Consider the following 288,358-nt stretch of genomic DNA (forward strand, 5'->3'; position numbering starts at 1 on the left):
ATGTTTGTGGCTCCTTTGTCAAAAATTACTTATGAGCATTCTGGGAAACATGGCATAGTGAGAGATGTCCTCAGATCTCTCCCCTTGAAACAACAATAAGCTGAACATCTAAAACTGAAAAAAAAAAAAAAGCATCCAAACTGCACACGAGCACATCTGAGCATGGGATCTGCATATAAGGGCTACCACAGGTCAGAACCCTGGGTGTCAGGCGGTGTACTGGGAGAAATAAAGAAGCTGCTCCGCTCAGCTGCCAGAGCTACCTGTAGGAGAAGGGAGAGAGGTGAAGGTGCGGCAATTTCCCGGAACAGCCCTGCACGGGAAAGCTGTGAGTTCCCCATGGCTGGTGGGCATCAGGGCACACTAATAAGGACGAAAAGCAGAAAAGGGGACAGGACCACAGAGAAACAACAGTTGATTTTTACCAGCCCTGGTTGCAAAACCGAGGCTGGGCCACAGTCATCATCCCCCAACCCAGAGGGACACTCTACCTATGCCCTCTAAGACAGATCACCATGGAACCCCCAGGAGAATCTCAACAAATGCTGCCAAGACTGTTGCTAACACTAACAGGGAATGAGACTGAGGGTAGTGAGCATGATTAAATATCTACAAGAAAATAAAATAGGCATTATTACGGCTTTATATGAAGCAGGGATCCAAGAGGCTTCACCATCACCTACTGGAAACCAAAAGAAAAGTGCCTTCTTTGCAGCAGACTGAAAAGAGACTTTATATAATAATAATTCTTTCTGTAAAAACAGCAGAACGCATTTCCATCAATGCCCAGGCAGAAAAATAGTCCATTAAACCATGAACAAACAAGGTGACAAGGCATCTCAGAAAGAAAGAGAAAAATCTCCAGAAAATAAGCTTACAGACATAGAAATATGCAACTTAAATGACAGAAAATTCAGGATGATACTTCTGAAAAAAACAATGAGATTGAAAACAACTCAAATCAACAAGTTCAGGAATTAAAAAAATAACTAGATGAACAGAGCAAGGAGATTGAAACCCACAAAAGGAACAAATAGAACTTCTATAGATGAAGAACACACTGCAAGAGTTGAAAATGAAATAGCAGGCTTGAGAAATAGAGTAAATAAATAGAGGAAAGGATCAGCGATATCAAAGACAGAAATCTAGGCATAAATCAGAAGGAAAAGAGAGAAATCAAAGAATGAAAAATAATGAAAGAGAAATTCAAGAACTAGCTGATATCTTCAGGAGAGGAAACATAAGAATAATGAGCAATATCGATGGCAAGGAAAAGGAACAGGGACTAGAAAGCATTTTCAGACAAATAGTGGATGAGAATTTCCCAAATCTAAGGAATGAACTGGAGCGTGGAATTTAAGAAGTCAACAGAACACCCAATTACCTCAATACAAAAAGGCTTTCACCAAGACACATTGTATTAAAGTTATCAAAAATCAACAACAAAGATAGAATTCTCAGGGCAGCCCAGGAGAAGAAAACAGTAACTAATAAAAGAAAACCCATTAGATTATCATCAGACTTCTCAGCACATACCTTACAAGCCAGAAAGGAATGGAATCAAATATTTAAGCTATTAAGTGAAAGGAACTGCCAGCCTAGAATAACATATCCAGCTAAGCTCTCCTTTAGATATGAAGGAGAAATTAAGACCTTTCCAGACATACAAAAATTGAAGGAATTCTCCACTACAAGGCCTGCACTACAGAAAATACTGAAAGGGGTTAGCTCATCTAAAACAAAATGACGACAACAACAACAAAAATACATAATTAGGAGTAAAGTGACTATTAGGCAAATAGAAGCTGAGGAGTGCAAACCATACTAAGAACAGGGCATTATATTCTTAAAAAATAAGAACAGAATTGTTATAGCAAGATAGTAATGAACATTCAGCATACATAGAGACAAATTGAGATAACAGTGACTGAAAAGAAGAGGATTCGAAGATCCAAATTCACAAAGGGGAATAGAGATAAGGCACACAAAGAAGAAAATGGACAACTGTATATATGTAACTAACCTTTTCATATTCGTAATGATAACCACACACCAAAGATTCAGAATTGAAGTATATAACACAAAACAAGAAGAATTAGAGATAAAATCCACAAAATCCAACCAAAATAAAGAAAACAGAAACACATGGACAAGGAAGGAATGCAAACACCGAGATACCAGAAAGCAAAAGATAAAATGGCTATAAGAAGACTTCATATTTCAATAATCACTCTAATGAAAATGGTCCAATAAAAAAGCACAGAGTTCCAGAATGGATCAAAAAACAAAATCCAACCATATGCTGCCTCCAAGAGACACACCTCAGCTCCAAAGACAAATGTAGGCTCAAAGTGAAAGGGCGAAAAATAATATTTCAAGCAAATGGCATTCAGAGAACAGCAGAAGTAGTGGTACTAATATCAGATTTTAAAAAAGACTTCAAAATAAGAAAGGTAAAGAAAGATACTGAGGGACACTTCATAATGTTAAAGGGAATCATGCACCAAGAAAACATAACACTTATTAATATCAATGCTCCCAATCAGAGAGCCCCAAAATATGTAAAGCAATTACTAACAGAACTAAAGGGAGAGACAGATCAAAACACTATCATAGTAGGGCACCTACATACTCCACTGTCAGATATGCACAGATCATCCAAACAGAAAATAATAAGGAAATAACATTGTACCAACTGGACATAATTGACATATACGGAGCCTTCCGTCCCCAAACAGCTGCTTATACATTCTTCTCTAGTGCACATGGAACATTCTCAAGAATCTACCACATACTGGGACAAAGAGATAGCCTCAACAAATATAAGAGATTTGAAATCTTACCAACCATATTCTCTGATCATAATGCTTTGGAACTAGAGATAAACTGCAAAAGGAAATCAAGAAGAACTACAAATACATGGAGATTAAATGACATGCTACTGAAGAATAACTGGGTCAGGGAAAAATAAAAGAGGGATTAAGAAATACATAGAAACAAATGATAATGATAGTACAACATATCAAAACTTTTGAGACACAGCAAAAGCAGTCATAAGAGGAAAGTTCATATCATTACAAGCCTATTTCCAAAAACAAGGATGAGCCCAAATAAACAACTAATGCTTCATCTTAAAAAAAATAGAAAAGGAAGAACAAATGAGGCCTAAAATCAGTAAAAGGAAAGATATAATCAAAATTAGAGCAGAAATAAATGAAATTGAAAACAAACAAAAAAAAAAGTAGAAAAAATAAATGCATCAAAGAGCTGGTTCTTTGAAAAGGTTAATAAAATTGACAAACCCCTGGCTAGACTCACTAAAGAAAAAAGAGAAAAGACACAAACAAAAGATGAGAAATTATGACTGACATCACAGCAATACAAAAGATCATGCAAGAATTTTATGAAAAAGTATATAACACCAAATTTAGTAATCTAGAAGAAATGGACCAGTACTTAGAAAAATACAACCTTCCTAGACTGAATCAAGAAGATCTGGAAAATCTAAGTAGACAGATCAGCAGTATGGAAATTGAAACAATCATCAAAACCCTACCAAAAGTAAAATTCCAGGACCAGATGGCTTCACCGGTGAATTCTAACAAACATTCAAAGATGTAATACCATTCTCCTCAAACTCTTCCAAAAAGTCATAGATGAGGCAATACTTCCCAACTCATTTTATGAGGCCAATATTACTCTGATACCAAAACCTGGTAAAGATAACACACACACAAAAAAACTACACACCAATATCTCTCATGAACACAGATGCAAAAATCCTAAATAAGATACTAGTAAACTCAAAGCAGTGTTTTATTAAAAAGATTATACCCCACTCTCAAGTGGTCTTCATCCCAGGGGCACAGGGATGGTTCAACATACACAAATTGATTAATGATACACCACATAAACAAATTTAAAAATAAGAATCATGTGATCATATCAATAGATACAGAAGAAGCTTTAGACAAGATATAGCATCCATTTATGATCAAAACACATAACAAAATCAATATAGAAGGAAAGTACCTTAACATAATAAAGGCCATAGATGACAAACTCTCAGCTAACATTATACATAATGGTGAAAAACTAAAAACCTTCCTTCTAAGATCAGGAAAAGGCAAGAATGTCCACTATCACTACTGTTATTCAATATAACATTGGAGGTCCTAGCAAGTGCAATCAGACAAGAGAAAGATGTAAAGTTAACCAAATATGAAATGAAGAAGTCAAACTGTCTCTATTTGCTGATGACATGATTCTCTATATAGAAAATCCTAAGAACACTAGAAACAATAAGCAAATACAGTAAAGTTTCTGGATACAAGATCAACACTAAAAATTCCATAGTGTTCCTGTACTCTAACAATGAAGTGTCAGAAAAAGAAGTAGAAAAAATAATTCCTTTTGCAAATGCAACAAAAAAGATAAAACACCTAGGAATAAATTTAACAAAACATATGAAGGACCTATATGATGAAAATTACAAGACCCTATTAAAAGAAAATACAAAGAAATGAAAAGATATTCCATGTCCTTGGATTGGAAGAATCAACATAGTTAAAATGATCTTATTACCTAAAGCATTGTACAGATTTAATGCAATCTCCATCAAAATCCCATTGGCATTTTTTAAAGAAATAGAACAAGAAATCATCAGATTTGTATAGAAGCACAAAAGACTCTGAATTGCCAAAGCCATCCTGAGAAAAAAGACTGGAGGCATCACTCTGCTCGACTTCAAATTATACTACAAAGTTACAGTAATCAAAATGGCATGGTATTGGCAGCAAAACAGACATGGTATTGGCAGCAAAACAGACACAGGGACCAGTGGAACAGAATCGAGAGTCCAAAAACACACTCATACTTATACGGGCAAAGAATATTTGACAAAAAAAGCCAAAAACATACAGTGAAGAAAGGAAAGCCTCTTCCATAAAAGGTGCTGGGAAAACTGGGAGGCCACCTGCAAAAGAATGACACTAAACTGTTGTCTATCACCACACACCCAAATTAACTCAAAATGGATTAAGGACCTGAATAGAGGACCTGAAACGTGCATAAAAGAAAACATATGAACTAAACTCAAGGACCTTGGACTTAAAGAGGATTTCATAATTTGACCTCAAAAACAAGGAAAGGAAAAGCCAAAATAAATGAATGGGACTACATCAAACTAAAAAGCTTCTGTTCAGCAAAAGAAATCGTCAGCAAGGTATAGTGACAACCATCTGAACGGGAAAATATATTTGCAAGCAACACCTCCAATAAGGGCCTAATATCTAAAATATACAAAGAACTCATATGACTCAATAACAACAAAAAAGCAAATGATCCAATCAGAAAATGAGCAAAGGACCTGAACAGACACTTCTCCCTACAAGATATACAAATGGCCAACAAATATTTGAAACGATGTTCAAATTAGGAAAATGCCAATCAAAACTACAGTGAGATACTATCTCATACTTATTAGAATAGCTATAATCAACAGGACAAGTAATAACATGCTGGAGAAGATGTGGAGAAGAAAGAACTCTTATACACTGCTAGTGGGACTACAAATTGGTACAGCGACTATGGAAAAACAGTATGGAGGTTCCTCAAAAAACTAAGAATTGATCTACCATATGATCCAGCAAGCCCTTTACTGGGTATTTACCCCAAAGACTTGAAAACCCATATCTGAAAAGATATTTGCACACCGATGTTCATAGCAGCATTATTCAGTGACCAGAACATGGAAGCAACCGAAATGTCCTAGAATAGATGATTGGCTAAAGAAGCTGTGGTACATATATGCAATGGAATATTACTCATAAGAAGAGATGAAATACTGCCATTTGTGACAACATGGATGGACCTCAAAATAATCATGCTAAGCGAAATAAGCCAGCAGAAAAAGTTGAAAATCACATGATATCACTTATATGTGGATATATAAACCTAAAAGCAACAAATGAACAGGACAAACAAACAGAGACTCATGGACATGGAAAATGGACTAGTGGTTACCAAAAGGTAGGGGATGGGGCAGCAGCAGAGAGGTAGACAGGGTAAGGGAGTCAAATACAGTGGGTTAGGGGGAGGGCGAAGTGGGTAAAGGGGATCAAATAGATGGTAGCTGAAGGAAACTAGACTTCGGGTGGTTAGAATATATATAATATATAGATGTCAAATAATATACACCTGAAAATTATATAATTGTATTAACAAATCTTATCCCAATAAATTGAATTTTAAAAAAAGACAAAAAATAATAAATAAAAAATAAAAATAAATTTAAAAAATTACTTGCATATATGTATATAAAAACATACACACACATACATATACATACACATATATATGTATATGGTTTATTTGTGGACTCTCATTTCTCTTCCACTAGTCTGTGTGCCTATTTTTCTGACAATATCATGGTATTTTTATTTTTGTCAATTTTGGGTATAATTACAAGTCAGGCAGAGTGATACCTTCTGCCTCATTCTTTTTTCTCAAGATTGCTTGGCTATTTGGAGTATTTTTTTTAATTCCTTAGAAATTTGATGTTTGTTCTTTTTCTTTAAAAAATATTAATGGGATTTTGATGGAGATTGCATAAAATCTGTATATTGCTTTAGGTAATAAGGTCATTTTAACTATGATGATTCCTCCAATTCATGAACACAAAATATCTTTTCATTTTTTTGTGCTTTCTTCAATTTATTTTAATAATGTCTTATACTTTTCAGTGTATAGGTCCCTCACACACTTCATTAGGTTTACTCTTTTTGTTGCAATTACAAATGGAATTTATTTCTGAAAATTTATTGTCAATGCATAGGAATTCTATGGATTTTTTGTACATTGATTTTGTACCCTGAAACTTTACTGTCTTTGTTTTTTGTTTCTAATAGTTTTTTTCTGTGGAGTTTTTAGAGTTTTCTTTATAGAGAATCACGTATACTGCACAAAGTGACAATGTGACTTCTTCATTCCCAATTTGAATGCCTTTTGTTTCTTTCTCTAGCCTAATTGCTCTAGCTAGGACTTCCAACACTATATTGAATAATACCGGTGATAGCAGACAGCCTTGCCTTGTTCCTGAATCTACAGGGAAGGCTTTTATTTTTATCACCATCAAGTATGATGATAGCTGAGGTTTTGTCATATATGGCCTTTATTATGTTGAGATAGTTTCCTTCTATGCTCATTTTATTAAGTGTTTTAATCATAAATGGATGTAATATCTTGTCAAATACTTTTTCTGCATCTACTTTATATGATCATATGATTTTTATCCTTCATTTTCTTTCCATGGTATATTACATTAATCGATTTGTGTGTGTTAAATCATCCTTGTGCCCTTGGAATAGAGCACACTTGATTGTGATGTTTTGATTGTATTGGGTATATGATTTGCTGGTATTTTGTTCAGGGTTTTTGCATCTGTATTTATCAGAGATATTTATCTATAGTTTTTCATTGTGGTCATTTTTATCTTTACTAGGTTTTGATATCATGGTAATATCGGCCTCATGAAATGGGTTAGGAAGTACTGCCTCTTCTTTAATTTTTTGGAAAAGTTTGAGAACAGGTGTCAACTAATCTTTGAATGTTTGGGAGAATGCACTAATGTAGCCAGCCATCTGGTCCTGGGCTCTTACTTTGGGAGAGGTTTTTGATGATTGTTTCTATTTCCTCACTGTTGATCAGTCTATTCTGATTTTCCAGTTCTTCATGATTCAATCTAGGAAGGTTGTATGTTTCTAAGGACTTGTCCATTTATTCCAGATTGTTGGATTTGGTGACGTATCATCTTGCATGGGATTCTTGTATGATACTCTGTATTTCAGTGGTATCTGTCATAACTTCTCTTTCATTTCTGATTTTGTTTATGTCTGTCTTTTCTCTTTTTTCCTAAGTGAATCTAACCAGTAGTTTGTCAATTTTATTGATCTTTTTAAAAGACCAACACTTTGCTGCCTTAATGTTTTCTATTGTCCTTTTGTTCTCAATTTCATTTAATTCTGCTCTAATTCTTATTATCTACTTTGTTCTGCTGACTTTGGGCTTCATTTGTTGTTCTTTTATTAATTTTTAGCATGTAATATTTAGTTGTTTATTTGTATTTTTCTTCTTTCTTGAGATAGATCTGAAATGTACGGACTTTGTTCCTAGTATCCCTTCTACCGTGTCCCCAAAGTTTTGATATGTTGTATGTAATTCTCATTTGTAACTGTGTGTCTCTTGCTCTCTCCTTTTATTTCTTCTTTGACCCAGTCATTCTTTAGTAGCACTTCTTTAATCTCAACATATTTGTGTTTTTTCCTCACTTTCTTTCTGCAGTTGGTTTTTAGTTTTAAAGCATTGTGGTAGGAGAATAGGCTCAGTATGATTTCAATCCTCTTAAATTTGTTGAGGCTAGTTTTGTGTCCTAATGTATGGTATGTCCTTGAGAATATTCCATGTGTGCCAGTGAGGAAGGTATAATCTGGTGTTTGGGATGAAAGGCTCTGTAAATGTCTATTATGTCCGATTGTTCTAATCTGTCTTTTAAGGCTGATATTTTCTTACTGACTTTCTGTTTGGATGCTCTCTCCAGAGCTGACAATGCAGTGCCTAGGTCGCCCAGAATAATTGTGTTTTTGTCAGTTTCTCTCTTTAATTCTGTTAGTAGTTCCTTCACGTATTTTGGTGCTCCCTGACGGGAGCATATATATTGATGTATTGCCACCTTAATCATTATGAAGTCTCCATATTTGTCTCTCAAGACTTTTAGTTCTTGAAGTCTGTTTTGTCATATATAAGTATGGCTATCATACTTTTTGTAGATGCCATTTGCATAAAGTATGGTTTTCCACCCTTTCACTTTGAGTCTATATTTGTCTTTGGGACTGAGATGTGTCTCCTGAAGGCAGCATATGCTTGGGGTTTGTTTTTGATCCAATCTGCTACTCTGTGCTTTTTTATTGGTGAGTTCAGTCCATTTGCATTCAGGGTGATTATTGAAATATGAGGGTTTTCTATAGACATTTTATCTTTTGTTTTCTGTTATCTCAGTGCCTCCACTGTTTATTTTGGATCTTCTGTCTATGAATTTAATCTGTTGGTATTCAATACTTATTTTCTCTTTCCTATTGTTTTCTGTTACCTATCTCAGTTCTGGAATTTTTTGTCTTGTTACTATTATGTAAAGGAAAGTTTCAGATCCATAGTAGTTTTTATCTCTGTGCATATTATTTTTATTCCCTATGGAAAATTTGGATTCTTACTCTGTCCACTTTTCTGTTTTTATTGTCTCAAATTATCCTTATTTGTGTTGCGTTAACTGTTGTCTTCTCTTTTCATTTTTTTTACCTTTAACCATTATATAATATTTTAGCTTATAGCACCATGTTCTTAATAACGGTTGCACTTTCCTGTTTCTGTCTGTCTGTTAGTCATCTTGTTCATAGTTTCGTATTTATTTGAACTTTAGGTGGAATGACCCTCTACCTAATGTACCTGTAATGAATCACCATATGATCCAGCAGTTGTACTTCTGGGTTCTTGTCCATAGAAATCTAAAACACTAATTTGAAAAGGTATATGCATCCCTGTGTTCACTGCAGCATTAGTTACATTAGCTGAGCTATGTAAGCAACCTAAGTGTTCACTGATAGACTATTGGATAAAGGAGAGGTGGTACATATATACAACGGAAGATTACTTGGGATAAGAAATAAAATCTTACCATTAGCAACAATATTGATAGACCTAGAGGGTATTATGTTAAGCGAAATAAGTCAGACAGAGAAAGACAAAACCATGTGATATCACTTATTGGTAGAATAAAAAAAAAAAACCCAACTAAACAAAAGAGAAACAAACTCATAGATACAGAAAACAAACTGATGGCTGCTGGGTGGGAAGGGGTGTGGGGAGCTAGCTGAAAAATTTAAAGGGATTAAGAAATACAAATGGGCATTTACAAAATAGCCATAATGACGTAAAGTACAGTATATGGAATATAGGTGAAAATATTGTAACAACTATGTATGGTGTCAGGGAGTACTAAACTTATTGGAGGGATCACTTCACAAGTTATATAAATGTCTAACCACTATGCTGTACACCTGAAACTGACATAATAGTGAATGTCAACTGTAATTGAAATAAACAAAAATTTAAACAACCACAAAAACAAAATTTCTGAAATGTTACATTTTATCATCTCTGCTTCTAGAACTGGTTATTCTTTTAAGCAAAACTTGTATTCTTCAACTAGACTTTTTAATATACTCTTAATGCAGTAATTTAGAACACAGTGGAATCTCTTCGAAATATGGGTTTTGAGAAAGAGAACTTACATTTGTAAATTTCCACAATTTCTACTATTATTTTAGTCTAAATGCAAACCCAGAGAAGAAATAAAGAACAATCTCCTTCCTAACAACCGTATTATACCAAAATAAGAACTGAAAAACAAAAAACAATGGTAAATAATATGCTATGTAGTTTTGGATGTAAAAAGTACCAAGAAGATTTCATGATTATTACAATAAGTAATGAGATCCATTAAAGATTTCATTTAAGCATGAATTTTATTGTTTTTTTTAAGTAAAATTAAGAATCCTTATCCTTGATCAAATTTTATATCTTCTCCATCGTAAGAAACCTTTCCAATATAATTTTCCTATAACTACATATTTTCCAGCCCATTCTTTTTTTCAGTCCCCACCTTCAGTACCTACTAGAGTAAAAAAAAGAAAAAGACTCAAATAGTCATATTTCTATAAAACGGTTTGCACTGACCAATTTTCCATTACAAACACAAACAATGATAGGTAGACCACTAGTAAATTTTAAGAGTAGGTAACAGAACTAAATTCAGAACAGAAAAATGATTTCACTCAAGAGCACTTTACCTTGGTAGAGAAGCCCAAGTCTTCAACACTTGATGTAGGGCATGAATCATCAATTCTGGTTTTGCTAAAAAAATAGAGAGAGAGAGTAAAAAAAATACAACAAAAATAAGTGAGTTCATTTCTTTAACAAACAAAATAATGGAGTTAAAGGTCAGATATCTGTATATTAAATGAAGTTTCCTGATACAATTAAATGTGGCCTCTGTTTTAAGAAAAGCTTTTAGTTATCTATTTCTGCTTCCACCATTCCCAACTAATGAAATATTTAATGAAGAAACACTCTACGTTCCCATAACAAAGAATGATAGTCAATATATTAGCTAAGATTACACTGTTTTTATAAAAAGTCCAATTAAGGGCTGAGGTATCTTTTGTAACCTGAACTGGAACAAATCTGATGACCTAAATCAAGATAGAAAGATACACTGTCCCTTCTCCATTGTTTGTCCCTGCTTCAAAGACTATTCTGTATCAGTCAAAATGGTAGTCTTGGTTCTTTACCCTGGAAACCACTATTTAAGGCGACCCTATTCCTTCCTTTTACCCTCAAACGGTACAGAGTGTTCCCTGCAACATTAGAAATGTTTGAAATGTAAATGTACAAAGTCAAAGAACAAATGCATATGCTGTTATACTTCCCACTCCCAGGTCCCTCTTCCACAGGGTTCCATGGCACTCTCCGACCCTTAAATCTTCAGCCTCTGAAGGCACAGACGCCTGGAACAAGGATGGGCTCGAATGACCAAGAGTAGGAGCTCTCTATTTCCCTGCTCCTGGAAAACAAGCTAAATGGAATCTCAGTCATTCACTCCAAACTCTCAAAATCTCAACCCTAAAAGGCTTTTACCAAGACATATTGTATTAAATTTATCAAAAATCAATGACAAAGATAGAATTCTCAAGGCAGCCAGGGAGAAGAAAACGGTAACATATAAAGGAAAATCCCTTAGATTATCATTGGACTTCTCAGCGCAGACCTTACAAGCCAGAAAGGAATGGAACCAAATATTTAAACTGTTAAGTGAAAGAAACTACCGGTCTAGAATAATGTATCTAGCTAAGTTCTCCTTTAGAAATGAAGGAGAATTCAAGACCTTTCCAAACATACAAAAATTGAGGGAATTCTCCACTATGAGGTCTGCACTACAGGAAATACTGAAAGGGGTCAGCTCACCTAACACAAAATAACAATAACAACAAAATACATAATCAGGAGTAAAGTGACTATCAGGCAAATAGAAGCAGAGGAATGCAACCCTTATTAAGAGCAGGACATTATAGCTTAAATAATAAGAGGATTGTTATAACAAGATAGTAATGAACGTTCGGCATACATAGGGACAAATTGAGACAACAATGACTGAAAAGGGGAGGATTCAAAGATCCAAATTTGCAAAGGGGAATGGAGATAAGGCACACGCAGAAGAAAGTAGATGACTGTATATATATATAACTATCCTTTACATATTTGTAATGGTAACCACACACCAAAGAGTCAGAACTAAAATATATATTAAACAAGAAGAACCAGAGGCAAAACCTACAAAAGCCAACCAAACACATGGACAAGGAAGCAATGGAAACACCGAGCTACCAGAAAGCAAAAGATAAAATGGCTATAAGAAGACCTCATATTTCAATAATTACCCTCAATGTAAATGGACTGAACTCACCAATAAAAAGGCACGGAGTTCCAGAATGTATCAAAAAACAAAACCCAACCATATGCTGCCTCCAGGAGACACATCTCAGCTCCAAAGACATATAGACTCAAAGCGAAAGGGTGGAAAATAATATTTCAAGCAAATGGCATTCGGAGAAAAGTGGGGATAGCAGTACTGATATCAGATGAAATAGACTTCAAAATAAAAAAGGTAAAGAAAGATACTGAGGGACACTTCATAATGAAAAAGGGAATCATGCACTAAGAAGACATAACACTTATTAATATCTATACTCCCAATCAGAGAGCCTTGAAATATGTAAAGCAATTACTAACAGAACTAAAGGGAGAAACAAACCAAAACACTATCGTAATAGGAGACCAAAATACCCCGCTGTCGGATATGGACAGATCATCCAAACAGAAAATCAATATGGAAATAATATCCTTAAATGACACATTAGACCAACTGGACATAATTGACATACAGAGCCTTCCATCCGAAAACAGCTACTTATACATTCTTCTCTAGAGCATATGGAACAGTCTCAAAAATCTACCACATACTGGGACATAGAGATAGCCTCAACAAATATAAGAGGGTTGAAATCATACCAACAATATTCTCTGATCATAATGCTTTGAAACTAAAGATCAGTTGCAGAAAGACATCAGGAAGAACCACAAATACATGGAGATTAAACAACATGCTACTGAAGAATAACTGGGTCAGGGAAAAAATAAAGAGAGATCAAGAGATACATAGAAACGAATGATAACGATAGTACAACATATCAAAACTTTTAGGACATGGCAAAAGCTGTCATAAGAGGAAAGTTCATATCATTACAGGCCTATCTCCAAAAACAAGAATGAGCCCAAATAAATAACCTAATGCTTCATCTTAAAAAAATTGAAAAGGAAGAGCAAATGAAGCCTAAAGTCAGCTACAGACCAATATCTTTCACAAACACAGGTGCAAAAATCCTAAATAAGATACTAGTGAACCGAATACAGCAACATATTAAAAAGATTATACACCACAATCAAGTTGGCTTCATCCCAGGAGCCCAAGGATGGTTCAACATATGTAAATCGAGTAATGTGATACATCACATAAACACATTAAAAAATAAGAATCATATGATCATATCAATAGATGCAGAAAAAGCCTTTGACAAGATACAACATCCATTTATGATCAAAACACTTCACAAAATTGGTATAGAAGGAAAGTATTTTAACAAAATAAAGACCATATATGACAAGTCCTCAGCCAACATTATACATAATGGTGAAAAACTAAAAACCTTCCCTCTAAGATCAGGAACAAGGCAAGGATGTCCACTATCACCACTCTTATTCAATATAACATTGGAGGTCCTAGCAAGTGCAATCAGACACGAGAAAGATATAAAAGGCATCTAAATAGGAAAGGAAGAAGTAAAACTGTCACTATTCACAGATGACATGATTCTCTATATAGAAAACCCTAAAGACTGCACAAGAACACCAGAAGAAACAATAAGCAAATACAGTAAAGTTCTAGATACAAAATCAACGTTCAAAATTCCATAGTGTTCCTATACTCTAAAAACAAAGTGTCAGAAAAAGAAGCTGAAAAAATAATTTCTTTTGCAATTGCAACAAAAAGAATAAAATACCTAGGAATAAATTTAATGAAACATGTAAAGGACCTATATAATGAAAACTACAAGACCCTATTAAAAGAAATCAAAGAAGATGCAAAGAAATGGAAAGATATTCCGTGTTCCTGAATGGGAAGAATAAACATAGTTAAAATGACCTTATTACCTAAAGCATTATACAGATTTAATGCAATCCCCATCAAAATCCCATTGGCATTTTGTAAAGAAATACAACAAAAAATCATCAGATTTGTATGGAAGCACAAAAGACCCCAAACTACCAAAGCCATCCTGAGAAAAAAGAATGCGGCTGGAGGCATCACTCTGCCCAACTTTAAATTATACTACAAAGCGACAATAATCAGAAAGGCATGATATTGGCAGACAAATAGACACACTGACCAGTGGAACAGAATCAAGAGTCCAGAAATAAACCCATATTTATATGGGCAAATAATTTTTGACAAAAAAGCCAAAAACACAGTGGAGAAAAGAAAGCCTCTTCAATCAATGGTGCTGGAAAAACTGGAAAGCCACCTGCAAAAGAATGAAACTAGACTGTTGTCTATCAGCACACACAAAAATTAACTCAAAATGGATAAAGGACCTGAATATAAGACCTGAAACAATAAAATGAATGGAAGAAAACATATCAACTAAACTCAAGGACCTTGGACATAAAGAGGATTTTACGAATTTGTCCTCAAAAGCAAGGGAAGTAAAAATAAAAATAAATGGATGGATTACATCAAACTAAAAAGCTTCTGCTCAGCAAAAAAAAAAAAAAAAAAAAAATCATCCACAAGGTAAAGCGACAACCATCTGAATGGGAAAATATATTTGCAAGCAACACCTCCGATAAGGGCCTAATATCCAAAATATACAAAGAACTCATACCACTCAAAAACAACAACAACAAAAAACAAATGATCCAATCAAAAAATGGGCAGAGGACCTGAACAGACACTTCTCTCTACAGGACATACAAATGGCCAACAAATATATGAAAAAATGCTCAACATCGCTAGCTATTAGGGAAATGCAAATCAAAACCCCAATGAGATATCATCTCACACCTGTTAGAATGGCTATAATCAATAGGACAAGCAATAACAAATGTTGGAGAGGATGTGGAGAAATAGGAACCTGCTGGTGGTACTGCAAATTGGTATAGCCATTATGGAACTGCTGGTGGGACTGCAAATTGGTATAGCCATTATGGAACAGTATGGAGGTTCCTCAAAAAACTTGATCTACCATATGATCCAGCAATCCTTCTACTGGATATTTACCCCAAAGACTTGAAAACCCATATCTGAAAAAATATTTGCACACCGATGTTCATAGCAGCATTATTCACAGTGGCCAGGACATGGAAGCATCCCAAGTGTCCTACAATAGAAGACTGGCTAAAGAAGCTGTGGTACATATATACAATGGAATATTACTCAGCCATGAGAAGAGATGAAATACTGCCATTTGTGACAACATGGATGGAACTCGAGATAATCATGCTAAGTGAAATAAGCCAGACAGAAAAAGTTGAAAATCATATGATATCACTTATATGTGTGATATAAATCTAAAAGCAACAAATGAGCAGGACAAACAAATGGACTATAGACTAGTGGTTACCAGAAGGCTATAGAGTAGTGGTTACTAGTGGGGTAGGGGAGGAGGGAGAAGATAGATGGGGTAAAGGGGGTCACATATAGGGGGTTAGGGGTAGGGCGAAGTGGGTAAATGGGATCAAATATATGGTAGCTGACAAAACTGGACTTTGGGTGGTGAACACACAATAGAATATACAGATGTCAAATGATAATGTACACCTGAAAATTATATAATTGTATAACCAATGTTACTCCAATAAACTTAATAAAAAAATTTTTTTAAAAGAATGTACTCCCACATAAGATGACAAATTTTTACTTAAAAAAGAAACTGCTTTTTTAGTGTTACAGGTTTACCTAATTGATAAAAAGGATTGATCCCAGTTTCATTTAAATAATAAACATTCATATATGGTTGAGAGGTTAGACGTCAATCATTCACTGATGCTTAGGGGTGGAATAACTGGGGTGCAGCAGAACTTTAAAATCGTCATGAACCATCGCCAAACTAAAATCGGTTAGAAAGTATGCCAAAGCATCTCAAATTATACCATTGTTTATTAGGCAATATGATTTAGTTTCTAAATCCAAACTTAAATGCAGCTTTTCAAGAAATTTAAAGTGTATTTGATTAGATATAGTTACTGAATAAAGTTAATGACAGGTACCTCTTGAACATGAGAGATCCAGGAACTTCAGAAAGATTGCAGAGTTTCTTTCTCCTTTCTTTATTAACATACATAATTATGACTTTTCCTTAGTGTGCATTTGTCAATGAAACAACTCGGAATTTCACCAAATTAGCACCAAGAAATCTGAAACCAAGGGAAAGAAGATAATATAACTAATTTTGGTCAAGTAAGTCTCCATGCTATTATTTGAAGTCCATGGGGTTGAGGAAAGAGCCACCAAGTTTTCTCTTGGAGCAAGATTTCTATGGCTTATGAGACTATGATTAAGACTTCTAATACCAGGTGGTTCCAGGACTGGCCTCGCAATATCAGTACAGAGTAAAGGTCTGCTCCATTGTTTCTTCAGACGTTCAGAACTGATCTCTGCTAGCCTTTCATTTTCCCTGTGAAGATTGTAAAAAACACAGGCTTAGAATTTCATTCTTCCCTAATGACCTGCATTTATTTTTTAAGTTGCCATAATAGTAAATGAAATTTCTTACCTAACATAATTTTATACTGAAAATATGTCAGAGCAGACCTACTGTATACCAGTATAGGTTTACAATTGTTCTGAACAAGTACATAGGTTTCTAGTGGGATTACTAACTAATAATCAATTCAAAGTAGGGAGGGGAGAGGAATGGCGATCAGTGATGCAGACAGCTTCTCAGGTGATACTTGGTGCCTTCAGGAATGGCTGTACTTACGAGATTCTTGAGGGCGCCATTAGGCATATGTAATAAACCAGTTTAGAGATTTTTTAAAAAATCCCTCAAAGACATTTCCAAGCTTGTACCATACATTCATTACCTTGAAGAAATTAAACATTTGGCATTGGACATAATTTAGAGCAGCAATCCCTAGGGGAGACCAGATAGCCTAGTTGGTGATCAAAATAAACCATCACAGCTCCAGAGGCAATTAGTTTATAATATTGTTACCAAGACATTAGCAGTGGGATCTGCTCTCTCTGTCTTGCACATACCCTCTCAGGCAGACCACCTTGTTATTTTTAGCCACTTTTTCAATTATAGGGCCCTTCGCCCCTATGTTAGTCTTTCCCATTTTAACATGAATGCCTTTATGTAGTTTAGAAAAACTATAAAGGATCATTTGTCTCAAGGCACCCCCTAGTGATAATAACAAAGATCACAATCCAAAAAAATACATTTACCAAGTGCCAGAATGTGTAGCATGCCCTTTGAGTTTGAGTTGTCATCTTCCAAAATATAGTTAAACTAATTAATATTTCTATTTAGCAAAATTCTGACAGAAATTTTTAAAATAATATTGCCATCTAAATTACAAGTTTCAGAAACACATAAAGACTAGTTGATAAGCTTAACTCTATGAAAATATTAAGTGGGAAAAAATAGTCATGTCAAACTAAAACTGGAGGAGAGAGGCAAACTGTCCTGGACTAACATTGTAAAGGTAAGTTCGTTTCCTGACATCATTTTCTAAATTATACTGGTAGTTAGCTTTCACTTCCTACTAATCTCATGAACCTGGCTCAATAATAATTATCCTGTAGAGGCAAATTCATGAGCTAAATTAATTTTCTCTGATTTTGTGTCTTGACTTACTCCTTTGGTTATTTTCCATTGACATTCTAACTTATAATTTTTCTAGGTAAAATTGATAATATTTTTCCAAGTCTATTTTATTAGAATCTTCTTGAGAGATTTTCATTTTGGAGAGCTCAGATTCCAGATCTTTATTTCTGAGTTCCCTTTGAATACTTATTGAAGCATTCACTGTTAACTACTCTAAGTATTCTTGAGTTGAGATAATTGTGTGTTCTGTTGACTTCTTGAATTCCAAGCCCCAACTCATTCCTTAGATTTGAGAAATTCTTGTCCACTATTTGTCTGAAAATGCTTTCTAATCCCTGCTCCTTTTCCTCGCCTTCGATAATGCCCATTATTCTATTGTTTCCTCTCCTGATGGTATCAGCTAGTTCTTGTATTTCTCTTTTCATTATTTTTCATTCTTCGGTTTCTCTCTTCTTCCTTCTTATTTCTAGATTTCTGTCTTCGATATCACTGATCTTTTCTTCCATTTGGTTGACTCTATTTCCCAAGCTTGCTATTTCATTTTTCTAGAAAATGAAACACTCTTGCAGTGTGTTCTTCATCTCCAGAATATCTATTCTGATCTTCTTGAGGGTTTCAATCTCCTTGCTCTGCTCATCTAGTCATTTTTTTTAATTCCTGAAATTGTTGATTTGAGTTGTTTTGGATCTCACTGAGTTTTTTCAGAAGTACTATCCCGAATTCTCTGTCATTTAAGTCACACATTTCTATGTCTGTAAGCTTATTTCTGGAGATTTTTCTCTTTCTTTCTGAGATCCTTGTCACCTTGGTTGTTCGTGGTGTTTAATGGAGTATTTCTCTGCCTGGGCATTAATGGAAGTGTATTCTGTTGTTTTTCCAGAAAGAAGCTTTATTATATAAAGGTGTCTCTTTAGCCTGTTGCAAAGAAGGCACTTTTCTTTTGGTTTCCAGTAGGTGGCATCTAAGCCTCTTGGATCTCCGCTTTATATAAAGCCTAAATGTCTTTTTTAATTTTCTTGTAGATATTTAATCACACTTGCTGCTCTCAGTTTTAGTCCCTGTCAGTGTTAACAACGGTTTCAGTAGTGTTTGCTCCTCCCCTGGGGCTCCGCAGTGATCAGTCTTGGAGGCAATGGGGGGAGGGGCCCTTTCGTTTGGGGGTTGGGGGCTGCCACTCAGCCTAGGCTTTGCATCCGGGACTGGTAAAAATCAACTGTTGTTTCTCTGCTATCCTGTCCCGCTTCTCTGCTTTCTGCCCTGATGACTAGGCCCTGCTTCCGGCTGCTAGAAGTTCTGGCACTTCCAGGCAGGCTGATCAGGGAAGTCGCCACACCTTCACCCTCCCCACTCCTCCTGCAGGGAGCTCCAGCGGCTGCGAGAGGCAGCTTCTTCATTTCTCACAGTCTTCTGCCTGACACCCGGGGTTCTGACCTGTGTTAGCTCTTATGCGCAGATCCCATGATCAGACGCGCTGGTGCGCAGTTTGGGTGCTTTTTTTGTTGAGTTTTAAATGACCTGGATGTTTTAAATGAGCTTATTGTTGTTTCAAGGGGAGAGATCTGAGAACATCTATCACTCCGCCATGTTTCTTCAAGATCTGCTTTATTACTTATCTGTCCATCTGTCCTTCTTTCTCTCCACTACCACAGCAGTCCCCAACCTTTCTGGCACCAAAGACGGATGCTTTTATGAGAATCTAATACCTGATGATCTAAGGTGGAGCTGAGGTGGTGATGGTAGTGCTGGCTATGTTTTCTTGAGATGGTGCTGGTGCCTAAAGCAAATTAAAAGCATACATTTTTGAAATAATTATAACCTGAATAATTATAGTATATTCGTTTCCTTTAGTTTTGAGTCAACGATTCACAGAGCAACTTGAAATGTAAAAAAAAAAAAAACTGGTTTAAAATATTTATCATCAATGTCAACTGAATTAATTCTGAATTATGAAAATAAAGTTGAATCATACATCTATTATTAATACTCCCATCATCTAATAATTCAAATAACAGAATCAACTTAAAATTTTAAAAATTGAACACTGACATGTAATAATCCACCATTATGGTACAATTTTTAAACCACAAATGTTCTTTTCTTCCTAATAGTCTTATTTTATACCAACGGGTCTTAAAAATAAAATAATTCTCTAAGATAAATCATTCTCAGAGATAAATTTAGAGATAATAATAATGGAAACTGAAATATTTAAAGAGAGAAATAAATGTCACCTTCCTTTCAGAAATCTACAAAACAAATTGCTCTTAAAGGAAGTAGAGGAAACTCATACACTGTGTGTATCCAAAATGTAATTTGCAGTGAAATGAATTAAAGCATATTAAAGATCAATAAGTTAACCTGTAAACCTTTCACTTTCAATTTTTTGACTATTTTCTGTATTGCTTTTTCTTCAATCTCCTGTTTATACTGTGCGACTTCACTGTATTCTACAATATTCATTTCTATGTGACTCGAGGTTTACTAATTGTTGTTTCAATTTCTTGTTTTCATTCTCTACTTTTTCACATATCTTTTGTATTTCTTTCATAGATAATAACTGCTGTCGAAGAAACAAATTTTCCTCATCCAGATGAAAACTTTTTGAAGATGAAGTTTCCGGTTTTGCTATAAGATCATCAGTCTGCATGAAAAGAGAATAGAGTTTGGTGATGAAGGAAGTCAACTGAGAAGAGCCTAGCTCAAAACCAGTATCGACTTCTGAAATAAACTCAGTTGCAATAAAATGTCATCTGTACTGTAGTGGAGTCTTAGAATGTGAAAGCTCGAATTACTCGGAATCAAGAACAAATTTATAACTACAGGGAGTCACAAAAATACATTTTTTTACTCTCATGGTCTTTGCCATACAACATTCACACTTTATTTTACATGCTTTCTTGTCCAACTGTTTCATGTCTTTCACCATAAAAGGACCATAAGTCACCTCTTAGTAGAAAGTCTCTCACCTCATCTCCTGTCTAAACACTGCAAAAATTTTAAAGAAGTTTTAGGGATATCATATTGAGTTATTTAGGCCTCAGTCTATAAATGCCTTCACAAAAAAAAACCTTTGAAAATAAGACTGTAATTAATGAATCTTACAATTATGGATTCTACTGCCATAACCCATTACTGGGTTATGTACTGCCATTACTGAACTACAAATGTTTTGTGATAATTTGAATTACATTCCATGAAGAAATGATTCCCAATGTTAAGGAGAAATCATATTTCCCAGTATGGAAATTTAGTGAGATGATCCCTACATTTGTTTAACAAAAAATGCCTTAATTTGATAGTGTTATCCTGTGATCCTGTATTACTATCCACAAACAAGAAACCATATTACACAACAAAGACAACAACATCATCATCATCAACAACAACAACAACAACAACAACAACAACAACAAAATCTTGCTGGAATTTCAGTGATCCTGAGTGGGGAAGAACTACTTTCCTTTAGATACAATGCTTATTTTGAAAGAAAGGATGAGTGGATATGGTGTTTTTAAAACATGTCTACAAATCTTTTGATACCTCTACCATAAAAATTCTTCCCATTGAATATGTGATGGCTTTAGTAAGTAACTGGTTTTTAGTGAATTGAATACGGCAGATCTGCTGTGTGACTTCTATATCTGGGTTAGAAAATGTGATACAACTTCCATCTGACTTTCTATTTCTAGAGAAGCTCACCCTGAGAACCCAGCTACCATGTTGTGAAGAATGAAGAAGCCCAGGGCACACAGTCAGTCCTCCTATAGATGTTCCGACTGAGATGGCCTCAGCTAACATCCCAGCCAAGAGCCAGCTTCAACTACCAAATGTGCATGACAAGCTTTTAGAATTTAAATACTTCTAGGTCCCAGCTCCAAGTCATCCCAGCCGATGCCAAGTGGGAAAGAAATGAGCTGGCCACACTAAGCCTCACCTAACTGCAGATTTGTGAAATGCTGTTATGAGCCATTTGGTCTTAAGGTGTGTTTTTTGAAGAGCAATATAACTGGCACAGATACTGACATTAAAAATGGAGAGTTGCTACTTAAAAAGGAAAGTAAAACATCTCGGAGTGCCCCTGAACCAGGAGGTTGGTGGGACCTGAAAGGATGTAAAGAGTAAGAATGCAAACCAAAATGACCTCCAAGAGATGGTTAGTGGAGGCCTGATGAGGCACTGATTGACTGAGGCCTAAATAACTCAATATGATATCACTAAAACTTTTTTTAAAAATTATGGAGAGTTAAAACAGGGAAAGAGGTGGGAGACTTTCTACTAAGAGTTCAGATCTTGCTCTTACTTAACCTGCTGAGTGGCCTTAGATGAGTTACTTAAACTCTTTCACCTTTAAATTTCCTCATGTGCAAAGTGGGGATTACCTAAACGGAGAGGGGTCAGGAGCATTCCAGTTCTAGACAAAAGAGATGCTATATTTTCAGAAGTGATTCCCAAGAAAGGCCCCACACTTCAGCCTGAACACAGAGCAAAGCTTAACAGAGTCAGTACCCACCGTCCTGCTTTTTCTTCTTTGTCTCACATTATTATTTTTTCCATTCTCTGGGCTTAGACTGCTAATGATGCACTGTTGCTTTTCTTTATTTGTTTCTTTAGCATGTTTTCTTTCTGAAGAAGGAGTTGATATGCTGGCATTATCACATTAAGGACCAAACAAAAGTACTATTATTTTTGTAATTGGTATCATTATCATTATTATTTTTCTTCTTAAAAATAGGATCCCACTTAATCTTTTTTACAGGGCAACAGTGAAGTGGCTTCTTCATCAGAGCCTGTTTTAAGCAATTAGGCCTTTTATTTTATGATACTCATATTGAGATCTGTCTTTTCATTTACATCAACATTTTTATTTGAAGCCTAGTATTTCCTAGGTAACATGACTGAGGTAGATTTATGGGTGCTAATTTGCATACAGAACGACATTGGCAAAAACTAATATAAAACAAACACATACCAGCTTTAGGCCTGCGACAGCCCACTGAGCATCTGCCCCCTTGCCAGACCTATAACCAGAGGGAAATTTATTTTCTGCTGAGTACAGCTAATTCTTTGTTTGTATTCCACTGTCATCATTGCTATTGAGAGCTCGAAATTAGATTTAAGAGCCTCTTCCTATGGAACAGCAGGAGTTTATATGAGAGACAGTAGTTCTATATAACAGAATATAAGCTTTTCCTCCCCCAACCCCTGCTACATTTAAGTAAGGGTGTGAGCCCTTCATTTTCCAGACAAGTTAACAACGACTCAAGACTATGCAGTTGCGTTAAAGCCTAGATTTGATCACTGCCTCTCAATGTTTTTAAGTAGATTGATTTCCATTAAATAAATAATGAATGATTTTTTCTATAATTTTTTGAAAATATAGATTAGGTTAATTCTCCCTTTGATCACCATCTTTCTTCCAGATCTTCCCTCCTCAAATTTATTGGCATTAAGCTTGATGAACTTCACCTGGACTTTTACATATACATTTACTTATATATAGCTCTGTCTTTAAAAGTTACATACAGAATGTTGCTTTATATTTGGACATGTGTGTCTGAAATATAAATGTTATACTATTTTAAATATGAAAGAAACTTGCTGTTTTCGTTTAGTAAGGTGCCTGGGAGAACCATCAGTGTTGGGATGTTCATACTTATCAGGCTACACTGGTCATTGTGGCCATTACAAGTTATTCCCAAGATCTGTGGTAAACATGTTAGAGGTTTATTTCTCATCCATGCAAATGTGGGTCAAGTGATTCCAAGGCAGTGGTCCTCCACGTAGTAACTCAGTAATTCAGGCTGCTTCAACCCTGTGACACCACCCTCTCCACATGTGGCTTCCAGATCCTTGTAGCCAACGAAAAGGATGCTGGAGGGTTGCATGTGGTTTCTTAAAAGTTTTGGCACACTAGTTACAAGAGAACTGAGAATATAGGGGAACACATGCATACTGGGTTCTGTTGTGATGCCATAGATATTTTAAATGTAGTTAAATATAGTTTGACTATATTGTGGTTTATTTAGCTAGTCTCCTATTCGATGGGCATTTAGGTCACTTCCAACTTTACCCACTAGTATGTGTCCCTAGTATATGAGAGCGTTTTGCTAGGTTAGATCCAAGAAATGGACTCTCCAGTCCAGGGGATGTGGGTGTTTTAGTTTTCATAAATGCTGTCAAATTGTTTTAGAAGGTATTTTATTTGCATGGGTAGTATATGAGAAAGCACAGTTCATGGTATATATTCAACAATGATATTATAAAACCTTCATTGCTTTTGGAAGAATGGTTTCTCATGTTTAATTTTTATTTCCCTGATTACTAGCAAGATTTTGGCTCTTCTAATACCTCTTTTAGTACTGAGTGAAGCAGTACTACTTTGGAAAGTCAGGCTGAAGAGTGAATGCAAAAAGCCAGTGGGCAGATGTGGCTCACAGATTCTCACTTTAGGGGGAGCCCAGCTCAGTGACATTGCTTTCTATATTCCCTTTATTATTTTTTTTTTCCTCCTGTGATGCTATTTCAGTAGTCTCTACACCTCTAATTTTAAAACCATGGGGCGAAGGATGATTTCTCGGTCGTGTCATTTTTTTTCTGTATAGCTGTCTAATTTTGTGCTCTGATTTTTGTGTGTGTGTGTGTGTGTGGGAATTTTTGCCTGCTTAGTCATTGTCTTTTTATCTTTTGGTTCTCTTTGTCCTTTCCTTCATTTTTTGTTCTTATAATTCTGCCTCTGCTCCGCTGTTCCCATAGACCCTTAAATCTTTATGTGCTGCTTTTCTTTTAAGTTGTATTTTCTCCTTTCTCTTCTAGCTTCAAAATGGTTGTTCTTTCTAAGACGGGAACAATGGAAAGGTCGGTGTCCAAGTCCGAAATAAACTGAACCCAGGTGCCCACCCACCCCAGCTGTTTTTGAGAACATGATGCTATTCCTAATATGGTCACTTTGCCAAAATCCCTATGAAAAAAATGAAAGAAATTGGAATTAGTCCGGTTCTCATCCTGCCTCTGGCTCACTGTAGGGTCCTTAAGCACTTTAAATCCCTTCTTTAGGCCTCAGAGTTCCTGACTGTAAAATCAGGAGGTTGGATTCCAGTAGTCTTTTCATACTTTGGAATCTCATATTTATGAGACATGAATGCCTGGGAAACTGCTATAGATTAGAGTCCCAGTGTCCCCTTCAGAAGTGGGCCACTGCCATTCCTTTCTGCTTCTGTGCCTTGAAGGGGCACCTTCAGGCTTTGTGGAGCAGCAGGTCTTTTAACAGAATTTAATAGGAGAAGACATAGTTACAAAGGTGTTGGAACCATTGGAAGGAAAAGGAGGCGAAGGAACTGAGGAGGCAACCCAGAGACTGACAACAGCAGGACTCTTCTACCAGCCCAAGGAGTAGAAGGAGGTGTGGTGTTGTCAGAGGCCAGGACCAGTTGATGGGTGCAGGAGTCACGGAGGGGGAGATCGTGGGACTGGAATTATGGAAGAAAGGGCTGTCTGGAGGGATCTGGAGCTTCAAGAGTGCTGAGGTCACTGTAGGAGTTGCTACCCAACTCAGAAAAAGGAAGACAAAGCCTAGCGTCTTCCTATCACTGTCTAGTCTCTGAACAGATTCTCAAATTTAGGCAGCATCTGGTTGGCAAAGAACATGACATCTGAAGGCAAGCATGCAAATAACTGGCAAGAACAGTGGGAAGGCACTGCATCAGATGATTTTTAAAGTTCTTTCCATTGCTCACATTCCAGAGTTCATAGGTTCTGTAGGAGACCGTGACTTCTCCTGCCATGAGGCATTGAAGAGGTAGCTAGTTGTCTTCCTAGGAGTTGGAATAAACTACTTCTACCATCCTACTTTCTTAGGACAGCACCTACTCACACCTCCACCTCCCTCCCTCTCAAAGCCTGGAGCAGTTACATTTTTCCTTACAGGTGCTGTGCCTGTGTTTCATGAGAGTTCTATTCCTGGTAGATTTTTGGCCTTTTGAAGATAGGGACATGATCTTACTCATCCCATCAGAAGTGGGCCACTGCCATTTCTGACTACTCTTATCATCAAGAGCCTCTAGGAATGTGGGGTCAAGATACAAATGCTGAGAACCAGCATTATTACACAGTCAGTCAATACTGTTGATCAGAGAAGCTTTACTGTGTGACAGCCTCCTGTAATCTTGGGCCAGTGACTTAACCTTCAGCCTGGGCTTTTTAATTTATAAGATAGTTATTTGTTAGGACAGGCTACGTGCTATAGGCTATGTTCTGCAACAGTAACAAATAATACCCAGAATGTCAGTGGCTAAAAATTCACAAAAGTTTGTTTTTTAATACATATTCATGGTGGAGTCACCTGGGGATATATCGGTCATCACTCTGGTTGATAATCACTTGCCGCCTTGATACTGCCATTCCTAGATCAAGAAAGAATTTGGATGGGTAGGGGGGTTGGTAATCACATGTTGGTCCAGAGATGTTACATACCATATGTACTCACAACAAGAACTAGTTACATGGCCTCATCTAACTTTAGCTAAGGCAAATAAGTAACTAGAAGAAGGAAGCTTAGAAATACTTGTTGGTTTTTATTAACGGGAGCCATCGAGAAAGATAATCCTACGTGACTTTTCGTGATTGTCTTGACTGTTAGATACACGAGTGCTTAGTATAATGCCAAATTCTCAGTCAATAGTAGATAGAACTATTATCGTTATTGTTGTTGTTATTTAGCAGTCAGTTATGTTTCCAGCATACTTTACACCATCCATTTGTGTAACATATGTCTCCTCACCATTTTTCTTCCCTCTGAAAACACAAAAGTAGACAAGTTTCTCTCTAGATCTATCACAAATTCTTAATAAATGAAGTTGAATTAAAGAAGTTTTAGACCCAGTCAGGAACCCTTTTCTTCCAAGTTTAAGGTTGACAAACATAGGTGATTATTCTATAGGGTGATCACTTTGTGGAATGATAGCTTAGAATTAGCAGTGACTTTGGAACTCTGTTCACTATGTTAGGTTTCAATTTAAGAGCCACTGACTTTAAGTGGGCTTTCATTTGAGTCAATGAAGAAACAATCAATATATATTATATCTCTGTGAAGCTGATCTCTGGATCAGTTACAGTTAGTTTGTAGCAGGTTGCATTAACATCTAAAATTAATACAGTGAGTATTCTGATGCAAAAGAATTGACCGTGACCACACTGTGGCTGTACCTAGTCTCTCTCAAATGTTCTTTATTTTTCTTCTTCTTCTGTTAATTGCTTAAAATTGGTATGTCAACATAGACTTAATCTATCGATCCTTCTCCATTTGCCTTTTAAAATTGGTCACAGAATATGGCACATATCTAATGATTTATCTTTTCTTTCTTGAGGGGGCTTTTACTAAATGCTTAAAACTTGAATTTTTCTTGGTATGTTATATGATACGCTATTAAGACTATTGAGACAACGAATATGTTCATTTTCGAAATTTTGTTTTTTAAATTACTAATATTTCCAGACAAAAATTTAGAAGATTAACAAATAATATGCAGTTATATACTATACAGTAAATGATGTGAACATTATTTGCCTGGCAATTTATTTTTATCCCAGAATATTTATTTATAAAGAAGAAGGGCAGACAAATTCAATATTAAAAACATCATTACCAATATTTATAAGGATAGAACAGAGAGATACTTTAGGTTTAATCATGTCAAAATTTGAATGTTTTACAAGTGTGTGTATATTATATTACATTTATTTCAGGCCTGAAAGATTTTTTCTTTTCTATTTTAGTTTCTGGAGGTAGAAAATTATCTGAATCAGGAGACAAAAGGCAACATTGATTTATTTGGACATCTAACTGGTAGTTTTTGAGTATGTTCCATATGCCAAGGACTGTCACATTCTTCATAAAGATAAGAACTTGAAAATACACTCGCCCTTAAACAGAACCCCATCTAGTTGCAAGGTTCTGGATCCTCTTTGGAATGCTTCTTGTCCAAAGGCTCTATGAGTACACTGTAGCTTGGAGATCCTAGAAGGAAATGCCATTTTAAAGACATGTCAGAGGTCCTGAAAGCTAATGGTTCCATAATAGTTCTATGTAGTAAAGCCTTGTGGGCCTTAATTTATGGTCTGTGTGATACTGCCTTGGACATCCACGGGGCCTTTGATAGAAACTGCTAGGAGGTGTGTCACATGGTCTTCCACTATCAGTCTTGTGATCCAGTTGTGTGATTGACTTTTTAGTTGGGTTGTTTGTGCATTAATGGCATTGTCATTCTACCTTCTGTGAGTGGTGGTTCCTTTGCATCGTGACTCGTGAGTGGAAATGAACTTAAACTAAGTGTGTTCATTTTTTCCTGTTTTTTTTCCCCCCACCACCCGCATTTAAAAATTGAGTTTATGGATTTGATAGAGAATGCTGTTGATCTTATTGAATAAAATAAGAATTTATTTGTTCATGTGATTCTGCCCTTTTATTATATTCTTTCAGCACAAATAAAAACTAATTGATAAGCGCATATTGGAAAACCACTTCTATGTGATGCTTAATTTAAGCAAGCTTACTTTAATACAGGAGTTGCAATTTTTAGGAACTAGTTTAATTAATGGTGAAGCTTTCGGGTTATTGCACTCAACTTTGGTGTGAGAAAGAGATAATCTCATTAAACACATAATGATTATACCTAGACTCCATTAAAAACTGTGGTAAAGAAATGGATTAGTCTGTGGCCCACTGACCTTAAAGTGTTAAAAAAAATCTTTCCCAGGATACCTTACAGTGATTAACAGTGTGCATACAGGTGCTGAAATAAGGCCATGAGCTTTATTTATTCGGTATCTGGGTTTGGAGAGGCATATGCTATGTAATAGAGTGCTTAACATTTTTAAAAATAGCTTTTTATTTTAAAATACTTGTAGACTCACAGGGAGCTGTAAAAATAGTGCAAGAGTCCCATGTACCCTTTACCCAAGCTACCTTAATGTTGACATCTTACATAATTTTAGTACAGTCTCAAAACCAGGAAATCAGCATTGGTTTATTACTGTTAACTAGATGACAGACTTGACTGAGTTGTCATAGTTTCTTAAACTGTATTCGTGTGTGTGTAAGGGTGGGTGTGGTGGGTGTATTGCTCTTAGCATTTTGATTGGAAAAACAAGCAAAAGGAATTTTTATAGATTTTTTTCTTTTCTCTTTCTAAAATCTGTGTTGCTGATTGTCATTTGAGAGTACCTGTAAGACTGGCCATTTAGGATGACTGGTATTTCTCTTATAATTAATACTTACTTCTCTCCCCCAATTTCTCTAGCCATTTCAATTAACCTTCAGACGATGGCTGAACCTGCAGGAATACCAGAGCAAGAAACTGATGTCTGACAACGGAGTAAAAGTTCAAAGATTCTTTGTAGCAGACACTGCGAATGAAGCTCAGGAGGCCGCTAAGAAACTAAGTAAGCTAATTCATACTGGGTGAAATATGCTGGCCCAAATTAATGAATTCACAGGTAGCCCGTTTCCCACTAGTTAAATTGCTTTTTTGCAGGGTCTACCAACAGTGACAGACACAGTAGAGAACTTTGAATTACAAAGGCAAAAAAGCCCAATTAGGAAAACTTTATTCTTTTACATGAGAAAGCAGCATATGGGATGTCACTCTGTGGTGATTTTTTCTGAGTTTTTTAGTAGTCACCATTTTGCCCAGTTCTCTTATTTGTGGTTTAGTGGCTGGGATAAATATCATTGAAGAATATGGAGTGTCAAAGAGAAGGCCATCGCAGGTAAGTCAGGAAAGATAGTTGGCATCCATTTTTAAGCTTCTTAGAGCCTGGGGAGCATTCGCTCTGAGTGAGTGGAGAAGAGAAAGGGGAAGAACTGAAATTTTGACTTTGGTTCAGTGTTTGCCCCGCCTCCTCCACATTTACATCTCTATTGCTTTTGCATCAGTGCCTTTTCCTTCCTGTGTCTCAGTTTTCTTTTCTATAAATCACGATAATGTGTTTATCTCCCAATGCTGTTGTGATAATGTGTTTATCTCCCAATGCTGTTGTAGACTATACATTGGTATGTGGTAGAAGAATCTAACCAGTTTCCCTAGTTACAGATTGAGAAATTGGGAACTGGATTCTGCTGTCTGTTTTTCAGTGAACTTTCCCCTTGGTGGCATGTAGACTCTCTAGTTAGTCTAGATTAGCACTGTACAGTAGAAATATAATGTGAGCCACAAGAATATTTTTAAATTTTTAAGTCACCTTATGAAAACTAGAAATGGGTGAAATTAAATTTAATAATATATTTTGTATACCCTAGTATATTCAAATTGTGACCATTTTAACATGTAATTAATATAAAACAATTATCAATGGGATGTTTTATTTTATTTTATTTTTGTCTTAATCTTCACAAATCTGGTTTGTATATTACACCTCCAGCACATCTCATTTCACGCTGGCCACATTTTGTGTGGACTGGTGTGACTGGTGGTTCTCATATTGGATAGCTCAGATCTGGACGGTAGAAGGATTTGAATATGCATTATTTGCCTGTAATCTTGGAGAGCATTTGTTTCCCATGAAAAATAAAGAATAGAGCAGCTGCTGCTAACTGGCCTTGCTCAGGCAGCGCTGCCAAGTTTAAGAGTTCAAGATAGAGGCAGGCTCCATATTTCAGTTTTTCAATTTTCTATGCTCTTTTAAGAGTGAGATACTTCAGCTAGTAATTGTTCTTCTTTTATCTCCCTTTCAAAGTTCCTTCAGATCCTTATACACCAGATCTTTTTCATGTAATATCAGTCGAAATGTATATTTATTCTTGCCTTCAATAAATATTTGATTGTTGACTATGTATTAGGCACAATGGATACAGCTGTGGAAGATAAGCGAGTCTTCTTCCTAGAACTTACATTCAAAAGAAATTATTTGTAATTTTCAGATGCTAAATGTAGAAATTGAGAGCAACTGATATTTTAAGGAATGAAAATTAGTTTCATTTTCAAAAACTATCAAAATAGGTTTTTATGGTGGAAAAAAAATGTAAAATTAGCCCTAAACATGGAAGAGTGCTCCTCAGTAAACTGGTAATAGACTCGGTAAAGGTAGTATTCCAACCTGATTACATGAAAGGATCGATTGTGTCTTACTCTCCTGTGATTTGGGGATTGGGTAATGAGAGCAAAGAAATGTAAAGTTCATGTTGGTCCTTGGCCTTTATTTTCCCCATTATTTTCTTAAATGTGCTGAAGTACTAGAAGTACAGGTCTAAGGGTCCTTCTTAAGGGAATTCTGGAAGCCAGCTGATTACTATTCCTCCTCACCTCCAGAAACAGCACAACTGAGAGGACTTATCTTTCAGATTTTCATGGATATTTGGACTTACTGAGCTAATTGGCTTCTTAGTCATGGATTTGTTTTGTGAGCATTTATTTAGCCACTGCATTGTGGTTGGAGATTGTATACTGTTTGTAAGATAGAATTTGTGCTCTGGAGGAATGAGCAAGGTGGTGCTTTATGTTAGGGCCAAGGCAAACAGAGTGGAACAGACAATGAAGCAAGTTTAAATAAATTAAAATGACAATGAAAATAAACTTTTAAAAAAGGCACTTTGGTTCTTGAGTGATTTTTAGGGAAAATCAAACTGGATAAAATATTTGAAAATGACAAGGCTGTGTGTCACATCCCTGTGACAGTCCTTTAGTGGTGTGGCCAGGGCAGGCATCTCTATGATACTGCTTAGAGCTGAAAGAGAATTGAGGAAAATGAATCCTAGCACCTCTTTAATGAGTGAATGAGAAATCCTCTTACTCAATGAGCAGTTTTGGTAGAAGGAAGGTCTCCTCTGGCTTTTGATCAGAGGGGAGATTTATAGTATTAGAAGAAGAGATGGTACCACATCTACCTGGGTGAAAATGAGCTGAGTTGATAGTAAATATAAAAGGAAGTCTGCATGTCACTGAGATTGCCTAGAGAAAGCAAAACAAGAATAATCTGGTAAAACTTCAGTGTTTGCATTCTTGTCACTACATGATTGACAAGAATCAAGAGCACAATCTAAGTTTTACCATATTGGTTTTAAGTTAAGTTTAACACTGAAGCACACATGTATCTTTCTGATTGTCCTAAATATGGGGCCTCCACTTTATAATTATAATATTTTAATGGGGAAAAATTGTATGGAAGTATGATATGCCTAACATTTGGTAAGTACTATATAAGATTTTATTGCTCTCATCGTCATCATTATCAGCATATAATTTCAGGGGATTCATTGTCATGATTCAGATTTATAGACGAATTTGAGACATGTAATTAATATCCTATTGATCATATTTTATGAGAGCTCATATTTTAATTTGAAAAGTTTGTAAATGATTGAAATACATTTACTCACCTTTATACTTTATATTTGGATGTGTTTCAAAATAAAATGACATTTTATACAATATTTTGAAAATAGATGTTGACATTAGACATGCCTATGATTTCCAATAACCTCTTGATGAACTTACAAATCTCTTTCTTTGTGTCTGAACCACATTCCTGGTTGTCTGTTGGCCATCCATTTATGGGCGTCTCCATCTCTCTTGGTGCAAATGGAACTTGTCATTTCTCCATTGCTCTAAACCTTCTCTTCCTCTTGTGTTCCTCCTCTCCTAGCCCAGCTGAGATAACGTCCAGATCATCACTAATGCCTCCCATGTCTACCATATTCAGTCATTTGCCAAATTTACTTCAGTATTGTTATTTTACAAAACAAGGAACCAGGCAAGATAAGGTTAAAAACTTGCCAAGGTTGTACAGCTAATAATTGACAAAGATGGGATTTCTACCCAGCCAGATTAGATTTAATCTCCTCTCCAAGCACTTTTCCTTTTTGCTAACTTGATGATAATGCTCTTAGGAGATTTTTATGTGTGAGTCAGCATTTTTAAGATAGAGAAATACATATTAATAAAATTAGAAGACTGAATTAAACTGAATGTGGCAGGTTCCAAGACACAATTTATAGAAACTGTGTAATCTGCAGATATTTTCTTAATGAATCATTTTGTTGGATCTCTTTGGGCAATAGAGCATTTCATTGTATAGTTATGGAAAGCTTGTTAATTTGAACATTTGTTTAAAATGGGTAATGTAAACCTTTTGTTTCTGAAACACAATTCATAATGATAAGAATCAAACAGTAGCCTCATTTCTTGCAAGAAAATGGACTGATGTCTGATTGAGAGAGTAAATTTGGTTTGGTGAAATTAAGTTTTTAATATTCCATGTCCATAATATTAATATGGATAATATTCATTTCTGTAGCAGTTTGTATGAGCTACCTTTTGTAATCATGCTTTAAAGAATGGATTGTTTTTCTTGCACAATTTTCTGAGGAGGTTTATTAACTACATACTTTTCTCCTCTCTGGGTTAAATTTAATATATACAGTCAAAAGATAATTATAGAATATCCACTGTGTATATGACTAATCTTGATGTTGCCTTTCAATTCTCTTTAAAGATGAGCAAAGGAATGTGTCTCACATAACTCAAAAAGCCTGTCTTAAAGAGTATTTGCATGTAAGTGTAGATGAAACTTAACTAGGACTACTACTTTTTAGTTTTTGGTATCTTCACAATTTATTAATTATTTAATTTATGTTGCCTTGAGACTCTCAACATTTGATTAAGCTAGAAGATTGTATCTCAAAAACTCACAGTTTTATTTTTATTTTTTTGCCAGAAAAGAAATTGAAATATGAATGGAGAAATTAATCTTCTCTGAGCTAATGACCTGCATCCTAAAATGGAGATAAGGAGCTTTTATTAAATTTGCTGAGCTTTGGATTGCTTTTAGCTAGAGCATGTTTTCATTTGCCAGTATGCCAGTATGAAACCTTATTTTTTCCTTTTACATGTAAGCACATCTTAAAGCCCCATGAATTACTTACACCACTAAGGAATTGCATTTTATGGGAAAAGGAAACTGCCACCCATTGACTACGATGGACATGTACTATTAATTCTGCAGGCAGTTGCAGCCTCCTTGATTGTGGTGGCTTTGTCATATCACATTTTGTGGTTAGGACCTTGCCAAAAGATCTTATAACCTTTGTATTGAGATGATGGTCATTATTGCCTTGTAATGACAGGCAAGGATAATGTAACTGCACACTTAACTGCCCACATACTTCATTTCTTTAATATAGCTGTTTTCTGTGATTGCCATTGGAAATAAAACCTGTCCCAGGAGGAATTATAAAGTTAGGCTTAACTGTATTAGTGTTAAGTTCAAATTTATCATAATATGTATAACTAAACTATGTAGGCAGGCCTCAACAACTAGAAAGCAAATGCACCTGGGAACTCTTCCTCCAACTAGAGGAGCTGAATACCATGTCTCATTGCAAGTTCAAGCTTTTGTGATAAGTGACTGTCCCACAAGTCCACTACAGGTGGATCAACAAAACTTCCATAGAAATGGAAATGAGGAAATGACAGTGGGGATTGTAATTATGATTGTTGTGGTTTTATTGTAGTCTCATGATTATAACCATTTTTATTTTTTTCCTTTTTGTCCTTATAATCTCACGCTCGTATTTTATGTACATAAAAACGCCTTGTTAACTAATGTCTAACATAGATAAACAGTTTGCTTGAGTGAACTCTAAGAACAGACTTCAGAGGGAGCTACCTTATTTCCCAGACTGGTGAGTGCCAGAAGATTGACTGCAAAATCCTCCCCAGACCTCTGCTAAATACGCTCCAGGTTGCTTATCAGAGCAGGACAGTTTGCGGTGCTGACTCCTACCCCAAAAAGAGGCGCTCCCCACCCCCTCTTTGTTTGTTAATCCCTTTGTTGCACTTGCCTCCCCTCCTGGTGGCCTGAGAAACAAGCAAAGGGGGGAGTAGACAAGATAGATGTCCTTGGCTACACCCTCCCTTCCAGGATGCAGCCCCCTCCCTGGAGCTTTGGAATTTCTCCCTGATCCCTTGCTCAGCCCTCCCTCTATAATAACCCCTGCCTGCACTGAAGGGGCAAGACAGCCTTTGTGACAGCAGTCTGCAGTCTTCTCAGGGTGCCGGCTCTTGAATAGACCTGCTTTCCTTCTACCAAGGTCTTGTCCCTCTAGTTATTGGCTTACAGGTGGCAAGCAGATAGACCTGAGTTCAATAACAATAACTCTGATTTCTTTGTATTAAATCTTCATTTTACCACCATATCAGCTGCCCATTATTTTGAATCTGAAGTCAGGAATGCAGAGAAGCTAGGTGGATGGCAAATGCGAGCCAACAGAGGCGGTAGCCATGTCGGTGTCTGCTTTCCAAAAATAATGGTGATGTCCTTGTGAGATAGATGGTTTCTGTGGTGAGATTGACTGGGTTCCTGGCTGCTGCTGTCTCCCTTTGGTTCCTTCCATTTTCTGAGCCTCATTCTCCCACCTTCTTGGTGATTATGTGAGCTTCCCAATATCTTTTTTGTGTTTACTTAATGCTTATTTCAGCTAGAGTCAATTTCTATTGCTCGTTGCTAAGAACTCTGACTTATCCAGACAAAATATTTATCATGGGTCCTGAGACATAGTAAATGTTCAATAAATATTGTTATTCAGAAAATTTTCACTTGATAATGTTTACTAACAAATCCTCCTTAAAGGAACACCTGAATTGACATTAAAAGCTTTCCCTGTGTTTCTCAAGAGGTTTGCATTTCTTATTGTATATATTTTTGCAAAGAGATCCTCCTATTATAAAATGTTCTTTTCTTTCTGAGTCTGCAAATATAAATGAGTTTCTCTGGTCTGCTCCTTAGAATTTCTCTGTGCTGGAATACCTTTTTTTTTTTTCCTAATTGTCCTATGGTTTTCACTGAATAGAAGCAGCAAGAAACCTGTAGAGTGAAGGGCGAGATCCAGGCAGGTTGTGGGCAGGCACGCTTTATGGAAGTGCATGTGTAGCTTCCTGTCAGTTTCCTTAGAAACAGTGCTTTGAAAGTCAATGCTTTAACTTAAATTTTGGCAGTATAATAAAGCAAGAATTAATTCTTTTCACATTTTAACCAATAAAAACAATGGTAGTGGCACTTAACCTTTGACTTCCTGGCATGTGCCTGACATCCTACTGATCATTTTGTGAGTGAGTGCTCATGTAATCTTCATTTAAACCAAAAGGAAGACTTTCCTTTAGGGACTGGTTCTGAATACTACCAGATCTCTGCCTGCCCATGATTGTGTAACCACGGTAACTGACATAATTTCGCTTCCGTCTTTTCATTGTATCTTTAATGGAGTTATTTATTAACTTGTTTTTTTAAAGCTACCTCATTGTGGATGAACAAAGAAGTTGTGCACATGGCCTCATTTTCCAGGACTTTTCTGTGAATTATTTTGCACAGGGGAGTCTTCGACTCACCCCAGTGTAGTCTGGTAGTTCTGAATGCCCAGAGGCTACCTTATGGGATTGTAAGTGTAGAAAAACTGCCTAGGGTAAGGGGCATAGGTGTTAGTTCTGTATTATCTGTCTTTCTGGATATGTTGGCCTTTTTAAAGAAATCTTAACAGAAATCTTTTCTCGTTATAAAAGGAGTATGCTTATTATTTTAACTTTGGAAAATACAGAAAAGTACAAAAAGTATAAACCTCCTCCTATCTCGTCATCTAGAGGGAACTTGACTACTTATTAACATATTTTCTTCCATTTTCCTTATGCATTCATTCATTCAGTCAGCAACCTTAATTTCTATGTGCATATTTACATAAATATAATTGAGAAAGGATATTTATTTTTAAATTTGGGAAAATACTGTGCATACATCTGCATCATACTTTTAAAATTCTACTTTATAACATAGACATTACCCAAATATTAAATATTTTTTTTAAAAAATTATTTTAATTTAGTCTCTAGATTGATTGTTATTTCCTATTATGTTTTATTGAGGTATCTTTTTGTTTTAGTGCGTTAGGTAATACGAGCTTCTGTAGCCCATAAACTGCCTAATTCTCAGTAGCTTACTATAATGAAGAGTTATTTCTTTATCACATAAAAGTCCAATGTGGTGTTCATTTGTTTCTTAAGCTGTCTCACAGATCCAGGCTCCATTCGTCATTTCACTCTTCAACATGTGGCTCCCAAAGATGACCTGGGCATCTGGGCATTGTGTTCATTCCAGCCACTTAAAAGGAGAAAAGAGCATGGAAGATTGCATGTGGAGATTTTGCAGGGACCACATTACTTCTCATCACATTCCATTGGCTAAAATTCATCAGATGATCACAGTGAACTGCGGGGCAGACTGGGAATATAATCTCAATGCACATTTAGGAAGAAGAGGAAAAGGGTTTGGTGATCATATAGCAGTCTCTAGCATTTAGAATTTGGGGAAAATTTGTCTCTGCTTCTTGGCTTAGAACAAGTATGGACTATACAGTGAAAACACAGCTCTCATCCCAGCTCTACACTGATCACTTGAGCTACAATTTACCTGACTATTAAATTGATTATGATGATACATACTTCAAGGAATGATTCAGATAAAAAAAGGCAAACATAGCACATGCCTCATACAAACAAGGCACTCACCAATTTCCCTTCCTTTTCTTATGTTTTGGTCTAAACAGTGTGAGTTTCAAGCCATCATAAAAGGAATATAATAAGTTATTTTAAACATCAACAGCAGATAAAAAATAAAAATTCTCAGTGCTTTTGCAGTAATATTCGAGCATTAAACCATATTTAAGGTACAGCTTGTCAGATGATTTGATAATATATTTCTTATATACCGTTGGTTGATATTTTCTAGGGAGACAGTGGTCTATGGAATCAAAGGTTGCATAATTTTGAAAGAGAATGAAAATTGTGCTTTCTTTACATTGCAACAGAATAAATACTACCTAAGGAATTTGCTTTTAAGATGCTACACTATTCCCCAAGGTGGTTGTTACAGGAGTTGGCAGGGTTTAACAGATGTGCATAAATAGTACCAAGGCTCCACTCGACTTTTCTAGGTTACCTACAAAAAAGTCAGGAAATGAATTGAGAAAGTTTAAAAAAATTTATTGCTTGATCTACCTCAGGAAGAAAACGAAATGAATAAACAAGCTACCTCAATTATATATTTTTTTTCTTTTATTCAACGTGGAACAAACTAAGGGATTTGTGAGTCTGTTATTTTTCTCAAATTAAATGTGGGCCAAGTATTAGAATTTTTTTTTTTTGTCTTCAGGCTTTTGTTTGAGTGAATACACCAGTCACTTCAGTAAGGGGAAAAGGAAGCAGATGGGATATGGATAACAAGGGAAAAATAACTGTGTTAAAGTATTTGATATGCAAAAATCAAACTGTTCCCAGTCTTCAGGTGCTGCATGTATCACTGAAAAACAACTTCACATAAACGTATATTTTATTTATAAATAACCTACACATGAGCATCATAAGATGAGAAAAATCTAGATCCATTTATGACTTTCTTCTTGCTCAGAATTCCTTACTACTCTTTCCTGTTTAGCCGATTCAACATAAAACTCACATGGTGAGTTGTACGTGACATGTGCGGTCTGTCTGCCACACTGTGCCCCTTTGTGCTATTTCCCAGTATGTGTCCACATCAGTTTACTTCTTGCCTTTGTCCATATTTTTGCCTTCACAGAGTGCCTTCTAACCTAGTGGAGATCCCTCAGAGTTGGCCTTAAATTTAGATCCTGCGTCTGCCACATGCTAGCTAGGCCAGTGATTTAACCTCTGGAATCCTCAGTTCTTCCATCTGTAAAATGAGTTAAATAATAATACCTGCCTTTTAGATGAGCCATGAACGTGAAATAAAGTCATGTATGTAGAAGGTTAAGCAGAGTTGTATATCCTAAAGTCTCAATAATGGGTAGCTGGGATTATTATCATTATTATTACCCATTTATTTTGGTCCAGCCTCACTGTCCCCTCTTGGTAATATCTTCTGGGAGGCACTATTGTGGTGTTTAAGAAGGTGGGCTCTGAGGGAGACTGCCTTGGTATCAGATCTAGCTCCACCCCTTTATTAGATGTGTTTTTACTTCTCTAGGGTTCCATTTCCTCATCTGTAAAATATGGGATGCCAGTTGTATCTACTGATGGATTTGGTGAGAGGAGCGATGCAGGTCCTAATTCAGTGTCTGTACAGTGTCTGACTCATAGGAACTTGTGCACATGTATTTATTATGTGTATATATTCAATTGAGATATATTGATGTATTAGTTTCAGGTATACATGTATATGTTGTGAAATGGTCACTACATTAAGTCTAGTTAACATCCATCAGCACACATAGTTACACATTTTTTGTGAGAACTTTTAAGATATCTCTCAGAAACTTTCAAATATGTAGTACAGTATTATTAATTGTAGTCACCACACTCATTAGATCCTCATGTCTTGTTTAGTTTATAACGGGATGTTTGTACCTTTTGATTTCCTTCACCCATTTCACCCACTCCCCACCCCTCACCTCTGGCAAACACCAATCTGTTCTCTGTTCTATGAGTTTAGATTTTTTTTTAGATTCCAAATATAAGTCAGATCATATGATATTTGTCTTTGACTTATTCACTTAGCATAATGCCCTCAAGGTATAGAATGTGAGGTCACAAATGACAGGATATCCTTCTTTTTTTATAGCCGAATATTCCATGTGTGTGTGTGAGAGAGACACACACACAATGGAATATTTCTTTTATCCATTCATTCATCAATGGACACTTAGGTTGTTTCCATATCTTCACTATTGTAAATAATGCTACAGTAAACATGAGGGTGCAAATACCTTTTTGAGTTAGGGTTTTGTTTCCTTTGGATACATAACCAAAGGTGGAATTGCTGTATCTTAGAGTAGTTCTATTTTTAATTTTTGAGGAACCTCCATGCTGTTTTCCATAGTGGTTATACCAATTTACATTTCCACCAGAAGCATAGATGTTGTCATTGTACTGCTGTGGTTTTTGCCATATGGTAAGTGGTATGTTCCACATCTCAGTGTACATGGGATGGGCAGAGGATAATTTAACCTGTGTGGTCTGTATCCTGGAATGAGGAAGCACATTCTTTATGAGATAGTTGTAGGCTGACCTCTCACACAATACTTTTTGTGTAAGAAATAGGTTATGTGTGTTCTCATAAACCAGGACAGGAGCTTCAAGATTCATCTGAAATTTAACGTTTTCATAAGTGTCTCTTAATATAGATGACCATTCCTTTTGGTTTGCCTGGGACAAACTTAGATCCATCTATTATTCTAGAACTATTCTATTATTACAAGCAATCTCATTCACTCTCAAAACTGTCTCCATTTAAAAATGAAGTATTTGATCATCTTACTTTAAGAGAAACCTTAAGGATACCTCCTCGATAGCAACTGTTCTTAAGGTAAAACCTGTTTAGTAGGACAGAATATGATAACTGTAAGTATTATCCCGTTAATTCATGCAACCTTTAAATGAAAGGTGAACAGCAGATCAAAGGGCCTTCCTGCCACAGATATGACTGCAGGGAGTAGGGTATAAAAACATTTGGGGAGGATAAGGCTTGATTCTCTGATCCAGGGCCAAGGCTGTTTCCCATTCACCTTTGCATTCCTGGTACCTCAAACATAGTATGTGTTCCATAAATGGTTACAGAATGGGAAAATCAGGAAGATCAGGAAGAGAACAAACACCCCAAGGAACCTTCTGTCTAGGTTAACAGTTGCCAAGAAAGACGTCTCTAATGTACTTACCCAATGAGTGTTCTCTAATGCCACTAAGTCATGTCTTTAAGCTTGGTTTAGAGAGAAGGCAAAACTAAGGGAGCAGCAGCCCCATGGGCCATGGTGGGAAGATGGGAAGTCATGAAGAGAGATGTCAGCTTCATCTGCTGCCAGCTTTGTGGCAGAAATTGGTCCCGGGTTCTCTTCAGGCTGGTCCTCCTGTCTAATGCACAAAATAGTTTTCCTCAGAATGTGGGATGTCTTCTAGTGTTGCCAGGAATTAGTCAACATAGATAAAGAGCTTCACCTTCTGCCAGCATTTCTATGAATTCTAGCAGCTCATGTTAATGAAAGTCCCTGGGCCATAGTGGCTTTTTATTCTACTTACATAAGCCAGCTCTTCTTTCAGTTATAGGATCTTGGATATGTGTTCATTTTAGTTGAAAGGTACCCCCAGTATTCTCATTTCAGTGCCATTTTTATCATTCTTAGCTCCTCTAAGAAAAAAGATATTCTACAGTATTAGACAGTAGCTTCCCATACTTGTGAGAGCTATGTGTTTATTTGCTTTGATAGAATAAGGAGGCACCGGGAGGGCTCAAAAACACATGTGATATAAGTAATTTTTTTTCCTGTGTGTTGTAAGTAACATTTTTTTTCTTTTTAGGTCTCGTGGAAATGATCCTCAAAGTCATTGATGAAAAATTGGCAATACTGTCTTTGAAGAGAAAAGTCATAACTTATTTTACTAGTTGTGTGTCAAGGTAGTTACTTGAGGGAAAGAGAAGCGTTCTGCCTGAGGAAAGTGTATTGGCAGCCTTCTGAGATAGGTATCTGTGGAAAACCCTCCTCAAGGGGAATTGCTTTCAGTAAACTCCAGACCTCCTTGTTTTTGTAGGTTGAGAAACTTTGGGTCTTCAATCAGAATTCATCAAACTAAGATTAGGCACTTGCCAACCAAACTTATGAGAATGATGTATACACCAGAATGCCAATGGGCACATTTACAAAATGAAATGTTTTTCTCTTGACTGACACATTTATATCTACCATCTTGATTGATGTCTTAGAAGATAATTTTTTTTACCTTTACATGCAGAAGGGTCTTTTTCCCTTTTCAAGCAGAAGAGCACACTTCAACGGAAGCTGAGGCTTCCGCTGAGGTTTTCATTTACTCATGTACCCAGCAAATATTTATTGGGCGCATGTGCTAGGTGGTGGAAAAATATAGCAGCTGACGTCTTGAGAACTCAGTGTGTGTTTCATAAATGCTATTAAGTGTTTTGCATGCTTTGTCTCAGTATCTTCATAAAACATTTTTGAGATATGTCATCATCTTCATTTTTGTTTATAGAAAAATCTTCTAAGAGACCCTAAAAAGTCCACATAAGCTGGATTCTGAGGTCCCACCTTCAGTAATTACACTAGTGGGCTTCACAAATCCCAGGCAAAATGAAGCATCTCTCATTGACAGAAAGCAAAATCAAGGGCCCTTTACTTCTGAGCCCAGAGCCAAGGGACCAGGGCCTCTAGCAGCCAGAGCCCTGCCCACGAGGTTCCTTGCCTTCACCTAGGGACTCTGATCTATCTTTTTATACCCTCCTGCTTCCTAAATCTTAGTCCAAAGTACTCTAGACTGGGCAGGCTCCCACCAAAGCACTCCCTTTCTGATTGAAGCCTGTCTGATATCCTATTCCTTTCCCTCTTGGGTTGATTCTATTAGAAATGTCAGGAGTCCTAGTGTCTCCCTGTCTCTTGCTATGAACACTACAAGCAGCACCCATTAGCTGAACCAGGAACTGGGTCTATTGTGGTTCACATTATAAAAATATTCTTAACATAGAAACACATCACTGTCATGATTCAGGGCCCTTTAACTTTACAGTGGTCAGAGTTTAAAGGATCTTTTGTGAACACTGAAATCTCTAAAGGTGGATAGCTAAAAATATTTTCCACTTGGCCAATAGTATGGAACTGTAACTAAATGATAACGAATGATACTTCCCTTTGTTTCTGTTTTAAGTTCTATAGCTAAAAGGCCTATAATTTTATATTAGGCCAAACAACTTTTTATTTGTTCAGCTTTCTTTGATTTAAGCAATGTAGTTTTGGTGGTGGTGGTGGTGGTGGTGGTGGGGGGAGCTTATAGGAGTTTGATGTTGAAGTACTGTTTCATTTAGAAAGAGTGATACAACTATAAGTCTGGCATAATTCTCTCTGGTTTTTATCAGTTTATGTCAGCTAACTTTTTTTTTCTCCCTTAAATCCTTTTTGAACTTTTAATTTAAAAATGTATCAGTGATTGATAGACATTATCTATAGCCCTACTGTCTTATCAATTTTCACCTGTTTTCAATAAGAAAAATCTTTTACAACTCAGACCATGAGGGTATTAGATTAACTGATTTTCTGGACCATTGGGCACCATTCAGTCGATATTCAGTAAGTTACTGAAAAATATTTGAATTTTGAATTTGGTGGGTATACAGGGTACATACAAAAATAATTTACAGATTAATACATACAGAAATAATTTACAGAGAAGTGCTGCGACAGAAATAAACAAGTGGTAAAATCATGGAGGATTTAGGATGGTCAAGGAAGTCTCTGAGGTGGTGATTTTAAGCCGACACACAAGGAGAGAAGGAGCCAGGTAAGAGAAGAACCAGAAGAGTAAGGTGTTTTAGGCAGAGATCCTGAATTGGAAACAGTTTTGCCAATTTGAAAACCAGGCCAGTGAGATTGAAGTTTAGAAAAAGACAGAGGGATGAGATTTGAGAAGAAGGCAAGAGTAGGCTTTGTAGGCCTAGGTAAGTATTTTGGATTTTATTCTAAGTAAAATGGGGAGCTGCTGAAAGATTTTGATAAAATCCGTATCAATTAGGTATCTCAATAATGCTAGAGGCTACGTTGTTCCAAAACTCAGTGAGTCATTTGCCCTTGTTCAAATGTCTGTATATTGGCCTATCCAGGGCCTCACTGGATGTGGCTACAAGCTGCTGGTCAAGTCCAGGTGTGCTCCTTGTGAATCTCATCCTCTTTCTACTAGCGGGCTACCTAGGGCATATCTTCACAGAGAAATGTCAAAAAAACAAAACAAAACAAAAAAAAACAAACCTAACCACAGGCATGTTTTAAGTCTCTGTTTACATCGTATCTGCTCACATCCTACTGGTGAGCCCAGAGTCGAAGGACCAGGACCACTAGTGGAAAGAACTGCAAGGGCGCATGGCACAGGGTGTGCATGTAAGAAGTGGTGAAGAGTGGGGTTGTGATTCATTTGACCGCAAGCAATATCTATTATAATAGAAAAAGTTCACCATAGACGATATGACCAACTGTCCTGGATTTTCCAGTCGTGAGGGGGTTCCTGGGATATGAGACTTTCAGTGCTTAAAACCAAGAAAGTCTCAGGCAGACTGAGATGAGTTGTTCTCTATTATGAACTATCCTATGATGAATGGGCTGCAGGAAGAGGTAGGCTGTTGTGATCATCCAAGTGAGACAAGATGGTGGTTTGGATGATGAAGGTGGCAGAAGAGCGAGAGAGAAGTGGATGTGTATATCTTTGGGATATATTGTGGAGGTAGAGCTCATGGGACTTTCTGATGTATGGAATGTGACAGGTGAAGAAATTAGTTGAAAATATGTTAGACTAACTGAATATGGTATTTGCTGGAGTATGATTTGAATGACGTATAGTATAGAATAACAAATTTTAATAATCATTGCAAGAATATTATAATAAGCCGGTACTTGCAAATACATCCTATGTTATAGTAACACAATAGGGCATTTTTGTTTGAAACCATGACAAAGAAATCAGTGGAATAAATGTGGAGGTTGCTGTATACAGACCTAGTCCTGTAATAATGTAAACAGATTGTCTTAGAAAAATGGTTGCCACTGACAAAGTGAATATTTCTAATAGCCTGCCTCAACTACCCCAGTTCACCAGAGCACTTTGTTTCTATGGTAAGCAAGAAAGCCATGGATATTAGAAAATGGGTCCAGTTCTCTTCAGTTTAATTTTCCAATATAGTATCTTGGGTGACTGTATCTGGTGTGGTAGAAAGAATATTTAAATAGGATTTAGAAAGTCTTAATTTGTGCTGTGGCTTTCACATTACAGTCCTCTTTTTTAGGGGTGTGGTGGAGCACTATTTATGATTGTGGTTAGATACTACCATTTATTTTTCCATCTGTCTAGTTTGATACTTTGAATGACAAAGAGGACCTGTTCCCCAGACCATTTGGGGATGCTGGGTGGATTAATGTTGAATTAATACCAGTTCACATGTGGGCAGCACCATTAGGTACTTTCATGACCCTGAGTAATTTGCTTGACGTATTTGGGCTCAGTTTCTTCCTCTATGAACTGGCAATAACAATTTAGATATGTTGTGAGGATCACATGAGAGATTGTACGTGAACGTCCTCTGGTGAGGTCCTGTCAATAAGATCCTCTTCCTTCTCCACTAGGGCAGTGTTTCCTGGATTTATATTAGCTTTATATTTTTGTGGAAGACATGGAATGTCAGGTTTCTAATGGTTCTTAATTCTACCATTTACCTCTCTGGATTGTTGTATTGGCTGCCTCTATGAAGCCAGACTTCCTGGGGTTTTCTTCAGATTTCCTGGCATGAGATCTTAAGCCTTAGTTTCCACATTTAAAAAAGAGACTAATATTTCTTACATCAAAGATTTGCTGTGAGTCTCCTGATTATTTTAATAACTCATTATGTTACAGTTAGATAAATGCATGAAAATTATAATCACTCGGTGGATGTTAGATGTTTTAATTATTATTACTGTTATTATTTACAGGTAAGTTCCTACTGAATTTACTTGTAGACCTGATAGATGGGACAGAATATCTGTTTATAGAGAAAATCGGAAAGTTTATGTCATGATGAACTCCAAAGAGTACTTTGGCATAGATTTTCATTATTTTTTGGTGATTTGTGATTTTTCTATAGTGGTTAGTGTACCCCACTTGATGAGTTTAATGCATTGTGTAAAAGAGTCTTGATCACATAAAATGCAGTCTTTTTGAAACTCAGTCCACCAAAATCGGGTTTTGTTTTCCCTTGTCCTCTATTGGCCTGAGTCTGTTTTAACTTTTACTGTGCTCTTACTAGCTTACCTCTCGTCCGTCTTTAAGTTTTTGAGTTCCTCTTTATTTGTCCTAGCTTCTTTTTATGTTCTCTTTGTGCTCTTGATTTATTAAATCTCTGAGATCATACTTTCTCTGGGATGGGAGGAGAGGCTGAACAGACAGCCTGGGAGATCTAAAACAGCCCTAGGTGTATACTTCATGTGCTGTTCATTCCAGCAGCTGATTAAAGATCAATAAATGCGTAGCACTAGTGTATATTATGCGCTTTTCCTGGAAAATGGCTGTATTCAATGGACTAAATAGCAGAAGAGACATTTTTCAGTTGGCATGCCTCTATATAAATAACTATAAGTAATTCTGCAAGTTTTTTTTTAAATTTTAAGTCCTCTTTCTCTCAATGTCTAAACTCTTGGGCAGCCTGATACCTTTTTCTTTCTGGAAGGATGTGATACTTTGCAGGATAGAGAAATAATTTTATGAATGCTTAACACTGAAAAAATAAAAATAAAAGTCAAAACCCCATCTAGCTCAAAAGTTTCTTGGAAGCCACAGTTGCCTTGATATCAGCAGTGGAAATTGTCATGGTCCTTGTTTGCTGGAATACATAGCGTGACATGTGGGAAAGAACACAATACAAGCATTTTAAAATTATGCTTTTTACAACAAATGAACAGGACAAACAAACAGAGACTCATAGACAGGGACAATAGACTAGTGATTACCAGAGGGGAGGGGGGAGTGGGGAAGGAGATGGAATAAAGGAGGTCAAATATGTGGTGACAGAAAGAAATCGAACTATGAGAGGTGAACACAGTGTAAATGTATATATATATGCCTTACTGTTAGCGTATACAGCTGAAATTTATTGGATTTCGTTAATCAGTGCCACTATACCAAAAAAATAAATAAATAAATAACATAAAATGGGAAAAAATAAATAATTGTTGATTGTAAAAAAATAAGTAAATTATGCTTTTTATAGATTTTTATGTATGATCTCATTTGTTCTTCACATAATATGAGGTGCTGGAAGTACAGGAATTGTTTCTCTTTCCAATGAGGAAACAGGCTTGGGAGAGCTCAAGGGACTTGATCAAGGACTCCTAGAGACAGGCAGGCCCACTGTAGCATTTGTAGGACCAAGGGCAAGAGTACAAATAGAGGCTCATGTCCCATATGTTCCAAATACAAAGTTACAAGTCAAGCTAACAGTTATCAAACAGACTAAAATACATATATTCAAAACATAATAAAAAGTCTTACCTTGATAAACATACCTTCATAATAACCTGGAAGGCCTGGTTTGAATTTCACATGACCGTGGAAGGGTCCAATGGTCAAGGAAGGCTTATCTGCGGAAATGACATTTGTGATGTAAATGCTAAACAGCTGCAAGAATATCTAAGGGAAGAGTGTTCCAAGCAGATGGGTGATGGCCATGAGCTTGGCAGTTTCAGGAGACAGACAGATGATCGTGGAGGCTCAGGTATAGTCGGTCAAGGAGTGGAAGGAGTTTAGGTTGGAGAGATGGAAGGCGCTAGGAGATCACTGGGGTGTTGTAGGCTCTGTAAGGGATTCGGATTTTGTTCTGGTCGGATTTTTTGGAAGATGTTAAACCAGAGTGATAGTGAAACTTCTTGACGCAGTTCACTACCTAACAGTTAACTCAATTTTAATTATTTTGCCGATACTAAATGAATCCTCCTGCCATACAAATTCTCCCACTCTTAATAACAGTTGAATATCACAGATATATTTTGTGGACATTTTGAAGTGTTAAACATTGGTGCTCATGGCAAGTAATGTGAAAAAAAAATGGCCATATTTTTAGCTATCAAGTTTTATGTTTTTTGCTAAAAATATAGAACCAAGAGAGCTCTGAGCATAAATAGAGGCATGCTCTTGGTGTTGGTTATTTCATAACTATTCTTGGATGCCACATGTCTTCATCTTCACGTGATTTATAGTAATGTAAGTAATGTGTTGGAGACTAACAAATCAAAATCTCATTTCAAATGTGCGACACTAATGTTGCGTTGACTTATTGTTTCATGTGTTAGATTTCTGATAAAATTCATAAAACACCTTGAAAGTTATAGGAAGAAACAATTGTGGTGTTACATATTCAGCTATGTGTACTTTCTTATTGATAAGAGATCGCTAATAAATTCTTAATTATTAAATAACATATTAGCATACCTCAATTTTGGAATATTCAACAATTTCAAATTTTTGATAGCAAACAATTGAGAAGTAGATTCATGATAAGAGAAAACAAAGACAAATTTGAGTTTTTATTTATGATAATATTTTTTATTATTCAAGATGTTTCCTCAGTAATAATCAGATGTATAACATAGAAACAGCTGCATGAAATTTACATTTTTATGCATGACATTGGAAATTTTATATAAGGTTTAGTGTATGTTATGGAAAATGAAATGATTTTTTTTCCTAGTCTGAACAGCTGTGTAAAACAGAATAACATCTTCTCCTGTCTCCAAGTGACCATCTGTTTTTATGAGATTTGACAGGTAATTTATTATTTTTAAGAGGTTTGTTTTAGTGAAATATTGGCAAATGTGCATGTAGCAGACTTTTAGGAAAATACTAAAAAGCTCTGGAATTTTTTAGGGCCTTTCTAATGGTCTGATGGAATCTTTAAAAATCTATTTTTTTTTTAAATAGGTAAAAATATTTGCCAGTGAATGATAGAATAAGGGACTATAGACATCGGTCACTTTTGACAGTCATTCATTTTAGTTTGGCCAGATTTAGGGATATTAACTGTTCAATTAAGAGAGTTTATAGAATTGTTTTTCTTTCGATGCCATCTCAGGTTGTTTCTGTTGTCTTTTTAATACAAAATGAGACATAAAAAATAAGTGGTAAGTTGCTTTTTAAAATCTGTCCTTTTCCATTCCAGCTGTCACCGCAGTTGACTAAGGCCCTTCTGGCATCTTCTCAGATCTTTCAAGAGGTGTTAGCTCTTTTTCACATTCATCTGTCACTTTTAAGGTGTCATGGAATTACCCAGGCCGAATGCACAACAATAAGAAATGCCACAGTTATACTGACTGAAGATACAATGTGGGAATTCTTTATGATAGGCCCCTTACTCATGTCCTAATACTTTATTATAATGTGCTTAGCAAGTCAGCCTGCCCTTGTTTTTCTCCAGGTAGATCAGATGTTTGGAAACAGTTCTACCTATTTTCATTTGGGAAGCTTAAATATTTTTAAGATGAGTAATAACTTTGGGTGAATAGATTCGAGCTTCATCAGTTCTCTCTCTGCCTTTCAGTCACCAAATGATGCTAAGAAACTTAATCATTTTTAGTTCAGTTCCCCGATCTGCCAAATGAGGTTTGTGACATTTTCTTCTCCACTTTACTGGAATAGCATTAGAAAAATGAATGAATGTGGTGATTATTTATTGGATGGCATTTGCTGAGTGTGGCATTTTGGAGTCTGAGACTTGATTAATTAAAAAAAAAACAGTTTTAATTATTGTCTATAATGTGATTCTTTGGTAGTGATGATGAGGAAGATGATGACAATGTTGGTAGTGTACATGGAAGTAGTATAGCAGTAAATGAGAGGGGCTTAGAATAGTGATCTAATAGTGGTCTAATAGCCCATAGACCCTGGAAACAGACTGTCTTGGTTCAGATCATTCTCCTGTCACTTACTAGTTGTGTAACCTTATGCAAGTTACTTCAGTCTCTGAACTTGTAAATGTCAGATTTGGGATTTGAACTTATTTCCATTTTAGCATATGTTCTAAACCATCATACTGTGTTGTCTTTAAAACAAAAACCAAAAGCCCTAGAACATGTTCTAGAGCATTTGAAAAGGTCATCTAACAGCCTATAAAAAAATAGAAGCCAAAGATATCCTTATCTTTTTAAAATACTCATTAAAATATGTTTAAAAATAGCCCATGGAGTCATGGATATCAGACAAATTGGGGAAAGTAGATTAATTGATGGCCAGAGGACTGAGATGGGCATATTGGACTCTGCTACAAAGATTGCTTGTTTCTGATCTCTAAAAATCAATGAATCTCATTATATTAATAGCTCTTTTTTTTTTTTTAGTAAAGCACTTTATTTGCAAAACGAAAATCTTGTCCCATGTGTCTAGGTTATTGTAGGAGCTTGTTAAGAAACTATACAACAACTTTCTAAAGTTGACTGGTACTGCTCTCTGAACTCTTAAGTTTCTGTGCTATGGCTCTGGGGGTGGGAGGTTTGGCCTGAGTAAGGAAAAGGGCCTCGCCTCACTGTCTGTAACTGCCATCTCTGAGGAAATCATTGAGAGTTACAAGTAGGATGCTCTATCTTCATTACAAAAACAAAAGAAAAAAGCAGTTAAAAGTGGAAATAATGGTTTCTTTTAGAATTATATTTCAATTTATTTCACCATGTGATTGATTCTGATGAAGTAGGGGTGATTTTTTTTTATTGTTAGTTTAGGAAACAGGATGGTTGATGTTGGCATTATTTTGCAAATGTTGAAGAAAATCTATCATGGTAATAATTGAAATAAACTGGGACTCATGTTGGACAGGGGAGTGAGAGTGACAGCAGGGAGAAAGCATTTCAGCATGGTAGTGATTTGTGCATTCCTTGGTGTAGTCAGCTGTTATAGTCCAGCTATTGACATCCAGTGGCAGTTGGAAACAGATGATGGACTAGCTCTGTTCCAAAGACCGTCCTTTGCCTACTGTCTAAGTATCACAATGCTCAACTGGTTCTGATTTTTCACAGCGTGATCATTTTCATTATGTATTCCCTTACCCCATGGGGGAGCAAAAGAGAGCAGAAGGAAGCATTGAGTGTCCTCTTCACATTCCTCCCACTTTTATGTCTATGTTGATTCAGAACTGATTCAGGAGAGCTGGATACAAAGCAGTGATAGGCTAATTCGAAGGGTTGGATCGATAAGATCAATTGGAAAAGGCTCTGAGGCAGGAATGTGCTGGCATATTCAGGGGATGGTAAAGAAGTCAGTATGGCAGGAACAGGAAAGAGAGAGCACAGTAGGAAGTGAGGTCACAGGGTACTGGGAATACAAATTGTGTAGGACTTTGTAAGCCACAGGAGGGACACTGACTTTAAATTTACATGAAAAGAGGAACCACTTTGCAGTGGTTTTATTTTTAATTGTTTTAAATAAGTTTATTGAGTCATATTTTACATATCATAAAAATTTACCCATTTCAAATGTACAGTTCAATGACTTAGTAATAAATATACCAGTTATCACCATAGTCCAGTTTTAGAACACTTTCATGCTCTAGTGTGATCCCTCATGCCTGTTTACTTTTAATCTCATTCCCACCCCTAGCTATAGACAACCATTAATCTACTTTTTGTCCATATAGATTTCTTTTTCTGTAAATTACATCATACAGCATGTAGTCTCTTGTTTCTGACTTCTCAGTATGAGAAGTACATATCTCACTTAGTATGTTTTTGAAGTTCATGTCGCCAAATGTATCGGTAGTTCTCATGTTTCTGACTACTGTTTCATTGTATGAATATAGCACATTTTGTCTGTTGATTCACCAGTTGTTTTATTTTTAAATTTTTGCCTGTTATGAATATTTATGTGTAAATCTATGTGTGGACTATGTCTTTATTTCTCTTGGGTAATATGGTAGGCAGAATTCTGGCCCCATGACCTTCATCCCTGGTGCTGCATCTATGACTATGTAACATTATATGCCAAAAAAGGACTTGCAGATATAATTAAAGTTACTAATTAGTTGACATTAAAATAGATATTATCCTGGATTAGCTTGGTAGACCCAATGTAATGACATGAGCCCTTCAAAGCAGAAGAGGAAGGCAGAAGAAGAATTCAGAGATATTAACAGAAGAAGTCAGAGATTTGAAGCATGAGAAGGAATTGATACAGTATTGTTGGCTTGAAGATCAAGGGCTGTATGTTAAGGAAATGGAGACTTCAGTCTAATAGCTGTAGGAATTGAATCCTGCCAGTAACCAGTAAGATTTAGAAGATGATTCTGAGCCTTAAACGAGTATCACGGTCCTGGCCAATACCTTGATTGTAGCCTGGTGAGACCTAAGCAGAGGATCCGGTCATATTGTGCCAGACCTCAGTTCTGCAAACACTGTGAGATAATAAGTGAGTGTGTTTTAAACCATCGTTTGTTGCAATCTGTTACAATAGGAAAATAAAACTAATAGAGTAGATCTCTAAGATGGAATTGCTGGTTTATATGGTAAATTTCCACTTTATGAACCTTTCCAGTGGTTTTGAGTAGAGACGTGACATGATATTGTGAAAGTATCCTCTGGCTCTCCTGAAGCTAGCCTGTAGAGGGGCCAAGGGCAGAAGCAGGGAGAGCAGGTAGGAGGCAAGACAAGTGACGGAGGTTGGGCCAGAATCGCTCTGCCTGAATTAGAATCCGGACAGAGCCATGGATGACAGAGGCATCTGGAGCTTGTTTGGGCTTCTTTTGGAAGTAGCATGGTGGGAGGTGGCATGGTGGTAGGTGAGGGTAGTGTGCAGGAGCCCTCGTTGACTGAACATCCCAAGACCATTAGTCAGTCTCAGGTAGAGCTTGAGTCCTCAGAAGGAGAGAGGGTGGTGTACAGTTGACTCAGTGGTAAAAGAAAGAGGCTATAAAATATTTTCTCTTTTATCATTACACATAAATAAACAACCCCCACTCATTCTGAGACAGTCAGTTACTATCAAAGGTGATTAAATTTGACAGAGAAAAACAAACATCAAAATGAGTAGACTAAGAAAATCGTCTTATGGGAGAAATGTGATGTGTCATGTCATAAAAAGTGGTTTTGAGGGTGTGAATGTCATTCCACACAGATATATATGTGTTGTAGTGATATATCATACACAATGCAAAATACCCCTAGTACTTACTCTCAAGTATTAAGTACAAAACTTCCAAAGGACATACTTAGCTCGATTTGGCCTGAAAGAGAAGCAGACTTCCTAATTTGTGTATTGTATGTTAATATTCACTTCTCCAAGTTTTTTGAAGTGAATTGCTGACTAACTCATTCACCATTTTGACATCTTAAATGCCGTATTGGTAGAAGTCATCCTTACCTGACTGAATCTCATAAGCTTCTTTAATACTTTTAGGTCTTTGAATACACATTATTCTTCTCTTTAGTACTTTAGTGTTCTTCTCACTTCTTAGGCTAATACTTCTCTGACCTTCCATGTTCAAGTTAGGTGTCCCTTTGAAATGCTGCCAATCCAGGCACTTTACTCATCATATGTGGTTTTGTCTTTGCTTCTTATGTGTCTCCCTGACTTGATTTTGGGCTCCAAAAAGTTCAGGGTTCAACATACACTATTGCATTCCTAGAAATGCAAAGACCTTGGCACAGGGAAGTGATCAGTAAATATTGGTTGAATTAAAACAAAGAATTACAGTTATCACTTTATTACATGTCCTCTGGAGAAAGTCAGTTGTGATTGACAGCCCTCTCAATCCTTTTTCAAATAACTTTGGCAGAAGAGAGTACATTAGGTTGACCACAGACATGCGTATATCACATCTGGTTGCTAAGATCATTTTCAGCGTAAAGGAAACCCCCATATACTAAGCACTTTGGGTCTTGGGCCTTATTAACTTGGCTGTATTTTTGGAGTTTGTTCCTGAGAAAACACTCCATGGGACAGTTTAAAAGAATGTGTTAACCAGCATTGGTTATAGGCCTTAGTAATTCCCCCTATATCATTGCAGAGATATGTGTGTGAGAAATGTGTTTATTAGAAAAGTGACTGGACAGCAAATATTTAAAGGATAAAGTATTCTTCAGAGAAGTTAGCATGGTTTACTATGTAGGGTACCATTAAGAGGGGAGAAAACCTTGATTTTCAGAACACAACTCAACCAAATACATGGGGTTTCATTTTCAGAGCTTCCTTTTCAGGCTTCCTGTTCACACATCCATAAGTTCTTGCAAACAATTCAATTTTATTTGACATTTATTGGGTTACACTTGACATTTCCAAGTGCAGTAGATACTTTTTTCTTCCTGACAACTCAGTCGTGAAATTATGATTGACACTCTATAATGTTCAGCTCAGTTGTGTTCAAAATTGACCAATGGTAAGTTTTAGAAGATGTACCAGTTACAAATTTTGTGACCCATGGATAACATTCTCACACTGGAAGTTGAGATAACATTAATAATTAGTCAAGGGAATGTCTCTACTGGTGGTCTGGGGTCTCAGGCTTCTTTTCTGGACTCAGAGCTTTGGCTAGCCTTTGTAAGTCTCTCACAGCCCTCTGCGGAGGTACTCAGCAAATATTGGGCGAAAGAATAAACAGAACCACCTCGAGGATGTGTCTTTCATTATCTTTTAATTAATTTATTTAATACCCTTTTCCTCAATTAAAAAAAAAAAGATCAATTGGTATCATTCCACACAGAGATTTCTACTCTTGTCAATTTGATTTATGTGCTTCCAAACTTATGTATAAGTGCATATACACAGCCACAAAATGTGGTTTATAATGTACCTACCACCCATTTCACTTAAGACATCATGACCATCTTGTCAGGTAGTAGAGTTCTGTATCATTAATATATACAAAATCATTACTAAGGTACATTTCACCTATTTAACCAATCCTGTTTTCTTAGACATTTAGGATGCATCTATTTTTTCTCCATTGTAAACCTGCTGTGAACATTCTTAGTCCATGTATCCTTGTTCACTTAGGCGATTAGTGCTATAGAATTGAAATTGCTGGTTGCTAAGTATATGACTTTTGAAAGTCGATCATTACTGATCATGGAAGGTTGTATACTAGTGTACACTCTTAATACAAGTGAATGGTCGAATCACTCTTAAAGTGAATGTGAATGTGACTGTTTCCCCACAACCTCTCTGAAATTGTCATTCATTTTCAGTTTTTACCAGCATGTCCACTCTCTTTTGGACACCACTACTAATTTTGATAGAGACATAATATATAGCAAGCAGTATGTTATAGAGTTTATATTATTTGAGAGCCAGCCATATACTGTCTATTGTAACTTTGTACCTGTGAGTTTAGATTGTAAGTTCCTTACATGGATAGCCTGCTTAATATTGTAGCCAGCACACAAAACAGTATGTGTACACTTCTGCACAGATAGATCTCCAATGACTTCTTCAGTGAAAGAAATTCCACAGTCTGTTCTCCTTGTGAATGCCCTTGAGCCCATCTATAGGCATTTTTCCAATATCTGTTTTTAAATATCAGGAGTTTTCACTCTCCTGCATGATTCTGCCTGCTTCCTCATGCTATTCTACTGGATTTTTGACTCGAATTCCTTTTATGTGTTGGGATCAGCTCTATCTTCCGGCCACCTCTCGTCTTCATCCGGCATATCTTATGCTATTCTGGAGAATTGATTCTAACTTATTTCATTTTTAGGGATCCACATTTAGCTTATTTGCTTTGGACATTTACTGGATTTTATTTGAGCAAATGGTGTACCTATAACGCAATTGAAAGCAAAATAAAACGTGGATTTAGCAGTAATGATCACAATTTTTGTACCATTCTTCTTTTGGTGCCTTTGTGATTTGGGAGGGTCATAATACCTCTCAAATCTCCTTACTGATATGTAATATTAATAAAATAACCTGTCTACTTCATAGGGTGTGGTGAAGATGAAATGTTATGAATATAAAAATTCTAAAAAAAAAATAAAATAATTGAAAAATTAAAGTTTGTATTGTTTTCCAAGGAAAAGACAGGAGGATTCAGCCAAGCAGTGGGCCAAATCCAGAAATGCAGACAACCAGGAGGTTGAATACACAGAGCTGGGTCAAGCTAGGAGGCCAAAAGTTTAAACAAATTTTACTGAAGAAACTCTGTAGGAAGTAAAGGAATAAGTGAGTAAGAAAAGGTGGCAAAATTGCCTTATGCTTAGGGAAAGGCCTTGATCTATTTCCCTGGCCAGGAATATTTTTTATATTTCTCTCTTGGAAAATGATTGGTCTGCTATGTAGTAGATGGTTTTGGGAGCCCTATGTCGAAGTACCTGTCTGGGCTGAGAGCAGGTGGAAGTAGAAGGAAAGGTCACTTTTATTGAGGGTCTTTCATGTGCTAGACATCATATTAAATACCTTTTCAAATATTACTTTTTTGAGTTCATGCAGTCTAACGAGAACACATTTTGGAGATAAGTCCACTGGTACACATTATTATTATTATTCCTAGGTCTTTTATAACAAATTATCACAAAACAGGTGGCTTAAAATGGCTGAAATGGATTCTCTCACAATTCTGGAGGCCAGAAGTCTGAAATCATGATGGCGGAAGGGTTGGTTCCTTCTGGAGGCTCTGAGGGAGAATCTGTTCTGTGTCCCTCTTCTAGTAATAGTGGAATTAAATAAGGATTAAATAAAAAATGGTTGGACAAAATTATAAAACATCTACTACGTTGAAATTTGCCAGAGTATATTCTAGTTTGATTGTTTCTCATTTTCTTTCTCTCACTCTCTTTATTTTCCTTCCTGCCTGCCTGCCTTCCTTTTTTCTTCCTCTTTTCTTCCTTTTTCTTTCTCTTTCCTTTTCTTTCTTTATGCTGACTCTTTCACCATCCTGATTTTAAAGTCTTGTGATGTTATACTGGCTGACACCTATGACTTAAATATGAATAATAATTGTATCTCAGAGTAATGGCACTATTTTACTTGCTACTCGATGTCATGTGTTCTCCTATAAACATTTTTTTCTTTTAAGTACTAACATCATTTTTAGAGGATAGCATTTTAATCTAGTAGACAATTGACATGGACTCCATTTCTCAGTACCATGTTCAAATTTTATTTTTCTAACAACATCCTGATTCGTTTGAAGGCATTTCAGTGCTATATCGAGGGGAATTAGTGTCCAGTTTGGAATAGCAATGTGTTCCCAGATAAGTTTTTCTTATCGGGTAGAAGAAGAAGCCAGGCCAGAGAGCTCCTTTGGAGATTTCTTGGTTTGTGATTTAGTTGCAGCAAGCTTATTAAGATCTATTTGGACTTTTTTCTCTCGATTTTATATTTCACCCAGTGTGAGTGATATTTTTTAAATGATGAAAAATAAAAACTGCGGTCCTAAAGTATAGGGTATTAGACTATGAAAACTGTGTACATCTCATCCAATTTCATGTTTCATTGTAGAAAAAGTTCTACGAGAACTTTACAAAAACAAAGTTCTATGAGAACTGGCATTAATTAAATCTGGAGATTTAATTCATTTAATTAAGGACTTATTCCTCACTTAAATTAATATCACTTGACATTCTAACCCTTAATCTCGTAATTGGGTCATTTTGCCACAGTGTATAAATTGTGAACTTGGACCCTTTTATTATACTGAAAATTCAATTGTAAAAAGATTTATTAAGGAGGAAGTGAAATAATTTTATTTTTAGCTTTGTTTTAATATAAATTCTGATATTGTATATAACATACTGAAATTTGTAATTTTTTAATTTTAGGATTGTATAATATAAATTTTAGCCTTTGAAAATATTATAAAATCCTAGAAGATATTTTGCATAGATCTCAGTTTATGTCAGGCCAAGTGCCCCTAGAACCTCTCATACAGCAGCAGCCTCTCCTGTGCCTCCCCAACGTTGCAGGCATGGGGGAACCGTATGTCTCTTCTGAAACCCAAGGTGAACCACACCAGACCCACTGAGGCTCAGGCTCCTCTCACCAATTTTTGGCAAACTTTGACCAGTGAGAAAAAGGAAACAGAGACTGAAAAAGCCTGAAGGTAAATTCCTTGCCTTGCTTTTTTGCCCTGTGTTCTCCCCTCCTTCTCCCTCCTGAGTTGTTCTCAGACCCAGTGGCTCCATGGCCTCTCTGGAGACCTCCCATCCTCCATGACCAATCAACCAGCTGTGCTCTCTGTTGAAGCCCTGGCCACCTGGACAACATATAGCTTTGTATTCCTTTCCTTCCTGCCTGCCTTGCTGCCCCGTCCCTCTCATCCTGTCTTCCCTGCAGTTCTACCCTCAAATAAAGAATATACTTGGCATATACTTAAAAAAATACACCCTGTTTGTTAGACAAGCCAATCTAAGATATTTTGAAAACATAAATTTTCATCATTAATTTGTTTAAATATTTATTAGGTAACTAGATAATTTCAGCAGGAACAAACCCGTGTTCTTGATTAGGCGCCACAATGTCTTTACTTCTTGAGTACAAAAATAGCCTTTTAAATTATACATACATGAAATATATATAATTATGTGTTGATTATATTATTGAATTTTTACTATTTATTCATTTCGTGATGTATAATTACTCATCTTGATAAGAAGCAGACATGGTTTTTGAAGTGGTTGGATTTTATAATATTATTTTATGACTAAATCCAAGAGAAAAGCACACAGAAAGATTTATAGTAACCCACTGGCCTTCTCCCACCCCATCCACTCTCACCAGCCTCTCTTCAGTTAGATGATGATGTATAAAACTCCTGTCCTCTCTCTTTCCTTTACTGCCATTACTTGGAGAGAAAGGTTCTAATACAGCTTTTTAGGCTGTCAGATTTTTACCCTGAGCATTAAAAAAAAAAAAAAAATTCTGTTAGGTCTCCACTGGTTGAAATGCTACCATGTTTTAAGTTTCTTCTTTATAATAATCAACTCTTTTATTTAGCATTTAGTAGCTATGAAATGTTAATATTTAAATCAGATTTTCTACTCATGTCATTTTTTTTGTCTTTTTTCACTTAGTCTAATTCTCTCAGTCTACTTTTTCCAGCTCATGATTCTACTTAAACTTATTAATCAAACTGTGCTCTGAGTCCTAATTCTTTTGAAATGCCGAATATAGTTTGTTTTCTTAAAGGTCCTTTTATTTAAGATTTCAACCTGACTTTGGACATCTCAGAGAAGTACAACTTGTTTTGATTATTTTTTGCTTAGCATGTAGCTTTTATGAATCTTCTTTAATTTTCTCCTGTAGGAATTTCTGATTCTTTTCTCAATAGCTTATTTTTATCACACAGTGATAAAGTTGAACTTAATTCTTCACTTATGCCATCCACCTGGGACAGGTCAGCGCATGGAGTTGCTTACACTGAGGTGGTCAGTCCTGTTTAAGATATCTATCTCAATATTGATATCAAGATATACACACACACACACACACACACACACACACACACACACACATATCACTGTTTTGATATTGCTAGTAAAAGTTCATTTGAACAATCTGGTGTAAATTTTTAGTGAGAATTGGAGGTATTAGTCTGTGAGTCAAGTGCACCCATGGAATTTAATGTCTTTTCAACTTACATTAAGCTTTCAAACCCCCTAACCCAGTTGGTGGAAATGTTTATATTTATTTGGCTGAGTGGAAGTAACTCTCAACTGAAACTCTCTAAGATCAACAGTTGGGAAAAATATGGTACTCAGTAAGGTTCTTTGAGAAGGTTTCTATTTTCTTTGAGATAATCTCCTTCTTACACAGCAGGGCAGTTTTCTTAAGCAGAGGGTGTTCTTGACATTTTCCCAAACTGTTGCAGCTCCTCAAGATTGCTCTGGGAATTTAAATATGTTTATCTAAATTCATCTATTTGCTATTTAAAGAGGAGAATGTTTTTACACACTTGTGAATGGGAAATACTTTTTAAAACTCTGTTAGATTCTGAGTAAGGAGAGTTATTCTAAATCTACCTTTTTTCCCAAATAAAAATTATACAGATTATATACAGGCCCTTATGAAATATTTTTGTATTTTGCTTTGTACAAACCATACCATAGCGTAATTTGTCTCTCCCTTCAAGGAAAGTCTCTGGGTTGTGAATGAACAACATTTATGCAAACTGTCATGCAGGTGAGACTTGATCTTTGTTTTCTCGAGGGGACCTGTGTTGAAAAGTTCTGTCCTCTGTTTGTCACTCCATTGACTGGTAAATAATTATGCTTATAGTTATAGTCACATCCACACACAACTTTGGTGTCCAAATAACAAGGAAACACATCTTTTCCAGTATGTCCAATCAGCTGTAGTTATGCAGAAAGCCAGGGTAAAAAGGGCTCAGATGTCCATGGAGGTGGGTAATGAGTCAAGCCCTCTTTGTGGATGTTCTTGTATTTCATGTGGAGAGAGTGGCCTGATGGGAAAAGCCCAGTTCCTCTGGTTTAGTTCAACATGGACCCAGAGAACAGCTACCTAGAACCAACTAGACAGTTGCTTTTTTCATTCATTTTCTTCAAATCTGTCTGGATGAAATTAAGTTTGTTTATCCTAAAGTCCAGTCATAGTGGCATAATTTTGATTATTTTTCAAGACCAGATCCTTCATATTTGGATGTTTCCCATGAATTTTCTGGCTGTGTTCCTTCCTTCCTTCTTTCCTTCCTTTTTTCATAATTTACTTTTTAAACAAGTTTATACAGAAACATTATACCCATTTATAAATTGCCCATTTATAGTTAATCCTCCATTCCCATCCCACCCCAGGCAACTCTTAATCTACTTTCTGTCTCTTTAAAATTGCCTTTTCTGAACATTTGGGTCATACGATGTGTAGCTGTTTGTGCCCAACTTGTTTTGCTTAGCATAATGTTTTTAAGGTTCATTCTTGACAGCATATGTCAGTTGTTCCCTTGCATTGCTGAATAGTATTCCATTGTATGGATAATACTCCCATTTTGTCTACCCATTTACCAGTTAGTAGACCTTTAGATTATTTCTAGTTTGAGATGATTATGAATAATGCTGCCATGAATATTCACATGCAAATCTTTGTGTGGACATGTTTTCATTTCTTTGGGTAGATACCTACTATTAGAATTACTGAGTCATTTGATAATTCTGTTTTTAACTTTTTGAGAAACTATTGAACTGTTTTCCAGATTTTCACACTATTTTACAATCCTATCAGCAATGCTAAAGGTCTTCTATTTTTTTACATCCATACCAACATTTGTTATTTTCTGCCTTGTATATTATAGCTATTGTACTTATTAGCTGTTGATCTGAATTCTTTGGTAAATTGTCTAGCCATACCTTTTGCTTGTACCTTTTGCTTGTTTTTTTTATTGTATTTTGTTTTATTTTGTTATGTTATTCACTTTAGCATGGAGGGTGGTGGAAGACTCAGAGAAGAAACAAATTAAAGCTTTTCATTTCTCAGATATAACATGCACAGATCTGTGAGCTGAATGATCTCAAACAAAGAACAATTTGTAATTTTCTGACAGATGGTCATATAAGAGAGATTTGCTTACCTGGTGGTGGAGTTTAAGAGGTGGTAGTATTCAGCTGCCTGCCTAGCAGTATCACCTCTGGATTGCTTGATTTATTTTCCTTTTTCATTGCCTTTATAGTAACTCATGTGTGATGTAAACTTTGTTTCTTTGCAGAAAATAGACATGCAGAAAAGCTACCATGATAATGGAAGGAAAGGAAAAAAAGTTTATGGGCAGAGAAGATAAACTTTGTGTAGAAAGAAATAAGTAATTCATTGGCAGCTCAGATTTATGAAATCAAAGTCATCAATTGCTTCTGCAACAATTCAAGAAAAATTGACTTGCGAACCTACGTTTACCAGTCTTCTAGTCAGTGCAAAAAAAAATTTTTTTTAATTGTTTTCATTATACATGGAACGTTAGAGCAACGGCGCTTACTTTGTTCCAGGTTCTTTGCCAGCTCATTTTAATATATGATCTTATTTCTTCCCTAAACAATCCTGTGGAGGAGTAAATCCTGTTATGAGTTTTATTTCTCAAATGAGGAAACTTCCATAGTTTTGGAAGTTTGTTCAGTGTTAAAAGTGGTTTTTTTTGGAGTTGGCATTTGAGCACTGGCTCACGGAATTCAGGGTGCTACCTAACTACTTCTAGAGTTGTCATCTCAGATCTGGGTGTCCCCCCAGCTACTGTCAAGGCTCTAATGCAGGGTTTCTTAAATTTGATATTATTGACACTTTCGGTCAGATAAATCTTTGTTGTGGACTGCTGTCCTGTGTGTTGAAGGATGTTTAGTAGCATCCTTGGCCTCTACCCACTAGATGCCAGCAGCAGCCTTCAGTTGAGACCACCAAAAATGTATCCAGACATTGTCAAATACCCTGTGAGGAACAAAATCTCCCTGAGTTTAGAACCACTGTAATTACCAGGCAAATTAGGATTTTGTTCTTGTGGTGCACTGAGGAGAAAATCATGGTTAATTGTTTTGGGTAGATAGAAGACATATTACTGAGATGGCGCTATCTTAGATTTTATCCCTGCCCAGAGTTAGCCAGACTGCAAAGTTAGAGGATACAGTCTCCAAGGCCGTCTTCATTTCTGACACCAACTTCAGGTGTGGGGGTTTCCAAAAACCACTCTTAGGTTCCATAGTTTGTTGGAAAGATGCACAAAATGCACTGAAAACTATCATATTGATGGTTACAGTTTATGCAGAGAAAGGATACAGATTAAAATCAGCCGAGGGAAGAGATGCATAAGGCAGAATTTGGGAGGGCTCCATACATGAGGATCCTTTGTTTTTTTTCCCAGTGGAGTCAGAACACATTATCTTCCCAGCATTGATGAATGACATTAGCTACAATGTTGCCACCAGGGAAGCTTGCTGGGGTTCAAAGTTGAGCATTTTTAATGGTGCCTTGTTAGATAGGCGTGATTGATTTATTGCTCATGTGGTGATTTCACCCTCCATGTGACTCCAAGCTCCCACCTTGGTCTTTCTGGCGTGGTCACCTCTTATCCTAAATCTATTATGTGTGGCTGGGCCCACGTAACAGCCCTCAACCTAAATAAACAAAGACACGCTCTCTAAGATTGCTCCCCAGAGGTTGTCTGGCGAAAGCCAGACAACTCTTTGGGCATGGCCAAATTCTTTGTTACCCAATCCCTGAGAAAAGGAGCAGATGTCCATGTGTAGTTGAGATTACATGGCATATAGACTCAGCTAGTAGCAATTCAGGGATAATGTAAATGGCTGGCATATTGGTTTGCTAGGGCTGCCTTAATAATACATCACAGACTGGATGGCTTAAATAAAATAAATTTTTTTCTCACAACCCAAGGTGTCAACAGGGTTGATTTCATTCTGAAGACTCTCTCCTTAGCTTTCAGATGGCTGCCGTCTTGCCGTGTCCTTACACAGTCTTTTTTCTGTGCCCATACATCTCTGATGACCTTCTCCTTTTAGACACTGATCATCAGGTATTAGGGCTCCAACCTAATGACCTCATGTTAACATAACATTTTAAAGACCTTAGCTCTAATATTCTGGTACTAGGGGTTGGGACTTCAATATATAATATTTTTTTGATGGGGGGAGAGGGGGTGGATAGTTTATCCCATAAAATCCTGCCCTTTAGTCTACTCATGTTCCCCCAAATTCATGTTCTTCTTATGTACAAATTATACTTACCCCATCCCAACAACCCTAAATGTATGAACCTATTTTATCATCAGCACCAAGGTCTCATCTAAATATCTACATCAGCCATGGGTAAGAATCTAAGTATGATTCATGGTGAGGCAATATTCCTCCCTAGCTGTGAACCTGTGAAACCAGACAAGTTATCTGCTTCCAAAACAAAATTGTGGGGTAGGCCAGGCGTAGGATAGAAATTCACATTCCAAAATGCAGAAATCAGAATGAAGAAAGGAATCCCAGGTTCCAAGCAAGTCCAAACCCTAGCATGACAAATTCTATTAGATTTTAAGGGTTAAGAATTATCTGCTTTGTTTTGGAGATGCTCTCTTATCTTCTGAACCCACTGGGATGGCGGCAGCAATGCCTTTCGGGCTCATTGGGGCAGCATTTTGCCCCCTCAGTCTTGGGCAGTAGCCTCACCCCCCACAATTCCTGGTCAAAGTAAATACATTAGATCTGTACAGTAGAGAGAGAAATATTAAGTCTTGCTTGATCCTTATTTGTTTAGAAGTCATAGTCAAAATGAGATGGGCATCTATACAAATAGTTGTAACGAACTAGTTGTAATAAATAATAAATTCTCTAAGTGCTAGAGACATTATGTTCTTAGAGTTTAGAACTTTTGATCTAAAATATCTTCAAGGATAGTTTGAGATTTTTGTTTGCTTCATATAAGAAATGATTGGATTAATAAATACACCACTAAAAGTGAGAATTAATGCATTTGCTTTGGTAAGCTGGAGAATTTCAGTATTCCGGATAGGACTGGGGGTCATAATTGAAAAGCTCAACAGCCCTGTCATCATTCCTAAATATGTTTCTAATATAGTTTTAACCTCTATAAATAATCTTAGCTCAGATATAGGAATGTTTTCCACAGATGCTCTGAATTTGTTCTGAGAGCTTTGAGTACTTATTTTTTAAAGATTGTTGCTCTTGGAAGAAAGAGACAAGGTAATTTTAAGGCTTCAAAGTTTGTGTTCAGAAAATATTTGTGATTTCTCTTTAAAAAATAAGTCACTCATCTACACAGAACTGCGCACACAGATGTTTATAGCAGCTTTATTCATGATTGCCAAAACTTGGAAGCAACCAGGATGTCCTTTAGTAGGTGAATGGTTAAATAAACTGTAGTACATCCAGACAATAAAAATATTATTCAGTGCTAGAAAGAAATGATCTATCAAGCCATGAAAAGACATGGAGGAAACTTAAATGCATAGGACTAAGTGAAAAAAGCCAATCTGAAAAATCCACATGATATATGGGTCAACTATATGATATTTTGGAAAAGGCAAAATTGTGGAGACAGTAAAAAGATCGGTTATTAAGATGGAGTATATGGGAGAGAGGGATCCATAGGGGGAGCACAGAGGATTTTTAGGGCAGTGAAACTACTTTGTATGATACCATAATGATGGATATATGTCATTATACAATTGTCCAGACCCACAGAATATACAACATCAAGTTGAATCCTAACATGAACTGTGGACTTTGGTTGACTACGATGTTGTCAGTGGTAAATGTTGATCATGGGGGAGGCTATGCCTGTGTCGCAGTAGGGGGTTTATGGGGAATCTGTACCTTCTGCTAAATTTTGCTGTGATTGTAAAACTGGTCTAAAAAATAAAATTTATTTTAAAAAAAAGTCAAAATTTTTTTTTTTTAAATTCAGAATGGAAAGCATTTGTTTTCTCACATTTTCTCATTTGTCTCTTTCTATGTTGCTATAGAACCTCAGGCTTACATAGGATCGAAAAATCATACGGCTGGGTCTCACCATTTGGTCAAGACCATACCCTTCACTCTTTCCTCATTTGAGGAATCATTTTGTATTCCCCTTATTCTGTTGCCTTTTGTGTAACATGAATACCCTTTTGTTTAGCACATTTAACCCCAACAATGAAATTTTCTTAAATTGAAAATGTCAGTGGCTCTCATACAGCAGTTTAATTTTTTTGCTGTCATGTTAGGCCTGACAAAAGTCACACAAGACCTGTCTCCAGGGTGTTTGTGTTTTATATTCCGATGGAGATTCACTTATACCAACTGTTCTACAGAGAGCTAATCAACACACATCTTGTTTCTTTGTCAAGGCAGCTAATGGGGTTGACGACATCATCTTTTCTCTCTTTTTCTTTTTAGGATTAGGAACAAGTGAATTAACTTTCCATAGCGATAGTTTCTGAAAACATTTTCTCAAGAACAAAAAGACAGATTTTCTTTGTATATAAATAAGAAGACGGTTGATGCTGGGGGACTGAAGAATCTTTTAATAAAACATCGCCCCTCCTCTTCTAGTTTGGTTCAACTGGGAAAAATCAATTTTAAGTTCTTTAAGTACAAAGAAAGATCAAAAAGAGAAGCTGATGATCTCAATTGAGGGCAAGGTGGGACACTTAACTTGGACTTTATCTCTCTGGTGGACTTTAAGCAGCCTGTTTCTAAATGGAATAGATTAAAGAGACTAAAGTTTTCTTCTGTGAGGGTGGGAATAAAGAGCCACTTGAATAAAAACATTGCCCAGTATTTTCAAATTACTATATTTTTTTAGTCTCGAAATTTCTGACTATTATTTTAGTCTTGAAACTTCTGACAGGAGTATAGTTTTACCATATTAAAATACAGCATTACCTTATATTTAAAAGTATTTAGTTAATTTTCATTGATATTTTTTTCTCCTTTCCATCAGAGATTAAACATACTGCAGTAGTTTTGAGGCATTAACATGTGGAATGGAAGAGATTCATAATTATAAAGTAACTATTAATGTTTAAAATCTTAGATAATTTATATCTTTTAAATTTCTTAAAAGTTTATTTTCTTCACTATGGAGAGAAACATAATGACTCACCTCAGTTTATTTTCTTCACTGTGGAGAGAAACATAATGACTCACCTTTACTTCTGGTATATTTGTTTTTAATTAATGCAATTCAATTTAAAAAATAGGACAAGTATATTAGTGAAAGATAAGGAGGTATTGTTACTTTGCAAAACCTACCATGAAATCTGTTAAGAAAATATGCTTAGTAGAAAAGTTGAAACCAGAAAGAATTATAAAGAGGAAAGTAAAACTCATCTATTTAAATTGTCCCTAGAGAGAGAGAACTTAGTTCATCTCCTTTAATTTATTTTTCTATGTCCAAATATATATGTATTAACTATTTTCATATAGCCTTCTTAAAATTGAGATCATACTTTTGTTGTAGTTTGCTTTTTTACATTAACGTGTATGAGAATTTTTCTGTTACTACATACTCTCTCCTAATGTAATTGCAATGATTGTGTTAAAGCTTATCATTTGATGAATTAGAACTTATTTAACCACTCTACTCCTGTGGGACTTTTAGGTTGATTTGTTTAGATTACTCTAAATTTATGACCTGAGGAGTAAAGACAAAACTTTAAAAGGTCAAATAGATGGGAATGTTCACCATCCTCAGAGAACCAAAAGATTCATTAAAAAGGCTCATCAGCTAGCGGCCTGATGCTTGAGTATCTTTCTGCAAATGCTTGTCTGTCAGTGCAGAATCTTGAGTGGACAGATGTGTGATTCCTTCCTCGAAGCTGTGGATGGCTCTGATTGAGCCAGAGTTTTCACCACAGTAACTGGAATAGTGTGCCTCCGTAAATCAAAGATAAGAACTTTTCAGATATTGTAGACAGCTAAGATGAACAAGAACTTTAGGGCATTTCCAATTAAAGTAGTGAATATGATTTGTGGGACATTGGAGAACTGTGACAGCTGCCTTGTAATGTTCAGTTCACCCTCTGTTGTAGATACATTCAACAAACCTGTATCGAGTGGCCACAATGTGCCAGGCACTGGGGTGGGTGCTAGTGATACATCATGAATGAGACATGGATCTTGTACATGAAGAGCTTACAGGTTATGGAAGGAGACACATGACTCTAGTACAATGTTATAAACACAGTAGTATAAATTTATAAATTATTACAGGAACACTATAATTTACAAACCTTATCTGAGCAGTCAGAAGGCTTCACAGGGGCAGTTGGATTTCTCATGCTAATGGTGTAAGAAGAGTATTTCTATGTATGCCAATGTTAAGTGGTTTGGACTTGAGCCAGTGACCAGTGAAATGTGTTACACGTTTGTATTTTAATAGCTAATACTGGATTACAGCGTTGAGGTAAGACTGAAAGTATAAAAAAACTAGTTTTCACACAAATATCTCAAGGCATCCTATAATGCTACTGTACACCTAATAAAAAGAAAAGAGCACTGAGTTTTTATTACTAACTCTTCACAAATCAGGGGCTATTACAGAGTGTAAATGATTCTCCCTCCCCCCAGATACAATACCTAAGCCCAGTGAAAACAAGGACCCTGTTTATTTTATTTGCTTCTGTATCCCCAGCATCTAGCACACTGCCTGGCACATGGCACATATTGATAATGCATTCATGTCAAAATTCTATTTAAGAGGAGGTTTGATTGATTCCATTAGGTAACAGAGGATTGCCCATTATTTTGATTTTCAAATGCTATAGTTTGAAAATCTAATATATGTTTTGTTATTAAAAAAATCCAGTAGAAAGAATAGAAGTACTATTATAATACAAGGTACATTTAATTTTCACTGAAAAGGACAAATGTTGCTCTGAGATTACAAATAGCAGTATATGCTTATGTCAATTATCGTTTTTTCTAATTATGACACTTTCCTACTAGAGTACCAAAATTTCAAGCTTCACCTGTTCTCTGTAGATTCTAAAACAAATATTTAAGACAGAGATTTGAAGTACCCTCAAGAGGATTTCATTTAAGAACTCTTTTTCCATCCTGGTGAATATAGAGATTAAAATTGTGGCATTTGGTTTTCACCCAGTTTCACTAATGTAGCTTGCCACGCTGACATATTTCTTTCCCTATTTTGATAGACTGTTTTGTAAGTTGCTGAAAATTTAAATCAGATTTACATATAAAATAAATTTTGTAGTGAATAGTAGCAGAAAGAACAAAAAGTGAGCCCTATAAATCATATCAACAGAGTTTGCATGCTGGGATCTACCACTTTAGAGAGAATGCTCCATGGGGAAGAAAGCTGTCTGAGACACTGCAGACTGTTTACTTCTGGTGCAGGCAGCCTGCTCTTTACAAAAAGAGCATGGCAGTCTGGCCAAATTGCATTGCTACTGCAGATATGCTTGTTTTTTTTCTAGAAGGAAAAATTAAAGTAATCAAATAATCTTGAAGATTTCCCTTTTTCTCCTTTATTCTTTCACACATATTACTTAATTGGCAAAACTTAAAAAATAAATAAATAAATAAACCTTAAGGGTGATTAGAACTTTTTTCTTTTCTAGCACCTGCTAATAGTAATAGTTCAAATGCAGATCCTTAAGAATTTCATGAAGACTGATCAGCTTAATGGGTAGAATATTGTACATTCTGTTTTGTGCTTTGCCATTTTTCACTGAACAGTATGTTAGAGATCATTATATAGGGAGCATCTCCATTCTTTTCTGTAGTTCATAGTCTCCCAGCTTATGGGAGTACCGTATTTACTTAAGTATCCCTGCTGACTTCCTCTCCCTTTTTGTTAAAGACCTGAAACTATTATTCTAAAGTGGCTGAGGACTTGAAACTTAGGGAAATAGGAACAATAGAACATTTTACAAATGATGGTTCTTGCTCTGAACAAAAATAAGAGACTTGCTTCTGCCTGCTCTATACTCTCCTTTAATGTTCACAGCAGAATTTCCATACTGTTCCCTGAGACAGTGATTTGTGACCCAGGGTATTTCCAGTCAGTTTTTGTAGTATTGTGAGGTTTTCAGAGAATACCTCTAAGAAAATTTATTTTATATATTATATACCATAAATCATAATTTAAAATTATAAACTGCAATAAAATAAACCAATTAAAATAATACAAATAGAAATTATATGCATTATAATTTAAAAGTTATAAATTAAACATAGTCACTTTATAAATTTAATTTTTAAAGTATAAATTACAATTATATATAAATATGTAGTTTAGAAATTATAGCATAAAATATATAAATATATTTTTGTATGTGTATATGTAGCCCACTAATGTTTCATGAATTAAACTTTTTTGCCTTAATAAGAATAATATTAATAGCAATAATGGTGGGAACCTCCACCTACTGAGCTCTTACTTGTGCCAGGTGTTATATTAGGGCAGTTTATAAAAACCAGGTCATTTAATTCTTCAGCCAATTTTTGAGTTGAAAGATGTTGCCTTCATTGTACAGACAAGGGAATTGGTGTTGAGAAAGTTTGTCACTTGCCATACTCTTGACCATTAACATCATACTGCTTCTTTATTAAATAACACTGGAGGACTCTTTCACCAAATAGGGTTTAAATTGGGGGACACGGTCTCTTAGGGTGCATTTTAAAGGGCAGCGTGGAGGAGAACGTCCACGACCATGGCAATGCCAAGAAGAGTTCACAGTGAAAATGTTTTGTGCCTCTCATCCGCCCCAATGGAGGGGTGCTGAAAGGGCAGTTGGTGGCTTTAAATGAGCAATGGCTTTTCGTTCTTGCACTGACCAGTTTCCATTTTCCCCATAAAAAATGGAAAAGAGAATGGAGGCAGGGACATAGGAAGACTGGCCAGAACCTTGGTGGAAATCAAATGTTGGTCTGGACCAGTGTTTGGGTCTAAATTTATGATCCGAAGGCCTCATAGATGACTGACTGATAGATAGGGAAGCAGCCTTTAAAAATGATAGACTGGGCTTTGGAAACCCCGTAATATAGTGTGATAGGAGACTAGCATCCCTAGATTTATTTATATAGTTGTGTGTTATGTGTGTATTTGTCTGCATTTTAAACTGATAAAGACAGGAGTACAGAAACCTACAATGACTGATAAACACAGCTATTTAATTTCGTCTGAATTTCAGTATGCACCACTGAAGAGTGAAACTCTTAAGAATATGTTTTAGTCTTTTCATGTAGGATATGGGAATAGAGTGGGAAAAAAAGGAGAATCTGAGAGGGAATAATTAATTGAATAATAATTGACTGTCGAGGGGGGAAATGTTTGATCAAACATCTGTTTTTTCAAATATTTATTTTACTGGAATATGAAGGTACACATAAACTTCCAGCTCATTTTTGTTTATATAGTTAGTTAGCAAAGAAGGTATGATGCTACAGCTGCTGAGCTCGTGCTATTCTTTTGTCAGGTGAGAGAGGATTTTTTTTTTCACAGTTGAGGGCTTTTAGATGTGCCTAGCATGAAATGCCCCATGTAATGTCATCTTACTGTCGGCAATGTTTAATTGAAAATTAATGCAAGAAAGATCAAAGAACTCACTCTATTTTCTTGGCGTTCATCAGTGTCCACAAGCATGGGAGCAAAGAACTTCTGTGTTTAGTGGTTATTAACTCTTTACTGCAAAAAGATAACAGGCACAGTGCTTATTACAGTACTTATGCTCAAGAAAGTTTAAAATTGGGAGGATCGTTTCACAAACTATATAAATGTCTAGCCAATATACTGTATACTTGAAACTAATAATAATTAATAAAAACTAATAATAACTAATAATAATTGCAGGAGTCATTAAAACAAGATTCGAGTAGCCTCTGGAAATAAGACAAATCAGATATAATATTTAATGACTGAGAAAGTTGTGTTGCTCCTAATAGACAAAAAGGTTAGCCATCAAAGAAGATTTTATGTTCCTTAAGCATTTGGCAGGATCAGAAGGCTAATATTTTAGGACGAGCAAAACACACAACTGTGTTATTATTAATTGCTGATTTTATGTTTCTTGTGCTGTTTTTATATTTGCTTTGTGAGTATGGGGGGTGGGTTAAGAAAAAATGGGGCCAGGGTGGGGAAAACTTGTTAGTTTAATAATTTTAATAGTGATCATCATCACCGATGACATTTCAAGGTTGGGCTGAAAGACAAGAATATCAAGGTTTTGCTATTTAGTGACTTGAAAGAAGAGAGGAGTTTGTTATTCAGAGATGTGAAAAGGGAAGCATCACATGATGATCCAGGTATGTTGGAGTTACTGGGAGAAGGCCCCAGAAAATCACTAGAGGTTATCCCACACTCCCAGGGCTGAGCCTACTCTTGGAGCTGAGGGTAGTGGGTATTGGTCATTTATGTGCATGCCTCTGAGAGCCACAAGTGCTTTATCTAATTAACCCTCCCACACTGCTGTGAGGAGGCTGCTGTTATGACAAAGTCGTTTATTCACAGTGCTAAGGGATGGTAGAGGAAGGGCCTGAAGCCAGCTCTCATGTCTTTTACCTGTGTGACATGGACTGTATTAGTTTGCTAGGGCTCTAACAAACTAAGAGTTATAACTTTGCTGTGACAAAGTAATGCAGACGGGTAGCATAAAAACAGAAATTTATTGTCTTACAATCCTGGAGGTTAGAAGTCTAAGATCAAAGTGTGGACATAGTTGTTTACTTCTGAGGCTGTGAAGGACAATCTGTTCTCTGCATCTGTTCTAGCTTCTGGTGGTTTGCTGGCAGTCTTTGGTCTTCTTTGGCTTGTGGAAGCATTACCACGATCTCTGCCTTCCTCCAAATTTTCTTTTTGTACAGATACCTATCATGTTGAATTAGAACCCACCCTAATGACTTCATCTTAATTAATTACATGACATCGACTCAGAGGGTTTTTTTGATCCATTATAATTTTTATTAATGAAATTTTTGATATTGATGTTTAAGTTTTATCTTATGCCTTTTTTTTACTAACAGGAAAACATGTAGATGATCTTACTCTCATATATAAAAAGAGACCTCTGACCTCTTGCTTCTCCCTCACTATAGTTTCTTCTGCTGCTCCTGCCCACATATATTGCCTATAGTGGGGATCCATCATAAAATATTAAATAATGACACTCAGTCATGTTTTCAGCAAAACAGTTAAGGTGTTCTTTAAAGTAAATCTATACTGTGATATTTGCTCTCACATAAAAACTCAATAAGCTTGGGGCTTAAATTTATGAAAGACCAATAAAATCAAGGATTTTTATTTTCTGTCCCACTGTTTATCTTGAATAGAGTCTTGATATGTTTTGCTTTCTTTTTTTTTTAGCCTCCCAGCTAATGAATCTGCTAAAATTGGACTGTTGATTATACTTACTGTATGATAAGTATAAAAGGACCATCTATCCAATTAACACACTAGCCTGAGTTTCCAGAGGGAGCTGCTCTTCTCCAGCCTTCCCCAGGCTGGGACAGTTACATTTACTGCTTGAAAAACCTCACTTGCTTTTAGTAGGACTGGGTATTTTTCCCTATAGTTTGGGAAGATTACAGCATTGTTTCTGATGTTGCCTTTTGGAGACAGGTCACTAGAAAAGTTCTATTACCAGCAGTCATCAGTTTTAGAAGGAAACTATTCTTTCAACCCAGCTCACTAATATGAAATAGAAAGACCATCACTTTTCACTTCTGCTCCAAGACATCCCACCAGGGTGAGGATGGTGAGGAAACAAACATGCTAAAAGCCAGATGGGACCTCAGCCCTCACCCAGCTACTACCAAGTTGGAAGCTGGAGTATCAGGACCATAAATGTGAAAAATGGAGCATCTTCTTTCTAAAGAGTTAGAGATGCTGTTGAAGTTTCCATTTTCTCTGTTGCGTTTGAACCGTGTGATTTTTTTTTAGTGTCAAAGAATAGAAAATTAGTTTTAATTGTTACTTATGAGGCACCATATGGCTACTCTATAATTCTGCCTTCCTATGGAGCTACATGTGCATATGGAAAGTGAAATTAATTGGAAATCACACCCTGAAATCTATTATTAAGTTAATATGGTTAACAGCTTGTGGGGTGTCCTCATACTCAGCAGGATGTAATTGCACACAAACAACAAGTAACTATAAACTCATATAGAAGACCAGGAGGGATAAACAGAGGTCAAAGGGACAGGCTTGGAAAGGAATAGCATTAATAATGGATGCCATAGCAAACATCTCAGTTCCTCACTGTCCACAAACCCAGGGTAGAGGGAAGCAGTTTAATCATATTCAAATAAATTAATCAGCAGTCTCATGAATTTCACAGTCAAGGGACTGATTTTTATTTTGCCAACTAGTGTTATAGCGACCTAAGGTTACTCTTTGTAGAATCAGTGACAGTTATTTAAGTCAGAAATCCTCAAACTTAGCTGTGTATCAAAATCTACTGAGGAACTTTTAAAAACACTGAACCCTGAATCTAATTCCTGGGATTTTGATTCATTAGTTCTGGATTTCTAAATTATTAAGAAGTGCTACATGTGATTCTGATACAGCTCAGCCAAGGACCATGCAAACCACTGATTTAAGTGATATATCACACATTGCTCAATATATTTAAATGATAAAATCTGCAGCTAGTGTGTGTTCACTTTCCCTAATTAGGTTCCTAACTTTAATATAGAGTAAAATTATTTAAAATAAAAATATAGCCTATGGTCCGATACTTTATTTGGTAAACCTAGAAATAGTGAACAATTTGATATCATATGTGCTTTTTATGAAATTTGTTAGTTTTATGTGGCTCTCCTTCCTAAAACTATGGACTCAGTGAGGGCTGTTTTATTCATCTTGGTGTTGAAGACACAATGTGATAGAAATTAAATAAATGTTTATAGACTGAATATGAATGAAAAGAGGCAAAAGTGGTCATTTTAAAAATCAATAGCTACATTCTCTTTATTATAGGCATCAGACACAGCCTGTATTCATCATAAGTTGACATAAACAACAGTATGATAAATGGCCACACAACTCGTGATATTAGTCCAACCTTCTGTTAGGTCAATGAAGACAGAATCCATGGATTTGAAATCAAGAAGGAGGTTTTTCTTAGTCTTTATTCCTTTTCCTGTGAGTGATAAGTCTATAAACCTAAGTTATATCTGAAAGAGCCATGTCTAGAATTCTAGTTGAGAGACCCATTGATCGGACATTTTTGGATAAATATTAGTCCCGGCTGGTCTTTGTGCTAGTGGTAGATGGTTGTTGCGTACGGTATAAAGAAGCCCCAAGTCCATATCCCTGAAATCTGCTCATATTTCTCTTTTATTTTCTATATTTTGTGCTGTCTCATGCTCCCCATATTGCCTGGATATTACATTTTTTTTCTCCAGCTTCCTTGGGTGTGTTTCTTCCATTCTTTTATTTCTGTTCATTTTCTGCCTGAGGGCAGATTGCGTCCGGTAGCTCTTAAATGCTTTGGAGGTACCATGATGTTGAAAACACCTTGTTATCTGGCCTAAAACATGTTGCCTCTAGTAACTGACTGGTTTACACATAAGGCAGGTCAGGATCTCATTGAAGGACCAGAGGGAAGGAAATAATGTTGTTAAGGCAAACAGCTGAGGCAGAGACAATGAGACAAAGGATTTTGACTGCAGAGCTGAAAAGGCCAAGAATGATAAGCAAATACAGCAGCATGATTTGTGACCTGACCAGCAGAGACCACCACTAGCCGTCTCTTAATATCAGGGCTCCCCTACTTCCTGAACAGTGGGGCCCTGACTTTGTTTGTTTGATACTTTATTTTGAAATAATTTCAAACTTATGGAGAATTCTAAGTACCATACAAACAAATCCATATTACTTTTACCCAGATTCCCCAACTACAAGCTTCAAATATGATGACTCATCATCTTAAACATGTGGTATGTATTTCTCAAAAATCAAGGAAACGCTCTCACATTATCACCATTTAGCCCTCCAAGTCAGGAAACAGTGTTGCTGGTCCACTGCTGTACAGTCCACGGAGCCCATTCAGATTTCACCAGCTGTCTCAACAGTGTCTCCTTGCCTGAACTGGGATCCAGGTCTGGAACATTTAGTTGTCATGTCTATTTAATCTCCTCTACTCTAGAACATTTCCTTGATGTTTCGTCCTTGTTTAAAAGTGTCCAGGGCTTTCTTTCTGTAGAATGTCTCTCAGCCTGGGCCTATCTAGTCCTGCATTCCTGCTAAAAATGCCATAAAAATCATGGTCAGCTGTAAACAGCTGACCTGTCCCACCACTGACCTGTCGGTATCTGTTAGTATACGACATGTCCCACCACTGACCAAGTCGGTGTCTGTTAGGTTTCTTTACATTAGATTTTTACATTTTCCCTTTGTAATTGATAAGAATTTTGTGGGAGGCTAGCACCAAGTTTATCGAGATTACACCAACATCAAGTTCCTCATCTAACTTCCACCTACCATCCTCGACCTTCACGGACAGCTCCTGCCTGAGTCACTTATATCTATTATGGTTGCCAGCTGTTGATTTTCATTTCCATCATTCGTACACATTTATTAGATGGTAATCTACTTAAGGAAGACATTTTCTTTCTGCTTTATTTATATCAGCAAGGACCAATCAATTCCTGTTTTATTCAATGTATTTTCATCCATTCCTAGGTCTTTTCGAGACGGCTTCATCATTCCTTTGAACATTTTCTTATTTTCTTGTACAAGATGTGCTTGCTTAAACTGTACTTCACTTGTTCTAGCCCTGGTGTCAGCTATATTTTTTAAGATGCACTGTTCTTTTAAAAACCGAAGTCTGGGCATGTGGTTGTGCTCATTATTGTTGAGATGTCATTGCTTTTAGGCCATCTCAGGAAATAATTGAGTTTGTATATACACATATACACACAAACATATGTATATGTATGTATACACACCTACAGATATATATGTACATATATAAAATAAATGCATTCATTCTGCACTACATATATACATTTACTTATACACACATACATCAATAACTATTTGTTTTTCTATAGTACCTCCAATTCCAATACCAGCTTCTCAACTATACTTTCTGCCCACCACCCCCAAACCCTCCAACATATTCAGCTTTAGGGTGCTCTCAGATGTGCCACTGACATGTCTCTATATGTCAGTGTACCTTAGATCCAGCAGGTATGTTGCCAGTACCTTCATGACTCTTCCCTTCCTTCCCCTCAGCACCCTTTTTTCTCAGGTACCTGGAGACACCCCAGTTTTTCACAACGTGCACGGCTGCCTGGAGTGAAAACTATATTTCCTAATCTCCCTTGTAGCTAGTTGTGGACTTGTGATTTTGTTATGGCCAGCGGCAGCAAGTTTGACCAGGAAGTGGAAGTGATATGATAGAGGACTCTGGTGGTAATAGAATTGTGACACTAGTTCTTAACAACTCACCTTGGGACATACTGTGAGAGAAAAATTAACTCCTATATTTTTAAAGTTTTAAAATTGTTATTTAAAGCTTTTGGTCATCAACATGTAACCTAATTCTAACTAATACTGCCCCTGATAGATGAGAAACAAACAAAAATAATTCTAAATTCCATGAGGCAGTAAAGAAATGTGAAAAGGAGGCCAGGACCAAGTTTATAGCAGTATAGTGAGTGCTGAATTTAATCTCCCTAGATCAAGTGACAGAATTTATAGAAGTTTGAAAGAATCACAGTAGAATATCAAGGAGCAATAAGAGGGTAACTGAAATTCCTAAAAATCTAAAAAAAATAAAAACAACAAATAAAAAACTAAAAATGCATGCAGTACATGAAGGTAACAGCTGAAGCCCTACAGAGTGGCTGACTTTGGTCTGCTGGAGTCAGGTGGAATTTCGCAGAATTAGTTGTGGTATAACATGAGTGAACCCAGTTACATATACTCTGTAAGACCACTGTGTTTGGGGGTCTTCATTTGTCTTTGTAACTATTAAAAATAGTTCCAACCTGTCTATCAGGAGCACATGAAAAATCACTCCTACCCTGGCTGAGAGGGTGACCTCAGTTCTTTGGAGGCATGACCTGATCTGTGACATGGGATTTGAAAAGCGTTTCCTTAGTTGTTATGTTACTTTTAACCCCAGGTAGATTTAGAACTTAGTAAACAGATGATGAAATTTCTAAAACCTATATGATTAATTCTAATCAATTATGAATTATCTGCATATATTTTTAGTTGATGTGTTCGTAATGTTTAAGAGAATTTGGCATATTAAAGTAACTAACAGCATGGATATTGATTCCACTTTGTTTGTTTTTAATTGTGTAATTGACATCACTGTTGTCATTTTTATGTTGAAAGATAATGTTTCTGACAAAGATTATGAGAAGTATTGTAATGCTTTTCAAGTTCAATGAATCTTTTAATTTGTTAGGGAATTATTGGTGCAATTTAATACTTGAGAAGGTTTCGCTTGTTGGGTCAGATCATTGAAGTGCTCAAAAAAGAAAATGGGTATATTTGATTTATAAATTCAGTATAAGAAAAATTAAATTTGTAAGTGGTACTTATCGCTGAAGGGGAGTTTAATGTGTCCAGCTGAGTTTGAACATTAATCAAAAGCCTTCTTGAAAGTGGATGTTAAAATTTTAAACTTTTAAGTCGAATGATAAGAACTGCATGTTGAACTCAAAGGCTTTTGAAAAAAATGGATTTTTAAAAACTTGTCACTTTACTAGAGCAAATGTTTAATTTAAAACTCAAGTGTGCTCTTTGCAGCAAAGCCTCCCTGGATCTCCCAAACACATTGACACAAGGACTATCCCCTGCTGCAGTGGCCATAGCCAAAGATGTGTGTTTGACAAGATTGTAGTCCTGGCAGGAACTGGTTGTCAGGATGGTCACCAAAGGTGATTCTATGAAACTACCTGAGCTAACTGGTGAGGCGGGGGATTGTGAGTACTCAGCAGATGAGCTGTTGCCCTGGGCAGCAAGATAACATTCACATCTCCCTCTTGATTGGGATGGAAGGTGTAATAGAAAAAGCATAGCCTAGAGGTCACACCTTAGTCACTTTATTATCTTTTGAACTCTAGTATTTTCAGCTGAATACTAGGGACAATAATTTCTAAATTACAGGGTTATTGGGAGGATCAGAGATAATAAATATAAAGCACTCAACTATATTGCTTGTCATCTATCAGGAGCTCAAACAGTGGTTTGTCAGAGGAAGATGTGAAGGTTGATAGATTAGTTTAGGAACTGTCTGGGGCCAAGTCAGAGGATGTAAGACATAAAACCTATAGTACTTCACATTCATTAGTCACCTGCTCTGTTGCCAGGCTTTGTTCAGTCTTTACGTGGATTGCATCCTTGAATTCTACCAATAAACTGTGAGATATTTGCTATTATCCTTTCCGTTTTATAGAGTAAAAAAAAAATCAGGTTTAGAGAGGTTAAGTGACTTTTAAAATTTTACACAGCTGAGTAAAAGAGTTGAACCAGAATTTACATCCAGGAACCCTAATGCTAGACCGTGGACTGAAGTCCACACTCTCGGATTCCTGTGTCATTGGCATCCCTTTTCTGCATTAACAGTGCTGCAGAGCAGGTAGGGGCCAGTAATGCCTCTAACGTTACAGAATTGCTCTTTGAATTGCACCCCATCAATTTGGACTGCTGTCTTTTTTCACTTAATAAAAGTATTGAGGGAATATACTAATCGAATAGTCTTGGTTTTATTACAAGATGGTCAGGTACAGTAAATCACAAAAACGATTGGTTGTATGGACAGTAAAAGGTATTGCCCCTAACGCTACTAATCCTTGTGAGCTACCTAATGGGCATATTTCATGTAGCTCAAAACAGGAGGTATTTGTTGTTGCTATTGCTGGGTCATCATCTTTTCTTCATTTTAATTGGTAGACCCCAGAAGTCATCATTAGGATTCTGGTCAGATCTGAAACTGGGTGGCTTGCCTTCTCTCTGACCACCGTCACCTTACCCACCTCCTAACCTCTTTTACTCCCCAAAAAATGAATGAGAGAGTAATGGATGGTCATGCTCAGGTGCCATGGGTGGAGCTTTAGCTCTGGCTAGATTCTGTGGTCTAGAATTTACAATTTTGTGACCTTGGACAAGGGGCGATTTCTCTGAGTTTTGGTGTCCTGATCTCTAGGGATGGTATATCCTTCAGAGGGCTGATGTAAAGGTTAAATGAAACGAGACTTTTCCTCTGGGAGCCAAAAGGCTGAGAGGTGTGTGGCCTTCTCTCTTGCTTTGGTCATCAAACCAGTGCTGAGTCATGGGGTACCGGCAGAGCTGTGGCTTGAATTTCCAGAGTTTGAGGTGGTAAAACTCATCATTCTAGCCAGGGTGCTTTGGGCAGTCTGTGTCGTGGGGTCTACATGTTTGCATCAATCCAAATCTGGTGCTGTTGGTACCGCAGGGTGAACACAACACAGAAGCAGTATGCCATCTGCTCTGCCCTGGCTGCCTTGGCCTTACCAGTGCTGGTCATGTCTAAAGGTCATCATATTGAGGAAGTTTTTGAAATTCCTTTAGTGGTTCAAAGTAAAATTGAAGGCTACAATAAGACCAAGAAGACTCTTTCACTTCTTAAGAAACTTAAGGCCTAGAATGATACCTAAAAAGTCTGCGACTCTCAGTAAATGAGAGCTGGCAGGGGCAAAATGAGAAACTGTCGTCATATCCAGCACAGGGAACCTTGCACCACCTATAATGAGGACAGCAGCACCTCAGAGCCTTTAGAAATATCCCTGGAATTACTCTGCTTATTGTAAACAAACTGAACATTTAAAACTTGCTCCTGGTGTGCACGTGGGCCATTTCTGCATTTGGACTGAAAGTGCTTTCTGCAAGTTAGATGGTCCACATGACACTGGCGTTGAGCTTCCTCCCTTAAGAGTAACTACCACCTTCCCATGCACAAGACGCTCAGTACAGACCTTAGCAGAATCTTGAAAAGCACAGAGACCCAAAGAGCCCTCTGAGTACCATACAAAGAAGATCCATTGCAGAGTCCTGAAGAAGAATTCACTAAAAACCTTAGAATCTTGTTGAAGCTAAACCCTGTGCAAAGACTGTGTGTTGGAACACTAGTCCTCGCCAGGCCGAGACCCACAAGCTCCGAGTGGATAAAGCAGCAGCAGCTCTAGAGGCCAGATTAAATGAGAAAGGGGTTGCAAGCAAGAAACCTGTGGTAGGGAAGGAAGGAAAGAAGGCAGCTGGTGTCACAAAGCAGAAGAAGCCCTTGGTGTGAAAAAAGGCTATATCTATTGAGAAAACAGCAGTTGAGAAAAAGCCTGTGGCATAAACTGAAATTTGTTTATTCCATAAGGGTCAAATCACTTTGGGCATCTAATTTTGAATAAAAACCTGATCGAAGAAAAAAAAAGATTAAATGAGACAAAGTATGTGAAGTCTTTTGGTGGGGAGTCAGTGCTGAATATATGGGGTCTTTAAGACATATAACAACAACCCTAGTCAGTGTAGTAACAATAAGAGCAATAGCAGTAATGGTACTAAAGGACAGATAACTATGTGTCCTAACGCTGATGTACAAAACACCAGCCCGGTTCAGCGTCTAGCTTGCTTCCCAGCTCATTTTCCCCCACTGCAGTCTGCAGCAGAGCTGGAACGGTCCCAGTGTCGGTGTTGGGGGAAGGAGGAATGTGCTGGTACAAGCCTCAGCTTGCTAATAAGGCCTGAAGTTGAGCAGCTCCAGAGGGAGTCAAGCATCATGTTCTCTGCCAGGAACTGTGGTAGATGGGCCAGGAACTTCAAACCATGCAACAACCATAGACGTGAAAAGGGAGACAGGCAAAAGGCAAGAAAACATGCAGGTTTTGGAACTAAAACTATGCAAACTTAAATAAAAACATGATATGCATTTGTGACAGGGGACTCCTATCTGGGATCCAGAAATCCCAGTTTACTTACAAAAGTGAATCTATCTGGGAGGTGGCAGGTTAGTGCTAAAGGTCTGTAGATTTGGGCTGCTCTTGAAAGCATCTGACCTTTTATAACTTGATACGAACTCATATGTTCTTATCAACCATGAGCACACTTTATTCATCATTTCTGAATGTTTGGAAAAAATACAAATATTTTATGTATTCTTAATGCTTATAAAAGTCAGTACTGGTAGATTTATTATTTATTATAAAAATTATCTTGCTCAGTGGACAGCATAGCCTTCATTATCATCACCGTCTACTATTTACTTGATACTTATGATGCAAGTTTAAATATAAGCCAGTTCAAGTTAGTATAAGCCAGGCATTGTGTTAAGTACTTTACTACTTTTTTTTTCTCATTTAATATACAGAGCGACTCTGAAAGGTAAGCACTATTCTTACCAGCTTTATTATGTAGATGAGAAAATGTAGGCTCTATTTTCCAACCAGGGGTCGCTTAGTTGACTAGTAAGGAGCAAAGCGGGCATCCTGATCCAAAGCTGTCTGACCCATGGTTCTCGGACTTACCCACTATATGCCAGTCATCTCCAATATGTTTCTTTCTTTAGGAGGGATTTAAGGAGGGTGGTAGGTTTACGTACATAGAAAAGAGATGTTTTCACAATTCTGTATGTATATCTTAGAATGTTGGAGCTGGCAGGCATCTCAAGAGGGCAGTTCCCTTAAGGAAACATAATTTGAGGTACAGTGATCTGTCCTGAGTCTCCCAGAGATGCATGATCATGCTACCCATGTGGACCAGAAGGAGGTAATTCTGGCAAGGGCAGATGTATTACTCCTAGGCCCAAGAAACACTGTGGCTGGTTTTGAACTGGAAGATCAGCTGCTGAATTGAGAAAGGCCAGTGTTTTACCCGTCCTCCATTCTGAGTCACACCTTCTATGAAGTGATGAAGTGATGATAAGCCCAATAGAACTGAATGGCAGTATTCTTTGTACATCTCAGGCACCCATAAAAATCTAATGCATTTTAAAAATAACTTAATTCCTCCTGCTATTTACTGAAGTAATACATGTTTTTATAGCAAATTTGCAATAAAAAAAAGAAAAAGTTACCCATAACCACCCCTCCAAATAATCAGAGTTAATACTTTAGTATATTTCATTCTTAATTTATCCTCAGTATATATATGATATGTTTATGTATCATATACACACACACACACACACACATACATATGTTTAATGGTATATATTTTGTATTACAGGAAGCTTTTTTGCCCCGCTCAGCAGTAATGCTATTACTGTTCTCACCAGGTCAAATAAACATTTAATTTAAATCTTAAAATAGTTTTTCTCTGATTATAAATGACATAAACAGTCATTGTAGAAAGTACAGGTAATATCAACACTATAAAGAATAAAGTAAAAATCATTTGATTCCACAACCCCAGATGATAATCAATGTTGATATGGGCTTTGTATTATGAAAGACTTTTTTTAGGCATTTATATCTGCATTTCTAAAGTATGCAAAAGAGTGATGTACTTTAGTTTGTAATACAGATATGTTTTGGCTTTTATCTTCTAAATACTTTCTAGTAGTTTTCTTTCAAAACCTGGCAAGCTTATTGAAAGTATGGAGTCCCACAATGTTAAGCTTCAGGCAAGTGATAGTGACATTGCCAACATAGAAAAACTTTGGGTTAAAGATCATCATTTTCATCACTCCATCACTTAAGCATCAGACCAAGGCTCCAAGGACGTTGCAAGTCTCCCCAGGAGAATTAACTTACCTGTTCAACATGGAATAGTCACCCCAAAATACCAGGATAGATGTGGTGCAAGGAAACACCTTTGATGCAGCTATAGTTTCCCCTCAAGGTAAAAAAAAGAAAAAAGAAAAAAGAGAAAAAGAAAATCCCTTTTGAAATCTGTTCTTTGGATATCACTGACTCTGACTTAGGAATGTTTCAAGCAAGATTCTCATTTAGGGGTAGTGGTGGAGAGCTGATTCCTTTTTCACATATCATTATGTAGTTGGAGATCTGCTGGATGCCAGTACAGGCCAGGCATTAGGCATCGATCTTTGTTCTGAGGTGTACAAATTTAATATTTTGTTATGTTTAGTTTCAGTGAAAATTCAGTAATAGACTATAGATCCGTATTGGCAATGCCGTTCTATTTATTTTGTACTCAAGACACTATTATAATATGTTCTCAGAAACAATAATGTGTTTCTCGATTGGGATTTGAGTCCTACAGATATATGCATTTATCAAAATCTATTGAACAGTAGTCTTCAGAGTTGGGCAATCACTGTATGTAAATTTTATTTCTCTCCCCAAAAGAACTGTAAACAAATATGGAACTTTAGTTACTGATGTGTGTGCTGAAGATTTAAGGGTAATAGTACTGCTGTCTGAAACTTTGAAATGCACGAAAAAATAAGATTGGCTGTGATGGATGGAGAGATATGCGACAAAGCAAAAATAGTGAAATGTTAGCAGTTGTAGAATCGGGTGGTGAGTATGTGGATGTTTGCTTGTTGTTCAGCTTTTCTATGTGATTGGAAATTTTCATAATAAAATATTGGGGGAAACCCCAATAATGAGGCTATATGTGAAGGGGTTAAAGCATAGTCTCTAGAATATTTTTCTAGCTTAAAATTCCTGACTCTACTTCTTGTTAGCTGTGTAACCCGATAACTCAACCCCAATTGGGTTATTTGTTAAATGTGGATATGGAATACATATAGCACAAATCTTATTCGATAGTAAGATCCTAACAAACACTGATTATGATTTCACAGTGCAAAGGAAATGGTATTTATAAATGAATGACCATATGCTGACAGCCCACTATGTGCCTGGCACTTGGTCACTTTCAGGAGAAGGAGGTGATCTCAGTCTGCATCATGCTGTGTGTGCCCTTCAGTAGAAACTTTTACACTAGAGAAGGTGTGAAGGGCATGATTAGCAAAGCTGAGAGTTGCTTCATTAAGTTTGACAGAACCCTTCCCTTGCTGTGTGTATCTCCCTGGGCCTGGCGTCTCCTTTGAACTAGAAGGGCCTTCAGAGGAGAGGTGACATCTGCTTTGTTAGAGATTGTAGCATTCCAGAGTCCATGTTAATTTAGTTGATTATAAAAATTGCTCCCTTTGTGTAAGGCTAGGCTATCTCCTATTTTGGGGTGATCCTGTTTTTAGCTATATGGACAAGTGTCCTGGGAAATTCTAGGGCATAAAATCTCCTTCCCTCCCTCAGTCTAATCATATGTATCATTAAGACAGCCTGTTTCAACCGCAGTGCTAGAAAGCAAAGAGAAAGGGTCAGGAAGCTGGGAAAGGCTACAGCTGAATTTAAGGACACCAGCCCCGGGGGATGAAAGATAATTCTGTAGAGGTACTATTTTCTTATGGATATCTGATATCATGTTTCTGGAAACTAAGGTATAAAATGGAGTAAAAAACTATGGAATTGAAGGAGAGAGTGGGAAATAGAACAAATATTAGCCACATTTTGAAAGGAAGGTGAGCCGTTAGTGGGTCAGAATAGATGTATATGCCAGCTTCCCAGCCATGATAATGAAATACGTATCTTGACAGTCGATGTCTTGGGATGATTGGGATTTCCAAGAGTGCACTCATATGGGTCTGCTCTATTGGTCAAGTGTGGAACAGGACTTGATTTCTCTGCCACCATAATACCACTGGAGAGCTTTTTAAAAGCTACCAGAATTTTCTTTTAGTTTTACCAGATATAGATGGCAGCTAGCTCTTGGGTATTTTTCTATATTGTCTTGGGTGTTACAATTCCAAAGTCAACTCAACAATTTTTTTATTATTATTGTCCCCAAGAAGTAAAATGCACACCAGCCTGTTAGTTCCTTAATTTCCTTTTTTTAATACTTGGCATAGCTCCCTTCGGTATGAATTCTTGCTCAAACCAGGCATTTTAAAAAAGGTGCGTAAATTCCCAGAAGAGACCATCTGAGCCTGAATGCTTCAAAGATAATCAGAAAAGTTGTTCTGAAGAGAAGCCAAGAAAGCAGGTCCAGGTTTTGTGGCTTCCCAGGTCAGGTATAGAGCAGGTTGATAATGAGTGCTCCAAATCACAGGGATTTAAGTGTATAAGTCCTTATTTGGAAGTGGTTCTGAAGCTGGTGTGATGGGAGGTGGGATTTGAATTCAGTGCTGATCTTCTGGCTGTCAAAACTGAAGTTAGTTATCTCAGATATAGTTGAAGATGCCCTTAAACAACTTGGAAGCATTATAAGGGAGGGAGAAAGGGAGCAAGGGAGGACAGAAAGAAAGAAGGAGGGGAGGAGGAAGAAAGGAAAGAAACCAAAGAAAGCTGGTATAGAGAGAAAAGGACAAAATATTTCTCAGGCCTTCACAGCCCTTGAAATTCAGCTAAATATAACTCTTCCCTGTTCACTGAAATTGCAGTTTCATCCTCCAGGATGCAATCTAAAGTCCTCTCTGTGTTTAACATTTAAGCAATAGATTCAGATTTCAGACACAATGAATGGATCAGGCCAGGCAGTAAAAAAGCTAGACACTGCAATTTAAAACGCAGTGCAGTTTAAAAGCTATATAACAATTTATGCTGGACCTCAGTAGATGTGTATACCGTAGGCAAGTGGTTCTGAGATCCTTCATCTCTCTTGGGGTAGGTCATTTCTGGCTTCTACTTAACCCCGTTGTGTCATCAAGCACTTTACTACTTCAAATTGGAAAATAAAAACTTCCTGGGTTCTGTTCTACGGCAGTATCTCCAAGCCCTTGTTTGGAGTTCTATATCTCTTTCATTTAGAATTGTAGCAGATTCTAAGTCTGTTATATCTGTTTATTTGCAGGTTGGATGGGGCTGAGCATATACTTTATGAATACTGCTGTTAAACAACTGGTTAGTTTGCATCTCACTGACTCCTTGGGGTGCTTTCATAGGAGCCCTGAGAGTTAGCTTACTAGTTTGGGGACTTTTTAAAGACTGCCATGATAAAAATGTTTCCAGAGAGTAGGATTCCCTTCTCGACACGTTGTCCAGCCTCAAACAAAGAATTGAGCAAGACCCTGAAATACAATAGCAAAAGAAGAGCTTTATTGGAAGGGAAAGCGAGGCAACAAACAGTATACTTACAGACATGGAAGCGGGCCTGAGCAAGAGAAGGGTGGTTCAAAGGCCTAGTAACAAAGCCTTTGGGGTTTTTATCCCTATCTACTGTATGTGGTAGAAGAATGAGCTTTCCTGATGGACGACTAAGATGGACAGGACTCAGTGACTCATCGTCGGCTTTCTGCGCATATTCATTTCCAGAATTCAGTCTTTTATAATAATATTAATGAACTAATGGGCATAAGTATTATATTACAATGATGGTATAATAAGGCTCAGGTGAATTTAAGGTCATTATGGTCTTCATTGTACAGGTGCGAGTGGCTGGCTTAAACTAGTACCTAATTTTTTGCCTACCTGTTTCCTTGTAGGAGTTATATTTTAGCCTAAAAATGCCTTTTGGCTTACTTAATTGTGGACGGATTAGGGCAGGTCTTTTCTAGAACGGGAATACCTCAGAGTTTTGCAGGCAGACCCAAAACCACCTATCTCTACTGCCTAACCTTTTTTCTAAGAGCTATGAACCCCTTCTTATTAGTATGGATGTTGAGGGATAGGAGGTCTCTTCTGTGTCTGCTTTCTGCTGAGGGTTGTAGTCCCTGCCTGGCGCTCTTTCCCTCTCTGTCTCAGTCAGAACAGGTTCTTGTGTTATCTTCCCAGAGGATATATCCCACCGAAATGCCGCTTCTGTCCCTAGACAAGGAAAAAGGAAGATACAAACTTGTTATTTAAGTCATATCTTATTATTGATTTTCTTACTAAGTGAGTAAAGGAAAACAGACTTGGTTAATGTATTACTTAAAGAAAGCCCTGGGTTAAGAGTCCCCTCCTTCCCATTACTATAAGTTACTACAGTGGCTTGCCTGACCTAAAGCAGTTTCTGCTTACAGTGGAGGGAACACTAAGCTTCAGTGATCCTTATCAACAACCAGAGGACTTGAGTCAGAAGTTTCGAGGCAATTATCTGAATTATGAGGAGAGGGGCTCTTTGCCAGAGAAAGAAAAACAAACAAACAAACAAACAAACTCAGCAAAACTTAGTAGTGTAAAAAATATACTTTGAAAAGAGCGATTAAAAATTCTATGAGTATATTTTGTAAATGATGGCCCATATCAAAAGTATTAGAGATCTTAAAAGCACTTAGGGTAAAATAACTAAATTTGACAAAGACCATAAATGTGTTTTTCTATTTACGTGCTGTTCTTGAATATAGGGTGAAGGGAACCAAAATTTGCTACCTTAAAGCTGCCTTTTTGGGATATTGATTTTAAGCTGTTTATTAAGAAACAAGATTCAGAAAAGACCTTTGAGCCCCTCCCCTCCCCCACACCCCTGTTTTCTTGCTCAAGAGATACAGACAGAAAAACCTGCTGTAGGAAGGGAGCCTGGGCTTAATCACCTTAAGGATTTTCACCCTAGCGTTAGTCTGGACCTTAGTCTGGATGACTCCAAGCCTGTTAACTAGATGCCCCTGTGTCCCATTGTTTCTATGTTGCCAAGCAAAAATTTCCCTGCTGTGCATGTTCTGGTCTTCCTCAACTACCTGTAAATCTCCCATCCTCATTTCTGAAATCTACTCCGTCTCCCCACCTCCTTTTTTCCTTTGTCCCAAAATGTCTTATATGCTCTTTTTTGCCTTACTGTCTTTGTGGAATTTTCATGCTTATATGAATTCCCCATGTGCATGTATTAGACCTTTGATTTTCTCCTGTTAATCCATCTGTTAATTTGATTATTAGCCCAGCTAGAAGAACTTAGAAGGTGGGAAGAAAAGTAATTTTTTTAGCCCCCACAGAAGAAATAAGCTTTAATATGTAGAAGTTTTCTAAAGATCTGAAATAAATTTGAGTGATTTGCAGTGTTGAAACCTCACATGATTTACTCCTTTATTTGAAGTGGTGCTATAGTGATTTCTAACTTAAGTAGATAACTAAGAAAGCCAAACAAGAATAGATAGAAAAGTAGTCTTTCTTTATCCCTTCATGTCTTTGTTCCCCAGCCCTGTTACCTGGAAAACTCGCAGGTCTTCTTTGAGACACTGATCAAATACTTTTCTCTATGGCTCCTCTGTCCTTTTTGCTGCTCAGCTTGACTTGACACCACTTTCCCTTCTCACTGTACTTTGTTCTAAATATTTTTGTAGCATTCACATTTGTCAGTAATTATGTTTGTATTTCTTTCCTCCATTAGATTTTGTTTCTGAAAGGTTGTGACCATGACTTTTTTTTTAATCTTTGAATTCTCACACCGTAGGTACTCAGTAGATGTTTTTAAAAGGCAAAACATTTTTCTGCTATGCTCAACTTTCTTGCATGACACTTTTAGGAGGTCATGTTGTAAGATACTGAGCTGTGTTTCCCGACGATGTCTTCTGGAGGCCTCCTCAGATGTCACCATCCCTGACCCAACATAGTAAAATTACAAAGGCCGACATAGAATGGAATATTTCAATATTTAAGATAAACTACTGTGGATAACTGCCTACATTTATCTAATTTCAAAACATTATTTATTTATTTATTTATTTTTCTGACAACCCATGATAATGGCAAAAAACATCTAAATCATTACGGAAAAGATATAATGCTCCACCCATAATAACACTCCCTAGCACCTTAAGTTAACCTCAGTTAATAGTTTTATTATTATCCATTTAGATTTCATTATGACTCTATTAACAGATGTATTTATTTTTTTAAAAATATTAATCATTAAGGTAAAGCTTATAGTGTGTGGGCATTTCTCCAAGTTCATACATAAAGATATACTTAATCATGGTTAATGGTTATTTAGTATTATATTATTTCATTATGTGGGTATATAAATTTTATTTTCAAATCCTGAATGTCCAAATGCTGATGAACATTTTGGTTGTTTTCAGTGTTTCACTATTATAATTACATAGCAGTGAAAACCTTTATTTCTGTAGTTGATTTTCATCGAAGTGGGATTGTTCTACCTAAGGATTTTCTGTGAGCTTTGGGTAGATGCACCTTCTAATTCCCTTAGGTCACACATTCCAGGTGCTTCTTAATCATCATGAATTTTTCAAGAGCATGGAACTGTGCTCATCCTAATCAGACATATAAATAAATGGTCCTGAGAACAGGTCTCTCTAAAAAAAGGTAAGAGCTCCCGCAAGGTGATATCTGTGAGTGAGGAAAGGAGATGACTGGGCAGTAAGGGCTGCAGCTCTGAGGGCACAGGCGTCTCAGGTTTAGGGGGAAGTTGTGTGTGACTGAGCCATTGTCTCCCCTGGAGAGTATATGTCCTCTGAAATAGAGACGCTGCTGCAAAGGAAAAAGCTGTGTCACTAGGGGCTGGGCCATTCTGCTTGAGGAGCCCCTCTGAGAGGACCCGCTCATGAGAAGCGGAAGGATCTTCCTTGATGGCTGGGAGGGAGGTACCTGGCTATGTTGCGGTCAATAGACCATAGGTGGCAGAAAGATGACAGTCACCAGACGGCAGAGCAGACAGCACGTGGGAACATCTCTCACTAAATGGAGGGCCAGATAGAGGAATTGACTTAAATAAAAGAAAATAGAGAAAAGACAAGATTTCTGATCAAGAAGGAGGGAGGTCTCAGAATACTAGTAATATGGCTGTGAAAGTGAAAGAAACAACTTTAAATGTGGGTGCAGTCAGTCCACATTTATATTACATACATTTTAAGTTTCAGAGTTATTCCTGTTGACTCAGAAAATAAAAGCTTTGTGAGTATATCGTCTCATATCAGTTCTGGGCATTGTCACATTTTATTCTCCTCTTGTTCATCACTGCTTAAGACCAACGTTTTATGTCTCTCTTATCAGTTAGCTACCAACTGCTGCAGAAGGAGGGATTTGCCCAGGGTATGTTCTCAGCATCTCTCACAATCTGTATGTTTTAATTCCTAAAGTAAATCCCTTATCCATAACTCAGAGTGGTTCTGCTTCCCTAAATTGAACCTTGACTGAGAAAAAAAATTTTTTTAAAGCTGGTTTTCCTTTATTCTTTCCCTTCAAGTATAGCACAAAATACAGTAAAAATGCTCTTGGTATTCATAAATGCTTTTCATTTTCCTCAACTGTTTCTAAGATCTGTAGAAGTTAGAAATGTTACACAGATATTTTTATTAATTTATATCATTAATCTGTCCTGTAAATCTGTATAAAACACAGTAGAGATTTCTTCTGTAGGCACTTATTTTTTTTTCTGAAAAATCATCATTTCTCAAGTGACTTCATTTCCAAAAGATTTGTTTAATGTCTTGTGGTTGTAACCTGATAGTATAGGCACTTGAATAAAATTACAAGGGTATTTTTACCATCAATGTTAGGTTGTTCTATCCTTAATTTTTCTTACAGAAATATATATTTTAATCTAATAGGCAAAATGTAGAATTGGTTTATTAGTACTAAACTACAGAAAGTGTAAGGTATTACAAAGGAATTGAGCCCTTTCAGAGGTAGTTTTTATCTAGCTTTAAACATTTTATTACCAACAAAATGTGTATTAATGATTATGAATGTAATTAATAACATCAGAATCAGAAGAGTAGGCTAATTTATCATTATAGATTTTAATGAGGCCTATAATGTAGTAATAAATATATAATGTTTTCATATGGCAATATGAAAAAACAGTAATTTATCACATTTTAATTTAGGAATTTTTATAGCAACTAAAAAACTAAAAATTTTCCCTTGAAAACAAAAGTTTTATGTTAAGGTAATATTATTCTTTATAATTAATGAACCTTTCACAGTGGCATTTTTTTATCCCTACAGTATTCAAATAAAGGAATTACTTGAGAATATGTGGAAATACTTGGCTAGCATATTTAATAGGAAATTTATGATTTAAAACTCACATAAAAACTCTGTTAGTAAAGGATTTCTTAATGTGAAATAGTGTCTCCCTGGACAACTTCCTATTTGTATAATAAAATCCCTGTCCTGTCTACAGCCATGCCACCTTGAACAAGCCCGATCCCATCTGATCTCGGAAGCCAACCAGAGTCGGGCCTGGTTAGTGCTTGGATGGGAGACCACGTAGGAAGACCAGGTGCTGTAGGCATAAAAAATAAAAAATAAGAGATTGTAAACTGACAAGGTCCTTGCAATCTGTGAAGTCAACTAAGAAAGGTTATATGCCTCTCTGCCATAACACACAATAACACACACACACACACACACACACAATCCCTGTCCTAGAGATGACCCTAATTTCATCTTTTATGTATATTTGACAGTCACGGGTAGGTATGAGCAGTTTAAATCTTTGGTGGGTGGAATTCTGATGGGAAGCCAAGTATCTCTAATCTGAATTCAATCAAGGTATGTGACCATTGGTGGAATGATTTATTTTAATATTTTGCATGTATGACATTCTTTGTCCCAGCATTGGTGAGCCCATGTTGAAAGTTGAAATGATTGTTTTAGTCTCAGAGAGGTCACTGGGCATATAGAAAGAGTCACTGCAATATTGTCTTATTCCTAGTGACCCAGGTACAACTTGAGGAAATAGGAATCAGTCTGAGAAGGCATAACAGTAATGACCGAAGATGATAATTCCCCAATTTTAAGTTTGGCTTCTGGGGTCATAATGAAAACACCCAAGTTAGCTCATTTTCCTTGGGAAATTGGTACTTAGGCCTTTAACTTATCACCCATAATTGTATGTTCTTTATAAAGTTTCCTCTTTCTATAATATCTTTCAGCTCTCCTCCTGCCTCACCCTCCCTTTCTCCTTGCCTTACAGTAATAAGTAAATCTGAAATACATTTTAACTTTCTCAATTAAGAATTCTATCAAACCTCATGAAAGGTAATCGCCATGCTAGAAATTATACCATGCAATTGTACTGAAAACTGGATATACCAATTTTGCTGCAGCCAGTAAACCAGAGAAATCATAGTTTTCACTAAAATTCCAATATTATTGACTCAAAATAGACGATCATCATCATAGTAGTCATCTCACTGCAATATCATTGTAAATAGTGCTGCATTTTGCATTTAGGAAAGTGTTATATTTTTGAAGAGAGTGATGCTGAATAAAAACTAGTTCAATAACACATATTTGATTCATAATTAAACCGTTTAAAAAAGATAGTTGAAAATAACTTACTTTCTTCAAAGTTATTGATAAACATTTTCAGACATTTACCATGGTCCTTTTGCTTATGGTTCCGAACTATGTCTTATGAACAATCTTTTGCATAAATATGGTGTCAGAACACCATCTCTAAAAAAAGAAAGCTTTACAAAGTTTGCCGGATTAAAAACATTTCATTTTTATTCTATTTAGGTTATGTTTTCCTTAATGAATTTTTTTCTTTTAGGTTTAATAATGCTTCCAAGAATGTTTATTATCCAGCATGGAACTATTACCAGACTGTAAAGTTGTTATAGAACTATTATTATAATTAGAATAACACTTGTGGTTAAAAAAAAAAAAAGAGAGGAAAACATTTAAGAAAGCACTATTTAAATGCAGCTAATAGAGCTAAACGAGACCATGGTGTGGGATGTTTTTAGGCTTTCTAAATGGATATAAATATTGTTCTATTAACTGACATGGTATTTGAGAGCCTTATATATCTATAAGTTTATCAAATATGTCTCTTACAGTCCTTTCTCTTAAAATATATGTAGATAATAGTAAATGGTTCCCCATTAAACCGAGTAGGAGCCTAGCCACGAGCACTTCTGCTTATCAGAAACTTGCCAGGAAAGGAACAAAATAAAATGAATGTGCTGCATATTTTGGCTATTGCATGTAAGAGTAAGAGTTAAACCCAAGGAATTTGGAGGCATACAGACCTGGATTATACCAACTCAGACTCCAATAATACGATTATCAATGTATAGCTAGGTATAATCTATTTCTATACAAAATCTATTAGAGTAGGTGTTTTTTTTTTTTCTTTCCATCTCTTTAGCTTGTTATCTTAAAGTAAGGTTAAGCCATCTTATGTATTCAGACAAAAATTAAATTTCGTGTATGGGATATTCTTTTGTAATTCTGTTTGGAAATAGGGAGATAAAGTTAAAAAAAACAGACATTTGTGTGAGTTTTTGGAGATAACAAATCTTTAAATAAAATGGAAATAATGGCATTAAGTGTGAATCAACTTGGTAAATAATGAATGAAAAGACTAGTTACTTATCAGTAGGATTTGGTTACTTAATTTTCAGTACCTTGAGTAAATAACCACATGAATTAAATTGCTTCATGTAAGTTTCCCTCAAGATGAGAAAAACTTGCTTTACTTTGAGCCACTAACCTGCTTTACTAATTTAGCACTTGAAATCTGACTAGAAGAGGTGATCGTAGTGAATTTACTTTTGTATTTAGATCGTTTTCTTTCCCTTTTTCTATTTGCCCATCCGAATATATAGCTTCACAGTGTTCGAAGTGGTCGCTTAGACTCTGAAATAGATGACATGGAGCCAGTCCTTTGACATAAAACATGGTCAAATGGTGACACACATAATTGACAATGCTTCACTGAGGCTACAGCTGTTTCTTTGTCTTCTCGTTAGTGCCTAAAGCTGATCTAATCAAGCCTGCGTGTGCTAATTAACAATGCCCAATTAAGTATTCTGCCTGGCTTTCAAGTTTTGCTGCTCACAAAGCTCAGAAAGGAAAGCATCTCTTTCTTCTGGATGACAGGGATATAAAAATGCTGAGGGCAATGGAATGCTGGTTATCCTTTTTAGAATTTGAAGAGATCACAATTAAAAATTTGAGTGAACCGTAAAAAGTGTGTTTTTCCACTTGATGTCTTAAAAAGAGAAATAGGAAATACCTTCCTATGTAGCACTCTTTTGGTTAATTGATGAAAATTATTACAATGATGATAGCTATCATACTTTGGTTATTATTATTTTTTTTTAATGTGCCAGCTGTTGAGATAAGTATTTGACATACTATATTTCATTTATTTTTCACATCATTCTAACATTATTGATTGTTATGGCCATTTTACAGATGGGCGTGCTATTACCTTTCTGAGCCACAGTCTTTTCTTCTCTACAAAAGAAAAGATGGGCAGACTGGGAGATTGTAACTTGGGTCTGTTTAACTCCAAAAGTTGTTGCTCATACTCCTATTCTTACTTGCATTATCATAAATTCTTTTTACTTGTTTCCTTTCCTGGTGAGTTTCTGATAATGAGTGGTCATCATAGCTTGTCTTGTACTCAGTTTGATGGGAACCCATTTATTATAAGACATGGTTTGACCGATGTCATGATGGTTCATATCCAAGGCAGAAACAATTGTTAGAGGGTATAGAGTGCCACAAAGAAAGAGCTTATGTTTTTTCTTCTGAGAGAAGGTGAGCCCTGGTTGTCTGAGTGTAAGCAAATATAGGAGAAAAGAAGAACAGCTGATAAAGACAATGAACTTTAATAGTCTAACTATATCAGCTGGAGTGAATGTCTTACTCAATGTCTTCATAGTGTCAAACCCTTCTGTAGCTCCCATTGCCTTCATGATAAAACTCTCTGTGGCTCCCTCTGTTTGAACCTCTGCTTCCTTGGCTATGGGTGACAACATTAACAGCAATAGCTGAAATATCCAACAGTTATGGAACTCTCACTTTACATGAGTTATGGCAGATATCAACGTTTTTTTCATTTGTTTCGTTCTTTTTTTTACCATCTTTGTCTCAGTGGAAATAATCCTTTTAAATCTTTACAATATACAAAAGTAATAAATGAACTAATTGATAGTGGCAATAGTCTTTCATTATTCATATCAGTTTTCAGGCTCTTGGGATAAAGTATTCACATACATTATCTGATTTAATTTTTAAAACAATCTTCATCGTCATTTCACAGTCAAGCAAACTGAGTCTCAGAGATACTAAGTAACATGACCAGTTTTTCAGAGTTAAGTAAGGAGTGAAGCCTAGATTGAAAGCTGGGTCTGCAGATTCTAAACCAGAAAACTATTAGAGCTTTATAGAAGATTGTCAAGCTTAGTTCTCTGATTTTAGACAAATGAATCACAGAGGATGCTAGCTATGTCCCGAAGATGTATAGTATTTGGTTTATTAAACATATTTGATTTGAGAGCTGCCTTTTTTTTTTTCTTTTTGGTGGTTGGGAGGGAAGCTCTGCTGTTTGCTGAAAGCCCAGTCTCTATCACTGGACTGCTTTATACACCCATCTTTCCTGCCAAGCCTGTAAAGATATCTGAGCTTATTATGACTGTGGTCTCCAAAGTCAAGAACAGGCAGTTCTCTCTTTCCTTGAGTGTGCTGGGAAAAGAAGATTACACAACCACTTTCCCCTGGGATGTTTTGTTACCCTGCCAACATTTAAAAAATGTTGCTCGCTTTGAGTTTTAATCCATTTCCTCCTCCCTTACCCAGCCTTATCAATACATAAAAAAACTGCTCAGAAAACTATCGATTTCCAAGAATACAGTTATTAAATAGTCCCTTTGCATCTTGCCTTTAAACTTTTCCTCCATGTAATCCTGTGTTCTCTTTGATATCTCAGATGACTGACAAGTAGTTAGCTTCTCTGACTGGCAGATTGGTGCCTCTGCCACATGGGAGTGTCATCAACAGTAAAATTAATACCTCCAGCCTGGATTTATTTAGCATCTTCTGACACTCAAAAGAGCAAAGGAGCACATGCTTTGCTTTCCCTTGGGATGATGGAGTATTAGATTAAACTGGTGGGAAATATTTGAATATGCTTGATAAACAGACTTTGTATTTAGGCACATTGATGTTTTTTGAAGTTCTTTATTGCCTTCATTTTCCAAGTTGGTGTGAAAGAGCTTTTGGAAATCATGTGTCATTGCTGCTTCCCCTGTTGCTTAAAAGGAAAAAAAAAAGAATTTAAAGTCAACTACCCACGCTGGATTTTCTTTTTCAGATGCAAAAGAAATTGTTTTAAAAGCCCAGATCTTAGCTGGAGGAAGAGGAAAAGGTATCTTCAGTAGCGGTTTGAAAGGAGGTGTTCATTTAACAAAAGAGTAAGTCTGGAGGTTTTAATTTCTTGTCTATGGACCAAGCAATTATGGAGATTTTGCTCATTGAAAGGAGTACTGAGTGAGAGGGTTGGGATGGGGGGTAGGATTAGTGGCTAGCAAGCAGAGGAAACAAATTGCAGGTAGATTCTGGCAATGCCCCAGTTTTCCTTCTGCTCCCATGAAAGGATTTTTCTTCACTAATTGTTGAAAATTTGACACTTCTCTCCTAGACAATCAATGATTCCTTACAAATGTTGGAAACAATACCACTTACAAATTAAATACTGCTTCCATAATGTCACTTCCCTATTCAAGAACTGTAGTGGCTTCCAATTACCAGTGGCATCAGTTGTCCTTCCTGTCTGATACAGTCCAGGTTTTCCTTTATCTGAGCCTATCTATTCAGCTTTAGCTCCTATGTCTCCTAGCACTGAACACTTTCCTCTCCTCTCCTGTCACATACATTCATTTCTTTATGTATTTTGATGCTTACCCTCACCTTTATCCTCCTCATTGGCAGTGCTTCCCAAGTTTCCCACTATCAAGTTTTTGTTATTCAGCTCTTGTCTAAATCTGTTACGCATTTCAGCATTGTCTTTACTATGACTGATTTATTTGGGAGAGGGATAGTAGAGATAAGCAAGCATCTTTCCTTTTCTTTTTTCTTTTCTTTGTTTCATTCATTCATTCATTCATTTACATTTTGCTCCCTGAGACTCTGACATTGCGCTAGGCACATAGTATATGAGCAGAAAGTCCCATGGGTTCTAGGCATGAAAGTGCACCCTGTGTGGTGTGGACAAGAGAATGTAGTATGGACTCTGCTTTAAAATGATTTTCAACATGGGTGTTGATTTTCTTTTCTTCTCTCTTTATTAGCCCTAAAGTTGTGGGAAAGCTGGCTAAACAGATGATTGGGTATAATCTAGCAACAAAACAAACTCCAAAAGAAGGTGTGAAAGTTAACAAGGTAATATAAATTCTTTTGGTCATTTTCTATGTATGTCTTAACAAAAAGAAAAAAAATACTTCAATTTCGACAAAATCTAATGAAATAATGCACTTTGGTGATACGCTATTTTATTTTTAAACCTCAAGTAATCTGTTTAGTATGTGGTATGACTTTGAGGAGAAATTAAAAGGTTCTATAATAGTAATATCACTTATTATCTCCACCGTGTAGTAAAAGTGGGTAAGGGTGAGTGAGTGAAGCAATAGCTTTCTCTTTCAGAACACAGACACATTCTGTTTAAAGCTGAAAAGGACTTGGTATGACAACTGTCATACTCCGTGAGGGATATTCTCTCCTCTCCCACAGCCCCACCCTCAGTCCTGTATATTAGAATTACCTGTTGTGGTTGTCTTACTAAGTGCACCTATTCCTTACTTTGAGATTGCTATCATTTTGAGCCACTGTTACTTTTGCAAGTATGTTGTATTAGCGAGGTATGTTGGGGCACCCAAGTGTGGATAGGGTACACACAAACGTTCACATACACATACACAACACGCACACATAGAGCAAAGTGACCTGTATCAGTCATGAACTTGAGTGGCAGAGCTGAGGCTAGAACCTAACTTTCCTCCTATCAGTCTGTTCACCTTCACTATGCCCCACTCGTGTATTGAGGCATCAGAACTTGCAAAATAAAATGTGAGGATCCTTGTTCAAATTTCAGGTCAGCTACAGCAGAGACCAAGAGTGGGACCCTTCTGAGTATGAGGCCCCATGCAATTACACAGGTCACACACACCAGCCCTGAGAATCACACATGGTTAGAAGGCCTCATCATAACCATGAATTAGGGCCCAGCGTTTTGGGAGGCAACTGTCTTCTCTGCTGACACGGCATCACAGATGACGATCTCCGCCAGTGTGCCATGCTTGGGGAAACTGAGGCAGTACATTCTGGTTTTGAGAATGTGTGGAAAATTCTTGACATGACCAAAAAAAAAAAAAAAAATCACCAGCTGGTTGTTAGTGTACCATGAGAGGGTCTATCCTGTATCCAAAAAAGACGCTGAGCTGGAGGGAGATTGGAATATTGGCGATCATTAGCTCCTCCACTCTAAGGATACAAAGCCTTTCTAAATGTTAAGGACGCACACACACAAAACTGGTTATGGTTATTTTTCTTTCCCATCACCTCTCAGGTAGATGCAAGAACTATTTAAAACTCAAAAGTGTTTTTTTTGTTGTTTGTTTTTGTTTTTGTTTTTTAATTTGGTTTTGTTTAGCCTGGCACTGTACTTTTATTTCCCTTTTATATCTGCTTTTCCTCTGTGATTTCTGCAAAATTTGTCCACAGAGACCATAATTAGTATTTTTTGTTGGTAAGAATTCATTGTTTTTTTATGGACACTTGAGTTTTTAGATTAGAGTTTGTGATATGTTTTAAAAGTATATAAAATTACACAAAAAAGATTCACACTATACATACACACATAAAATTAGTTCGTAGATAAGTTCCTGAAATGTTGGCAATAAGTGCGTTCTTGTAAATTGAGTCATTGCCAGGAAACTACTAGAGTGATTTATTTTTAATAAAAAAGTTTATTTTTTTTCTGATTGCAAAATTGACTAACATATGTAAAAAGTTCTCGTAGTGAGGAAATATAAAAATTAGAAAGTAAGAGTTCCTTGTATGTCTCACCACCCAGAAATAATTGTCATACATTGTTTTGGTCCTTTTTCTGTGTAAAATGTATATTACCACATTTGTATAACATTAACATTTCATATGACTTTAAGGAACATGCATTATTTTAGCTATAGATTCTTGGACATCAATCAGAAGTCCCTGGATTATATAAGCTTTAGATTACTAAATTAGTTTGAGAAGTTACTTGGACACATACATACATCTATACGTAATGGATATATTTTTTTTCTAAATCTGTGGCAATATGTTTGCACTGTGCTCCTTGAGATAGTAATAGTGGAGGTGAGGCAGTGATATTCATTGTGTGCTCCGTGATTCAGTTCCAGTGAAGGGTACTGGTCCGCAATGAGATAAGTTCAAAAACTGAGAGTATACTTTTAATCTTACCTAATCACAATCATGTCACAAATAGTTTGTGCACTGCCATTTATCCATAGACCACAATTTGAGTAGCAAATATTAAAAAAAAGAAAACAGGTTCAGTGGTCAAATTAGCATTAAGTAAGTTAAAAAGCTTTCTATTGGAAGGCTCTGCAAAAAGGCTAAATTGATGATATCCTTTGTGTCAGCCACAGATGAAACTTTTTTGAAATACATATAACAGCTTCTCATGGGGTGAGTGTTTATGAAGTCTATTAAGATTCTCTCTCTGCAATAATTCCTAAAGTATTCTGACATCCTGGTCATAGGATGGCATAACAATGTAAAAAAATTAATTTTTATATAAAATTTTTTGAATTACCTATTGATAATCATCATTTCCTGGGGATGGTTTCCTAAAGAGCTTGAAGAGTTTGAGACAGCAGCTAGTCTTTAAAAATAGAAATTTGATGGAATCCAAAGCACATCTGTCAACATTTTAGAATAAGAATAGGACTCTTGAATGATACTTGTCCTAAAAAGTTATAATGTTGTGATACTTCTAAGAATAACTAGTAAAAGTCATTAAGTCCTATTTATTGGACTAGCTCTGAATCAGAAAGTAAACTTGAAATCACAGTAGTTCTAGGTAATCCTAATACCATATGCCAAGAAATATTTCTTACATACTCATGAGCTACCATTTATGGGAAAATAATTGATATGAAGCCCCTTGTAAGGTAGTTTATTTTAAACTAGTGAAAAATTCCATAAAAGTTTGAAAAGGAGTTCTATTTTTATTGCATTATAGCTTTTTAGATTATCATATATTTATCCCATTTCATGTGACTTAAAACAGTAATTTTATGGCATGGGTAGCTAAAATCTAATATATTTATCTGTAACTCTTTTTTTTTTGTGAAACCTATTATTAAACTAGTTTTAGGAAAAGCAATGTAAGTGCTTTTATTATTTTCTCTTCCAGTACTGATTATTTATAAATGTTGTTGTTTTCTTTTAAAAATCATCCAACCCATCTTTTACCATTCTTTTTGGGAGTGTAGATTGATGCAGCCTCTCTCTCCAGGGCAATTTGAGATTTTCTACCAAATTTTAAATATGAAGAGTCTAAAACCTAGTCATTTTACTTCTAGGTACTTTATCTACAGGGATACAAAAACAAATGAGCAAAGATATATGTACAAAAATAATCACTGCAGTAGCATTTTAGAAAAATTGAGCCCTTATAAATGTAGGGACATTACTAAATAAATTTTGACATAAAATTACCATATAGTCACAATGAAGAAAGAGGACCTTGGAAGGATGTCTAAGTTATAGTATTAAGATTAAAAAAAAAGAAGAAGAAACAAAGGCCTGCAAGTATACATAATGTGCTTGCGCGTGCAAGATCAATCCATTGCTGTACTGCTTGCAGATGTATAGAAAAAAGACTAAACAGTTAATAGTGATTTTCTTGCTAGGGTTGCTGTGCAGAGTTGTTAAGGTTGTGTAGAGCCAAAAGGACACTCGTCTGAGGCAGCGAGTGGGGAGCACATCTTTCCATTCCACTTGCCTTTTGCTCAGTCATGGTCCTGACATGTGACCATATCCTCCCAGAAGAAGAGGCAACTTTTTTCGATTATCACAAAGATTCCATATGGTCTCATGCTCATGCTGACGAGTGTGGCCCAGGGGTCATATATGTGCAGCAGGGGGCTGCTTTCACTGTTTCATTTATATACTTTTGGTATCATTTGCATTCATTTTGAACAAGCAAAAAATGTTTGTAATTTCAAAGAAAGTATAAATTGAAATAAAAATACAGTAATCCAAGAGGCAGAAGTATACAAACATATGTAGCATCAGACATACTGTAAAAAGAATCCTCCTTTGGCAACCAAACCGGGTTTTCTACCAGTGCAATTTGAGAAAAATCAGTGTGGTAATATATATGTACTGTTAATGTCTCAAATTAAAATAACAGCTGCTTCCCTGGAGTTTTTCTTAAGTGTCAGGATTTCTCAAGGAACTAAAAAAGAAGATTAAAGTGAGAAGGTTCCTTGAGGCAAACCAATACTTGTCACTTGAACAAGTTAACAGGATCAATTAAGGAGGTGAAAATGGGCATTGTGCACCATGGGAGCAGAACTCTCAAATCTCTGGAAGCAAACTCACTGGGTTTAAAGAGCCTGAAAATGAAGCTGTTTGATTTGTGTAGCAAGTTTGTATAGATTTCCAAATGGAGATTAGTTTGGTGCTGAATTAATTTGACTTTACTACTAATGTGGTAGGTGATGGTTGCTGAAGCCTTGGACATATCCAGAGAAACCTATTTTGCGATTCTGATGGACCGGACCTACAATGGCCCCGTGCTGGTGGGCAGCCCCCAAGGGGGCATCGACATTGAAGAGGTGGCAGCTTCAAATCCAGAACTTATTTTTAAGGTATGTTTAGATTCCTGGCTATGCTTTGCTCATTGATTGCTGTTGTAGAAGCTGTTAAATATTTTATGTGGCCTCTGAGACTGGTAGCAATATATCTCTTTCTGGGACTTAAGGCATGACGATATTGAGTTCTTTTTCTTACTGGGCATCCAGTTGAAAGTTGAGTAGAACCGAGGTATTCACTATTCAAGGTTTTTTCCTCTACTTTTTCCTTCCCTCCCTTCCTTCTTTCCTCCTTCCTGCCTTTTCTTCCTCCCCCATTTCTTTCCATTCAACCTGCCCTAAGAATTAACCAGTGGAAGAGGACTGATATTTCCATTTCCTCTTGGTTACCTTTACCCATTCAACAGTATGTATGATCTAGAAAACCTTTCCAAGGAGACTAGATGTGACCTAGAGACTGCCTCGATGTCTCTCAACAATATTGATATAAAATAGAATCCTTCTAAAGTCCAGATTCTTCATTTCTTTCCACTCTTTAAATTGTTTTCCTTTTATTGATATTAAGTTTCTACTCAGAAGTATTCGAGATCAAACCTTCACTAGCTAGCAAGTTTCTCAGTGTTTTTAAGCTTTATTTTTTGAATCAGTAAAATGAAAATGGGGGTAATTGCTACCTCATAGAATTGTGAGGCTTAAATGAGGCGATATGTATAAAGTGCTTCTCAAGCTACCTCAGCTATAGGAAAAAAATATATAAGGGCTTATGAAATATAATTCCAGTTTTTAATCCTAGGTCCTTAGCATCAAAAATTCAGATAAAAATTTGTTACAGAAATACTCATTATTTCATTTAGAAAGTGATTTTGTTTCCCTTCAAAATACGGGAAATTTACTTCTTGAAACTCTTTGTGTAAAGTACTGATACTTTGGTTTAAAAAATATTTTTATCAACTTTACATATTTCATTTAACTGCCTTGGAAGTTAAATTGAGACTTTACCTGCTGGTTTATGAATACAGGTGTTACCTCTGCACTTCAAAAGTAAAGCTTTCCTTTTGTAAGCCAAAATGGAGCAAAGCAAAGAAACTTTTACCTTAGGACACATCTTGCTAATGGATGCTCAGAATAAGATAAGGTAAAACACAGATGCTCACAGAGACAGTTCAGAGCTATGGCAGCTTGATGCTGAGATGCCGAGTGTAGTTCCCAGGGAAGGAGCTTGGTGGGGCCACTCTCCCTGTCCAGGGTGCATCCTGCCTCTGTAACGGCTCCCTGCAAAACAAATGCTGGACACTATTTTAGCTTTTTGCCTTTTTTTTTCTTGTAAAAGTGAAAATCCTCTTCAGGTTTCTTTTGGTTATAGAAAACAAATAAAAGCGAAGTGCTGTAAAGCAAACTTTCAAAAAGCAGGGATACCTGTAACACCTAGCCATTTTCAAAATTAACATGATATAAAATAAGCAATTCCATTTATTAAGAGAATGCATGAAATAACATACATATATGAACAGTGCTCAGTATCTAGGAGAAAAATGGCACTTTGTAAAGCTAAGGTATTCATAATTATTATCATCAATAGAATGTTTAAATCATAAGGTAATATTTAACCTATGTGACAAGCTTTAAACTTAACAGCAGTATTAGGCAGGAAAACCTTACTTTGGAAGGCTTCCAAAAGATGTCATAAAAATTTACTGACTAAATATTCATCAGTGCCATCTGTATAGTAATTAAAAGTGAAAATTGGCATCTGATTGTTTTGTCAGCATGCCACCCTGAAGAATTATATAGTTTTTAGAAAGGCGGTTTTATAGATGGTCTGCTAATTAAAACATACCCTATAGGCATCTGCAGTAGCCACATTCAGAGAGCTCTGGAAATGTGCCACACTTTAATTAGTCATTTGCAACTAAATACGAAGCATTTTCTTTTGAGGTTGTAAGTCTTCTCACTTGACTGTCTGAATTTTGTTTATTTGATTCTTTTTTACCAGGAGCAAATTGACATTATTGAAGGGATAAAGGACAGTCAAGCTCAGCGGATGGCAGAAAATTTAGGCTTCCTTGGGCCTTTGAAAAACCAGGTACATAAACATTTGGAGGCCAGTGTGTCTGACTTGTTTCAGAAAACATTTGAAAACTTGCTTAATTGTCTCTAATGTTTGTGATTACCAGGAAACAAGATTATTAATTGTTTTATATTTTTTTCCTACAGTTGTATATGATGAAGAAATTATTTCCCTGATGTTCTAAAAGAGGATATTTATCGTGTATGTGTGATATGTATGTGTGCGTGTGTGCATGTGTGTGGTCACAGACACATTCTTACGTATGTTAGTCTCTATTTTTTCCATAGCATTGCAGCACCACCGAATGAATTGTAAGAGGCAGTGTAGTGGTTAGAAGCACAGGCTATCGAGTCAGGCAGACCTGAATTTGAATCCTGTACTGCTACCCAGAGCATGTGTGATTCAGCCCATCTACACGTCAGTTTCATTATCTGTAAAATGGGAATGATGAAATCCTGAGACGTTAGAATGAGGATTGAGTACACTGATGTGTGAAAGTGCTTATTCAGTACTTTGTAGAGGTCAATTGTTGTTATTAATTATACACATTACTTTGACTGCTATTGTTTCATAGCTAATGGCCATTTGAGTGAGTATGAATGGGATGAAGGTGATATTTTATTAAAAACAGCTTAAAATATGCCAATTTAGTAATTATCTCCATTGATTTCAAAGACAGAACAGCTGGCCTCCAAGTTATTAAGGAAGAGTCTGTCTCGAGCATCACAGTCTTGCATTGCCCTTGGTCTAGCCTGTGGAGCCTAATCATGTGTCTACATAAGCAAGCTTACTTGTCTCACAGCTAAGTCAAAAGAGCTTAGTGGCTATTGTTTTCCTCCTTCATTACTAAGTGTCTGTGTGTATGTGTGTGTGCATGTGTGTCTGTGTGTATCTGTGTGTGTGTTTGTTCTCCTAGGGCTCTGGATGGTTACAGAGCATTTCCTTTAATTTAGTTGGGCAGCATCCCTTCAGCAAAAGAGTAGATTTTACTTTTCGTCTTTACTTTTTCTTTTGATTGATTCTATTTCTAGAAGTTTAAGAGTAAGAATAAGGCAAATCATAGAAGGTGAAGCAGAATAAGACTTTAAAGTACATATATGTTTAAATTAAGAGAAGAGAGCACCTATTTGAAGATGGAAGGAAAGGACCTTTTAGAAAGTAAAAGATTCAGGAGGTTAAGGGGAACAGAATCACCTGGGACTAAACTTCAGAAGTTATAGAGTCAGGATTCCAGGAAAAATTAGAGGAACTAATTGTCATTTCTGACAAAGAGATGCCAGGATAATGATCTTTCAAAAGGAAGATACTGGACGATTTCTAAGTAAGGGCTATAGTGGTTGATTTTACCTCTTGAGAATGAGACCACTAACTATATTATTTATTAAGAGACTTGTTGTGTAGGGGTGGTGGTCACCGAGAGCCACGCTCCCACATAGTGGCTCACTGTGTTCTCTCTACCCAGTCCTACAGTCAGCTCCAGAATGTGCTCAGTAACCCTGTTTATGTTTTCCATATCCTTTTGCATATCTGTATTTCTCTTGGGCATTTGCAGTCATATCTGCTGGATACTAATTTGTACCATAGCAGGGACTTTTTCGATCTTCCTCACTACTGTGTCGCCAGCAAAATGCCTTACATATACATGTATTAAGTGCCTAAGAAACATCTGCTATATGCATGAATAACTGAAACAACACATCTAGGATGTTCGCTTTGAAGAAATTTCTCAGGAGTTAGTGATAGGTAGCTGTAAGTGGCAGGAGGATAAATCTGGAGTGGGCCAGATCTGCTGACCACATAGTTTGAAAGCTCAGGAGATGAACATAACAGAGAGTTCCAGGGAAGGCAATAATAGTATTACATATGTCATAAGAGCCCCCCCCCAATATGATTAGAAGAAATTAAGACTTATTTATAGCTGTTAAATGGCTGAATCATGTTTTCCCAGTGCCCCAGACACTCTAAGTTTTAAGTGAGTCAGCTACAGAAGGAAAATGAACATGCACGTTCTCAGGAGTCATTAATAGCTGACTGTCATTATATTTTTTTAGCTTAGTGTATCAAGGAAAGGAAAGAAAATTTTTAATTCATATTTTTTTCTCCTTTCATTGCTGACTACATAAAAGACTTTAAATCTTCATTTAAATCAGCAAAGTTGGAGTGAGCATTGAGTGGGTGCTGCTTGCTCTGCTGGGCCCTGAGCAGCTGAGACAAAGTGTACTAGCCGTTGTTCTTCAGGGGCTCACTGAGCAGAGATCAGCCTACTGACAATGATTATAGGAAGAGGGAATGTGAGAGAGAGGGAGAGAGAGAGAGGGTGATCTTAGTTGTAGGTGTGTTAGAATTTGTTCATTTAGGGATACTGGTTATATTTGTATAGTAGAAAGTGGAATATATGACACAGATTACACTAGAGTTATAGATTTGGGAATCTCTGCTTTGTGATGCTTCTTCAAGCCATGGAAGTTGGTGAAATGTTCCAGAAAGCCAGTGGAGGAGGCACCTGAGAAGAGAAAATATTTTAAATGATCGTTAAGGTTATCCATTGCTGACCCTTTGATAAAGAAACATTATCTTAGAGGTCCCTTAGATTCAGTATGACTTGAAAGTTACTTAATTTTCGTCTAGGATATGGTTTAGGCATTTAGAGATACTTCACTCATGAATGAACAACATATAAAACAATTATCTTATAAATTTAATATCTTTCCTGTGACTCATGCCTGTTGTCTCTAAAATGTGATGTAAGGTTTAACAAATGTAAATATCATCTTGCATAAAAACTACCAAGTATGTGTTCCTGATGAAAATCTACTTTAGCAAGGATTCGCTGAAAAGACTAAAGCTACAGGAGAGCTGAATATGACTAAAAATTTAATTTTGTAAAGAGTGTCTTAGTTATCATCTATACTATTAATTCCTGAACACATTGGCACCATAAATTGTCAACATGTGCCTCTAGAATTTAAGCTGATGAAATGATCCAACTGGCCAAGTTAATACCCGCTCACTAACACCTCTAGGAGTGGTTTGTACTTCTGGCTAGCTTTAAGAACCATATGTGAATGTTGATGATACTAGTTTCTGGAATGCAAGAAAAGTATTTAAAAATTTTTTAACCTGTTAAAACATTTTTGAAGATACTTGTAAATTGTCAGGGTTTCAACCATATGGCCTCAAGGATATTTGATTTTAGGCATTTTAATTTTTTAATTACTTAACAAATGGCCTTAAAATAACATTGATTAGTAGCAAAAGGAAAGAAAAATTTTCTCTATAGTATGGTTATGAACTGAAGAAGTAGATAGCAGTAGCAAACTGGCTGATTGTAAGTTACTAAGCAGAATGTTTTGTGATTTTTTTTTTTGACTAATGTTTAATTTCTTTTTAAAATTTGAACACATTTAGGAAGCAGGGGAGCTAATTTCAACTTACCACAGGCCCTGCCATTTCCTATTATTACACCTGGTCAGACTGATGCATTGCCTACCCAGCCCTTATAGTCATTTAATGTATAGCCTCTGGAATAAGGCATATTCTGTCTCCAAGCCAGGCTGGTTCTCCCTTGTAGATCTTACAACACAGATCTAATCCTGCTCAAAATCCATTTATTGTTTCTCTTTGTACGAGAATAATTATAATAGTGAATAACCTCCCCTCCCCGCAATGCTGTGTTGATGTGTAATTACAATGACATTAATGTGCAGAAAATTCAGGTTTTATTCTAAGCTAGGTTGATATAGGCTTAAGAAGTTTTGAAGTGACCCCACTGTCCACTGACAAATGAATGGATAAACAAAATATGGTATATACATAAAATAGAAGGTTTTCAGCCTTAAAAAAGAGGGAGATTCTGACATGTGCTGCACTATAGATGAGCCTGAAGGACATTGTGCTAAGTGAAATTAGCCAGTCAGAAAAAGACAAATAGGTATGATTCTGTTTGAGATATCTAGAATATTCAAATATATAGTTATAGAAAGTGGACTGGGGGAGGGAAGAAGGGTCTTTTAATGAGTATAGAGTTCCAGTTTTGCAGGATAAAAAAGTTCTGGAGCTTGGTTGCTCAAAAATGTGAATATAATTGACAACGTTGAACTGTACACTTAAAAATGATTGAGATAGTGAATTTTATGTTATGCATTTTTTTTATATAAAAAGATTTAAGTAGTTGGGATAAGTTCTTATATATTTATGCACCAAGAAGTTATTTCTATTATGTCTCTTTGTTATTAAGTTAGTCATTAATTCAACTAATATTTATTGAGTGTTAACTCTGTGCAGAGGCTGTATAAGTAATAGTAGGTGTCGCAGTGTCCAGGAATAGACATTATGCCTCTCTCATGCAGCTCAAATTGCAAGCTCAAATTGATGATCTAGAAGATCTCTAAAAGTACAAAAAAATATTCAATAGCGTGTTACTTATCAGCTTTGCACTGTAACTCAAAATCTTTTTGGATTAAAAAAATAAATGCTAAATAAAGGAAATCTTAAAGAGTATTTGAAAAAATAATGGGAGGATTGTTTTAATACTCTCAGAGTGGGACCAGCCTTTTTGAAGTCTGACAATAAGTCAGAAGCTATAAAAGAGGGACATTATTATTATCAAATTCCCATGTGGCAGAAGTAACAAAAATATGGATAAAAGATAAACATTAAAAGAGAAAAGTATTTGCATTTGTTATTAGATGAAGAGCTAATTTCCCTCATATAAAATCATCTCTTATAAAATAATAAGAAAAAGACTAAAGTATCAAAAAAAAATGAGCGAAAGTCATAGAAAAAGAAATACAAATGTTTCTTCAGCTCATGGAATTATTCTGAAACATTCCTTAATAAGATCGAGTCAAAACTATATATGAAAAACCCATTTTTCACCTAACACACTGGCAAAGATCAGATAGGTAATGATCGTGAATTAGAACAACAGCCTCTATGATCCTGGTTTGTAGGAGGGGAGATTATTGACACTTTCTACCAAGAACAATTGATGATAATCTTTTATTATTAAAATGCCCACAACTTTTTTGCTCCACTCTTGGAAATGTATCCTATAGATGTTTAATCACATGTATGATATACATACAAAGATAGGTAAGGCAACATTTGATGGAATGTCCAATTATTGGAAACCAAATGGCTATTATTAAAGATAGGTAAAATAATGAATTATGATACATCCATATAATAAGATATGCAGCCATTTAAAAGAATAAGATTGCTTTATTTGCACTGCTAATGAAGGCTCTTCAAATTCTATGAAGGCATAGAACCAGATTTGTTTTTTTTAAAAAAGATGAATGAAGAATATGTATGCATAGTTGCATATGTATAGAATATCTCTCAGTGTAGCAACAACTAATAAGGTGACTGCTGCAAGAGTTGAGATGGGGAGCAGCGAGTCCGGTTAAGGTTCAGAGAAAACCTTTTGTGTGCCTTGGGGACTTTGTATCATGTACATGTATTATCGAACCAGAAAAAAATTAATATTAAAAAATATTTAGTCTTAACTTATTATGTATGTTTGCTTACTTATGTCCACTGGGTTTCAAATTACGATTTTAGGAAGTTTACAACTACATATAAAATAAATTAAGATAACATGAATTACATCTCCAGGAATTCTTCAGTCAGTACTGGGACAAAGAAACCATTCTCAGTATTTAGGCCAGAGAGACTTTATTCTAAGGAATTGGTTACATAGATACATAGATATGTGTAGAGCTGAGACCTTTCAGAGTGGACAGAGAGGCAATGTAGAGCTAAATAGCAACATGTAATTGTGGCTAACTGCGTGACTGAGGAACAAGGAATAAGGCGGTGGTGTTCTGTATTGGGATACAGAAGGTAGAACTCTGGTGGGCCTCTCTGGTGGGAGCTAAAGTCAGAGGAGGAGATGCTACACAAGGCAGAAAGAGAGGGGAAGAAATACCCCAGCTTTTGCCTTCCTCCCACCTCCTGTCTCCCACTGCTGCTTCCCATTGGCTGAATTAAGTTGGAAGCAGCTGGCCCAAGAGCCTTGGAAACTCAGCCTACAAGTGTCAGCTCCCTCATATACAGAGTAGAGATGGGATAAAGCTGTTTATGTTGGCAAAGGGAAAATCATGGCTAGGAAATAAGATGGAGCCGAGAATGAGACTGATAGCCAACATTCAGCCATGATTGCACAGTCTTGCTGTTCTGCATCACAGGCTCTGTACACCATAGGTATGAGGTTTCTAGGGTGGTATCGTGCCTCATTTATGATGTCTTCCCCTAGCCCCAGTTCACACAATGCCAGCATGTTATGATATAGGCAGTTAATAAATCTTGGTTGAACAGAATGAATGAATGAGTAAACTTCAAACAGAGCAAGAAAAATGAAGTCAGGGCATCACGTCCAGGAAACTTTGGATATTCCTACTCTTTGTGGTTTATGGGACAAATTGTTTTCAGTTTGAAATGTGCTGTTCAGTAACTGTACTGTTTAGGACCTCCATCTTCCTCTCTTGCAACAATTTCCATTAAATACTCAGTAATTGTTGTTTCACAGATTATAGGTTTGGATTGATGAATATGATAACTGTTTTATTTCAGCATAATTAGGAAAACCTAGTCATTATAAACTCTCAAAATCATATTTACCTTTTACTTAAATAGAAATCGTTTGTATTAATGATTGTAACTCATATCATGGCATAACTCAGCTAATAGGGACATGATAATTTACAAAGATTAACAGCGTTTTTAGGCTGTACTGAAAATATTTTGTTTTCTTGATAATGGTCTTTTCTGGTGTCTAGAGGAAAGTTGAGCAATTCCTTCTAATGAATAGCAGTAGAAATTAAAATAATTATGCTTTTCTGTTTTTTCCTTCAGAAAACCTAACTGAAAATAAAGACATAACTTGTTATTTTGAAGGTTTCATTAATCCAACAAAATAAGTGTTCGTTTACTGCTTTGGTGTAATTTCATTTCACTTGATCGCATTTAGGCTGCAGATCAAATTAAGAAGCTGTATAATCTCTTCCTGAAAATTGATGCTACTCAGGTGGAAGTGAATCCCTTTGGTGAAACTCCAGAAGGACAAGGTAAAAAAAATAAATGAGAGAAAACAAATGAATATAATTATTCATGCAAACTATAAATTAAATTGTACAAAAGACCGCAGCTTTGCATTAATTCCTTTCAGTAATTTAATTTCTACCATAGTTTCAAATGTCCCCATGATGCAGTTGAACATTTCAGCACTTGAGTTTGTTTGTAGGCAAATGCCAAGCCTCAGAGGAAGCTACTTATGTTTTGTTTAGAAACATCCATCTACCAGCATCCTCTTATTTTTTCAAGGCCCATCACTATGGTAAAGATTTGAGTGGAAACAGGAGTCACTGCACTTGGGTGTAATGAATGTACCTGCTTTTATGGAATTGGAACCGCTTGAAGCTTTTTAGTTTACTTAAATATATATAAATTCACCTTGTGTCCGCTGTTGGAGTTCCATCATCATGGTGAAGTTCTTAGTGCCCTACTGTCCACCTCTTTCACCTTACTTGATTACCAGCTTCTGCTTCAGGTGGGAGAAGGAGGCCTTTTTGTGGGGAAGGTTTTTTATATCCATCAGGTACTTGTAGACTATAACTGTTTTATATCTCAGGACCTACTGCTACTACACTTTGTCTTGCATACAGCAATTATTCAATAAGTTCTTATTAATTTGATTGAAAAAGCTTGTGTATGTGCATGTGTTTGGGGGTAGGGGTGGGAGAACAGGTGGATAAGATAGTGATAACTGAAAGTAAGTTCCATGAACCTTATCTTTTTTGGTCCATTTCACCCCTAATGTCTTACATGCTAGTCTCTTTGCCTAGAATGTTGTGGTAAATCAGTAAAGGGGGATTTGCCATTAGATTGGTTAACGAGGTAATCTGTTATGTGCATATACAACCAAGTTGTAGACCAAACTGGATGATTCAGTGTTTTACAGAGGGGCCACTGTTCAAATTATGGATCTGCCGTGTTCTCGCTACAGATCTAGGCTAAGTCTCTTGATTTGTTTTTGCTTTTGTTTTTGTTTTAATAGAAAAGGGTGATAAAAATGATAACTATCTTGTAGCGTAGTTCTCAAAATGAGGAGACTGGTGTTTGTGTAAGCATCCAGTGTCAGATACAAAATCAGCTAGTCCTTGACATTCATAATATGTAGTTCCTCTTCTCAAGTAGTACAACAGTATTCCAGGAAAGATACGGATTTCATCTGTTTGTCTATTTTGTTGTTGTTGCTATTGTTTTAAATATTTCAAATTAGGATAGGAAAAGAGCTCATGTTTAGGAAGCCATTGAAAATAATATATTTCATGGTTTACACAAGTGACCACCAGATAAAAAATCTGTGGTAGGTCATTTATAAACAAGCTACCTTATTCATAAATACTTTTAAAATTTCATCGGTCTGTGAAATCATCTCATATAGTGAAGAAAGGAAGGGGAAGAAAACTTTTTAAACTCTTATGCCAGCCACTATGATAAACTTTTAATATATTTTTTTATTACTTACATTTTCTTTTTTATTACTCACAGCAACCTTGCAAAGTTAGGAGTTATCTCCATTTTATAGGAGATTGAAAAATTAATGTGACTACCCTATGAGCAGCTAGATTTGACCTGGAGCTGGGATTTTGAACCCATGTCTTTCTCATTACAGTATGTATGTTGATTCTGATATGCCAGGCTGAGTAATAGTAACCTGCCCTCTTTTCTACTTTTTCCTTCTTAAATTATTAATTTGCTTTCACCCAAGCGATCTAAAAGTAGTCTTTGGTTTAGCACTATCAGTCAAAATTTATTCTGCATTGAGGACTGATAATTAAATCCAAGAAATGAAAGAGAAAGAAGTTCAATATAAGTTCTTACAGGCCATATATTGCTTTTTAAACTAGTATGCACAAGCAACCTAGTTATTTCATATTCAAAAAAATGGAATTCAGTCATGGAGTGGGATAAAAGTCAGGCTTTACTACTATTTTCATTCAATCCTTTGGGAAGTTGACAGTCACAGATTGTAGTCTGACAGCAGAGAATAGGGATATGAGAACCTTTTCATAAAGGGTGTTTATAAAACTTATGAAATCCGAAGATTTCTTCTTAAATATTAAGAGAAAGAAAAATTCTTGACCTTTTTTTGAAGGAATCATCATAAAATATATTCCATGTATACAGTTCATTAAAACATCTTATGTGATATTTTTAAGAGCAGAATTATCTTTAGCTATTAATTTGTTCATTGTACCATAAAAGTTCAGCTGTTGAATTATAATCACAATTAAATGAGTGTGTTGGTTTATAACTCTAATGAGCAGTAGTCAAATTAAACCCAATTAGGAAACAGTGATTAATGACCAAATGTACAAATTGATCTTCATCATTGTCACAATCCCCTAAGCAATTCTTTATTTAGGAGCTGTAAGAGCAGTCATTTATATCTTAGCAATATTGATAATCTTAATATTTATTTTTTTCACTTATATCAGTAATAGCAGAATATATAACCTTTTACATTAAAACTTTGATTTAACAATTACTCTTTTAATTTAGAAGTTTAAGGAGCTTGGCATCACACCAAACATTTTTACTTTAAACTTATTGTAGAGTCTCTTTGTAAGAGAATTTCTTCAGTCTTCCACTGCTTGTTGAAGAACATATTTTAAAAATCCAGGTGATTGATGATAACTTTGTACAACAGATGATAACTAGGTTGAATGAAGAGCAATGGCTTTGATAACATCTATACTGTGAGGTCACCCATGGGAAATTTTTGATGTGGAGAAAGAACTGCAGTCTAAGAACTATTTTTTCCAATATCATTAATAATCTGTTTCAAAGACTATAATTTGACAATACTGACTGTCATGGAGTTTAGTGACTATTGGGATTTAATGGTTATTAGTGATGGAAACCAACATGAGCCTAGTTTTTGTTAAAAAGGCCCCGGTTGAGTGAGGGGGACTTATTTTACCCATATAACAGGGAAGTCTAAAGAGTGGACTGGCTTGAAACATGAAGAGAATCAGGGATTCTTGGGTCTTCCAGCCCTCCTGCCTCTGGAGGCAGCAAATATGACTCCTAGTTCTCATCTCTCCTCCAGCAACCACAGCAGTCTTTTCAAATGATTGGTCCCACTTGGGTCACATGTTTATACTTAGACCAGTCACTGAGCTGGAATTATATGGTATAAGAGAAAGGCAGTTTCTTAATAGAAAAAGAGACACTGAATCAAAACATATCTACCAGAATGAGCCTAACTTTTATTGAAATGAAAGGAAACTGTTAATTAGTCAAAGAAAAATTCACTGTTTTCCTTGCTTGTCCAATTGCATTGCCAGAATTAATTCATTAAAACTGTGACTGAGTTAGAGGGAAGGTTTTCTTTATCATTATTTATCTACTTATACATTCATTCATTCATTCATTCATTCATTCATTTTGAAAGCCATTGTGATATTGCACATTTTATTTCATTTCTTCTCACTGTCAGCCAGATCTTTGTGCATACAGACTCCTTTTTTTGGTGTCTTTAAAATAATGTTTCTCAATGGAGAGAATGGACATTTTGCCCCCCAGAGGATATTTGCAACGTCTGAAGACATTTTTTTATTAAGATATAATTGACATATATAACATTATATTAGTTTCAGATATATAGCATAATGATTCAATAAGATCACCACAGTGAGTCTAGTTAATACCTATTTTGTTTGTCACAACTTGGGGTTTGGATTGCTACTTGTTTCTAATGGATAGAGACCAAGGATGATGCTAAACATCCTACAGTGCACAGCACAGCACCCTCTTCCCCCATTATGTCAGTAGTCCCGAGATTAAGAATTCCTGTTTTAAGGCATCTTCATCAGTTGGAGCACAAATCAATTAACTGAGCTAAAGGAATGAAACCCAATCCAAAACTGAGTATCTCACCAATATTCCATGAGGATTAAGGCTGGATTAAAGTTAACTGGCACATCAAATCCCTTTCTTGCTTCAGATTAATTTCCCTAAATAACCACCCTGTTGCTTTGTGTTAGCAAGTGCCCATGTTGTTGGTGGGTGTTTCTCTCTGTTTCTCTCTTTATGCACAAGACTATTTTCAAGAACACTTTCAATTCCCCCCATCCCCAAGTCTACCTCCCTCCTTGTATCTATTTTCTCTTTTCGCAGCAACTAAAAAAAAGTTCTAAAATGTATACAACTCTTAGAACACCAATATTTAATGGAAAGTGGGACTAATTTGAAAGTATCAGCATTTTAAGACCACCTTGGCAAAGCACATTTCAATAGCACATTATGGTTATTTATCACAAATCAAATGCAATACATTGCTTGAAGACAGATTATTTTTCAAACTAATTATGACAATCTTACTTCTTGCTGGTTTTATGTTTCTTTTATTTGTGAGTCTGCCCTCTGAAATGTATTTTTCTTTTGTTTAATTCTGTGGCACATTCTTCTGTTAAAACTCTAGGGTCAGAGGCCGCTAACTGCCAGTCATGTTCTTCATGGAAGCTGTTGAATTAGTGGTTCACAGAATCTCACACCACTGAACAAAACAAAAACACCCTATGAATATAAGTACTGCAGCTTTCTTTGATATTTGTTCAGAAGGAAAATTCATTTGTATAATCTATCAAGCATGTAACAATGTGCTTTTGATGGTGAAAATTGTTTTATAAATATTAATAGGTATGTTTTTTCACCCATTTTGTACACAGAATGGCCTTTGTTCAAGTTGAATTTTCTAAAGAATTGAGGTTTCATTAATGTGACATTGAAAATTTCAATGTCTGAACCAAGCTCAGCACCTCCAAAAATACATTTTACCATAGTTTGTTGTTTTATTAAATGCAAAAGGTAAGGTTTGAGCAAGCAAGTTTATTTTATTGCCCTGCTGTTGACATGGACATCAATCAATTTTTTAACACACCAGCTATAAAAGTGTACTTGGAGGGGACTTACAGGGGGGAAATAAACATATGAGTCAATCAATATTCAGGGATTAATCTACTCCTTTTGTGCAAGCTGCAAGTTTTTGTTTATTTTGTTTGTTATACTCTTTTTTTTCAAGCTAGTAGGATGCACTTTTCGAAGTTTCTCCTTCACTTTAATTAATGTGATACCTGAAGCTATTCTATACAAATGTGACAAGAACTGTGACTTATCCAGGATTGGCAACCTTTTTCTGCAAAGGACCATGTAGTCTGTATTGCAACTACTCTCTGCAGTGGGACTGTCTTGGGACATCAGCTATAGAAATACATAAACAAATAGATGTGGTTGCATTCCAATAAAACCATATTTACGGAAATAGTGAGGTGATTGGAGGGACATACTTTGCCATATTCTTACTTAGATTCTCATTTGGGGCCGTTTTATACCAAGTTTTACATAAGACTTAGGTCGTTCGTAAAGGTGTGGCATTGATTTGAGGGCCAACAAAGGCATGGCTTTCACCCGCAGATTTTAGACAGAAATTTCCTTCTCTATCAATTACAGAGCCTGAAATGCCAACCATTAAAATCCTTCCTGTGGGAAAATTTTTAGGTATTCTGAATTTAGGTAACCTAAACAGATGTAAACTCCAGTAAGCATTAGTTTAGATTTATTCTAAACGGAAGTCTAGGATTATAAGGGAATGGAACAAAGTACAGGTCATTTTTTGTGAGAGGAAGAGAGGAGAATCATATAGCCTGAGGTGCAACAGTGGGAAGCTCTGAGTATAAGAAAGCACTGTGCACGTAGAGGATGGCGATGGTAATGTTAATAACCAGTGAGTGCCAATTGTCTGTGAAGCTAAGTGCTTTGTATACATTCTCTCCTTCCAGCAACACCATGCAGCAGAAAATACTCTGCTTACCATTTTATAGACAAGGCCACTGAGCCGAAGAGAGGTGATTGGCTACCTGACTAGGAAGTGCCAGAGTTCTAATTCATACCTGTGTGTTTTTGATGCTGGAGTATATTAAAAGATCAAGTTCAAAAAAAATTTCCAGATGATACAACATTATAAACTGAGATAGGAAGGCAGGAAAGCACTTTGTATCTTCGGGACTACTTTTAAAATATTAAGCAAGTAAAACGAATATGTGTCTAAGACAGTCCATGTACCTCCTTATTCCTGCCTCCTGCCACCCTCCAAAATGATTTAGGCTTTGAGGATGATAATTTAGTTTTGGATTACCTTTCTTAACTCCTAAGTCTTATTTACTTCTTATTTATGTAGTGTTTTTAACTTCTCAAAGCCCTTGGACATACATATATTGACTGGGTATGTCATATACTTTTCTCTACAAAGAGAGAACAATTGGCAATTGGCAAGGGACCACTATAGATACACTTTTTATCCCAGAAGTATGATACTTGTAGATACATCTTTATTCCTCCCTATAGATATCTTTTTATCTCATAGTAACCATCTTCAAGCTCTGGTTAAACTCTAAAGTTCTCCGAACATGGCCCCCAAATAGTGAACTCATTTCTGTACTTGGCATATACATCACACTACAGGAAGAAGCATCTTTTGAAAATCTGGCTTTGCAGGCATTTAGTTGGAACTGCCTTCTGAACTTTGCATGCATATCCATTAATTATGCTGTCTCTCAAGTAGCTTATAATTGTAGTCTTTGTAAGAGGCAAAGATCAGCCTGGACCTATTTTGATTTACTAGTTTATTGATCTTGACCAAGAATTCTTTTATTTGAAACTCTTCACTTAGGAACTCAATTTGATAGTCTTTGCCCATTCATTTCAAAGGTGTCAGTTATAAGTAGTCTTGCCAATGAGTAATGGAGGAGCTACAGTTAGTAACTGATTAATTAAAATGTATGTGGAAAGCCAAGAATGAAGTTGCTTTTTTTATTGATTATTATACCGGTTATTAACTGCTGAGAAAAAGACATTATAGCAAGCAGAGAACATTGGCCAATTCCTTTGATAATTGTAATCTATTCTAAGATTATTGTAAGATACAATAATCTTAATTGTATAATTAAGATTTCAGTATTTTGGAAAGTAATTACTCATTTATTCCATATATTCAAGTGTGTGGGTAAAGCAGTTAGACATTTTGTGGCAAGACTAAAGACTCAGGCAGATAGTAACTTCCATGTGAGATTCTCCCTTGTCAGTCAGTGCTACTTTAAGTAATTCGTGGTTTAGACTTTTATTTATACTGAGTATTCTTGTATGCCAGTTCTGCACAGATTTGTATCAAAGTGCTTAGTTATTATGGTAGAGAGGTCCTTGGGAAAAACCTCTACCTAAGGTCTTTAACCTCTGGATATTATAAGGTAACAATATTTTATTTTAATAGGAAGCATATGGTATTAACAAGCAATAGTAATTGCTTTTGAGTGAAATTCCTGGGTGGTTGTTTCCTTTTTAAGAATTAGGTGCCTCTCTGTAATGCTAGAGGAGAATGGGAAACATTTCTAAATTCTCGATCAAAGATCCCTGCCTGTCAACATCCCAAGTAAAGTAAAAGAAGGTTATGATGGAATGTCATCATAGATAACTAATTTCTACCATAAGGGATGTAAACAAGAGGCTTCAAATCCCAGAAACCAGTGTGCCACTTCACTGCACTGCTCTCTCTCCTTGATTGTACATATAGAAGATTTCCTGTAAATCAAGGAAAGCAAAGCACTCTGTGGACCATTGTCATCACCGAGTTTCACTATGTCCAAGGCCCTTGGCCACTGAGACAGTTGAAAAATTTATACCAGCACCAGAGAGTGGAGACAGTAGTGCTGATAGTGCCTGGCAACCTTCTATTGTATCTGACCAGTCTTGGTCTTTTAGTGTTTTATAACTCAAATTAAAGGAGTCATATCATACCCACATTAAGATAATGGTTTTTGTTTTAGCAGACCCCAAAGTAAGTATATCAGCAGTCTGGGGATTGTTATTTCCATTTTCCAAATAAGAAAACCGAGGCCCAGAGAGGAATAGGCTGGTTATTTATTTATTTATATCAAGGTTACAGTTAGTTAAAGATCAAATAAAAAACTGTTGATTCTGACCCAGTGTTCTTTCTACTATATCTTTCAGAAATATTAATGGGGATACTGATTAAAGAAAAATTTCAAGAAAGACAAAGGACGACAGCAGGATTAAGCATCATTATTTAGTCTCTGTTTGTCTGGAAGGGGAACGTGATGAACAGTAGTTAAATACTAAAAATTAGAAATATAATAAGAATAGCTAATCAAACCTGTATGTATCTCTGGCAATCTGTACCTTTTAATGGGTGATGGTAAGTTATATTGTTATTTTATTGAAAAGAGACAAACAGATATAAATTACTATGCTCTCTATTACAATGTAAGACCTTGAGAACAGGGACCGTGTCATGTTTGTCTTTGTAGTTCTAAAGTTTAAATTAAGGTTAAGAAAGCCATAACAGCTTCTGCTGCCTGTGTCATGAGGTAGAATGACAGTATCATACCTTTCATACCTTTTTTTTTTTTCTCTCGTGCCTCCTCTCCTGGGGAACTTAATTTGTAGATCCTTAAAAGATATTCATGTACATTCCTTTTTCATTTTATTTAGTTGTCTGTTTTGATGCCAAGATAAACTTTGATGACAACGCAGAATTCCGACAAAAGGATATATTTGCTATGGATGACAAGTCAGAAAATGAGCCCATTGAAAATGAAGCTGCCAGATATGATCTAAAATACATAGGACTAGATGGGAACATTGCCTGCTTTGGTAAGAATTCAGTTACATCAAAAGAATGATTTGTGGAGTTTTGCAGCATAGGAACCCCTGATTTCTGAAACATTATTTCCCATTAACAAGTAAATATAAGGGATTTGTGTACCCCAAAAGTCTTAGGAAACAATTCAGACTTTCTTCTCAAAGTTCATTTTGGTTAACAGTCACTGGTTTAAAGCAGGGTTTCTCAATTCTGGCAGTATTGACATTTTAGGTGGGATAATTCTTTGCTGTAGGGGCCTTTCCTCTACTTTGTAAGATATTTGGCAGTATCCCTGGCTGTTACCAGTAGCATCTCCCACTTGTGACAACAAAAATGTCTCCAAACATTGCAGAATATCTTCTGATAGGCAAAATCACCCCAGTTGAGACTACTATTTTAATGCATCTCAGATAAAATTACTTTCTCAAAGGAAGTAGAAGAGAACATAAAGTTTAATCATTATGTTCAAATTGCCGCTTCTGTGATAACCAAATGATAAAATTTTTAATCCATTATGCCAGTTTATTAATAGAGCAATAGCTTTTATTATATTCATCTAAATTTGTGAAAATTTTATTCAGATTATTCAGCTGAGACAAGAATAGATCTGTAGAGGCAATACAACTTTTGTTATTGTCCACAGCTTATAGTACTAAGATTTATGTACTTCTTTATTTCTAATGGAACCAATTCATTGCACTGAAAACTGAGGTCTTAATCTTAATGGAATTAAAATAAAAAAGATTTGTAGCTCATTAAACAAACATTATCATTATATTTATAACTGAAAAGACCTCATCCAATAATTCGTTGTTTAATACAATAGAAAATGACATCCAATTACAAGTGATACCAAAAGCTCTTGCTTTGTATTAGAGCAATAACTATAATATACCAGATCATTCACAGTATTCTGATCTTAATAGGCTAATACACTACCGATATTTGTAGATATTTAGAAAGAGAAAGATATAATAGTGTGTTTAGAATAAATTAAATATGGATTCTGTGTAGCCTCTGTAGCGGTGTGCATGATTTGACCAAGTTAACCTTAAAAGATATGATGAACACATTTCAAATTGTTTTAAGATCTTATATAAACCATTTGATTTTAATTGCCCCAGAATTAATTAAATTAGTCACAGTTCGTAGGCTTGTCTGGTAAATTCAAGGGTCAGAAAAAGTGAAGGTTACTTTATCTTGAAAGCCTACTCAGTTCAGAAGTTTTTATTTTTTATTTTTAAGGGAAGTAATTTTATATAATTAAGCATAAGGCACAATGCATCAATAAAACTTAGTTCTAGAAAATAAGAATTTCAATGTTAAAACTCTTTACTTAGTTGTTTAAAAAAAACTCCTAATAGCACATTTTGGTTCTGGTTTTAATGACCAGGTTGCTAGTGAACATTTATTAATTCGAAAAATGAACAGGAGGGTAGAAATATTATTTTGATGCTATTACTGGTTCATTTATTTTCTCACTTTATCCAGGTAACATATAAACATACATGGCTGCACTGTGTAAAAATGTATGGAACCCTATAGAAGTTGGGACGCCCAACCCCAGAGGGATGCCACATTCAAACGACCATAATCTCAGCAAGCAAAAAATTAAAAGAATTCCATTTTTTACTTGTTTTTTAAAAGATTAAAGAGAATGTGATTCATTGGCCCTAGTAACTTTTATAGCTTTTTTCTCTTTCCCAATTCTCTTGAATTCTATACTTTACACAACCTAAGACTCTTTCTTCTATTACTAGCCCAAAATGATTACTTAGCTTAAACTCTTCTCTCTTTTCTATGTTCCATTATTGATTTAACTTCATAAACCCAGCTCTGCATTTCCAGGATTTTTTGGTTATTCTTTGTACATACATTTCCTGATTCATTATTCTAAAAGTATATGAACTTATCTGGTTGAATGGAATTCTAAACAGGGCAGAAATTGGCTGGTCAAGACAGGGTTCTCTCTTGCAATGTGGGAGAGGGAAAAAGTTTATGTATCTTTACATGTTGCTAAATTTATCCTGTCTTGTGTGCCATTTGCATTTTACAGTGAATGGTGCTGGACTTGCCATGGCTACTTGTGATATCATTTTCCTGAATGGTGGGAAGCCAGCCAACTTCTTGGATCTTGGTGGTGGTGTAAAGGAAGCTCAAGTATATCAAGCCTTCAAATTGCTCACAGCTGATCCTAAGGTAACCTTTGTCTTTACAGGGAGATTGTCATGTTCCGATTACTCACCATCAAGAGCTATCTTGTTAGGGGTTAATAAGTCAACATATGTACTATGCAGCCTCAGATGCAAAACCTGCCTTGTATCCCATTGGAATATATGATGATTTAACTCATTTTGGATGAAAGGCTTATAAGTGCCCCCAGGATCTTATTTCAGAGACTGTGCTTACAAAGTTCTGAGAAGTGACAAAAAATAAAAAAGGTGTAGTGCACCAAACAATCAAACATTGGTTGGCATAAAACATTATTTGGGTAATATACACTGAAGCAATTAGTCCTACAATTGTATGACCTAGAGAGGACTCAGTCTTAGATTCCTTCCATAAATATGCTGAAGGTATTATGATAAGATTAGAGACAATAAAATTATAGGATTATATTATCATATATCTCTGGAAAATAATGACTTCCTTCCTTCCGTATACTTTTTCATTTTCATCTCTGACAGTTACATATGTTACAGTTTGTAATACATTCCCTAAGTAGCAAATAATATTGCTTCATGTGCATCTTAACTAGAATGTAGCTATCATTCATATGCTAGGTGCGTAGTAGGCATTCAGTAAACATTTACTCAATCTAAGTACCCATATTTCTTGTTTCTATTATAGGTACTCAGTTGTATATGATAACAGCTTTAGGTGAATATTTGTTACGTGGAAAAGACTAAAATTTTTTTGAATGTCTGATATGTATCATCTAATTCTCTTAACAGTTTTGAGGAGTAGTGTATATGCCACAACCATTTGATTTTAAACTTTATTGGAGAATCATTATCTTAATACTGTTACAGTATCTAATATATTCTTTTTAAATTTTTTTTTATTTTTCCATATAGATGGTATACAATATTATATTAGTTTCAGGTGTACAACATAGTGATTAGACATCTATACAATACAAAAAGTGATCACCCCAATAAAGCTAGTACCCATCTGACAATGTACATTGTTATTACAATATTATTGACTACATTCCTTATGCTATACTTTTAATCTCCATGACTATTCTGGAACTACCATTTTGTACTTCTTAATCCCTTCCCCATTTTTCACTGACCCCATACCTCAATACCCTTCCCATCTGGGAACTCTCAAAATGTTCTCTGTGTCTATAGGTTTGTTTCTGGTTTGTTGTTTTTGTTGTTGTTATTGTTATTGTTGTTTATTTTGTTATTTAGATTCCACATGTATGTGAAATCATAGGGCATTTGTCTTTATCTGACCTACTCCACTCAGCACAATACCCTCTAGGTCCATCATAAAATATCTTTTCTCATTCCTTTACTTTTCATCTCTGTGTGTTTTAATCTGAATCAAGTCTCTTGTAGGCAGCTTATGTAAAGGTCTTATTTTCTTATCCATTCAGCAATCCTATCTTTTGATTGGAGCATTTAATTCTTTTTCATTTAAAGTACTTGTTGATAAATATGCAGTTATCGCCATTTGTTATTCATGTTTTGATACATATATTTTTCTTCTTAAAGGAGTCCCTTCAACATTTCATGTAATACTGGTTTGGTAGAGATAAACTCCTTTAGCTTTTTTCTTGTCTGTGACACTTGCTCTTTATCTGTCCTTCGATTCTAAATGATAGCTTTACTGGGTAAAGTAATCCTGGTTTTAGGTCCTTGCTTCTCATCACTGCATAGTTTATGCCAAACCCTTCTTGCCTGCAAATTTTCATTTGAGAAATGGGCTGACAGTCTTATTGGAGCTCCCTTTTAGGTAACTAATTGCTTTTCTCTTGCTGCTTTTAAGATTCTCTCTTTGTATTTAATCTTTGGCATTTTAATATAATGTATCTTAGTGTGGGCCTCCTTGCGTTCATCTTGTTGGGGACTCTCTGTGCTTCCTGGAGTCGTATGTCTATTTCCTCCATGCACCAAGTTAGGGAAGTTTTCCATCATTATTTCTTCAAATAGGTTTTCAATTTCTTGTTTTCTCTCTTCTTCTTCTGGTACTCCAATGATATGAATGTTGGTATGCTTGATGTTGTCCCAGAGGTGCCTTAAAATGTCCTTATTTTTGGATTCTTTTTTCTTGTTGCTGTTCTGATTGGATGTCCTCTGCTACCCCATTCTCTAAATCGCTGATTTGATCCTTTGCTTAATCTACTCTCGTTTCCCTCTACTGTACTCTTCATCTCAGATATTGTATTCTTCATTTCTGACTTGTTCCCTTTTATGTTTTCTATCTCCAGTTTTGTGTTTTCTGTCTCTTTGTTAAAGTTCTCACTGAGTTCATCTACTCTCCCGCTAAGTTTCTTGAGCATCCTTATGACCAGTACTTTGAACTCTGTATCTGGTAGATTGCTTGTCTCCATTTTGTTGAGTTATTTTTTTTCTGGAGTTTTATTCTGATCTTTTATGTAGGGCATGTTTCTTTGTCTCCCCATTTTGGCTGCCTCCCTTTGTCTATTTCTATATATTAGGTAGGGCTCCTAGGTCTTCCAGTCTTAGTAGAGGGGCTTTATATAGTAGATGTCCTATGGGGCCTGGTGGCACACTTGAGAATGGTGCTCAAGGTGTGTCCTTTGTGTGGGTTGTGCATGTCTTTCTGATATAGTTGAGTCTTGGTTGCTGTTTGTACGTCAGTGGGAAGAATTGACCCTTGGGCTGATTGGTTTGAGGACCAGCTGGTGAGGGATTGACCGTACATGGCAGGATTGACTTTAGCAGGGCTCTGGTGCCTGCCTAGTCTACTCTTCAGATGCATCCTTCTCAAATACAGCCCTGGGTCGTGCTCTGTCTCTGTTGCCGGTTGAAGCAGGCCACTGGGTATGCTGGCTCAAGGGTTTCCTAGGAGGAGTCCAGCTGCAGGCCAAGTACAGCTTCAGCCTGTGTACTTCTGGGGTTGCCTGTATACTCCTGGTGGCAGATGGCTGCCACCTGTGCTGGGCTTATAGGTGCTGTGAGAGGCCAAGCCGCAAAATGAGGCCTATTGCTGCTAGTGCTGGGTTTGGGGCTGCTCAGCAAGAAGTATGGGGCATGTCAAGGCCAGATGCTGCTTATTTGGGTTTTGCGAGCCTTTAAGAGACTTTAGCAAAGTCCACAGCGTGAGTCAAGATAGGCCATTTGTATAGAATAAACCATGGAGGCAGCTTGGGTAGGCCCGCAACTTGGAAGAGACAAGGTCTCAGGAAGTCACTTGGGCAGAGCGAACTGTATTGTCCAGGTTGATGGAGACTCAGGTATGGCGGCCACCCCCGTCTGCACATTGAGAGTAGGGAGGGCTCAACAAAGGAACAGTGAATACTTCCAGCACTTCTGTCAGGAAATAAGCTGCCTCTCTAGCCCTCACCCTGAAGCGCAACAATTCAATGTGACTCCTTGTATGTCCCTAGCACTTCTTGAGCAGCTGTCCCAGTGCTGGAGCCTAATCAGAGCAAGAGAGTCCATCACTGCGTAATTTCAGGCATGGGCCCTTTGACAGGAACGTCTCCAACTCCATCTTACTCAGCTACAATCTCCACTGGTTTTCACAGCCAGAGATTGTGGAGACTTCTCTTCCTGGCACTGGAACTCTGGACTGGAGCACCGTTTGGGGCCAGGACCCCCTTGCTCTTCAGTGAGGAGAGGTGGCTTTGCAGCCAAAATAACCCTCCCAGTTATCGATTGCGACACATTTGGGCCATTTCCTGTTTCCACTCCTCTTACCAGACTCAAGATAACCACTTATGCATGTCTCCAGTTGTAGGACTTCTGTTCAGCTGGATCTCAGGCAACTTCCCATAATGGTTGCTCTGTAGTTTTGTTATAGATTTGGTGTGGTTACTAGAAGTTGCATGCACAGCATCTACCTTCTAAACTGGGGGTTCCCAACATTCTAGGCCATGGACCAATAGTGTTTGTGGTCTGTTAGAAACCGGGCTGCACAGCAGAAGGTGAACAATGGGCAAGTGAGCGAAGCTTCATCTGTATTTGCATCCACTCCACAATGCTATTTTCACTGCCTCAGTTCCATCTCAGATCATCAGGCATTAGAGTCTTATAAAAGCTCCAGTCCCTGGTGCCAAAAAGATTGTGGACCACTAGTCCTCTTCTAATATATTCTTTTGGTTCCTGACATTTATGAAAGTCGGTAAATCTGAACCTATCATTAAGAAAATCATAAATGAAAATACCAATTTTTTTTTTTTTGAGAAATGTGGTCTGAACTTAACATGGAAGCTTCTCATTAATAAGTATAATGACAATAACCTTCTTGGGTTCACATGAATAGAATTTTGTTTTATATAAGTAGTAGCTTGTTTGTTTTCATTATGACTTATGTAGTTGGTAACCTTATGTTTTCGCTAACGCTTTTCCTTCTGACTCAAAATAAATGGTAAGATATTAACAACTACTTATCTTTAATTCTCCAGTGCTATTCAGAAACAGCAAAGTCACTGAAGTTCAAAGTTACCCAGCTATGAGCAGTGTTTGGAGTTGAATTTTCTGTTTACATAAGCACCTTATTTTCATCCATTAAGTGAGAACATTATCAGTGACTCCCTAATCATTTATTAATTCCTTTATCCCTTCTTCCTACCCCTTTCTAAGAGAAGAATAGTTTTCCTCCCAATGATTTTCAAACAAATTGAAATCTGTAAATACCATGGATATAATACACTGCTCTTTATTTGAACCACAAAGTACCCAAAGGACAGGCAACTGTAATGAAATACTGAATTCTTTGGTGTCTACTGAAGTTCAGTCTTAAGAATAATTGAGAGCTATCGAAGGATTAAATCTACCAGGACAATCATGGCATTTTTAAAAAATATATTTTCTTAGTGGCTGATCCTGAATTTTAATTTTGTGAAAGTATAGGAGGGGTATGGAAGATCACTCGAAGAGCCATTTTTTTTTTAAACAATCACTTCAAAAATTTTGACTTTACCTTATGGAATATTTTCAAATGCTTGGAGTATTTAAACTTTTTTGAGATTGGCTGTCATCTTGGGTAGAAAAAGGTATGTGAGAGTTATTTTTCTCATGCTATATCAGGAAAATGAATGCATAGCTCATCTCACAGTACATTTGCCAAATCTTAAAATTTCAAAGCCAGTCAAAAAGCATAGAAATGTAATGGGTATTTTCAATTCTGGCATTGTTTCACAGATTTCAGAGAACAGAGGCTAAAAAATAGTATAGATGAATTGATTTGATTTTGCAAGAAAACTGGTTACAGTTCTGGCAGTAATTATTTCAAGTACAGCCCTATCCAGCTGCCCAGAAGTAGATTCCCAAGAGCCCAAACCTAATTATTTCAAAGGTATTGATTTTCTTGTTAGATATAAGGATTAGTCAATTGAATACACTGAAACGCAAAATTGTAAAAGCTTGTTGTTGTTGAACTGATATATCAGCTGATAGTAGCAACTACTTGTTTGCCATATGTCTGAGCTAATTCTATTGATCAAGTAATAAACATCATCATTAAAAAAATATTATGGATTGACATATGTTTCCACTCATAATGTCAGCCATAGAGCTGGACTTATATTTATTTTGCTTGACTATTAGCCCAAATGCTGATTTCCACTGAGATCTAATACAGGTGCCTTGATAACTAATGTGTTCCTTATTTGTTTGTAATATATATGAAACCACATTCCTCTGCCAAACTGTCTATGACAAGAGTCTTTTTAAAATAGTTCACTTACTAAACTAGATTCACATGAAATGTATCATTAAATATTTTATAATTCTCTTTATTTTCCAGCTGGGTTTGAGATGAGAGAAAGGTAATAGAATTAATTCTGCTGGTGGTAGAATAGATCTTGTCTTATCTTCATATTTTAACTTATAAAATTCTAAACACTGGTATTGTTAAAATTATAGAGAGAAAAATGATATAAAATAGGAGGTAGAAGTAGAGCTTTGTGGTAATCTGTAAAGAATTTTAGCACATTTAAAGAAATAGACTATAAAGAATGTTGTCCTTAGGTTTTTGTTTTCCTAAATCCTGCTTTGGCTTTTATTTCTAATTCCAAAGGTGTAGGAAATGAGTTACAACAACATCTGGCGTATGTAAAACATTTTGCATAAATGAATAAAATGAAAAGACAGTTGACATGAATCTCAATAGTAACCTTAGCTCTATCAGCCAAAATTAAGCAAACTTGTTGCCTTCCAGAGGCCTGAATTTGAAAAGCAGTGGTAATAGATTGGCATTAGTGAAATCACCTCACTTGGTTTGACTGTGCTTTCTGGTTTAGACCCAACTCAGAGTCACTCTTTCAAAGCTTTTTTAACGTCCAGAAAGAAATGTGCTACATAAACACCAAACATTAGTTCAAAAAGGAGTGGATTCTTTGTGGTACTCTGGTGCCAGATTGCCTGGGTTCCAATCCTGTCTTTACTACTCACTGGTTGTAGGACTTTGGGCATGTTATTTAACTTCTCTGTGCCTCAATTTTTTAGTTATAAAGTGGAGATCATCACAGTACTTATTACCTCAGAGGATTGTTTTATTACATGAATTGAGATAAACACATATTTCTATATGATAGTATCACTTAAAAATTTTCCTAAACTTTTATTAAAGTATAATCTACATGTAGAATAGTATACGGATCATTTCAGTATGTAGCTTGATGAATTATCACAAAGCACACCTATCCATGTAATCTCCAGTCAGATCAAGAAATAGAATATGACCATTGCGAATGTTTGTATCTCCCCCAAATCCATATGTTGAAATCCTAACCACCAATATGAGGTGGGGCCTGTAGTAGGTAATTAGATCACCAGGGTAGAGCCCTCCTGGATGGGATTAGTGCCCTTATAAAAGAGACCCCAGAGAATTCTCTCTTGCCTTTTATAATGTGAGGACGTTAGCTAGAAAGAGGTCATCTCTGTAACAGGAAGTGGGCTCTCACCAGACAGTGAATCTGTCAGTGCCTTGATCTTGGACTTCCCAGCCTCCAGGATTGTGAGAAATAAATGTTATTTAAGCCACCCAGTCTATAGTAGTTTAATATAGCAATCTGAACAGACTAAGACAACCGCCATCCCAAAAGCCTCTTATGCTCCCCTCCCCCATACTTCTACCCCACCTTTCCCCCAAAGTAACCACTATCCTATCTTCTAATATCATAGATTCATTTTGCCTGGTTTTGAGCTTAATATAAATGGAATCATGCAATGTATACTCTTTCATGTTTGCCATCTTTCACTTTTATTTATAAGATTGATCCACATTTTATGTCACAATGGTTCATTCATTCTTATTGCCATATAATATTCTATTGTATGACTCTACCAGAACTTTTTTATCCTCTTCTGTTGATAGATATTTGTGTTATTCTTAGTTTTGACTATTATGAATAATGTTACTATGAACATTCTCATGAACATTCGGAGCACATTTCGATGGGACATGTACTTGGAACTGGAATTTCTGGGTCATAGGGTACACATATTTTCAGCTTGAACTGATATTGCCAAAACAGTTCTCCAGGAATATCAACTTACATTCATAGCCATGAATGGGCATTCCACTTTTCTCCACACCTTCACCAACATTTAATACAGTCAGTCTTTTCAATTTTAGTCATTCTGGTAAGTTTGTGGTTGTATCATGTGGTTTAATGGCTTTCCCTCAAGACTAATGAGGTTGAGCATCTTTTCATATATTTATTAACTATTCATATATACTTTTAAAACTTATATCACCTCATCTCTAAAGTAGACATGATAATAATTCACCAAAACATTTTTTAAAAGATAAACTGAGATAATACACATAGAAGTATTTGGCAAATATTTCTAAAACATAATGAAAATTTTAGTTTGTTGTTGTTGTTGTTTTTGCATGTTTAATTCCATTATCATTTAATTCCATTATTCCATTTTAATGCTTAGATTTAGAATTATTGTTAACAGTAGAGAGTAAATGCTCATCTACAGAAATGGGAGGTGTCTGAAACAGGTTCATTGACACCAGTGTTACTGCATGTATTGTTTTGAAATTGATGAAATGTGTAAACATTTAGGAGCTTGCAGTTATTCTCTGTTCACACAAGCAAGAAACCACAATTTAATGAAGGGAAAATTAAATTCATGTTTGGAAGAACCACAAAATACCACTTGGTATAAATTTCAGGAGAGGCCAGCTCTGTGGTATGTGCTTCAAAAGTCTTTGGAATTTGAGGCCAGACAAATAAAACTGCATGTCATCCTTTCAGTGCCAGGTTTTTGCAACTGCCTTAAGTTTTAAGGGATGTTTTGAGATTAACATGTACTTAATGCCTCACACATTGTTAATTATTATACATTTAGGGCCTATTTAAATACAAAACACAATATCTTTTTCTCTTATATGCATGCTTATATCAGAGGCGTGAAGCAAAACTCATTTCATTACATACCACATGTATTTGCTGAATTACCTTATCTGCAAGGGAATATTTATTTGGGGAGTAATAGAATTCTCAAGAGATTTCTTTTCAAATATAATGCCCAGCACTACACAACATGACCATTATTTTTGAAAAGACTATTCTGCACCCCTATTCTTACAGGCCTATTTGAAAACAAATTTTACTTTCTTATGAAGCTGAAAAGATTAAAAGTCCAGGCAGCCATTCTTTATGGTGATAGTCTACCTCTGGGAAGAATAAAAATGATTTTGTGTCTATGAAAACGTAACCTGTTATTTGGCATCACTTTGCACGTAGAAGAGCTCTTGTTTGGGGTAACACTGTGCATAAGCTAGAAAATGGAAACCATCTGTCTGGGCTCATTTCTCTTCTTTTCTTTGTAGTGGTTTTCCTTCTGTCATAAATTCATAAATGTTAACTTTGCATTTCTTTTCCTGTTGTCCAGTTGATCCAAATTTCCAAGAATGTCTGGCGCTCCATGCCCAACTTACACTGATTCTATTTTACCTGCCAATACTTTGCAGTAAGAGTTGGGTCCTGGCAAAGGCAGTTTGTTCTATATCATATACACAATCAGTATGTCTGATAGCTACCCCATATTCAAAGCATCCTTAATGGAACACTCTAAATCTATTTTCATGCTTCTTGCTGTCATGCTCTCAGAAATAAATGAAAAATAAAGTTTTTACTGTTTGCTTCTCAAAATTCAGATTTTAAGGTGCTTTATTTTGTTTCATGGTAAAGAATTTAAAGAATTTAAAAGATTTGGGATATTTTAGAAAATTTTGTTATTAGTCCCAACATCCTCAATAGTGATTATGAATTTCATACAATGAAGGCTTTTTAAACTGTTAAAAAGAAATGGATCACTAATCAAATTATAATGTCCTATATGATGGAAACCATGTATACTTATTAGAAGAGTTAGTAGTTTTGTTTTATTTTTTCTCTCAATGTTACTGCAGTGAGAAAAAAAATTGTTGAATTCATCTTTGAATTGTGAAGGTCTCTGATTCTTTTCTGTAGTGGTGAGCTGTAGTCTGGTAGGATGAGCCCCAGTAGATTCAGGAGATTATAGACAGTATGAATCCTCTTCCAACTTTTGTGCTACCTCCCACCCACTGCCAGAGAGCTAGGAATTAGGGATGATTGTCTTGCTCTAAATGAGGAACATGTCCACGTGGGCTTACCGAAAAAAATGATTTGATTAATAGTGATTTGCTAAATGGTTTTTTTGGGGGGGTCTTTGTTTTAGGGTATATTATTAAACAGAATTCCCTTTCCCCTGATTATTAAATTAGGGAAACATAAAACATAAAAAGGTATAAAAATAAATCAAATGACATTAACATACACTGTAAAAATAGAATATAGTGTTTTTGGCAAAATTAGTATCAGTATAATTGACACTATTATATAGTTTGCTTTTTTCACATTTTATGTACCTTTTTATCTGTCTTGTATAGTTCTCATCTTTATTGACTGAATAGCAATCACTTATATGAATATATAAGTTTACTTAACTACTACTCTGTTATTTGGTATTTAGAGTATTTCCAACTTAAAATAATACTGTTGTGAGCCTTTTTGTACTCATAATTTTACATGCTGATTAAAGCAAGATGAATGTCATGATATGAAGTAGCATTTTCCTCCAGTTGTTAATGATTCTTAGTTATTTCCAAGGAATGATTTTTTTTTTGAAGTATTGAAGGAATTTTATTGTAACCTAATATTGCAGTTTTTCAATCAGTATTCTTAATACAGTTGATCCTCATTATTTACTGATATCATATTTGCAGATTTGCCTGTGTGCTAACATTTGTTTGTAACCCCACAATCAATACTCGCAGGGCTTTCATGGTCATTTGTGGAAGTGCTCAGAGCTGTGACAATTTTAGTTCTGATGTGCTGTTCTTAGCTAAGGTCAAGTAAGGCTGTGCTCTCCCTTCTTGTTTCAACTCTCGTACTGTAAACAAGTGTCATTTTGCCATCTATTTAGTGCCACTTTTTGTGTGTGATTTCACTCTTGAAAATGGCACCATGCATAGTATTAGAGTGCTGTGTAGTGTAATGTGCCTTCCAGAGGAAATGCATAAGCTTTGTTCAGGCATGACTTATAGTACTGTTGGCCATAAGTTTAATGTTACTGAATCAACAATAAATAAAATGACCTTAAACAGAAACAAGCTTGAAACAAGGTTATGTATTGATTGACAAAAATGTGACCAGAGGCTCCTAGGAACCTAATTCTGCATTTCCCCTAGGGCCAATAGTTGAATATTCACTAAGTCAGTGTTTGTGGCAACTTTATAGAACATAACTGGGTAATGAAAATTGCCTGAGTAATGTTTTAGATAATTATGGACAGCTCTTTAGAAATTATATGATAGAAACACTCGATTTTACCTTTTAAAGAAAGGACAGTCAAGAACCCCTAACCTGCATGTAAATATAACTTATTTTTACAATTTGCATTTATATGCATCCTAAATGGAAGTATTTTGATTATGAGAACTTTCAGAATGTGTCAGTAATGGCTTTTAAACATACTGCCTTTAATATTTGATAAAGTCATTCTTAATTTCCTGGACTCTGAAATACCTAAGAATTCCAGAGGTGGCCTAATGTTTCTTCCTTGCTCAGCTCTGTATCTTTGAGATATCTTCCAGATATAGTCGGTTCAGTGAGGAAAGGGAGTCAAGAATGAGAATCGCTAGAGGTAGGAAAATAAACTCGCCTTTATTTTTCCATGCTCCTTCTTGAAATAATTCCTAAATTAATTATTTTACTAAGGAAATTCATACAAATCCACTGATTTATGTATTCTCTGCCCTTGTAAAAGAGCAAGACACTCCCGGCAAACTTCTCAAATAGGGTCTTTTTAATCTTTCTAACCCTTAACAGATGCCTCCTTGGTGAAAATTTGTCCCCATTTCCCTTTTCTATATAATATTTGCAGTTTACAGTCCTCACCACTTAACCATCTCCTTTATTCATTCATTTCTCTTTTCAAATTCTATAAAATTACCTTGAAATTTCTTTGTTTTTTCCCTTCCACTTCTTGTTGCTTTTTCAGTTAACTTTCTATTTATTCTTTAAAATACCTAAAGGTATAGTCTTTCCTTGAATTTTTTTTAACCCATGGTTTTGTTCAACTATTTTTTATATATTTTATTATTTCTAGCCACTCTACTGGTGCAGAGAGTTTCTCTAAAATTTTTTTTAGAATTCATATTGATGGTTCACATTTTTTTTTGTTTCCATATAAGTCATTCAGCTGAATATTTTCAGTCAGGAAGAAAAGCGTAATGAATGAGTTGTCCTTCTGAAACAATTTGTTTTCCAAGCTAGATGCAAATGCCATGTGTCTAGCAAGACATTTATGGGATAGGGCAACCTGGTATGGACCATATAGACTAGAACTAGACTTGTCCCACAGGGTCATGTAAGCAATGAAGGGAAGGACCTTTTTGCAGAGAGTAGAATGAGATGCTATCTAGCAGCCAGGCAACAGCAGCCACAAATAATAGTTGATTATACAGGGAGAATTGTGAGAGTGGGTAAGGGGTCTTATCTGAAAGCAGCATATTAGTAGAAGACGGCAAGAGTACAAACATAAGAAGACAATTCCTAAATAGTATTTAGAGAATTCTATTAACAGCCAGTGCCACATTTCCCAGGTACAGTGGCCAAACTCCATTCATACAAAGAATCCTGTAAGTTTGGTTCTAAGGAGACTGGAGTACCAGGCAAGTAACTAAGGAAGGAACTCAACCGTAGGTACAAGTCAATGTGTCAGCCATGAGGTTGACGGGTCTCATCCCACAGCAAAAATGATTTTATGGGATGGGTGTGGGGTCCCCAGCCTGTGTGGGAGGTCCCCAGCCTGTGTGAGAGGTCTCAAGTCAAGACTAGTTCTCTAGATCACAGAATGAGTAAGCTGGAAAGAAAGCCATTCAGAAACATCAGCCAAATGAGAATATAATAAATATCTATATACGTCAGGCATTCTTTTTGGTACTGAGAATAAAGCAGTGAGTAATATAGAGTCTTGCTTTCTTAGAGCTTCCATTTTTAGAGGGGGGAGATAGTAAAGCCAATAAGTAGATAAATACATAATATAAAACAAATACCTAATTTATCGGGCGATATTTGTTAGGGTGAAAGATAAAATTGAAGGAGGGCCTGAGAATCCCAGGGGCTTATTGTTTTTGATAGGCTTGCCTACAAAGTTTATATGATAAGTACCTTAGAGAAAGAAATGTCATAGCTGTTACATGATTTGGAGTTTGGGTTTGTGGGCAATGACATGCATGCCACTAATGAAGGAATCCATTCAACATATATTCCCATTTAAAACCACCCTCCTTCCTTTGTCTTTATTTACCACTTCTTTAGCAAAGTGTTCTAAACAATCTTGCTTGCTTTATTATGGACTAAAAAAGGGTTTTGTCCACTTGAATAGCTTACGCTGCAACTTTAATTTGTGGCAACTCTTGCAATTAAAGGTCCTTTGTGAACATCGATGGATGTTTTATCTACATATCCAGGACCCTCTCCTGGGGATGCTCTATTACCACCTTTGAGGTCTTATGAAATGGAGCACTTCAAATATACATATTAGTTAGCATTCCCAGGGGACGACTCGCACAAATCCGAGTTAATTATTTTTCTTCCAGCTTATCTGTGAGTTCTTTCATTAATCGTTATCTGTAAACATTCTGAACACATCCTTTTTTCTCAATTAGAACTCCAGCAGAATATTTTTGAGCAAACATTTAGGTGTCTCCTCTAATACTCAAAGACCTTAGGGTCGTAAATAGTGAACAGAAAATCCATTTGGAACTTTAATCCTTGACTTTCTAGATTTCACTTGCTCATTAATCCCAAGCAGTTTATTTCTCTGAGGAGACAGACATAAATAACTTAGAATCTTTACAATTTCATTGCAATCCAAGAATGTTGGCAGTTGAGGAAATGCCCAACTCTTATTTTATTTAGACTTTTGATATTTGTGTGTGTTCTATAACTTGTGATTAGTGGTTGTATTTTATGAATGGAGCTCATTCTTCATTAAGCTGAACTACCAAATAGTTAACCCAAATGGTGATAGTGATGACCACATTCCAAAGAAGTGTTTGAAATTCAAATGAGAAGAGTAAAAGAAGCAGAAGTAAAAAGACAAAAGCAAAGAAAAATGAAAAGAGAACTTTTACTGAAAAAATACTTTGGTTCTGTTTTTCTATACTGGTTCTGCCTTAAAAGCACTACCTATTGAAAGTTGCGCCAATTTACCAAACAATGCAAAATATCTTAGGCAAGACTATAATAAAAATAACAGAACATCCCCACCATCATCCAGCTTCTTTCCCCTAGTAGACATAGCTTGGTATTACTACATCAAGGCAGACATTTATTGACCACCTACTGTGTACCAAGTTCTAGGCTGATTGAGAGAATAGGAAACCACCCCATATTTTGTCATTGGTTCTAATGAAACTGTCCTTATCAATTTCTTCTGATTGTAATCATCTCTTTAAAGCAGAAGAAATGTTCCAGACTGACAGATGTAGTCTTTCCTAAGCTCAGTGAAGACCCAGTATAAAGCACCTGTTATACTCGATGTCACATTTCAGTCTCTGGGTTCACACAGAAGAGTCTATGGAGAGAGCCTTACTACTCAAAGTATGGGCCATGGATTGTTATTGTTGACATCAACTTGAAGGGTGTTATGAATGCAGAATCTCAATCCTATCCCATATAGTCAGAATATGTGTTTTCACAGTATCCCCAGAGGATTCCTATGCACATTGGAGTTTGAGAAGCACTGGTCTCAAGCAGGGGTAAGCAAACCACAATTCCCAGCCAAATCTTGCCCAATGTCTGTTTTTGTAAATGAAGTTTTATTGGACGAGAGTTTTGCTCATTGGCTTTCTTAATCAGTTGAGTCATTGTGACAGAAAACTCTTGGCCCACCATGGTCTAGAGTAGTCATGCTCAAAGTGTGATGTTGGACCAATGTCAGTTTGTGTAGAAGTGCTAGTGCTTGAACCATTTGTTTTAAGTTTGTGACAAGTACAGGAACAGAATAAGCATCTAGAAACTTTTATTGCAAGTTGCCATTGTCATTACATGCAAGTGGAAGATCAACTTTCTAGCAATTCATATTGTGTTTTATAAAAATACAGTCAGAGAACTTTTAAAAAATGGTCTTTCACCACAGATTATGTTAGAGGCTCTGCTCTATGAGTATAGATAGATGATTTGAACCTAAAAACCCAATATTATAAGTGAATTTGATTATACATGATATATCTTGATGCTAAAGTAAACTTTATTAGGGGCTGTGATAATCACATTGTCATATCGTTTGCTCATGTTTTCCCGTGACTTGTTCTCTTCTTTCTTGAGGAGACTTCTCCCATTCCCTATAATCTTGGTGATGCCATCACATTCAATGCCTTCTTTCCCTCTGTATTCCCACTTGGATCCTCTTGTCTCCCTTCCTGTCCAGCGAGTACTATTATACTCGGGTCAGGACAGTTCCTTTGCTGCATCCCTGACGTAGCAGATCACCTTTCAGAGGTGATCTGGCAAAAGCCCTCGGTCCAGTCATCTGCTTCCTCCAGGCTTTCCTTCTGAAGCTCATGAAAAAGGCCCCCTGCCTCTGGGATCATGAATTAGAACAACATCGCCAGGAGACCATATTCCCTCCCACCTGGCAAAAGCCTTAGTAACATCCAGGACCAAAGCTGTGTGATGGAGGCTTCTTTAGACATAGGGCTTCGTTCTCGTAGCCTAGGCTTCTGTAACTCAGTGGTTCTCATAATGGTTGGATCAGCAGGAGTGGCATCACCTGAAACCTTTTAGAAATGCAAATCCCAGGCTCCCTCAAGCATATTGAATCAAAAGCTCTGGGATGGGGCCCAGCCCTTTGAGTGATTCTCATGTTTGCTTAAATTTGAGAATGACTGCTGTAGTTCTTTCTATAGATTCTCCTTATTTTTGTGAGCTGCTTCAGCATCCTTCCCGGCTATGAGCCACTTCTTTTCTTTTTTTTTCCCCCTTGAATTAGAATTTATATTCTGTTGCTGACAACTATACCGTATGCTTAATATACCATGTGTGTATTCTTTCTACCAAACAGAATTGGCCTGAGAATTCTCCTGTGCCGTATAATGGTCCCAGGCTCAACTCTGTTAACACTTATTTTCATATCTTTTCCCATATACACCCCCGTATATTTTAAGATTTTTATTTCTAAATTTCTTTGTCAATATCTTTCCCTGAAATTCAGGAGGACTTTATCAGTTCTAAAGTGACTTTTCTATCCAAATGAGAATTAAGGATCATCTTCTAGTTAATAGGTAAAATTCATCAACTGGGTTTGTGTCTGTATTTTTCTGAGGATCAGTTCCCTCATGGAGAACTTTTTTTCCCTTCTCTCTAAAAGTAGAGTACAACAGCAAGATGTATCATTTTCAAGTGACTTTCTACAAACTTTATGAAATTACCTCATCTTGAGCTCAGTCACTGAGGTAGATCTAATTCATTTTTATCCCGATTAAGTTACCATCAACTGTTTCTTTTCACAAGAGATTTCCTTCCTATTATTGTTCTCTGTGCATTTAATCTCTCTTGATACTTTTCTTTCCCTCTCTTGATTTGTAAGTGTTTTGCTGTAATTCAGTCTCCTGTCTATTCTTGTTTTTAAGTACAACTTTCATTTGTTATCTGGGTTTCTTGTCCTATTTGAGAAAAGGCAAGTGGTCAGATCTTTCAGTATTTGACAAATGTCTTGATAATAGAGTGTTTCAAGATGAAAATGTTGAATCAACTTTTATTTTGGCCAAGAAAATTGATTCATAATGATATGTGACATAAGGGCTTTACTGAATTTTCTTTGGTATACATGGGGAATGAAAAAATCACTATTTTTTAAAAAATACAATTTAATGTTTCTTTATCTTGATGGCTCTTTGTGCAAACTCCTTTTACAGATACTCTGTGGTCAGAAAATCAGCATATAACTTTTTCTCAGTATTAAACAAGTCATGTTTAGGTCAACTACCATTGAGGAATTGGGATTTGCATGCTTTTCTTGTAATTCATGTGAATATCACAGAGTAGCAGAGTCAATATCACAGAGTCAAATATCACGCTGAGACTGTATTGCTGTTTCTTCTACATCTGAGGTTGGATCATGTTGCTGAGTGTTCACGTCTCATGAACAGAGTGAGCCAGAAAGAAAACAGGATTTGGGCTAGTTTTCATTCTTGTGTGTAGTTCCTGTATGGCGCTATCTTGCTGTAGCCACTGCCTATATGAAGCTTTAAAGACAGTTCATAAGGCAAAAAATATATGTAAGTAAATTTAGCTTTGAAAATCCCTTAAGATACCCATACATTTTAGCATCTTTAAGCACTGGAGTCCCAGCAGCGTGGTGGGATGCTGATCCAGTGAGCATTCGGGAATGAGCAATGGGATCGTGTTCCCTGTCATCTCTCTCAGGGACTTGTGTCCTATGAATGGAATGGCAGTGGGGGTCACCGACTAGATGTTACTCATTAATGTGACTCTTTCTCATTGCTTGTTCTGTCCCCATATCTGTATAGTTGGATTCATATAAATTAAACATGTGTATAATGTGACTTCGGTGTATGAGATGAGACTATATAACATACTAGTGAATGTATGAAGAGAACAGTAGAAACTAGGGGCCAAGAAATTGTTTCAGGATATCCTTGTCATACATATAGACAATTTTTTTTTTGTAATATGTAACTCTTCAACCAGAAAAGTCATCATATGGTGATTAAGAGCTTATACCTCAGTGGCAGACAGATCAGCAGAGTTCTAGCCCTGCCAGTTCCTAGCTGTGTGACCTCGGGCAAGTTGATTCACCTTTCTGTGCCTAATTTATTTAATCTGTAAAGTGGAATTAACAATTTGTGGTACTAGATGAAATAACACAGTAAGTGCTTAACACAGTGCCTGGCACTTGATAGTCATTCTACAAAAGCAGTGGCAGTGGTGGCCATCTACAGGTTGATGGTGGTTGCGGTGATCATTATATAAAGGGGGCATTGGGCAGTCTGTGCCACTGGCCAGGCTGTATAATCCAGTTGGTAAGGACTCTAGAGACAGACTGCCTGAGTTTGAATCCTGACTCTCCCACCAAAGTATGGCCTTGGGCAATTTATTTAACTTACACCTCAGTTTCCTCATCTGTAAATGGACATGATTTTGTACCTATTTTAGGTTTGTGGTGATAAATGAGTTAATATTTGTAAAGCCCTTAAATCAGTTCCTGGCACATAATTAATGCCTACATAAATATTAGCTGTTGTAATTAATATTTATTTTATTCTTTCACTTTTATTTTATTCTTTAATTTTTTTTTAAATTCAACAAAATAATTATTCATTGTGTACCATATTTCTGCCACTCTGTAAGGAATGGGGATGTAGTGGACAGAACAGAGACCATCCTTTTTGTACAGAACCTAGAGTATTGTGGGCCAGATAGACTTCAATAAAATGCCTCACTGGTTTTCTAGTTATAGACCGACTGTGAGGAATACTGTCAGGAAGGCATCAGGAAGGCATCAGAAAGGACACTATGAATGAAAAGATGGAGACTTTGCCTTCAGGAAACAAAACAACAAGAAAAATAGCCACGTGGTTTATAAGGACTTGGATTCTCATACTTGGCTGCACATTAAAAGCAACTGGGGAGCTTTTAACACTCCACATGCGCAGGCTGTCCTGCAGACCAGTCCAGAGTCCTGGGATGGCTGAGGTTCTGAGGCTTTGGGATTTTTTAAGCAATCCAGGTTGTTCCACAGTGCAGCCAGTTTGGAATAAATAATGCAGAAGGCAATATCCTGGGAATGTGGCCTACAAGTACAAGTAGATACAAGGAGGGTTTGCATTTGGTGAGTCAGCGGTCATGACAGCTGTTCAGCGAACATTATAAGTACTTCTTTTGGTGTTAGAGACCTCTTCAAGTTAATCACAGAAAACACTTTTGGCTTTGTAAGACCAGAATCCAGAGCTGGAACCAAGCATCCCTACTTTTGCTAAGTATGGAACCATCGAGATCTTTCTGATAAAAATATCCATGAGTTTCAGTTTTTCCTCTCACGGCTTTTATTGCTACAGTTTCTAGAAATACTGGATCATACCACCTGAAGCTATTAAAGTTTTAGGCCCAATGAATGGTCTAGCTTGATGGCTGCATTGCTAAGAGGATGTTATGAGGCAAACCTGGTCCGTATCTTACATGAATGTGGACTTCACTTTTGGTTTCTCAGAATCAACATTTAAAACATTGATGGTTAAAACTGTATTTATAAATAAGTTACCAATAAATTGAATTCTACCAAAATTTCATTTAGCAGATAGGCAAAATGAGGTTTACAATGAGAGAGAGAGAAAGAGAATGAGAATACATATTCAAGTTCTGTCGTTCTGAGAGAGCTTTTCTATATCATTCCCCAATGAAGTTATCCTTCTAGAGAGTATTTCAGGTTCAGAACTCTATGAACTTTCAAAAGAAAAAAACATCAGTTATAAGAGTAGATGGAGGGAAATGCATATGCAAAGTATATCATGGTTGGTGATGGAATTTGAATGCTTCATGCTCGGAAAATCACTTAATATAAAGGTTTGAGACTACAAGGCCTATCTTTTCATTGAAGACATATAACAGGACAAATTACAGTGAGCTGACAAGTTTCAGGAACTCATCTGAATGGTTCACTACCTTCTGCTCTCTGGGGGTAGTCTTTTGAACTTCTCTTTTAGGGGTTCATTTTCTGAATTATGGCAGATTCACCTTTAATCAGAACTTCTAAACCACACAGCTTTTGTTACATGGAGGAGAAACTCAAAGAAAGTTTCTCTACCCACTGTTGCAATGACAGGAAACAATTCCGTTTTCTTACAAATGAAAACATTTTCATTGGTGAACTCTCAATGTCTTAAGTTAGCTAGGGTTTATATCATTTTTATTCTTTCTGTTTTGCTGACATGAAGTAGACATAACTAAATGCACATACTACATCAGCGTTGCCAGCCCGTGACTTGGGAACTCAGAGTAATATACTTGGTGACATTTTGTCAATTACACATGCCATTTACTTATGTAGCACTAATACAAGAGACATGGCTGTTAAGGCTTTACTGTGTTTTTATTCATTGCTCAGTAGCATATTTTCTCTTTTTCCTCCTTTCATCTTGTCAGATCAGGAAAGGAGATGACATTTGGAGCTAGATGCTCATGCCTTGTTGTTGTCATGAGTGAGCAATTCTCATGGAGGCTGGTTACATCTGGTTTGTGGGAACCACTGTGTCAGTAGCTCAGAAGAGATGAAGTCCCAACCCACACCCCTGTGTCTCTTCTTCATAGGGCTTTCCTGAAGTGGAAATTCTGGAGTGGAAAAAGACCAAATATAAGCCTTTGAGAATTATGAATGACCTGGACACTTGCATAGAGAATTTTTTAAAAATGATAAAAAAATAAGTTAAAGAAAGGCTACATTAAGCCAGTAAAGTATGTGTTTAAATCTGATTTTAAGTGATGCTTCTTAAAAAAAAATAAACTTTTTTAAAACTATTTTAAAATACTATGCAATAGTATTTTAGAATTGGGTGAGACCTTCTAAATATGAAAGAAAGTATTATCATAAAGCAAGATAAATTTGAGCAAAAAATAGGAAGATTTGGCATGTTCTTCTGAAAAGGGGCCAAATCCTTTATAGTCACCAAGCAAATTAAGTCTTACCTCATCTCTGTCAGCTACTTGGTATATCCACAGAAATCCAAAGAATGAGACCAGCAAGAACATAGCAAATAAGCTTCTTTTTCAGGTGTTATGTTGAGGCATTTCAGCTTAGCAATATTCCTCTCTTTGATGTATAGAAAAGTATAAATTCTAGAAAATTTTATTATGTCAGCTCTTTCCCTGAGTCTGTCATACTTTCTATGGACAGTGTATTCTTAAATGACTACAAGTATATGATGCTGATTTTTTCCATTTTTCATCACTAAGGACACCAACAGGGCCCCCTTTAGAGAAGAGTAGGACAGACTTGAAAGTCAAGAGATGATTGTCAATATAAACTCTTGTTCCATTTACTTAAAGCAAATGATTTTAATTAAACATCATTCACAACTTTATTGTTGTGTTCGCCTGCCAAGCCTTAAGTAATTCAAGACTGCTAGTGTTGATGCTCAGAAATTATCTGTGGAAAACAGCTTTACGTCTTTCCTAAACAAAATCTCTTTTAAAATGAAGTTGGATCAAAACTCAAAACTTACCCCAAAATAATGTATGCAATGTCTATTTGTATACACTTTGTAATTTGTAGTCAACAGTCTTAATGGTTACCTGGGAGCTTGGTACAGAACACAATTTTTTAAACAAAGTTGAAAACATATCCTTTAACATTTATTCTTTTGGTAATTAGAAATTAATTTGTATATCACTAACTCTTTTTTTTTAATTTCAAAATTAAGTGTCTGTGGGATTTATTTTATTTCCTAAACGATTCAGTTCCATAATTTAATACATCATCATTATGGTGGATTTGGCACATAGAAAAGCACACAGAATAAAATAAAATACCTTTGTGCTGAGATTATTATTAAAATTTGGCCTTTCTGCTTCGTGTTTTCTTTTTTTACTGTGTAAATACACATATACTTGAAAATAAAATTGGGATTATACTGTTTTTTTTTTCCACTTAATATACTGAAATCATTTTACCACATCATTAAATATTTTTCGCAACAAGATTTTTAGAAGCCATATTGTGTTCCATTATGTGAATGCACTCTTATATTTTTGGCATTTTTCCTATTGTTAAGACATCTGGCTTTCTATTTTTTGCTGCCACTGTAATGTGATCATCATTAATTTTTTTTTTTTTTCTTTTTTGGTATAAGCTTATTAATGGAATGAGACCTGTAGTACCCTTTCTTCCCTCTTGGAGTATGGGACTGTATAATATGTTTTGTTTTGTTTTGTTTTGTTTTTTTAGCCCTACACCTAAACATGGGATAATTTTTTAATTTTTGCTGTTCCTCCTTAAAATGGTACTCCAGTGACCATTTACTTAATTGAGCTTGTTATCTTCCATCATTCCCTGAACAAAGCATTTTGCTAAATGATCCCAAATGTTAAATAAAAACAGATTAACAAATAGATGCTTAGGCATTAACAGATGTCTTCAGTGGGTCTGTATATAATTAAGCTAAATAAATCTTACTGTAATAGAGTTGGATAAAAAAATTACTATCATCAAAGATATTTCATTATAAGTCAACCTAGTAAACAGAATCTGTGATAAAATGTAAAAATTACATAAAAATCTAACATCTCTTATAATAAATATGTGGCTATCAGATTTTGGATCTGGTACCAAATATATGACACTTTGTAGTTGCTACAAACTGAATGCTACAAACTTTGCATTCAGCAAGAATGGAAACATGATTTAAAAAAAAAAAAACAACTATTCTTTTTTCAAGTGTAAGTCAGTAGTAAAATTTGAATATGTGAATTTTCTGGACTTTACTTTTTTTCATATATTGAAGAGATGAATGTTATTATGTTAAAATTTCCTTAAATGAGAGTCCAAGAAAAAGTGTGTTTACTGTGTTCTTGTACTTATTTTATGGATTTTCATGGATGAACAGAGTTGTTGACATGAAACTATTTTTTTCAGCGATATTATCAATGTTGAATTATTTTCACTTATTTGTATGTCTTAAACCAAAGCTATCAGACACTCTAAACATGAGGAAACATTTTTTGAGTAAGTTCCTTTTTCTTCTTCTTTATAACTGCTATAAGGAGGTAGAAAACCATGGCTTGAATTTACTTCGTTTAAGCCCTTTTGTTGGCCAGTGCCCTAGTGGGTGGAGTCACAGTGTCTAGTTACCAGATCCAGAGCCTAGCTGTGTTATGGTCCCTGTCAGAGGTCCTGCCTGTCAGTAACACAGACCAAGTTTCTCTCTAAAGCTGGCCAGATGAGTTTTCCTTCCTCTCCTCTTCATCATCACCATTTCTCGCCAACCTCCCAAGAGAAGGCAGGACCAGTATAGACCAGACAGTTGTAGCCATTTATGGAGTAAATACCATATGTTCTCTGTCTTTCTCTCTGGCTGTTTTTTCTTTAACTGTAGAAAGTGAGGTTTTCTGATTTCAGCGGAGTGGTAAGTTAAGAAGCTTGGATTTAGGGGGTTGGAAGTGGAGCAGGGAGTAGAGAAAGCCATTATGATGTTCTAATGTCTTTTACTTAATTTGGATGGGAAAGCCCTCAAACAGTCATTTTGTCTTAATAAGACTTTGGGGCTCTCACCTCAGCTAATAATAGAGGTCACTTTGCCTTGTTTACTTTGTTGGCACATTATTTCCCTCATTGGCCTCTTGTGGCAGCCCCATTGTCAAGGCTGAGAGACTTCGGACTTCCTTGGATGCTCTGGCCAAATGTCATTTTAATACCATCCTAATAATACACTGGTGCTATGATTTTTATTAATTATTACTTGAGCAATTCTTTTTTCTCTTGAAAAATACACAAATGCAAGCAAACCAAACAGATGAGGACTACTCAGATCCCAACATTGTTGTATATTCTCCAAGCTTTTCTTGTCACAGTATTTTAAATTCCTGTGGTTTCTTGCCTCAGGCAGCAAAGTGCTTGTCTCTTCTTGGCAGAGGCTGGGAGTATTTCAGATCTACTACAGCTATGCTTAGAAAGCAGCTCCCCTTTCTTAGGTGTTTGGTGTGCAAAGCAAGAATGGTGTATAGAGCAAAATGGCAGGGGGCGTCTGTCCATCTAAATGGTGGTTACTTAAAAGCATAATAAATGAAATTTTAAAATGCAGTTATATACTCGACAGGAACAGAAACTAAAGCAGAGGCTAAAGTATAAGAAGTATATTATATGTACATCTTCAGCTAACTTAGGCCTGAGAAAATATGAAAAATTCATATATGTTTCTTATTCAAACCATGCCATTCTTTTTATTTAATTTTCTTAGTAGTTTATTAAATTTAGCCACATTCTGCTCTCTGAATTAGGTCAGATTTATGCATGGACTATATGCTTAAATTCATTTGTGTGAGTTGTAAAGTTGAATTTAGAAAGTTAATTCCCTGAACATCATACTCTCTCTCTCTTTTTTTTTTTTTTTAAAGCTAAGTACTTTTAGCCACATGGGCCCTAAGCTAAAGGTTGAGTTTCACTTCAGAGCATCCTGCAATTGAATCTCTAAGACTTTATGTCCAGTCAGATTTCCTGTTGATTTCCCCTGAGACCCTACTCTGACAACCATAGTGACCACAGATCTGTCATTTCTTAGTTGGCTCACATTGCATTCAAGATATGTTCCCAATGCCCGACATGGCTTACAAGGCTCTGTGTGAGCCAAACTCTACCAACTGCTGAGCATACCTTGTGCCTATTTTTATACATTTGGTTCAATTTGGTCACTGATCTTCTTTCCCTTTCTGGGATGCATGAGCAAATCCCCATCCTCAGAACTTTGCCTGGGCTGTTTTTTCTACCCCAAACTCTTCCCTACTTGTGTTCCTCTTTCTTCTACTTACTCCTCAGGTCTCACCCTAAGTGTAATTATGCATAGAGCTTTTCACAAATTCCTCAGACCTGGTTTCTGAAGGCTAGGATACATTCCTTGTTATGACTTCTCAAATTTTACTCTGCTTTTTGTTTAATTATATGGTTATATAGGTAATTTTATTTTCAATTCTATTTCCACTATCCATTGCTGCCTAACGAACCACCCCCAAGCCTATGCAGTGACTTAAAATAGCAGTGTATTGGTATCTCTCATGGTTCTGTGGGTTCGCTTGATTCTGCAGGGCAGTGCTTGCCTGAAGTCTGCCTTGCGGAAGTCACTGGTAGCTGGAAGCCCAAAATGGCTTCCTCACATGTCTGGCACCTCATTCCACCTTGGTCTCTCTCCTTTTCCTTCTCTTCACCTCTAATCTCATCTCTCCATGAGATTTGGGCTTTTCACAGTATGGTGGTCTCGGAGCGATCATATGTAGTGACTGGCTTCCAAGAGTCAGGAAATGGAAGGTCAGAACTGGCACTTTCTCACTTCTGCCATATTCTATTAGAGTAGTCATGGTCTTGCCCAGGGAGGGAGTGTAGAGAAACAGACTCCATCTCTTCATGTGAGAGTGGTAGAATCACATTACAAAAGAGCATGTGTGATGGGAGATAATTGCATGACCATCTTGAAAGCTGCCTAAACTCTCATACTAGACTATGAATAACTCCAGGGAAAGGTCTTGGACATATATAAGATCAGGCCAAGAAACAAATGTACATGAGTTGAATCTCTTGCCTCTTCCCAAGTTAAACTCCATTTTCTACTTGCCCTATCTCTTCTAGAATTTGTCACCACCCAGCATATTTTTATTTCACACATTTGCCCTTCATGTAGCACTCTACTAAGCAACTCTTGTAGTTATTTCCTCTCCCATCTGTTTCCCCCAGTAGAGTTTTGTGAGGGTATGCAATACGTTCTTCAGGGTACTTAGCTCAGTATTGGACAATGCAGTGTGGTAGTTAAGAACCTGAGCCCCTTACAAGTCAACCTGGGTTGGAATTCCAGCTCCCATCTCTCTTAGCCACATGACTTTGGCAAGTGACTTAACTCCTCTAAGATTCATTTTTTTTCTCCTGACAGTAGAAGGGGCATATTAAAAAAACAATTTGTCAGGGTTGTTATGAGTATTAAGTGATGTAATAAAACATATAAAGCTCTTAGCACATACTGTCAGTTATAGTTTATTCCCTGTAACTTGGTTATGATATATCACTCAATAGATATTTGTTAAGAAAATAAACACTTTATAATTTTTGAATACTCCCTTTGAAGGACATTCTATCCTATACTTCTTCAAGCTAAAATTACAATTTAGGTTTCCAAAGACATCCTTTTACTAAAACTTTTTGAAAAATCTGTCATCTTGGGCCTTTACGTCTCATCTGTTTTTGTGTGTGTTTTGAAAGAAGGCAGCGGAACTGCTTTTTTCTCATTTCATCTGTCAAAGTTGTTCTCTCTTTACCTTAAGTAGGTATGATACGCACTTTGACCAAACCCTTTACACTTGGTAAGAATATTATGAGGCACTGAACAACTTCAGATCATCAATTTTTGAGATTAGAAAAATATATCAGAGCTATACTTTTCATTTACAAAGTTTGAGATCCTGCTTAGTACAGTAAAACTTATATTTCAGAGGGTAATTGTATAGCTAAGTAGTATTTACACCATTTACCTCAAGAGATAAGAGAAAAACAAAGTCATGGAGAATATTTTTAAATTCTACAGATGCCTTTGCAAGCCAGAGGTCATTAATTAGTAAGGACAGTTCTGGTCTCTGAACTTGTATTATTGTGGAAGTTTCCTTTCATAATTCTTAAAACAAATTAAGTATTCTTACTTTTCAAAATCCTGACTTATGTGTAGAGTTATAATGGACTGGATATAATATACTCCCCTCCTCCCAGGGAAAGATAGTTAAGGATTTATGTTAGAAAGGAAACTTTCTGCTCCCTCCCTTATATAAGCAGTAAAGCATGTTATATACCCTTTTATCTTGGATGCTCAGCCAGGAAATATTTCATACCTTACTGTCCATAAGTTTCCTGATGGTAATCAGTCCATTTTGTCATTATTACACTTGCTTCCACTGTGGCCGAGCTGTCACTGTTCACCAAAACTTTAGCATTTCTTCCTGGAGATCATAGCAGTTGATCTAAAAGGTAAAAAAGGAGAACAAGACACAAGTTTTGCCCCACAGAAATCGATAGTGACAGACTTCAGTGCCATTTCGTCTTGCCAGATGCCATCCTGACAGCGCTACTGCTTTTCCGTGTTAGTAAATAGCAGAGCATCAGATTAAAGTTCCCTCACAAGAAAACGATATAAATCAAGAAGTTTATTTGACTGCCGGAAAGCTACAAAGCCAGTTAGATACATTGAGGCAGTCAGCCACGATCAAATCAATGTTTCAGAAATTCCTTCAGCTTACCTAGTAAGTTAATGTCCATTTGTTAAGTCTATATTTTTAAAAATTAGATGTGAAAAACTGGCCAGCATTTAAAGTCATTCAATAAAGCAGAGTACTTAAGCAGAGGTATAATCTAAGGACTGTGTGTTTTTAAGTGTACTAGTTGTTGAGAAAACTGGGAATTCATCAGGCTGTCTTGATTCTTACTCTGACTATAATTAGCTGTATAATATCAGGTCATTGTTTCTCAAACTTGAACATGTTTCAAAACTACCTGGAGGGCTTGGTAAAATGAAGATTGCTGGGTGCCATTCTGTGTCATGTTCTTTAGTGATAAGTGCTAAGAAGACAATAAAAGAGAATAAGGTGATGGTGAGTATGTTGGTCAAGAGCCTAGACACCTCCAAAACAGGACTAATGTAAAAGGATTTCCTTGGGGGAAGTGCCTTTGGCAGAAAATGGAGAAGGAGCCAGGAGAGGCTGTGAGAGCCATCAGAGTATGATGCAGGTCTGACCCTGACTGAGGAGAAAGAAGGAAGGTTGAGTGGGAAGATGCCCTACACTGGCATACAGAGTGAGGTAGGTTTTTCAAGGCTGGCAGGAATCTTGGAGTCAAAGTCAGCTGATAGAGAAGTCCCATTTGTCTTGGGAATGGGCCTGCCTTGAAGTTCCCCCATACCTAGTTAATGGCTGAGAGCATACCAGGGGCATTGTGACTTTAGCACCAATGTCACCAGTCGTGCTCCCTGTAGTTCCAGGTCTGAGGTGTAGCTTCATGGCCTCACCAGCAAGTAAGTTACTTTAGAGGTAGTGACCAGGGAAAAGAGGGCCTCTCTGAGGAGGTGACAATTGAGCTGAGACCTGACTGATATAAAGGAATTAACCTATGATGATCTGGAACTAAGTGAAAAGAACAGGGGAAAGCAAGGTCAAAGGCTGGAAGGAAGGAAATGACTCTGTGTCAGGAGTAGAGCAAGTGAGAACTGACCAGGGGCTGAGAGTTAAACTAGGGCCAGCTCAGGAAAGGATTTGTAGGCCAAATTAGGAAGTTTGAATTTTATTCTAAATAAAATGGGAAGCTTCTGAAAGGTTTTGAGCACCAGAATGATGAAATCTGAGACAGAGATGGGAGTATGTGTTATGGAAAGGGAAGAGAGAAAACAGACCAGTTAGGACTCTAGTTAATCTAGACAACCCAGAATTATCTGCTTTTGAATTACCTCTTTCTCCAAGCCTTTGGGATCCTGAACATAAGGGGGGCGGGGAGGAGTAGTTTACTTATATTTAGGGAAATTACTACAGGTGCTTCCCCCTCCCCCCCATAATGTATTTCAGGCAATTATTTTATCAAGTCTCGCTTCCTGTTTATCCTGGTGGTTCTCACTCATTATATAACCTGTTTCTCTACTTCATGCCCCCCTTTGATTTTTAACACCACACTGCCTGCACCCTCACATTTTAAGGCAGTTTTCACAGACCTTTCCCATCACATTCAAACTCTTCAAAATATTTAGATTTGGGGGATCTAATTTTTCTTTCTACATATTGTCTAAGAAATTATGTGCAATATCATTCCCATGACAAAACTGAAGTAGAACATTGGTTAATATATTGAGGCAAATTTTTGAGAAAAACAAATGAGTGGAATTTGGCTAAATTTCATTAATAAGAATAATTTCTTCAATTGCTACAGTTCTCGGGCCACTGCCACCCCTTTTCTGCTTGGAAGTCAGCGTACAAGAAGAGTGGACATATGAGCTTTGATTTAGATTTGGGGGATCTGCTATTCCCCTGAGCACATTGGTCTTCCTGGAGCTAGAGCACTTTTTGACATTGGGTTGGTTCCTGTGCCTTTTGGTTGCATTTCCAGTGAGTCCAGAGTAAATCTTAGCCGTGATGGTTGAGGTTTGGAAATATACTGCTTGAAACTGAGGATGTCCCCATTTCGAAGGGATGACAGCAAGAAAAGCTCTATTCCCAAGAAGAGTGTGTGCATATACACATGTAAAATTTCACCCCTGTGAGAACATCTCACCTTCCAGTCATGAGTTTTTCTGTTCTTTCAGCACGTGGGGAGCCCTAGCAGGCCAGGAGAAGTTGCCGCTCATGCTCTAAGTAAAGCACTGATTGCCCTGTCAGAGCACTGAGGAACTGGGAACTTCCAAGATTGATGCTTGACAGAATAATTAGAAAATTGTCACTTTCAGTAACCATTTGAGCACTCTTTAAAGGAATGGACCCAGGCCAGATCTCTGCTGTCCAGATGTGGAGGTTAATTATTCAGGAAGACAGAACAGTGTGTCACAGGAGAAGAGTGCCTCAAATGCACAGAAAGGGATAGCTCTCTAATTCCTAAACAATGATACCAGTTGTCTGGGTGTTCACAGATCTGTTTCCCTGGCCATCTTTCTGCTGGCACTGATATTATTTTAATACCTACTTAAGATCATTTTACTCTCCCTCGGTTGTTAGTCTTGCAGTGATGTGTACAGATAGCTGTTGAGTCAGCTTTCTCCTTCACCTTTCCACAAAGATGACTCTTTCTCCTCATTTCAAGATGGCCCCTGACTCTTGCCTAACCTCAGAGTCCTAAAGTCAGGGTCTTTTCCCTTTAGTCTCAGTCAGCTTGATTGACAATGTGTGCCAGACTTATCTTATCTCAAGTATAGTGAGACAACAACATAAACTTAAGAGAGAGGTTAGGAAAAGTGTGGCTTCATAGACAAATTAATTACTTCAAGAAAAAATTTTTAAAAATAATTTATGTGCTCTTTTATAGAAAATGTAAGGAATAAGTTAGGGAATTTAAACATAACAAAATATATACAGATAAAGAAAACTTTCTCTTATTTTAAGTCCTTTGTCATAGATGGTTTCCTTTTTAAACAATAAATTATGTAAAGAAAATAATTCTCTCTCTATGTGGACATTTATATGTGTATATAGATATTTCTAACACTTCCCAGATACCAGTTTCTTGGGACAGAACTGAGAATGCTGACGTCCGCCTTTGTTACTCTGTTTTCCTTTAATACGCATAGCAACAATGATAGCAATGAGGAATTAATATTGATGGGAGTGCTCTATGTGTGAAGCAATGCGCAAAATACTTCCTATGTGTTAAAATATTTCTATTTTAAAAATCTGAAAAATGTCAGTGTTTTTTAACCAGTTTGTTAAGTAGATAATTTCAGAGAGAGGTTGTAATTACTCATCCTCCACTTGTCTTTCATTAAAGCAATAAAAGGACGGAAGCCACAGCAGTACATCCTTAAACTCACCTCGTAGGACTTGCTTTTTGTGCATTTTATCTTAATTATTGCTCACAAACTTGAATTGATCCCCGTTTCCTGCAGTCTAAACTCTAAACTCCTGAGTCAGAGATTCAGAAGCTCACATCATCTGGCCACAGACAAACTTATCCGTCATTTGTTGGCATAGACACTACGGTCTGTACCAGGTTTCGTTGTCCCAGAATGTTCTCCCTCCCCCTCCCAACTTTGCCTGCCTCCATTATCACTACATCCTTGGAAATCTACCCAGGTTGTGTTAATTGGAGGGGATCTACACATCAATGGCTCTCAGCTGGAGGGCCTACTGCCCCCCTCGGGACATTTGGAGACATTGTTGGTTGTCAGTTTGGGATGGGCGTGCTGCTGGCATCTATCTAGTAGGACTGGAGATGCTGCTAAACACTGTACAGTGCACAAGACATGTCCCTACAACAAGAAATTATCCAGCTCAAGATTACAACAGTGCCAAGATTGAGAAACCTTGTAATGGATGAATGGTCCTTTTTTTCTGATCTGTCTTTTCAGTGCTTGATACATAGTATATGATTAAAAATTATATTGAAATGAATATACAAACCCTTTCCTTCTCAGATTGCCATCTTACTTAGTGCTGCTTCTGTTCTAGTTATAGGAAAAACTAATTACATTTTCTGTTTTCACTTGTCAGAATACCAGAGTCACTTAAATATATAATCTGCACTTAAGATTTTAAGCAGATTTTGGAGTTGCCAAAAGAAAACGAGAAATGATTCATTGCATTGTTCATGTTCAAAACCCTGAGTCTTGTTTGAGGTATTAAACTCATGTTCGGCATGGGGATTTTGTTAGTGGTCACGTTTTAGTTTTCTTCATCTTGGTTCTTGGAAGAGAAACATAAGGTATTTTCTTAAAAGCCCATTAAAAGAAAGGGTGGTCATTTTGTCCTAGAACTTTTAGGCATGTGTGTGTATGGAATGTCTTTCAGTAGGAAAGGCGAGACCTATGACTGTGCTAGGAAAGAATGCACTGAGGACTTGTGCATGGTGAACCTGAGTCCTAGCTCTGTAGTTTAGAGGCTTTAGGCAAATTACTTAACCTCTTTCCCTCTATACTCCCCTCATATCTATAAATCTAGATAAGGAAAACCCCAGAGAATGCTCACCAAATTTTCACATTGGTTGTATTTTCTTGGATTGGTTCTATTTTGTGGGTGAGTTTATTTTCTTCTTTTCTGCGTAATTTGAATTTTCCTTCTCTGTGAACATTTACTATTTTTGCAATTAAATCAGAGGCAGGATGAGAAGTCAGATTTTCTAACTCCTTCCCTGATCTCCTTAAGAGCCAGTAGGTAAAAAAATCCTTTTAATACCAAAATTCAACCATTAGTTTGAAATTAGAGTAAATTATAATTATAGTAAATTAAAGCATTCTAATTCTTGGAATCTTAGTTGTCTCAACTATAAAATGAGAGTATTAAAGATCTCATCAGGATAATGATTAATAACCAACATGATCAGGTGGTATTACAGTTCTGTCTCTTCCTTATGAAGTACAGGCTTAGAAAAGTCACTTTCCAACTCTGAAGTCAATGGCTTCTCCATAAAACGGAGTTAATAAAACACTTATAAAGTTGATAGGATGACTGGTTAAAATAAGATATTCTAGCACTTGACAAAAGAACCTGATGTTTAATAAATGATAGATACTGCTACTAATTCGTGATATCAGTATTGTTACTTTGTTGTTACTCTTATGTGATTATTGTTTGAACCAAATTATAACTGTTACATGGAGATTTTTCAAATTTAAGATACTATTACCACTGTCATTGTTTTTAGCTCTACTTCTACTAGTGGAAATTAGGAGATCTCGATCAGGGATGATTTACTCACAAGACATCAATTGGTATAAGGCAGAGACTATTGGCATATCCAATATCAATTTTTTATTCTTCTTTAGTAGCAGAATCTCAACAGAATGCCACTACTGTGATATTTTCCAAGCCCTCTTTCAGCTAGGTGGGAGTTGCATGACTGCTTTCTGGCCAATGAGATGTAAACCAGAGTATGATGTGGGGCTTCTAGCAAGGCTATTTTTAAGAGGTGGAAATAGCTGGGAAGAGAGTCCTTTTTTCTTTCTCCTGTTCTTTTCTACTGCTTGGCATGCCTTTATAATGACAGGAGCTCCAGCAGCAGTTTTAGACTAGGAGAAAAACTTTGGATTGTAGCCTTGCATAGGGGAGGAGAAAGATCAAAGGAGTCTGAACCCTTGATTGACTTCAAGTCGTGACATGCCAATCCTGGCTGGCCTACCTACCACCAGCCATCTTTTATGTGAGAGAATAAATACTTGTATGTTTAAGTTCCTATATTTCTTTGTGCTTGACTATTCCAGTCTTGGTGCTGAGAGCTTTAGCATACTTTCTCTCATTTACCATAGAATACTTCTAATATTTTTGTTCTTCCCTGTTAAATTGCTTTTCAGGTGTAAAACAAATAAGTTGACTCAAATTTAAACTGGACCCTTGAGCCAGTCAACAAACAAAAGCCTTCATAGTAAGTGCAAAGACGAATATATGTTGTTCCTTGACATGCATTTTAGGCTCATTTTGAAAGTGAAATAGTTGTAGTTAGAGGAGGGACTGGCCTGTGTCAGTGTCTGGGCTCACAGTGCAGTTGCTTATCTTGTGGCCGATGCTGCTTTAGCGCCAGTGGGAGTGAGTGGTGTGTGGTCTGCTGTTCAGTGTGGGGTTTTTCCAAAGGTAGTACCGATAGTTCTTTAAAGCCATTGTGGTGTTTTCCTTCAAACAGATGGTTATAGCGTGAATCTGGTGGGTTCTTCACATACACTGACTAGAGAAAAGGACATAGAGAATGTATTTTCATTACAGAATACAAAGAATGCTTAGTGTTTTTTCCTTCTACTTAAATGTATTTCGTAAAGCAGGCCATGTAAGCTTAGATAATAGAAAAAGGAAAATGTAAAAATGTGATAACTAATTCATATTAAAACACACACGAAAAACACAGCTGCCCTTTGAATGGTTCACTGGCTACCAAGATTAGGTGCAGGCTGAATTAAGAGCATTTGGATAATCGACCTTCCATGTGAATAAATTAGCATACATTAGATTTGATTGACCACATAACAATTTAAATTATTTAAAAAAAACCCTTTATCTTTCTAGGCTACTTTGTTCTGTTAGCTCTCAAAGGTGATTAACCATGTGTTTTTCATGTTGGAAGACTTTCCTAAACACAAATTAGCAGACTAGAAAGGAAACGATAATGTTTACATGTGCCATTTTTTTTTAAATTGAAGGACTCAAAGGACTATATGACAGACTGAGTTGCTTAAAGATATTCTAGAAGAGCAGCATGCTTAGGATGTTTCAATATGCATTGAGCCTTCCCTTCCAGCCTTGTGGGGTTGTTCCTGTGATTCTGGTTGCCTGGGCAGTTGGAATGAGATGTTCTCAGGGTGCTTTTTGCCCTTCTCACCTTTGCTTAATCGAGGATGTATGTCTCATTCATGAGATGGGATGAGATGAAGGTCATGCTATATAAGCAACAAACAGGACTACTCCTTGAAGCAGAATCATGGAATTTCAGAGCTGGAAAGGATCTTAGGCACCTACTGAGTTCATTCACTCTACTTTACAAATAAAAAGAGACAAAGCCAGTAATAGGAAGTCCTGTCCTCAGATCAGAAACTGTGTTGCTGGCTGGCAGATAATATACAGAATTATTCTTATACACGGAAGCCCAGCTCTAGCTCTGCACTTACCAATTATGACTTAAATTAGGGAAACACTGCTGTAGAAAGAGGATGTTGGTGGCCTTTTAGATTGTGAGGTTAAAGTGAGACAAATATCTGTAAAGCACTGTTTCAGTTATTATCGCTACTGTAGCAAACCACTCCAAAACCTAGTGGCTTAAAACATTAACCGCTTTATTTTGTCATAATTCAACAATGAGGGCTGTGATCAGGTGGGCGTTTCTCCTACTCTTCTTGGTGTTTATTCTGTTGCTGCATTTCACTGGCAGATGGACTCAGCTGTGAGGCTAGGGCCCTTGTCCTCATGTTGTTTGAGGGCCTCTTCCTCTCCACATGATCTCCCTGCCTGGCCCCTTTATGGCCTGTCCAACAGAGTAACTGGACTTACTTACTGCATGGCACCTCAAGACTTCCAAGAGAGCAAAAGCAGAGACTTCCAGGCCTCCTAAAAGTGGAAGCCTAGAACTGGTACAACATGTCTTCCTGCCACATTCTAGTAGCTAAAGCTATGATTTAAGAGGAAAGGGCACTGGTAGGGCATTCATAAATGGTAATGTGGTTCAATATGGAACACCAATACAGAAGTCAAAGCACCTACCACTGTGTCTAGTGCATGGTAACAGGCCAGTTAATGTTAGCTTCTCTCCTTCGATGTAGCAGTAGTACTAAGAGTTATTTTTATTGTTTCGTTGTTGTTATTGTTATAAGTAGGCATAGATGGAAAACAAGTCATATAGAAATTTTGAGAGATTAAATAATTTTATTTCTAGATCTCTTAGTTTAAATCGATAATATCACTATCTATAATTTTTCTGGGGTACTGCTGTAAAACTGCAGATGGAAACTGTTTTTTGGTTTTGTTTTTTTTTTTTTTTTCAGTAGAGCATAGGATAAATTCCCTAATTCAGTAATTCTCCAATAAGTTTCACAGTTCCTTCATTCAAGCAGGTCTGGGTTGAGGCAAGAGATTCTGCATTTCTAATCAGTGTGACATTGAGAAATATGTATATATATATAATTCTAAAGCATTACATTTTTAGGAAAAGCAAAAAATTAAAACTCTTTTTTCCTCCAATGTGAATTCTCACTTGTGTTCAGGTAATTTTCTTGCTGCTGATTTCAAGAACCATACTTGGGGAAGCAAAGTTCTAGTCTACTACTCAGAGGTCTTGGCCTCAACCGTTAGCAGCATCCAAAAATGGGTATTGTTAGGAGGTACCATTCTTTCATTAAGAGCAAGTTATTAGATTGTTTTGGGGTAGATTTTTGAGAAATGTTTAGATTTGATGAGACTTCCATGTCAAATGTTCATACAATGTTACTGTATGGCTCATTGAATGCTTTCTTTTTTGGAAAAGCTCTTTGTATTTCTGATTATAAAAATTATACAGTCACAATTTTTAATTTCCAAAGACTACATAAAAGTATAAAGAAGAAAGGAAAAATAAACTAGAGTCATTCATGTTAGAATTAATAGTTTGGTGTATATCATCCCAGACTTTTCATTTAATGTTTTTTTCCCCATTTTTTCTGTCACATATGTGCATTTGCTTTTAAACATTCACAACTGAAAGTCTTCAAGAAACTTTCAAATTTAGCTGTTTTGCTTGAGAGAGAGACCATGATCTATTTTTGCTAATATGTTTTAAACTTTGCATTATTTATAGTCTCTCCTTAGAAACTTAAAATTAAAATTTCTTTCCTTACTGATTTTGATACTTTCCTATCTGGCTTACGTTGATTTCACCATCCTGTATTTCTAATGGAGCCTGAAATTATCACAGTCTTGTTTGAGTTGAGTGTGTTTTTTCTTGTGCCCTCATATACCATAGATGGCAAAGCAGCTCTTTTCCTATTATCAGCTACATCTCCCTCTACTATTTATATTCAGTCTGGTGTTCCAGACAACCTTTGAATGAGGGTTTATGCTGGACTAAGTTGGCAAAATTTTGTTCAGTAACATTTGAGGGGCACTGATATCCTCCATAGAGGAAAATATTTTCCTGTGATTTCTCTGTTACTCCCTAAGACCTGCCTATATTATTACCTTTGCATATAATGGGCCGTATATTTTTGAACTGCTTAATTTAGTTGGCGATAGGGTCAGTGAGTCCTATGCGATTTAATTTTAAGATATTCAGAGAGTGGGGAAGAGTGACACTATGGCCAGGCTAGATACCAGGAGTCTCGTGCCATACCTTTGTTTGTATCTTACTGGCCAGAAAGCAGTCACATGGTTCCAAGGTGAAAGGAAGGCAGAAAAATATTATGGAATTGGCATTCTGTTGAGATTCTGCTGCTAAGGAAGAAATGAAGAATTAATACCTGGTATCCCTGAAACTTTGCCTTAAACTTACAGCAGTTAATGCCTTGTCAGTGAATGATCACTGATTAAAGTCATAGGTTTCAGCGATAGTAATAGTATACCTAAAAATAATAACAGTGGTAATAATTCCTTAAATTTGAACACACTCGTGCTGGGTACTCCAGGTATCCTCAGGGTGGGGTAAGATAGGTGTGGTAAGGAACTAGAATGTTGTGATGTTCTCTGTGGGATTGGAACACTGATACAAAAATGTAAAGGCTCACCCTTGTAGTCATTCACATTTGAATATCTTTAGTTCTCATTTTTTTTTTCTTGACATGTTCCCTAACAGCACTCTGTTCCATCAGTATTTTCTTTTATTCTATACCCAGATCACATTATACTGCATTTTTATGATAGTGATTATGCTAATATTGAGAATTATAAAATTGAAAATTTTTAAGTTGGGAAGTTAATTTCTTCATACTTTCCCCAGCAATAATATTTTATGTTTTCAACATGTATCATGTATTTCGGAGCAGGAAGAAATTTAAAATTCCTCTTTTCCTTCAATCTGATTCTGGAAAATAGGCTTTCTTTTTATCAGGCCATTTAAACTGAGTTGGTTTGGCAAACATGAGAAGTGGTTGATAGTGATTAATGCCCAAAATTTCAAGTGTATGTTAAGTACAAAATAATGCCTGACCTGCAGGAGGATGGTCCAGATGACCTCCACTCATGGAAAGGATGGGAGGGATGAACCAGAGATCTCTTACAATGTCCTTTTAATCTTAATCCACAAAGCTCCATTTCAAGTTACAGATTTAAAAATACTTGTTATAATTCAGAGGCAAATGGGATAAGGTGTGTGTGTGTGTGTGTGTGTGTGTGTGTGTGTGTGTGTTGTGTGTGAGAGAGAGAAAGAAAGAGAGAGAGAAAAATGGAAAACCTGGAAGAAGTAAATCTTAAGGACTGATCATAATGAAATAGACCTAAGAACCACATGCAACATGTGAACATAGAATAGGTCCTGTTTGGGTGTGTGTGGCTATAAGACATTCTTGGGATAAATGGGAGAATTTCACTATGGACTGCATATTAGAAGATAATAGAGAAATATTGTTCATTTTATTAGGAGTTATAATCATAATCTGATTACATTGGCAAATGTTCTTATTCTTAGGAAATGCATTCCAAAGTCATTGAGACAAATTGTCATTATATAGTTAACTTACTTTGAAATGGTTCAATAACAAATTTACATTTATAGCTATCTATGTGTCTACCAAGAAAAAGAAATAAAGTAAATATGGCAAAACATTAAAAACTATTAAATATAGGTAGTAGGTATATGGGTATTCTATATAATTATTTTGACTTCTCTGTATTTTCTACATATTTGTTTTTTTATGGTTCAAAAGGTAAAAAAAAGTACTGTTTAGTAGACACTTACATAACCACAGCTTATTGCTCAAGCTGCTCTCCAGTTTGAAAGTTTACATTTGATTGTCATTTATTGAACATCTACTGCATATGCCAAGTACTGTTCCAAGTGCTAGAAATATATAAATGAGGAAGATTCTTCCAATTACTTTGAATTCATAATTTAGTATGTTTCTTCTGCTATTTTTATCCAGTTCTAAGCCAAATTCTTATAAAATCTTGGGAATTCAAATAAAAATTTGCATCTGTTTAAGCCTAAGAGTATTTTTAAGTGAAGTGTCTTTATCTAAGGTGGTTGTTGATCAGCCCTGTAATATCTCATTTTTGGTAAATTTTGTGTAGGAACAATAGGCAATAATGGATATGTTTAAGGTGTTTGAACATAAACTGACAACACTGGGGATTTGCCCAAGTACATCATGGCATTCTTAATATATCTATATATATATATTTCTAACATCCACAGTTAGAATTGTGTCTGAACTGGATAGCCTCATTTGTAACCAATGTACATGTTACCAGCAAACACACAAGTTTTCAAGAGGCAGAGCCTTTTTAAGAGCATGTGGCTGATATGGATTCTCCATCAAGAAATATTAAGAGTTCCACATGACCTGAAAATAACTGTGTTGAAAGAGTTTTTTTCCTACCTGGTAGCCAGAAAGGAAAAAGAAGAAAGAAAAAAACCCACATTGTCACACTAAGCATTTTCTCTACTTTATTCCTTTGAAGAAGAATATGCTCCCATAACTCAAACATCATCGCATTTGATATCCATTGTTGCAGTTCCTGCTGAACAGCTACAATGTGAAGAAAAGAAAAATATGACGAGGATGAAGGGCATCCCAGAAGAAATAAATGATGGATACCAGAGTTAAAGTAAGTTTAAGGAACTTAAAAGAAAAAGAATAGGGAGATCTACTGTAGACTTCAATCTGTGATTTCATTTTAAAAGGAAATAATACTAGAGACTTCTTTTGAAACACATTGTATTATACAATTGTAAAATACAACTAATTGAGCTAAAAGACTCTTATACATGTCCACAGATCTGCAAGATTAAAATGGTATTCATGACTTGTAAACAGCTGCTAATTGAACAAGAATTTAAAGATGCAGAACTGAGAATTTCAGCTGCGGAATAACAATTAGATGAGTTTAGTAGATGTTATTTCTGAGACGCTGGAGGGTCTTGGATTGGATTTAGTAGTCTGTACTTGGTGGACACTCAATAAATATTTTAAGGGAGGGAAAGAAGGGAAGAAAGAAGGAAAAGAGAAAGAGGGCGGGAGGGCTAACTAAACTGGATATGAAATTATTTAGTAAACTTGATGAGTAACTTGCAATAATTAATTTAAATGACTGACTTAAGTTATCTCTTTTCTACTAACATCAAAGAGTTTGATAAATAAACTACTAGAAAGAAAAGTATTTCTAATCTGTTAAATGAACCAATCATTGCCAGCCCATTAAACAACATAGAAGCGTCATTTACATAAAATCAACGCACTAACTGCAAATCAGTCACATCTTTGTAAAAGCATGCCCAAAAGTTTAAAAAATATTCCAATAGGATAATTCCTGGCGATCCAGGAAAAATACTTGAAACTTATAGCATTTTAAAATGATATGGTAACTTGTGCTGTTAATTAATATACTATATTTTGCTCATTCCCCAAGTTAATATTAAGGAATGGGGACTTTCTCCTAGGCAACATGAAGTGGAGGGCAAGATTTATCGGGTTCTTGAACTTGGTTATGTTAGAAGCACCTGGAGAGATTGTTTTTGTTTTTTTCTTTGTGGAAGAGGGGCATCCCCAGAGATTCTTTTTTGATTGCTCTGGAGTGAGATGGGGTAAATAATCTTTCCAGAGTTCCCAGGTGATTCTAAAGGGTTAAGAATAACGATCTAGACCAAGAGTCAATTATCCTGGCTTCTAGCCCAGACACTGACTTTTTTTTTTCCTTTGACCTTGAACAATTCCTTTAGTTATCTTCATCCCTCAGAATCCTCATCCTTTCAATTTTAGGGTTGGACTATACCAGTAGTGTAACATATTTAGGAATTTTGTGCGCAGGTTGTTTCACTATTGGTAACTTGAAATTGGCCATAATGCGATTATTTACACCATGTAAATTGGCAAACACTAAAACTGGGGTTTATGTTTCCACCCCAGATCCAGTTTACCAGACCATCACCAGCTGTGTCATTGTTAAAGTCCTTTTAGAATTTAAGGCACTGTGATTCTATGATGTGTTTCTTAGAAAGAAATCTTATATCATAGACATCCTGAGAGATTTAGCCATCACTTAAAATTAACTTTATGATATAACTGTCCCGGAAATAAAAAGTATAAGAAAGAAGAGAAAATTTGTTTCTATCAAAACAGTCATTTTAATAGACTATCCTTCTGTTGATGATTGTATCAAGAAGCTGAAGAATTTAAGGATACCAGAAATACGATGCCAGCTAGGGAAACATAATGTAAAGTCGTTAGTACCCAGCTTAACAATGTTGAAGATACTCCTTTGAAGAATATTTAGAATCTGCTGTATTTTTCTTTTATCATTCTTTTCTAAAAACTGGATGTTAGAAATATTCTCACTTTGATTGTCTAAATACTTGCTTACAAAAATGAAGACAATATTTCACTTAGTTTATTAAACAGAAAATTTGATATTACAAGTATTGATTCATTTATTTAACTCTCACTTATTAAAATATTTGAGTACTTGTCAGAGGAGGTGACATTTGAGTTATGTCTAAAGGCATGAGTAAGATTTAGATAAAGGAAACGTAGGAAATACATTCAAGCAGCCAAAACCACAGATTGGAAAGCATGGAATCATGAAAGGTGTTAGAAGACACATATATGAGCTAAATGAAGGCTGCTGCAAAAATGAGACAGTGAGTAGAATGGTTCAGTATAGAATCTAGAATCAGGCAGACGTGGGCCAGTTTTAAAATTTTTCTATGCTACCATTTGTTTACCTATAAACTGAGAATAACGTGAAACCCTTCCTTGTGGAGTTGTTTTGTGGGAATATGAGCCTAATATATAGTCAATACCGAATAAAAACTAGCTGCTGAAGTTACCATGATGCCAAATAGATGAATTCAGACTAGGCTAGGCTGGGAATGGAGTTTTATGTCAGTCGAAGTCTTTGCAGCTCAATGCTGCAAATAAAAGAGATTATAAGTTGTTTATCCTGACAAGTTGTGCATTTGTATGTTAGGAACTACTTAGAGATTAGGAGGAAAGGTAAGGATGGGCCAGATACATTAACAAGGCTTACTGGTTGGATAAAGGAATTAGGAGATGAACATGTTATCTGTCAGAACAGTATTTCCAAAATTTTGGTTTGGGACCTCTGGTGATTCTTGAGAACTCTCTGTAAATGGTTAAACATCAGTAATTAAATAACTATACCTCCTGGATAGAGGGATGGAGAAAAGATAGATATGTGATAAAAGAAATGTAACAGTGCCAATTGGTGGTCTCTAGATGATGGGTGAGTGTTTTCAGTTTTTAACTTCTCCGAATATTCGAAATTTTTAACAAGTATTAGAAAAAATGAGAAAGTTTATTCTCTCTTTAATTGTTTTTAAAAATCTTAAGTAAGTCTTAAGATTTTTAAGTTCTTAAAAATCTTAAGTAAGTCTCTTCTGCTAATGTTTTAATTGTTTTTAAAAATCTTAAGTAAGTCTTAAGATTTTTAAGTTCTTAAAAATCTTAAGTAAGTCTCTTCTGCTAATGTGGCTTTAACACTTAGCTTTGACTCAGAGCCACAGGATGTAAATTCTAGCTACTAGAATTTAATAAAAATAATGTATTTTTCCTATTTTATTGTTACATTAATTTATAGTAATTAATACAACTTCTTATTATTGATAGTGATACTGTTTTCTTTTCAAATAAAGCCAGTCTTAAAATATTCAATAAATAGTAGATAGATCGTAAGGCAAAAAAAAAAAAAAATTATTAGGGTGGGATGCACATGACTGCTATAGGAAAATTTGATTATTGAAGAATTTTAAGTTTCTCAATGAATTTTCTAGAAACTATAGTCTTCACCCTCTGCTGTAAGTCTGATTACAAAATGAATATAGTTTTTGGCTTTCTCTTGCCACTGTTAAACTTCTACATGTGTGATGGCTGCTTGAATTCATGTTCAGATTTTCTTCAAAAGTCTATGAAAGCTAAGCTCCAAGATAAAGTTTATTGGTTTTCTAGTGCTTAAGATGTGGCACTCTGTACTTGCTTTTGGAAAACATCATTGACATGTTTCCTGGGGGGAAAAAGTATGCATGTATGTATGTGTATATGTTTGTGTGTGTATATGTGTGTGTATGTGTGTACATATATATACATTTTTTCCCCCCTGAAATAAGAAGGAACCACTTAATTAGAGTGATTTGCCAAGGAACCACTTAATTAGAGTGATTTGCCAAGCTGGGCTTGGCTGTGAATTAGAGTTTAACATGTCTGTGATGGTCGCTTTTTTAAAATAGAATTTTCTTTTCTTAATGGAATTAAGAAAACAAAGTATATCACTTCTACAAAGTAAATATACAATAAAATTTTCGTAAAAACAAAAAACAAGAAAAATATTCGGGAGCATTTTAGATCTTCATCCTGGCATATGTCATTAGTTTGGCTAAATTAACTCATAAAAATTCTAAGAAAAAAATTAACAAGTTAAACAGTGATTTTTTAATATTATTTCCATCTGTCTATTGGTAGAATATCATGTTTATTACTATCTCAGTGGAATTCAAGGTTCTTTCTGCTACCAGAATTAACAGGAACAAAGGCAAACAGAATAACTGGAGTTCACCCACGAAAAGAGAAAACTTATTTTACACATGGTGCAGTAATGTAGTGTTCTCATGAACAGTTTAAACAGTTTTAAAGTATATTATTTCTCAGAACCAACTGTAGTCAGAACTGTGTGTAAGTCTTCTTAGTCCACTGTTTGATGTGTTTACTTGCACATACATACACATACATACGTATCTTAATTTGTTCTTTAAATAAATGGACCCATTTATTTAAATACATGTATTCCTCTGTGACTTGCATTTGCACCTAATAATAGGTCTTAGAGATCGTTTTATGTTAATATACATAAAACTACTTCATTCTTTTTCATGATTGTACTTTTCTATTCCATAAAATGAATGTCTGATAATTTATTACCAAATCTTATTTTAATGGATATTAGATTGTTCGTCATTTCTTTTTTTCCCAGTAAACATAATTAACTATGTATCTTTATGTACTTTAGTGATAAATTGTTAGAAGTAAAATTGATAAAACAATGTAAGAATATTTTAACTTTAGCTACTTTTTAAAGCATATTGTCTCAAATTTTCATGAACTTCTCCATTGGCAAATGTTGATTTGGAATATTCTTATGGTGGGAGTCAAAGTTTCCTCTTTCGGTATATTGCTTATATTTGCTCTATCTGCATATCATATTATATATAGTTTCTGTTCTTTCCCTCCCCACACTCACACTCCTTCCACTTCCTCACCCTCACTCCCAAATTGTGAGCACAAAGAGGTTTACTGATTTTTTTGTAACACCATCTGTCCCAGAGCCTACAACATAATAATTACTCAATAAATATTGAAAAACTTCTAGGGAAAACCATCCTCTACACACTTATAAATTCACGATATTTTTATAGTCAAACAGTTGCTTTTCTGCAACGACTTGATAACATTTCCTCTCGTTACAGTTCAGTTTTCTGGTGAATTTTGTATTTAATTGCAATATTTTATGATACTTATAGTGTTATTACATTTGGGACATGAGATAGAAACCTTAGAATTGAATAAGAAGACAATTCTCAAAAAAATGAACTCACTTTTATAGACCTCGAGTTTTAGCATGTTGAGAGTGATTCCTGTTAATATACATATCTTGAAAATACACATTAAATAAAACTACTGAACCAAAGTATTTTCTTTAGCTAATTGTTAGTGATGATTTTTTAAATTTGTTTGAAAAATGAACATTAACCTTTATATTTTAGCCATTTTCTTTCTTAAACATAGATGATTATTTAAAATTTTGCATCTTACTAAAAAACACTAATGGAAGTCTATAATGAATAAATAACCTCGTTTTAATAACTAATAATTGAAAATTTTTAAAATAAATAATGATTTTCTTAGTTATATGTATTTTTTATGTAAAATGTCCTTTTTATGACTAACATGTTTTGAGTGCCTGCCATTGTTTTGCTTCAAAAGACCTTCAAAAGATAGATCTATTATTATTTAAGTATGTGACTCTTTTATAATGAGAAGAAGATACACATTTTGTATTTGTATTTTTATTTTGTCTGAATTAAGACTGGAAATGATTAATTACAAGGCAATATTGCTTGCCAAGTTGTGAATAAATATATTTAGCATTAGTATAGCTGTTTACAAACAAGAAAACCTAGAGTGCTTGCCAAGCAGTTGATTAAAAAATACTTTCAATTCATCACATAGTCTCTGTAGGAAAGATCTTTATATTTATATGAGTGGCATTTAGTAATTAAATCTCTTTAAAACATTTTAATTAGTCTGAAGGCTACCAAAAGCCTTTTTTCTCAACTTGGAAGCGCTTCCAGCTATAATATGCATAAAGCTGTAAGTGTAGCCATTGTCATTTTTACAAGAGCCTTAAATCTTGAGCAGTGCTTCTCAAAGTCCAGTGTGAAACAAAATCATCTGGAAAGCCTATTAGGACTCAGATTCTTGAGCCCCACCTTCAGAGATTCCAATTCAGTAGCCTGGGGTGGGGCCTTTCTAGGGAACTCCAGGCCTGTACTCAGGTCCACAGACATGCTTTGGAAACCACTGTGCTAGGAAATTCAGTTGTGAGTTTAAAATAGACAACCTGATTGACTTTCTCTAATTTTTTTAAATAATATTTTTATTTTTCCATTACAGTTGGCATACAATATTATATTAGTTTCAAGTTACAACATAGTGATTAGACATCTATATAACTCATAAAGTGTTTACCCCAATAAATTTGGTACCACTCTGACACCATACATAGTTATTGCAATATTATTGACTGTTTTCCTTATGCTATACTCTATATCTCCATGATGATTTTGTAACTACCAATTTGTACTTCTCAATCCCTTCCTTCTTTTTCACCAACCACCCCAACCCCCTCCCATCTGGTAACACTCAAAATGTTCTCTGTATAAGTTTCTTTTATTTGTTTATTTTGCTTTTTAGATTCCACATGAAATCATATGACATTTAGCTTTCTCTATCTGACTTACTCCTCTCAGCACAATACCCTCTAAGTCCCTCATGAAATATCTTTTCCCATCCTTTTATTTTCCATCTGTGTTTCTTCTAATCTGAAGTGAGTCCATTATAGGCAGCCTATGTAAGGATCTTGTTTTCTTATCCATTCAGCAACCCCATCATTTGATTGGAGCATTTAATTCTTTTCCATTTGAAGTACTTGTTAATAGATATGTGTTATCGCCATTCTTTTATTCATATTTTTTATATGAAAAAAGAAGTCCCTCCAACATTTCCTGTAATACTGGCTTGGTGGTGATGAACTCCTTTAGCTTTTTCTTATCTGGGAAGCTCTATATCTGTCCTATTCTAAATGATAGCTTTACTGAGTTTAGTAATCTTGGTTGTAGGTCCTTGCTTTTCATCACTTTGGATATTTTGTGCCAGGCCTTTCTGGCCTGCAAAGTTTCTGTTGGGAAATCAGCTGCCAATCTTATGGGAGCTCCCTTGTAAGTAACTAATTGCTTTTCTCTAGCTTCTTTTAAGAGCCTCTCTTTGTATTTAATCTTTGGCATTTAAATTACAATGTGTCTTGGTGTGGGCTTCTTTGGGTTCATCTTACTGGGGGACTCTCTTGACTTCCTGGGATTGTATGTCTATTTCCTTTACCAGGTTATAATAGAAATTTTCCATTATTATTTCTTCAAACAGGTTTTCAATTTTTTGCTCTCTCTGTTCTTCTGGTACTCCAATGGCATGAATGTTGGTATGCTTGATGCTGTCCCAGAGGTACCTTAAGCTGTCCTCATTTTTTGGATTCTTTTTTCTCATTGCTGTTCTTATTATGTGTCCTCTATTACTCCATTCTCTATGTGGCTGATTCAGTCCTTCACTTCATCCACTCCAGGTTGATCCTCTCTAATGCACAGGTCCCCAACCCTAGGATGCAGACCAGTACCGGTCTGTGGCCTGTTAGGTTAGGAACTGGACCACAGGAGGTGATTGGCGGGTGAGCAAGCACTCTCCAGTGCTAGCATCACCACCTCAGCTCCACCTCAGATCATCAGGCATTAGATTCTCATAGGAGCACGGGTCTCTAGTGCCAAAAAGGTTGGGGACCGCTGTTCTAATGTATTCTTCATCTCAGATATTGTATTCTTCATTTCTGATTGGTTTCCCATTATGTTTTCCATCTCCATTTTTATGTTTGTTATATCTTTGTTAAAGTTCTAACTGCGTTCATCTACTCTTTCACTAAGTTCATTGAGCATTCTTATAACCAGTGTTTTAAACTCTTCGTCTGGTATGTTGCTTATCTCCATTTTGTTGAGTTCTTTTTCTGGAGCGTTGTTCTGTTCTTTCATGTGGGACATGCTTCTTTGTCTCCTTGTTTTGGCTCCTTCCCTGTATTTCTATGTATTAGGTAGGGCTTCTAAGTCTTCCAGTCTTAGTAGAGTGGCTTTTTGTAGTAGGTGTGCTGTAGGACCCCTTCGCACAGTCCTTGGAGGGTTCCAGCTGCAGGCCAAGTTCACTGGCAGCCTGTGTACCTCTGGGGCCACCTGTTAAGAGTCACCAAACAATCCTCAGATGGCTGCCACCTCTGCTGGACTTATAGGTGCCTCAAGAGGCCAAGCCAGAAACCATGGCCGGCTGCCACTAGTACAGGGCTTAGAACTGCTCAGGAAAAGTTACAGGGCATGCTGAGGCTAGATGCTGCTTGCTTGGGTTTTGCAGGCCTTTGAGAGATTTTAGGAAAGTTCGCAGAAGGAGCCAAGACAGGCCATTTATATGGAATAAACCACTGGAAGTGGCTTGGGAGAGCCCACAAGTTGGGAGATGGGGAGTCTCAGGGAATCACCTGGGCAGAGAGGCCTGTGTTATCCTGGTTGATGGTGACTCAGATATGTCAGTGCCTGCATTGGTCTGTTGGCTGGGACAGGGGAGGACTCAACAAAATTAAAATAGATATTGCTAGCACTTCATCAGAGAGAAAGCCACCCCTCCAGTCCTCACCCTGAAGCCTGATAACTCAGGGTCTCCCCGTGTGTTCCTGGTGCCTTTTGAGCAGCTGTCTCAGCACTGGAGCTCAGAGTGAGTGAGCCTATTAGTTAGTCTGGGCACGGGTCCTTAAATAGGAACATCCGCAACTCCCTCAGTCACCCCCACCTACCCCTCGTCTCACTCAGCCACAACCTCCACTGGTTTTCACAGCCAGAAGTAGTGGGAACTTCTTTTCTTAGCACTAGAACCTTGAGCTGGGGAGCCCAGTGTGGGCCCAGGACCTCTCACCCCTCAGGTCGGGGAGGGGGTTCTGCAGCCAAGGTAACCCTCCACATTCTTGATTGCCACACACTGTGTGAGACCGGGCCATTTCACATCTCCACTTCTCTTCCTGGTTTGAGGTGACCTCTTATTTTCAGTTGTAGGGCTTCTGTTCAGCCAGACCTTCAGCAACTCCATCTGCTGGCTGCTCTGTAGTTTCATTATAATTATAGTGTGGTTGCAAGAGGAGATGTATACAGCCTCTACCTTCTATGCCATCTTGACTGGTCTCTAGAAAGAGATTTAATATAGGGAACTAGATGCTTCCAAAATCTTTGGGGTGGCTGGAAGAGCAAACATCAGGATATTGCTGTTGTCTTTAAAGTCATGCTAATAAGCCTGCAATTTGGGGTTTTAGAAATTGCAAGAAATTGTTGTCAGTGCTGCTTGTGATTGATAAGTCCACTGTAGAAACCTATATCTACTGAAGTCTCTACATCACTTCACTTATGGAGAAAGGCCTCTACCTCCCTTCTTACTTCCAAATCTTATATGAAAGTATCTCATGGGCAGGAACTAGATTGTAGTCAGAGCCTTGCTGGCAAGTAGTTTAGGAAATGAATTTCTTAGATTTCAAGCCCCTTACTGCCTGTGCCACTGGAGACAAAGCAATGGCTTCATTGAGATCAGGGTGGCCCCATATTGGTCACAGGAAGATTGGCCTTCTCTCTCACGGTTTTTTAAACCAAACTTTTAAAAGGAGACTTCCATTTTGCAAATATTTCAGATATTTCAGAAAAAGTGCAATTGAATAATAAAATGGCAAGTGTTTTTCAATAAGATTTGGGAGGAGGAGCAGAAGAAAACAAGTATGGTTGCCCATCTACTTATCTTCTTTTAATTGAGAGCAGGGGAAAACATTTGGAAAGTTATTCTTAGTTTCTTTCATGTCCTCACCAACTTCCCTAATGGCAAATACATTGACATTGTTGAGACTTTGAACTCTACTACTGCTTTGTTACCTTGGACAAATTACATTATGTTTTGTTATCTGTTGCTTTATAAAAAAAATACCCCCAAACTTTTCAGCTTAAAACAACATCTACAATCAATTACCAATCAGTTTCCAAGGGTTAGGAATATGAGAGCAGATTAGCTGAGTTGTTATGGCTCAGGGTCTCTCATGAGGTTGCAGTCAAGCTGCTGTCAAGGTTGGCGTCTCTGAAGTATTTGAAATATTTGAAGTATTTGAAATATTTCAGGTTCACTCACATGGATATTTGTAGGAGGCTTAAGTTCCTTGCCTTGTAGCCTCTTCATTTGTCTGCTTATGACATGGCAAGAGATCAACACCAGACAAAAGCCACAGTTTTTTTATAACCTAATTTCAGAAGTGATGGTTCTGTTCACTAGAAGCAATTCACTGAGTCCAGCCCATACTCAAGTGGAAAAATAGATTCCATCTCTTGAAGAGAATATCAAAGAAGTTTTGGACATTTCTTTAAAGCCATCACACTATATTAGCATCAGTTTTCTCATCCATAAATTGGGAAAATGAGATTTATTTGGAGCTTAGTAATGGTAGCTATTAAGTTGCACAATCGTCATTATCATTGTGATTCATTAAAAATTTTACACGCAGCTGAAGTGTCTGATGTGTGAAATTCTCCTCACCCAAATCTATTTTATAACCTGTACTTTATAAACTGCCACATTTTGTAAAAGTCCCTTATTTTTTAATAAATGAATGAATATACTCTGGTAATAAAACCAGACTTTATACAATCAAAAAAATTATAGACCTATATAATTCTGATTGTGGATGAGAACATCTGTAATAATTTATCATTGAGTAGGGTTTAGCAACTATTAATAGAATAAGTTGCATTACCAAGTAGGGTGCATCCTTCTAACACAAGGTAACTGACTCCATCAGTTACCTTAAAAATTACCATCCATGTGGTCCTATAATCCATCTCTGTGATTGTGTCTTAAGAAAATAAAGTCAAAATTTTTGATGCAAAATGATGTTTAGCACAAAATAGTATTTGTAGTTGGCAGCCTCCAAGATGGCCCTTAATGATTGGACCCTGTCTCCTAATGTTCATGCTCTTACGTAATCTCCCATTGCATGATAACTCATCATTGACCTGGCAATTCACTTCTACCAAATAGAAACGGATGATTAGGTTCTAATAAGACTGTGGCTTCTGTCTTGGGGGCTGCCACTCTCTCTTTTCTCATGGTAAGTATGATTTTAACTATACCTGGCATCAATCTTTTTCTCTTCACTCCAGAAATATAGTAGAAGGATATATACAAAGTAATGACGCTCAGTGTCTTTGAGTGTTAGGATAATGTATGATTCATTCTATTTTTCTGTATTCCTCTATTCCCTATCAACATATATTATTTTAAAATAGAGAAATGGTTAAAAAGAAAAAGAACAAAGTACATGTAGGTGTTTAAATGCGTTTCATTAAATATTTGATTGTTTAGGGAGAAAAAAAGTTGTGAATTTGTTCATTTGTAATTCAGTACCTACAAGGAAAATACCTAAGTTGATTTAAGAGTGTAATATTAAAATTTGTATAGTGATCATATATCTTTATAATAAGGCAAAAAACTAAATGAGATGTTTATAGAAAAATACTGGTGAATTTTTACCTAGCACTTGCAGATGAAAGTACCATGTAATTTCATAGTAATAATACTGATGACAACTTAGTACGAGTCCTGTAGTAATTTAGGCCACACACTTTACTAGTAAATCTTAACATCCTTTGCTACATCTGAACTTCAATCAGTGAAGATTATGAATTGTTATCTTGTTTGGTGATAGGGTTTTGTAAACGACATTCACTGGTGTTTTGCCATCTAGTCTTCTCACTGTTGGTTTACCTTCTCTCTTCCAGTGCATCCTGTAGCATGTAGATGCCTTTCATGATGGCCGAGTCCATCCTCTGTGGTCTCTCCTTTGGTGTCTGCTGCAGGTCACTGCAATATGGGTATCCAGAGAAGGGCTGGTCAGCAGAAACATTAAATTGCTTCAGGTTGTTTGGGACCAGCCACATTTTCTCCTGTAAGAACTAAAACAAAGCAAGGTTTCATTTCTTTTATTGTTTATTTGTTATTAGCAATGGCATTGCATTTAGAAAACTAGGTTATTCTTTTACACTTTTAAACCCTTTGTTCTTAAAATTACCTGAAGCATTTTGCTAAGATTTGAGTTTATTACATGTACTTGTGATGCTCACAGCTAATGTTCATTCTTTGGATTTTATTTTCTGAATTTAGGAAACCAAAAGGAATAGTCTCCAAAGTACCAAATTTGCTAGAATTCCAAGTTTTCAAAAATTTATCTATACTAGAACATATGCATCTCTGACAGCAAATACAGTTTCAGAGACTACTTGTAGGAGATACCAATTTTTTATATACTCATGTTTTAGACAGTATTAATAGAGCTTTACTCTAAAATTCTCTTTTCCACTTTAAAATGACTCTTCTGAAGGAAGAGACCATTAAACTATATTAAATGGTCATTGTAAGTTCTATGTGGTTGTGTGCATATTTGTTCTTAAGTGAGGTTATTTAAGGGGAAAAAGTCATAATTGAGAGGAGTATATAATGTTCTCTTTTCTGTACTGGTTTCTGTGTTAGTTTAAAAAAAAAAAAAACATTACTTTTGAGATTCATTTTCCTTTAAAAAATACCTTCATTAAAGAGTTATTTATATTGACCGGCTTCCTGTTCCTACAACCTTAGAGCCACATATGCATGGACATAATAATAGGCTAAAATAATGTTTATGGTTTTTAACCTATAAGATGATGCATATGCATTCACCCCACTGAGTGTTAAGAGCTGCTTCAATTTGAACTGTGTAGTAATTTTGCATTTTCATTTTCTCTGATTTAGCTGATGTCTATAAATAAAGGCAGCAACTTTCTTTAATAATAAAAAACCCATTATCACAGTGTGGTGGAGATAACATATTATCATTACTACCATTAATAACTGCTGGTGTTAATAATACATATTTTCTGCTTCATCCCAGAGCAACCTGCATTTGAAGCAAAGGATTGAGGTAGATAGTCTTTTAAACTTATTCTCTCAGTGTTTTGTTCAAAAGGAAAATAATTGTTAAAAGATGCTGAAAGCACATTGTTTGGGTCTAAATCAGTATTACAAGGTAGCAAATTGTACCCATGCCAGTGCACTCAGGACTTGCTGAGAATTATAGAGAACAGTAGTCCTGAAACCTTCATCAACTGTAGCTATACCTCCCCCGCAGGGGAGGAGAGAATTACTATAGTTACCTACTCAAGCAAATATATAGACATACGAATGAGAGAAAAGCCATTATAGGGTTGACCTTGAATCTTCTCTACTTTATTTGGAAATACAAGTAAATCATTCAAGGATTTATATATTTAACTATTATTTGGTAACTCAGACCCACCTAACAACTGAGGGGACGCACAAAGATTGCATATTTGAGAAGAATATAACATATGAATTTAGACTTGGCCCAGCCCCTCCTGTATATAGTTCCCTTGCCCACTTATTTGGAATAGAAAGAGGAAAGAAATAAAGCCTTTGCCTCTCACCCTGCCACCTGACATGCATGTGCACATATATACAAAAATTAATAAATGAAATTAAATTTTTTAATGAAACATTTACTTTGTATTCTGATGTGTCCATCATAACCCCTCTTCCCAATCAGTATAAAATTTCAGTGCTGGCCTTTTCCTTCTCTCATCCCAAGTGTTCAGAAATAATTCGATATCTCTTTCTGTTTGGTACTCTGTATGGAATTTTATATTGAACTTATTTTAGCTCTATCTCATTTCATGATTATATAAAGCAGCAGTAATGATCATCATCTTTTGTGCATGTGTGTACTATTTTACTTTTCAAAGACGCTTATAACTAATTATTTTATTTGATCAATTTGCATATGTAGCAGTTATTCTCACTTTAATGATTTGGGGATGCATAATCAGCACTGCTGAGATCCATGTCCCCCCATTTATTTTGTCAGCCTCTATGTCTGTGTTGGCATCTTGGGTTTGCTCTTATTGCTCAAATAGACAGACTTCCCATAAGTATAGAAAACTTTTTTCTTTACAATTTTTTTTTTTTATGGACAGAAATTAATTAAACCAGCAAGTAGACAGTTAAAAAGATATATTTTGTAGATGGTTGTATAGAGCTAGACTTAACTGAGTATCTCACTGCAAATTAGTTCCTTTTTCAATAAATCCTGTACCTCACAATCCCTGACTTAATATGACCCTTGTTTCATCTTCAGACCTTAAATTTAATTTACCCAATCTTTGGATTTATTAGTAATTCCCTGGGAAACTATCTGTCTCTCTGGGTGTTTGAGCAATTTGTTTAATCAGCTAATGTGTTAGACTCAGTCCACCTCACTACCTAGTTTTTACTTACATGTCAGTTCTCCTGAGGAAGAAATAGCCTTTCTTCTCAACACAGTGGCTAAAAAAAGAAAGGTCACTCAATAACTTGATTCCAGGCCACCTTCTCCTCTCTTCTGCAATTGGAAAAGATTCGTTTCTCTCGACACCTGCTTTTCCTCACCAACTTTTTATTGCTGAGAGGGCATCGTCCGAAGTTTTTTTAACTGAATAAAATTAGTCATTTTCAGGCAATTTCAGCAGATTGGGCCACAACTGGTGAATTGAATAAGAAAATAAACTTAAAAGTAACACTCCGGCTAAATATTTTAAACTCATAAATACAGGTTTGGGGAAGCATATGAAGTGCTTTCTCTTGAGGTCCAACTCCCAGGCCTCAAATCTGTACTGGTCCATGGCCTGTTAGCAACTGGACCACACAGCAGGAGGTGGGTAGCAGCAGGTGGGTGAGCAAAGCTTCATTTGTATTTGCAGCTGCTCCCCAGCACTAGCATCACCGGTGGCCTCAGCTCTACCTCAGACCATCAGGCATTAGATTCTAATAGAAGCTCTGGTCCCTGGTGCCAAAAAGTTTGGGGCCCACTGCCCTATAGCAATGTCCTAGGCACTGGGATATGGCATTTACTATGACTGATTGCTGTGTATAAAGAGCTCTCAATTAGTACACCAGGCAGCCAGTTACAACTTTAATAAACAAATTTAATTTTAAAAGAAGTTTAATAAATAAAAATGACTAGCAATCCAGTGTTACCAGATTTAAAAGTAAAGATGTTGCTTCATCTGTGAAGGGTATAATTGAATAGGTAGGTAGCCCCCAGGTGGTCTTCCACTGTTAAATCTGGCCCCTGCTTCAGCACCTTTTCACAGATGAAAAATGCAGTTGGGACAAAGGGAGTCTGAGTAGACCATTCATCATCCCTTCTTGCTGTTCTTAAGGTCAGTTGCCCTCAATGTACCACTCAGGGAGAGCAAACGTGGTTTCCAGTGCTCAACCAAACCACCAGTTGATGACCCCTAAGTGATTATTTGTTTATGCTTAATTTCGGTTTGAAGGTTGAACTGACTTTTCCTACCGAGTTGGTAGAAAAAGTCAGTTGACCGCATTAATTCCAGGCATAAAATTTGCTCAAAGGAAGGGTCCTGGCCAATTGCTTTCTTGATAACAACGCACTTCTGAAGCCACGCATTTGTGTCCATGAACAATAAAGGAAGTCTCGGTCTAGACTGGTGGCCTGGTTTCTGCTGTTAACTCTCCTGTCAGGGCCTCATCTCAAAACATGATCCACAGCAATACATTCTGTTTCACATGTGAATTGGTGGACTACTTATAAAGGAAAATAATTTTTGCTAAAAAGAGAAGAGCACTAAAAACTTATCTTTGATGTAGGTGGCTGGAATCGTTACTAAGTTTCACAGTATTATTTAGAGAAAAACTATTCCATTTCTCTGATAATAGACAAAACCTCTTGGCCAATCTTATTAGAATAAAGCCAATAAGCAGGTGGAGATCCTATTAAGAATTACATCCCTAATGTCATTTTATTATTTTTATGTGTTTAAAGTAGGCAAATGATCCTTGGTCAAGTAGACATCTCTTGCTGCCTATTTTAAATAAAAGCACTACATCGAACTAAAATGTTTCTGCACAACAAAAGAAATCATCAACATCATGAAAAGGAAACCTAATGGGAGAAAATATTTGCAAATCATGTACCTGATAAGGGGTTGATATCTAAAATATCTAAAATATATAAAGAACTCATACAGCTCAACAACAACAACAAAAAGCACAATTCAATTAAAAAATGTGCAGAAGATCTGAATAGACTTTTTTCCAAAGAAGACAGATGGCCGACAGGTACATGAAAAGATGCTCAACATCACTAATCATCAGGGAAATGTAAATCAAAACCACAATGAGATATCACCTCATGCCTGTTAGAATGGCTATTATCAAATGATAAGACATAACAAATGTTGGTGAGGATATGGATAAAAGGGAACCCTTGTGCACTGTTTGTGGTAATGTAAATTGGTGCAGCCACTATGGAAAGTAGTATGGAGATTCCTCAAAAAATTAAGAGTAGAAATGCCATATGACTTAGCAATTCCACTTCTGGCATTTATCTGAAGAAAACAAAAACACTAATTTGAAAATATGACTGCACCCTCATGTACATTGCAGCATTATTTATAATAGCCAAGATATGGGAGCAACATATGTGTTTATTAATGAATGGATGGACATATGTATATAGAATAGAATATTATTCACCCATAAAAAATAATGAAATCTTGCCATTTGTTACAATACAGATGGACCTCAAGGACATTATGCTAAGCGGGATAAGTCAGTCATATTATATGATCTCTCTTATATATGGAATCTAAAAACAAAGAAGGTCATAGATAAAGAGAACAGATTGCCGGTTGCCAGAGGCAGGTGGTGGAGAGTGGGTAAAATGGATGAAGGGGGTCAAAGGTACAAAGTTCCAGTTATAAAATAAATATAAATATGGGATGTACCATACAGCATGGTGACTATAGTTAATAATACTATATTGAGTATTTGAAAGTTGCTAAACGAGATCTTAAAAGTTTTCATCACAAGAAAACAATTTTGTAACTGTTGATGATGTAAAATACACATGGTGATTACTTCACAATATATATTCAAAATATTGAATCATTATATTTTGTATCTGAAACTAATGCAATGTCATATGACAATTGTAGGGGAGGAACAAACTTTCCTCTATCCCCAGGGTTCTTTTGGCTGGTCGAATAATCGAAGATTTGAGACAAATCTGCAAGAGAAAATAACCACATTTAATACATACATATGTATGGGAACCCCACATACATGAGAGAGTCAGAGACCCCCCCCACCATATGCACAGGAGGTTCAGAAACAGAAAGGGAAAATGGATAGATAAGACATGCTGAGCTAGAGATGAGGTAAGGTACCTTGGGGCTTCAGAAGGTCAGTAGAAGGAAAGCATATTTTTAGTAATTATTAATTTTTCCTGCCATGTAGATGGGTAAAAAGTCATTTCTGGTAATAACTCTTAATGGGCCAGGCTCCTAATTTAAATTCTTCTGGATAGTTAAGGCAGGGGTCAGAAGTTTCTCGAGCCCACAGGGTCTTGGTTACCTTTAGCTCAAAATAATTCTCATACCACTGAGGCACATGTTGAGATGACTTATTCTGAACCCCCACACAGTTATACCTCAATTTTTTTTAAAGTCCTAACTGTAAAGTATACTCTCTGTCACAGCGTTTCCCTTCAATCTCAGATTTAGCAACACTTTTTATAACAAATAATTTCTAAGGCCTCTTTAATAGCCTGTTTTGTTATCTATTGCAGTGAAACAAACCATCCCCAAAATAAATAAATAAACAAACAAAATACAACAGCAAAGAATTTCTTGATATTAATTAATCTAGTATTTATAAATGAGGCATTTTGTTGCTGGAGAAAAGTTTGTTTCTTTAAATGTGTTAAGTATATTCTTCTCAGTCTTATTTCAGTAAATTTTTACTCAGCAAATCTTTTTCTTAGAGTGTGCAAAAGTAAATTTCAGATAATTCCTCATCTATATTCTGAACAAATGGAGTTCAAGATAAGAAATTTTAGCTGTTTGTCCAAAGAGACTTTATTAAGCTTTTGAGTAATAATCAGAGCATTCTTTCAGCTAACAAGTCCTTCTTTTATGTCTATTTATTTTCTGTCTAATTTTTTTTGTAATTGTGCAAACCAACCTTAATGACCCCATGCACTAATATGACACTGGGTTTTATAAGTAGTGAAATAATAGTGATGATGGGTTTTTTGTTATTTGTTTCCTTGCTTGTTTATTTTTTGTTTTTTTGTTTTTTAGCTCAGGAAAACATACTATAACATACTAAAATTTGACAGTCTTTTGTTCTTGTCTAACCTCTTGGAGTAAACTCTATAACATTCTCCACTACCCTCAAGTACAGAATCTTTTACATGACAGTTGTGTCTTACTTATTAAAGTGAATCAACTAGTAACTGTTGTGTTCTGTATTACAAGAAGGTAGGATCTTCCTGAGCTGGAATTCTTTTCAAAATGTACTTTAGAACTTATGGTAACATTTTATAGATCTCAATTTGAGATTTTTTTTTTAAATTTTAGATTGGCAGAAACCTCAGTAGCCCTAATGTTAAGCAGTACCATAGTGTCTACTATAGATTTACTTCACTTTCCAAGGTTCCTGATATTAATTAACACACTTAAAATATAAGTGTGACTCAGTCCGCTGACAGTAACTAGATTATATTCTGTGTTCCTAGAATGATGCAAAGTGTAAGAAGGCAATACCAAATAAGAATAGGAAACTCTTTACCCTGTAATTAGAAACACAAGTTAAATCAATCCATAAGTCAATTAGAAAACCATGAATCATAGTAATCTTATATGGCATTGAATTTAAAGCTAACAGAACTCTCAGTCAGATGTGAAATGATTGTCTGAGTAAAAGTAAGGAGGAAGGAGAGGTGATTGTGGCTCGAAGATCTTGGATGTGCCAGTTTTCAGAGACAGGAGAATACTTGAATGGATAGAAAAGAAAGAGTAACCTCTTAGCCTAGATGATCAAGCAGAACAGGCTAGTAAAGAGATTGTTCAGACTGGGAAAAAAGTGGCATGATGAGTGAGAATGGGCCAAATCATGGAGGCCAAGGAAAGCTGTTTTCACTTCACTGTGCATTGTTGCACTGAAGCAGGATTCATTTGGAGTTATAGTCAAACAACAAGAGTAGTGATAATGGTGGTGATGGTGCTGGTGGTGGTGTTGGTGGTAGTGGCGTTGATATTAGTAATGGCCAACCATTATTGAGCACTTTATATGTGCCAGGCTCTTGTACTTTGTGTGGATTATTGTACCTGAAGACATTATTATCATCATCATCATCATCATCATCATCATCAATCTATTTTACAGCCAAGGAAAGAAGGCTTGGAAGAGGTTCTTAACTCACCCAAGACCACAGAGCTAATATGATATAAAGCCAGAATTTGACACCAGGCAATTTTATACCATGGTCCACATCCTTAAACACTTCCCATTATTATCTCTGGGCAATAAATATCTGCAGTTAAGAGGCACCATCCTACATTTTTTGAAGGGACATTGATAACTGGAATCCATTCACAGGAGAATAATTGGGATGATAAAGAATCCTTGAATCCCTATAAACAGAGAAGAAACATGAATCAGGTTTGTGAGAAAGGGGAAAAAATGATAAATGTGGCCTTATATGCCCCTTTGTTCTCCGCTTTTCCAGTCTCAGTGAGCTGAATTCCTTGCCATTGTATAATGTAGAGATTGAGGACTTAATGTATAAATGTTTAAGGGAATTAAAAGATTATCCAAGATGGATGGAACTGTGTTTACCAGTGACAAAAGAGTTCCTAAGAGATGTCATTCATTTGTCTTTTTTTGAAGGAGACATCACTTGTTTATATATTCCACTAAAGCAATTCTTGAAAATTTATTACATAGAAGACAAAATCATGATATCTGTCAATTTCTGCAGTTGATTGTGAGTCAAACACGCAGGTTTCTTTATAGCTTTCAAGAAGTGGAGGAAGAGGAGAAGCTGGTGTATAGTTAGTGTTAATGTTAGTCCCACTGTTGGTCAGAACTTAAACAACAGAAATACAGTGTTTCTTCTGTTCTAGAATCCTAGCTATAGTAAGATACAGCACTGTTTACTAATGGTCTTTCAGGGGCAAAACCTCCTTTAGTAAAGGAAGACATCCCTTCTAAGATGAATTCTAATGTTAAGAATTTAAAACCTCTAAAACTTTTTATCCTAGAGTAGAATATATAAGAAGGAAGTTCTGCCCCTTTCTTTATGAAATCTTTTTTTGGGGTGGGGTGGAGGGAGTTAGATGAAACCAGGTACATTTTGGCAAAGGCAACATGATTTATGGACATTTGGGTTCTAAGAGGTAATGGAGGAATGAGGAAGACAGAATCAAAGACCAGGCATAAAAAGGGCCAAATGAAATTAGTGGATATAAGGAGGAGGAAAATCTAGTGTCTGGAGTTAGGTACTCATACTCATTTAACCTAACTTCTAATGGAAGCTGTATGAAGTCATTCTTTAGGGTATACCCTTTAACCATCTTCAGATAAGATCAGATTAGCTTTGACAGCCCAACCCAAGGAAATCCAGCTTTGTCAGCCTAATAAATCTGTCTTCCAAGTAAAGGGCCATATCATCCTACCTCCCATTCTCAATTCTGGAGGCTGCAGCCTAATGTAGTGGTGTCTTTGTGAACTTCTGACTGTTGACCATCCCTCTTGATGTAGATGAAGTTTTTTAGTGTAAACTCTACAGGTGTTCTATCTGTCAGTTGTCCACTCTTTAATAAGAGGTGCAGACATTAATGGGTCATCTCCTCATAGATATTATGAGGAGATATTATGAGGATATTATGCGGTCATCTCCTCATAGATATTATCCTAAGTGGGTGGTGAAGTAGCTATTAAGTGGGAATTTTACCATTGATACAGAGATATTTTTAGTTGCCCTTTGGCAACTCTAGATTAAGTTCACCACTGCCTTATAAAATCAGTAAAGGCAGACTGTGACTTTCTGGTCACCAACTTGCTCATTTCAACCCAGTGCTAGGTACATTGTAGAATCTTAGAAATTTTTATTAAATGTTCTTTGGTGTAATATCCCTGTCTTACTTTATTGCTCTCACAGCTAGTTAAGGTAAAAACAAACAAACGAAAAAATCTTTAAGGTTTAGTCTGAGAATCAGGTAGAGCTGATAGACAACCACTCCTGTTTTGCATTTACTTAGCTTATTTGAGTGAACTTCCCTGCCATGAAGAAATGTACATGCATTTAGGCTGATTAATGTGCAAATCTTTATTGCTTTAATTCTAAGAATTGGAAATGTTTCTCATTGAAATAGCTCCTCAACATAACACAAAACAGGCTTTTTAAGAGCCCATTTTAATTATTTTTCCAGTCCAGTTTATGCCAAAAGAAGCAATTCAGTTCTTCTAACAATGTCTCTGTGTACTCTAATTAAACTCTTCCAATTTGCAATTATTTTTCTCAATATTCATTTATCCATGAAAGTCAAATTTGGCCTAGAAATGTAGTAGTGGATGACAAAACATTGAGTTGCTAATCCCCATTCTCCCAGTGAATATTACTTTATTGTCTCTCCTTTTTGTAGTACTGCTAAAAAGTTTATGTAAACGTATCACAGTGGAATAAAAGCAACAGCCTGGGGCTGTTCACTGCGATTGGCACATATTACTTGATTATACATTTAGTACATTTGTGTAGGAATGTTTCTGTGGGATTTCCGAAACAGATGAGGCAATCGAGGCCATGGGAGATGAGGAGATGTTTCCAAAGTCCCATATGTGATTCTGGCAGAGTAAAGACACACGCCTCCCACCTGACGACTAGTGAAATGTCGTTGTGCTTGCTTCATTGCTTGTTTGTTTTTTTTTCTGAAAGAAGAATATTTTAGGAAATACAGGAGGCTTACTTTTAGCATAACATGTCAGCAGTCATGTTGTGCTATAGTTTTGAAGTCTGGGGCACCCTTGAGGAGACAGGGCAGCGGGGCTCTGAATGTAGTGGGCATTCTACCATGTTGGGTAGCAGTTTGGGCTTTATGGTCAGATTGACCTGGATCGAAATTCCATTGTGGACATCAAGCAGCTGTAGAATCTTAGGCAAGTTTTTAATCTCCATGCCCTCCAATGTCAACAATTGCACTTGTGAGGGTGAAAGGAATAACACCCATGGATGTGCTTAGCTGACACCTGACACAGAGCCATGCCCTTAACAAAAAGTTAACTATTCTTAGATGTTACATGTTTACCTGAGTTATGGTTATTGACAAACTGATATGTGCCTGAGGGTGAAACCAGACTTACTTCCATGGATCCGGAAGAGGTGATGGCCATGTTTCTTATTAATCTCTAGGCAGAGCACACAGTAAGCAGGCATATGTATGTATATTTCTTTGTTCGTTTGGTTTTTACGATATCCTGCCTAAAGGAAGATTCTTTTCTGAAATATAACAAGAACTCTATAGCATATATCTAGGTCATATTATAGGAGACTAGTAGTATCACCGTAGGAGACCACTTAGGTTCCCCTTATTGAAGGAATTAGCAGAGAAAGATCAGTCATTTTACTTTGTGGTGCATGGACAATAGCAAGAAAATATTTTACTTTTCCTACCATATCCTGCATTCATGGTTGATAATATCCCTCCCACTTTTTTTTTTTTTTTGCTCATTCTCTCACCTCTCCTAAAGCTAGAGATCACAAACTTTAATTTGCCAGTAGACAGTTTAATTTATTTTGGAAAACATTGTTCTAGACTATTATCTTCCTCACTTCTACCATTTATGGTACATTGCACTTTTGTAAAAGAAAATCTCACACAGTTTTTAGGTCAGTTCATTTCAGTAAGATCAGTCTGTTGCCTTGCATGCTTTCTAGGCAAGATGCCCCAGTTGTGCAAGTGCCTGACCTTCCATTGAATTGTAAATAATCTCCTTGGAATAAACTTAATTCTGTTTTCCTTTTTGTACCCCACTGCATTTTCCCCATTTTTCTTCTGAATTTAGGATGTCAAGCAGGTACTTCATACCTTGCAAACAAATTACTTTCTGAGTGGTAATAATAGTAAATCATGCTAATTGGTTCTCTCAATTAGCACTCAAACCATCCCTGCCTTCTAAGTGTCTTTCATGTTTCCCTCTACCTTTTCTTAATCATCTTAGAGAAATACATGCCTCTGTGAAATGATTACAGGGTCAGTAGCTCTAGATTTGTCTCCTCTGATCATGCATCTTTGCTTTCTAAACTTTTTTCTTCCACATCAGTTATCCTTTTTTTTGTTCCTGATATTGATTATCCACTCTGTGAATCATATCAGTAATGGTTTTTAAATCATTGTAAATTAGTTTGATCATACCTTTAGAAGTTGAGGATCAACTCAACATATATTTATCTTCTCATTAACCTATGGGAGAAAATGTTCCCCATATAAGACTTCTATAAAAACAGTCACTAAGATTTGAGTTTGAATTATTTGTTTCCTTTGGCCTTACCAGCTATATTAAAAACATATCTGTAAGGAAACCTTGACTTAAAGAAGCATAATATCTAGTAAAGTTATAGTTCAGCCACATTTCTCAGAGCCAGAGGCAGATAGTTGGGTGGTCTGATTCACATGTAGTTTGGAGGCCAAGTCCTTACTAATGAATAAGCAGAAATGCAGGCAAATTGAAAGGAGTGGAAAAGTCTTTCAGAAGAGACCTAGGTAACCACTGATCTGGTGTTACAGCTTGGAGTATGGTTCGGTGTTTCTTCACGATATTAAAGACATGTGATTTAGAGCTATTTTAATTTGTTTTCCTAAATAGGCTATAAATAGAAATTCCATAGCTAATTCGAATAGGATGCCAGCTTCCATTCATGATAGTAACAAGGTTAAAAGCCTCTTGGGCCCTGGGCCTGCACAATCCCTGATACATAGTGAGTAGGGTTCAGTGCCAGAGAATAGCTGACTAAATTATGCTTTTTCTGTACTGGAAAGCAAGCGACCTGGAAAGTTGAGTGGCACAACACAGTATTCTGTCTCTGGCTTTTTAATGTGCAAACTTTTTTTAAATGTGCATAGAGGGCACACACTATTTAAAAGAATGCAAAATCAGGAGAGTACTATCACTTGAATATGTTTTCCATAGCATTTACCTATGTGCCTTTATTCTCAACTAGATCTTTCCCTTTGGAGCAGGAGCTTTCTCTCAATGCTCTTTATTATCCTAGAGTACCAGGAAAGATCCAGGCCATTTGTGCCTATCCTATGAGGAACAATTGAAGGTACAAGGATGCCCTGCTATATAGAGGTGGCAATTTACTCAGAATAGTGGGCTTTAGGAGAAGAGGTGTGAACAGCAGGAGAGATTGTTCACTGGAAGTAGGGGGCTTCAAATTTCAAAGTCTGCCACCTCCAGGACTCTTTGTTCTACTGTGGATAGGAAGAGAGGGGTCTCAAGGTTAACTTTTGGCACTAATCATGTTTCGGTCAGAGAAAGAAAAAGTTAGGGACACAAGATAGATCCTGTCCTCACTGCCACATGGAATAGGAATTCACCTTTTCATGGAAGCAGCTTGGTGTAGCAGTTAAAATTTTGTAGGCAGACAAACCTGTGCTAAAACCTTAGTCATACCACTAACAAGCTGCAGTTCCTTGCAAGCTACATCACCACTCTGAGCCCCAATTCTCCTGTCTCTAAAAACGGTGGTAATAAATTAAACCTCATAGGAGTTTGGTAAAGAGTGGATGACATTTGTTAAGTAAACAGTGCTTAGTCATAATAGCTATCAATTCCCAAGTACTTATACTTTGCCAGGTACTGGGCTCAGTGTTTTTCTTGAATTATTTCATTTAATCCTGGCACCAACCCTGCGAAGTAGGTACCATTGTTATCCCCATTTTACTGATAATGAAACTAAGACCCAAATAAGTTACCTTATTCACATAGCTAGTATCTGTTAGAGGCACCACCTGCGGATCAGAGGTCCAAATCAGAACCTCATGGGTGGAATTTTACAGTTCCTCAAAGTCGGGATCATGTGTTATTTATCTTTGTCTCTTGCGTCCTATTTTGACCTCAAGAACCAGAACAGCATTTTGTTGTGTGTTAGATGAGGTCCCTCAATATAAGGATTAAAGAATAACTTTCAAACAGTTATAGCCTTGACCATGGAATGTAGCACCTTGTAAAAGAGGAAGCTCCCTGCCTTTGAAAGTGTTCAAGCTGCGGCTGGCTGACCTCTCAGGTCCTGTCCGGCTCTAAGATTTCATGGTTCATTAATCTCCTCAGCATGCCCACGTTACATAAGGTGCCTTTCTCTGTTAGAGGAGAGGGGAAAATGTACCTGTGGGTTATGTGTGAAATTGTTCAGCCTTCACTTGTACAAGGTAAAATTCTATCAACTATTGTCTAACTTTACAAAAGAATCAGATTTTTATTTCTACTTCTATTTTGAGTTTTGAGAACCTGGTTCAGTTCCTTGTTAAAAAGTATTGTAAGCATCATGTAGCACCATTATTAAGAAATATATAATATGAACATAGCGCTAGATGAATTTATGTGAGTTATTCCATGTGTGAGAATGAACCATTTGGTACTTGTTCTTAATAAAATTATTTAAGTGAAGGAAATCGCAAATATACAGGTTTTCCAGCCTTTTTCAAAATTCTTTGCATTGTCTTGGCAATAATGATTGTCCTGAAAATGAAATTATTGTGGCACTCTCTAGGTATTATAGACCTTTAATTATTTTTCTAATGTCCTTAACAAACCCAATATTTATGGAAAAGCTTACAACTAAACCAAGTATTTTGAAAATTTATGCTTACATAGGTGAAACATCAGACATTATATGGTAGTGCTGTTTTTTTTTTTCCTGGAGACAAGCATTCTCTTTGTTTCTGTATTTTATGACTCATCCTTTCTTAACTCATCTTCCTTATCCTTTGAAACTTCTTCAGAGAATCAGAAAACTTTCTTTATCATTTTTTTCCCCCCCTAATTCACAAGAGTTCCACTTCTACATGGAAGAAAAAAGTGTTACTTTTTCCACAGGGATTGTTTCTAAATGCCTTCTTTTTTGCTGAATTACACTGGCCTCTAGTGGATACCTGTCACAATTATGTTTTATATTGATCTTGTCTTATTGTAACATTCTACCACATATTTTAATAATTTTCAAAAATCTTCATTAAGTAGCACAGTCAGAATTGTCAGGGGTTTCAAGTAGAATTCATCATGAAATTGATTAAACTTTATGTGGATTATTACCATACTTACCAGTGTACTTAACAGATTTATATTATTTCCTAGAATTTTTTAACATGGAGTTGTGATGTTAGTTCCACAGTACTTCTCATTTAACGCATGTACTTAAGGTATATATGAAACAGATCTTTTTAGAAAACAACCCAAATGTTCTTCTCAGAGAAATAAGATATTAATGTGATATCAAATTCTCTCATATTTGTAAAGCAAAAAATAGCTAATATGATCCAAAGTAACATATCAGAGTGGAATATTTCCACATTTAAAATTTAAGAAAATCATTGTTTTACAAAATATAAGTCCATGTCACTTTCTAATACTTGGAGTTTAGTATATTTTAATATGGCAAACAAGTATAGTCTTAATTCTAATTTATAGTCAGTAAATAGTAAAATTATATTCATGTTTATTTGGTGATCTGCCATAAATTCAAATGTTAAATATGTCCAATTGAAAGAATTCAATTTTATCATATTTTTAATCAAACTATGTACTTAAACCCTTATGAACTCTATTCTTGACAACCAGTGAGCCAATTGAACTTCTAATTATTTGATAAATGACACCTGGGTTTTATTTATAGGGTGGTTCTGCCTCAGGGTCCTGCATGAGGTTGCAATCAAGAAGTAAGCCAAGGTTTACTGTCATCTGAAGACTTGATTGATTGGAGCTGGAGCAAGGGTTCTCGACCCTGGGCCACAGGCCAGTAGTGGACCATGGCCTGTTAAGACCCAGCTGCACAGCAGGAGGTGAGCGGCAGGCTGGTGAGCAAAGCTTCATATGTTTTTACAGCCGCTCCCTAGCACTAGCATCACCTTAGCTCCACCTCACACCATCAAGCATTAGATTCTCAGGAGCACCAGTCCCTAGTGCCAAAAAGGTTGGGGACCGCTGGGCTGGAGGATCCTCTTCCAAGATGGCTCACTCACATGGCTGTTCACAAGAGGCTTCAGTTCCTTAATAGATAAAACCCACAGTTGTGCTTCTTGAGTTTCCTTATGACAGGGCAGTTGGTTTCCCACAGGTTGAGTGATCTGAGAGACAGAGCAGAGAAGATTAAATGCCTTTTATAACCTATGTTCAGAAGTTACATGTGGCCACTTCCATCATATTCTTTTCACTCAAAGGGAATCACTAAGTCCAGTCCACACTTAAGAAGAGGAAAATTAAGCTCTACTTAATGTTGAAGGGAAGAACATATGTGGACATATTTTAAAACCACCATGGGAGTTTAATTTACATGGAGGAATTTGTCTCTTCATGTTAGATTTATATGTATAGAAAAGATATTTCAGGCTACATCAAGGACTTGAGCCAAGGCATGCCAATGGGGTGACTGAAGGTGTTATGGTGAAGGAGTATAGGGTAGGAAGTATGGCATAGTTGGATCTCTCTCTAAAGGTATGACCTTGAGAAAACCACCTAGCACTTCTCTGCCATCTGTAGAATAGGGAAAACATTGCTTTCTGCACAGGATTATAGTGAGAGGTAAGTCAGTTAGCACGTATGAAATACTTAGAAAAGTGCCTGGCATCTAAAAAGTGATCAATAACATTCTAGCATTAGCATTATTGTCACTGTATGTAGATTCATGCTCTAACTCTTCATTCTCTTCTTCAGCCTAAGGAACCCTGCTTGGATCTCCTCTTCAGACTTATGTGATTTTTTCCTCTTCATAGCCTTTCTCTACATCTCTTCATTCACAGATGCAACAGTTTTCCACCAAAATATTTCATTATGTGCAGAGATTTTTTCAAATTCTTTGGAATAGAGGGAGAAGTCAGAACACTGTGGAGAGGGTGGTGGCAGCATCAGGAGAGAAGTGTACTGGCTTGGAAAGCACTGTCCAGGGTGCTGACACATCTGGCTGGAGAGGCAGCTGCAACCGTAAAGCACTGAGGTCAGATGTAGTTCTCAAATAGGTTGTGACTGGTAAGCTCAGTGTTTCCCAAAATCCAGACTTCTGGCTTTTGTAAAGTGAAACAGTCTGGGCATACGAGGCTCACATTCCCATGGCAACAATTAAAAGGATTATATAGCTGCAGCACTTTTAGAAAAGGCATATTTTTCCCGGTATGTCAAAGTATTTTCTATTGTCTTAATCCAGGCCCCTCTTTACTCACCTGCCTGGCTCTTGAGGGCATTGAGTCCAAGAGCCCACTCTCCAATTAAAGACCAGCACTCTGCAGTTTAGTTAGTCGGTGTCATCTCCCGTAAGAAGTACTTCCACCTTCAAGGTACCTCATCCATTTTTGAAGACTGCCACGGAACTGCAGCATTAAACTATGCTGGGATTCCTGTCCTCAAACTTGTCTGGGCAGAGATTACAATCTTCTTACCTAGTTGATAAGAACTTTGGCGTGTAGTCAGATGATAGTGTATGAAAGGAAACTTTATAGATCACAGTCAGTGGCAGGAATTGGCATACTATGGGAAATGTCAACCTAGTCAGGGTGAATAAGAAATGGAAGATGACCTTAGCTAGTTGAGCAACTCAGAAAACTCTCCCAAGGTTTCTGGATTGAAAACTTGGACATGATACTTAAAATAAAAGGAAATAAAAAGGAGACATTTTATGGTTTTAATAAACACGTGTCTGTCAATCCAAGGAGCTTCTACTTAGATAGGACATGAACAGAAATTAAATAGATTCAAGACTACCTTTTAGATCCTTCCAGAACATAGGAAAATACATATTCATGAAATAAACCAATGCTGAGGGACGTGGGATGGATGAGGAGGACTTCTGCAAAGAGATTTTTGTCCCAATATTTCAGAGAATAAAGGGCAGTTACAGGTGTAGAGAAGAGAAAAGGAAATGCTAACATATCAGTAAAATAAAACAAATACTTGTCTGGATCTTGTGGATTCAGGTAATATGTGTGCATATCTGGCCTTACCAGGTGCTTGCTGGTCACTTTCCAAAAAACTTATGTGGAGCTTATGTAATTTGAGAGTTTCTGTTTCCTTCCCTACTTTTTTGTTTGTTTGTTTGTTTGTTTGTTTGTTTGTTTTGGTTGTTAAGCCACCCTATACATATTCTCTTGGGGTGTTCACTATTAACAGCTCAATGACACAGTTTATTTGCTTGAGAAAACAGAATAATGTGACTTTTGAGATAAATATGAGGCCACCCCTTGTAACTGGGTCATTGGAGTTTCACAGAAGTTTAACATCATCTTTTGTCCAAGGCTGCAGACCTACATTTTTACTTATTAACTATCTTTTCAGATTTGTTTCCATGTTATTTGTGTTCCTTCTTTAAACAGACTGGGAGACCATGTGGCGATTCAGCCTTACTGAGACTATCTTAAATTACGCTAAAACTAAGGATTGCAAGTCATCTTCTAGATGGGTCTTCCTTAGTTTTCATTTGTAACTAATAAACCAAATGAAGCCATTTCAGTGCTGAGAAGCTTGTTTTCACCTGACAAGCTATCATTTGTCATTTATAATGGGCAGGGCCCAAGAAGCATTTGGCTTATTTTCCTTTTTCTACCTTTACTTTAAGTATAGATCTAGATAGTTGATGAGCAGTAATTTCAGAGTCTTAGTGTTAGCCATCTTCTCCACAAAAACAAGGAAAGAAATGTTTGATAATATTAAATGGCGTGAGCTGAGAGTGTTCAGATTTTTTTTTTAAATGTTACTTTTATTTTTTAACTCAATTGTGAATATGTTGTAGAGAGAAGAAAACTAAAAACTATAAAGAAATAACCTTCTAGTTCTAGCAGGTTCAGTCTTCAAATAAATAATTTTTTTCTAAAATCAAGCTGGGTTGATCGAAAGAGGATGTTGATATCTCTCTTACCAGGAAACAATGACTCACTCACTTATGTACCTTCAGTCATGGTATATGAAAGAGTTTATTTACAAAAAGACTGATAAAGAGAGTGTGGTAGAGTCTATGGCCATGCCACCCTGAACAAGCCCGATCCCATCTGATGTTGGAAGCTAAGCAGGGTGGGGCCTGGTTAGTACTTGGATAGGAAACCACCAGGAAGACCAGGTGCTGTAGGCATAAAAAAATTAAAAAATAATAATAATAAGGATTTGTAAACTGACAAAGTCCTTGCAATCTGTGAGGTCAACCAAGGGTAGCCTCACCTAAAAAAATAAATAAATAAAGAGACAGTGTGGTAGAGGGTACAGGAGCTGTAAGAGAAAGTACAGGAACCTGAGGCTAGCAACTTGTGATCTTTTATATCCCTAAACCAAAAGGAGAAAAGGTTTCTTGACCAGAATAAAAAGTCTATAATGAAGATTTTCTTAAGATGATCAGAGACCTTTTGTGGAGGGACTCAAGATAACCTTGCTGAAGGATCTGGAGGAATATACACACCCTGACTCCTTCTCCTCCTGCCAAGGCTCCCTGATGCCAGGCAGGAAAGGAGCCCATTGACGTAGCCCCTAGGATCAGCCTTCCAGGACCAAGAGGAGCAAGGTGGAAAAGATTAGAACAGACCTGGAGAGGCACACAAGTCATCTACAGCACAGATGGGTCCTAGATGACATCCTTTTGATTGCCTGTTGAGCATGTGCCTCAGGGGATAGAATGTTCTGGAATCCTTTTGTAAAAAGGAGTCTCGCAGCTTAAGAACTCTGCTGAGGTCCACAAAAGGTTCACCATGGGTGGGAGAGGGTGTGGCCAATCAGTGATTAAACTCTGAGTGGAAAGAGTTTGGTTCAATTTTATTCCTAGCAGGCAGTGGAGAGTGTTTTGCCAATGTAGTATTAATTTGCTCTAGACATGGTATTCTGACATTTGCTGAACAGCTAAATAAATAGATCCAACTTCTACACAACGGATTACAGCAAGGTCAGACAGTGCTATCAGTAATTTTAGAATATCGTCTACAGCTGAGGATGTTTTTTTTTTGGTGACAGTGACTGATGCTGCTAGTAGTTGTCAAATAAATTCTATAGATTACTCTCCTCCTGATATTAAATATTACCAGGGACCAATCCTGCCCAAGCATTTTAGAGGAGCTAATTGAAATGGGATATTGATTTTTATAATTACAAATGTTTTAATGAGTAACATTTTTGGGAGATTCTTAACAGTTTTTTGTTTTGCTTAATATGATTGAATTTAAAGTTTTGATGCTAAAGAATGTTATCTTCAATGACAGTTTTGGAATTTAAGATTCTGGGTATGAGGACTGAGGTTAGAGGTCATTTTACTGTAATGAACAAAGGATGAAAGTTTGTTCTTACAAAGAAATTTGGCAGTAAACTGATTTTCACAAATATACCAGTGAGATCTGTTATGAGAAGACACATATGTATGTGTTTTTTAATTATTTTACTTACAACAATTTTAATATACATTTTAGTCATAATAAATAGCTTACAACTTATTGAGATCTTAGCTGGAAGTTTATGTTTTTATTCTGCTCAGTCAGCTATCTATCCATTAGGAGTTTTGATATGAATCTTTATCAACTCTTTGTTTTTACAGAAAACTAAATGATCAAATAGGTTTATTGGAACAGATGTATGAAGCATCACAGAATCATTATATGCCACCTTCATCTTAAATTACACTTGTTATTTACAGAAACAGTGGGTTTTGCTATTAACTAAATTTATCTTCATTTCTCTGTGGTGTGAAGTGTGAATCTGTGTGGTCCTAAGTTTTGGCTCTGTCTGCTTAGCTAATTTTTTTTAATTGGTGTCAGTCATAAATAAATGCTGTTCCTTTCCTGTAGGAGCAGTTACCCTGTGGGGACCATAATGTTGCAACAATAAATAGATAGACATCCCGTTTATAGATTAATAAATGGGTCCTACACCAAGTTGCCAATTTTATGGGAGTTCTCTATATTAACTCTCCAACTAATGATGATAGGATATAGATATTCACATTCATCAAGATGGCACAAGTCTGAGGTGATTGGACAAAATACTGCTTAGAAAGAGTGTGTCAATAAATATTTTTAATCTGCACCAATGTATCTCCCATTACAAATAAAATGTAGATGTTGCATTATGAACAATGAGTATCTTGCCTTGAAAGCAGTTATATGTTAAGCTAGGAAGGCAGTTTTGTTACCCAAATATTTCTCAACAGTCAATTCTAGTAGCTCATTTCATAAGTGAGAATTGTATGCTTTTTTTGTTGTTGTTGAAGTCTTTTGATGCTTCCTGGTGAAAGGGTAAGACCAAAATCTCCCCACCCCGTTTTTTAAAAAACATTCTTTTAGCTTCAGATGGCTCTTTGGCCAAATAACACATTATAGTAGTTTTTGCAAAAACTATTTAAAACACATAGTACCCAAAAAGTACCTTGTATTTTCCATTTTAAATGTCCAACTGTTTTTCATAATTCTGGCAATGGTTCTGATTCTCATTTCAGAAAGATATAGGAAATGTCTCTGTAAAAGATAAAAAACAATTCTGTGCTATTCCCTCAAGTCTCTGTGTTCTCAGTCTTTTTAATTCCTTGTCTCCCATGCCTGCTTATAATGCCAACCAATATTTCCATCTTCAGAGTTTCCCTCCTCTCAAAAATCTTGTTAATAGCTGACTTAAGCACTGTCACTGTTTGCTGGCAACTGGGGAAACATTTGTATCCACACTTGGACTAGATGAGGCATTCATGGTTGTTGTTCTTGATTATGAAAGCCTTCCAGTTTTGCAGATATTTATAAACATGGTCTAAATAGTAAAACAATTGACATCTTTGTGGAGAAGGACCTTAGATCCCCGTGCCACCTAACTACCCAATATACCAGCTTTTGAACACCTTTTTTACCAGCTCTCTAGGGACCAAACTTCTAGCACTTTGACTCTTTTGCACAAAATGACTAAAATAGGGTGTTATAAGTTGGAACACAGATCATAAGCTATTTGACCAGATGATTTTTTCATGAAGCATTACATAGGCCTAATGTTTCATAAAACACTTTAGAAAGCTTTGACTTAAGGAAACAGACACTCGTCTTGGGAGGAAGTACAGCTTTATAATTTATATGATTCAGTATTCATAGTATTTTGTAACCAGTGGGGGGTGGAGGATAGTATTCCTAATGAAAGGTGCCTTGGTCTAATCTAATGCTGACAGTCAATATTCAGGGTTTTTTTGGTTTTCATTTGTTTATACATGCATAATGAATGAGATTGTAGTAATTATGCCCAATGTAAATTGGGTTTCCTTAGGGTCTGAAAAAACCGTTAAAGGAGGGGCACCGTTGATAGACTAAATCTTTCAGTTCTGATTATCAAAATATGTGTTATGTAACTTCAAAATTAGGGAGACAAATATAGAATACACTTGATTTGACTCTTTCCTCCACTGCCATGGCAGGCATTGTTAACAAGTTGTAGATCTCCCACTGAATCAAGATATGAATCATTGTTCTTTTCAACACAGCACTCCAAACAGCCACTCACACAATTACTATACCTCCCAGTGGCCCCTCCATCACCTGATATTTAAAATTTGTATTAACGATGATATCTCATGTCATAATTCTCCATTAGAATTTTACTTATCTTAATTAGAAATAATAACAGTGGCAAAGCGATAAACTTCAGAGTATCAGAAAGGAGAAAGGGGGCTTATCAGTCATCAGAGAGGATTTCTTGTAGGGACATCTATCCCAATTCAGGATGGATCTAGGTTTTGAAGACTAGGACCCACTCTTATACCATCATTACCACTCCATAGTCCCATCTAAGTAGGGATTACAAACCACAAGCTCCGGACAAATCTTTTATCAGTAAATAAGAAACATATTGGGTTGTGAAGAACCAAAACTCACCTGTCCACAAAACTATAAAAGATATCTTCTTTTATATCTTTTGAGATTTGAAAGCAAAATATACTTGGGTATCAGAATATAGAACTCAGAGGAGTATTTTTTTAAAGCTTGGAAATAGAATTAAAATAGAGCTGGGGTTCTTGACTAATGGAAGTCACTGGTTCTAGAGAGACAACAAGAGGGCATAGAATGTGAACTTTGAAGTAGGACTGACTTAGTTCAAATCCTGGCTCCATTGCTTAGTCACTCTGTGCCTTTGAACAAGTTGTTTAATCTCTGAGTCTCAGTTTACTTTCCAGGGAAGGTTGTAGTACATAATTCCTAGCACCTAGGAAAAGTAACAATAAATATTAGTCCTTCAAACCATTTTACTTATTCTAGTGAGGAGAAGATAGTTGTGCCACCTAACTGCCCAATACATCAGCTCCTTAACAGCAGTATATAAATAGGGTGAAGAATTTAAGAAGAGAATAGACAAATCAAGAACAAATTAGACACATTTCAAGCTTAATGAAAATTTAGATCTCCATCCAAATATTGTTCATCCATCAGATGTCATTTTCATGCTATCAGTTTTGCAAAGTTGAAATAAAATGATAGAGTTTATCTTGATTGAGTAATTAAAAATGCCAAAATGTTGTTTGGTATTAAAGGTGATGTTTAAGATATTTCCTTTTGATTCTGAGATTTTCAAGCTTGATTTTGAACTCACTAAAAGTGTTTTTTTTTTCCCTTAGAAGAAATTAAAAGAGCAAAGTGGAAGAGTGTTTTTCAAGAAGAATCATTTTTCTCATATTACTTGTAGCTATTCGGGGAATACATCATTTGCTTTAACCCAAGGATTCTAGCGCTTGAATTTGTACAAAAGAAAATAATTTCAAACTTCAAGCACAAACCAAAGGTAGAAAAGCAAGCTAGAATAGTTCTCCCAGATTTCAGCAGAAGGCGAATCAGGTCCCAAATGAACTGATCTGTCTGCTTATTTGTGAGATTACAACAAAGCTCAAGATTAAATTCTTCACCTGAATCACTTCCTTATTGACTGAATCCATTTGGACTCACCTCTAATTTAGCAGAGTATTTTTATTAAAGCCAGGCATGCAAACATCAATTATCCAAGCTTCATCCAATTTTCTTCACCATTTATTTTCTTTCATTGGCTGCCAATGGATTAGAAAACATGATTAGAATTCATCAGGAAAATAAAAACAACAACAAAAGAGAGAAACAGTTCCACAAAAACAGATACTTAAACAAAAACAACAACATTCAGAATTAAAATAACTAGTGATTTTTTTAAAATGTCTTTATCTTGCCTAATATAAACATGCTTGCTTGATTTTTATCAGCGATGCCTACTACATTGGGACTAAATTAGCATGCTGAGTTGGAATAAGCAGAGACAAACCCAATAGTTGCATTTACTGTGCTTAATGTATATGCCATAGCATGTTTTAAATGCAGAACAGTACTTAACCAGTAGCAATAACCACTGCAAAATGGCTGGCTTATTGCTGAAGTCTTTCTGTTTGTTCCCTTCCAGCCAGTGTTGGGGAGAGAAAGAGAATAAAGTGAAGACATTCAAGTCATTTTGTAAGCTCGTTAAAGGTACAGGTTTTGTTTCAAAGGAGTGATATTAAGGTTGACATGGACATATTTATTTAATCAGCCACCACTATAGCCTGGGCACCTTAGTGTTGTCAGTGATGGCAAAGTGGTTCAACAAAGGAAAAGAACTTAAAATCTGAAAAGTGCTATTAAATACCTAATGATGCAATATAGGAGGTATGGTGATCGCAGTGAACTTGAGGGTAAGCATAAACCAAATCTTGTCTGTGCGGGGGGTTGGCAAATTATCACTTGTTTTTATAAATAAAGTTTTATTGGAACACAGCCATGCTTATTCATTTACATATTGTCTATGACTGCTTTCACACTGCAGCAGCAGAGTTGAGTAGTTGTGACAGAGACTGACTCATAAAGCCTAAAATATTTACTGACTATCCCTTAACAAAGAGAGTCTGTCAACCCCTGGTGTATGTCAGCAACATCCCTAAGATTGCCCAGCTGTAGGCCCTAAAAGTTTTTGAGCCTCAATCTATACCTAAAATAGAGGTCATAAAACCTATCTTACAAATTTAATGTAAGTACGTTGAATAAATATCCTTCCCTTCCTGGCCTTTTTGAAGTCTTCATAGGTGTCTTGAAACCAAAGAGCTCTCACACTTCTTCTCATGGCTTGTTGAGAATTAACTTGCATAAGACTCTGTGTGATTTAGCCCTTGCTGGTGTGGTCTGTCTCATTTCCTACCACTTGACTTCTCAAGATCCAGGCACGAAATATTTTTCGTTCTATTCAGTTTCTCAAATGCACCAAGTTTTTTTCTGCCCCTCAACCTTTGCCCATGGTATTCCCTTGTCTTGAGATACTTACTCTGTTCTTCTGTGATTCTATGTGGCCCCTTCCTGACAGTCCTTTAGGTCCTAACTTCAATGTCACTGCCTATGAAAGGCCCTCCCTGACCACCCAGTATTACATGAGTCTTGTCCTGTGATCTCAGAATACCCAGTGTTTCTCTTCCTTTCGTAACTATTATCACAGGTTGTAATTTTAGATGTTGATAAAGAACATTTTTGCCTATTTCTTAAAAATCTTTCTTGCCAGGTTAGCTACTGACCACATCTCAATGTGCTGAGCACAGATTTGGCCCTCAGGAATATGTCTTGAATAAATTACTCACTTCTTATAAACCAATCTGGTAATATTTGTATTTCCACATAATGTTGAAGAAAAAGAATTGAATTTTTTATTCTGACAGCATACTGGCTTTATCATTTGATGTAAGTTGTTTTTTAACCTCTCTGGGCTTCAGTTTCTCATCTGTGAGATGGGATAGGTAATATCTACCTCACATATTTGTGGCAGATCAGCTGCGGTAATAAATGAGAAAATACTAAGCACAATACATATTGTAGGTCTGCAAGAGGTCTGAAAGACATTGGCAGTAGTTAAAGTGAATCTCCAGATCTTCATTCAGTTTCCTTATCTGTAAAACGGGGGTAATACTACTTATGTGTTAAACGTGTCAGTACAAGTTAAATAATTAGAATACTGCCTGCCACTTGTTAAATGCCTAGTAAACATTAGCTAATATTGTATCTGTGATTATTACTAATATCTAGATTCTTGAAGATTATGGACACTCTTCCCGGAAAAGTACACATTCAAACAAAATTTTATAAATCGTTGCAAAGAATTCACAGTTTCCCTGCAACTCATACCCCTATCCTATATGCATTTGCTGTGTGTTAACCTTTCCCTTGTCTGCTTTTAAATTATTGGCCAAATCTTATAGGAGCAGTTTAGTCATGAGACTTATCTAAAATTATCCAAAAATATTGTCTTGTGTGTGAATTTATCTGACTGTGATTCCTTAATGTTCATCAGATACTCAAAAGTATTATATTCCCAAAGATAGGTTTAGTTGTGATTTTATTGGTTTATTTGTTTATTCAGGGTTGAGAGGAGCTTGATAAATACCAAAGGCTGTTGTTTTCTTCTTTTGAAGCTCATTCTTTAATTGAGGACTAAAATCTGCAGCCAGAGTATATTTTGCAAAGCCAAACACACAGACATTTGAAAAACCTGCATTTTGACTGCCCAGCCACTTGCACAACTTTTAGCAGCTGCCACAGACGTGGCTTTGGGAATAGCCGTTTAGGGTCTATGGATGTGCTCAGTGTATCTGGCTCCATAACTGCCTCACTAGATGATCTTTACTTTTGCGAAATAGTAAATAGCAACCCTTGTAATTCTCATCTAAGAATATAGAAAAGCCTCAGTTCTTGAAAGCCCTTTGAAATCTTCTGGGAGAGTCTCTGGATACTTAGATAGACCTAGCACTGATTTTTTTTTTTTTTTTTTTGAATTCTCTCTGCCAGGAAAAAAAAAAAGAAAGACTATTAAAAGTTACTATTGGTATTGTCATGGAACAGCAATTAGTAGTTATAATAATGAATGAACATGTGAGGTACACATTTAAAATTTGACAAGCTTTATAAATGTTAAATAATAATGATGTCACAGTGCTTTCATTTCCAAACTGTCTTAATTTCATTCTCAGTTTGAGATGGCAGATTACAGGCGTTAATTATAGAAATTGGCCCTGAGTGAAACCTTAAATCAGATTTCCATTAAAGTGCATGACTGCAGCAAATTACTTTATAGTGGGAGAAAATGGCATCATCGCTGGCAGAGTGGGGTTTCCCACCACCCCTCGTTGTGATTTTCCTCTTAGTGCTCTGTGGTACATCAAGTTTCCTGAACTTCCTGTTTCCCCGAGCTAAGCATCCTGTGTACCTCTGTGTCCTGTTGCTCTTCTTATAAAAATCCTACCTCCTACGTTAGTATTATTCAGACTTTCTCTTTTTCTCTCTCTTTCTTACTACTTCTCTCTCCTTCATTTCTCTGCCCTCTACCTCGCTCCCCTCTGCATCTCTCTCCCTCCTCTTTTCCTCTTTCCCTCCCGCTTGCTTGCTCATTCTCTCATGCTCCCTATCTCACTGCTTTTCTTTCTTGCTCTCTCCATCCCAGTACTCTCACAAGATTTCTCTGTATATCTCATGTTCCCTCATGTACTCACTTTCCTCCCCATCCCTCTCTCTCTCTCCTATCACTTTACCCGTGTCCTCCCAGGGAGCCTACTTTCAAGACCTGCCTTCACCCAGCTCTGGAAAAAGAAGGAATAAGCAAAAAGAACCAAGTCCCCATCACTGGCCTCTGGCACTCGCTGCTCTTTCTGCCTCACCTGCAGCATCTCGAATTATTCCCCTATTCAGCCTGTAGGTCCTGAGTGAACTAAATTGGGTGACACCTCTGCCTTCACCCTGGCCTCTCCTTTCTACCTGAGTTCCTGCTCTTTCCTTCTCTTTGTCTCCTGGAACAATACCTCTTCTAAAAGCCCTCTCTTGTTACAGCAGTCTGTATCACCGGCCGTGCCCAGAATTGTAACTGCCAGCTTCCTGGTCTCAAATTAGTGTTTGAATTACTAGAAGACAGTGATGATATCTTATTCATCTTCTTACCCCAAGCATTTAACTAAACTCTGTGCTTGGTACCAGTGTGATGGTCATTAAGTGTCTCTTGAAATTCATTCACTCTTGAAACTATTATTAGATGATTATGCTTGTGTCATGGGTTGTGCTAGTTGCTGATGGGGAAACTACGTAGTCCTGTTGCAATGGAGCACAAAGGTGACCCACACAGGAGCATTGATCTTGGAGCTGGGTTCACGGTGAGAGGTGAATAAACTACAGTGGACAACAGTCTGTTTCTCAGCAAGTCTAACAAAGCCAGTTATTCCTCCTTTGGTGGAAAAGTGGGCTTTTCCTTGGGTTCAGCAGCAGTGAAGTGGTTGGCTTACCTTATAGGTACATATGAAGAGTATCTATTTTTAGATACCTGAGGCAACACCAGGTCCACAGCTCATATTCGGCACTCCTTCGAGGACGTACACACACTGAATATATTGAATCATAGAGCCAAGGGCATCTTGTCTCTTTGCCTCCCACTCCTGCCTATATAGATGAATTAACACGAGTTTGTTGTGTATGATACAACTACTATATAGAGTGATCATACTGTTTTAGATGGGTCGAACAGAGTAATTCACTCTACGTTGATGAGACAGACAACTTGACTGACAAGTTGTTGACATCTGAACTCAACCTTAAATACCATGCAGGTTGGAACATAGAAGAGGTGTATGTGTGCTTTACTGGGAAGCCTAGTTCTTCTACAGAAACTTGAGTGAGCCTTGGCCATTACTGGTTCCTGAGTTTCTCTCTTGGACCCCATGGAGTCAGTATTTCTCTTGAGTGTTTTTTCTTTCATTGTTCTGGCACGTTCCCCTCTATCCCACAGCTATTTGGAAACGACTGCTGTACCAAGCCTCAGTGCTAACAGCATTTAAAAGCTGTTATTAGAAAGCAAGCTTCTGCTTACCAGTCAGCCTGCTGTGAGTGGTAATGGGAGATTTCTTTTTTGGGAGTAACCCCAATCTCTAATTGGTTTGAAAAATATTGCTCATTTATTTTATTCTTAAGATGTTACCTTTTTAGTGAACTTCAATAAGTTTGTGTTTCTATTAAATTCAAATTCAACATAGCTCTATTCTGCTAAAAGAGGTCTTTTAAAAAAATTTTTACTTGCTATCTATGTAACCTGCCCACTTTCATTGTTGCTTGTTGAAATAAATGCATGTATAGTGCAGCCACTATGGAAAACAATATGGAGATTCTTTGAAAAATTAAAAATAGAGCTGCCATAATACCCAGCAATTCTACTTCTGGGTATTTATTCAAAGAAAACAAAGCACTGATTTGAAAAGGTATATGCACCCCTGTGTTCAATACAGCATTATTTACAATAGCCAAGATATGGAAGCAACCTAGATGTCTATCAATAGATCAATGGGTAAAGAGGATGTGGAGTGTGTGTGTGTGTAATGAGAAATTATTCACCATGAAAAAGAACAAAATCTTGCTATTTGCAACAACACAAGTGGACTTAGAGGGTATTATGCTAAGTGAAATAAGTCAGAGAGAGAAAGACAAATACTGTATGATTTCACTTACATGTGGAATCTTAAAAAAAAAAAATCAGAAACAGACTCATAGATACAGAGAACAAGCTGATGGCTGCCAAATGGGAGCGGGGTGGGAGGATAGGGAAGAAAGAAGGAAAGAAAAATAAAGAAAAGGGGGGTGAGAGGATGGAGAAAGAGATGCACATATAAATACACATTAAGTACTTCACAGACATACATTAAGCATTAAGCATTTCACATGTATTATATCATTTAGTCCTTTCAACAACCTTATGGACTAGGTATTACTATTTCTATTTTGTAGATGAGGAAACCGTGTTCAAGACAAGGCGTGTACCTTGTCCAAGGTCCCAGCTCTAGCACCTGGCATGAATGAAGAATCAGTAGGTTTTCTGGAGAGCTGACTTTGAGTCTCATCACTGCTACATGCTAGCTTTATGACCTTGGGACACATCGTGTGCATTCTCTGAATGGCTTTATCAGCAATGAAGTACAAACCTTCCTTGTATTTTCTGAATAGCATTCTGGCAAAGATCAAAATTAAAAATGAGAGTTCATATAATAGCACTTTCTAAAACAGTTAAGTGCTGAACAAATATAAGGTATTCTTTTCTCATATGCTTTGTGTAGTTAATTTAGCATATTGAAATAATGGGATTTTAAAATGGCATGCAACACACACATATATGCTTTGCAATTAGTGTAGCATAATTTAATTGTGATTCCATTGTTGGAATTTTGATGCCTCAAGCTTGATGAATAGCCATTTTCTGTGGGTGTTATCAATTAATCTAGGTAATGAATTCTCTTCATTATCTTGTTCTTCATGTTAATTATACAGGATTCTCTTATACCTATTTATCAAGTCAGGACAAGTACAGTTTTTTTTTTGGCCTACACGCTTTTGAATATAAATACACAGAAATAGGTTAACATGACATGTTTAAATTTACATTTCAGTGTAAATTTAAGTCAGTGATTTGACTTTCCTTATATCCTTACTTGTATGAGTTTGTATCTTTCTTTGGGGGTTCTTTTTTTTAAAAAAAAATCAAAATGATTGCTATCTAAGATAATGAAGCTATCTCTGACTTTTGAGAATATATCTCTAGCATATCAAAGCATGGAAAAGTTTCTATCTTTGCCTGTTAATACAAACAACAAATAATAAGTTTCTAGTTTTGAAATATTCCATAAGGCACCATAACAGATAAATTTAAGTATAAACCATGGGGAGAAAAAATACTAGTGAATAAAATTTTAAATGACACTATTCATCAAGGAACAACTTTAGAAAACTATTTTAAAAAGCAGAAGATAGTATGTAATAAATGAATGGTGATTTAATTCATTTTGAGGTCAAAGAAGTGATTGACAAGATAATATGGATTAATATGATAATGTTACATATAGGTATTAATTCAGTACTAAATTTTAACTTTCTTAATATTTTCTAGGCCTTTTGTTTTATATTTTATGTTCTATGTTGGAAAAAAAAAGTATATTTTTATTTGTCTCTATTGTTTAGCCAGCTATTTTCGAGAATGTTGGCTATCAGCATTTTGATAGGTACCTTCTTATTTTTGATTTCAGGTTGAAGCCATCCTTGTCAATATTTTTGGTGGCATTGTCAACTGTGCCATCATTGCCAATGGGATCACCAAAGCGTGCCGAGAGCTGGAACTTAAGGTGCCCTTGGTGATTCGACTTGAAGGTGAGTGACGGTCAGTTTCCACAGTTCTAGTCTCATTCTCCAAGGTCAGGTGACCAGAGTGTTATGCATTCATAGACTTCCTGAGAAATCAAAGGAAACACTGGATTAAATAAAATGAAATAATTGCAGTACAACAGTACGTCTGTGAGCATCTAACAGGCTAATATAGATTACAGCTCTCCAAGAATGGCATATATTATGATTCTCCACATTTTCAATACTTATTCCAGTGTGGAGCCCTTTTATTATGAATCATTTTATGAGATTAGTGTTTTGAAAGAAACACTCTGAGAAATGCTGCTCCAAGAATTATTCATCATGGGAAGGCAATGGTTCTCAAAACCTTTTGGTCTCAGCTCTTCCTTACTTGTTAAAATTGTGGAACACAAGGAGCTCTGCTTTATTTAGTTCATATCTGTCGATGTTTATTGATTAATTTAATAATTTAATTATTTTGGTAAGAGAAGTAAATACTGGAACTGTAAAAATATTTTTAAATAAGATTTTAATTTAATTTTATTTTTATATTATACATTTATACATAAATATATGTACTGTATATTTTATGAACCATAACATAAGTACTTTCTTAAAATTTTAATAAAAATAGCAGCATTATTTGACAGTTTCAAAATTTCTTTAATATGTAGCTTAATATTTGCTTCTTCATTTTATCTTTTGCAATATGTAGTTTTGGTTAAAGTATATGAAGAAAATATGGCCTCATATAGAGCTATATATTTGTAAAAGGCAGAAGTTTTTAAGAATCATTCCATATAATTTTGAATATTCTTCTCTTTGGCACTGCATTAAAATCTACAAGTAATAGTTTCTTTACTAAATATTAGTTTTATGTGTAATCTGAAACTACTTCAATGAACTTTTGATACACTTTTATGCTAAAATACATCAGTCTGTCTTGCACATTAAATGGATTTTATGCATGCATGATTTGTAATATTATCCATTGCTCATGAGGAAAATTTTACATAATGTAGATCTTCCAAACGTTGACACATTTCAACATACAAAGTCAGAAAATTCACATTTGTTAATATCACACCATTCTCCTCAGAGAAGCTTCCAAGTACTGGGAAGCTATCAAGGTGGTAGATGAAAATTTTCCAGAATTCTAATTTTCACTTAAAAGTACAAATTTTATCATCAGCCACAAAACGGTCAGTTGTTTCCCTTGAAATGACAGACTCACTTCACTTATTTTTGAGAAAGTGTCTACCAAATCACTAAGTCTGAACAACCATCGTGTGTCCTTCATTATTCCAAGAAAAAATAGTGTTCAATGGAAAAGTGGGTCCTTTAGCTTGCTAGTCAAACAATTGCACAAAAACTTTTCCTACGAACAACCACCATTGTTCAGTATGCAGTTTTATGTATACTTCCCATTTGGTCACACAGGGTATTAGAAAGACCTGCACTTAATGTTTGAGATTTAATAAAATTAATATTGTTTTTACTGTTCATTAAGGACATTCTTACTTAAAAGTGGCAACATTTTATTACAAGTATGTGGTGGTGAAAAATATAATGACTACTAGTACTGTTTGGTGCCACTGCTTTGATTCGATAGTAACATGCCAATAGCTTCATCCACCATTACTTTTGCTTCATCAGTGCAAATGCCAACAGAGTACTATTATTATTATTATTATTTTATTATTACAACAGAGTATTATTATTATTATTTTATTATTACCAATAGTTTGTTTGTTTTTTATGTCAGGGACCTCCCCCAGGGTTCTATGGACCATACTTTGAAAACTATTGTAGCAGAGAAGCAGAAACAGACATTTTAATGTGAAGAGCTATGCAACAGCTGTGTCACCATTATCAAAAAAAAACTCAGATTACAATGATCAAGCACCCCCTTTGAGTAGATTTCTATAGTATCATTCTTGGGATAGCTCGATTCCCCCAGGTTTCCTGCTGGTGCTGTAAATCTCTAAAGACATTCTTTTCAAGGTGAAGTTCAGGGATATTTTGACCCTGCTATGTATTCCTGTCTTTTGTGATCAAGACTCCAGAACAACTGCAGCCTGTTTTTCTCCACTTCTTCCTTTGTGTCTCTTTCTTCTCTCACTCTCTGCCACTCTCTTTTCTCTCTCTGAGCCTCTCTGCCTCACAAACTTATATCAGGACAATATGCACTTGATAGAAATAATGATCACAAAAGAAAAATGAAAAAAGCAAAAGCTCCAGTTGGCAAAGTTTATAGGGACGTTAAAACATCTGAGTGAATTAAATCTTAAAAATATAAATAGAAATCAGAAGTCTATCTGAGATACTAGGAAGAAGCTTTGAAATCTCTAAATTTATTAAACAATCAGCTTTGCATCTTTTAAGTTAATGCACTCCCCAGGTATATGCCTGTGGGTTTTTAATTAGCTAATTAATATAATAAATACTGTGTGCAGGTTATTGAGCTTTAGGCATTAAGGAGGATGTATAGAAATATAAGAAATGATCTTAGTTACTGGATAACTAGGGAAATAAAACAAAAAGAAAGAAAATTTAACAATACAAGATAATATATATAAAATGTTAGCGAGTGTTTGCTGTGCTAGAATCTGCTTCTATCTTTGTAGCAATGGTCATCAAGACTTCTCAGAAAGCCACTAGTGTGGCTTGTGGAATCTTCAGAAATATTGATACCAAACAGTGTCCTCTGTATCATGGGGAGTTGAAGGTGAAAACTCAAGATGAGATCAAAGAGGATACTGTCCCACAAATTTATATAGGCTAAAAATATGCACAGACACCTTCTTTGGCACCACCCTCCTTTCACATAATGGTCTCTGTCCTATAGTAAGCACCTAGGACTTTCATCAAGAGAGGAAAAGCAGAAGAGCTTTTGGCATTTCTGGAGTCCTAGCTGGTATTCTTTTCTTCCTGTTGTGGGATAAATGTCATTAGGTAAATACAGGCTTTCACACTCAGCATGGCCCCACACCAAGGACACTCACTAATATAGATATTTGATTTCTGAGAAACCAGCAAGGTTAAGACCTATCCCAAAAATTGTATTGGTCCTTCATGATAAATAAGGAAAAGAGGAAAAATTCTGCTTCAGCTCTACTCTTGGCACTAATCATAGATAACAAAATGCAGAAAACGGGAGATGGTATGATTTATAAAGGCCCTATAAAAGGAACCAAATAAAAACCAAGCCTGTGCTCTTTATACTAAGTGAATGCAGACTCCTATAAAGTTTGTATCCCTCAAGCTGAGTGTCTGCTGTAGCCCAGCCCACTTTCATTGGTGCACCCCGTTTTTAAACTTACTCAGTATTGACTACTATAATTATATTATATTTATATATGTGAGTTAGCAAAGAATTATTGTAAAAGGAAAATGTCGAAGTTAAACATGGAAATAAGTAATATTTGAATCATGGAATTGAGTAAAGATCAAAAGCAAGTCATCAGATCTGTTTCATACTTGGGAGTTGATATTGGGACCCTAACAGTGATAGACTGAAACTCAGTAGATCAGAAGGCTGACCTGAGAGAGTAATGATTGCAACAACATGTTATGGCTAAAAGAATGGACTGGGAAAATCAAGTTATGAGCCAGAGTCCATGACATTAGAATCTAAAACCCAGGCAGGATTATCATATAGAAGTAAAAGTGGAATAGAAGCAAGAGCAAAGAGAAAAGTAGGTGAAAGAAAAAGCGGGGAGCTAGGGTTTTAAATCTGCTGACCAAGAGAATAATGGTATAGCCAGTGGATATGGGAAAGTCAGAAGTGGGAAATATACAGAGAAGAGAAGAGTATTACAGTTGGATTTAGCCATCCTTAGTTTGAGATGAAGCTGATGGAATGCCTGTAGAGGTAGAGATGTAGGAATACAGGGAATGATCCATGGAGAGGTGTGATAGACAAATGGATGTTACTCCCATTTTGAAGGCCCCCAGTAAACCACGCTGAGGACTTGCTGAATTGGAAATTGTTCCTCTGCAGTACAGCTCAGTTAAAGTGAGAAACCAACCAAAACCAAAAATCTCCTGTCACAGGAAGTCTGGGTTCTCAGTGCTCCCAATGAGAAAAAGTTGCTAACTACAGGGACTTTTGAGGAGTTTCTCAATCTAACTTTTCCATTTGCTTTCCTCTGGGTTGGAACATAAATTCTTCTCCTCTCACAAATCTTTCCGCATTCAGTTGTGTTTTACCCAGCCTTAGAGTATGATTTAGTTCCTTCTGTTTTTCTAAACAGAGCAACTCTTCATTGCCTTTGGTCACAGAGAAAGACAAAAAGCAGGAACGTTTTGGACAATTCTCGTGGTAGTTTCTATATAACTTACATAGCACTATACTTTCTGTCATAAGTGGTGAATTTCTTAGTGATCTTTATTTTAATATTAAAATTGGTTCACATTTCCAGAATACACACTAATGTCTAGCTAGTGAAAGTGAAATGAGGAAGAAGTGTCTGTGATCACCCCAACATTATGATAAAGCTGAGTGATACATAAAAGCTAAGTATGGTAGATAAATATTACTGGAGTCTGAATTATAATAATAATTGTCATTGCTAACTTTCCTTAATTGCTTTCTAAATTTCAAATACTCTGATACATGGCCGTGTAGTCTGAACAAATGTGAGATTTTTGATGACCAAGATAACAGATATTTCAAAAGCCCGATAATATGTTTTATTAGTAGCATCTATTTCTTATACATAAAGAAGGTGGCCTCTCTTGGTAGTTTTTCAGCCATTTGGAAATCTTGGCATCCTTGCCATGAGTCTCACCAATCTCTGGCCCACATTTTGAAGACTATTGCTACACACAGTGTATTAGGAATGTCCTTATGAGGATAGTTTTAATCAGTCAAATCGGACTTGATTTAGTGGGATTTTGTGGACAAATCTTTGTTCTTAGCTGTATAATAATTACAAGCTGTTTTACCAGTGGATAAGAAAGGATTACTCTCCTCTTTGAAAATGGTAACTTAATAATTATATGTATTTACCTGCCTTATCAGAATAGAACTCACCAGCTGAGACAGGATTACTTTTATTTAAAAGACTCCTGGGTAAATTGAGCAACCACATTTTGGTGGGGAGTTTAGATTTTGTAGACAGTTGTTACTCTTAGGAATAAAGAACAAATAATCTGCAATAAGTTTTCTTTTCTTTTTGAAATGTATACATACTGAGCACAAAAATTCAATGGTTAATTCAGCCCAACCTATGATACTGTTGAGCAATATATGGTCATTTGTTGATAGCTTTGTATATTCAACATGCAAATGTGTTTTAGCCAAAGCTTTGGATTTTGTGGGTGATTTTTTACAGATCTAGATCCAAGAACTTTTCTTTTTTTACAATTCATTTTCTCTTGTCATTTCCCATTTAAATCTGTAGCAAACTCTGTGTTTCAAATAGGCCCGAAGAAGAATTTGCTTTTCTCTCAGATGTTCATTATGATTCCAAGTTAAGGTCACAAAAAAAATAATAATGAGCCTAGATAATTTGTAGGTTGCATCCCATTTCTCTTAGCCAAATCTCGTCAGTTTGATTTTTTTTATCTCAGTACCAAAAGGTTTTTTTTCAGCAACATAAACATTTTGATTCTCTTTTGCCAAATATCTTAGAAACAAGAGACCCCTCCAGTCCCCCTTCTTATCCTTAGCAATCTCTCTACTATTCCATAAACTCTCCCTATAGTTGTTGAGACTATAACCATCTCTAAGTCAGAAACTTTGTATTCTGTTTCTTTTGTTTTTTCGACCAAGGCACCAGCACCTTCTCCATGGATACTTCCTTATCTTTGCCCTCTGAAATACTGACAGATTGGAGCCACAACCAGAGGAATGCAAATTAAGTGTTCTTCCTAGTATGGACACAGTTAAATTGCTGTGTGATACTTTGATCTGGGAAAGGAAACCTTGGGTATTAAAGTGTTAAGAGACAACAACGCAGCTCTCAGCTGTGCCCGTACATTTGGCTGCTGTCCATTCTGCGAGTCTTCAGTTATGCTAGGGTCTGGGACCAGGAAAGAAGAACAGTCATTGTTCTTTTGACACCCATCAAAAAGACAGCCTGGGCAGATGGACTCTGGCTGATAAGCTTAAAAAAAGTTTTCATTGAGAATGTTCGAGCCGTAGGTTCATTGCTTCCACCCAGAGTCAGCAGAGGAAGTGACCCTGGCTCAATGGTGGCACGATTCTGGGTAGAGTGAATGCAGATACCCCGCGGGGCCAGGAGTCTGGCTCTGTGTCTGTTAACATCCCCGGCCTCTTTGCACCTTTCCCAACTTATGCCCGGCCATGAGTTTTCATCTTCTCTTCCTTCCTCAATCTCTGTTCCCTGCAAGGTGAGATGGGCCTGTTTCCCACCTCCACCCCCGGCTTCTCCAAGCACATCTTTTCCTTCTCTCCCTTTTCAGTTCTGTTGCTGCTGTAATGGGAAATGTGACTCCTAGGAGGGGTCAGATGTTCTCTCTCAGTGCACGTCTCTTTTCCTCTTTACGTTTCTCATTCTTTTTTCTGTTCCCATTTTTCTAGTCTCCATTTTCTGCACACCCTGTCACTCACCTTGCTTTCTGCTTCACTAGTGCCCACGTATCTCTCTTCATCTCCTCCTTCCTTCAGTCTCCTGTGGATGTATCCTTATTTGCGTTTGGAGTAAGGAAGCTCACTAGATTTCCCTTCACGTTGACACCTATCACCTCTTTTCCCTTTAATCACTAGCATCTTCTCCCTGTGTTATCGTCCCTAGTGTTAAATTCATCATCACCAGATTAAACCAAATGAGATGTTGGCAACAATCTTGTTCTGTCAACAAGCCTTAAATCCTCTTGTTGTCTAAATCGATAAACACTCCTGAATGCTTAAACTTTGCCACACTTAAATATTAGACCAACTCTCACTAATAACCTGAAGTATTAGTTAGACTACCTAAAGCTATTTTAAATAAAATATTTAGACAAATAATCTATTATATTTGACACTGGGAGTTTTTACGTTGCCTCTAGATAATTTGTGTGAGTAATTGAAATTAATACCATGTTAGACATCTACTGCCTCACTCAAGAAAAAGCTTTCTAACGCACCTTAGGAAAGCTGTCATTATAATGACAGGACTAGGGCTCCTTTAAGGAAGAGGGCCTCTGCATTATGCAGCGTTTTCTTTTTTTTTTTGGTTGACTTGAGCATCTCCAACCACTGTAATAAAAAAGATGGTTTATTGTAGGGTTTTAATGTCATGGAACCTGAAAAGCTCCCTACTCTGACTCTCTCACTCCCTCTTGTTCTTTCTTGGTTCCTCTATGCCCTTGGTCTCTCATCAAGGCCAGCCTGGTCCCTCTCTGTTCCCTAGAAGTCTAGATCCCACAGGTCATCAATCTATTAAGCTTAACTAATAACCATCACTCCTGTCGTCCACAGCCCATCTAAGTAGGCTATGTTGTTGGGGTCTTGAGAGGACCCAACAGATTCTTCTCTATCTGGGTTTTGATCCTGCAGAGAAATAAGATATTAAGAACTAAAGAGACCAAAATATCACCTTATTACTGGAAAAGAAAAAGTTGAAGGATGCACCTTATTGTGTATCAACAGCGAGCTTCCTTATTTGGAATGCCAGAATTAGGCAGCTTTAGACACACTCACAGGCATTACTGGACCTGGGCAGGCCTCCCACCCCCAGGGCAGAAGGCCGAGAGGGGTAAAAGATGATCAGGCTCACAGTGAGCTTCATACTCAAAAGGAAGAGAAGAGGAAGAGGCTGTGTTGCACATGCCAATTTTTCCATTCAAACATTCCAATCAGGTAAGGCTTTTCCACCACCATGGAGCTACTGGTAGTCAAAGAAGAGACCAGGAGTGCTGTGCTAATCACTGCCACTCTGCATGGAAAGAAACGCCCCTCTGATGCACATCACAGATCATTAGTCTGCCCTAGCAGTGGCCTGCCTTTGGGTCATGTGGCCAGTGGCCATCCTTTCAAAATAAGAGCCCGAAGTTGTTTCCCTGAGCAGAAGCTCTGCATGGGGCACTTTGATAAGGAGGAGATTCAGAGCAAGGCAGGTATGGGGGCTTGCGTATCCTGAGTCCTGCCTTACAAAGTCACAGCCCCACTGTCTGCTCCCTGGGAATTTTCCGAGGGGTCAGTCAGTTCATTTCTTCATGCCTCAGTTTCCTTATGTAACACCTGAAAGTCGTATTTGATCAGCCATCAGAGAGAGCGAAAGCACATGGCTATCAGGGAATTGACACAGGTAGATTCTGTCCGCTATTTTATAGGTGACAGGTATGTCCTGTTAAGATAACTCTCCCGGAGAGTGCCACCTTGAAGCTGTCCAGAGGCAGAGATACCTCCATGAGAATGTTTTAGGACAAGAAGGACAAATAGCTTACATCTCATGCCACCTTCTATTTACTGTCAGTGGCTGCCTGCAGTGACGCGCTGAGAAAGATTCTGAAGCTGTATCCCAGCTCAGTGGAAAAGAGTTCTATGATCATTATTGTCTCCCTCAGATGCGAGAAAAGAGAATGGGGGCCCTTGAATCAAGTGTTTGCCATTGTTGATTCGAAGAGAACATAGGTGGAATTTTCTCTCCTAGAAATATAGCTGTAGGCTGTATCAGAAGACAGAAGTGGACTCTACAAGCTGGGAAAGTGCCAAATGAAGCTGGGTTCTTATCCTCTGCCTGGCCCTGCAGTCATGGGGCCAAAATTTTAGATCGTATAGAGCAAAGGTCTGTAAACTTTTTCTGTAAAGGGCCAGATTTTATGCTTTGTGGGCCATATTTTCTGCTGCAGTAACTCAACTCTGCCATTGTAGTACAGAAGCAGCATAGACAATACGGAAAGGAATGAGTGTGGCTGTGCCACAGTAAATCTTTTTTCCAAAGATAGACAGTGGGACATAATTTTCAGCCTGATGTAGAAGAGAGGCAAGCAGTGGAAACACCTCCATGGTATCTGTGACTAAATCTCCCTCTCTCCTCATCTCCAAAATATTTCATAAGAGTCAAGAAAGAATTCGGCAGACAATAGTAAGCTCTCAGAATCTAACTTTTCCTCACAGAAACTATTAGCGATGAGGTCCACTGAGTCATTTCCCCCAAATAAATCAGAATCATGCACAGTGATGCAGTGATGTCCCTTCTTAGACAGCAGTGGAGTTCCAAAGTCAGCATTTCAGACAAATGAGAATTTCTGAAGTCACTCAATTAGAATATATGAGGATTGACAACCATGAAGTAGACTTAAGAAAGGCAAAGTCCATATTGCAGATGTGTAGGCATATAAAACAGTTCCTTCTTTAAAAGATCATTCCTATCCCATAGCTGGTACATAATTGTAAAGTCGCCTTGTTTGCCAGAAGGTTTATTCCTCTCTAGTTTAACATTAAGACTCTTCGTACACTTGGTTTACATTAATATGTGTTGCTTTTTTGAGAATTAACAGTTGAAAGCAAAAGCGTAAGTACCTAGCATAAGCTCTCAATGAATACGTGGTAGACTTGGTCCTAAACCTTACTTGTGTGATCATAAGCATAGACACACCTTGAAATTTTGCCAGGAAGAACCTGGCCATTGGTTTCCTGCCACTGAAGTCGCTGACTTCTGCTGTCCTCATAGGAATAACTGTCACTCTCACATCCTGGGCAGTGGTTTCTTCTCACCATGGGAGGAGAAATCATCAAGGAAAAAGTGTGTACAGGATACAACTGCACAAGTTATCGTCTGTCGCCTTTAATTTTTATAAAATGTGAAAGATACACAGAATTTTGGTAAGATACTCATCCAACTTGAGTAACTTTCCTGGGTTGCTCGGCTAGTCAGTAACAGAGCACAGTTTAAAAATCTCAGCTTCCTCATCTGTGAAATGGGAATAAAAATATAGGAGCATCATAGGATTGTTGTAAGAAGCTGATAAGTTTTTAAGTCACCTGGCTTAATAAATTTTAGCTGTCATTATTATCTGAGCTCTTGACCATAACTCGAGCAAGGGTGGACAATGTGGGCTGCCTGCAGTGAGCCAGGCAAGGTGCTAGGTACTGAGCACGAACCATCTCGAACAAGGAAGGCAAATAAAATTAAAATAGTTCCTTCTCTAAAAGATCATTCCTATCCCTTAGCAGACGCAGAACTGTAAAGTGTTCTTGTTTACCAGAAGGTTTATTTCATTCTAGTTTAACACTAAAGATCTCAGTATGTTTGCTTTACATTAATATATGTTGATCTTTTGAGATTTAACATAGTTGATAGCAAAAGCATAAGCACCTAGCATAAGCCCTCGATGAATTAGGGCAGGAGTTTTACCTCTGATTCTCAATGAATTATTCTATTTCTGACAATATAATAACAAGACAAGAGATATGTGATCAGTTATCTAAAACATGTCGCCAGAAAATGGACCTCTTCTATCTGGTCGTCAGTTGAAAGGAGAATACGAAGGAGGAACAAGGGCACAGGGACAGTGAACATTTTAGGAGGAATTTGCTGCTTTATAGAATTTGATTTGCTTCCACTGACCTCCCCTCTCTCAGGAAAACAAGCGAACAAACAAATAAAAAATAAAACACTTGATTACTTAGAGCAGGGATCGAAATATTTTAGATTTATGGGCGATGCCATCTCTGTCACACCTACTCAGTTCTGCATTATAGCACAAAAGCAGCCATGGACAATCTGTAAATGAATCACTTTGGCTGTGTTCCACCAAAACTTTATTTATGGACACTGAAATTTGAATTTCATGTAATTTTCATGTATCACAAAATATTATTCTTCTGATTTTTTTCCAACTATTTAAAAATGTAAAAACTATTCTTAGCTCGCAGGTGGTACAAAAAGAGGCTGCAGGCTCAATTTGGCCTGAAGGCAGATTTGCCAGCCCTGACAGAACACCAATCTGAGAGGCAGACCTGGCATGGTTAACTGGTTATTTCACCTCTACAAATCATCGGACAGCTCTGGGCCTCAGTTTCCTCTAATAAAAACAATAGTCTTATCTTAAAGTCTTCCTAGGATGCCTTTCAGGACTGAAAGCCAGGCTGCATGGTTGTGGTGTGGTTTTGCAGTCAGACAAACCTGGTTCTAGCCCTGGCTCGGTCTCTGACTTGCTGGGGGACGTTGGGCAAGTTCCTAAGCCTCCCAGTGCCTCAGTTGCCTCATCTGTAAAATGAGAATAAAAATGACATTGACTTTAAAATGTTGCTGCAAAGATTAAAGTGATATGATTTTGCGAGCCCCTTAACTCTTGTTTTCAACAAACATTTATTACAACTAGTATATACTCAATAAGTGCTATCCTTAAAAAAAAAAGACGCTTAATTCCTATTAAAATAATTTTAACAAGACAGCATCTATATACTTCCAGAGTAGTTTTCTTCATAGTCCTATGATAAAAAGCTGTCCTGATTGGAATGAGTGAGACTGCATCTTTTGAACCAAACTCTGTAATTTTTGTCCACTACTGTTACCTTCTCTCGTAATGAAAGCAAAGAACAAATTTGATAAATCAACCATGCATATCTGTTACAGCTCTCTCACTCCACCCAGTGGCAGGAAGTCTGTGGTAAAACAGACAGAAGAGGTGGAGAATTTTTTAAATTTTAATTATTATTATAATTTTTTTTATAATATCCTCTACTAGTCGAGCAAGATTTCATTTCAAAATCAGTCCCCTTTGATTCTCTAAGCATTGCCATTTTTAGGGCATGCAGTTGGTAGACAACCATTTGCTGAGTGGCTTTCGATAAGCAGATACTATAGAAGTACCTGAAGTTTGACCAGCATGACTGGATCAGCTATCTGCAGAGATTGTTATTAAAAGTGTTGTCCTGCAGCCTCATTAAAAAGCAGTGCTGCATTTAATAAATACTAGAACATGACAGCAATGCTATTTAAATGTAAGGAAGAGATCAATTTCCGTTGTAATTGGGTACACAGGCACAAACACTCTCTTTGGAACTCTTAATTTCGTGTTGGACTTTAAAACAGCCATGATGATTTCTGTTTAGAAATAAAGGCAGGGAAGGGGCTATGGAGTAGATATCAGCTACTTGGTGAATCAAGAAGAAACTAACCTCGAATACTCAAAGAATATCATTAATGAAAGGAATCCACAAACTAGCAAGCAATTGCCCAAGGCTTCCTCTGTTATCCTTTTCCAGTGACCTCGTTTTACTGGCTGCTTTTTACCTTTTAACCCTCTTCTCTGTATGTTCCCGCTTCCCCTTGCAGCCGCTCGCTCAGCAGGAAGAGGAATCAGGGTTAGTGGGCAGCAGGGCCTGCTCTGGCTTTGTTTCTCCCTGGACTGTTCATAGCCATGCCGTCCAGGAAGAAGCCAGCTAGGATGCTCGGAGGGAGATGCTGGCAGGGTCAGGGTTGGGGTTGGTGCAGACGGGACTTGGCAAGCTCACATTTTTCTTCATCTCTCTACTTGATTATTTCTCTATCTCTTCCTTTTCACGTGTCTGTCCCTCTCTGGGTTATTCCTTAAGACTCTCTCCCTCTTTTCATGTGTCTCTGGCACCTCTTTCTCTCTTCCTCTTCCTCTCCCTCTCCTTTTTATTTTTCTACCCCTCCCTCTGCCTTTCCCCTCTCTTACTCTCATGTCTGTATAAATCTCTAGTCTCCCTCGTTCATCCTTTCTCTTATCTCTTTTTTTTCTGTCTCTTTCCCATTCTCTCTCTGTGATTCTCTTGTCTGTCTGTCTGTCTGTCTCTCTGTGTGTCTTTCTCCTGTCTCTCTTTTCAACTCCACTGCCTATGTCTCTGTCTCTCCCTTGCCACTGTTTCTACACACTGCCACCTCCTACCCTAGTGTCACAGATTTTCATCTGACCAAAGTCCCTCTGTATAGGCTTCATTTCTCCTCATAGTCCTGTGCCTGAGCTTATATTGCAACATGAAGATTTCTTTCAAAAGTACTTGGTTCTTAGCCTGCTTAGTATATGCTTAATAATTAAGGCTGTAATTAAAGTGTAACTGCAAGTATAATTAAAATTCACTTTAGTGGATCCTGAAATTATGAAGCAATTAGGCATTTTGATATGGCCCCGCAGGAGTAGCTGGAAGGAGAGAAGGGCCCTGCTTTTCTGGAGAGCTGCTCTACCCACTGTTTTACCCTGGCCCTGCCCACTGGTTGTTGACCTTGAACAAGGTCTCACTTGCCTGGGGCACAAGGAGCTGCTGGACAGAGGACTGGCAAGCAAGAGCGCTAAACACAGCCAGCTGCTACACAGCCCTTCTTAGAGAAAGAGGCACCAACAGAAGCCCTTGGAGAACCCCGAAAAAGCTCAGGAGCAATCCCTCCTTATTTTTCCTCAGGCCATTTAGAGTTCCTATTTCAAACCTAACAAAAAGTGTTATTTGAGGGTGTTGAGCCAGCAAGACAATCAGAAAAGTACCCACCCACACCTCACCTCCAGCACACTTTGTACGTCAGAGCCCCTCTGTAGTTCTTCAGTCCGTCAGTAGGTACATCCTATGTGAGGGGTACTGTGCTAATAAGCCCAGTGATAGCCTGATAAGCAGGCCTGACAGAGTGTCGGCCCTTGTGAAACTTGTGTTTACTGGGGCTGAGGGAAACGTCAGCAAGCAAGCCCAACAGTGCTATGCTTCTGAGACTTACAAGGTGCTCTGGAAGCTCACTGTACAATCCCCTGCTCTATTTAGTGGGGTGAGAGGTGGTGAAAAGAAAGGTTCCCCCAAGAAATGCCATTTAAAGACAGAGCTCATGAACGGCAGAGAGAGGGCAACAGAGTTCTCAGTGGAGGGCACGGCAAGGCCAAAGGCCCAGCATGTCTGCAAGTTCACAGATTTCTAAACCAATAATTTTTTTCCCACTTGGTTATACCTGGTGCTAAGTTGGGTGCTGAGGAGAGTATTAAGGAACTGATTTAGCTAGGCTAGTTGGTTGCAAGGAAGAGCAACCTATATTTCAAAAAAAAAAAAAAAGGTCAAGAGCTATTTCATCTATGGACATAGATGGGAACTCAGGTGAAACTGAATCAACAGTTTGCAAAATGGGCCAGTACCATAGTAAAGCTGACCCCAAGTAAGAGAAGGAAGTGAGTTGGAGGCAGGCCACTGGAGCATCTCTGTAGCACTTGTCTGTTCACTTGACTCCACTGCTCTCTGCAAATGTGCACTGCCTTTCTCCTTCCTGCTTACTTATGACTAGTAAGGCCTTTTCACAATACTACTTTCTATGTTATGGACACTACCCATTCAGACTTTCAGGAGAGCGAGTCTATGAACGACTGCCATCTATCTGTATTTGCACTGCCCTTAGATCAGGTACATCAACGTTTTGGGAACAATCGATGTCTGCCTCAGGACAGAGAACACCCTGTGGTCCCTCTTCAAGTAGGGACAGTGGGTAGGGTAGGTTTAGCCAGACAAGAGGTTGGAAAGAACAGACATCCTAATTCTACCTGACCTTGCTCTTAAATAATTTGTAGCATCATTGGGATTCATATGTGATCTCATGCATGAAAAAGTGCTGCAAAAGTTAAATGCCAAACAGGAGTCACCAGGAAATCAAAATAGAGTGAGGAAAAGCAAAAGATTTTGAGACTAACTCCTGCCAGTCACTCCGCCTCAGTGCCTTTGGCTTTAAAAAAAAAAAACGTGATTTATAAACACCTAGCTCACAGGTCATTGTACAGGTCAAATTAGTAATGTCGGAAGACTTTGTAAACCACAAAAACATAGAGTTGTTTTTTTTTTTAATTATTGTCAACATTGCTATTATGACGTATTTACAAAATCATAAGGAGTTAGTCAAGGTTCAGAATGGGTAGTAGTTCCAGAGATCATTCAAAACCATGAGAGAGCACTATTGAATGCCTTTCCACTGTGTCCTAGCAATCACTAGCTGTGCTCCCTAGACTTCAGTCTTTAACTTCATTGTGTCTTAGTCCTCTCATCTGCAAAAGGAAGAATCATAATGTTAGCTATCTTGGGATTGCGATTGAGGAACACATTAATATACTTAGAACCCTGGAACAGTCTGACACATACTAATCGGTAGCTGCTATTACTGCTTTTATTATTATCACTACAACTAGCACTGCTAATTCCTATATTAGTCCAGTTGCACAGAGAGAGCTTGATAAGATCCGTGCCCACAGGAGGACCCCTACCAAGGAAAAGGAGAGTCAGAAGATAAGGACTGCTCAGGCAGATGAGTCTGCCTCTTGACGTGATCATGGAGGTCTTGGGAGCCATATGTTGAGATCGTAGGGTGCTCTGAAGGAAAAGGGAAGAAGGAGAAGAGCCTTTGTATCTTAACTTGGATTTTTTCCCTAGCAGATTGGAGGACAGTTGGAGAGAGAATTCTAGTCCATATCTATGTTGAAGGAGACAAAAATTTACATATTTACTTTTTATTCACCTTCTGGTCCAAAGACTGATTTGCTTCTGTGTCAGTCAGGACTTTCGCTTCACACTGTGTCGTTGTTCCATGAAAGCGCTGCCTACAGGTTAATGTGAGAATTCCTTAGCCTGGCATCTAACACTTGCCACAGCCCCATCCATCCTCTGTCCTACTTTTCAACCTCTGGGACCTTGGCTGAAACTTTAAATAAATCAAAATGCCTACTGAGGCTATATTAACGAAATAGTAAATCTTTACATCTGCATTAGTTAAGTACCAATGTGTAACAAATTGCCCCCAAATTTAGCAGCTTTACACAAGGAACATTGATTATCTCAGTTTCTGTAGTGGGGAATCCAGGTGTGACTTGGATGAGTCCTCTGGCTCAGGGCCTCTTGCAGGGCTGCAACTGAGGTGTCAGCCTCGGCTAAGGTCATGTTAAATCTTGGCTGGGGAAGGATCACTTCCAAGTGCACTCATGTTGTTGGCAAGATGAAATTTCCTCTGGGTTGTGAGACTAGACGCCACCGTTCCTCACTGGCTGTTGGCTGGAGACCACCCTCAGTTCCTTGCCCCCTGGACTTCCCATAGGGCAGGCAGACCCTGACAGTTTGCTTCATCAGAGCTAACAAACAAGGAGTCAGAGAGAACAAGTCAGAAGTCATGGGCTTTTGTAACAGTCTCAAAACTGACATTCCATCACAAGTAGCTAGATCCAGCCCACTCTCAAGGGGAGAGGATTACACTGGGGCATGAACACCAGGAGATGGGGATTGACTGGTTTAGAAGCCGCCTACCACATATACAAAGTAATATGTTCTTAAAGCAATGCTAGCTTCTGTAATGAAGAGAAATGCTAAATGACAGACTTAATGGAAGGTTCTTTCTCAATCATGTAAAGTCTAAAAGGGTGAGCGAGAGGTATGCTCGGCTCTACAGAGATAATCAAGTAAGCATCCATACTGAAGGAGTCATTGACATCTTCCAAAATGTGCCTTTCAGAGCTAACCTGGCTGACAGCAATCCAGAAGGCAGACAGGGAAAACAGAGCATGGAGGGTCGCGTTGGACATTGTTATGGGCTTGTGTTTTATATCCCTTTGCATTCCAGTGGCCAGAACTCAGACACATGACCCTGCCTAGATGCAGGGGGCCTGGGAAAGGCACCCTAGTTGGGCAGCTCCCTCTCAACAAGAGTTCTCCACTGCGTAAGAGGAGTATGGGTCTTTGGTTCACATCTGGCACCGTCTGCCACAGATACTTCGCCATTTACAAAATGCTGTCACATGTATTATTTCATTTGCTTCTCACCACAGCCTACGCTATCAGTATTATTACCCTTACTTTACAGACAAGGAAACAGACCAGCATAGCTTTAGAACATTTAGGACTGCGTCATTAGAGAGAATAGAGTTCATGTCCTTTCTCTACCGCTTAAAACCTATGTGACTAAGCAAAAGTTATTTAACCTCTTTGTGCCTCAGGTATCTCATCTGTGTAACAGGGGCAATAAGATCTATTTATTCAGTCATTGTAAAGTTTTCATATGCTGCATATAAGTCCCTTAGTATTATATTTGGCATATTTAAGTGCTTAATGAATATTATAAGGAAGATGATTATAAGTTATGTCTGTCGATAAAGAAGTTGAGGTTCAGAGCAGTTAAATGATTTACTCACAACTGTACAGGTAATACACAGTAGAACCAGGATGAGAGGCTGGGTATTTCATCTAACAACTTCCCTATCTTTCGAGTTGTTGCTTTCTGGAGGCCGTTCATCAGATTCCTGTGTCAGGCAGCAGCGAGTAAGCAGACAGTGCCAAGTGTCCCCTTCACCACTGCTTTGGTGGACCCAGGATCCCTGGAGAATCAACACTACATCACCTTTTCATTCCAACTGTTCCTCTTTATATCCACCTTTGCCTTTTTGTATGAAACATGCTGACCATGTGCCTCCTTTTTATTTGCACTATTAGGTCCTCTGAGTCCTATATTTAAAGGCCTTTGTTTATGAATAGGCTCTCTCATGCTAACTAGATAAAAGCATAAGAAATGATATAAAATGAGATATTTCAGACTCTTAAATTTTATCACATTTCTCCTAGGGGCTTATTCACTCACTCCGAAAGAACAGAAAAGCATTTTGCATGTTAAGTAGCCCAGAAGCAAACCTTAGGATGGGGTGGTTTGGCCAGCAAATGCTACAGATCCACCAGGAGTGGCCAAAAGATGTTATTCTAGGCTGTAATGCTCATTTTTAGGGCCTCTGCCTTTTTTGTTAGATAGAATGAGGAAGACGTAGCAATGGACATGCTGAATACTGTCATTGTCTCCAAAGCAGCAGGCTCATGGCCATAGGTGGGCAGATCATGTGACCTTCAGATCTCAGTAAGCCACGAGTCATACCCTTCATTTTAAGACGACTTTAAGACAAATGACTTCTGTTATGGGCCAAAACCACATTAAATCCACTTGACTGATTATCAATAGAAATTGCAGCTTCTATCAGTAAAAAAAAAAAAAAAAAAGAAGAAGAATTCGTGAGTCTCTTGGAAGTCCCATATTTATCCTCTTTTCTAGCTGGACTGCTTGATATAGATCTTGTTACATAATCGTTCTTGTCAGTCACATAGACTAGAATCTACATTTAATTCATTTTCTGGTGAAAAGGAATGGGATGATTATATAGTCTTGTGCATCCTCCTGTGTTAGTCCCAGTATTCCATGCCATCTCAACACCCTGATTTACCATTCTCTTGCTCGTTTTTTACACAAAGCTTTTTCTTTAGATTTTCAGACTATTCAATGAAGAGATAAATCCATTTCAGAAGATTTTCCTTTTTCGAACTCATTAAACAAGTAGTTGTTAATCTTTCTTTGTTCACAAAATAAGAACCTCATTATTTTCATTTTTTAAGTGCCAGAGAAAATATAGCATTATTTTTATAATACCAGGCATTTGAAGTGAAAAGAGGAAAAAATTAGTCATCATCAGGATTTATCGAAATAGCCAGATCTGGATCATAAAAATCTGAAACTGAATTGTAATTAAATTGTTTTAGTGAAACCCGGGCATCCTGTGATTTCAGATTTTATGAATCTTCTTAGGGCACCACCTCCAGTGTCATTTCAATGACTGTCCATTATCCCCCTCTTCTAGGAACCAATGTCCACGAGGCCCAGAAGATACTCAGTAACAGCGGGCTCCCAATTACTTCAGCCATCGACCTGGAGGACGCAGCAAAGAAGGCTGTGGCCAGCGTGGCTAAGAAGTGATGTCTTTGCCCTGATCTCGTGGCAGAAGAAGTCCATTTTACCATAAAAAGGAATAGTTCTCTCTTCACTGTGAAGGAAATGGTTAGCACATTGAGAAAGGACAAGGGGTTAGGGATGAGCAAGAATCTTTGTATGAAAAATCTTAAATCTGTATCTTCTTGAAAAAGATATATAGACAGCCTAAATAACCTGATTTCTTTATAGTCTTTATTAAATCAATGCCCTTTGTTTTCATACTTTTCTGTTGTGGTGAGCCGGCTCAGTAAACTTGTGTTGCTGACTTGAAGAGCAGTCTATGTGACCAAACAGTGTGTGTATGTGTGTGCAGAATTTGAGATCAGGTCCTCATTCGTTTACAGCAATCTTTGTGGACATTTAATCCTGTATAATAAAAAAATGACAGTCCTTAAAAAACTCAGACAAGACTATATTTAACAGATTAACTGTCAAAAAGGTGCAGCTAAGACATTCAAACTAATAGCTCTTACACATTGCAACAGTTTTAACAAGTTTCTAATTCCAGCACGTATTTGGAATATTGATGAATATTCTAAAATATATTTTACAATGGAAGGTCCACACTAATATCTCATACGTGTATTCTGCCATTTGCCTTAATATCGAAAATACTGTTTACCTCAAATGAAAAATAAAGCCAGAAGCCTTATTTGTGGCCATAGGTGGTCAGATTAAGTAGAAGATTTCATCTTAATCTGAAAAGAAAGGTGGTTCTTATGGAAATCTCTGTAATTAAGACATTCCAAGATGAGACAGCACTGGAGATCAAATTCTATTATGAGTGCCAGTATCTTTTCTCCCCTCCTCCTTCCCCCCAAATTCTACCAACTGGAAAAATGTAATTAAGAGAATGTGGCTTTTTTCCATAATGTTCATTGTGGGGGTGGGGAGGATTTGATTTGGTTTATGTTGATTGATATTTTGGTAAAATTTTATTTGTACACAAATTTAAATAAAATCTTATCTTTTGTAAGCTCCAAGATCTGTGTATTTCTCCCTTTAATCCATTTTATTCCTTAAACATTTTTTTCATTTGCTAAGAAACTAGCCTTAGTGTCTTAGGCATATCTCCAAAATTAGAATATTTGGGTTATATATTAGTTATATAGTCCCAGGATTATTTCATTTCCACTCAACTTTATCAGCAACCATTTCTGTCAGGAGATTATTCAATGAAAGAATAAAAATTACGTACAAACAAGAATCTCAGGTTAGTGTCACAGATATCTAACAGGTTAAAATGTGACTTCAGTCTGCCTAATGCTAAAGGGAATGTGCAGACATAAACTCCCATTTAATAAGGTTCAGTTGCCAGCATTAACAGTTTTTCCCACAGCACACAAATGTTTAGCAGCCAAACTTTTTGTTTTGCTTTTTACCAGTTTATATTGTTCTCATAAATTTCACATACAGACAGAAGTTCAAAAGTCGTTTTATAGATCCGTATTTGCCATGGAGAAAGAAACCATTTAATAGATGAGTCTTAAGTCCTTTTTAATCGTTATGCAGTGAATGAAAAATATCAATGTCTTCTTCAGCATGTTATGATTTTTTCATAGTTTAATAATTAGTATGGTAAAACTTATTTTGTTAATTAGACAAAAGTCAGCATATTTGAATGTTTTGCCCTTTGTAAAGGCCTGTGTTCACATCACATATATTTTGATGTTTCTAATCAATCCAGATTGAGGGTGTGGGGGGAGTGAGTATAAAGGAATGAAATTATTCATGTGGTCATTTTGTAAGAGAGTTAATAACAAGCAAATAGCCAACCCCTCTTATTTTTTTCAAATAAGTGGTTGTCAGGATTAAGTTTTTTTCTTTTTTCTTGAAGCTCCAAGTGTCTGAGTTTATATAGCTCAAATGCTATCCCTGGTGCTTAGCACAAGTATAAAGTCCATAAATGTTTGTAGCATTAATTACTGGTATGTGTGTGTAAACTCAGCTATACTGACAGAGGGCAGAATAGAATAGGGGGCAACTGGTGTTGGTAGTGGATCTACAGTCCTCTGTATATTACCCATTCTAATGTGTCGCATATTGCTGACCTTCCAGCATCCCCTTTAAGTCTTTGTCTCACCTGTACTATATATAAATAGGAAAAATAGTATCCTTTAAATCTGATCGATATTTTTTAAAACTTGACTCTATTCTAAGCAAGAATATTCATGGAAAAAGATATCTATCTAAACATGGTACTCAGAGAGTAGTACATATTATCTGAATTTCTTTGCCTATGAGATTTTAACAGACATGCTGTTCTACCATGTCAGTCTGCTAGAACAAGCATCAATTTAGAGAATGTCTAAGGGCTGACTCTCCCACTTATCAACATTCACTTATTTGAGTTATTAATCTATTTAGTGTTTATCTAGACTAAAACCCAACTCAAGCTTAAAAGGAACAAAAAAGGGAGAACTATGTTGTTCTTATGGTTATAAAAGACAGCATTTTCTAGTTATAGTTAAGGCTGGGTCCAAAGACTCAAAAGCCATCAGAACTTGGATACTGCATCTCAGACCGGCTTGCTCTGTGTTGGTTTCATTCTCAGGCCGGCCACTTCCACGAGGCGGCAGAATGGCTGCTGACCATCTATTGTCAAGCTTAGCATCCCCCAAAAAGGAGAGGGGTAAGGGGAGAGAAAGACAAAAGAGAGGGAATAAAAGAAAGAGTGAGAGAGGGAAAAAAGAAAGGAAGAAGCTTTTCTCTGTCCTGATAATTCTAAGAAACAACCCAGAATTGAGATGACCAATTTTGGGTCAGGAACCTATCTCAACCAGTTTTTCTGGGGCTCTGATGAGTTTACAGGGCTCTGATGAGTCCAGACTGGGGTAAATACTGCTTGTTAACCTGAAGACAAAACTAGCCTCATCCTAACTGTAGAAACTGAGAAGAAGGGAGAGAGGAAGTAGTTCCATAAGAAAAATAGGAGATCTAATAAGAAACAATGGAGAAAAAAATAAGAGATGACAAACACATTCATTAACCATAACTCAATGAGGTCGAACAAATTATTCCATAAGGACACTTAGAATTCTAAAATTTCATGATTCTGTTCTTTTCTCACTAGTTCTTTGGAGTCCATTTTTACCCATGCATACAAGTTTTTTTTTTTTTTTTTTTTTTTTTTTTTAATGTGTGTAGATACTGCTTGAGTCTAAATATTTGACCTTAATTTATTTGTCTTGAGCAGTAATGTCTACATAAGAAATAATGGCATTGAAGCGCTTAGCTCAATTTTGGTTTCTATTTAAGTTGTAATTCAAATCATGAATTAATAAAATAGCCAAGAAACTTTAAATGACTTGAGCAGATCTGTGAATTGTTTTTAATTAGTTCTTTTACAACTTATATGCCATGTACATTCCTCTCAATTTGCTGTCTGATGGGGAAAAAAAGTTAAGGAATTATATTGGTTTTTATTTAAGGCCTTAATAAAAATGAGAAGAAAAATTATAAGTTGACATTTCTAAATTAAACATTTAAAAGTCAGTGATCATTTTCGGGATGTAATATGTTCAAAAATTTTAAATAAATATAATAGTGGTGAAAAATAATGAGAGAAGAATGGGGAAGGATAAGTTCTTATGTATCTTTTTAGATCTGGAGTTGACAAACTAAGGTCAGAGGAACTATTTTAGTAAATTGTTTAATTGGCGCACAAACATGCTCATTTCTTTACATATTGTCTATGGTTGCTTTCATTCTACAACAGCAGAGTTAAGTAGAGACCTATTGCTCTAAAATATTTACTATTTGGCCCTTTACAGAAAAGGTTTGCCAAACCCTTCCTTAGTTAAATAAAAAAATGCAATATTGCCCCCAAAATGACAGCAATAAATTATTGTTTCCAAACCTGCAAAGAGCAGATTTTAGGCATTAAATTCAAACAAACGAATGACTAGGAAATATGATTTTTGATCTTTCCATTTTAAACTCTATAAGAATTTACTAGTCTACAAAAGGCCATTTGCCAATGAAACCTATTCAATTATGTTGATTTGTGTCTTTCTATCACCACAGGAATTGCCTTCAGATAGTTTGGTGTGCTTTTGAACATATTGTGGGAATAATATCACAACGTGGCTATTGAACTCCCAAAGAACTGTACCTCTCGATTCATCCTCAAAAAGTTCTTTACTAGAGACTTTGTTGTGCCTAATTAAATCTTGGGGTCCTGGGAAGATGCTAAGAAAGCAAGGAAAAAGTGATTTCAGTGAATCTGATTCCCATAACACTGATGCAAAGGCGCTATTCCATTTTATCATTGAGGAAATAATAACATAGTGAGATAAAATTGCTCTGCTAAAATTGCATAGTGGTAAAGTTTAGGCTTCTGGACTTCTGGTTCTTGTGTAATTCTATCATTTCTATTGCATCAGTGCCCAGCAGAACTTTCTGTGATGACAGCAGTGGTAAGTGTCGGTGCTGTCCAATATGTGGCCACTAGGACTGAGAACAGAACTTTAGTCTCTTCGATTTCAATTAATTAATGGCCACATGTTGCTGGTAGCTATTTTTTGGACAGCACAGTTCTGTGGTCTAAATAGAATTGGTTTTAGGGTATGTTACTTTACTTCATTGTCGCTCACACTAATTCAGAAACTTTACCTATGGTGCCATAATTAATCCTCTCGGCAACTCTGAATCTATCATTCCTATTGTACAGATGAGATCGTTGTATCTCAGGGAAGATAAGAATATGACCAGGAACACACAACTGATATGTGGATAGTCAAGACTGAAACTCTGATCTATGTCCACAGCCACTGCTCTTTGTTCTAAACCTGTAAGAAACCAAATTCAATATAGGTATGCCACTTAGAATCATAGGTAATTTGAAAAGAGTATTGGAGACAAAAATGTTTAGAAAGCTGGGTTCTGCCCCACAACTTGGGAAGCAAAATTTAAAAACCGAAAGATTGCCCTATGCAGTTGGACAGATTGCATGGTCTCAATGTGAATGGCACCTTCTCAGACCTGCACAGCGCATAGGGTGGGAGCTGCTTTCTAGGGACCTAATCCCAAGTGCCTTCTTAATTTACTGCCTTCTTGAGTACAAAAAACCACTCACAAAACAAAAGGCAGAGGGGCAGGAGAAGTGACAGTATTATTACAGCAGTAGGAGAAAAATTAGTAACACCCAGTGAAACTGGAGAGGAATTTACTGAGTAGATGAATGTGTTCAGCTTAAAAAGCTATAAATTCATTTATATAGCCCCTTGTTATGGATCTCGGATTAATTTTCAATGCAAATCTTCTATAAGACTGAAAACATATATAAGTTCTTATAAATAATATTTTATTTTGGGAGAATATTAAATTGTAAAAGAAAAGAAAATACGGTCATTATAGGCCCAAGTAAAAGTTTGTTTTTAAACTGGTCTGTTTTAAATGACATTTAAAAATCTCATTTACTTTACATTGTTTCTCCCCAGAGTAAATGCTAATTTTAGTCTTAGGCCTGGGATTAGAATAATTAGTTAGTGATTCTCAAATAGTATATATTTCATGGAAATGTATCCCCCTCTACTGTTTTGTTCAATACATAGAAATTATTTTTCTGCCACTTGTCATGTATTAATAATCTGTTTCATATTGTTTGGACTTCCTTAAACCATTGAAGTGTAGTGTCTAAAATTCTGATGGTTGAAATTATGCCACACTGTGTTCCAGGGATGAATGTCAAACAGTATATGGATCTATGTTGAGGCATTTAGTGGGAGTGAAACTTGCTATTTAGGAAGAAACATTGTGTAGGGCAAGCCAGCACCTCAGAAACATGATTAGTTAAAGGGACCATAGCAGAACTTTGCCTCCTGAGTAATTAAAAGAGTATGTTCAAGGCAGTCAACAGTTCTTTTCAAACTACAAGAGCTTACTGGAGAGGACAAAATGCTGCTCGAAGTTGACATCACTTTAGTGCTCAAGTTACGAATAAAGCTGGTGAGTTTCAGGTTCTTCTGCCTTTTCATACTTAGAAGAAGCAGAATATTTAAAATTGTAGTATTTGCAAGTGCCATGAACACAAAACCTCTTAAGGCTCACTGTCCCATCATACACCATTTTAAAATAGAGCTTGAAAAATGTAACTAATTAAGTTTCATTCAAACACATGTTTATATAACATCTGCTCTTCCCCAGCAACATAGCAACTGCTGGGAGAAAACAGTTTAAATAAAGACAGACCTGGTACTAAGAGTGGATAATCCAGATGTGCTTAGACCTACTCACTAGAACTTGACAGGACTTGGAGAAGTGATGGAAAATGAAACACTAGAAAAACCTGGCAAGAAATTCCCATAGATAATAAGCATATCATTTGGGAGGATTTTTCAGAGATTTAACTGGTTTATAGGTTAATAAGTGATTAAGTTACAAATTTTCAGACCTCCTTTTTAAACTTATAGATCTTATTCTATGTATAAATCTATCCAATTTAACAAATTACTGTTAAGAAGCTTTTGATTCATGTTTCTATTTTTAAACTTGGTGTAATTCCTTTAAACATTCAAATTGTACAAATTTAATAGATTCTATTTTGTTTTTGAGTGTTCTTAATTTTATGACAAGCTATCCCAAGCACTTAAGTAATTCTCATAAATCTAATAAATTAAAGTTTTAAATAGTCATCCTTACATTATCTTAAATGTGCTGATTGTTTGTATACTTGGTAAGATTTCAATTTAAAATTCCAAGTCCTTATCAAATGCTCAGTCACACTTGTTAGATTAGAAACATGATGCTGATCTAAACATTTCTTACAAATGACAAGTGCACAAAATATCATATTTTACACATTGAACATTTGAGTGTCTTAAACATTTCTCTGCTCAACTGAACCTTCCTGGGCTAACTGCAGTTATAATATAGCTCAGCACTTTGGCCCAGACACAGAAGTGTTGGGATGTGTCCTTACCACCTGGTGAAGGTGTGAGTCGAGGTTCTCACTTAATTTTTGCTGGCTTGGGTGGGGGTGGGGCATAGGTCATTTCTGTGTTGTTTGGCTGCAGTAGAAGAGCGATGGTCTTAATGTTTTCTGTCTTGCCAGGCTATTCCATTTCTTGTCCTTTGGCTAGAGAAAACAGACTTTTGTTTCAGCTTTTCGTGTGTGTGCCCATTGGAATTTCAGGTTGCTAGCTTCCTCAGCTCCATATCTGGAATATATGAGGCAAAAACCAAAACAAACAAACAAACAAAAAAACGGGAAACTCGCCACCTTGTTGTTTCTTGTTTCCTGAGGTCCCCAGGAGATCTTTTTTTCAACTTTCAGAGTCATCTGATGTTTGTTTAATGCATCATGTGCAAGATCTTAGTTTTACTTATTGGGAGGAAAAGAAGAAAATATATCTACTTTATCTCCCGAGAAGTAGAAGACCCACTTTGTAGACCTTTGAACTGAGTTTCTTTAGGGAAAGAAAAATACCACTTTTCTCTATGACCTTTTTGCTAAGTTACTCTTCCTTTAACATTAAAAAATTGCAGTCATGCTTTTTATGTTGAAATTTAAAAATGTAAAAAAGAAAATTAAAATCATAATTCTATTGCTACTGTTCATATCTTTGTATGCTTCCTTTCATCCATTTGTTAATGCCTAGTAGAGAGATAGATGGGTAGATTCGTTTTACTATGTAATACTGTACTTCATATCATTTTTCTTTTAGCATTATATTATGGGCATTTTTGCAGCCACCATCACTTCTTCTTTAATTATCTTCTGAAAGCAACAACACACATATAGAGGTGAGACAAAAATCCTGGTAGTAAGATATCAAACATGTTCTCTACCTGGACAGGTCTGTTGAGAAATGTATTATTGTATAGTGGTAAAATTATAGGAACACATATTTCCAGGAAGAAATAAAACTTTGCTCTATGCTCCTATATTTTATTTACTCACTCGAATATCTTATATTTGAAAGAGTTAGTAGTAATGACCATGGAGGCTCTTACCAATCCTGAAATTATTAGATATCTGTGAATTTCTGGATCATTTGAGAAATGTGAACTCATTTTTCTCTATTCACAGATTTATCCATGTGGATAATATTTCAGAGTTCTAACTTGGTTTTATTTCTTTGGTGAGCACGAAATGCTCAAGTTGAATTCATGTCTTTGATAGGGTTTAGTTGGAAGCAGAACCTGATACAAAGTCTTTTACGGAAATAATTTATTGAGGTCACGTTCTTGGGGGAAACATGATGAAGGGAATGGCATAGTGCAAGAGAAAGGACTAGACAAACATGTGGTTTCAGGAGAAGTCTTACCTAAGCCTGATCCCATAGGAGCTCTGGAGCATAAATTGCACCAGAGAGGTTGTCTCACTCAGAGGGAAGTGGGCAGGACTATTCAATGCCTGCATCAGTCAGTCATTGGTTATGGGCTCCCCATGGGGGAGAGGTTTGGATAACCTCTCAGGTACCTCTGAATGAGGCAGCTCCTGCCACTCAAGGGCGTTTCTCTGGAGAAAGACACAGATATAAGCTTTTAACTGTCATCGCCCACAGAAGGTTAAAGATAGATGCATCTGTTACAAATTCTTTACTCAATAAAAACTAGTGTTAGTCACTGTACTAGGTATTGTCTATTGCGTTAGGGCACAATGGAGAACTGGAAAACTATGTGTCTTCTGACTTTACAATCTAGTATAGGAGACAGACTTAAAACCCATATTACAAAAAATAGAGTATAATTATTAGCAGAGATATCAGTAAAAATGGCTCTAACATCAAGTGACATGAATATATGATAAAGAAATTTGACTTACCCAAAGATGGAAGTAAAGGCTTGCCTACAGAAGCTACTTTTGAGTTGAGAACTGAGGAATAGATATATTCAACTAAGGAGCTGACTAAGGTAAGGAACTAGGGAGAAGAGCATGTGCAAGGATCCTGTGCTAGGGAACATGGAACATTCTCTTAAGGATATATGCCTAATGTTAGAGTACAGAGAACAATGAGGGAAGTATTGGAGAGTGTCTAATCAATTGCGACGAGAATTCTGTATAACAAATTATCTCAAAACTCAGTGGCTTAAAACAATAAGCATTTATTTTGCTCTTGAGTCTCAGTCCGTGACTTAGGCTGGGCTCTTGCTGATTTGATTCATTCGCATGTCTGTGAACCAGCTGGCTGATGGTTGATCACAGTTGACTTTGGCTGGGACACCTAGGCAAATTGACTCTGTTCCACGTGTCTCATTCGTCAGTATCCTAGTCAGTGCATGTTCTCCTCACAATCACAGAAGAGCAAAAGCAAACCCAAAACTGTGGAAGTACTTTTTATACAACTGTTTGCATCACAACTGCTAACATACTATTGACCACAGCAAATCACATGACCAAATTCATAATCAAGATACCATAAATATACTGTACTTCCTGATGGGAGTTGCTTAAATTCTCATGGCAAAAAAAAAGAAAAAAGAAAAGAAAAAGGAAAAGAAACCCCATGAGTAGTGGAAAGGATGAAGAATTGGTCCATTAATGTAATCAATCTGGCGACAGAGAAGTGGGCAGGAGCCAGACCATTTTGGACTTTAAATTGTTCCAGAGTTGCCATGGCCCACACAGTGGCCCATTTTCAAGTCTGTGGCAAAAATCAGCCTCATCTCTCCTCAGCCTTGCCTTAAATATTAACCCACCCCATCAGTTGCATCATTATTCTTTTTCAACTACAGGCTGCATTTATATTTCACATATAAGACATTTCTTAGTGTTGTGTTCATGATACACAGTTTCTATTTCCCTTCTTGTAGTGCTAGACTTGGTATTTAATTTGCATTTCGTATTCTTGTGAGAAGGCCAAAGTGATTTATGCTCCATGCATTAACTAAGCTGTCAACTACTCCTCTGAGATAGTATCACAATAGATGGTAGAGAGCTCTATAGTACCTCTTTTAGGTGCAGCCCAGAGAGGCACCAAGAGGTTCTTGAGTGATTTTTTTTTTTTTCCTCAGTGTCTCAGAAGAAAAAGGAACAACTAGATCCAAGAGTCCTGACTTCTAGTCTAGGCTGTATTGCAGACACTCTAGTCTCTTTTTATTAGAATTTCTTTTGTGTAGTTTCTATTTTAATCTGGAGATAAGAAAATACACCTGGTTCATGCTACCTTATCCAATTGCCAGCAATCTGAAAGAACCATTGTGTTGTTATCCTAACAAAAGAGAGAAAAACAGAAAAAAAAAGTGTGGTCCTCATATCATATACTCCTCCAGTGATAAAAGAACCAGTAATATCTATGTTCTATCAATGAATGTCAGTAACAGGGCATTATAGATCCCATAATCTTGTATGTCTAAATATATTTCAAGAAAATATTATTATAAGAATCTATTACTCCAATTTCAAGTACTCTTATGTAAAACAAGGAAGTTATGTGTACTTAAAGCAAGAAAAGGAAAACTTAAATGGGGATATAGCTTGTCTCCAAGAGCATGTCACCTACCAAAATGTGCCACTGGCATCTTTTTTTATTAAAGGTTAATTTTGCTAGGATACTTTTGCTAATATTGCCTTCACAAATTAATGAATATTGTGAAAATTATTTGTTTTTACATTTAAGTTCAGCTATTCAATAACAGAAAATTAAAGAGCATTGATTATACTTTTCAATCTTACAAATATTTTAGGACTGCATCTAAGTAGGAAATTTGTGGAGGAAATGTACTTCTTGATTTAGGCATTTGAAGAGTCATGAGAAAGAAAGAATGTGTAATCAAGGACTATGATCAGGTTTTCCAAGAGTCTTGGCTTCTTAATTAGAGAACGGGCCATTGGTCCCCACTCTTTGGGCATCTTGTGTGACATCATTTGGGAATCCTGTTCATTGTTCAGTACTTTGATGATAGTGAGGCAGAGAGTTCAGAGGCTCTACATTGTCATCCTATAATAGCTCTCCATTCCTGGCTCCTAGAACATATTTACTATCAAAGAAAGGAGCGTACTCAGATTATTTCATTCTTTATGGGAAGAAAAACTATGGATTTTGTATTCAATCACTATTTTTAAAACAAAATTAAGGACCATCTTATAGAATGCTACGTCCATTAGGATGCTTTTGGCTCCAATTCATAGAATAATCTTATAAAAGCTAATTAAACAATAAAGAATGTATTACCTCAAAGAATATATCTCACATAACCTGAAGATACAGTACTTCTAGGGTTGGTTACTTCAGAGGTTCAGCAATATCCTTGTTAGCTTCTCTGATTCCTTTGGTTTTATCCTCATGATCCAATATGGCTGTCACAGCACCAAGCACCACTTTGTCAGATAACAACATCAAAAACCAGGAAGTGGAAGTTTCTTGTCTCGTGACAGGTCTTTAGAGTGAAGGAAAAGAAAAAAACTCCTAGAAGAGTTCTAGCAAAATTTCCCATTTTGTCTCATTCTTTTCACAAGAATTGTCATAATGTCTATTCCTGCCTCTATTACTAGCAAGGAAAATAGAAGTACCTTAATTCTTAGATTAATAAATTTTTAACATCTGTCTCTTTTTTGTCCTTGTTATTGTTTATTTATGAGGTCCGTTATTTTTCCTTCTGATTTTTAGGGTTTATTTTTTCTAAAATATTTTTTTAGATATTCAGTTTAAATACTTAACGTGTTTATATTTGGTCTTTCTTAATATTTAACATATGCATTTAAACTAATCTAAATTCCATTAGTTTGTTATGTTGTCTTTCCCTTGGTTTTCTCTTTTAAATATTTTATAACTTTCTCACTGTAATTTTTCTTTTGACTCATGAATTATATAGGAGAAAAAAAATGTAAGGTTTTAAATATATGGTCTTTTTGCTATCTTTTCATTCTTGGTTTCTAGTTTAATTGCATTACCATCAGAGAACATAGTCTGTATAATAGTGAAACTTTGAAGTTTGTTGACATATCTCTATGATAGTTAATTACTATAAGTGGCCCATTTGCATTTGAAAAGAATGTATTGGCACAAAATTCAATATATTGCTATTAAATCAAACAATAATTCTGTTTTCAAATTTTCTCTATTCTTATTAAGTTTTTGTTAGGTCGATCTATCCATTTTTAATAAAGTTGTATAAAAGTTCCTAGTTTCAAAGATGTCCACTCTCACCGCTTTTCTTTATCATAGCATTGGAAGTTCTAGCCATAGCAGTTGGGCAAGAAAAAGAAATAAAAGGTACTCGAATTGGAAAAAAAAGAAGTAAAACTGTCACTATTTGTGGATGACATGATTTTATACATAGAGAACCCTAAAGACTCCCACCAAAACCTGTTAGAACTAATAAATGAATTAAGTAAAGTTTCAGAGTCTATATGAATATACAAATACCTGCTGCATTTGGATACAGTAATAACAAACCAACAGAAAGAGAAATTAAGAAAACAATCCCATTTACAATTGCATCAAAACAAATAAAATACCTAGGAATAAATTTAACCAAGGAGGTGAAAGACCTATACATTGAAAATTATAAGACATTGATAAACAAAATTGATGAAGACACAAATAAACGGATATTTTATGCTTACGGATTGGGAAGAATTAATACTGTTAAAATATTCATACGACTCAAAGCAATCTATGGATCAAATGCAATCCATATCAAAAGCCCAATGGTATTTTTTCACAGAATAGAAAAACAATTCTAAAACTTCATGGAACCACAAAAAAACTCTGAATAGCCAAAGCAATCATTTTTTTTTTTAATAAACAATAAAAACATTTCTCACAGTTCTGGAGACTGGAACTGTAAACTCAAGGCACCAACAAGCCAGGTTCTGGAAAGAGCCATTTCCCTGGTACATATGTGTCTTTACATGGTAGAAAGAGTGAAAGATCTATGTGGAGTCTCTTTTATAAGAGCACTAATGCCATTCATGAGGTCTCTACCCCCATCACCTAAGCACCTCCCAAAGGTCCCACCTCCTAATATCTTCACTTTGATTTCAACATATGAATTTTAGGGGGAGAAACATTCATATCATGGCACCTCATCAGAAAGCATAGTAATAGGGGACACATTTCCTGCCCTCAAATTTATCCCCACAGTTTGTTCAGCAAAGTCCCTGGTCAAAGATCACTTCTCCTTGGGGATAAAGAGAAATTTCATTACTGTGTCTTTTCTTTTCTTGCTAACACTTGTTTTATAAATTTCTCAAATTTTTTTTAAATTTTTTAATTTTTCAATTACAATTGGCATACAATATTATATTAATTTCAGGTGTACAGCATAGTGATTAGACATTTATACAACTCACAAAGTGATTACCCCCATAAATCTAGTAACTATCTGACACCATACATAGTTATTACAATATTATTAACTATATTCCTTGACTACTAAACTAAAAATGAAAAACATTCTTCAAAATTAACAACACTATGTTAGCTTATCCGCACCTATAGAAATTTCTTCCTTCTACTCATATAATTGTTCCGCTTCCCTTTTTCATAAATATCCCTTGCTTTGCCTCCTAAACCCAAACCTATTCTTTGTGTTTCTGCCTGAATCAATGCTTCTGGAATAGCTATTCTTCGAATCTCAAATGTTTGTTTCCTCTCACTTTTATTTTTAGGTTAACACCCATAAGATTCTCATCTTCTGCTGATACACCCTGTATAATCTTATCCCCTGAATATGGGCAGGACTGGTGAATATGATGGGGACAGCATGTCAGAGACTGTTACATTGTATGGTAAAGGCGGAAGGATTTTGCAGATGTAATTAAGATGTCTAATCAATTGACTTTAAGCTGATCAAGAGGGAGGTTATCCTAGAAGGGCCTTATCTAAGCAATTGAGCCCTTCAGATGAAAGTTTAGAGGTCAAAAACAAGTCACAGAGATTCTCCTACTGGCCCAGAGAAAGCAAATAGTCACAGCGTAGACTGACTCTGGAGGGGGCCTCATGCAAGGACCTAAGAACACTCTTTAGGAGCTGAGACCTAGCAAGAATACCAGGATTTCAGTCAGACAGCTGTGAAAACTTGAATTCTGCCAACTACCTGAGGGAGACTGGAAGTGGATCTTTCCCTATTGAATACCAGATGAGGACACAGCTTAGCAAACAATTTGATTGCAGACTGTGAGCAGAGCAGACCCACTTAACCTGTGCCCAGACTCCTGACCCACAAAAAATCTGTTAATGAATATTGAATGTATTTATTTTAAGAAGATAAATTGTGATAATTTATTATACAACAGTAGAAAACACATACAAAAGGAATACATTTTAGTTTTAGGGTCTTTTTTTTTTTAATTTTTATTCCACATTACCTGTTTAACTATAAATATTTTAAACAAATCTAAATTTTTTTATTACTTCTATCCTCCTCATCACAATTTAATCAACCAAACTACCCTCTCCTTGCATCTTTCTGTTATCATCTAAACACAATGTTGTTAACACACACTCAAAATAGTCAATACTTAAATTTACTGATATATTTAATCAGTTCCTTTAGTTATTATTGTTTCTTTGTCTCCTAAGTCTATTTGTCAGAAACTGTTACTTTAATGGCTTTTATTCTTTTATTTTTGTCTTTAAATGTCCTAAATATAAATTTTAAAGTAGTTGCCAGATTCTTCTATAAAATAAATTTTCTCAAGAGGGAATTTTACCAACCAAAAAGAGCAGTATTTTATTTTTTGTGTTTGTTTTCTTGTTTCTTCCCCTCTACCTTCTTCTTTTTCCGTCCTCCCTCTTTCAGTTGCTGAGATTGGGTAGCTGGACTTAGAGTCTTTAAATGTCACTTTGAGACTCTGCTTTACTGTGGTATCTGTGATATTAGCTCAAATTTTATTCACACAGCTCTTTGTCCTCTTGCCTCCTGAGGCTTACAGTTTGCTAAAAGTTTTAGTTTCACGTAGTGGTGTAGAAATCTTTTCCACAGCTACCTTGTCTTAGCTTCTAGTAGTGAACCTGACTATAGCTGCTTCTCTTTTGTGCTTCTCTTTTGGTCCCTGTAAACACATACAATCCTAGCTCTTGGCAGCCATTGCCCACTTTCAGAAACAGAGTCCAACAGGCTTGAAGTTTTAGCTTGATTTGTTACTTTATGTTTCTGTTCTATTTTTGGTTTAAGATAATCATATGCTTATCTTAAACCAAAGCAGCATATCTTACTACTTTATATATGTTGTAATCAGTACCGAAAGAGCATCAACTGCACATGAAACAATGAAGGATTTTGAATTAAAAGGGTTGTGCCTGAATAACAATCCAGCACCACTTTATTTATAGAGAATAACTAGTAGTTGATACTATGTCTCCAGATCTTGATTTAGTAGTGAAAAAAGTTAAAGAATATTAATATGAATACTATTAATTATGGCGATTAATTCTAACTTTGTAACTCTTCACATGTAGCTATTTCAAAACTCTACTTTTCCATACTAATGTTGAGGAAAAGTTGCTTAGATGAACATTTAAAATGAGAGATGAGAGTTAAAAAATACATTTCTTCTTTACTAATGTTACCAATAGACTATTTCTATGATTTCAGATAGTTTGTTCAAATGGCAGATTTTAGTGGTTGATTCACAATCTTGAATGCATGCAACTATCACCTAAAGGAAACATTGTCATTATTTTTTTCTTATTGAAGATAAGACATAGGATTTCTGAAGAACAACAAATTGTGGTACAAACACCTCTGTCTTTGCAAATTTAATTTTTTTCAAATGCTTAGTGTGTTTCTCCCCCTCTTCCCCAATTTATCTATAAAGAAAACAATTAACATGTTATTGGGAATGTTTAAAAACTTATCCAAAATCTATAACAGTGAAAGGAAAAATGATCTTTAGAGCTGAAGACATCCAGAGTGGATTAAGATTCCCTTTCTGTGATCCTACAAATTAAACATTCAGCCTTCCAGCATTTGAGTGTGTTATGTAATATGGCTGTTAACTTTAGTATCAGATACCAGCATGTCTTCAATGAGAAATTTCCCCATAAGTCTATATTTGGGTTGGATATCATTTTATAGAACTAAAAGATATCAAAATAAACAGTGGGTGAGGCACCTATTTGAGATTCTAATGTTTTTTATTAAGCAAGTGTCTATATATACCTTAGTCTATGATATTAGCATATATTATTAGTATATTACAAAACTATCTCTCTCATTGACATTTAGCTTTTATTATCATTAAATGGTACATGCTGTTGCATTCTTACATGTTTTAATTTACTAAATGTGGTGCTGTACAGGCCTGAAAATCCACTAATTGTCTTATGAATTCCGTACTTTGAGAAACGCTGGTCTAAGTCTTTAAGGATAAAATGAGTCTGTTTAATGAAAAGCAGACAAAGATAAAAGTGAAGCAAAAATCAATGAGAAGTCCAAGTAAACAATGTGTCAAGTGAGATAAACTAATATTTTAAAGAGTCAAGTTTCCAAATGGTCTTTTTATAAAGTGATTTAAAAAATTTTTGACCACCATCCTCAGTAAGAAATACATTCATTTTATCTTATCAATCCAGTATATATACACATCTTTATTAGTCATCTTTGGCCGGGTTATGTTATGGTAACAAATAACTCAAAATCTCTGTGGCTTCAAAACAAAGGTTTCTTCATCATTATGTTACTTGTTGACTATGTGTCTGCAGTGGCTCTGCTCCACACTGTAGCTCCCTCTTCCAGGCTATAGGGAGACTTGGACACTGCTCCAAGTAGCTTGCCATTCCAGGACTCGGGCTAAAGGAATAGCCTCATTCTGAGATGTGCTCATAGCAGAGGGAAAGAGTAAAACCCTGAGCCAAATGACATAATTGTTCTAAAAGCTACCGCTCAGGCTTGGCATGACTCACATGTTTACCTTCCATTGACTCTAATAAGTCCCATGGTCCCTCCTAAACATCAAAGCAACCCTCCTCCCACAAACCACACCTAGGAGCCCTGCAAGTCAACTGGTAATGGGGAAGGATAAATAATTCCTCAACAAGGAAATATACCAATGTACCGGGCATGGGGAAAGGGGAAAATAATTGTGGAAAACAGTGCAGTCCACCACATGTGTTTGTGTATGTGAGTATATATGCAATTGGACCAAAAATTCCCAAAATAATAATCACTATGTTTAATACATTTTGATATTTCTTACTGTATTGTTTTATTTTTTAAATGTTAGTTGCAGCTCACTAAATTAAATATTTAACCCACTAATTGATTACAACTAGCATTTTGTAAAGCACTTGTTCTAATATCCTAAGCAATTTTTTGCAGTTTCTAGAGTGTCACAGTCAGAAAGTGAATGAGTTCTTGATTATTGCTTTTCTTACAAGTGAATGAGATAAGCCCATCTTCCTTTACTCTGACTTTAAGGATATATGATAGAAAGGGTAGAACACTAGAGTAAGAAGTTGGAGATTTTAGTCCTGGCTCAGCGACTGACTAACTGTGTGACTCATTCACTGTTTCTAAGTCTCAGTTTAGCCATCTGTGAAATGGAGGTAATGCCCCAAGGCTGTAAATCTACCTCTATAAGCAGAGGGCAGGAAAAGACTGAAAGAAGAGGTTGGCCAGTCCAGTCTGGTAATTAATAGAGTGTATTAAGGAAAAATTACATACGAGGCATGTAATTTTTTGTCTTGGGCAGGGGCAAGATGAAATGGATCACTGGGCCACTTGGCAGGCACCAGAGAATTATGTAGCATAAGGGGTGATGGTGGATAGTATATGAAATTACATGGTTGACTAGGTCAGGACAATAACCTGTTCTAGGACCCAGCACATAGCAAAAGGCAAGTACCATCAGACAGTCTCTAAGAGGGGAGGAGATTTGCAGAAAGCAGCTTCTGTTCTGACTTAGGCCCAGCTTGCAGGGCAGATAGACTCCATGTCATGGAACAGTCCTGTACACTGCCTAGCCTACCTCAAGTGATAAATGACACATTTATAGTGCCTGACACTGTTCTAAGCCCTTTACACTTAATAACTCATTTAACCCACACAACAACTGGCTAGGTAGGTGCAACTCATATCCTTATTTTATAGAAGAAGAAACTGAGGCGCAAAAAGTTAATGATTTTTAAGCGGTGGATCTAAAATGCAAAACTGCGCATCCTGGCATTACAACCATTATGTTTGGCCTCTAACATGAAAAATAATTTTTAACAAAATTTTTTTTCTAGTGTTTGAAACTACCACCTTTGAAATTGTGCTGTATTCTTGTTGTTCATTTTCTCAGAAACTAATGGTCTGTTTTTGACTTTTCAGTGTCCCTAGTGAAAATTGCATATCTACTAACAGTGAAATTGGCAACAGTTCTGATGAGCAGATGTCTTGGTCCCAAGTCAGAGACTCAAAGCCAGATGCAGCTTCCTATTTAGTTCTGGCATACCTTTTGGTCTGTTGAGTCTCTCTCCCGAGGCACAGCGAGAACCAGTAACTTAGGCTCAGAGAGCATGATTGTACATTTGCCTAATAACAATAAGAGCTATGATTACTGCACATGGACTCGGTTAGATTATCAAAATTCAACCCCATTCAGCTTTGTTATATTAATTTTGTTGGAGTATATAAGTAAATGAGGGTTATCATTTGTCCCAAAGGTTTATGTTCCTGATATCCACAATGTAATCACTTTCTGGATTGCTTTTTAAAATGCTTATTTACAGTGACATTCAATCTTGCCACAGTGAGATCATTCCACCAGGAAAAACTAAAAAATGCTAAATCTGTGTTAAATTTCTTTTTCTTCTTTTTTTTTTTAAAGAACCAATTATGTCAGGTTCTAAAGAAAGCATTTGAGAAAGTACCCTGTAATGAGAGCACATATAAAGACTTGAATAAAAAGACAGTTTCTGTTTCTGAGGGACTACTGTGGAGGAAAACTGTATACAGATATAATTTACACTTTATAGATTTATAATCTTTATCCAAAAACTAGATTTGTATTTTGGGGCCCATTTCTAACCAAATGTGTCAATATCAAATAATAAGTTTTGACAAATTTATAATGTTACCACCACAGTCATGATATAGTCATTATCTAGATTACAAAAAAACCCTCTTATAATGCATTAATAAGAATATGAAACAAAATTTTAAAAATGTACAAAAGATTTGAACACTTAACCAAAGATACATTAAGGCAAATAAATACACAAAACAATAATTAACATCATTATTCATTTAGAAAATGCATATTAAAAATTACAATTAGATACTATTACATCCACTAGAATGGTTAAATTAAAATGATGAACAACACCAAGTGTTGGCAAGAATGTTAAGCAACTGGAATCTCATATATTTACTAGTGGGAATACAAATGATACAGACACTTTGAAAAAAAAGTTTGGCAGTATCTCATAAAGTTAAATATACACTTATCCTATGACCCGGGGATCTTTCTTTGGGTATTATCCCTAGAGAAATTATTTCTATACTAAGTCTTATATATAGATGCTCAGGTCAGATTTATTCATAATAATAACCTGATGCAAACCAACTATCCACCAACTAAATAATTGATTTAAAAAATTTAGCATTCCTATACAATAGATATTATTCAGCATTAAAAATGGAACTACTGTTGAATGCAACACCATGGATGAATCTCAAAGCAGTATGCTAAATGAAAGAAGCCAAAAGCAAAAAAGTACTTACTTCCAGTATCGACCATAGGTTAGACCATATAACAAACCTCGATACATTTAAAAGGATAGAAGCAATACACAGTATGTTCTATAAGTATAAAGACTCACTTTTTCTTCTAAGAATTTCATATGTGAGTGACTATTCCTACAGCTGTGTGGATTCCTACAGCCTATTACTGAAATGCGCGTTCCAGTTTCCATATATTTGTATATAGTTTAATTTTCTATTCTGCTAATCTAGAAAACATGTTCAGTTTAATTGGAACAGAGTATGGCTCTATGGTTAAAGGCTTCTTTTAGTTTATATATTGAGTCCTGTGAAATACTTTCGTTTGTTCTCTTGATTGTTATATCAATCACATTCATTCTATTTTCTCTCTAGAATAAGATCTGAGATTATCATCTTGCCTTTTATACTCTACAGAGGATTATAGTACCGCTGTTTCTAAAGAACTGATAAGAGAATGGCGTTTTCATTATATGCGAACAGACACACACTGATATTTATATTCATATTTATCTATCTCAACTGCAGATCTTCATATAATTTATCCACATATTCATTTCTTTATTTCCATTCAATGAGAGTGATATTTATTGTTCTCCACTGGGTGCACTTTTAGGCTGATATTAACCGTGAAAGCTAAATTAATATTTCTAGAAGAAAGAAAATTACTATATTTGTCTAAAAAGAATTAACTATATCTTTAAAGCGTGGATAAAATTAAAAATATATGAAACTCTTAGGAATGTTTTTGGTGGTTGCTACCTAACTTCTTTATTTAAGTCTGGTTTATTGAATAAACCAGAATAAAACTGAATCATTTTTATTGTAAATTTCAATGGGTTTTGACAAGCAAATATAATGCTAGAGCACCACTATAGTCAAGATATAGATCAATCATAGCATCCATACGTTCCCTCATTTCCTTTTGTCATCAACCCTCCCCCCAACTTCGACCTCAGAAAATCACTAATCTGTTTTCTGTCTCTATTGTTTGCCTTTGTTATAATGCCATATAAATTTAGTCATAAAGTATGTAAACTTTTGAGTTTGATTTATTTCACTTAGCATAATTCATTTTATAGTTATCTTTATTGATGCATATATCATTTCACTCCTTTTATTGCTGAATGGCATTTTATTTATTGGACGTACCACAATTTTTAAATCTATTTATCAACTGAAGGATATTTGGGTTGTTGGGTTATATAGTAAATATTAGGTTTAACTTTACAAGAAACATTAGGCTGCTTTCTAAAGCAGCTATACCATTTTGCATTCTCATCAGCAACATATGAGAATTGTAATTGCTCTACATCCTCATCAGCATTTGATATTGTCAAAAATATTTTTAATTTTCATCATTCAAACAGATGCATAGTGATACCTCACTAGGGTTTTAATTTGAATTTCCCTAATGATTTATTGAGTTGAACGTTTTTTATCTGCTTATTTGCCAACTCAGAACTTGTTCCACAACCCTATGCTGAATAATAAAATAAAATGATAACTACTTTCAGAGGAGGCTACACTTGGTCTCATAGAAATATCTATTGTCCAGAAAAGGGAAAAAGAACTCATTTCACTTAACATCATGATTCTCAAGTCTGTGAGTAGTTTGAGGATAAAAAAATTATGCCATTATTAATATTAGTAGTAGTAGTAGTATTGTGTCAGCTTATATACATAATCTGGAATATATTGGTTGCTCAAAGAATGTATTTTGAATGAATCCTCCCCATCTCTCTTCTTTTGTTCTTGTCTAGATATAGACAAAACTGTGGAGCTAACTATACTAATTTTTAAACACACCCCAAGGTTCCTGAAAAATCATTTTTGAGATGTTCTCATCCTTGCTAACATGCAAAGGGCAGACTTTACAACCAGGTCACCACTTCATGCAGTGCTTTCTCCAAGGCTCTCAAAAGAAATCTCTTTATATCAGAACAGAAGCAATTGGAATTTCTTTGCTGCATTTACATTTGAAACCTGTCTTATAAACCACTGTTCCTCTCCCTATACTTCAGGCTCTGAGACACTGGTTTTTCTTACCTAGGCCTGTGAACAATGATTTATCCACCCAAGTTAGTAATATTAAGTTAAATTTATGTGGGTAGGTTTTCAGCATACTTTCCATTTGGAGTTTCATTCTTCTTTCATAGCCTGCATATGAACAAACAGCTTTAGTTATAAATGTTTCCCAGTGAACCAGTGCTCCAGATGATAGAAATGAAACATTGTATTTCTTATAAAACTCTGACATGAATCCCACCAATCACCATGACACACAGCTGAGGAACTGCACTTGGCTTTGCTACTGGTGTTTTATCACTCCAAAGTGAACTGGCAGGATTTATAAGAGGGTAGGCAGAGTATTGTCAAGTGAACATATTCTTGATGGGCAGGGAGCAGAGGGACCAGTTCACTCAGTAGAAAGTAGAAATGATCACATTCTACATTGAATAACAACAATAATAATTGTCAATACTGTTTTTGGAAAGGAAAAAGGGGCAGCAGAAAGCATGGCCTTTATTTTAAAATGTCTTTCAACTCTGTCTTCTTTCTGATACCATAACCCCCTTTTTTCTCCCTACTGGCATGTGTTCATCTTGTTCATGTCAAATGAATAATTTGAAATAGAAATTTTAATTTGTACATCACTGTTGTTCATGGATAAAATGAAGGTGCTAATTTGCTGGTCTGCTGAATACCAATTCTCTCTCTCTCAAACACATATACACACTCACTCACTGGTACCCACGTAAACTGCATTGATTATCATTTATAATATTTGCAGAACAACTAACATTGGAAAGCATTTTCATAAACCTATTGTATCCCATTTAGTCCCCACCCCCACCAAACATCTGTAGGTAGTTCTCATGCCCCCTTTCATCTGAGAAAGCTGGTGCCCACAAAGTTTCAGTGACTTGACCCCACACTGTCTTACTTTTGGCCTGGTGCTCTTCTACTATACTGTGGGGCTGATAAAATCAACTACCTGAAATGGTTATTTTGAAGATTACATAAGATAATGCACATGGAGCACTTAACACAGGGTCTGGGAAAACAGTAGCTATACTTACAGACATCCTAGAAGAAACACATACCACACCAGGTACCTTTGTCTACCCCTTTCCACAGTCTGTTTGGATAGATATATTCCCATGGACACATTTCTCAAAAGTTCTTTCATCTTAATAAGCCTTAAAATAGTACTACTTTCTAAAGCCAAATGCATACTGTACATTTAACACAGGATTTGTGTGTCAATAACTTCCAAAAACAGACAAGATGGCTATCTCTAGTTCCTAGAATAAAAATCCATGTTAAAAGTATGACACTAAAAACAGAAGTACAAACTTCTGTAAAACTCACTGTATTTTTTGATTATTGTACCTCAGTTAAATTCTGACAATTTGAAGTTTTTATATTTGTGTAAGAAAATTGTTCACAATACTTGTCTTAGGTTAGGTTGCTCAGGAAGCAGACTGAAATAGAGATTAGTGTGTACAAAGTGTATTGGGAAGTGCCCTGGGGTCAATATCTGTGAGGGGTGAGGAAGGCAGGATTGAGAACAGAGGATTTTGCAGCTGCAACAGAACCTCAGCCTGAAGCTAAAATGTCCATTCAGAGTTGATCTACATGGGTCTTTCTATGCACTCATCAACCTGTCATTGTCTGTAGGTTCTCTTTGTCTAAAAGCATGTCCCTAAATATAACTTGGCTGAGACCCATGAGCCACTAACATGCTCAGCAACTAAGAGTGAGGAATGAGACACGGTCCTGAAGCTGGTGTCTATGCAACGCATCACAGCATCTATGACAAAACAGCATCGGCTACAATTCTCTTTCTGCATCTCTCCCGTGTGCTTATCTATTCTTGATGCTTTCTTGACCTCATTATAGGAGAGATAACAAGCATAATGATGCCTATTGAATGTTTTTATTTTTGATTTCTCATAGTGGTTTACCATTATTTCTTTTATCTCTTTGCCTTTAAAGATACTAGGATTAGGAGTTATAAAAATCACCTAGCTTAATTTGCTTTCAACTAATGATCATAATTTGGGCTAAGGCCAACAATTCTGGCAGGAAACAAATGGCACACTCAAATAGAAATAATCAAGGAGAATTTAATGAAGGCAGTATTTAGAAATGTATGAATAAAAAGTTAGAGAAACTAACAATGAATGATGAAATCATTGTTTGACAGGAGCGAAAAGCCATCACTGCCCCTAAGCTTGAAAGGCAAGGAGAAGGGTAGGTCAAGAAAACTGAAAAAAGTAGTCTGACAAGAGCCAGGCCCTTTGGAAGAAGAGGGAGCTGAGTAAATAAATGCTCTAGTCTCACACTTCTGCCACCCTCTAATCTCCTGTTGGTGCCATCCAATGGCTGAACACAACCAGAGTGCTTCAGGTAAGACAGTCTGTGGATGAAGTCGATGGAGGTCAGTCAGCTTTCTGGGCAGAGTAGATCCGGAGCAGAAAATTGAAGGTCTTCCTTTATGGCCTGTGCCATTTCCAGTGCCATTCAAGTTTTTAACATCCATGTCAATTTTTGAAGCTTTTTTCTATAGAGTCAACTCTAATACATATCATTCTTAATTGCTTCCATGCTTGTCTCCTATAAACCCTTTCCACCCAGTAATTGGAATATTATTTTTAAAATACAATTCTCTTCTACCTACTTGCTGAAAAAAGTGCCCAATAACTACCAACTGCTTTTAAAGACAAAGGCCAATCATTTGAACATGACTCACAAGATTCCTGGTCTGATCCTGTGTACCTCTGATACAGCCTCATTCTCTGTCAGCCACCCCCTTGTGTACGTTTTTCATATTCTTGAACAATTTATCCTCCCTTTACCTCCCCTTCTACTGTTCCGTCTCTGTAGAATACACTGGGCCTAGTTAACCTCTTCTGGTCCTTCATACCTTCACTCTGACATCTACTTCTTCAGGGAAACCATTTTGTCTCTTCCTTTTCAAGACTTCCTGGCCATGCTCTTATAACACCCTTTACATTTTTTATCATACCACTTTTCTAAATTTAAAAATTTATGGAACTGTTTCCTGTGTATTTTCCCTTAGACTGTACATTCTAGGAGGGCAGAATCTAGCCACAATGTCTTCTGGCACATGGTAGGTACTCAGGAAATATTTATTGAATGAGTATATGAATGAATATCTGAATGAATGAGTAAATGGCGCCGGATGGACAATTTCCCAAACTAGACAGCTCACTCGTGCTTAAAGGAACGGCTGTAAAGAGTCTGTGATGATCACCGGCTCAATGTTGCAAAAAGATTATATGAGACCAGTATTGCCAGAACTTTCTATGTTATAACTGAAATAAAAAAGAAACTTGATAAAAAATTTCTTGATTTTCAAATGTTGGTGACTAATTCCAACTTGTCTTAAAATACAAATGAAAACACTCCAATGAAAACACTGTATGAGCTGAATTCAACCAGGGCCTTCTGTTTTAATTTTTGGGATAGTCAGCTTCAAGAAAGTAAAACTTCACATCAGAGGTTCACTGTTTAGTATGTTAACCCAAAACATTTTTCTTCTGATGTTTTTATGTCTGGTTTAACTCTAATTTATTTGTAATCAATTAAGGGTCTATTTTAGCTTTCACGTAATCATAATAAATCAAGATATTTTAAAGGAATAATTAGAGGCAGAAGACAAGATCTATGGAGTAGTCAAACACTCCTACTAAAAATATGAATTTGTAAACATTGGATCATCTGGCCTTTCTAATAATTACTTACAGAAAATGCATTAATTACAATGAGTAGTGTTGTTTTATAGTAGCAAATTATTTTTTCATGGACATAAAAGTTTGCTTGAAGACAAATTGTACCAGGAGAAAACATTTCTGTTTCTGTGGACTTCATCAGTCATTTTGGCCCTTTTCCTAGTATGTCTGTTCATTATGCACGTACCAAAAACTTATGTACAGCAAGTACTGAAGACAATAAATTGAGGGAAATTGGGGGGCAATTATACCATGAAAAAATAAAATTATCAAGGAAATGATCTGAACTGCATATAGCATGCTTTCAGGAACATGGCATAGATTTTTGAATACTCTCATGAAAAGGGATTGGTTTGAGCTCTTGTTCAATCCAGTGAGTGTTCTGTTGCAAAGGGAAATATCCTTACCACTTTAATCCCCAGTTTTCTGAAGAGTGGTGGAGATCTCTTGCCATTTTTGGCTTTATATTTCCAAAAGCTGTGTGTTATCTCTCCCATTTTTCCATTGCTTAGATTGAAAACCATATTTAAACTACTGATATTAAGTGCTATCAATATCAAATGTCTTTCAAGCTCCTCCTTTTGGAAAGCTTGTGTGACTTGTCATAGATGATATTTTCCAAGTGAAGAGGTATGTGGCTTAACGAGATTACATATCATGGGCATATTTTTTTCCAACTATCTTTGCTAATGTTCAGACACTAAACATGAAGCCTCATAGTAATTAGATCTTCACTAAATTGAAAATATCCTGACTATACTGGTTATATTAACGAATCATTTATAAACTCTCATTTCATTCTCCTAAATAGAAAGTTTCATCCTTAAGCTGAAAGTGGACTCTGTCCTTTGAAACTTGGAAGCAAATTTTGAAGAAAAATATGTATTCTCTTTCAAATGGAATATGTCATTACAACGAGTACTTTTATAATAGACTTGATTTTATAGTGTCCTGGTCAAGCATCACATACATAACAATACATGTATCTTTTTGATGTAGTCATCTGTAACTGAGACCAGTGCTTTCTAGATACTTTCATGTCAAGACATACACAGAATGCATGTACAAGATACCAGAAGCTGCTTCTGGTCTTAGAAGGTGGAGGCTGCCAACCAGAAACCCTGAAGTTTATGGGGATTAATATCACTGCATACTTTTAATCTATTCAGGGCACACTAGTTGTGAAGTTCTAACTAGGACCACCTACCTTTATTAATATTGTGTTTAAACATCAATTTTATGTAGCCAAAAGCAATAATCAAAATATTTTTAATATTTTAGTTATTTCCAATAAGCAACTTTTCTATTAGCTTACTAAACACAATCTTTCTCACTATCATCCCTAAGACTATATTTTCTATGTTAGTAGAAATCTTTTAAAGTAAATATTTATTTTTCATATGTATAGCAATTTTAGGGCCCCCTTCAAGATGCAAAATGCAATTTCAAACCACTTGGTGTTTGTCACTTTATGGAGATTCTCATTTGGTAAGTGACAAGTTTCCTCTTTTTAAATAAACAGGTTTATGACATTCAGGGTAAGGTAAATAACAGGTGCTTTTTAGATGATATTTTTGAATTTTATCTTAATAATCCATAATGTATCCACTGAAGATGGGTGAGGAAGGTGAAAATAAAAAAGAATGTCAAGGATTAAATGACTCTGTTACTACAAAATTGACTCAAAATCAGTACTTTTTAATAGCTAAGTGCATTTTTTTGAATAGATGTTTGATACTCTTCCTAAAGGTTGCTCTTTTTCTCTGCTCCCTCTCCACTGTCAATGTGCTGATGGACAGATGAGATTAAATGGCATCCTCCTGACTCTCCATCTCTGTAAGTTTCATTCCCTTTAACATCAGTGCTTCGGGCTGTTGTTTCTCCCCATTGCCCTCCCCCCTTTCCACTCTGGAACATTTTATCTCATGAAGTATGTTGGTTTCAGTACATCCTCTAAGAAGACAGATGTTCTTAGTATAGTGCCTTTTTTTTTTTGTAATCACCAACCCATCTTCTTTTCCCATTTCCTATTTCATGGAAAAAATATTGGCATTAATATCAGCCATGGGTCATGGGATTTGAGATGTTTCCTATATCTCAAAGCTTGTGGTAATTGCAGATGCAATACTCTTTGAATACCAAAGATGTAACCATGCATATTTTCAAAGATGATTCCATACTTCTGAGAGCTCAAGGAAGCAGAAAATATAAAGGATCTCCTAATTTTGCACTATATTAGGTAATCAAAAAAATAATATTATAGTGTTAATGCTGGAGAATGCTTATACTCAATTACTCAGCAGAAATTTATAAGAAAGTAGAAATATAAAAGCAGTCATATACCACCTTCTTCACCTACTTTTTTAGCCTTAACTCTATTATGAGGTGAATATGAGATAAATGTTAGGTGCCAGAAACCACGGCAGAAGCTAGAGAAGAAAAACTGGAATATCAGGAAATGTATTCAGTAGTTTCTGCTTGACAATCATGATTAACTTCCCATGTTAATTCATCAGGGTAACCTGAAATCTTGAGCCCGGATTACTTTGTACTTTGGTTATAGGAACACTAGCTAAAAGCCATCACCAGTATTTCATACGCATTTTTTTCCAAGCAAATTATGACTTTCACCTATTCAAATTGGTAATATTAATCAGTATTTTATAAGATTCAAGAATTGATTCTTAAACATTCTATCAGCATCCCAAATCTCTTCTTATTCATACCTGGATACTAACAAACCTCCTAGGATGGCTGTCTTCCCCTGGCTCCTTCAAGTCTTCTGTGTACCTTTTTTTTTAACCTGGTCTTCTGTTCCAAAAGGCTGACGTGAGCATCCTTGTCCTCTGGCTTCTTTCATGTTTAAATTAACCATTGGGAACCCTAAGAGGAAATTGGAGGGGGAGAAGAAAGAGAGGTCTGGATATTTATTATTCTTCCTTTGGGGTTACCTTAACCTGCATTTTTTTCTAAACTGCTCTCTCAGTAGACGTCTCTTCATGACCATCACCTTCCAGATGGTGGTAACTTCTCTCTCCATCTTTGCAGGCCTGGATATGGTGACAACTGTGCTGCTATTAACACCTTATTCTTGCAATATCATTTTTGTAAATAGTTTTCTGTAAATAGTTTTTTCAAATAAACAGTTTCTGTAAAATAACACCTCCTCTAAGTTTTCTTAATTTGAGTATGCTCTTTGTTTCCTATTGAAATTTATCATAGATTTGTGCTTATTATTGGGTGTTGTATATGGCTTGTATTTAATGTCACTAAATATGGTCATCTTAGCAATATAGATTTTGTAAAAGATTAGCATAGTTTTGCCACTCTGAGAATCATTAAATTACAGACCAGCCATAAAATACTTAGGACTAAACTTAACTGAAAGATAAGCAAAAGTTTGAAGGAATTTGAGAACAAAAAAACAAAACTTTAAAAAAGTTTGTTATTGGCTCCTAATTTTGGAAAAAATCACTAGGCACAGGCTGGATCTTCACAAAGAATATTAACATTTCTTATTAGAAGAAATCATAGTGAAACGGAAATGACTTTAACCAGAGACAGAAGAGGAATCTATAGCGAAAAAAGCATGCACTCTAATGAGACCATAGAAGAATCATAAATCCCACTGAAATCTGGCCAGTGTGGATTTGAACAACAGGGTTTAAAATTTTTTTTATAATGAGAACTTTTGCTTCCATAAAGATGAAATAGCTGAATTTTTTGTATTATTCCCTATAAGCACAGTTTAAAAACACTAGAAATTATAGGTTAAACAAATATAAGAAGACTGAAAGAAGGAAAAAAGAAGGATAATCAGCTAGGAACCTTGGAAACCATGAATAACATCGTGATAAGTTTCAGAGTTTTTGTTTTGGGCTCATAGATCCCAGGTTTGGAGATGAAGAAGCAAGCAATATAGCTATGCCAATAGGTGAAATAAAGCAAGGTCTGTTTCATCAAAAGCTTGCTCTCTTTAGTTGAAAGACCAAGAAAGAAGAAGCCATAAAAGACAAAAATACTTTCAGAAAGTACTGCTCTACATTAGCCATACACTATAGAAAAACTGCACCCTTATCCTTATCTGGGATAAAAAGATACCCTTCCCTTTTCCCTCTGGGTGGTGAGCAGCCCCTCAACACCAAATGTCAAGAGCCTGCACTTCTACCCTCACCTGGCAAGAATGAGGTAGCATTCCCTTCCCTTGCTAGAGTAGTATCATAGGAGGCCTACCGAAACAGAAGATTTAAATAAGTGCATATCTTACAACATAATATACAAAATGTCAAGCTTTTAATTAAAAATTAATTTATACCAGGAACCACTAATATTCTAACAATGAGAAAAGACTACACCAAAATGACAAAAATGTGAAAATTACCTAACGAAGATTTTACAGCAGTTATCATAAAAATGCTTCATTGAGCTCTTATGAACTCACCTGAAATATAAGAGAAAAATAGTGTTAGCAAAGAAATAAAGGATATAAAGAAGAACAAAATGGAAATTCTAGAATAAAAGTAAAAAAACTAAATGAATAGGCTTAACAATAGAATGGAGAGGATAAAAGAAGGAATCAATGAACTTGAAGATAGAATAATGGAAATACCCAATTTGAACAACTCAAAAAGGAAAGTATATATTTAAAACTCAGCGACTTGGGAAACTACTTAAAAAACATCTAACATTCATGTCTTTGGAGTCCAAGATGAGAGGTGAAAGAGAATGGACAGGGTTGGGGGCCTGGAAATTTTAAAAGAAAATAGCTAATTTTTTTTTTTTTAATTTTGCAAAACATATACACCGACAGATTCAAGAGACTGAGTAAATCCTAAACAGGATAAACAATAGTTTATTCAAGCCAAAATATATCATAATTAAACTTTCAAAAATTAAAGACAAAGGAAAAATCTTGAAGGCAGAAAAAAAAAGATGCATTAACTATAGAAGAAAAAAAAAATCATATGACAGCCGATTTCTCACTGGAAATAATGAAAGTCAGAAGTAAGTGGCACATATTTTTTAAGTGCTAAAAAAAAGTCCATCCAATGAAAATATCCTTTAAAAATGAAGAGGAAACCAAGACATTCTCAGATAAATGAAGACTATGACAATTTGCTGCCAGCAGACCTACTCTAATAGAATGGCTAAAGGAAAATTTGTAAGCAAATAGGGAAGGATCAAAGAAAATTCTTAGAATATCAGGAAGAGAGAACAATCGACAAGCAAGACATAATGCATCTTTCTCTTTGTCTTACATTTTCTAAATTATACTTGACAATTTAAGCAAAAAGTATAACTATCTAATATGGATTTCAATGTCTGTAGAAGACACATATTTAAGAGAATTCTATTCTAAATAAGGTAGATAAGATGTAAAAGGAGATAAGATTTCTATGCTTCGTTCAAACTGGTAAAATGATGACATCAGTAGACTGTGATAGGTTATGTAATAACATTATAATGTAATACCTAAAACAGCCACTAGAACTATACGCATGAAGAGGTACTCTAAAAAGTTGTTATAACTCAAAATAGAATTCTAAAAAATATTCAAGTAACTCGTAGGAATACATTAAAAAGAAAAGAGAGAAATTAAAAAAGAGAAAACTCAAAATACAAAACAAGAAATGGCAAGCTTAAGATGTAATGCATTAATAATTACATTAAATACAAAGGGCCTAAGTATATCAATTAAAAGACAGAGATTGGCAGAGTGGATTAGAAAACATAACTCAACTACATTATATCTACAAGAAACTCACTTTAATTATTATAGTATATGTAGGTTGAACGTAAAAAGATGCATAGAGATTGACTATGCGAACATTAATCATACCATACACAAATTACCTCAAAATGGATCTTAGTTCTAAATAAAAGAAGTAAAACTATAAAAATCTTAGAAAATAACATAAGAGTAAATCTTTGTGCCCTGGACAATGGTTTCTTATGTATGATACCTATAGCAAAACGACAGAAGAAAAATAGAAAAATTATATTTCATCAAAATGAAAAACTTTTTTGCTTCAAAGGACACCATCAAGAAAGTGAAAAGACAATCCACAAATTGGGAGAAATATTCGCAAATCATGTATGTGATAAAGGAGTTTTATCCAGAATACATAAAGGACTCTTACAACTCAACAAATAACCCAGTTAAAAAACAAGTAAAGGATCTGAATAAACAATTCTCCAAATAAGTTATGCTATTGGCTGAAAAAAACATGCAGATACTAAACATCATTAGTCATTAGAAAAATGCAATCAAATCCACAATGAAATGCACTTCACACTCACTAGGATACCTCAGTCAAAACAACAGACAATAACAAATGTTAATGAGGATGTGGAAAATGGGAATTCTCACACATAACTGGTGAGATTGTAAAATGATAAACCACTTTAGAAAACAGTTTGGCAGTTTCTCAAAATGTTTAAAATAGAGTTCCAAACCTATGTATATTCCCAAGAGAAATGAAGACATATGTCTATACGAAAACTTGTTCATTAATGTTCAAAGTAATATTATTCACAAAATCTAAAAGGAGCAAATAACCCAAATATCCAACAACTGGTGACTAGATAAATAAAAGTGGTATATCCATATAATGAAATATTATTTAACCAATAAAAAGAAATGCAGTATTGATGCTTGATACAACATGGAGGAACTTTGAAAACATAGTTCAAAATGAAAGAATTCAGTCACAAAAGCCATGTATTGTTTGATTACATTGATGTGAAATGTTTAGAATAGGCAAATCCATAGACAGCAAATAGTTTAGTGTTGCCAGGGGTTCAATAGAGGAAGAGATGGCTATGAGGCTTCTTTTCGGTGATAAAATGTACCAAAATTAGATAGTAGTGATGGTCATACAACTCTGTGATTATACTAAAACCACTGCACTGTACAACACAAAGGAGTGAATTTTATGGTATCTGAATTACATAGCAATGAAGCTGTTATTTATAAAGTGTAAAGAAGAAAGAGGAAAATAAAGCAGGAGTGGTTATATTAATATCAGATAAAGTAAACTTTGGACCAAAGAAAATTACCAGAGACAAAGAGGAGGAATTACGTATAATATAAGTATCAATCTGCTAAGAAAACAGAGTTATTATAAATGTGTATGCATGAAACAGCACAGTCACAAAATATATGAAGAAAAACTGATAGAACCGAAAGCAGAAATAGGCAAAATTGCAATTGTTCTAGAAGATTTTAACACCCATCTCTGAACAGCTGTACAGAAAATCAACAAGTAGATATCATCAACACCATCAACCAACAGTATCTAATCAACACATATAGAGCACTCCTCCCACTCACTGCAGAATACACAATCTGTTCCAGAATTCATAGAACATATACCAACATAGACCATAATCTGAGCCATAAAACAAACCTCAATAAATTTAAAAGAATTAAAATCATGTAGACTGTGTTCTCAAGCTAGAAATGAAAAACAGAAAGATAAAAGGAAAATCTCCAAATGCTTGAAAACTAAACAACAGATTTCTAAATTACTCATGGGATTAGAAAAAATTAAATACATCAATGTGTTTATGGTGTATGATGTGTTTAAATAGAGTAGGTTATGTCAAGGCAGAGTTCAATAAATGAAGCTGCCTTTGTGAAACAACAAAATCATGAGTGAATTTTGGGCATGAGAGGATGGTCTATGTACTTACAACTAGAATGTTTATAGTGAATGTTAATGCAAAATAGTATTTACTAGGAAGGTTTACTCATCTCCCACCTGCTATGAGTGTTGTTGTTAATGACTGACATTTACCTTCTTCACCAGAGAGTTCTCAGCAAAGAAGGTTATTCTCACCTGGAAAGTTAATCCCAGTTCTGAGAGTTAACCACAGTAAATACCTAACACGGGGTACAAACTCGCCCCTTTGCTTCAAAGTGGGGCCAACTCCATAGTACAAATTGTACTTCAGAACTCCTCTGAGATCAGGCCAAAGCTACATTCCATTTGAAACTGTGGCCTTGCTTAACCTTTCCTCCGCCTTATTCTGTCCCTTCCCTGGCTCCCCTTCTCCTGTGACCTATCAATCAATCACATGCTCTCAAATGCCCATCTCAATTCAAATCCTGAGGGGCCAGGGAAGTGGACTGGAATTGAAAAACAGATTACGTATGGAATTAGGGTTGCCAGAGAAAATACAGGATGCCCAGTTAAATTTAAATTTCAAAAAATAATCATACTTTTCTTTTGGTATAAGTACATTCAAAATATTGCATGGGACATATTTATACTTTATAAAAGTTTTCAGTATTTCTGAAATTCAAATTTAATTGGGTGCCTTGTGTTTTCTTTGCTAAGTCTGGCAACCCTGTATGAAGTGGGACTGTAGTAGTCTTTAGAGTAGCAGCAGCAGTGTTTGAAAGTTTGTTAGAAATGCAGCATTTCATACCTCACTCAGAACTACTGAATCAGGATCTGCATTTTAACAAGATTCTCCAGGTGATGTACCTGCACATTAACATTTGGGAAACAATGGATGATGAAAGTGGACATTCTGGGGGTTTTAAGAGGATAGGTTCAGTCTAAAGGGGCAGCTGTTTCAGCTCCAGCCAATTGTTGCCATTGCAGGACAGTGGGTCTAGTGCAGCCAGATCTCTTATTTTTCCAAAAGAATCTAATTTTTATATAAAATTTTTATATAAAAATCTCTTAATTTATAAATGTTGGCAACCAACTCGATATGTCATAAATACTTTGTGAGTCAGATAAAACAAGTCTTTGGACTGAACCCAATTTGTGGGCCATCTATTTTGTTACCATTAATCTAAAATAATTTCTACAGAGGTTCTTGAAGGTAAACTATTATAGACATAACAAAATGATTGAGTGAAACTGACTGAAGTAGACCCAGTTTAACCGAAAGTAAATTTAAGTATAAATGAGCGTGTGCTGTATGTGAGCTTATGTACATACATCCAGGTATGTGTACATATGTATGTTGTGAATGTGTGCAAGTATCTCAGTATGTTTGTGCATGCATGCATGCATGTTTATGTGCATGGCCATGTATTTGTACATGTGTAAGTACACATGCGTTTGTGTACACATGTAGTTACAGGGAGGCTCTAGTTTTTCACTTTTCCTTTCTTTTCTTAGCAGCTGCTGTAAATCTTTGGCTAGGAGTCTCAATCTTCTCTTCTTTCTGTCATTCTTGCCCCAAGCAGGGACGTGCTAGGGTACTGATTTCTCTCAGCAGGGATCTTGTTGCCTCATTAGAGGAACTATAGTTTCAGAAGCAGAGTAGCTTTTAAGGGGATTTTCCCCCTAATATTTAAAGAAAGGTGCTTTTGTGACTCCTCTGCAAAAGGGCTTCTCTTTCTGATTGAATGGTCCTGTCTCTCTCCCATAAGTCTTTTTAAATCTGTTCTGCCTGAACTGCAGACACAAGATGACTTTCAAACCCATTCCTTTTGAGGGAAAAGCTGATTAAATCTAAGCTGTAAGGATCTTTCTGATTGTAGAAATGTAGACTCAGTGATACCTTTCTCCCACTTGCTCTAAAAGTCCAGAATGTTCCAGTATTACTCTGTTACTCTGTTACATTGGTTGTGGTGAAATACATACACATGCATGTATGGACCCACAAGTTCACAGGCTTATATGCATGCATGTGTGTACCTGCATAATCATGTCAAAGCCGGGGAAGTACACCAGTGGACGACCCTATCAATGCCTCCGTGCCCAATTGTGCTATAGACACTGCATATGTGTCATTGAAATTACTTCTTCAATGTGGGGTGGGCAATGCTTTACATGTGATGATCCTTTCTGCCCCTTCAATCCCTTTATGATTATTTCTGGTGTTGCTTTTTTCGTCATTCATGGACTGATGGCCATTTTTGAAAAATGCTGGGCGTCAGAGGAAATCACTGGTACCCAACTAGAAGAATGATCAGGGCATATACTTAATGAGGATAAACTTAAGGCTTTAGCAATGATAGAACCAACAGATACCACTATAAAATTAGTATAATCTTATATTAAACCTGGACATCTTTGGGTTTGGGGCCTTTTTAAAGTCTCATGAACATTTTTAAGTAGACATAAATTCTGGCTTTTCCTCAGTGCCTTAACCTCAACTGGATCAACTGATATATTTGACTGGATGAAGTATATTTAATTGTACCTGTCTCTAGTTTATAGGAAAACAAATTCCATTTTTATTTTATTTTATATTTTAGCCATGTGTGTAAAAAATTGCCATTAAATTTTCCCTCATTGTAGAAAAGACTATATTCCTAACCATGGTTATTAGACATATTTCTTGGAAATCAACCATTTCGTATTTAAAAATTTCATGAAATTTCCATTCTATTCTTTAATATGACCATGTCTATAAATTTTTAAATTTCAAATTACATAGAATAAAATTTTTATTCCTTTGGCAAATATGTAGTTTAATTAGTATAGTGGTAGTTTGTTCATTAACTATTTTTTACTTACTTTCCAGTTTTTCTTTGAGCAATTAATAATAATGATAAATAGTACTTCAAGTTAAAATAGAAGGTCATTGTAAAATATTTCGTTCACTTAAAACATGTTTGTCCACAAAATCTTTCCTTATATATTATTACAAAATAGTTTCTTCAATTCTCTCATTGTAGCTTGATTTTTAAGAAATGTCAATAATGTCAGCTAAGAACTTTGTCACTTTTACACACCTGTTACACTTGTTTTGTACAGTGAATACACACAAGTGGATGTAATCAGCCTATATGTTTTCTGGCAATAAATTTGGCACTTGGGGATTTGTTTACAACTCTAGAATCTGCTTGTTACTAAAGTGTCCCAAAAGATATAGCAAAGCTTCCAAAAGGGGTTTAACTCACTTCCAGAGAAAAATCTGGTTTATCCGCTCGCAGATAAAAAAATATATAGACACTTTGAGTGAGCTTTATGATTGCAGCATGTAAGAATATCTATTCCTTTTACTTTCCCCTTGTGAAAATTAGATATAGTTGAACATTTGTGTTAGAGTGGGGAGGAAAGAAAATCTGTGCTCTCAAAACATGAAAATAAATCAAACACAGTTTATTCCTCTGAAATTTATCTGCATCACTGCATTTTTGCAGCCTCTACCTGTAAAAACAGAGTTGAAGTAAGTTCATATATTCATGCAACAAACATTAATGGAGGACTTACTATGTCGATATGACAGTAACCAAGACAGACATTGCTCTGCCTTCATGACACTGACCTTTTCATAGGGAGATGTACAAAGAAAAAGGTCAACAAACAAAATCATTGCAAATTTTGATAAGTACAATAAAGAAATTGCTAAACAGGATAAGGTCTACCCCAGATATAGCAACAAAGATCTTTCCAAGGAGAGGCTATTTTAGCTGAGATATGATGAAGCTAAAAGAATGAAGAGTGATTCAGGCAGAGAGAACAGCAGGCTTTGAAATAAATAAGAACTTGAGAATGGCTGAGGGGTGTGGAAATAGTGTGGGCTCCATGGAAAATGAAGTTAGACAGATGCAGAGACTACATTCCCTGTATTTAATGCATTTGGATTTATTGTAAATGCAAGGGGAAGCAATGGAAGATTTTAAACTAGATCAACGTAATTCGATTATTCTCATTATTTTGTAGAAAATGGATTAGAGATATGACTTTTTAAAAAAGGATAGAGAAATAACTTTTAGAAAAAGACTTTTTTTGGGAAACCAGGCAACCAAGGATGATGGTCTGAGCCAGGATGGAGCTAGAAAAAACTGGCACCTTCATGATAATATGTTGGAAAGGAGAATTGACATAAGTGGTTGATCACTCAGCACTAGGAAGAAAAGGAAGGAAGCAAAGATGACTCCCCTGTTCCTGGCTTGAGTATTTGAGTGTATCTTGGTGACTTTTACTAACAAAGGCCAAACTACTTTCACATTTCATATCTTCATGAGGAATATGACAGTTACTCTTACTTGTTAGTGTTTCAAGTGATGTTAACCACACAACATGAGACATTTCCCTTTTTCTAATGCTTAGCTATTTTTTATTGCATCATAAGTATAGATTTCTGCACTTACATGATACATTATATGAATAACGTTGATATCAGTTGTTTTTAAAAATGAAGAAAACACTTCTAGTCTTAAAAGCAATTTCTTGCATATATCCAGTGGATGTGACACTAACCTTTATTATGGAAAAATAAGCACAAGAGTTGATGTAAAGTTTTCCTTCAAGTATCCATTGTGTAGTCCATAATTCACCCTGAAGAGCTGGTATTGTGATAGCAAGAGGCTTCTCAAATATGTTCATAACAATATACAACTGTAGATTTCTGTTTTATACAGGTCAGTGGAGAACCATCACTGCTGAATCAATGTATCTAACTTCTTGAATGTCTAAATTTAAAAAGAATACATCCCTGCTAAGATTCCTATCAACTCTTGCTGATTATGTTTCATAAAAGTAAATTCTCCTATGGTGGGCTTTTAAAAGAACCAATTTTCTGCTCCTCTTGAGTATATGAGACATTCAGGAATTAATGAAAAAAGCAATGCCTGTCTGGTTTGTAAGCATCACAGTCCTATTTCTGCATAAATTCTCACAGGTCAACTCAAAAAACAGTTCAGGGTCAAAATCTCATCTAGTCACCTAGATTAAAAACTAATTTCTCTAAAGTATATTCTATATCGAAGCTTTTTCATGCAAATAAATAGCAAGGGCCTTATCCTCTCTTCTCTTATTAGTTGGGCATGTCATGAATCTGAACAGAACATTTTGTTCTGTACTCTAATTACATGCGTTATCAGGGAAAATCTATTCCTTGCATACATATTAGAAGCAGCTCTGAGAGTGCGGTTCTATCACAGAGTTCGTCACGGTAGCTCATTGTAATATGGACAGTTTAATCTTTTTGTTTCATACAAGATTAAAAGTCGTTTGATATCTATTTCTTTATAGCTCAGATGGTGAATCCAATTGGACTCAACCGTATCTAAGTACCATCTCTATCATGAAGATGGACTCCATTTTCCCAAATATACTAGATAATTATCTACCGTTATGGGGAAAATACTTTGTTGATGAGAAAACCCAAAAAATTGATTTTTAAAAAACTAATGTTTACTCACAACTAACTGGCTGAACAAGAGAAATCAACAATATCCTTTCCCTCCAGACCAACTGACAAAGCAGAATTGTCACTCACTCACTGCCTTTTCAGCAGTCTAAAGACATCATTCTGTTTGGTCATTTGGTTTATTGGCTGTTGAAATGTGATGGCTACCTTAGAAATGAAATGACTTTTCAAAGCCCTTTATAGGATCTCAGGATATGTCAGTAAAAAAGAAAAAAAAATAAACACATGGAATTTGGACACAAAGAAAAACGACCTTCACTCAAAAACTAATATTAAAATGATAGTACAATGCACTTCGTCTAGATGTGACAAGTCACAAATAAAAAATATGGGAACCTGTATAGTTGTTGAAATTTAAATTATGTGGCAGCTTTTCATCAGAAATGCAACAGTAATTTAGAGTTAGGCTCTCCCAGCAGATTTATGTTTCAGTAAACAAACAAAAGGACTTTCTTGCCTGCAGTGCCAGCCGCAAGAAAAGAGCCATGTATATTGGAAAGAATATTGAAGAATTGATGTCATTTATTATTCTCATTCAAATACTTACATATTTTGCCCATACTTACATTCATACTGAGGGCCAAATTAATATCAGTGAGAGTTAGTATGTGTCCATCAGAATATACTGGAACACCACGTGTTAGAATAGCTGGAGAGTGGAGTGTTGGAAAGAGGAAGCGCTTTTCAATTATTTGGCCTGCAAAATTTCTAGTTTAATTTTTGAACTATGTAATGGCATTATTTTACAATGAGAATGATTTTCCAACAAGTGCCTAGTACTGTGCAAACGAGGACATGTTTTGTTACTCAATAAAAGTGAAGAGAGTGGCTTTGAATAGTAATGAAAGTTTTGATGAGCAGTTGTGAATCTTTGGGAAAGTGTCCTTTATGCCTTAAAAGGAGCAGCAAACGGCTTACCTTGTCTCCCCTGAGATGAGAATGGGCACTGTTGCTTCCTCGTTCTTATTAAAATCACCAGTCACTTTGGAAAATGTGAGATGCTGGGGAGCTTTTCTTCCCAGGCCTTTTTACTGGAAAGATTTAGAGGCAGATAACGAGGTTATAGGGTCAGGCTACAGAAAGTTTGGTCATCCAGTTCTCCTTGCAGAGAATATACTATTTCACTAGCCTTTGACAGTGGAGTTGATCAAACTCAGCTGCTGGCTGTCATTGCATGCCTTGGGGGTGATTTTTTAGGGTTCTCTTCTGTTTCTTATTTTTTTAGCATAAACCTCCATATGCTTTTAGGATGTATGGCCGAGCAGTCACACCTACCGGGTTTCTAACAGGTTCTTAAGGATGTGGACTTTCTGTGTCTTCAGCTTTTCTCTATTCCAAATGGAGTGAGGTTCTATATCTAATCCATTCTAATAGAGGCACTTTGGGGAAAAGTCTGTATGTTGTGTCTGGCTATTATTATCATATGTAATAATCTTAAAGCCCAACTTGTTGGAAGCCTTTTTTTGAATTCCAAAGACTTGCTCTTGGAAGAAATATGTTAATTAAAGGATGGCCACCTTTATCTCTCCTCTCCAACTCTGGTGTTAGTCAGCAATTGCAATAGGGTAATTTTGAAAATGAAAATGTTCTGTCATATGTATTCCTCAAATTGAAGGCATAAAGCAAATGAATCGTGATGGAATAATTATCAGACAGTGCGAATACTTTTCAGGAAAGAATATTTCTTGACCTTTTCTAAATAGCAAGCACCTTCTCAATCTTAGAGGAGAGATGTAGTTTATTTTATAAAGTATGAAAATATCTGGGGACATTAAGAAATCAAACATACAAATAGAGGGCATATGAGAAGAGATTAAGATTCTAATTTGAATTGTTCCTTAAAGGATGCAGACTTCCTTTCTTTAAGAATTGTAAAACACTCTTTCAGTTTAAGCATGGCAAAAACCTCTGAGATAACGAATAAAGAGGAATATTTGTAATGTAGTGATTGTGTGATTAATGAAAAAAATGATGTCTAGTTATACATGAACTGTTGCTACTTTGGGCTATTTGCACTTAATGAATCAGAAAAAGTATTCTTTATATGTATATAGATATGTATTTTATATAAATATAAGTAATATAAATATATCATATATTAATTTTGGATAAATATGCACATTTGTATATAAATATAAAAATAACTTTATATTTATATATATATATACCTATATTTATTTAATGAAATTATATTGTAGGGTTTGTTCTTTTCTTTTGCTGATATTATTCTTTTGGCAAATATTATTAAATGGTAACTTCTAAACCATGGATAATATATGTGACCAATTTCCTCTCTTCATAAATGTAATTAAACAGGAGAGTGAGTCAAAGATATGCTCTAGCTTCTACTTTATTTTTATAGGCACTTGGTAATGATGAACTGAGCAACCAAGTGTCTGTGTAAACTGATGTAACTTTTTGTACTATGAGCCTAATTATACCTGTGGTTAAACATTAGCTAAATTGATAGCGAGTACACTTTTAACCTGAAACATAGTCTCAATAATGCTTATAATCACAGGGACTTTTGGGGGGCATGTGAATTAATGCAAATTTCCTTCTTTTCAATAAAATTACAGAAGCCTTGACTTTGTAATACATTCCACTCAAACCCAGTGAAGAATATTTCCATCATTTGATTCTCATTGAGGTCCAGGAATGTTTCCGTAGCCCAAACACAATGCAAGGAAATATTTTGTAATTCAGCGCAAACTAGATTACTGAGATCCTACTTCTCATGAGGTTTATTTTCAAGTGGGAGAAATTATAAAATAAGTGAATAAGCAAAGAAATTATTTTTCACAAAATTAAAAAAAATTCACACAAGTAATTGTGATAATTACCAGGAAGGAAACCAATAGTCTTAAAACATAACTGTGGCCAACAATGGTAGGCATCAAGTTAGGCTCCTCAGAGATGACCTTCCAGAAGACACTTGAAGGAAGATAAAAAGCCAGCCTTGCAGAGAGCCTTAGAAGAAGAAACAGCAAATGCAAAGTTTCTGAGGGACGATAGAGATTGGCTGTTATAGGTATTCACAGAAGACTTGTGAGCTATTGCCTTAGTGAGTGACTGAGTGAGGAAGAGAGCATGATGAACAGACCCTTTGGATTTGGGGTAGAGCAGAAAGAGAGGGGAAATAGAAATAGAAATGGAGGAGTTCCCTCCAGTGGCAGATTTTATCTAATTTATGCTGTTAATCTGATCACTCTCCAACCCACATCACTCATTGCCTCAAAAAAAAAAAAAAAAGTGTAAAAAAGTAAAAAGAAGTTTATTATGTTCATCTTCAAAGAATGTCAACCCTAATATATGAATCATTCTACTACCATTGATATAGAATCCATCAGAGAATTAAGATCTTATTATAGAAAAATAATCCTAAATTTTCTAATCACTGTGCTTATTAAAATGCTTGCTGTGGTATCTCATACTTAGGGCAAATAATGTTGGCACCATCAATAATCTTGTATCAAATAAAACTGATAAATTACAAACTAGTTCACAACTATTTGGCACCATGAAAATAACCTTTCACTATGATGTACCTTAATATTACAGTAATTCCATGGCTATTCAAAGGGACATTATAAAACACAGTGAGTTCCTGTGCAAATGATCAATAAGCATATGATAAATCAACCACCTAACCTCAATGAAAGAAGTACAAGTTAAAATAATAAATTAAAAAATATGAAAAGATATTCAACATTGTAATTCAAGAACTTAAAACGACATTGCTTTTTTCTCTTTTACCTATCAGATTAGCAGGAATTTAAGATATGACATTATCCAATGCTGGTAAAAATGTGGAGTATGTGCTTTCAAATACTCTTGTGGGAGTATATTTGGTATGATTTTTTAAAACTCATTGTAATAATTGAAATATATTATATTAGTTTCAGATGTATAACATAAGGATTCAATATATGTTTATTTTGCAAAACGATCACCACAATAAGTCTAGTTAATGTCCATCATCACATAGTTACATTTTTTTGTGTGTGATGAGAACTTTAGCTTTTCACCAATGAGTATGAATATCAACTGTGGGCTTATTATATAAGGCCTTTATTATGTTGAGGTACATTCCACTTTGTTGAGATTTTATCATAAACGAATGTTGAATTTTGTCAAATGCTTTTTCTGTATCTTTTAGGATGATCATGTTTTATCCTTTATTTTGTTAATGTGGTGTATAACATTGATTGATTTGTGGATATTGAACCATACTTGCATTCCTGAAATAAATCACACTTGATCATGGTGTATAATTCTTTTAATGTATTGTTATACTTAATTTGTTAATATATTGTTGAGGATTTTTACATCCATGTTCATTAGGAATATTGACCTGTAATATTCTTATCTTGTAGTGCTTTTGTCTGGTTTTGATATCAGGGTAATGCTAGCCTCTTAAAATTGATTTGGAAATGTTCCCTCTCCTATTTTTGGAAGAGTTTGAGAAGAATAGGTATTAATTTTTCTTTGAATGTTTGGTAGAATTCAACAGTAAAGCCATCTGATCCTGGACATTTTTATTCATTGGGAGACTTTCAATTACTAATTCAATCATCATACATATTAGCCTGTTTAGATTTTCCATTTCTCCATGATTCAATCTTGGTTGGTCGTACATTTCTTGGAATTTATTTCTTATAGGTTATCTAATCTGTTGACATAAAATTGTTCATAGTAGTTTCTTAAGATCCATATATTTCTGTTATCAGTTGTAATTCTCCTCTTTCATATCTGATTTTATTTGAGTTTTCACTCTCTTTTTCTTAGTCTAGCTAAAGGTTTGCCAATTTTGTTGTTCTTTTAAAAAAATCAGTTCTTGGTTTCACTGACCTTTTTTTTATTGTCCTTTCAGTCTCTATTTCATTCATTTATGCTCTGATCTTTATTTCTTTTCTTCTATTGATTTTATATTTAGTTTTTTTCTTTTGTTTCTAGTTCTTTGAGGTTTGAAGTTAGTCTGTTGTTTGAAAGCTTTTTTTTTTTCTTAGTGTAGGCATTTATTATAAACTGTCCTTTTAGAACTACTTTTGCTGCATACGATAGTTTTTCTATGGTGTGTTTTCATTTTCATTTGTCTTGAGATATTTTTTGATTTCCCTTTTGATTTCCTCTTTGACTGATTGGTTGTTTAGGATCATGTTTTTAATTTTCAAATAACTATGAGTTTTGCAGTTTCCTTCTTATAGTTAATTTCTAGTTTCATATCATTGTAGTTGGAAAGGTACTTGAGATGATTTCAATCTTCTTAAATTTATTAAGACTTGTTTTGTGGTCTAACATGATCTATCCTGGAGAATGTGTATTCTGCTGCTATTCACTTAGTTTTATGTATGTCTGTTAGGTCCATCTGGACTAATGTGTAATTTAAGTCCAGTGTTTCTTTATTGATTTTCTGTCTGAATGATCTATCCATTGTTGAAAGTGGGGTATTGAAGTCTTCTACTATTATCATATTGCTGTCTATTTCTCCCTTCAGATCTGTTAATACTTGTATATATTTAGGTGTTCCAATGTGGGATGCATAAATTTCAATGTTTATATTCTGTTAATGAATTGACCTCTTTATATAGTGAGATGACATTCTTTGATTCTTTTTACAGTTTTTACTTCAAGTTTGTTTTGTCTAACAGAAATATAGATTCCCTGCTGTCTTTTGGTTTTCATTTGCATGAAATATTTATTTTTATTTCCTTCCTTTGAGCCTATGTGTGTCTTTAAAGGTGAATTGAGTCTCTTATAGTCAACGTGTAGTTGGGTCTTGTGTGTAATTTTTTTATTTATTTGTTCTTTACCAATTTAGCCACTCTGTATCTTTTGACTGAAGAATTTAATTCATTTATATTTAAAGTAATTATTAATAAATATGAACTTACTATTGTCATTTTATTAATTGTTTTCTGGCTATTTTGTAGTCCTCATGATATGATGGTTTTATATAATGGTACACTTTGATCCTTTCCTCTTTATCTTTTGTGTATCTACTGTAGATTTGTGCTTTGTTGTTAACATGAGGCTAACATAAAACATCTTATAGTTATAAAGGTCTTTTCAGCTAATAGCAACTTAACTTTGAATGCATATAAAAGCTGTACATTCTTACTCTCCCTCACATATTTTATGTTTTTGATGCCAAAATTCACATCTTTTTACCTTTTCTATCCATTAACAAATATTATAGTTATTTACAATATTTCTGTCTTTTAACCCTTTATACTAGAATTATCAGTAATTTACCCACCCCTATTACAATAGTAGAGTATTCTGAATTTAACTATATATATTTACCTTTATCAGTCAGTTGAACAGGCAGCTCCATTCAACAAAACCTGAATATATCTTTTTTTGCCCGAGTCACTTGGCCACCTCTCACTGCATAGGAATCTGCTGAAGTAAGTAATTTAGCTGGAGTAAGTAATTTTATTGCCTGCACAAAATTAGGATGTTGTTAGTAAAGACAAAGGGGAGAATGGATATTAGATCGGCAGTGAACAATGTCTGCCATACTATGAAAATGCTGCTCTTACAGTTCAAATGACTCAATCTGGTTGATGCTCACGAATACATCATTGTGGTTTGTTACTTTTTCTTCTCTATTTCAAGCACAGATGAAGAGAATGTGGGTACTTTATGCCAAATTTCCATGACTGCCTTCATCTGTTTCACACCCTCATAAAACTGATGCAATTGTATAGCAGGAAAGATTTTCCCAGCACATCATATCAGAAGATGGTATTGCCAGCCTACCACCTGCTAGGGTTGTACTGAGATTTCATAACCAGGGTCTAAAATGGAAAAGGGCAAAATTAACTAAACTAAACTTGTCACTGTCAGATATATTATCTACAAAGAGATCAGGGGACTACTGGAAAATGTACCATTGATCATGTTAATACTGTATGTCATGATGGTTTTATGCATCCCGTTCCCTTTGATAGCATAAAACTCTAACTTCTTAGCATGACATTTAATGACCTACGTAATATGACCTCTTCTTACTTCTCCACCAAGTAGTCCTCAGCCTTGCCTCAAGTAGCATGAAATTACCTGCCTTTCCTGGTATCTATCATGTTGTTGTTCCTTACTCTGCCTTTGTTCTTGCTATGACTTATTTCAGGAGTGTCCCTGCCTGACTTCCTCATCTAGCTACCTCTTTCTCATTCTTTAAGTCTTTGGTTCTCAATTAGGGTGATCCACCCCACCACCATCCCCAGCCAGGGGATATTAGGAAATGTTTGCAGACATTTATGGCTATCCCAGCTAAGAAGAGGGTGCTACTGCATCTAGTGGGTATTGGCCAGGGTTATTGCTAAACATCCTATAATTCACAGAACAGCTCTCCACATCAAAGACTTATCCTGCTCAAAATGTCAACGATGCTGAGATTAAGATACGCTGCTTTAAGTGTTGTCTCCTACAAGAAAAAAAACTTTTTCTGATATTTATAAGACCATCTTAGGTACTTTCTATAATATTGTCATAATACTACTGAGAACCTCTTAAGAACCTTATACTTTGGTGATTAAGAGCTTGGACTTTAGAGTCACTATCTCTGATTTTAAATTCAATTCCACCAGTATGTGTCCTTTGGTAAATGACTGAACTTTTGTTTCTCAACTGAAAAGAAAAACTGTTTTTTGTTTTTTTTTTAAATCTAATTTATGGCATTATGGTGAGGATTGAATGGCACAATGCATGTAGAGTACCTAGCATTGTGCTAGTATACAGCTGCTGTTATTGTTATTATTGGCTTATAATTATTTATTGCCCTACATCTAGGATCAGGGGTGGATTTATAAAGAAGCCAGTGAAGCTTAAACTTCTGGGCCTCGTTTTGCTTGGGGGCCTTCCAATGCCCTGTATCTAATTCTGCATTCAGGATTTTAATGTCTTAAAGAACACCCCCAACCCTACTTTATCTCCTGGTGTATAAGCTCCAGGTCCTACAGAACTTACACCTAAACATCCTGGTAGAACCTAATATAAAGCCTTGATATTTGGGACACAGTAAATATTCATCAACGGCATCAATAAACTACACAGGACTAGAGCCTCTTCATCAAGTGGCTAACTAGCCTGAAGTGAAATGTGTTTACACACTGTTGTTTGGTTTTTAAAAAGATTTCCAACCCTAAATTCCCACTGCTGTCTCTCTTTCTTATTAGTGGGGTCCTCTAGAAGGCATTTCACCTATCATTCAGGAATCAATAGCATCTCTTTTCTTTTGTTCTCTCTTTCCAGTAGAGGATTCACCATTGTTACAAGGACAATGGGGAAAGAAAGTATGTGCTATCGCTGATTATTTACTGAAGAGAATTCTGATGTAACAGCATCAACAAAGCCCTGTTTCCATGGGGATTACCTGGGTCTTGGAAATACTTGTTAGCATAAACTTCAAGCTATTATCATATTTTCTATACAATTATCTGATTTGCATAACTCCTCCCTCCTCAACCTCAGCTGACTCTACCATTCCACTCTATGTTTGTGTATGTGTCTACAACTGGCTTCCAGCCTTCCAGTGTCAAGGTTGACATGACAGGAAGAAAAGAACTGGAGAGGTCACAAAGGAAAAAACCCACGGCAGTGAAGTAATTCTGAAGCCTGAGCTGGCACTGAAAAATACACTAGACATTGGAATTCTGACTGCAGAGAAGTCCAGTGACAGACACCTAATAAAAATGGAAAGATAATAATAGAAACAGGATTGCAAGAAAATTAAACTCTTGGGCTGTTAAGACTCAAATAAGAATGTGAAGTAATTATACAAATATCAAACTTTCCTCATTGTATAGCTGATTGTTCAAGGAGGATACTTATAGCTTTTCTTCTCTTAAATATGACCTCTCCTCATTATTTGACAGCATCTATCCTTGAGAGTAGAAATCATACAGATCTTCATTGAAAAACCATAAGCAACATCTCTTCCTTGACTGATTTCCACCAGTGACTGCTATTTTATTAGTGCTTATTCTGATTAGAATAGAGGCTGATGAGAGAACAGCCACATTTTATTATTTTGACTTAAGAAATAGTAGAGGATGAAGGTAAAAAGAAGTGTTCCACCATGGGATAAGTCCTCGTCTGCTTGTTTCTGACCCTCAATTTTTTTTATCTGTAAAATGAGGTTAATAATATTCAGCCATGAGATTTTTGCAGGGTACAATTGAGGTAAGACATGGCAGGGATTTATATAATGGTATTTTCTCCTCGGAGACTATTTTCCATGGACCTATTATTTTTAATTTACCATAAAGACATGCCAGTGGCTTCCACATTGATGTCTCCACCTCAGACCTTTTTACTAAGCTTTAGATTAATATATTCTATGTTCCTAGAACATCTCCATTTGGCCTTCTACAGGGCACCTTACATGCACACAAACATGCTGAACTTACCACCTTCCCCCCCAAATTTGATCCTTTTCTAATATCCTCCAGCTCATAAATTACATTGCCATTTATCTGAACAGACTAGAAACCTAACTGTCAATTTTCCAATCTTTAGTGACTTCATTCTTCTTAGTATAGAGTTAAAACATTCTGAATGTAGTTTCAGGTTTCCTCATGTCTATGAATACAAGAATATAAAAGAAAAGCAGAGATTATTTTTATAGAATACAGGTTCTTTAATAAAGAGCTTTATGTCTTAACCCATTAAGCTCCTAGAGTTAACCAATAAATGCTGTTCCCTGAACTGCTAATCTACAGGGATGGAACCAGTACATAGGCAAAGCTTCTTGTGAATAAGAGATGCTGTATGTAAATTAGACATGATTTTGTTGATTTTAGCTTCCCTAAAAAGGCAAGGGAAAACTCAATAGACTTTAGAAGAAAAAAAAGCAAGAAAGAAAGCAGAGCAAAATGCTATTTGCTTGCCTTCAAACACACATTCCATTTATCAGAGGAAATAATGACTCCTAAAAATGTTTGTTATTGCCTTTTAATTCCTATTCAATATCATTGCTCAATTAATATTACACAATATTATGCAACAACATTATATTGTTGACGAATATGAAACTAGCTTGAGAGAATATTAGATTACATTTACAACTTGATTTATTGCTCATACGAATATATTTCAACATCTACAATTGCTATCAATCTCTGATATCTATTACAATTCTGATGCAGTAACTTTTTTAAAAGGGGCATATGAAATCACACAATTTAAGGCTCAGTAGAATAATTGAGATTGTCTAGTTCATCATATTCTATTTGAAAAGAAACTGGGATGGAATGAGGTTAAGCCTTGTCCAAAGTTATATATATAATGTCAGAACTGAATCTGGAACCTAGATTTTGTGATTCTCTACCTAAATTCTTTTCTCCAGTACTGGTATTCTCTACCTATTCTATTTTAAACATTTTTTAAATCCAAAAGTTCTCTCACTAAAAGTTCACTGAGAAATTTGTTTTGTTAAATTATTTTTACATGATTCATGACGTTTTGCTTATTATAAAAATTAAATAATCCTTTTCTACTCAAGATGGCAAGAGCAGGTAAACACTATGCTTGTCCCCTCTCATGACCACCACAAAATTACAACTAAACTACAGAAAAACTGTCATTCAGAGTTACCTGAAGTCTACCTACACAGAAGTCCTATAACTAAAGGTATACAAAAGAAGCCACTTTGAGACTGGCATTAGGGGCAAAGATGAAAAACAGACTAGTCCCACACCCACATGTGGTGGTTCAAAATCAGGAGAGATATCCTAGCTGCAAAAGTGTCTGAGAGGAGGGAGGGGTCCCAGCCCCACAACAGAATCTCCAGCCTGGGGCTCCAGTGCTGGGAAGAGAAGTCTCCACAACTGCTGACTGTGAAGACCAGCAAAGACTGTGGCTGAGTGAGACAAAGGGCTGCTGGAGTGCAAACACTCCTCTTAAAGGGAGTGTCTTGTTTGATGACAGACTTACTCTCTCTGAACTCCAGCACTGGGACAGCAACTTAAAAGGCACCAGAGATATATGGAGAGAAATTGAGTTATCTAGCTTCAGGGTGAGGACTGGAGGGACAGCTTACTCCCAGACAGAAGCCATTGTTACTTTGCTGAGCCTTCTCACCACCCAGCGTGCAGATGCAGGCGACCACCATATCTGAGTGCCCATCAGCTTGACTAACACCCTTCACCCTGCATGGGTGACTCCCTGAGACACCCTGCCACTCAACTTTCAGGCCTATCCAAGCTGCTTCCAGTGAATTTTCCATACAAATGGCACATCTTGGCTCATGCTACAGATTTTCTTAAAATCTCTTAAAGGTTCACAGCCTCAAACAAGCAGCGTCTGGTCTCAGTGTGCCCTATACCTCTTGCTGAGTAGCCCCAAGCCCAGGATTGGTGGCAGCCAGGCTGGGACTTTCACAGACACCTCTAAGCCCAGGGCAGGTGAGGGCCATCTGTGGATTGTTTTGTGGCTCATGCTAAGTGGCCCCAACCAGGGCACAGGCTGCAGATGAACTTGACCCTTAAAGAGACCTTTCCTTTCTCAGAAGGCCCCGGTGCAGTTTCAGACTGAGCCAGAGCACCACCTAGCCACCTCTGCATATGACACACCCAAAGGGCAGACTGGGCAGGCACCAGAGCCCTGCTAAAGTAGATGCTTCTCCATAGGGTCAGCCCCTGAACAAAAATTCTGTTTTAGTCATGAACAGTACTGACAACCAAGCAGACCAAGGGTCATTCATCTCAATGACATGCAAATAGCAAGCAAGACTCAACTATAATAGGGGAGCACACACAACCCACACAAGGCATTAACCTATGGCACCAGGAGCAGAAAGACTGTGCCACAGGGCCCCACAAGACACCTACTACATAAAGCCGCTCTACTAAGACAGGGAGATATAGCAGCTCTACCTAATACATAGAAACAAAGAGATAGAGAGGCAGTCAAAATGTGGAGACAAATAAATATGTCCCAAATGAAAGAACAGAACAAAACTTCAGAAAAAGAACAAAACAAAGTGGAGACAAGCAATCTACCAGATGCGGAGTTCAAAACACTGATTATAAGGACGCTCAATGATTTCTGTGAGAACTTCAACAAAGAGATAGAAAAAATAAAAATAGAGATCGAAAATATTAAAAAGAACAAGTCAGAAATGAAGAATATATAACCGAAACAAAAAAATACATTAGAGGAAATCAACAGTAGATTAGATGAAGCAGAAGATCAAATTGATGATTTAGAAGACAAGGTAGCAGAAAACACCATATCAGGAAGGAAAAAAAAGGATTCAAAAAAATCAGGATAGTTTAAGTGTTTCTAGAACAACATCAAGCATACCAATATTCATACCATTGGAGTATCAGAAGAAGAAGAGAGAGAGAGCAAGAAATTGAAAACATATTTGAAGAAATAATGATGAAAAACCTCTCTAACCTGGTGAATGAAGGAAATAGCCATACAACTGCAGGAAGCACAGAGTCCCAAACAAGATGAACCCAAAGAGGCCCACACCAAGATACATCAAAAAGAGAGAATCTTAAAAGCAGCAAGATAAAAGCAATTGATTACCTACAAGGGAGCTCCCATAAGACTGTCAGCTGATTTCTCAATAGAAACTTTGCAGACCAGAAGGGATTGGCACCAAATATTCAAGCAAGGACCTACAACCAAGATTTTCTACCTGGCAAAGCTACCACTTAAGAATCGAAGGTCAAATAAAGAGCTTCCCAGATAAGAAAAAACTAAAAGAGTTGATCATCACCAAACAGGTATTAGAAGAAACATTAAAGAAGGTTATATAAGAAAAAGAAGAAAAAAAGACCAAAAATATGAATTATAAAATGGCAATAACTCCTTGGTCTCACAGCCACTGCAATACTTTGAGTTTCATAAAGACAGCTCCAGGGCAAATGCATGCCAGATGAGTACTGGGAGATTGCTCTAATTGAGGAAAAATAATTAAACATGGGCAAAGGAGATTCTAAAAACCCAAGAGGCAAAATGTCATCATATGCATTTTTTTTTTGTGCAAACTTGCCGGGAGGAGTACAAGAAGTACTCAGACGCTTCAGTCAACTTCTCAGTTTTCTAAGAAATGCTCACATAGAAGGAAGACCATGTTTGCTAACGAGAAAGTAAAATTTGAAAACATGGCAAAGTGCACAAGGCTTGTTATGAAAGAGAAATGAAAACTTATATCCCTTTTAAAGGGGAAACAAAAAAGAAGTTCAAGCATCCCAATGCATCCAAGAGGTCTCTTTCAGCCTTTTTGTTGTTTTGTTCTGGTTATCACCCAAAAATCAAAGGAGAGCATTCTGACTTATTCATTGGTGATATTGCAAAGAAGCTGGGAGAGAAGTGGAATAACACTGCTGCAGATGATGGGTAGCCATATGAAGAGAAGGCTGCTAATCTGAAGGAAAAATACACAGAGGATATTGCTGCATACTGAACTAAAGGAAAGCCTGATGTAGCAATAAAGGGAGATGTCAAGGCTGAAAAAATGAAGTAAAAGAAGGAGAAGGCAACAGACGAGGAAGAAGATGATGAATAAATTGATTCTAGCACAGGTTTTATTTCTTGTCTATAAAGCATTTACCCCCTATGCATACAACTCACTCCTTTTAAGGAAAAATTTGAAAGATAAGTCTGTGTAAGATTGGTTTTTAAACTGTGCAATGTCTTTTTTTGTGTAGTTAACACACTACTGAATGTGTCTTTAGAGAGCCCTGCTTTGATGGTATTTTTAACAGCCACTAACTTTGCCTGGTACAGTACAGGGATTATAAATTGGCATGGAAATTTAAAGCAGGTTCATGCTGGTGCACAGCAAAATTAGTTATATATGGAGATAGTAGTTTTTCATCTTCATTTGTCTCTAATGCAATTTATTTAAAATAATTGTTGTTCTATTAATTGAATACCACTCTGTAATTGAAAAAAAAAATTGCAGCTGTTTTGTTGACATTCTAAATGCTTCTAACTAAATATGATTTTTTATTGCAAAAAATTTTAAATAGCAATAGCTAAATATCTATTAACAATTACTTTAAATGTAAATAGGTTAAATGTTCCAATTAAAAGCTATAGTGTGACCGAATGGATGAGAATACAAGACCCTTACATATGCTGGCTACAGGAGACTCACTTCAGATTGAAAGACAAACACACAGTGAAAGTAAAGAGATGGAAAAAGATATTTCATGAAAATGGAAATGAGAAAAAAAAGGCTGGGGTAGAAATACTTAAACCAGACAAAATAGACTTTAAAACAAAGGCTATAACAAGAGACAAAGAAGGACTCAGTAATCCCAATTCTGGGTATTTATCTGAAAAACCTAAAATGCTACTTTTAAAGGGACATGTGAATCCATATGTTCATTGTAGTATTATTTACAATGGCCAAGATATGGAAGCAACTTGACTGTCCATCAATAGATGAATGGATGAAGAAGAGCTGGTACATCTATACAATGGAATATTACTCAGCTATGAAAAAGAACAAAATCTTGTCATCTGCAACGATATGGGTACACCTAGAGAGTATGGTACTGAGTGGAGTAAGTCAGAGACAGAGAAAGACAAATGTCATATGATTTCACTAATATGTGGAATCTAAAGAACAAAACAAACAAACAAAACAGAAGCAAATTTATAGATACAGAGAACATTTTGATGATCGCTGGATGGGAGTGTGGTTGAGAGGGATGTGTGGAAAAGGGGAAAAGATTAAGAAGTACAAATTGGTAGTTACAAAACAATCATGAAGATATAAATTATAGCATAAGGAATATCATCAATAATATTGTAATAACTATGTATGGTGTCGAATTGGTACTAGATTTATTGGGATGATCATTTTGTAAATTATGTAAATGTCTAATCTCTATGTTGGACACTGAAGCTAATATAATATTTTATGTCAACTGTAATTTAAAATTTTTTAAATTATTTAAAAATTCAATAAAATAAAATAAAATAACATAAACTTTGACAGAAAACCAAGGAAATAAATGTGGTATCTTGACCATTTTCTTTCCATGTTATTTCATGTTCCCTGAACACCCTCTCGCTTTACTATTCTGACTCTTCCTTTGACCTATCATTAGCTGTCTTTTGAATTCATTACCAAAAATAATTGATTATTAAAACATTTATATCCTCGCTTATCTATATCTAAATATTAAACTTTCATTTAAAGTTGAATCCAATAAAACAACTATATTTTAAAACTCTTAATAACTGCCTTCTTCGCCATCTTTTTTAAGGAGTTGAATTAATTATTAACATAACAGATTATTTTCCTTGAGATTAACTGCTTGGTTTTTAAAACCAATTTGTGTGGGTAGACAGCCTGCTGTTTCCTGCTTATTAAAATTCAGAGTGCACAAAGTGGATTTCATCTTTATTTAGCTTCTTTGCAGATCCCATATATTACAGTACCTTCATATTCAGTATACTCATATTAAAAATTATTAGCATCCATATGTGAAGTATATTTCTCTACCTGTATCACAGAGCAACATAAGATCTTACAGATTAGTGATGCTGTCTGCATCAGGAAGTATCATTTACCAAACGGTGATAAATGTAGTGAGGACAGATATGAATTTTTTCAGGTTAAACAACATTTTTATTTCCTTCTCTCCCTCATAAAGCAAAACTAGGCAGGCACATGTTAAAGCAAACTTGGGCTTACTGGTACAAGTTCATACTGATGTTTCTGACTTGACCTTGTTTCCCTAAGTGGCCTAGAAATAGAGGTTTCCACTTGTGAAGAACCATTTGGCCTCTGACCACTGCAGTTGGTTCAAAAGTAGACATTTGTCTCAATCAGAACTTCTAAGGATCAATACCTTAATCAGAACTATTCAGAAGACAGATTCTCTCTTAGAATGATAAGAAGATAATTTTTCTTTAGCACACAACATGATTTGCACCTTTTAAAATTTACAATTATAAGATTCTTACAAATAACTTCAAATGAAATAACCCATTCTTTTTGAATCAGACATGGAAATGACAAAATATGTTGGTTAAGATATCTTACAGTGCTAATGACCATTGGTTCTAGGTCTCTCTTTTTATTTTTATTTCCATAGGGAGATCAATTATGTAATCGTTTTGGTCTTTGTATTTCAAAATATAGAGTAGATCATCTTAAATACAGACAATCCTAAGCTGCCAATTGACTAACTCAATTATTTCATACAATCCCTCTGCCCTTCTGTGATATGAAAGAACAAGTAGTCTAATGTTTGCATTAGACTGTGGTTTATCTCCAGGACACTTGTACCTGAATTTCTTTTTTTCTAGATCTCCCAACCCATACAGTCAAAATCCAGTGCAAAAAAGAAATTATAGCAGGTAAATGGTTAGATAAAATTATGACCCTCATCATTGGCATTTTAGAGATTCAGACACAGTCATATATTCTTAGTGACTTTGTACTCATGGCAGGGTGACAATAAGAAGATTGTATTTGTATTTCAATATTTATAACATCAGGAGTCCCCTTTTCTTGGATTTATTTTTTTCTGTCTTATATCCATTCTTCCCTACTCCTGATAAACCACTAGCCTGAGTTTCCAAGAGAACTTGCCCTTCCTTGCTTTTCTTATTTCTTCATGTTATTTGTCTGATGTCACATGGCCCAGCCTTCACCCACCACAGCATTCCACTCAAACCTGTCAGAGGCTATGAGGTTTATATTCCAGAACTTTTGTCAGAATTATTGGAATTATTAGAAATGTAGGGTCTTATTCTATCCATTGAACTTGAAGCTAGGCTGATGCTAGCCTGGAACAGCTGGCTGCTGAAACAGACAATATAGGCCTGCCCATAGCCCCTAAGTGCTCATCATATCCATACTAGTAGACCCAATCAATGGCTTCCAACTGCAAGGTACTGTGTCCCTTTGCCTAAGGGCTTTTTCTGGCAACAATAGCCAGCCCAATCAGCTGGCACATTCATGGGACAGGCTGCGACTATCAGAAAATTCATGTTCCCAGAACAGCTTTTCAGCAGTGACTGATAGGAGTTGATGGATCAAAACCTGTAAAGTATGGATCAAAATCCATAAAGCATGGACTTGAATTTTCAGTGTCCAGCTATTATTTGTTATTTACCTTTGGATGTATATATACATTTAAATGTGTTTTTGAATGAATATCTATGTATAAATGAATGGGCATATATGTAAATATTCATATAAACAAATGTACAACTTATATTATTTTTATACTGTTCATAATATTTTATATTGTTTTATATTGTTATATATCTCTGATTTGGGTGGATGGAGTATTTTTTCTTTTAGTACCTTTCCAGGCTTGATGATAGAACTCTATTCTAATTAGTTTAATACAATCACCCACTATTTAATTCCAAAGGTAATAATCAGCCATTATTCATTTCAGTGCAACCAGCGTTCATTCCATGGGTGTCAGTTCTAATTGATCAATCTACATGCCATAATCTCTTAAACCTGTAGTCAACATCATGGCTGTCTGCTCACACCCACCATCAAAGCCATGGCCTCAGCTCCCCATGGCTCAGAATCAAGTCTCACATGCTCAGAATACCCTTGCCTCCCCCAGCCAAGGCCCAAGACAATCAAAACTGAGATGACACTCATTTCCTGGATATGAAAGAAAAGATAAAGAATGGGACTCTCACTTCCTTACAACTGCAACAGATGGAAGGCAGGGTAAGTTTTTAGAGATATTAGTATGTTTGGGTTCTCTTATCTCCTTCTTTCCACAGAGCCAGATCCTTGCTCTTTCTTTGCCCTGGAATTTTTACAGGACTAAAAATAAAATCTTCTTGGGTTATCTGTTCCTATTACCTTGTGTAAATATCTAAGTTTCTTGAATTTATTTATGTACAGGAGGGTCAGGAACAAGGAGATAGCTCTCAAAGGGGAATGAGTACATAGCAGTGCATCTATTATCAGAGAAGTAGAAGGATGCTCAATTTCAAGTGTCCAAAGTGCAGTGGGACAGGTCAGTATCAGAAGGTACTGCCCCAACTTTCTATCAGATAAGTCTTCCAGATCCCAGGTCACAATTTAGTCTCCCTCACCGGGAGGAATAAAGGTTTGAGTACATTAATATGATTTATAGAGATACATATTTTTACTTAAAATGAATATTTTCCAAATAAGGAAATATTCTTAATTAGGCTATAAATAAATAGGGAAAATTACAAAAAGGGTATTTCTTACCCACTTGAGTTTTGAGTTGGAAGAACCATACCCTCAGTAGCTATGTAGAATAGATTCATGAAAAACAGTCACTGTTCTCTTGTAGTGACATCATCTGTGGACCAAGGGCTTGTCTTTTTATGAGGAATCCTAAAGAGACCATGTGTGAGAAGTGTTACCTTGCATTTTCTGTATGAATGGCCTGGGGAAACTGTTCAGGGCTTTGTGGGAAGCTGAGATCAAAGTCTCCTGGCTCAAAGTGATTTAATGCTTTCTCTGGCATTTGATGTGAGGGGAACCAAGCACAGCTTTCAATGCTCTGGGATTGAGCACATTTTGTTGTGTTAGCAGATACCTCAACCAGGATTCTAATCTATTTGAGAATTTTTGCACCATATGTATAATGCCTCAAAGGCTTTAAAGGAGAAAAATATGCACATTCCAACATAAAGACTTATGGGTTTCAGTGCAAAACGTTCCAGTGGGGAGATTTAAAAAATTAATTTATATTCGAGGCAGCACAACATAGAGTATTTGAAGCATTTAAGAATTTTAAATACTAGGGAGTGTGTTGAATGGAGAAGTTATTCATTTGAAACAGTGTATCTGAGTTTAGAACAGGTGAGGTAACTCAACTTTTTTTAATGGAAGAAAATGTTGCAAAATTAGGATTTGCTTTATCCACACAGGAGTACTAAGAAACCAAAGCACCAGCCTTCATCTCTGCTAAAGACCTCCTAATATGTAATATTGCAGTCACTTCTGCACATTCAGTGCAAGCCACCATGTGTGTTTGTAAACAACTAAAGACACAGCTAATCTTGAGCAATACACAAATGAGCCATCTTTGAGAATGCCAGTCGTCTGCTAATAACTTTCTAAAATTGCTCTCCAGCACTAATTGAAAACATAAATCCTCATCACATTCAAAGCCTAACCACTATACCATTAGCTCACTTCAGCTCTTAATCTTCTTCTGGGGCTCTTTCTTGCTGTGTCTTTCTTTCCCCAGAAGCAGCCACATTTATTATCACAGTTCCAATACCTTGAGATATTCTTGTTGGGGAGCTTGTAACATCTCTCTAAGAATGTCAATAAGAGGGTGTGTTTAACAGGAATACCTACTCCAGTCCCATTGGAAGAGAGTAAAAAAATGTCAGTGAAATATATTATCACTCATTTCATCCTAGGTGCCTGTAGATAACCCAGAACAGAAGAATATTTAAATTCTGTTTTATTATGACAGGCTACTTCTGTTACATAGTGGAGCAGGTAGGAGATTATGGTTGCCTCTAGACAATTTGCCAGACAAGAAAAATGGCTTTACAGACCATCTGACAGCTTTATTCTTGTGGCTCTGGCAGAAAAAAAAATAGTCAAAAAAAAAAAAAAAAAGATTGCTGAGGCGGCTGAGTGGAATACAACACAAAAGTTCAGGAAAATATTAACTGGTTATAAAATAAGTGGGAGGCTGTAATAAAGGAACTGGCATTTCAGTGATATAAAATCACTCATTACAATATTTTTATAGCCAAATTATGCTCCCTTTCTGTGCTGTATCTTTGGGCCTATTGCCTGGACTAGATGGTAAAGAATCCTTCCATGAGGCACAAAATGTTTATATAAAAGAAAAGAAAAGTAGCATTCATAAATTATGTTATGGCTGAATCACACTCCTGATCCCAATGAGGCCCCTAGCATTATTGGTCTGATTTATATCAGGCCCTATGCTTTCACATATCTGCTCTGGCCCCATTTATTTGCCTGCATAACCACTCCTGGGCCTTCTAATGGACACTTGTAATTAATGTTGAATGCTCTGATACTTATATGCAGACAAGTCCCTTTAGGGCCTTCAAATCATTGAGACAACAGCGAATGCTGCAAATTTTCTGTTCCTTGAAGGAGAAAAAACTGACTCAATAAAGTATTTTCTTAGATGATGGCCCACTTGGTAGAGTCATCTTTAGTTCATGCCTTTTGGCTAAACTCGCTCATTAAACATAGAAGAGAAATTATCATCTCAACTCTCTTATAAGGACTAATAAGGATTTGGACATCCCCTGGAGAAAGCTTTTTTAGCATAAAAATTTGAAGAAACAGGCTATGCACCCTCTGCAAGAATATGCCCTATATTAATATATGTTTGTTCAAAGAAAAACAATCAATAATGAAATACTTGGAAAAACACTGGATGAAATAGTTAAATAGGTTTTTCTACAGCAGGACTTCCCAGTGCTCCTAATATCCTAACAGGCACTTTAGATCTTCGAAAGAGGAATGTATTCATTTCTGTTATTTATTTTACTACAAGACTCTTTATTTTATAGAAACTTGCATGTGATCAGTGTTCCTTAGAATACTCTAAGAAACAATACCCTTCTTTATCTAGGTCTCTATTAACAAGGAGAAATGATGTTTCTTTATATGTCAGGTAAATTTAAATAATTACATTTTTAAAAATTGTTTTTAGATCTCCCCATTCCATAGAATAATGATCAAATGTATTTATTTATTTTATTTTACTTTTGCCATTCAAATCCTAGGTGATCTGGCCCCAGCCTTTCTCTATCTTTATGACTCATTACTTAGCTTTCCTTGCCCCTCACATTCTAGTCTAATTTATTTCTTGCCGCTCTATGTATCTACTTTATATCTCTTACCTCTATATCCTTGAATACAATACCCCCTCTTTCTTAGGCAAACTTTCCCTTTACTTCTACTTATCTGGGACTTAACTATTTTTCCAGAAACGTGCCAATTGCTGCCTTCCATGAAGCTTTCTCCAGTCTTAATGTTGGAAACTGGTCTTTCCTGCTTTAGTGTTCTTATTGCATTCATTGTGGACCTCTGCTCTAGCTCACATCAGCTTTTCCATGTTCTGTTTGCTTATTTCTATGAGTTCTTCTTAAAAATGAGTTTGCTGAGAGCAGGTACTATGTCTAACTCATCTTTGGCCACAGTGCCTGATATATTGTCAGAACAAACAGAATCTAGGTCAAGCTAAATGAGATATGCAGCCCCTGGATCCCATCTCTACCTGGACTTCTTCCCTCAGCTTTTCTGCAGTGTTTTTGAAATGGTCAGCCCATAAGATTGTGGCAAGTTCTACCTAGAGCTGGCCTAAGGCCATCCTAGCAAGTTTGAGTGTACTGTAACGTGTTCCGATGTTACATTTTCCATTTTATTACTCCATGATTGACAAGGTGCTTCTGGCTGAGAGATAAATTTCTGTGGACATATCTAGTTTGCCTGTAGCATCGTTCTAAACTTATACCCATAAGGCTGAGCCTGCCAGGTTGGGGGAGGCAGTTGAGCTTACTAAAGGCTGAGTGTACCCCTCTTTCTCAGATCTAGCAACCACAAACATGCATATCCTGGATGAGGATGTTAATTCCAAGTTCTTGCCAGTCTCACAGTCTTTGAAGCCCTCTTCCAAGAGTTTTCAGGATGACAGTTTCCTCAGACTGTTTCGTTCTCTGTGGCTTCTTCATCGAGTTCTCTCTTAGCTCTATGCATGTGCTTCAACTTGAGAGGTAATTTTTACTCTCAGCTCCGGGAACCCCAGCCTAGGTCAGAGGCCTGCCCCTTCCCACTTTATCAGGATGTACTAGCAGTTACAGCACATCACTCCAGAAAGCAATATGGTATAGATTTAAGAGTAAATATGAGCTCTGGAGTCAAGTTGTCTGAGTTTACACCTTGGTTCCAACACAAAATAACTGTGAGTTTGGGCAAATTAACCTTTGTGAACTCAGTTTACTTAGATATAAAATAAGATGATGGTCATATCTACTGTACAGGTATTTTGTGAGAATTACAAGACATGTCACATCGAAGCACCTGGCACAGTTACTGGCACGTAGTAAGTGCTTGAAAATGGCAGCTTTTGTTGTTACTTTAGATTACAGTGGAAGGACCAATTTAAAGCTTAGAGAGTCCCTTGGCAATATGCTTAATATTCCCACTGTCCTCACCTGTAAAATGTGTGCATTGCATAACAGAGTACCACAAGCTTAGCAACTTCAAACAACACACATTTATTATCTCACTGTTTTCATGGGTCAGAAGTCCAGGCATGGCTTGGCTGTATCCTCTGTGAGGCTATAATCAAGATGTTGGCCATGGCTGGCTTCTCATTTGGAGTCTGGAGAGAGTTCACTCCCAAGCTCACTCAAGTTATTGAGTGAATTCACTTCCTGTGGCTGTGGAACTCATGACAGCTCGCTTCTTCGAATCTACAGAGAAAGATGGAGAGAGAGAGAAAGAGAGAGACCCTCCAGAGAGATTGTGCTACAGCATGATCACACACATCCCATCACATTTGCCATATCATATTGGTTAGAAGCAAGCCTTAGTGTTTGTCTAATAATAATAATAGAAACTATCTCATGGTTGCTGTGAAGATTAAACAAATTAACACATATGAAGCATTTGCAATAGGGCCTGGTATATAGTAAGAGCTCATTAAAGGTTTTCTTATATATAACCAGGCCTTTGAGTAGAAGAGAAGGCTGGATTGGAATGAATGAATGAGGCTTCATTCAGGAGTCATAGCTGGGTAGATTCTTCCCAAGCAAGCTTTATATACAGCTGATTTCTCCAGTGGTTTCAGATGAGTGGCTGCGAGCTGTGAGCTCTGCTGTGGGTGGTGTTGAATGTCAGCTGTAGGTGGGTATTACGTGCCTTAGTCATGTGTAACTAATTTAAAGTGCACTGTGTTTTCAGGCAAGTGTCTGTAATTGCCACTTTTGCTAATTGTGAGAGTGACTTGTTTGCCATCTTCTTTCACAACTATAAGAAAGTAAGTCAGGAATCGAAGAGTGGGCTTGAATTAATTGGCTTCTTCCTGTGTAAGGTACCTAGGTGTTACTTTGGCACAACAGGTTAAATTGTAGGCAAAGTTCAGACTTTCACAGAGCTAGAAATCAGCTCAGAAATACTGTGACCACACAGGCTTACTGGTACACAGACAAAAAGCACAAAGGATGAATTTCCTCATTTAATCAGGAGCCTCTTCTGTGCAGGCTTTGTGCTAGATTCTCAGAGGACAGCAGGAAAGAAACTTAGACAAAACGCATGGAATTTTAAGGTATGGTTGCAAAATTCTTTGACATTCTTTTCATTGAGGGGGAGGGGGAATCTAGGTCTCCTAGAATCTGGACTTTGTGTCTATCGTCTAATAGCATATGACAGAAATGATACTGTGCCCGTTTCCAGGCCTTAAGAAAATTGCAACCTTTACTTCCTGTCTCTTGCTCTTGAAACCCAGTCACCATATCACTATGGAGAGGCCTATGTACAGATGAACTGATAGCCAGCACCACCTGCCAGCCATGTGAGTGGACCATCTCAGAAGTATATCCTCCATCTCCAGTAGAGTTGATATCATGTGGAACAGGGATAAGTAGTCTCCAGCAACTCTTACCCAAATTGCAGATTCATGAGTCAAACAATGTTGTTCTAAGCCATTAAATTCTGGAATGGTTTGTTATACAGCAGTAAAGAACTGAGACATTCATAGTTTGGAAGAGGAGACAGATACCAATCGAAAACTAAAATAGCAATTGTATATTTATCTTCTAAGATCACTGCTCTGCAAGATATGGTTCTATGAGGTCATTGATCTAAGGGGACTCTAACTTATGCAGTAGGGAGGGCTTCCCTGAAGAAGTGGTTCTTGAGCTGAGATCAAAAGAATAGAAAGGAGTCAACTAGCTGAAAGAGGAACAGGAAACATTTTGTGCAAAGACCTCATGGTGAGCAAGAGCATGAGATATTTGAAGAAGTTAAAAAAGGTCAATGTAGATTTAGGAGAAAAGGAATGAGTGATTTAAGGAGATGCAGATAAGAGGCAGCGTTCAGATTTTACAGTGTGCCTGTCTCTGCACTAAGGAATGTCCTGATTTCTCACGAGAGATTAATATGTGATTATGGAGCTCACAGACATGCATAGGATAAGTGGGAAAAAAGAAGTGAAGCTTGACAAGAGAAGACATCTGTTATAACCTGCCCACCTTACCTATAAATGCGACCCATCGTGAGTGACTACACTGCTGGCATGGGGCAGAAGGCTTGAATCAGTCAGAAATTAATTGTTTTCTGTAGAAGAAAGGCTGAATAACATTTTATTAACAGTTCTAACTTCTTTTTTTCAAGCTGATTATCACAGCTGACCTAATTCAGTGGCAATGTATACAAGAGTTTTTAATAGATTCACAGGGACCAGTGTTTTACAGATTTCTCTCTACTTTTACATCTTTACAGAAGAGATTATTCCTTATAACTAAGCGTACTTGCTGGAATTTTGGCCTGCTTTCTCTCCTCTTGCCTCTGTGTATATGGTAAAACACCGAGCAGAAGTCTTTACATAGATTTGGTTCATGTACGTAAGGACAGTTGCTTCAACCCTCCTCTATCATCTAATTTTTTTGATCATCCTTTATTTTTCAGGCAGCAGCTTCTGCACTTAACCCTCAGCTTGACACTTCCCTTCCCATGCAGAAAAATTCCAAATAATTTGTGTATAAACTTTGCCATCAGGGAGGTGGAGCATAACTCCTCACTTTTTTAATTGTGGATTCTACATGGTGACTGCCTTCTTGAGAGTATTTACAGCGTGGACAAGGGAAAAGGAGTAACTTTCCAGTGGAGAAATCTGACTAACAATACCTCAGTTAGTCAGGTGATCAAGATCAACATTAACGATGATAAATCTTGTTGACAGCATATATTCTTGACATATGATACAAATGGCCCTTTACCTCTGTAATCTTCCTCCCAAAAAACCATAATTGCAACTAACATGAGGAAAACATCAGACAAATCACAATTGAGAGACATTCTGCAAATTACCTTTAAAGTACTCTTTAGAACTGTCGAAGTCATTAAAAACAAGAGAAATCTGAGAAATTGTGACAGTCCAGAGGAACCTAAGAAGACTTGACAAATAAATGTGACATGGTATCTTGGATGGGATCCTGAAACAGAAAAAGGACATTGTGTAAAAGCTAAGGAAACCTGAATAAAGTATGAGATTATTTAATACTAATGTATCAATACTAGTTCATCAACTATGACAAATGTAGCATACTAAGAATTTAACAGGGGAAACTGAGTGTGGAATATATGGTATGTCTCTGTACTATCCACTCAATTTTTCTATAAATCTAAAATCATTCTGAGATTATAAGTTTATTTTTTAAAAAGTCTGTTTCATAATGTTTTGGTTATCTCCATGTTGTTTATCTTCTGGGCAACTAACTAGACTGTAAGTTTTTTGAAGACAAGGAAACTTCTTTCCTTCTATATTATTTTAGCATGTACTACTATACACAATAGGTAGCCAACTATGTTAATTTTATTGCAATGCCCTGCTAATGTGGAATTTTTAAGTAACACATATTGCTTTTGTAAAATTGAGGATTTAGTTAAAGCAAAAAAGAAGCATATTAAAAACATTCATGATTATGTGATGTCTCAGAAGATCACTGTTAATGATTTCAAATTCTTCTAGATATTCTTTATTTTCCAGTTTAAAATTGAGGTCGTGCATTACATACTATTTTGAAACCTATTTTCACTAATGGTCTATTAGAAAGTTTTTCTCATCTCATAAATAATATTATGGTATAAAATGAGAATTTTAATAGCTGGATAATGTTTAATTACAAGATTTGCTCAAGAACAAGGTAAGAAAGGAAAGAGGCAGGATTAAGTTTAGGGAGGAATAGTAGCTGTTGTAGGTAATAGCAGAGGCTATGGCATTGGGTGTCAGGAGTGCAAAACCTGCTGGCGCGACAGGCAAAGGGAAAACCAGTTCTCTTGGCTCTTCTAAATCCACTTTTCTGCAGACAAAAGGACCTGGAGAGGTCACTTAAATAGTTTTCCTTCTCTACTGCAAGTGAGAAGGAAGGATAGTCACCGGCAAAATGAACAGCATCTTCAGTGCCATATTATTTTTGTCCCATTAGATGGCTATTCCAAGACTCAGAGGTTAGTTGGCAGACATTGAAGAGCTCAGTTGTGTCTTTGTAGAGCTCCAGGTTTTTCAGCTCATAGCCACTTTTTAGCCCATTTGTACAATAGTAGAGAGTTGCCAGGAAATAAGTAATTGAGAGGATGCTGGTTTTCTTTCCTATCCATAGTATATATGGAAGCACAGAATGACCAGCAGGATATGGAGTTGATCTCATGCTACAAATGCTCCATCAACTTTTACTCCCCGTTCCCCCCAAAATCAAGTTCCATAGTACCGAGACAGATTCTTTCTCCATTGAATAAACTGTGTTTGAGATATATTAAGTAATCTTGCCTAGGTTTTTAGTTGGGGCAATACTTATACTTCTTTTTAACCAATTATCTGGAAGCAGAAAAAGAAATCAGACAGGTTTTATAAACAACAACAACAACAACAACAAAAATCCCAACAGTTGCTGGGTCTTGAATTCTTTGATATCTATTCCCCTTTTGGACATTTAAAACCAAAATTGAAGAGAAAACTTTATCTAAGTGGGTTGCAGTGAGTGGAAACATTTTTGGCTGGCATAAAAAGGACATTTAGAAAACAATGAGTGTTTACGTGGAAAGTGAGGAAAGCAGTCATGAAAATGTGGGACCAGTGTGGATCTGGGGTTTTAAATAGCATGTGAGTGACTGCTGACATTTGAGAACTTTCATCTGGGGTGAATTACAGATGTAGGAATTACATGTGTAGGCATCAAATTGGCATTTAATAAAGCCATATAGACAACTGATTCTTTTTGATGAAGAAAAAAAATCCATGAATTGATCCATCCTTGTGAGAAAGATACTCTAGGGTCATGTCAATAAGTGTTTCTTGGTGTTAGGGAATGTTTATGGCCACTGAAAATCAACCTTTTTGAAATACTTGAACTTCAAACTTATAGGTGTTTTGCTGTAAAGAAATTTCAGGATCATGTGAATCTCTTAAATCCCATCCCAGAAAGGTTAGAGAAATAATTCAAGAATCTTCTTAAAAGTTATTGGATGTCACCAGAATATGTATTAGGAAAGAGGAATTAGAAAGTTTTGGTTCAAATCCTTTCTTTGTTATTACAGTATGCCCCCCTTATTCACAGCTTCACTTTCCGCAGTTTCAGTTACCACGGTCAAGTGCAGACCAAAAATATTAAATGGAAATTTCCAGAAGTGAACAATTCATAAGTTTTAAATTGCATGTTTTTCTGAGTAGTGTGATGAAATCTTGTGCCATCCTGGTTTGCACTACCTAGGGTATGAATCATCCATTGTCTAACATCTCTACACTATTAAATGCTACCCACTCATTAGTCACTTAGTAGGCATCTCAGTTATCAGATTGACTGTCATGGTATCACAGTGCTTGTGTTCAAGAACGCTTATTTTGCTTAACAATGACCCCAAAGTGCAAGAGTAATGATGCTGGCGATTCAGATATGTCAAAGAGGAGCCGTAAAGTACTTCTTTTAAATGAAAAAATGAGTACAGCATAATATTTGGAGAGAGAGACTGTATTTACATAACTTTTATTATAATATATTGTTATAATTGTTCTATTTTATTATTACTTACTGTTGTTAATCACTTTATCTGATTTCTAAACTAAACTTTATCATAGGTTATATTTATAGGAAAAAAACATAGTATATATAGGATTCAGTACACATTTCAGGCATCCAGTGGGGGGTCTTGGGATGTATTCTTCGTGGATAATGGGGGCGGCTACTGTATTTTGCTGTGCAACAACAAAACATGGCATCATAGGCACTTGCATGTCACTATGGAAAATTCTAATGATGTGGGATCAGAAAGTATAGGTCCAAATCCTTGCTCCATCACTTATTAGTTATGTGACTGTAAGCAAGTCAGAGAACCTTTCTAAACTTTCAGTTTCCTCTTCTCTAAAATGAGGATACTGATAATAAATACAAGCTCAGCAGCCTCTACCATATTGTGATAAGAATGAAACAAAGAAGATGTAAAAGTCTGATGTAGATATATAATTACAATGTGAAATTCTGGCACAGACTCCAAACTGGTATTGCCATGTGGTTCTAGTTCTGATTGAGGAAGCTTTGAGACCTTGGAAATGCATCATTTAATTGTAAGTTGTTTTTAACCAATTTTGTTTACGCAAAGCCAGATTGTCCCAAGAAAGGAATAGCTTTCATCTGTAGGCATTCCCCCACCAGAGTACAAAGAAACTTTGTCCAAAAAGGTAAATAGGTACCGTGAATAATACCAGGGCCAGTATTCCAGTTGGCTTACGGGCTGGAGAGGGGGAAGTCTTCCTCATAAGTCTCTCTCCTTGATTAACCAACCATAAGATTTTTATCAAACAGGCAATGTTGACTAGGCGGACCCCATGGCCTTGATATGAAAAGGAGAACAAGGGCTCCCACAGCCAGGGTTCCCAGGATACAGATTCTAGAACACTACCTCCTTTTTCAGATTGACTTTTAAATCTTTTAAATTTATACTCTTTTGTCTTATCTCTCTCACTACTAAAGGGGAAGTTCCTTGAAGGCAGGCATATGACTTGCTCATTGGTAAGAAAGCATATGATAAATGAAGACAAAATATTTGATTTAGAGTTGAAAAACTAGGTTCAAATCTCATCTCTAAATAATGAGGTTCTCCAAACTCATTAGCTTTATAAAATTAGGCAGGAAGCTCTTAAACCTCCCAAGCCTTGTTCTGTTTCTGGATATAACTGTTATAGCCTCCAACAGGATGATTTGGTTTTGTTTAAATTAACTTAGTATTGACGCTATGTTCTAAGATGTATACGCTTGGTGTTTTATATGTACCACTTATGAAGCCTCACAATTCAATGGGAGTACAATATTATGGTGCCTATTTTGTTGATATAATCATTCACTATTTTACAGAAACATGAGAATGCCCTGAGATTAAGTCCCTGGTTGTTCTCTACTCTTCCGTTTAGACTTAATCTGTGAATGATATCATAGGACCTCAAGGCTTTAAACACCATCTAGATGCCAAAGACTTCTAACTTAACCTAATAAGCTCAGACTACTCCACAGAACTTTGGACCCACACACCCAGCTGCTCTCTCAATATCTATTAGGCATCTGAACATGACATAAGCCACATAAGCCAAACTCCTGAGACCTCTCCTAAATATGCTCCTTTTCCTCTTACACCTTCTCGGTACATGTTAACTCTCTTCTTTTAATTGCTGTGGCCAAAATCTTGGAGTCATCCTTGAATGACCTCCCACATCCAATCCACGAAAAAAAGTATTTCAGCTCTCCCTCTGGGCCCCTCCCATCCTGGCATCTATTGCTATTCCCTAGTCCAAGCCACCATCATCTTTCACTTGGATTATAGCAAGAGCCTCTGTCTCCTCGCTTCTGAGCTTGCCCCAT

At 36.3% G+C, this 288,358-nt stretch overlaps 1 protein-coding gene, 2 long non-coding RNA genes and 3 pseudogenes across 5 annotated transcripts; all 6 read left to right on the forward strand.

Annotated features, from left to right (window-relative positions):
* The first annotated feature begins 29,302 nt into the window (after nt 1-29,302).
* Nucleotides 29,303-221,278, forward strand: LOC120593753 (succinate--CoA ligase [GDP-forming] subunit beta, mitochondrial). Of its 3 annotated transcripts, XM_039851661.1 has the most exons (10): nt 29,304-29,492; nt 95,918-96,017; nt 96,894-96,984; nt 101,331-101,483; nt 103,420-103,509; nt 110,468-110,564; nt 119,071-119,232; nt 121,278-121,420; nt 201,528-201,648; nt 220,165-221,278. In XM_039851661.1, exons 1-10 carry the CDS (start codon nt 29,411-29,413, stop codon nt 220,278-220,280), a joined length of 1,155 nt encoding a protein of 384 aa, XP_039707595.1. In that variant the 5' UTR covers nt 29,304-29,410; the 3' UTR covers nt 220,281-221,278. The 3 variants fall into 3 exon arrangements, with proteins under 3 accessions (XP_039707598.1, XP_039707597.1, XP_039707595.1); XM_039851664.1 differs by lacking the exons at nt 201,528-201,648; nt 220,165-221,278 and adding an exon at nt 171,136-171,736 and having other exon boundaries at nt 29,303-29,492; XM_039851663.1 differs by lacking the exons at nt 201,528-201,648; nt 220,165-221,278 and adding an exon at nt 159,477-161,373 and having other exon boundaries at nt 29,303-29,492.
* On the forward strand, nt 33,111-41,977 carry LOC120593754 (uncharacterized). Its single transcript, XR_005650434.1, has 2 exons — nt 33,111-34,728; nt 37,097-41,977. It is a non-coding gene; the product is annotated as an uncharacterized LOC120593754 (long non-coding RNA).
* LOC120593819 (uncharacterized) lies at nt 90,978-91,096 on the forward strand (annotated as a pseudogene).
* Nucleotides 189,464-189,581, forward strand: LOC120593838 (uncharacterized; annotated as a pseudogene).
* A 25,992-nt stretch (nt 221,279-247,270) lies between the features above and the next one.
* Nucleotides 247,271-248,816, forward strand: LOC120593748 (uncharacterized). Its single transcript, XR_005650433.1, has 2 exons — nt 247,271-247,492; nt 248,705-248,816. It is a non-coding gene; the product is annotated as an uncharacterized LOC120593748 (long non-coding RNA).
* A 22,910-nt stretch (nt 248,817-271,726) lies between these two features.
* Nucleotides 271,727-272,357, forward strand: LOC120593724 (high mobility group protein B1-like; annotated as a pseudogene).
* The last annotated feature ends 16,001 nt before the right edge of the window (nt 272,358-288,358 follow it).

Source organism: Pteropus medius, unplaced genomic scaffold (assembly GCF_902729225.1).
Source record: "Pteropus medius unplaced genomic scaffold, Ma_sr-lr_union100, whole genome shotgun sequence".
Taxonomy (NCBI): domain Eukaryota; kingdom Metazoa; phylum Chordata; class Mammalia; order Chiroptera; family Pteropodidae; genus Pteropus; species Pteropus medius.

Excerpts from the sequence above, each read along its gene's own strand:
- LOC120593753 (XM_039851661.1), top strand. The coding sequence starts at position 29,411 with ATGTCTGACAACGGAGTAAAAGTTCAAAGATTCTTTGTAGCAGACACT. Across the intron at positions 96,985-101,330 it reads AAGGTGTGAAAGTTAACAAG|GTGATGGTTGCTGAAGCCTT; the intron begins GTAATATAAATT and ends CTAATGTGGTAG. Across the intron at positions 103,510-110,467 it reads TTGGGCCTTTGAAAAACCAG|GCTGCAGATCAAATTAAGAA; the intron begins GTACATAAACAT and ends GATCGCATTTAG.